We start from the raw sequence: 288,358 nt of genomic DNA, 5'->3' as shown, positions 1-288,358 counted from the left end.
TTCCTTGTATAGCCCTACTCATCCCAATGCAGGGTGTCAGAGCGCTTTACATCAACACGCACATATTACATGTACAATACATTATATAAGTTTGTAAATGAATGTACAGGATGTGTTACTGGGGGATTGCAAAGTGTAGAAGTCACATATCCTCTTCCATAGCTCACTGTGCTATCATCCTCCTAATGCGCTCAAACGTACACACGATAGACCTGCTAAACATATATGTGAGGGCTTTAAATCTGATGTCACTTCTTGTGATGCCACTTCCTGTAAAGTTGTGACTTGTGATGCCACTTTCTATTTTATTTATTTTACTTATTTATTTATTTATTTTTGTGTTTTATAGAGCCCGAACTTGACCAGTGAGGGTATCAGAGCGCTTTACATGGTATACAGTGATGAACAAACAAAAGGTTTAAAGTGCAGAAATATACAAGATCAACATGTACGGTTACAATTATGTCAATTCCTGTGATGCCACGTGTGATGTTGTGCGCCTTGATGTTAATTGCATACTGGCTAACTAGGTGAGTCCCCCCACTTCTTTTTTAGGACATGTGCCCTGACCCCAACCCTCTCCCTTCCCCTGCGCCTGCAAAAAAAGCACAGAATTCACCAAACGTTCACGAATTGCTCCAATCAAGCACGTTCTACAGTACACACATTTTGCCAGATATTACGTGCACTATGTGTGCCTGGTCAGGGACGACTGAAAAACAAAATCGGCACTGGGCGTGGGGCACTGGTGGCCCCCCCCTCACGGGGAGCACCTGCAACAAGCGCTGCACCATTTCAAGGCAGGGTCACTGGCAGGCCTAGTCGGTAAGAGGGGTGCCAGCACATCGTTTTTCCTTTCACATTTTCTCTGCTGTTCGCGTTGGTCTGGGACAAAAAATGCCTTTTTAACAAGTCCTCGTTTATCCAAGAAGTGTTAACGTTGGGGCCATTAGCAAGGACATGCTCCTATTTGCATTTGATATGCTATCTCTGCCCTCTCACTCACTGGGATGTTTAACCCTGGAGGAAAAAGGCAGAAAGAGAGCAATTACACTTTATGTTTTTTACATGTGAGTATCCCGTCAAGGGCACTATAACTGTAGCTGTTAGAATTATGTGGCAGAGGAACACCAAATTATGTGGCCGGGTTGGGAAAACTAAGCGGCAAGCAAAGGCAAATTATGCAGCATTATCCAGCACTTTTTTTTACAGTATTATTTCATTATTATTTTTTTTTTATACATGAGTACTGGCTGGGCAAACACTTCACCTCATTTATACCAGTTTAACAAACAAATGCATAAATAAGCAACTGAAAGATGACCAGTTAAACTTGACGAGGCCTTTCACTGCACGTCATCATGTTTTACTAACTTTTGAACTGTTTGAACAAGTAACAACTTTTTAGTCAAAATCTGCAAATTATGCGCAGCTCATGGATTATGTGGCCAATGGGGCACATTTATAATTAGGCACAAAAACTGCGGCCGCAGATAACATAATTCCAGTGGCCCAGATTATCACCAGGGTGACTGGAATTGTGTGGCAGGGGAGGACCACTTTATCTAACAGGATTGCCTAATTTGTGTTGCAAGAATTGGTAAATATGCAGCATAGTGCAGCACTTTTTGTGATCGTATTGATTCATTATTTTGTGTTTTTTACACATGGCAACACTCTGGGCAAAGATTTTACCTCATCAGTACCAGTTTAACAATCAAATACAGTGACAAATACCTAAAAGATGACCAGTCAACCTCTGTGAAGGGCCTTCCACTGCACGGGAGACACGTGTTGCCATGTGTTCAGTAACATTTAATGGGATTTCATTTGAGCTTCAAACAATATTTTCCTTAAAATCTGCAAATTATTAAGCAGATGAAGAATAAGTGTCAAATGCAACAAATCAAAAATTACGGGGAAAAGCCACACCCCAGAATCGCAGACTTCCAGTGGCCCTGACTATAATACATCAGCTGAATACATTGCTCTTCAGCCAAAAATATTTTGCTTTGTGGGGAATGTATTTTTTCCTTAACCCCTCCTTTTTTGGTTCAAAGCCCCATCATGCAAAAATATGTTGACTAATGGCCAAAAGTGTTATACATGACATGTAGTCAGGTATTAGGTAAGTTTCAAAGTGTTACAAAGTCTTCTTGACCATTTAAAAATCTGTTTGTTCCACCTATACACATATAAAACAAAAAGTAAGCTCTGCTCAGATATTTTTAAGGGTTCACTTTGACATGAATGTCATGTATTAAAATGAGCATTGACATTACAACTTGCTTTGTCGTTTGTAAATTGTAAAGCTTTATACTGGGCAGAGTCACAACACAACAAAGGTACAACATGGACAGTGGTAGCACAGCTTTCACTGACACAGAGAGTAAGAAAATGGCAGGTGGCTGTAGCAGGAAAAACGTCACACAATTCTCTCGCACATACAGGACAGGTACAAAACAGGTAGGTAACACACTAAAGAGGGAAGTAGAGGAGTTAAAGGTCTACTGTGCACTCTGTGAACACACACAAACGTACAAGAAGCACAACACACCTGTAAGAAAGAGTCAGACCTCGAATAGACTTATCATATATTCGAATACTCATATAGGATGATGAAACTCACCCTTCTAGCATGCATGGTTCTTCCGTGAGTTCCACATCTACTACTGTAAACATTCACAAGTACTAGTGTTCACTTGTTGTAGAGTCTCTTAGTTAAATGTTCCCTAGTTTTGGTAAGGCAGTGTGCCTTATGTCAACTTTTATGTTCTCCACCTGTTGATCTCTCAGTCCTATGTAAAATGATGGGTGGGTGAGCTAAGCATGCTTTTCCTGGTGCCCTCTGCCACAAGGTTTTAAACAGGGCAGAGCAACAGACCCTGCTTCTCTTTTGTGTCAATATGTTTTGGTGCTCAAATGTTGCCCCTTTGGGGATAGAAACTTCCTCAGGCGTTCCACAACAAATATTGTGGCAAAAGCCCCTGTTCATGGGACATGTTGTGCAATTGCATTCTGTGTACCCTTTTTAATTCATCAGCAGAGGAACCACCTTCATTCTACAGTGAAAATATCCCTTCTTCATAGAGCAGGTGTATCAAGGACAGAACAAGTACAAGCATCGCTCCATCAGGGGACAAACAGGTGGGGCGGCAGCAGTTCAAACTTTCTCCATCACAGGACACACCTATGAGGCAGCAGCAATGCAAGTTTTGTTTCCCCACCAAATTGGTGCAGGATGGCCGTTGCAAACCAAGCTTCCCGCATTTGCAGAATGTATCATGTGTTGTCTTCCATTGCCAGCAGAACAGACCAAGAAGGGCAGACTAGAGCACGCTTCCATCGGCCAGAGGACATCTTTAGTAAAAGCACGAGGGACTCTGTGATTTCATGCTGTGATCAGACCGGATCTGGAGCAACTAGCAAGCTTAAGATTGGCCTGTGTTTGGCTTTGCATGCTCGAGTTGTGATTGGCCTGTGCATGGCCGTGCATGCTTGAGTTGTGATTGGCCTGTGCGTGGCCGTGCATGCTTGAGTTGTGATTGGCCTGTGCATGGCCGTGCATGCTTGAGTTGTGATTGACCTGTGCGTGGCCGTGCATGCTCGAGTTGTGATTGGCCTGTGCATGGCCGTGCATGCTTGAGTTGTGATTGGCCTGTGCGTGGCCGTGCACACTCGAGTTGTGATTGGCCTGTGCATGGCCGTGCATGCTTGAGTTGTGATTGGCCTGTGCGTGGCCGTGCATGCTCGAGTTGTGATTGGCCTGTGCATGGCCGTGCATGCTTGAGTTGTGATTGGCCTGTGCGTGGCCGTGTGTGTTCAAGTTGTGACTGACTTGTGCATGGCCATGCATGCTCAAGTTGTGATTGGCCTGTGCATGGCTGTGCATGCTTGAGTTGTGATTGGCCTGTGGGTGGCCTTGTGTGTTCAAGTTGTGATTGACTTGTGCATGGCCATGAATGCTCAAGTTGTGATTGGCCTGTGCATGGCTGTGCATGCTCAAGTTGTGATTGGACTGTGCATGTCCGTGCATGCTCAAGTTTTGATTGACTTGTGCATGGCCGTGCATGCTCAAGTTGTGATTGGCCTGTGCATGGCCATGTATGCTCTAGTTGTGATTGGCCTGTGCATGGCCATGTATGCTCAAGTTGTGATTGGCCAGTGCCTGGCAGTGCATGCTCGAGTTGTGATTGGCCTGTGCATGGCCGTGCATGCTCGAGTTGTGATTGACCTGTGCATGGCCGTGCATGCTCGAGTTGTGATTGGCCTGTGCGTGGCAGTGTGTGTTCAAGTTGTGATTGACTTGTGCTTGGCCATGCATGCTCAAGTTGTGATTGGCCTGTGCATGGCCATGCATGCTCAAGTTGTAATTGGCCTGTGCATGGCCGTGCATGCTCGAGTTGTGATTGACCTGTGCATGGCCGTGCATGCTCGAGTTGTGATTGGCCTGTGCGTGGCAGTGTGTGTTCAAGTTGTGATTGGCCTGTGCATGGCTGTGCATGCTCAAGTTGTGATTGGACTGTGCATGTCCGTGCATGCTCAAGTTTTGATTGACTTGTGCATGGCCGTGCATGCTCAAGTTGTGATTGGCCTGTGCATGGCCATGTATGCTCTAGTTGTGATTGGCCTGTGCATGGCCATGTATGCTCAAGTTGTGATTGGCCAGTGCCTGGCAGTGCATGCTCAAGTTGTGATTGGCCTGTGCATGGCCATGTATGCTCTAGTTGTGATTGGCCTGTGCAAGGCCGAGCATGCTTGAGTTGTGATTGGCCTGTGCATGGCTGTGTATGCTCAAGTTGTGATTGGCCTGTGCATGGCCATGCATGCTCAAGTTGTGATTGGCCTGTGCAAGGCCGAGCATGCTCAAGTTGTGATTGGCCTCTGTATGGCCGTGCATGCTCAAGTTTTGATTGGCCTGTGCATGGCCGTGCATGCTCAAGTTGTGATTGGCCTGTGCATGGCCATGTATGCTCTAGTTGGGATTGGCCTGTGCATGGCCATGTATGCTCAAGTTGTGATTGGCCAGTGCATGGCTGTGCATGCTTAAGTTTTGATATATATATATATATATATATATATATATATATATATATATATAAAACTTTATTAATTTATTAATATTAAAAAGTAATTATTATTCCTAATTTCAAAATGTTAAAAACATATTTTAAAATATAATTACACACACACACACACATATATATATATATATATATATATATATATATATATATATATATATATATATATATATATATATATATATATATATGTTACCTACTGGCAGTCGCCAGTAGGTAGTTATAGTTAGGACCTAGTTTCCATAGGAAATCCACAACATTCTATTTGGAATAACTTTGGCGTCGGTGGACGAATCTTCGTGAATTTCTCCAAGAAAATGGCCTGCTCGGTTCCGCTCCTTCCCTGAAAGTTTTGGGGTGATTCGTCAAGTGGGGGCGAGAAAAAAAGGGGGGTCCCAAAACGTGTTTTTCCCCATGCAATTTTCCATAGGGACCTTTAGCCAGGGCTACAGCCCGAACGGAGGACGGATTTACACCAAATATAGCAGAGAGGTAGAGTTCAGTTCGCAGATTGTGCTTTTGGTTAAATGGTGTAAATCCGTTCAGTAGTTCCTTAGAAAATTACAAGTAAAATCATAGCGATATCTAGAGAGGGAGTACAGCACGAGTAAGGAAATCCGTACAATTACGAGCACGAGCTGCATGCTGATTGGCTGTCAACTGTGCGTGAACACTCCAAAACAGAAAGTATTGGCAGCCATCTTGTTCGTCGCTAGAAGTGACTCAGAAGAAAACAGTAAAACAAAGTTGAGAAATAAGGAAAGGGGGCAGGGTAGAAACATCCTGACCCTCTAGGCTTGCTCAGGAGGTCGTACATGGATCTTTAGGGTCAAATATATTTTTTTTTAAATAAAAAATCGGGGGGTACGCGTATGGTAGACGTACGCGGTGGAAAAGGGAAATAAAAAATATTTATTTATTTTATTCATTAGGTCTCGGGGGGCAAATTACGGGGGCAATTTTTAGAGCTATATTTCTATGACAGTATGTAAAACTTTCAGTTTTTTTCCCTGCATCAGTTGTACTCTCTACGCATGCGCAGCCTTGTTTGCAAGTGCACTTTTTTTTCTTTTTCTTCAAGTTCGCCAAGCAAACCTCTCCTGATTTTAGGTATCAAATTTGCCGCTTTCTTTTCCCGGGTCGTGTGTGTCATCTGGTGCTATACTTTTGTAATATATTAATAAACATATTGTATGTATATTTATTTGAAATGTAGTGTCGAGGCGCCAAACGTTGATTACATACTCCGTCCAACCGCCATTTTAGTAGTTTTACCCTGCGCATATTTTCTCTGTGATCGATGAGATTTCCTGCCACAGACACCACAGTGTTTGTCCTCCGATCTTATCAGACTTGGTCACACATATACCTAGAAACTAATTTGAAGGACGTAAGCCACAGCCCTTACAACGCGTGTTCGTCAACAAAAAAAGAGTATTAAGATTATGCGTTTTTCATGCGTGGTAAATGCATACTAGTTGTAAAAGCATGTTTATTAAAGCAATATGCGTGCTAAGGGTTTTGTGGTGACGATCATTCATGCTTATGAACCGGGTCTGGGCGTGGTGGAGTCTAGGGCACCAGGTGGAGGGCCACGCAGCTCCACTCATACAATATAGACGTAATATAGGATTTTTAAAACTTAAACAAAAAATGATTTCATAATTATCCTAGATTAAGTCTTCTGTTAGTATGTTCATTAAATACATGAATATATGCTTTTAAACAATTGAAAACATTCTCGTCTTTTTTGTAAGGGACGCCGTTAATGACATCACGCGGAAGCTTTGATGCGACGCGTAACGTCAAAGCGTATTCGTAGCGTATGCTGAGAATGATTAGCAGTACAAACTATGGTGCGATCACGCTCTCATTGTCAAATCAGAGCACAGGGCGCGCTATGAGAATGGTTAGAAGTGGTCACTCATTGGAGATCCAATTCAGGTGTGTGGCTTATCCACAGTATCATAACGTTATTTTTTAACCTGTTTAAGTTTGAGGTTTGCATGAAATACTATGCTATAGGCAGATATGGATGTTTAGGCAGCGCTTATCTCCATGATGCTTGGTTATTACCATTTACATATAGCTGCCTGAGGGAGGGAAAAGAAGTCTATATGAATGGCGAGGATTGCACAATAGCACCAGATCACTCCTTAATTTGTAGACACATACAATTGCATGGCTCTTGTAAACAAGATGCGCCTAAATTGGACTGAGTTTTGAAAGGTAGTCCGACACGTGCTATCATAACAACGTTCAGTTTACTGGAAACGGGAGTTATTTACTTTCAAATAATGGAGATTGTTGTGCAATGTTAGCAGGCATCGCTTACATGATTACGGTAACTGAGCGTGTGGTTTGATTAAAAAAAAGTTGTGTTAACTCCTCTGCATGGGAAGCTGGATGTTTCCATCTGGTCGTCGATTTCGACCTTGAAAGCAGAGTCAACCAAATGAGTCGTATAAGAGCGCTATTGTCTCAAAAAGAGGTCGCTCTTATATCTGCTACAGAAATAATCGTTCTTCATGTAGCAAAAACACCCGCACAGAAGTGCATGCTTTATTAAATACAGACGTGCTCTTGAATTTTGGGGAGTTAATTTAGAGTATCTTTAATGTGTCCTTGACTACGGGGTTACCTTACTTTTTTAAAGTTAGAAGCAGTGGCCTTGTGACTTTAGTAGAAACTATATTTGGTGTCTTTTCGGAATTTTTTCATTCGATTTTTTCCAGCATCTTTGGTGGATTGCGCTTAATACTCGCATTGGTTGCCGGTGTGCTTTTATTAATTTGTTTACATAAATATGGATGCACATGCTGCAGCAGACGACAATATGTCCCGGCTGTTGATGGTTTGCAACCAAATGCTTTAGTTATTACGGAGCGTTGCTTCTGGCTACATTGAGTGCAGTTATGGATTATCGTTTCGATTTTCCCTTTTCACATGCGTTCAACCTGTGTTCCATTGCCTGAGCTGCGATTTCAAATGGGCCCTGGATTTGTGTCTCCGCAGTACGGTGTCTCCCAACGCCGATTATGACCAGCTGATGAGCCCCTTAATGGTTCATGACGTTGTCTGATCTGGCGGCGGGATTATGGACTTAGCAGCGATACATGAAATAATGGGACGTCGGAATGTTTTTGCAGCGGCGCTTGAGTTCTTGGCACGCAATTACATTGAAGATGACCCGGTTTTCCTACGATGGTGATAGAGGCTCCGGTCGTTGAGGAACATGTATGTTCATTCCCACTATTGAATTGGATGGCTGAAATGTTCTCAGATGAGAACAATGACTTCCTGTTGGAGGCTGTTGCTACATACTGTGCTTACACGCTGTTGGATTAAGACTCTTTGATTTTTCTACGTATTCTTTATTATTTAGCTACTGCTTTCTATGAAAGAGCGAATAACTTTTTTTTGGAAATGTGAACTTGACTATGCTTTTTAGGCTTGGACTCTGCGTTCTTAATTTGCTCACGTTTATATCACGTGCTTCGATCAAGGAAGGGTGCTGTGGGGCTGAGCCTTGCACTCACACCCTGTTAAGTTAGCATGGGTTTATTAGAAGCTTACACGCTATTTTTGCTTTCCTGCTCTGCTTTGCACACGACACGTACTTGTGATATTGTTTAGAGAAGGCTGAGTATTTTGCTTTATATGAGAATAATTTGGTATGCTAGATTTGTAAACTGCATCGCTAGTTTTGTGTGTATAGTGAGAGCATGGAACATCAAGGTTATCTTGAATACTGTGTCTGTTATTCAGCATGATCCTCGCACGTTCGAGCCATAACACATATGCAGCTGTGGCCACTTCTGATACTGGCGCGTTTCATAATGCATTGTGGAGGCAAAGTTACACACAGTTGGAGAACATTCGTATCTTGACAGTTTGTGGAGCACTGAATGTGATCCACTACTGCTGAGTACCAGAGGTATGGGTCTGCCCATGTAATCCTATGAGACTTTGTGTAGTTATAAACTAATCTGCTAGGTAGGGAGGGTGAAATGTAGGTATATTTTAAATGTGTTTACCTTTAGCATTATAGGATGCTTTTTCCATTTGTATTTCATAGAATAGGAACAATGCTGACAACCTTGTTTCTGATAATATGTTTGGTTGTATTACCTAAGGTACTGTGCATGAGATTATGGCGTTAGCAATAATCATTTCAAAGTTGCACGTGTCTTTATTTACATCTTGTTTTGGACTGGTGTAAGACTATAATGAAAGGGTGCTCTTGTTATCCACTTTACTTCATGTAATCTAAGTCGCATGTTCTGGGTTGACTAGTCATTGGTGTTTTTGGTCTAGGGCGAAGAACCAATGAGTCACTGATTGCTAATCTGGTAGGGGGTTTGTGTAGTAAGGTGGGTTTTGGTACACCGTAATTCACTGAGGTCCTAAGTCTTTATGCACAGTTCTGTGTATGAGCAGAATTCCTGGAACAGTAGTTACAACAAAAAGGCTCGATAAAGGGCTTGCACTTTGAATATGAATATAAAATAGAAGAATAGTTGATAATCACAGCTAAGGAATGCAGCAATCAAATGTGTGTACATGTGGATGTTGTGTAGGGTTGAGTGGAAGATGAAAAGAAAGGGTGGAGAGACGCAAACTACCAACTGTATTTTCAGTGAAGTGGATCTTTGGATTTCCAGGTCATTACACAGATAGGGTGTTGGATTCCGCAATGGGAGCAAGAGAAACTAGTACCACATCTAAGGAAGAAAGCTAGTGCATAAAGTTCACACAGTTGGGCATATTTACAAGCTCGTGGCGAAAATGATGCAAATGTGGCGCATTGGGCTTATAAACCTGCCCCAGTGTGTGGTAGAAAAGACGCAAGAAAGGACGGAAGTGTGCAAATTACCCACTGCTATTCACGGGTAGTAGTTACCAAGAAGGCTGAATAAAGGGCCTGCACTTTGAATTTGAATTAAAGAAGAATAATTGATAAGCTCAGCCAAGAATGGTAGCAGGTAGGTGCATGTATTTGTGGTTGTTGTGTTGATTGAGCGGAAGATGAGTAAGGTGAAAAATTAGAGAGGTTGCAGAGATGCAAACTTTTCATTTCTTTGTAAAGGAAGTGGGAGTTTAGTTTTCCAGTGCATATATATATCCACAGAAAAAAACATAGTTTTCAGCTACGTTATAGTTAGGAATTAGCATTTAAAAAACCTTGCAAATTCACTGAAAAAACCATAGGTTTCACACACGTTATAGTTAGGAATTAGCCTTTAAAAAATCTTTGAAATTCACTGAAAAAAACATAGGTTTCACACATGTTATAGTTAAGAATTAGCATTTAAAAAAACTTGCAAATTTACTGAAAAAAACATAAGTTTCACACATGTTATAGTTAGCTGGACATTTCACTCATACAAAACCATTGAAATTCCCCCGTTATAGTTAGTTCAGCTAACTATAACTCGCTTGCCCACAATGCACTGCTGATGACGTCACATATTACATCACTCATGACATGGTCAGTGACATCACTCATGAAATCACTGACATCTCAAATATCACAGATTTTTTTTTAAAATATATTTTTATTGCAGACAATATAAAAGTTACATGTAACCACATTCCATTGTTCCAAACCTAGTGGCTGCTACGTACCAAACTCTCAGAATCCTGTCACACAGCCCGTGTGCCCACATCCTGGAGGCCGGGCGGCGTTAACTATGAGAAATTAAAGAACTTAAAGCAATAGTCAATCGCAGCCATCTAGTAGGAAGACCTCATGTCCGCTTTTCCGTTTGTGAACAACCCCTCTCAAGAATCCCCCCCCAACAACCCCCATCCCGCAATCAACCTTATGAAACGATCATGCGTGACTAGAGGCACCTTAATACAGCCTGCCATGTCACTTCTCCCCCCAATCTTGTGAACACTCCGGCGGGTGATTATACCCGTCACAAACACCCCTACCTCAATGTCAAGTGGAACGTCCTCCGCAATACTCTCCTGGAGTGTCCCTCGCCAACCTTACGATATTGTGTGCTGTATCCTGAGGGTTCCTTCTACAGTGTTCACTAGGGGGTGCCGTTGCACAATCTACAGTTCCTTAGTGCTCCTGACGGGGCCCCCCCACCCTCCCCAATGTCCCACCACTTCCGCGTGTCACCTCAGTCAGTCATCTAGAGCTATGTGCCAGGAGCGTTAAGTGTTTAGGAGTGCGATGTGTCGTGGATGTGTCGGAGGGGTTCCCTTTCACTATCCTGCTCCTCCTCCTCATCATGTGCCTCTAGGTCCCGCAGGGCTTGTACTAACACCTCCCACGCAGTAGCTGCGTCCAATGCTTTGTCGTCCTGACGCCTACGTGCCATCTGATATCTAAGGGAGCTTACGCAGGCAGCCCATTTCAGGAATTTATTCATCCATCGTCTGTACGAAGGACCAGTCCTCGCCTTCCAATGTCTAGTAATTCCGAGCTTGGCTAATATAAGGCCCATGTCAATAAATATTCTGGTATTTTTGTGTTTTTAGGGTATGAGGGAACCAATGTAGGACACTGATAGCCATGTCAAACTGCAACTGTCTTCCCGTCACCTTGTTCAACGTGTCTCCTATCGCCTTCCAGTAGTCTCCCAGCATTGGACAAGTCCTCAGCATGTGGTCCAGTTTGACCCCCTCCCTGGTGCACCTAGGGTACGCTGCCTCAAAATACTTACGAATTTTCCCTGGGGTTAAATACGCTCTGTGTAGTATAAAAAAGTGCACTAGTTGGAAGCGTGCGTTCCTAGTGCTCTTACTGGCTCGTTGCATTATCTGCACCCAAGCCGTCCCTGGGATCTCCTTTCCTATATCTGCTTCCCACTTGTGTTTCAACCCGGTCAAAAGTGGCAAGTTTTCTCTGAGCATTCTAGCATAGAGACATGTGACTGCTTTGTAAGTACCCGCCGCCATCATGGTATATTGGCAGGCCATAGACGTCGTGGGTTCCAGTAACCCCTCCTTCCAGTGCGCCTGCATGGCTCTAGTGATCGCGGCATGCAATTAGAATCCCCCCCTCAGTAGGTCAAACCTTTCCTGGAGTGTTTGGTAAGGCAGCAGCGCCGCGTCCTCGTATAAATCTCCTACAACTTGCAGTCCCGCCTCTTCCCAGACCTGCAGCTGCGACCAGTCCCCACCATGCGGTAAAGCCGTCGCCATTCCGATAGGTATTTCCGGCGTGTACGGGTGACGCACTCCCACCAGGCGTTGGGATCTGTTCCAGCAAAGGCGGAACGTTTGTTCCTCCATGGTAAGGTCCCGCAAGTCTAGCTTCTGTTGTAGTGTTATGTAAGCTAAGACATGGCGCGGTGTACCTCCCTCCCTCTCCTGCTCTGGGCCTCTGAACTCTCTCGCTACTTCCTGTGTAAAGAGCTGCAACTGAGCTGCCAAATAGTAGAGTTCGAAATCAGGGACTGCTAGTCCGCCCTCATCTTTCGTTCGAAGTAGCGTGTTCTGGGCGACCCTGCATCTCCCTGCGCCCCAAAGATTTGAGGATATTTGCGATTTTAACGATTTAAAAAGGGAACAGGTTATCCATACAGGCAGTGTACGAAAATAGTACAGAAGTCGCGGCAATGCTACCATTTTTAAAAGGGAAATTCGGCCCATCAGTGATAGTGGCAGAGTCGCCCAAAAGGCCATACTGCCCTTCAGTGCCCGTATGCAACGCCCCACATTGCCTTCCAACATGTCCGCCGGTGTGTGGTATATATATACCCCGAGATATTTCAAACAGGTGGGTTCCCATTTTATCATCGGGTGCCCATCGGGCCTAACCTCCCCCTGTCGCACAGGGAACATACACGTCTTGGACCAATTAACTTTTAGGCCCAAGAGCTCTCCGAAGCGTTGAAGTAGTCTTTCTGCCCCAGTCAGGGAAGCCTCTGCATTCTCTAGAAATAGTAATAGGTCGTCCGCATATAGGGATATAAGGTGTCGCCCATCTCTACCGTCCAGTCCCCTATAGTGTCTCCCCATCCTGATCTCGCTAGCTAGAGGCTCTATAGCGAGGGCAAACAAGAGGGGGGACATTGAGCATCCTTGTCTCCTCCCGCGTGCCACCGGGTATTGGCGCGATATCAGCCTCCCCACCCGCACCCTCGCCACCGCCGAGGTGTATAAGAATCTCGTCCATCGTATGTACTCTTCTCAAAGCCCGAAGCGCTTCAAAACATAAGTAGTCCCATTTCAAGCTATCAAAAGCTTTCTCTATGTCGACGGACAGTATCAAGGCTCAAGGGCATTTGTGCTTCGAAGTTGTCTTCGCTCATGAGACGTATGAGTCTTCGAATATTCGAAGTGGTATTGCGCGTGGGGATAAAACCCGACTTATTTTTGTGGACCAACGAGGTCATATATGGCAGCAATCGGGCCACCAGTATGCTACTAAGAATTTTGTAATCAGTCGTCAACATGGACAACGGCCTATACGAAGCTGTGTTGCCATCTTCCCTCCCTGGCTTCAACAACGGGATCACCAGCGCTTCTCTCATTGATTGGGGCAAGCGGCCCGCTTCCGTGGCCTCCTTGTATTCCTCCAAGAGCCTCGGTGCCAATAGGTCTATATATTTACCATAAAATTCTATCGGCAGACCATCCAGCCCTGGTGTTTTGTTGCGGGCCATACGCTTTATAGCTCCCTGAATCTCCCCCAGTTCTATATCTTTCCCTAGGTCTTCCGCTTGATCGTGGTCTACTTGTGGCAAATCTAGCTCGTCCAGAAAGGCGTCGAGAGCTGGATCCCTGTTCGCCACCATGCTTTTATAAAATATCTCGTGGTACCGTGTAAAGCCCTGTAGTATTTTGGCCTGAGTATACACCATAGTACCCCGTCTTCCTCCAAAGCCAGGAAGGGGGAGTGTCGCTGTGTGGGGTTGGCCAACCATGCCAGCAGTGTGCTCGCTTTATCTCCTTCTGCATGCACCCACGTCGAGTAGGTCTTGTAGTCAAAGCTACGGAGTCGCTCTACTTCGACAGCCACTGCTTCCCGAGCCGTGCCGACTCTCTCTTGTAATTCAGGGTGTCCAAGCCTCGCTATTTCTGCTTCCCGCAGCTTTTTCTCCGCTTTATCTAAGTCTCCTAGGAAAACCTTCCATTCCCCCGCCTGCTTCCCAATACAGAGCCCTCTAATGACGGCCTTGAAGGCGTCCCACTCAGTTGCCCTGGTCGCGGTAGAGCCAGCATTGTCTGCAAAATATTGCGTAATCCCCTCCTCTAGTGTTGCATGGAAGAGGGTCATCTAAAGTGTCAGGGCGGAGTTTCCAAGTGGGAATACATGGAGTCTCAGACATCCAGTCTAAAGTGACCAATAGGGGGTTGTGATCTGAGATTGCTCTGGTGAGATATTCCGCACGCACCACAGTCGGAATCACCGATGGGGAGCACAGCATTGCATCCAGCCGAACATGCAACTCATGTACACTAGAGAAGTAGGAGTATTCCCGATCAGTCCGGTGCCGTACGCGCCAAGCGTCCACAAAACTCCAGCGTGCCTGCCACTCCAGCCTGCCCTTGGCCAACCGGTGAACCGGGGAGTCTCTACGCGGTGGGAGAGATCTGTCCAGCGAGATGTCCGCCACCGAATTGAAGTCTCCTCTAACAACTACCGGGCCCGTCAGATAGTGTGCTAGTGTCCCCGACAGTTTCCCAAAGAAAACCAGCTGTTCCGTATTGGGTGTATATATGCTGCATAATGTAATATCGCGGCCCCGCAGTTTACCCGCCACCGCCACAAATCAGCCCTAACCCAGATCAGTGTCCTCTAGCAAATGCGGAATGGGTGGTATTAAACACTTGACCTCGCCATCTACGCTGCAGCGCTAGACCCTCAGTTGCTGTCAGGTGCGTTTCTTGAAGAAATGCAATCTGGACCCCTCTGCGAATTAAATAAGAGTGAACCTTGTGTCTTCTTGTCATCGTATGCAGCTCCCTCACATTCCAGGTCATACATCTCAAGGTATCAATATCAGCCATTGTCCCACTCCATCTCACAGCTGGCCAAACCGTCTGTCGACTCTGCTTCAGTGGTGGAACCTGCCCAACATTTCCCCTGCAGCCCCCTCCCTCCCAACCCCCCAACAACAAATGCTAGCAGTCACCTAGGAGGAACATCCCTAACAATTACCCCTCCTCCCCCCCAGAACAGGACCCAACAGCAACCCATCAGACCCCGTCCAAACTACCACCATTCAACTCAAACTCCCACCTATCCTGCAGACGTCACTGCAGGGGCCTTAAGGGCCTCAAGGGGATAGCTCCAGACCGACAGGCAGCCGCCCCAACCCGCAACCCTCACCCCCAGAATCCCCCATAAAGGCCTTGCGGCAGGCCAGTTTGTGTTAGCAAACCCAACTTTTCCACCCCTTTCAAACCCCAACAGTCATTGTAAATACAAAGTTCTGAGGTCTCACGTGTCAGGCATCCAGGATTTCTTCCGCCGAGTTCGACCTCCCTTGGCGCCATGCATCTCCGACAAGTCCGTCTCCGAGCCCGTGTGATTGCCCTCGGATTCTGTGCCGTGTTTCGTTGGAGGCGGACTAGCGCCCGAGAGCGCCACCACTGCTTTCAATGCCGCCTTCCGTTCTTCTACTGTTTGCGACGCCGACGGTGTTCGGGTGCCCCGCCGCTTTCTGCGGAGTCTCTGAGATTTTCGAACCTGCGTTGATCGCTGTATCTCCTCTTCCTGATGTTGCGTGCGGTCGGTTCCCACCTTGTAGGTTTCGACCCATGTCCAGGCCTTCTCTGATGTGTGGAAAAAATGAGCCATGCCATCCACCTCGACTCTCAATTTGGCCGGGAAGAGCATGGAGTACTGTATTCCCTCATCTCTGAGTGCTCGTTTAACAGAGAGGAAGGAGGCTCAGAGCCGTTGCTTTTCGTAGGTGTAGTCAGGAAATAAGGTCACCTTGCTATTGTCCACTTGGTAGGGCCCCGTTTTGCGGGCTTTTTGGAGCAGCAAGTCTCTATCTTTGTAGTGGAGCAGCTTTGCTATAACCGGCATAGGTGGCTGGCCCGGTCTAGGAGGCCTAGCAGGGACCCGGTGTGCCCGTTCGAGTGTGAAAAAGGGCAACAGGCCCTCCGGGGCCACTGTCAATTTAAGCCATGAGTCCAGGTAGCCGATCATGTCCCCCCCTTCAATTTTTTCTGGTAGGCCGACCAAGCGGATGTTGTTGCGCCTGTTCCTGTTTTCGGCGTCCTCAGCCCTCCTCTCCAGTGTTTGTATCCGAGCAAAGGCATTCTTCATCTTCACTTCTAGGGCTGAGTGAGCGGGGACCAGTTCCTGCAGCGTGACCTCGTTCTGCTTGACCCTGTCCGTCAGCTTGGCATGATCCGCGCAGAGTAGCCCCAACCCAGATGCCACTTGTGCAATGTCCTGCTGCAATGCATCTCTTGTTGCCGCAATGGCCTCCAAGTCAAGTCAAGTCATAAAATGTATATAGCGCACTACATACCCAGAGGGTTTCAAGGCGCTTGGGGAGGGGAGGGGGATTATTTGTCAAATATCCACGTTTTAAGTTGTTTTCTGAACTCTAGGTGATTCTGGGTGAGGCGAAGGTAAGCGGGAGTGAGTTCCATGTTTTGGCAGCCAGGTATGAGAAGGATCTGCCTCCCATGGTGGTTTTGTTGATGCGAGGGACAGTGGCGAATGCTTGGCTGGAAGAGCGAAGTTGGCGGGAGGGGGTGTAGAAGGACAGTCGAGAGTTGAGGCAATCTGGTCCGATGTCGTAGAGTGATTTGTGTGCGTGGGTAAGCATTCGGAAAGTAATCCTCTTATTGACGGGTAGCCAGTGGAGGTCTTTAAGGTGGCCAGAGATGTGTTCGTTGCGTGGGATGTCTAATATGAGCCTGGCTGAGGCGTTTTGGATTCGTTGTAGTTTCTTCTGGAGTTTGGCGGTGGTACCTGCGTAGAGGGTGTTTCCGTAGTCCAGTCGGCTCGTGACTAGAGCGTGGGTGACTGTTTTCCTTGTTTCGGAGGGGATCCAGCGAAATGTTTTTCTGAGCATGCGAAGGATGTTGAAGCAGGAAGAGGATACGGCGCTGACTTGTCTGCTCATTGAGAGTGAAGAATCTAGGATGACGCCAAGGTTCCGTGCGTGGTCTGTCGGGATGGGTGCGTTTCCGAGGGCTTCCGGCCACCAGGAGTCGTCCCATGCAGAGGGGGATTTACCTAAGATGAGGACTTCTGTTTTGTCTGAGTTCAGTTTCAGACGGCTTTGTTTCATCCATTCGGCGACTTCTTTCATTCCTTCGTGTAGGTTAGTTTTGGCGGTGCTGGGGTCCTTGGTGAGAGAAAGGATCAGTTGAGTGTCATCCGCGTAAGAGATGATGTTGAGGTTGTGTTGGCGGGCGATGGTCGCGAGGGGGCTCATGTATACTGTTAGACCTGTCTGGCTTTTTGGCGAAGTCCCTCCTAATTTTTATTTATTTTGTCCCCTTTTTGCCCCTCATACCCTTGTTAATTTTTGTGTCTACTGACTTTTTGTAGGTGTTGGTCAGGGGGATAGGTGTTTTCTTCCCCCCTCATAATCTTTTACCTCAGGCCCAGAGGCCTGTTCTGACAGGAAAGTTGGCACCACCTAAAATGGTGGCCACCAACTGCCCCAACTGTCACCAACAGAACCTGGCCATAGCCTAACATAGGGCATTCCAGAACCTTCTGGTCCATTCTGGACCACTGAAGGGCAGCCTATATAAGGCGGAATGCGGGGCAGCCATTTTGTCTGTCAGTGAAGAGCAGCTAGAGTGAAGGTTGAGGTCTAGTAGGGGTAGGATTCTGAAGGGTGGTTCCCTCTACAAGAGTAGCCCCCTGTCAAGACTTTCCCACCTCCTAGTCCTGTTGTCCTAGCCAGGTTAGCCCATCCTGCTGACCCTGGATAGAAAGGTTAAGGGGTTAACTTTAGTAACCTTGGGAGCTGTGAAGTACCCTGCCTTGGGAATTGTCCTAAGAGTTCCCCTGTGTCCTGAATCTGTCCAGTAAGGAGGGTTAGGGGTCTAGTGCTGAGGAAGTGCTCTGTGGACTTGTTCTGAAGGAGCCTCTCCATTTGTAACCCCCCCTCCTCGTCATAGTGAAGAAAAGAGGGTCTTTCATTGGACTAACTCAAGATTTGCGTTTTCCTAAACTGAACCTTTGGTGTGTAGCAAGTCCCCTCACCTGTGGGTCGGCAGAGAGAGCTGAGCAACCTGCATCCTGCGTGCCATCGATAGCGGGACCCCTGGGGCACTTGTCGCGCTATGTGGCAGCGCCCCCGCAGGTTCCACTGAGCCTGGGAAGCCTTGCGAGGCTTCCCTGTGTGGACGGGACCCCAGGGGCGCCTGCCGCGCTGAGTGAGAAGCGGATCGATTCCCTGCGCTGAAAGCGCCGTGTCCTGCCAGCCCTGTTCCGGTGATCAGAGCAGGTTTGCCGGTCGTTTGAGGGCGGGGCTGGAGGAAGCCGAGTGGAGCAGACTCCGGAGTCAGCCACTGCTCACTCGCGCATGCCCGCCCGCGCCACGCCTCTCCAGGAAGACGGAGGCGGGATCAATCTGAGAGGCGCCGGGAGCTGAGGCGCGACCGAGGAGTCAGGCATCGTCTTTCCCTTTCCCCGCTCGAGCGCCTCAGAAATGAGCCGGCGCGAGCGAGAGGGGAGAAGTAGGCAGAGTCCTTCCTCTGCTCGGGCACCGCCAGAGGAGCTGGCCGAGCCCAGAGGGAGAAGCGGAAAGGCCCGTTAGAGGCTTGGGGGCAAGTGAGAATTGGGCAACCCTTCCCCTCGAGTGCCACGCAGAGGAGCTGGCCCGAGGGGGGAGGAAAGAGCAGGGAAGTTAGCCTGTTCGGAGCGTCGTGAGGCGTGAGAGCCTCGCCTGCCTTGGTTCCCCGCCCCCTTTGCCTGCTGTCCCCTACCAAGCCTGGTGCGAGGCGATCCCAGCCATAAACAAACAAGTAAGGAGTGGAAATACAGGGGGAGTGGCGCTAGTGCCTACAAAGCAGTAAAGTAGTTACTGGTCAGTTAATCCCTGCTATCCTCAGGTTGGAGAGTAACATAAGGAAACCAGATCTAGCCATTGTGGTGAATTGATTAACTGAATTGTGTTCCAAGTAAATGAGAGTGAGGCTCTGGCCTAATTTAAGTAAGCTGAGTACAGTCATTACCTAAGCGAACCTTCTCAATTCAACTGTAAGAAACTGCACTGTGATTCTCTTTGAAACTGGTTTAATGACAAAAGAACTGTAATGTTGAACCTGACTGACTGAATTGCTTAACAGTTTAAATGTTATTACTGTAATGATATTTGCTCTTGCTTATAGTGAGGTGTAGTCTTCTCCCAAGATTCTAGCGGAGTATATCTAGCCTAATTAATTCTAAAGTACAGTTATTCTAATGAAAAAGCGTGATCAGAATCCGGAAGTACAGTGACAGCTAGTACTGTAAAAAAGTGATTAACTGCTGGTAATTTAAAACGTGTAATTGCTGACCCTGAAAGTGATCTCAACTGATTTGAACTATTTATATGTGAGTTACTGATACTTGACAACACAGAGCATATTATTTTTATATAAAGCAACACGTATTTTCATATAATTTTGGTGTAGTGTTTTTCTTTTTGAGTGCTATTGCGTGAAGTTACTTTTGGGTGGTCTGCAACCTTTACACTGTGCCTCTAAATGTTAGTCTTGCCCTAGGCCAGGCTACCTAATTCCAACATATTGGTGCCTAGCGGTGGGATTGCGGACTTGGTTGCAGCTACTTACTAGTAATTTGGCGTAATACACCCAACCTACACCAGGAGTTTTCTCCTTGCGGCCCTCCCAATTAGTCTTTTTGTTTTTTCTAAATGTATTCCTGGTGGTGGGTGGAGTTGGTTTTAGGTTACCCTCACCCCTCTGAAATTTCTGGTGTGTATCCAGGTTTGCCAGATTCACCATGGAGTTTGCGGTGGAAAACCTGGAAGTCTATTCTGTGCCCCAATTGAGAATGTTCTGCCAGCAGATGGGGGTCTTTTTCAAACATGGTGCTAGGAAGGGGGAGCTCCAGACTAGCCTTAGGGCCTGGGTGGAAGCACACCAAGAGACAAAGGAGGAGGATGAAGAGGTTGACCAGGGCACAGAAGGGGGGGTGGAGGAGTTATTCCGCCATGAGGGGGAAAGCTTGCTCACCGGACCAGTGTCCTATTCCAGAAAGGGCAGTAGCATTTCTGGGAAAAGCCTAACAGAAGCCGAGCTCACTGATAGGAGGGAGAAGAGACAGCTAAAGTGGGAGTTGGCTAAATTGGAGCAGGAGAAAGAGGAGAGGAGGATGGTCCACGAGTTTAGGCTAAAGGAACTGGAGCTCCAAAGTCTACAACGGGGGTCCTCTCCTGTTAGGAATGGTGGCAGCGAACCGAAAGAGTCAGCCAGGGAGACCAAACCCTATATCCCAAAGGACCTGATAGCGAGCTTCAGTCAGGGGGATGATGTTGCTAAGTGGCTGGCCGCTTATGAGGTTTCTTTGAAGGTTCATGGAGTACAGGAGAAGCACTGGGGGGGTAGTTTGTACAAGTACATGCCTCCTGCTGGTCGGGACACCTTGTTGGCCCTGGAGCCAGAGGAACAGACAAACTACCCCACCATGAAGCTGGCGTTATTGAGGAAGTTCGGGCTCACCCCAGAAAGGTACCGACAGAGGTTTAGGGGGAGCCACAAGATGGGAACTCAGAACTGGGTGGACTTCCTTGATTACGCCAGAAAGGCTTTAGAGGGTTGGGTCAAGGGCAGTGAGGTAAAGGATTATGAGGGGCTGTACGATCTGTTTTTGAGAGAACACCTCCTCGAGAAATGTTTTCCCGAGCTGCGCCAACACCTGGTAGACAGCAAGCTGACCAATCCCCGGAAGCTTGCAGAGGAGGCGGACATCTGGACAAGTACCCGGGTGTCCACCAAGGGGACTGGAGGGGAATCTCAAAAAACCGGACAGGGCGCCCCCCAGAAGAAGGAGGGGGGGGGAGAAAAAGAAAGAGTTCTCTAAAGGTCCCCAAAATAACTTCCAAGGGAAGGGAGCAGGTTTCACCCCTAGGGCAAACCCGCCCCGGAACCCTCATCCTGGCCAGAGCCAGCAGCCCAGGGTTCTCCACTGTTTTGAATGCGGTGGCGTTGGACATTATAAGGGAGATGTCAGATGCCCAAAGAGACCACCCCCTCCCACCGGAGGAAAGTCACCGGGAGTAGCTAGTGTAGCGCTCGGGGAGGAGTTGCCCTTAGATAAGGGGGGTGAGTGGGCGGGTGTCACCTTAGTGTCCCTGGGAGAACGGGAGATGGTGCCAAAGATCCAGGTGCCCCCAAATACTACAAAGTATGGGCAATGGGTTACCATCAATGGCCAGAGAGGGGAGGCTCTGAGGGATACAGGAGCCAGCATGACTATGGTGAGAAGTCAGCTGGTGTCCCCAGAGCAGGTTGTTCCCAATGTACTCCACCCCGCCGCGATGGCTGACGGCAGAATGGGCCACTATCCAGTGGCTGAGGTTCCCTTTGAGTGGGAGGGGGTTGCAGGTTCACTTCGAGTTGCCGTAAGCCCTGCCGTGCCAGTCGATTGTCTGTTGGGGAATGACATGGAACACAATACTTGGAGAGAGGTGGAATACCGGACGCATTCTGCGATGCTGGGTACACCTGACTGGGCCTGTGTCAGCACACGGTCTGCGACTGCCCGGAGAGGGAGTTCGCCTGGGTTGGAGCCTGGAACAATGGCCCAACCCGCTGCTAAGAAGGGACAGACCCGGAGACAGAGAAAGCCTGCTCCGGCTTCCACACCCCATGAGACAGATCGGCCACCTGTGGTGGTGGACCAGGAGTCCGTGGAGGGGGAAGTAGACTCTCTGGAGGATTTGCCCATCCCTGCGGAGTGGCATGTGGAGGGAGGTCCTACCAGAGAGGAATTCTGTAAGGGGCAGAGGGAGTGCCCCACCCTTGAGGGACTGAGGCGACAGGCTGAAGCCCAAGCAGCAGGTGATGTTACGGGACATTACCATATTTACTGGGAGGATGGACTCCTCTACAGTGAACCCAAGGTACCCTCGCCTGGTTCATCGAGGGCCTTGGTAGTCCCGCAACAGTACCGAGCCTTTCTTTTGGAACTGGCTCATGCCATACCCCTGGCAGGACACTTAGGCCAGGACAAGACCTTTGCACGGCTTGTTCTCCACTTTTACTGGCCTCAGATGAAAGCGGCGTCCAACACATACTGTAGGACATGTGTAACCTGCCAGGCCAGTGGGAAAACAGGGGTGAAGCTAAAAGCTCCCCTGGAACCACTTCCAGTCGTTAGCACCCCCTTTGAGAGGGTGGGCATCGACATTGTAGGGCCTTTGGATCCACCAACAGCAGCTGGTCACAGGTTTATCCTGGTACTGGTGGATCATGCCACACGGTACCCAGAGGCAATACCTCTGAGGACAGTCACTGCACCTGTAGTGGCAAGAGCCCTAATGGGAATCTTTACCCGAGTGGGATTTCCCAAGGAAGTTGTGTCCGACAGGGGGACCAACTTCCTGTCAGCTTACATGCGGGCAATGTGGAAGGAGTGTGGAGTGACCTACCGGTTCACCACTCCCTATCACCCCCAGTCAAATGGACTGGTTGAGAGGTTCAATAAGACCTTGAAGGGCATGATCAGAAGTCTGCCAGAGAGCCTGCGGAGGAAATGGGATGTCCTCCTGCCCTGTTTACTCTTTTCCTACAGGGAAGTGCCCCAGAAGGGAGTGGGCTTCAGCCCCTTTGAGCTTCTGTATGGGCACCCTGTACGCGGTCCTCTCAGCCTGGTGAAGGATGGTTGGGAGAAATCTCCCAGGAAACCCCCCCAGGAAGTGGTGAGCTATATGCTGGCCTTCAGGAGCCAAATGGCGAAGTTGTGGAAGCAAGCTTCTGACAACTTGGAGGCCAGCCAGGCAGTCATGAAGGAGTGGTACGACCACAACGCTCACCCGGTGGAACTGGAGCCTGGACAGAAAGTGTGGGTGATGGAGCCTGGAGAGCTTAGCGCCCTCCAGGATCGCTGGACAGGCCCCTTTGAGGTGTTGGAAAAGAAGGGTAAGGCCACATACCTGGTGGACCTTAAGACCCCTCGACAGCCCCTACGGGTGCTACACGCCAACAGACTCAAGCCCCACCATGAGAGGCCCGAAGTCATGCTGATGATGGTGACTGACGGGGGAGAGGAAGCGGAAAGCGAACCTCTCCCAGATCTCTTTTCATCCCAAGAGAAGGATGGGTCAGTGGAGGGAGTGAATCTCTCTCCTACTCTCACTCCTGAGCAACGGGAGGACTGCCGCCAGATACTGGAGCAGTACTCTTCGTTGTTCTCCCTTGTCCCGGGAAGGACCCACCTGTGTACCCATGATGTGGACACAGGAGACAGCCCACCAGTGAAGTCCAAGACCTACCGGCTGTCTGACAAGGTGAAGGCTAGCATACATGGAGAAGTTGCCAAGATGCTAGAGCTGGGAGTAATTGAACCTTCCAACAGCCCTTGGTCCAGTCCGGTGGTGCTCGTGCCAAAAGCCGCACCACCAGGCACCACACCTGAACTGAGGTTCTGTGTGGATTACCGAGGACTGAATTCAGTGACAAGGACTGATGCTCATCCGATCCCTAGGGCGGATGAATTGATTGACCGGCTAGGAGCTGCCCAATATCTGAGTACCTTTGACCTCACTTCAGGGTACTGGCAGATCTCCTTGACAGATGGAGCAAGGGAAAGGTCAGCCTTCTCCACGCCTGAGGGACACTACCAGTTCTGTGTGATGCCCTTTGGGCTCAAGAACGCCCCTGCCACATTTCAGCGGCTGGTGAACCAGGTCCTCTCTGGAATGGAGAGTTTCTCTGCTGCTTACTTGGATGACATCGCTGTCTTCAGTAGCAGTTGGGAGGACCATCTGCAGCATTTGCAGGCCGTTCTCCAGGCCCTGAGACAAGCTGGATTGACCATCAAAGCCAGCAAATGCCAGATTGGGCAGGGGTCGGTTGTGTACCTTGGACACTTGGTGGGTAGGGGGACTGTGCAGCCCCTGCAGGCGAAGATTGAGGCAATCATGGCCTGGGAACCCCCCAAGACACAGACTGAGGTCCGAGCTTTCCTGGGCCTCACAGGATACTACCGTCGCTTTGTGAAGGGGTATGGCACTATTGTAGCGCCCCTCACAGAGCTCACCTCCAAGAAACAACCTCGACGGGTAGTTTGGACAAAGGCTTGTCAGCAAGCCTTTGACAAGTTGAAACAGGCAATGTGTGCGGCACCGGTCCTGAGGGCCCCAGACTTCTCCAAGGAGTTCATTGTCCAAACGGATGCATCAGAACATGGCATTGGGGCAGTGTTATCGCAACTCAATGAAGAGGGCCTGGATCAACCTGTGGTCTTCTTATCCAGGAGACTGCTTCCCCGGGAACAGAAGTGGAGTGCCATTGAGAGGGAAGCTTTTGCGGTGGTGTGGGCTCTGAAGAAGTTGCGGCCATACCTCTTTGGCTCGCACTTCCTGGTTCAGACTGACCACCGACCCCTTCGTTGGCTGATGCAAATGAAGGGGGAAAATCCCAAGCTGTTGAGGTGGTCCATCTCCCTACAGGGAATGGACTTCCGGGTGGAACATCGGCCTGGAGTGGACCACGCCAATGCAGACGGTCTCTCCAGGTATTTCCGCCTTAGTGATGAGGACTCCCAAGGGGTTGGGTAGTTCTCCCCACTTTCAGCTGGGGGGGACGCGTGTTAGACCTGTCTGGCTTTTTGGCGAAGTCCCTCCTAATTTTTATTTATTTTGTCCCCTTTTTGCCCCTCATACCCTTGTTAATTTTTGTGTCTACTGACTTTTTGTAGGTGTTGGTCAGGGGGATAGGTGTTTTCTTCCCCCCTCATAATCTTTTACCTCAGGCCCAGAGGCCTGTTCTGACAGGAAAGTTGGCACCACCTAAAATGGTGGCCACCAACTGCCCCAACTGTCACCAACAGAACCTGGCCATAGCCTAACATAGGGCATTCCAGAACCTTCTGGTCCATTCTGGACCACTGAAGGGCAGCCTATATAAGGCGGAATGCGGGGCAGCCATTTTGTCTGTCAGTGAAGAGCAGCTAGAGTGAAGGTTGAGGTCTAGTAGGGGTAGGATTCTGAAGGGTGGTTCCCTCTACAAGAGTAGCCCCCTGTCAAGACTTTCCCACCTCCTAGTCCTGTTGTCCTAGCCAGGTTAGCCCATCCTGCTGACCCTGGATAGAAAGGTTAAGGGGTTAACTTTAGTAACCTTGGGAGCTGTGAAGTACCCTGCCTTGGGAATTGTCCTAAGAGTTCCCCTGTGTCCTGAATCTGTCCAGTAAGGAGGGTTAGGGGTCTAGTGCTGAGGAAGTGCTCTGTGGACTTGTTCTGAAGGAGCCTCTCCATTTGTAACCCCCCCTCCTCGTCATAGTGAAGAAAAGAGGGTCTTTCATTGGACTAACTCAAGATTTGCGTTTTCCTAAACTGAACCTTTGGTGTGTAGCAAGTCCCCTCACCTGTGGGTCGGCAGAGAGAGCTGAGCAACCTGCATCCTGCGTGCCATCGATAGCGGGACCCCTGGGGCACTTGTCGCGCTATGTGGCAGCGCCCCCGCAGGTTCCACTGAGCCTGGGAAGCCTTGCGAGGCTTCCCTGTGTGGACGGGACCCCAGGGGCGCCTGCCGCGCTGAGCGAGAAGCGGATCGATTCCCTGCGCTGAAAGCGCCGTGTCCTGCCAGCGCTGTTCCGGTGATCAGAGCAGGTTTGCCGGTCGTTTGAGGGCGGGGCTGGAGGAAGCCGAGTGGAGCAGACTCCGGAGTCAGCCACTGCTCACTCGCGCATGCCCGCCCGCGCCACGCCTCTCCAGGAAGACGGAGGCGGGATCAATCTGAGAGGCGCCGGGAGCTGAGGCGCGACCGAGGAGTCAGGCATCGTCTTTCCCTTTCCCCGCTCGAGCGCCTCAGAAAGGAGCCGGCGCGAGCGAGAGGGGAGAAGTAGGCAGAGTCCTTCCTCTGCTCGGGCACCGCCAGAGGAGCTGGCCGAGCCCAGAGGGAGAAGCGGAAAGGCCCGTTAGAGGCTTGGGGGCAAGTGAGAATTGGGCAACCCTTCCCCTCGAGTGCCACGCAGAGGAGCTGGCCCGAGGGGGGAGGAAAGAGCAGGGAAGTTAGCCTGTTCGGAGCGTCGTGAGGCGTGAGAGCCTCGCCTGCCTTGGTTCCCCGCCCCCTTTGCCTGCTGTCCCCTACCAAGCCTGGTGCGAGGCGATCCCAGCCATAAACAAACAAGTAAGGAGTGGAAATACAGGGGGAGTGGCGCTAGTGCCTACAAAGCAGTAAAGTAGTTACTGGTCAGTTAATCCCTGCTATCCTCAGGTTGGAGAGTAACATAAGGAAACCAGATCTAGCCATTGTGGTGAATTGATTAACTGAATTGTGTTCCAAGTAAATGAGAGTGAGGCTCTGGCCTAATTTAAGTAAGCTGAGTACAGTCATTACCTAAGCGAACCTTCTCAATTCAACTGTAAGAAACTGCACTGTGATTCTCTTTGAAACTGGTTTAATGACAAAAGAACTGTAATGTTGAACCTGACTGACTGAATTGCTTAACAGTTTAAATGTTATTACTGTAATGATATTTGCTCTTGCTTATAGTGAGGTGTAGTCTTCTCCCAAGATTCTAGCGGAGTATATCTAGCCTAATTAATTCTAAAGTACAGTTATTCTAATGAAAAAGCGTGATCAGAATCCGGAAGTACAGTGACAGCTAGTACTGTAAAAAAGTGATTAACTGCTGGTAATTTAAAACGTGTAATTGCTGACCCTGAAAGTGATCTCAACTGATTTGAACTATTTATATGTGAGTTACTGATACTTGACAACACAGAGCATATTATTTTTATATAAAGCAACACGTATTTTCATATAATTTTGGTGTAGTGTTTTTCTTTTTGAGTGCTATTGCGTGAAGTTACTTTTGGGTGGTCTGCAACCTTTACACTGTGCCTCTAAATGTTAGTCTTGCCCTAGGCCAGGCTACCTAAAGAGGGTGGGGCTGAGTGATGATCCTTGTGGTACGCCGCAGATGATTTCAGAGGCCTCGGACTTGAATGGTGGGAGGCGGACTCTCTGGGTTCTTCCGGAGAGGAACGAGGTGAACCATTCCAGTGCCTTTCCTTGGATTCCGATGTTTCTGAGGCGCTGTAAAAGGGTGCTGTGGCAGACTGTGTCGAAGGCTGCAGAGAGGTCGAGTAGGATGAGGGCGACTGTGTCTCCATTGTCCAGTAGAGTTCGAATGTCGTCTGTTGCTGCGATGAGGGCGGTCTCAGTGCTGTGTTTTGCTCGGAAGCCAGATTGTGAGGAGTCGAGGGATTTGTTGGCTTCGAGGAAGGCGGCGAGCTGGATGTTGACAGCTTTCTCGATGACTTTGGCCGGGAATGGAAGAAGCGAGATGGGGCGGTAGTTTTTGAGTTCGGTGGGGTCTGCTGTTGGTTTTTTCAGAAGGGCGGTGAGTTCAGCGTGTTTCCAGTCTTCTGGGAAGGTAGCGGAGGTGAAGGAGCAGTTGATGACGTCTCGGAGGTGCGGAGCTATGACGGAGTCTGCTTTGTTGAAGATGTGGTGAGGGCATGGGTCTGTGGGGGATCCAGAGTGGATGGAATTCATCAGGCGGATGGTGTCCTCAGTGGTGATTGGGTTCCAGGCGTTAAGGGTGTTAACGGGGGGAAGATATTCAGCTGATGGTAGGGTGGGTTGGCTTCCGGGTTGGTTGTCAAAGCTGTTGTGGATGTCAGCAATCTTGTTGTGGAAAAAAGAGGCTAGGGAGTCGCAGAGGGTTTGAAAGGGGGTGATGTCGTTGGAGTTGGCCGAGGGGTTGGAAAATTCCTTGACGATGTTGAAAAGTTCCTTGCTGTTGTGGGCGTTGTTGTCGAGTCGATCCTTGAATGCTGTTTTCTTGGCTTTTCGGATCAGTTGGTGGTGAGTGCGGATGGCGTTTTTGAAGGCGTCCTTGTTGCTGGTGGATGGGTCTTTTTTCCAGGCCTTTTCAAGAGAGCGGCATAGTTTCTTGGATTTCTTGAGGTCCTCGTTGAACCATGAGGCCTTCTTGATGCCAAGTTTGTGTTGGCGTTTTTTCAGTGGTGCTAAGGTGTCGGCGGTGTTGGATAACCAAAGGGTGAGGTTGGAGGCGGCTTCGTTGGCGTTAGAAGAGAGGGCTGGGGAGGTTTGAAGGAGCGATGTGGAGATCTGCTCCGTGGTGATTTTGTTCCAGTTTCTTTGTAGAGTTGGTTGGAGGTGGATGATGGGTTTCGGCTTGTTGTAGGTGAAGTGGACGCAGCTGTGGTCAGTCCAGAGGAGCTCCGTAGTGTGGTTGAAAGAGACATGGTTGCTGGAGGTGAAGATGGGGTCGAGTGTGTGACCTGCGATGTGGGTGGGGGAAGTGACCAGTTGTTTAAGTCCTAGGTTGGCGAGGTTGTCCAGGAGGGTGGCGGTGTTGCGGTCGTTGATCTTCTCAAGGTGGAAGTTGAGGTCTCCCAGAAGGATGTAGTCTTTGGAGGGGAGCGCGTGTGGGGTGATGAAGTCCGTGATGTCTTCACTGAATTTTGCGCGGGGTCCTGGTGGTCTGTAGAGGAGGGTGCCTCTGAGTGTGGTCTTGGGGTCGATGTGGATCTGGAAGTGAAGGTGTTCGGAGTTGGCGAGGTTGGCGTCAGAGCTGGTTGAGATGCGGATTGATTTCTTGTGGACGATAGCGATTCCTCCTCCTGTATGGTCGGTGCGGTCTTTGCGTGTAATCTTATAGTCGTCAGGGATAGCGATGGCGATGTCAGGGGCGGAGGAGACCTTCATCCATGTTTCCGTTAGGAAGGCGACGTCTGGAGAGATGGTGTCTAGTAGGTTCCAAAGGTCAATGGCGTGCCTGTGGACCGAGCGGGTGTTGAGAAGGATGCATTCTAGGTGGTTGGGGTTGGGAATATGTGGTGTGGTCGGGGCGGAGACGTTGCCGGTGCCGCAGAATTTGCAGGAGAGGCAGGAGAACGGTCCATGGGTGTGGCCAGGAGCGGCTTGGACGCAGTTGGGGGCGCGACCGGGGTTAAGGGCTAGGAGGGCGGCGGCATCGTAGGTAATGCGGGGGGGCTGGGCAGTGCGAGGGGCAGGGGGTCTGGCGCTGGGCGCGGTCCAGGCGCGGACGGGCGTAGACGGGCTTACCTTTGGCGCACCTTCGGCGCGGGTTGGGCGCGAACGCTGCGCGTGGACGCTGCGCGCGGGAACTCCTGTCATATATGGATAGTGGGGGGGAGGGGCGAGGGCGTCTCAGCTGGGAGGCGGGGCGGGCACACGAGGACGGCGAGCACAACAAATAAACAAAATGGAGGCGGAGGGGGGGAACAGAGCGGAGCACAACGCGCAAACCAAGTAAACAACAGCAGAAATCAATAACACAGCGCCAATGAGTCCTAGAGCAACTGGGCACAAGCAGGCAATATGAAAGTCAACTTTGCAGGCAATAAGCGGAGCGCTGAAGGCTGATGCGCTAAACACGTTCAAATACGTTCAAACACGTTCAAATACAGTGCAGTCAAAAAGGTAAACAGCGACAATGATTTTTAGCGCTAGCTGGGTACAGGCAGGCAGGCGAGCAGCAGCTTGTGAGGTAATGCAGCGAGAGGCAGCTTGTGAGCAAAGCAATAGAGCGCTACGATACCAGGTCTCAGCAGAGGCACTGGGAGCGACCACTCGGCTCGTTAGAGAGGAGCGAGTCACGGTGAGCGAGGGGTGAGGAGCGCTACTTCTGGACAGTGGGAGGGCGTCTCAGCTGGGAGGCGGGGCGGGCACACGAGGACGGCGAGCACAACAAATAAACAAAATGGAGGCGGAGGGGGGGAACAGAGCGGAGCACAACGCGCAAACCAAGTAAACAACAGCAGAAATCAATAACACAGCGCCAATGAGTCCTAGAGCAACTGGGCACAAGCAGGCAATATGAAAGTCAACTTTGCAGGCAATAAGCGGAGCGCTGAAGGCTGATGCGCTAAACACGTTCAAATACGTTCAAACACGTTCAAATACAGTGCAGTCAAAAAGGTAAACAGCGACAATGATTTTTAGCGCTAGCTGGGTACAGGCAGGCAGGCGAGCAGCAGCTTGTGAGGTAATGCAGCGAGAGGCAGCTTGTGAGCAAAGCAATAGAGCGCTACGATACCAGGTCTCAGCAGAGGCACTGGGAGCGACCACTCGGCTCGTTAGAGAGGAGCGAGTCACGGTGAGCGAGGGGTGAGGAGCGCTACTTCTGGACAGTGGGAGGGCGTCTCAGCTGGGAGGCGGGGCGGGCACACGAGGACGGCGAGCACAACAAATAAACAAAATGGAGGCGGAGGGGGGGAACAGAGCGGAGCACAACGCGCAAACCAAGTAAACAACAGCAGAAATCAATAACACAGCGCCAATGAGTCCTAGAGCAACTGGGCACAAGCAGGCAATATGAAAGTCAACTTTGCAGGCAATAAGCGGAGCGCTGAAGGCTGATGCGCTAAACACGTTCAAATACGTTCAAACACGTTCAAATACAGTGCAGTCAAAAAGGTAAACAGCGACAATGATTTTTAGCGCTAGCTGGGTACAGGCAGGCAGGCGAGCAGCAGCTTGTGAGGTAATGCAGCGAGAGGCAGCTTGTGAGCAAAGCAATAGAGCGCTACAATACCAGGTCTCAGCAGAGGCACTGGGAGCGACCACTCGGGGCCCCGATGTGGTAGGCTCCTGTGTCTCCGTAGTTGCAGCGCCATCTGCTTTCCCCTTAATTTTCCCCATGATTCCAGACCCCCCGCAGAGCCAACATACCTCCAATGTCGCCGGGGCAGCTCAAGTCTGGAGGTGTAGGGGGGGACCTTGCGCTGGTCGCACAACTCGTAGGGTACTCTCAAGTTTCGTTCTCCTGCGCAGCTCCAATGGCGGCGACCGCCAGGTACGAGTGCGTCGTTCCCTTCAAGCGCTGGCTCCCGCCAACCTCGTGGCCAAAGTTGCAGCTCCCACTTCGGGATTCCCCCGTATTAGTCTAAGGCCTCCATCCACTCAGTCTTCAGGAGAGGTGCCCCTCAGTAATGGTAAGCCAATCCGGTCATCAACCTGGATGCTCCACAGCGTGCGTCACGGGGCTCACGCCCTGTGCAGGGAGACCGCCAGCGGAGCAAGGGCCTTTTCGGGGTCAGCATGCCGGGGGCCCTCCAGTTCCTCCAAACTTCTTCACTCCTAACCTGTTATCCAGCTCGACCACCAGTCTATCAGGGGGCCACTCTCGAGCGACCACAACACTCCACTGTCGTTGAGGGGCGTCGCAGGAATACACCCGGCTCCCACTGGTAGACTCCCTCGAAGCCTAGTCCCCCGGTCGTGCCCTTTCGGGTATCTTCCTCCCACAAGAGACCGTCAGCGATCTGTGCCCCAGCCCACTAGTCCATTGCTCGCAGTGTGGAAAGATCACGACGGGGCCCAGCTCGTAATTCCTCTTGCCCGTCGCCGTTGGAACATCAATGGCCTCTCGGCGGGCGATCAGCCCCCTCCCAGTGCTAGCGGCCTCCGCTCAGTGCCATCTGCACCCGTACTAGGCAACAATCCCATCGCCGAGCGATTCGCCGTTCCCAGGTCCCAGCTCCCGCTCGGCGGTACTGCTCTGCCTCTCCCGCACACCACAGGGCTCAGTCCCCTGGCTCTCCACAGGTATCCCCGCTCCGCCTACCATCAGCCGCTTCTCCGCTCCTCAAACTCCACCATGTTGGGGGTCACCATGCACCGGGGATCAGCCTCGGGCGGGGCGTGTTTCTCCTCCGCTTCGCAGCACAGCTCTTACTCCTTTCACCATGCGGCGTTCGCCCTCTCCTTTGCCTGGTCTCGTCGGAGCCACCGCTTACCAGCGAGGGTCGCCGTCCCCAGGAGCCCGATCAGCTTATGGGCGCCATTTTGCCTCTCCGCCGGCCTCAGGCTTCGCTGTCCCCGCGCCCTCATTCACAATCTTGCGGAGTACTCTTGCTCGCACCAGGCAGCACCGCTGCAGTCCCGGTCCCTTCTGCCGTATAGCCGGGCACAACCGCATGGTCTGCCGCACTGGAATACAGGATAATACGGGGATCAGACGCGGAGCTCCGAGCTCACACCCCCATTCCCGTCGGCGTTCAAGCCACGCCCTCCAATGATATTGAGGAAATATAGATTTTTGGTCAAGTAATGTTCCCTAACGCGTACCCCACCGTCTCCATGTACTAGCTCGAAGTGCATGTAATTTCCCTCCTGTGCCAGTTATGAAGACGCAAATACATTTGCGTCCATCTTTAACATGTCCCCTTTCAGATCCGCCATGAACGGATTGAATATTCAGTTCCTAAATAAGCTATGCCAACGTCTTTTTGTGGTATACTTTACACGTTTTTCAGCTCTGGCGAAGTAGGCCCTGATTCTGCCATCGAGCCTCTTTTTTCCTGCCCAGGCTGCCTCTGTACCAGTGACCCCTGCCTTACTTCTTGCGCGGCTCACGGCGCTTAGCTCAGCCTACTGACTGCCAAGACTGTATTCAACCTTCGAATTATCTGTTCCACTCCTCGAAAATACATTCCTGTCTCGTCGTTCAAGTAAACATCCTCCCAGCTGCAGGAGCAATGGGCCCGGTTTTTCTGTCTCCGTGCAAGTAATTCATAGACTCCGTTGCCATGGTAGGCCCATGCCCCCTCACCTCTCATGCAGACACGTAGACACGTAGACACAAGACGCTTATACACGCATTCACAACCAGTATAGAATAGCCTCTGTTCGAGAGACCTTTCCCTTCCAGATACTACAGTTCCTTAAACATAAGATATCAGATACAATTTGGGATTAGGTTGGTCTGACATCCCAGACTTATGTCTGCACTTGTAGGTCTAAATGTCAAGTCCCCTTCACCCTCCAGTTACACGTCAGCCACACGTCATACTGCTGCGCGCGCATCTCTGCCATGTAATTCTGCTGACACTGCAGGATTCTCTTATGGATCCACCTACTTGTGACCTCATGGTAAATGACGTTTCTAGTACACGCCTTCATGCACGCCTATTGCAACGCCTTTTTCTGTTACGTATGAGCATTTTATCTCTCTTCTCAGCTGTTACGCCTTCTGCATATGCCTTTACTGTAATGCATTGACTATATATATGAATAACTGTCAATTAAATGTTGTCTGTCAGTCCCTTCCCGAACCTGTGTGGTGACGGAATGGTATGCCACCTTGGCTCGAGCCAAATACCCAATTCCTTTTTAAGGAATAAAACCCTTTTGAGTAAACCTCAATATCACGGATTTTGCCTCTTATTTATCTGAGTTATTCGTATTGACTTTACCGTATAAATTAAGCATGGGTAATTAGATTTTACCACAGAACTGGCGCCCGAACAGGGACCCCTCCCCCATCTCACGCGCCGGCGGTGCGTTGCAGGCCTGGCCCCCTGCCACAGCCGGACGGACAACTACGCGTACCCGCAGGATTTCCTGTATCTCCCTCAGGCCAACGGAGGTGACTGAGGCTGCGATCGACACCCAGACGAGGCGGTGAGGAGTGCGGAGGATCCCGACCAGAGCCTAGCTGAGAGAGCAAGATCCGAGGTATACGGAGGCCCACCAGGTTCCGAAGTTCCGAAGTATCTGCGTCACGATTCGAGTCCGAATCCAGTCTGAGTCCAGTCCAGTCCAGGGTTTCCGAGGCTTTCTGTTTCCGTGCTTCCCGGTGAGTACCGTTGCTAGGGTCGCATCTAGACGCGCGCATTAGTTTGTGCCGGTCGAGACGGGCTTGGGTACACAAGCCTGGTCTGCACTGTTTAGCAGTGTATCTGTACTGTTTAGCAGTATATCTAGTTTGCACTGTTTACGGTGTATCTGTACCGTTTAGCGGTACATCCAGTTTTGCTCAGTGAGTGGGTTTTATTGTAATTATAGTGGTTCGTTTCTAATGTGTTTTAATGTGTCATTCAAATGTCGTGGTATGAGTGAATGTTCGATCTTCTTTATTGTGATTATTGTGTTCATGTTCAGTGTGTTCATATCTGAGTAGGAACCAAGTAGCCAGATTTCAGAATGCCGTTATTCTCCAAATTACGACAAATAAAAACTAGAAAAGGAGTACTAGAAGAAGCCGTCCCCATTCCACCTAGGGACACTCCAGGGTACTTTATGTACCACAAACATGGCCTAGATGCCGTTTTATTTCTCGACTTATGGGTGGATTACACTAAAGACCTATCAGAGAATCAGAGATGGCCCGCTGCTGGGACATGGGATGCAGATTGCATCATGAGAGTAGAAGAAGCATTATGGAAAAAGAAAGCCAGGCAGTCACAGAAAGATGCCATTGAACTATGGCGTAAAGAATCGCATAGGCGCACAGAAAAAGCACACAGACTAGAAGAGAAACATAAGGAGGAGCCTGAAAAGACCCGAGAAAACGCATTAGTTGAGGAAGGTATCCGAGTTAAATTAGAACAAGTAGACAGACAGCGAAACACACTCATGAATGGCATGTATCCCCTCTTGACTGAGGGTTTGCCTAAGGCCACCCCGGAAGTCCCGAAAAACCTACCACCCCCACTGCTCCCGACTAAAAAGCACCAGGAAACAGCAAAGGACGTTTTCCTTTCTTCCTATCTAGACGATGTAGCTCCTGCATATGTTAATACCGTACCGCCACGCACACCTCCGCCTGGCGGCCAAGATGGTCAGCCCCCACCTCCCCGACAAGCTACTCCTCCTCCCGCTGTTCCTCCTGGTCTTCCAATTCTCCTTCCACCTCTTCCTGGACCTGCACCCCTTGATATGGCCCCAACTAACCCTTTCGGAGCCGGCGCCTCAGGTGGCGCGTCCGGAGGAGCAGTAGGTTTCCAGACCCCGCCACCCGCCCATCGGATGACTTTTAGAGAACAAGCACAACAACGTACACCTAGAACAGGCGATATTACCATCTATGGAGATCGTCTTGCAGACTGTAGATATGATCCAGTACCTGGTAAAAAGAATGATGAAAGAATGTTGCTCGCATCAGTACGATTGCGGAGAGTCACGAACTTCTTATTAACACTACCTGGAATGATAGATCATCTAGATCGAATATATCGGTTTGTCCAGACAGGAGTAGGGCCTGAAAGTATTAAGGAGGCCATGGCCTACCAGAAAGTAGATACTCAAGCCAAGATATTACGGTTTCTTATAAACTGTTTCATAAGAGAAGTGGATAGGCCGGGTATGAACCCGGATGACGTAAAAGCACTCCACAGGTGGGGCCAGAATATAGCAGATGGGAATCATGACAAACAGGCCTGTATAGAAAATATGTACCGAAGAATAAGAACTGCAATAAATAAAATGCACGAGAAAAGACAGCCGCTACCGGAAGTAGATTCAGACAAGGTTGAATCCTCTGAGGAGGAGAACGAACAAGAAGAGACACCAGAGCACACACAGTTACCAGCTAGAGAAATGATAGCTTATGTAGGTAAAGGAAGACCATTCAATAACTCAATGCGCCCAGTACGTCCAGAAAGTAAAAGGATTTTTCAGGAAGCCATGTGTAATCCGAGAACCCCCGAACACTTATTCCAGGCCACTGATAAAGTACTTCAAGAACGAATGGGGTACCATTTACTCGATTCTATGGATGAACAAGAATTAGCTAGGTCAGCCGTGCAATGGGCTGACAATTCTGAGAAATATGGTGATGATGCGTTAGCACATACGTTTTTGAACCTGACACCGAGTGAACAGCGTTTAGCTGGTATGTACATGATACAACACCTGCTCTTATTGTATAGAAGCCAACATTCCGATCCAGGCCCTCTTCCTGATATATTAATAGAACTGCTCATGAACAGATGGAGTGGTCTAGGTACGGATCTAATTAAAGTAATTCTAGAACATCGTCACAAGTATAGTACCTTCCTATGTCCACAGATCAACTCAGCACGTGTCATGGAAAGAAAAATGTATTACATGGACAGACAGAATCCGTTGCGAGAAGTGCACCCAGTACAGAACGCAGACAGTACACTTAGGCGTGTGTTTGTGTACACACCCATAACTAAAATGGAATTATTGGAGATGAAGAAATTAGTACCTAGTCATGACAAAGATCCCGCAGGTTTTCACCGTGAAATAAAGGATATGTTATTAATGGGTGATTACACTTTTCCAGACCTTATGAAAATATTGAAAGTATTACTGCCCCCAGTATATACGAGAAACTCAAAGAAAAAGAGTGGGAGGTGGGAGACACAAAGATTGATTGGGCTGCATTAGAAGATGAAGAAAATACTCGAGTTCCAGGCCTAGGGCTTGGAGACAAAGTCAAGGCGTTACCAGGGTTGTTAGTACAAGTATTGCCACGTTTATTGAGTACGAAAAAGGAAGACTGGGGTGCAATCTCAGCCTGCAAACAGAAACCCGATGAAGACACTAGTGATTTCTACACCCGATTTGAGAAATGTTTTTGTATTAATAGCGGTCTGAAAGCAAGTAGCGAGTCATATCCACATCTTTTTGTAACGAAATTAGTCGAGAATTCCCTGCCGCAGGTTAAGAACAGAGTACTGAAAGTAGAAAGCACTTGGCAAGCTAATACTCCTTCACAAATGTTACAAATGTTACAGTACCATCAGAATAGACTTAGAGAAGAACAGGAACACGAACAAAGACGTATGAAAGATACAAAAATGAAAATGTTAGTCGCTCAGTCAGTTCCAGCTGACGGTCACAAAAAGGGTGCGACCCAGCCCAGTAATTCAACGGCTCCTGTTAAAGGGGTATGTAACTATTGTAAACAGCCAGGTCATTATATAAACGATTGTGCAGTTCTGAAACATAATATCGCCACGGGTAAGACCAAGGAGAGGCCGCGTCCACCCAGACAAGATCAGGTTCAACAACAAGTCCCCCAGAATATACAACATATTCCGCCTATGCCAGCTTCATCACAGACCGTAGCGATACCCCAACAACAGCCTATCACAGCAACACAAAACACAACACAGCAGATGTACCAGTATGCACAAAATGATTACCCCGATTATCAACGATACACATGAAACAGCCTGGAGAGGGAGTTCCGCTTGCCTCTTATTGAGGTTCCTGTAGATCAAAGGGGTCCTTATGTACACAGTCAAGTATTAGGAAAGGACAGAAAGTTTCTCATTGATACAGGGGCAAGCAGAACCACTATAAGTCACAATGAAGTACCAGGGGCACCCCTCTCAGGCTCACAGAACGTGTCCCTTGGATTTTCAGGAAAACCAATTATTAATGAAGTATCACAACCTCTTCCTCTTGCAGTTGGTCCTTTGACACGAACTACAGATTTATTGCTTACGAAATCATGCCCAGAAAACCTGTTAGGCATAAAGACATTAAAAGCTCTAGGAGCTATTATATGCTGTTCTCCGGAAGGAGTACGATTGTTTTTGCGAGATTTCAAAGGCCATTATGTATTGAGAGACATGGATCGCAGATTACAGGATGTCCCTGCACACTTGTGGGCGCAAGGCCCCACTGATGTAGGTTGTATGCACATTACACCATATCGAGTCACACTCAAAGCAGGAGTGATATTACCACGTATTCGGCAATATGAGTTACCTCCAGATGCTGTAGTGGCTTTACTGAGAATCATTGACGAGCTCATTGCACAAGGAGTGGTTGTGGAAACTGACTCCAATGTATGCAATTCCCCTATTATTCCAGTTCTTAAACGTACTGACCCAAATACACCACCTGTTTATCGATTAGTTATTGATCTGCGCGAATTGAAAAAATGCATTGTACCACAGTATCCTGTGGTCCCAGATATCTCCTCATTACTGACAGCTATTGATTCAGAAGCGACGTTCTTCACTGTAATTGACCTCAAGAACGCCTTCTTCAGTGTCCCGATCGATCCGGAAAGCCAATACTTGTTCGGATTCAGTTTAAATGGACGATCTTTCAAATTTGCACGCGCACCTCAAGGATTCACAGAAAGCCCCAGCATTTATAGTCAAGCATTGAAAAAGCAACTTGACAGTATCCACATGCCAGTTAACACTGCCCTGCTTCAATATGTCGATGATCTGCTGATCACCGCTCGAAGCAAACCCGAATGTGAACATGCCTCACTGACTGTTTTGAACTTCCTGGCGGACAAGGGGCACAAGGTGTCCCCTTCGAAGCTGCAATTCTGTGTTCAGCAAGTTGTGTACCTAGGTCACTTGCTGTCCAAAGTGGGGAGACAGCTCACTCCTGATCGCATTCAGTTAATTGTAAACATGTCACCACCCAGAACATAAAAGGAGGTGCGGGCTTTCATAGGCCTCACTTCATACTGCAGACAATGGATTCCCCAATATGCATTTCTAGCAAAACCACTCATTCAGTTGACAACACAGGAGGCAGCGACTTCGACTGTCCTCCCTTGGACTCAGGAACATACACAAGCTTTTGAAGACTTGAAGAAAGCCTTATGTCAAGCACCTGTTTTAGCAACACCATGTTACAGTAAACCTTTTACACTTTTTGTCACAGAACGTGAAGGTACTGCCTTGTCAGTCCTCACTCAGGAACAAGCAGGTTCACACAAACCGTGTGCTTACTTTTCTAGCACATTAGATCCAGTAGCCCAGGCCCTCCCGGCGTGTTTGAAATCAGTTGCAGCAACAGCTTTAGCAATCAGACAGAGTGATTCCATCGTGTTAGGACATCCATTGACAGTACAGGTTCCACATTCCGTGGAAGTCCTTTTGAATCGAACACAGACCCAACACCTGACCATAGCAAGACTAACAGGTTATGAATTGACATTGTTTCAACCACACATAGAAATCAGACGCTGCAGCACATTAAATCCTGCCACGTTATTACCACTCAATGGAGTAGATCCATTGGCACATGATTGTATTGAAGTCATTACTATTACAACAAAACCCAGACAAGACTTGACAGATGTTCCATTATCAGATCCAGACCTGACACTTTATGTGGACGGTTCATGTATGAGAACAAGTACAGGAGAGTTAGTGGCAGCCTACGCTGTCACGACAGACACCGAAGTTATTGAAACCAATTGTATCGACACCTTGTCAGCTCAAGCAGCAGAGCTCATCGCTCTGACACAAGCATGTATCCAAGCCAAGAATAAGAAAGTCAATATATACACTGATTCACGTTATGCATTCGGAGTCGTTCACGACTTTGGAGTCCTCTGGCGAGAGAGAGGTTACTTAACTTCTCACGGTGCCAACATCCAACACGGTCCCCTCATTCAAGCTCTGTTAGATGCAATACATCTACCCACTGAAATCTCTATCATGAAATGTAAGGCACATACAAAAGTTACCGATACCATCTCCCAGGGTAACGACCTGGCAGACCGAACAGCAAAGCAAACCGTTCAAAACCGAACTCATGTAACTGACCAGACACAAATAGCAGTACCGACACACTGCATGACAGTCAGGGATCCCGCACATGATGTAATTGACATACAAACACATGCCACGCCAGATGAAATTAAGAAGTGGACTGAACTAGGAGGGATCCAAACAGACCAGGGATGGATGACGAAGGGAAAATCGACATGGTTTCTCCCCGACTCTATGGTTCAGGTTATCATTAACACGATACATAGTCCTGCACACCTAGGAGAGAAAGCAATGCTTGACAGCATTCAACATATATGGTTCAATAATAACTTACGAGCAGCAGCCAAGCAGAAAGTGCGTACTTGCATGATTTGTGGTCAGTTTAATCCAGGTAAAGGCATCCCCGTAGAGAAAGGTGGATTTCAGCCTCCCGAACATCCTTTTGAAGTCCTCCAGATGGATTATATCCAGATGGAACGCTGTCGAGGATTCAAATATGTCCTCGTAGTCGTATGTGCTCTTTCCCGATGGACAGAAGCATACCCAGTCCCAGATTATACTGCTCCGACCACTGCCAAGCAGCTGGTTCGTGAATTCTTCCCACGGTATGGTTTGCCCCGTATCGTGTACTCAGATAACGGTCAGCCATTCTCATCCGAGCTTGTGAAACACATTACACTCCTGTTAGGCTATCAGTGGAAGTTCCACCGCGTCCGGCATCCCGAGGCAGCAGGTCTCGTGGAGCACCATAATCAGACTCTAAAAATCCGACTTTCTAAGATCAGTAGAGAGAAGGGTGTTGACTGGATAGTTGCTTTGCCGGTTGCCCTCTTCTATATGAGGATGGTGGCCCATTCTCGAACTGGGCTATCCCCGTATGAAGTGGTCTTTGGGAGGCCACCGAATATGTGGGGGACGCCTATTCCACGTAAAATTACAGATGTTGACTGTATTATGCTGACAGATTACCTTGCCTCCTTGATGTCTGCACTACAATCTTGTCGTTCACAGGTAGCTGCAGCCTTTCCCGACAACACCGAGGTGAAACCCCACGAGGTGGTCCCGGGGGACTTTGTCTTCGTGCGCAACTTCGATCAGAGAGGTCCGTTGGAGCCCCGCTGGCAAACCCCGAAATTGGTCCTTCTAACAACCAGGACAGCGATAAAAGTAGAGGGCAGGAAAGGGTGGCTGCATTCCAGCCACGTCAAGAAATTTCACGGACTTCCTTCGGACTTGGACTCTAAGCCCTGCCCTCCTACACAAACTGATTCGAAACTCCCTTTGGTTGAAAAAACTGCCTCTGAAGAATATAGACTGAAACTACGATCTAGCAAGTCAGACAGTTTAATTGTTTAAGTCCTCCCCTAGGTGAATCGGTTAAATTAGTTTCTGACATGTATCCCCTAGATCGAGATAGAGAGAGAGATAGACAAAGACAACAAAAGAAGCGTGCATATTGTAAATCACTTCGTAGTCACTGTATAGTGACGCTACTGATTATGTTTTTTATAAGTCTTCTGATTATTGCTGCCAGTATTGTATTGCACATATATTACCCTATATTCAAGCATGCACCATCTGCTTATAACGTCACTGCTGAACATTCCTTTAGTGAATTACCCCCTCACGAATTATCCTACAGACTTGCGCTGCGCAACAACACTTTCATTAGTATGTTACATCACTCCCATCAGACTAATAACGCTACCAATTGTTGGATATGTGGCCGACTCCCTCCCTACCAGAAATACAAGGGAGTTCTGCCCCTCTTTCCGTACCCGTTCACTCACAATGGTTCATGTGGCGCGTGGTTTAAATTGATTAATACCCTAGATCCTGATACTGCTGTATATGAAGGAAGCTGGGTTTGGGGAAACCTGAACTTAGTCTTGCTTAAAGCCTGCTACCCTGACAAGGAGGGACTTCCCGTTGGGACAGGAACTGATTTAGAAAATGAAGTGTATGGGTTAGGTAATTACACCATTAATTTCATGATCCTAACAATTGAATCTGAAACTGCACCAGTCTTACCAGCTATGTCAGTATTACCAGTCACAGGCGAATTATGTGTCCGGAAAAATGGTTCAGTACATTTAGGTCATAGCAAATGCACTACTGTGGTCGAATTCAGTGACCAAGGCAAATCTACATTCAGAGCTTCACGTCATTCCTATTTTGTTTGCGGCCATACCGCATACATACGCTTACCTCTAGATTGGGATGGTACCTGTTACATTGCATTCCTTTTGCCACCTGTTTTCCTAGCCCCACCCGATTATCATAGAAATACCAATCTAGTGAACCATCGACTCCGAAGAGATCTCCCACTTGTCGATTACACTGAAACGGCATGGGAGCAATATACAGATTTCAATAAAGGTTTCTTCCCCTATCTAGGTGCTGTTTTTAATAGTAAACTGATACACAGACTAACCAGAACTCTCGAAGCAGTAGTGAATGAGACTACTTCAGCTCTAGGTAACCTAACGGAGGAACAGTCCGCCATGCGGGTTGTTGTTCTTCAAAATCGTCTTGTTGTTGACGTCATCTTGGCAGATAGGGGTGGAGCTTGTAAGGTCATTGGGTCAAGTTGCTGTGTTTTCATTCCAGAAAACGCGCCAACTGTATATAAAGCTATCACACGTCTTCATAAAATTGCAAGTTTGATACACCAGAATCCAGGCACCTGGACTTGGTCCGGTTGGTTTTGGACAACGTTAACTGCTTGGGGATGGAAGATCCTATCCCTCCTCGGCATTGCCCTTCTCATAGTATTCAGTTGCTGCCTGTGTCTACAATGTGGGCCGGCGATTTGTGGTCTGTGCGCCACATCATGCATTCCGCATTCAAATTCTCATTCAAAACGCGAAAAGAGGAAAGAAGAGCAAATGATGTTACGTGAACAGATTGATCGATTCATGAGGATCGATGTATCATGAAGGGTCCGTAGGGAACAAGGAGGGAATGAGGAAATATAGATTTTTGGTCAAGTAATGTTCCCTAACGCGTACCCCACCGTCTCCATGTACTAGCTCGAAGTGCATGTAATTTCCCTCCTGTGCCAGTTATGAAGACGCAAATACATTTGCGTCCATCTTTAACATGTCCCCTTTCAGATCCGCCATGAACGGATTGAATATTCAGTTCCTAAATAAGCTATGCCAACGTCTTTTTGTGGTATACTTTACACGTTTTTCAGCTCTGGCGAAGTAGGCCCTGATTCTGCCATCGAGCCTCTTTTTTCCTGCCCAGGCTGCCTCTGTACCAGTGACCCCTGCCTTACTTCTTGCGCGGCTCACGGCGCTTAGCTCAGCCTACTGACTGCCAAGACTGTATTCAACCTTCGAATTATCTGTTCCACTCCTCGAAAATACATTCCTGTCTCGTCGTTCAAGTAAACATCCTCCCAGCTGCAGGAGCAATGGGCCCGGTTTTTCTGTCTCCGTGCAAGTAATTCATAGACTCCGTTGCCATGGTAGGCCCATGCCCCCTCACCTCTCATGCAGACACGTAGACACGTAGACACAAGACGCTTATACACGCATTCACAACCAGTATAGAATAGCCTCTGTTCGAGAGACCTTTCCCTTCCAGATACTACAGTTCCTTAAACATAAGATATCAGATACAATTTGGGATTAGGTTGGTCTGACATCCCAGACTTATGTCTGCACTTGTAGGTCTAAATGTCAAGTCCCCTTCACCCTCCAGTTACACGTCAGCCACACGTCATACTGCTGCGCGCGCATCTCTGCCATGTAATTCTGCTGACACTGCAGGATTCTCTTATGGATCCACCTACTTGTGACCTCATGGTAAATGACGTTTCTAGTACACGCCTTCATGCACGCCTATTGCAACGCCTTTTTCTGTTACGTATGAGCATTTTATCTCTCTTCTCAGCTGTTACGCCTTCTGCATATGCCTTTACTGTAATGCATTGACTATATATATGAATAACTGTCAATTAAATGTTGTCTGTCAGTCCCTTCCCGAACCTGTGTGGTGACGGAATGGTATGCCACCTTGGCTCGAGCCAAATACCCAATTCCTTTTTAAGGAATAAAACCCTTTTGAGTAAACCTCAATATCACGGATTTTGCCTCTTATTTATCTGAGTTATTCGTATTGACTTTACCGTATAAATTAAGCATGGGTAATTAGATTTTACCACAATATCACTGATGACATCACTGATGACATCATCCAGTGAATGTGTGTCTTAATGAAAAATAAATATTTTTTATATATGTATATCTAAAGGTTGTTGGAAAAATAAATGGGTACATAAATGTAAATGTAACTTTTAAAGGCTAATTCCTAACTATAACATGTGTGAAACCTATGGTTTTTTTCAGTGAATATATATATATATATATACGCGACAACTAAACAATCGGCTTTCTTAATAACTTCGAGAAGATTGTATATATGGGTTCAATTAGTGGCAAGTATAGGATTTGCATGAACGGTCAACACTGACATGTACAAGTGACATGAAAAAACTTAAACGTGGCACAACGCAGAAACCGTTTACCTGAATATGAATTTTTAAAAAAAAATTCTATTCAGATGTGGAAAAGGTTTTTTAAACAATGTATAGTATGAACTACGTTCTGTTAATGTTATCAGTCCAAGATGGCGTCCACAGTTTCTAACAAATATCACCTCTGTACTATCAGTCTGTTTTCTATGTCAACTACTTTGTTTGGCGCGAATTTCTAAACATTTTGTATATATTGTGTTGCTCCATCTCTGCCATTTGTCAGTGAGCAAGGGCACAGGCGTGCCCGAAACGCGTCTGATGGCAGCTTTTCCACCGCACAATGAAGTAAAATAAAGCATTTGGATACCTGACTTTCGCCTGGGCGTGCTGATTCCTGGTCTGTTTGCCTTTCTGTGCAGCTAAGCACTGGTGTAAACGGGCTGGATACACATATTTCACAGGACGTGGTCGGTTTCCTGTTTCAACACAGACCCCTCCGCTACGAGTTGGCTGACGAATAAAACGGACCATTTGGAAATTTCTGCTCGACGTGGAGCAACTACCGTCAGCCCCCTGGTCAATGACAAATCAAACAAGACTATGGCATAGCTGCGTCTCCGAAGCGGGAGCACCGAAGAATCAGAGGATTTTTTCCGGGAGCAGCCGCTATAACGGTGAGAAGAGCCGACAATCTGTTTTTCCGTATATCTGACCAGGTCGGGGAGGTGCACGAAGGCGAAAGGCAACGTAGGGTTTTTGATCCACTAATTACCCTATAAGTTTCCATTGAATACAAACTTTCATATAACTGTGTGTGGTCGAAATGTCAGACGAAAGAGAGCGAGAGGAAGCTTTTGAGGAGCTTTTCCAAAATTTACCTCCAGTGGGAGTGCAGGCAAAATCACATAATAAAAAGAAAGACACCGAAGATAACACGAACATCAAAGCGCTACTAAAAGCCTTAGAAAAAAACAGCCGTGGGGAGCTAACAAAGTGGTGGGAGATACGATCCCTAGAAAAATATAAGGAGGTGGGGCGAGTACCAAGCGGACTGCGTATCATGTTAGTACCCAGCTTCGAAAACCCCAATCCCCTATTACTCAAAGACTGGGCAGAATCCAACCTTGAAACTTCAATGCGCCTACTATGCCTGTTAGTTAAATATGCTCGAATCAACAGACAAGTAAACCTAGATGAAATATCACGCATCAACGAAGAACTATCCAAAGAGCAATACAACCAAGATAGAAATCTAATTGAAAAAACAGTTGCGGAGATGAAAGAAAGACTGAAAAAACAAGAAAATATAATCAAGACCCGCAAAGCTTACAAGTTTGCTCGGGACCAACAAGACTACCAACAAGGTCGCATTTACACCTTTGCGCGCAAATTTGTCCAAATAAGAAGTCAGCGCAATCCCAACACCGCAAAGACGGTAACAGCAACGCGCAATGTAGAAGTTGGTGTGAGTGAACCGGAAACAACACTCTCGGATGCGAGTCTAGTCCCAAGTGAAGAGGAATCTGATGAAGGCGCCTCTGGTTCAAAGGAAGGGGATATGGGACAAATGACATTGGGAGAAGAAATGGAGTACGTGAGACTTCAAATCAAGGCATCACTCCGTCCTCGCAATCAAAATACCAGTCAAGACAAAGGCGCAATCAACGCAGGAAACAGCGACGGCGATGCGCAGCCGCCAAAAGGAAGAACGCAGAGGAAAAAGAAATTCTGGAGGAACAAAAACAAGCAATAACAGACAAAACAATTATCAACTTAACGGGATATACCTCAACAAAGCGGAACAACAAATCTTAGCTTTGGGGTTATCCTATGCTCCCGAAAGCAACTTCAACTATGTGAATACCCGAATAGATATTTTCAAATTTATTCGAAAAATCAAGTTGAAAAAATATTTCGCTGGAAAAACCAGTTTGGCAACAAAAAAACAAACAGAAACTATACCGACCACAACATCGGGAATACAAACAAGAGACTTGGGGTTATTACGCAATTTGCACAATCTGGAAAGTACTAACACTGAAGATATCAGCACTCAGGAACTGGCACAAGAGGAAGGTTATATTACACACCAATCAATCACGACTCCATTCAGGCCACCTTCCACTTTTAACCCCATTATGCCTCGTGATTCAATCGATGTATTTGCAGACTTAGTGGTTGATGAAGTTAAAAAACTACAAAAAAAGACAATGAAAAGTTTTTCCAAACCGAATCACAAACTGCGAACATATGTCACCCTTATGAAAAAGCTAAAAAATGAACAGACTATCATAATCAATAATTCAGATAAACGGGGCAACTTGGTTTTATGGAACAAAAAAGACTATATTGAAGAGGCAAATAGACAATTGGGGGGCAATGTTTGTTACTCCAAAATTGATTTAGCCACAACCAAGAAAATCAATGAATCTTACCGCCAAAATCTGCACAAATGGAAGAGAGAAGGTCTCTTGAGTAGAGACGAATTCAAGTACCTCTACAAGGAGCACCCTGTCCTACCAAATATGTACTTAATACCTAAAGTACACAAGCAGCAATCACCGGTACCGGGCAGACCGATAGTGTCTGCTATCAACAGTGTTTTTGAGAACACTTCCAAATACATTGACTTTTTTTTACAAGAGTATGTGGTCAACCTTCCTGCTTACATCAAGGACAGCACCGACTTCCTTTTCCAACTGGGACATTGTAAATGGTCTGATGAATTTCTACTCATCACTCTTGACATATCTACCTTATACACCAGCATAGCACATACAGATGGGTTACGTGCTATGAAGTTCTATTTGGACAAACGCCCAGTTGAATTGTTGGAACACAGCTTAATGTTGATTAAAATGACAGAGATATGTTTAAACAATAATACCTTCTTGTTTAACAATGATGTGTTTCGGCAAACTAGAGGTGTCACCATGGGGTCGTGTTGCTCCCCCAGCTACGCGGGGCTCCACGTTGGCTGGTGGGAGGAGCACGTACTCAAGGTGCAACACAAGGAAATGTGGTCCAACAATGTGTATAAGTATTGGAGATATATCGATGATATTTTCATCATTTGGAAAGGGTCTGAGGAAATGGCGAAGCAGTTTGTTGAAAACATCAACGTAAATCAGCTGAATTTACATTTTACATCACACATTAGCCACCATGAAGCTAGTTTTTTAGACGTGAAAATTGAGGCAAAGGGTAATGAGATTGTCACTAGCTTGTTTAGGAAGGAAACTTCCGGCAACTCAATCCTTCACGCGCCAAGCTTTCACCCTAATCACACTATCAGGAGCATCCCCTACGGGGAGTTCCTACGTATCCACAGAGCCTGCAGTTGCCCTTTGATAATAGATAAATGCCAACAGGAAGTTAGGGCACGCCTTATTTGCCGTGGGTACAAGACAACTTTATTGGATTCGGCAACCAAAAAAAAAAATCAACTGACGAGAGTAGATCTTTTACAGCCTGACAGGGAAAATCGAGCCCAGACATCACAGTCAGATGACACCAACACTGCAAGACTAATTACAAGTTATAGTCGCCAATCCAGACAAAATACTAAAATCATCAAGCAACAGTAGCCTATTGTCTTGTCAGACCAAGTACTTAAAGACATCTTGCCATCTACACCAACTGTGACATTTAGGCGAGCGTACACTATGAGAGATGATTTAGCCAGAAACAGCCCTGAGACCATTAAGGCCAGGAAATGGTTGTCCCCACGCAAAGGTTTCTTTTGTTGCAGCTCATGCAGAGCTTGCAAATTTGGGGTCAATACAAGAACATATACCACCCCCTTTGAAATCAACCCCGTCCCCCTACGAGACCATTTTACTTGCCGTACTGAGTTGGCAGTATACATTTTGACCTGCAGCTGCAATTTGCAGTATGTGGGCAGCACCAAACTACCGGTGCATCAACGCATATTGCAGCACCTCCGTGCGATCCTACACGCAGACCAAAGTTATCCGATGGCCCGACATTTTCAGATGGTGCACAATAAAGACCTAGCACATTTGAAATACTATGTCATTGATGCTGTAGTGACCAGTAAGAGGGGTGGCAACTATGAGAAGAAATTGAGGCAGCTTGAGTCCCGTTATATAGTTTTGCTTAACAGCAAAAGCCCAGGGGGCTTAAATATGGGGGAGGATTTACACAATTTCCTGTAGCTCTCCGCATTATTTGTTCTTTTATCTCAAACAGTCATGCAATAGAGATATAGTGACGTTCAAAGAACATATAAGAATGCATGCAGACTTGCATATATAACTCCATGTTATATAGGGAAAGTGTTGGATAGCGGGAAAGTAAAAATTGCTATTCCCACTCCACTTAGTGCAACAGTAAGGAAAGTGTTGGATAGCGGGCGGGTAAAAATTACTATTCCCACTCTAAAGAGTGCAACAGTAGGGAAAGTGTTGGATAGCGGGTGGGTAAAAATTACTATTCCCACTCCAAACAGTGCAAAGGTAGGGAAAGTGTTGGATAGCGGGTGGGTAAAAATTACTATTCCCACTCCAGTGAGTGCAACAGTAGGGAAAGTGTTGGATAGCGGGTGGGTAAAATGACTATTCCCACTCCAGTGAGTGCAACTTTAGGGAAAGTGTTGGATAGCGGGTGGGTAAAAATTACTATTCCCACTCCAAACAGTGCAACAGTAGGCAAAGTGTTGGATCACGGTTGGGTAACAGTGATTGATCATGAATTAACAATAAATAAATTAAAAATACCAAAAAAATTTGAATTAATAATAACTTTAATAAAATTAAATTACTTCCTACCCTATTCCCCCAAAAAAACACAACTCACTCCGCATACAATTTCACATAATTAATAGAATGATCAATTAATATAAATTAATTACCAATTAATAATTAATTAACATTAAGTTAATTATCAATACCAATAACTAATAAATATTACAAATTATTTAGCCATTTGTAATGGATACAATTAATATAGTTATCAAGTAACTATTTAATAAAAAGTAATGACCAATTAATAATTAACAATAAATTAATTATCAATACCAATAAATAAAATGTAAAAATTACTTAATTACAATTAAATTGCTTCCCACCCAATTCCCCTATAGACCCACAACCCTCCCCTAAAAAAAGTACACTTTTAACATATTAACAAACTAATTATTAATATTTAATATCAAATTAATGACTATTTATTATTCATTACACAATAAACATGATTACCAATAAATTATTATCAATCAAATTATAAATATTTATTAATTAATTAATTAACACAATTAACAATGTAAATATTTAGATACAAAATGAATAATTAAATAATGTATGTATTAATTAATTTAATTTAAATTACTTCCCACCCTACTCCCCTATAAACACACAACCCGCTACAGAATAAAATTACATAAAAATTAATTAACATATAATTAATCAATTCAAATAAAATCTTAATTAATATACTATAATTAAATCACTTCCCACCCTATTCCCCTATAAACCCACAACCCGCTACGGAACTAAAATACTCAAAAATAATTTAACATAAAATTCATTACTTATAAAAAATTCCAACATACATTACAAACATAATATATACTTCTAACACAGATACTAACACTTAAAACACTAAAATAAAATCGATATTTTTAACAACTATATTATGACTTTCGATATTACTAACTTCGATATTATTGAAAACGATATTTCTTACCTGCATTTCGATATTCTGCACCACTATATTTTTGTAAGTCGATATTCTGGTAATTCTATATTTAAAATGTGATATTTTGGCAGCTCGATATTTAAAATTCGATATTTAGACTATTCATCCAAGGATGGATCCTTATTGGCTCCCAGTAGTACAGAGATCAATGTATAAAGCATGTTGCATGATCTTTAAGTCCCTGTACATGAGCTGCCCTGCCTTCACGAAGTCTAGAATCATTAAATACTGTCCAATCAGAGTTTTAAGTAACTCGCACCTCTTGACAATTCTGCCTTGGAATAAATAAACAAAGGATCGGCGGGCGTAGGTTTGCTGTCATTGCCCCTCGTATATGGAATAGCCTGCCTTTGGACTTAAGGGCCTCGGTTTACCTTGCCACATTCAGGAAACTCCTGAAAAGACTGCTTCTTAGACAGGCCTACTGCTAAGGAGGGTTGAAGTTGACTGGTTACAGAGTGCCAAGAGACTGTTTGGTGGATGTGCGCTCTATAAATGGACAGTAACATAATATAACAGAGCTGCTTGTAATAAAATGTAGATCCACTGGCTTTGTGGGCCACTCAGACTCTAGTAAGAAATAGGACTCCAGCGCCTGGATACCTCCCGGGATAATACACAGCGCTATCTAAATACTGATTGATTGATTGATGGATTGATTGATTGACTATTCCACAGGGTCCAAACAACCGACTGACCTGGGAAGAAGGAGAAATAATGGCCCTAGGGAGAGAAGCAACTTAACAGGATGGTGAATCTCATCGCCGAGCTCTTGTTAAAGACCGGGAGGCTGTGACTCTCTCCCAGTCATCTATGGTTATTTGAGGCCTCTCTGTGGTAAGTCCACGCCTTTGAACTCCCTCAGAGTTCCCTCTCCTACTCCGCTGCCTTCTCTATATAACCTACTTGAAACTTTGCGCCTCCATCTTAGATGACATCACAGTCTGCAGGTCAAGCATAGTTATCCACTCTTAGCTTGTCATTGCATCTGAACCCTTCTCCGCAGCTCCACTGATGGTCCAGGTCACTGACTCTCACCCCGCTAGTGCACCATCATTCTGACCTGCTGCACCCCTGATGTCCCAGTTCACTGACCCACACCCTCCAGTGCACCATCATTCTGACCTTTAGGACCCCTGCTGTTCCAGTTCACCGACCCACAACCCGCCAGTGCACCATCATTCAGACCTGCAGCACCCCTGATGCTCCAGTTCACTGACCCACACCCTCCAGTGCACCATTGTTCTGACCTGCAGTGCCCCTGATGCTCCAGTTCACTGACCCAAACCCCTCCAGTGCACCATCATTCTGACCTGCAGCCCCCGATGTTTCAATTCACTGACCGCACACCTGACCAGTGCACCATTATTCTGACCTCCAGCACCCCTGATGGTCCAGTTCACTGACCCATGCTCCACCAGTGCACGATCATTCTGACCTGCAGCGCCCCTGATCTCCAGTTCACTGACCGCACACTCCACCAGTGCACCATGGTTCTAACCTTCAGGACCTCTGATGTTCCAGTTCACTGACCCACACCCCACCAGTGCACCATCATTCTAACCTACAGCACCCCTGATGTTCCATTTCACTGACCCACTCCCGCCAGTGCACCATCATTCTAACCTACAGCGCCCCTGATGCTCCAGTTCACTGACCCACACCCCGCCAGTGCACCATCATTCTGACCTGCAGTGCCCCTGATGCTCCAGTTCACTGACCCACACCCCTCCAGTGCACCATCATTCAGACCTGCAGTGCCCCTGATGGTCCAGTTCACTTACCCACACCCCACCAGTGCACCATCATTCAGACCTGCAGTGCCCCTGATGGTCCAGTTCACTGACCCACACCCCTCCAGTGCACCATCATTCAGACTTGAAGCCGCACCCCTGCAGCCCCCTCCCTGCTTTGCTGGTGCCACAGTGACGCCGAGCTCTGTCAGTGCTCCTCAATCCTAGTCCACAGCTGCTCCTATGTTTTCCTTGTACCTGGGACTGCATGGACCCCTTAAGGTCATTAGGCCAGCACAGTCATCTGTATGGTAAACATGGGGATGCGGTTAGCATTTCAGCACATAATTATTTGAATTTGTTTTTATTTATTTATTTTATTTATTTTGACATTTATAGAGCGCAAACAAATGCCCATGGGCGTCTTGGCGCTAGCGATTCAGAACAAGATTCAGGCCGGTTACTGGTCAAACAGCCATGTCTTCAGCAGTTTACGAAACTGCAAAAGAGTTTGGCCTAACCAAATCTGGAGTGGGAGAGCATTCCAGAGTCTGGCTGCTGTGACCACAAATCTTCTGTCTCCCCAGGAAACAGTCTTAGTACGTGGTACCACTAGTTGACAAGCTGCCGCAGATCTAAGTTGTCTTGGGGAAGAAACTGAGGACCCTGTTTATGTAATGCTTTATAGGAAAGGCATAAGGTTTTGAATTTGATGCGATTCTTTATAGTCAACCAGTGATAGTTGCGGATGGTATGCAACATTGGTTTAAGTTTGGGCGTTCTAGAGAGCATTCTTGCAGTGGCATTTTGTACTGACTGCATTTTGTTAATGACCCTGGTTTGTGCGTTTGCAAATAAACCATTGCAATAATCCAATGAGGAGAGTACCAGAGTGCTGACAAGTGTTTTACCGGCTCTTTCAGGTAAGTAAGGGATTATTTTTTTAATCAGTTTTAGCTTATAAAAGGCAGTAGATGCCACCTGGTTGGCATGGGAAACAAAATTTAAATTGTCATCGAAGATGACTCCCAAGTTCCTAACCTTTGGAACCCGGATAGGCAAAGATACCATCGATGATTGCCTCCAGGAGGAAGACCAACCTGGGGAAAGTTTTCCAAAGATGACGACCTCCGTCTTCTTTGAATTTAACTTAAGGCAATTACTAGCCATCCACTCCTTGATGGCTAGCATGCCTTCTTGGAAACGTTCTTTCACCTCTTCCCCATCATTGTTTATGGCCAGCACCAGCTGCGTATCATCAGCGTAAGAGGTAAGGCTCATCCCATAAGATTTTATAACTCTAGCCAGGTCCGACACATAGATGTTAAAGAGTGTCGGACTTAGGGATGAGCCTTGAGGAACCCCACATGGTAGAGACAATTCGGCTGACTGGAAGGGTCCTAAAGTAACTGCCTGTGTTCTTCCAGACAGGAAAGAAGCTAGCAGATGTTTAGCTCTGTCTCGAATACCCATATTTTCGACACGGTCGATCAGTATAGAATGATCGACCGTGTCGAAAGCCGCAGATAGATCCAGCAATACAAGTACCGCTGTCCCACCTTGGTCTCTAATAAGTCTAATATCCTCAGTGGCTTTTATCAGAGCGGTTTCCGTGCCGTGAAGCTTACGGAACCCGAACTGCGTGTCATCCAAAAGGTGGTGTTCTTCAATATATTCAGAGAGCTGAGAATTCATTGCTCTCTCTACTATCTTGGCCATAAAAGGCAAACTAGCTATTGGCCGATAGTTCTTTAATTCATCCTTGTCCAGCTGTGGTTTTTTTAATAATGGTTTGAGAAGGGTGTTCTTTAGCATATTGGGATAAATACCTGATATAAACATGGCGTTACATATTTGTGTGATCACCGGTGTTATTGAGTCGATTACAGGAAATACCACTTTACAAGGACAAGGGCCTAGGGCAGAGCCAGTTTTTATCTGTTTGATGATATCAGTTATATGTGACTCATTGATTTCTTTGAAATGCTTTAGACTGTGGTTAAAAGGTGTATTGCTAACCAACAGAGTGACTGGGTTGTCCTTAGATGAAAAGTCAGAATATATATCATTCACTTTTGCATAAAAATAGTTGGCCAGGGCATCACATAAGGCTTGTGAGGGAGTGGGAGCAATGTCAGGCACTTGCCCCGCTAACTGCTTCACTACTTTGTATAACTGTTTGTTGGAGTTCTTTGCAGTTTCTATTTGATCACTATAGAACTTGCTTTTGGCCTCGACAATAATTTTTTTATATTTGTGCGAGTTCTTCATTGTAACACGTTTATTGTTTGAATAAACAATGTTAAAAAACTCAGAGGCGCGCATCTAGTGTTAGTGTGTTCTTGTTCTTATAATGAAACAACCTGCACTACAAGTACCAATACGAGGGAAAACATGCACTATGTGAGGCTCGCACATGGACCTGGGAAACCTGAGAGTTGTGAATAACCTGTCACCGAAGTGGCCTGTTAGACAACCTTGTTTTTGAAAAGAATGCCCACATTTTCCCCTCCAGTGGTCTTAGTGGGGAGGATCTGAGGGGCACGACGTGTCCATACTCTTTTAGTTTTAGAAAAACAGTTCCCCTACTTTTTCTGAAAAGACAACTGTCCAGAGCCAGTTAATTTCGAAGCTACTGGGTAAGCTGTGAAGTGTGTGCTTTTAAAAGACAGTTATAAATAAAAGCTTCCTGTTAGACTTGGCATCCTTGGTGTGGGTTTTTCCTCTATTTTTGCCTATGCCTCATGTATTTTTACTGTGTGTTGGCCTTCGTTTTTGCTGGTCTAGATGCTTTGGGCACTTTGCCACTTCTGTTCAGTGCCAAAGTGCGAGTGCTCCCACTGTAAATTGTTGTCATGGATTAGTGGTTCCATAATGAGCTTATTTGATTTACTACTAAGTACCTATTACAGTGTGCTGTGTGTGCCCAAGGCCTGCAAATCAAATGCTGCAAGTGAGCCTGCAGCACTGATTGTGGCACCCACACAATCAGCCTTGCAAAGGGTTCTCAGACCTACCATTGCCATGTCTGTGGGCAGTTTAGTAGTGCCATGTCGACCTGGCAAGTGCACACACTTGCCAGGCCCTAACCGTCCACTTTCTTACATGTGAGTCACCCCTAAGGTAGACCCAAGGTACCCCTGTGGGCAGGGTACAGTGTAAGTGAAAGGTAGGACATGTCCTTTTGTGTGTCATGTCCTGATAGCGAAATACTGCAAATTTCATGTTTCACTATTGAAAGGCTTTCCGTCTCATAGGATAGAATGGGGAGTTTACTTATAACATCGTATAAGTTTAACAGCCCATGGGAACAACCTAGGAAAGTGGAGTGTGGTATGCCTGAACTCAGGATATAAAGATGCATATTTTAGTAGGTGGATTTTCATATTCTGGGTTTGAAAATACGACTTTTAGAAAGTGGGTATTTTCTTGCTTAGCCATCCAGTGTGCCTCTGCTAGGTTTCAGTATTGACTGTCTGGATTTGGAGTGAACAGGGCTCGGGATGTGTGGTCCGTTCATACTGCCACTTGGAAGGTATTTCCTGCCAGGGTGAGTCAGGGCTGGCCTGTATATACATGTGCTTCATTTGGAATAGGGGGAGGAGATTTCCTTTACACCTAAATGGGCTTGGTCTGCCTTAGACAATGCTGTCTCCACCTCATGCCGGGAAGCTGGACTAGAGAGGACATAACTAGTTTTTGATGTGACCAGACAGGCTCTGACACCAGAGAACAAAGAGAAATGGGCTATAAATGTTGGAGCCCAGACCCCTGAACTTGAGATCATTTCTGGAACGCAAGAGGAACCCCTGCCAAGGAGAAAAGCCGAAGGAGAAGTACTGCTGTTTTGATGTGTGCTGTTTGGGGTTGGCGTGCAGAGTCTGTTTCTACCAAGGAGAGGATCCCTTTGTGCTGTGTCTCCTCCTTGAGGAAGATCTCCAATGGCTTGAAGGAGAGCTTGCCTGCTGTTTTGAAGCCTCAGGGATACAAAGACTTCACCACCAGCTCCCCCAAACTTTCTTGCTGGGAGTTCTGAGCTGCCATGATGTGTCTGTTGCTGAATTGGGCCTCTGGAGATTGTTCCTGCTGTTGGGAGCTGGAAACTAAACCTAACTACAAGAAGCGTGACACATCCGCACCTGTTTCCGACACATCGCTGAAGAAACTGATGCAGCACCTGCCTGCGGCTGGAGATTTCGCCACATTGAGTACACCAATCTATGAAGTCCGAGATCATTGTACCGATTCCGATGCAGGCCCTGCTGTGACCATGGCTGGAGAGACCAACGTAGCACCGTTGCCACCGCTGTATCAAGAACCAGTGCATCATCGATCCCCATGCATCGCACCAGACGCCAAGTCCACAAGGACACCAGGCAGCAGTAAGAAACCGACGCACTAACCCCCGTAGAGTGAGAAACCAACACATCATCTCCCCTTCATTAAGGAACTGACGCATCACCTCTCCTGCGTGGCAGTAAGAAACTGCCACATCACCTTCCCTGTGTCTGTTTTTGTTTAGGATGTTCATGCATCCAAGATACTTTGGGGGTCATTAGGATGGCGGGCAGACTTAGTCTGCCCGCCATCCTATTGGTGATTGGGACCGCCTGCCATAAGGGCGGGGGTCCCGTGGGGGTTATTAGGATGTGCCCGCCACTGTGGAGGGAGCCTCCTGCATTTTTACCATTGTGGCGGGCGGTGCTCTCAGCACCTCCCGCCACAATGCTAAAAATGCACGCATGCATTTGCATAAACAAAGCGGCAGGCACCGCGCGGTACCAAATGCAGGGGGGACCACAGGTAACCCCCCGTGTGCAACCCCCACCTCTCCTTCACTCTGGGGGCCCACGGGGGGCCCCCAAAGTGAAGACCGCATGCCTTTCCGTTACGGCGTCGCCCCCAAGGAAAGGCATCTCTGCAAGCCCATGCTAATATGGCTGGCGGTGTCTATGGGACATCAACACCATATTATATTGGACCTTTTTTGCCTCGGTCGCCTTGCGACCGGGGTGGAAAACGGCGGACGGTCTTTCCGTCCGTCGCGGTCCCCCCGCCATCCTAATATGGCGGGGGTCATTTAGGTGAGGATGGCGGGCGGTTTGCCCCCGCCAGGTCGACGGTGGCTACCGCCAGCCTGGCGGGGGCAATCTGCCCTCCATCCTAATGGGCCCCTTTGTGTTGAAAGTGTTGCTTCAATAGTTTGCTATGGACAGAACAGTTTTTACCTTCTAAGAAGTACATTATGATTACTGTATTGTGGAGTTTTGTCATTTAGGTCTGGTTTGGTTTAGATAAAGATTAAACATGTTTCTAAAATGTTGTGGTGTCCATTTGTAGTGCTTTCTCTGTATTACTGTATTTGTGCACAAATGCTTTACACACTGCCTCTGAGATACGCCTGTCTGCTCATGCCAAGCAGCAACCAAGAAGTGTATCTACATTACCCTGACTAGGAAGAAGGGTCCCTACTTGGAAAAAGGTGCAAACCGTTGCCAACTAAAGACCCCAAATTCTAACACTCCGATGGCACATATATTCTTTTTGCGAGGTATTGTAAGTTCAGAACTGTGTGCTTTTAAAAGACAGTTATAAAAAAAATGTGCACTACATCCAGTATGGATATTATTAAAATGTATATTTTGGAATCACTTTCTACCCTAAATCTTTTTGCATATTTTGTAGCAGCTTATCTTATATTGCGTGCAATGCACATTTAAAATAATGGCTTGAATAGTCACAGGGCTTTCTGTCACAGACTGGAACCTTGTAGCTCTAAACAGACACAAGTCACTATTCTCGACTGCGCCAACCGTGATTCAATTCTGCGGCTCTCTAGTGCAGTCAGTGGTCGAAGTGGGGGGAAAAAAGTAGGGGAACTATGGGCGGAGTCTCTGAGGGCGGAGCTAACCTAAAGATTTGATCATTAGTGGGCGGAGTCAAAGGTGTGGCCAGAATGTGCCAAACTTCCAAATTGTTAGTATTTGTTTGGTATTTCACCGACCAGTTACAGCTTATTGTGTTATTTAATTCAACCAATGGATTCACTTGATTATTTAAGGTTTGAAAGGAGTTATTGGCATTTAAATGCATTCACAAAGTGGGATATTTTTCCAATCACACAATGTCCCAAATATGCTTAAAAGTAGAATCACAAGCCATTTGCCTCCTAGCCATGCAGTTTCTCTCATTAGCACTTCTCCTCCCTTCTTCCACAAGAGCAGTTCAAACATGAATGGCAAATTATCCTAGTTTACAAATGTTTTCTATATAATTGTGGCTCTGCCATATTTGCCACATAATACATCATCCACTGCATAATCTTACAGTTTTAACTAATCACTTTTGTGGCTCAAACGGATACAGAGTTACTAAAAAACGTAAGTTGCTGCAAAGTGGACGGCCCTTTGCAAAGGTTGACTGATCACCTTTCCTACTGCTGCATTTGTATGTTATATTGATATTATTGAGGCAGAATCTTTGCAGGTACTTAAAATGTGTAAAAATGTCTAAATAATAAAGTATAAGAAAATATATTGCATTACGCTGCAGCCTTTTTTTGTTGCATAATTTAGTCAACACTGCAGCATCATTTTGTCCCCCATTGCTGCGTAATTCCAGTGGCTCCAGAGCAGGTAGCACATGTTAGAAGTGCTTGTGTATGAAGTAGAGAGATTGTGAAGTTTGCTAAATTAGTTTGGTGTGCGTGCAAATCCTCCATTGCCGTTCCTTGGTGAGTTGCAGCTACTAGTGCTGAAACAAGGCCAATGGAGGTACCAATGGGTGAGGTGGACTGGCCTCGATGACAGGGCCGGCTTTAGTGTTGGTGGCGCCCTGTGCAACAATGTTTGCTAGTGCCCCCAATGATCTCCTACGCCTTGGACTCCCTCACTACCACCCTTTTTAACAGCCCCCTCAAGTCTGCCTAACTACACTCTCTCTCAGATGCATTTGATTTGATTTACAGCGCCACTCATACCAGTGTACAGTGTTAGAGCACTTTACATCACACACACTACACAGAGATCACTGTATAGGAAATATTACATAAGACAAAGGAGTATAAGGTGTAGCAGCCACATGACAACCATACTAGCAGGCAGTATAGTTTAATAGCTCACTGTTCTATGTTAGAATTTTAACTGATAAACTGCAAGTAACAAAAGGATCTCTCTGACAAAAGCAGTACACTACTAACCTAGTTAGCATTATGTGCACTTTGTGATCTGCATGGTGCATGTTCTTTGCAGTAGGCACATTAACTCTCTGTGCTACCTTTCCAGGAGTCAACCCTTCCACTAGACAAAACTCTGATCTCTCTCTAGGAAGAACAGTAATCACCGAAGTTATCATGACATTTTTATTATTGCTGAAAATTGCTGGAGGCCAGGAAGAAGGCTGCAAGTTTTTTTTAAAACCATAATATACTTGCAACACTACACACCCATCCATAATAGGTACCCAATGCGGTAGAACGATTGCACAGCCCTAACCTGCTCAAAGTTCCTGTGACCTCAGTGACAGAGTCACAGTGACTGGATCACTGTTGCTCTAGGGTGTGCTGCTTCGTAGGCCTGCCCGCAAGACTGGAGATGAACTTCAGCATGGATTGTGGTGGACAGGCCTTCAAGGTTAACCCACAATTGACACCACTAGGGTACACCTGCTTGTGATAAGACATCAGGCCTTCTAAGGTCCAGCGGGGACTTCTAAAGTCTAGTATGGGAATGTGCTCCCTCAGTAGAGTGGTCTGTGGACTGGTCCTGAAGACGGAACCCGGTTCCCCAGTTTCAAATTCAACAGCTCTCACCATATTGCCACATCCTATCCCCCACTGAAAGCCATACTGCCCGCAGAGAGAAACTCGCACTGCCTTCAGCCACAACTTATTTGTGCCCCGCTATGAGCACTTGGATGTGGCTAAATTCAAATTATGCACTTGATAAGAGTAATATGCTGCCTAAAAAAAAAGTGAAAGCAAACTCTCATACGTAATGCAAGATTAAGTAAAGCATGTGAAATGGAAGCAGAAACAACATGGTTACCTTACGATCTCTCACTCACTATTTTGAAATCAGCGATTGGTTTTACCTGAAAAGTTAAGGAAATGACTTCAGGGCCCTGAAGTGAACCGTTTCAATGTCCATTGCTTATCTCCTTACAAAACGTAAATAGTATGGTTTAAAAAGACCACATCCATAAACACACATCCATGGTACACATTTTGTTTTCCAATCCACCCATCAACCAGGTATTGCAATACATCCAGGAATGGTGCACTTCTCCACCTGGGGACAACAATGCTGTTCAAAGAAAGACGAGAAAACAAAAGTAGCGCTTCACTGCAAAGTCTATAAATGGAGACTGATGCGTTTGGATGTGAATAAAACCAATCTGGCCACTTTGCAACCACTCTGTCTTGCTTTATTTAGGTGGATCACTGACAAAATATCGACCTCCAAAATATCGACCTACAGTAATATCGAGTTTAAAATATCGAGGGAAAGAATATCGACATCCTATCTACAACTTGGTAAGTACAAAAATATCGAAAAAATAATATAGATGTTAAAAATATCGATGTTAAAAATATCGTTTTTTTTTCTTTTAAAATATAAATGTAAAATAAAGTAAATAACACTAATAAATATAATATACATAGTTAAAAGTATCTAATAATGTTTAAAATTAATAAATATTACATATATTATAATAATACATTAATTAAATATATACTGTAAATATATCATATATATGTTCCGAACAATATGTTGTAATAATTATTTTACTAACTTATAAATTATTAAAATATATTCTAATTTACAAATACATTTACAAACATAAAACAATAACATAAATAAAATGTAAAAAACATAAAAAATTAAATATACTTTTAATATTTTTACAATTAATTATATAAAATGTTGGATAGCGTAGGGGTAAAAATTACTATTCCCACTCCAGGGAGTGCAACAGTAGGGAAAGCTATGGATAGCGTAGGGGTAAAAATTACTATTCCCACTCCAGAGAGTATAACAGTAGGGAAAGCGTTGGATAGCGTAGGAGTATAAATTACTATTCCCACTCCACAGAGTGCAACAGTAGGGACAGCGTTGGATAGCGTAGGAGTAAAAATTACTATTCCCACTCCAGAGAGTGCAACAGTAGGGAAAGCGTTGGATAGCGTAGGGGTAAAAATGACTATTCCCGCTCCAGAGAGTGCAACAGTAGGGAAAGCATTGGATAGCGTAGAAGTAAAACTTACTATTCCCACTCCAGAGAGTGCATCAGTAGGTAAAGCGTTGGATAGCGTAGGAGTAAAAATTACTATTCCCACTCCAGAGAGTGCAACAGTAGGGAAAGCGTTGGATAGCGTAGGGGTAACAATTAATATTCCCAGTCCAGCGAGTGCAAAGTAGGCAAAGCATTGGATAGCGCAGGGGTAAAAATTACTATTCCCACTCCAGAGAGTGTAACAGTAGGGAAAGCATTTGATAGCGTAGGAGTATAAATTACTATTCCCACTCCACAGAGTGCAACAGTAGGGAAAGCGTTGGATAGCGTAGGAGTAAAAATTACTATTCCCACTACAGAGAGTGCAACAGAAGGGAAAGCATTGGATAGCGTAGGAGTAAAAATTACTATTCCCACTCCAGAGAGTGCAACAGTAGGGAAAGCGTTGGATAGTGTAGGAGCAAAAATTACTATTCCCACTCCAGAGAGTGCATCAGTAGGGAAAGCGTTGGATAGCGTAGGAGTAAAAATTACTATTCCCACTCCAGAGAGTGCTACTATAGGGAAAGCGTTGGATAGTGTAGGGGTAAAAATTACTATTCCCACTCCAGAGAGTGCAACAGTAGGGAAAGCGTTGGATAGCGTAGGAGTAAAAATTACTATTCCCACTCCAGAGAGTGCATCAGTAGGGAAAGCGTTGGATAGCGTAGGAGTAATAATTACTATTCCCACTCCAGAGAGTGCAACAGTAGGGAAAGCGTTGGATAGCATAGGGGTAAAAATTACTATTCCCACTCCAGAGAATGCAACAGTAGGGAAAGCTTTGGATAGCGCAGCGGTAAAAATGACTATTCCCACTCCAGAGAGTGCAACAGTAGGGAAAGCATTGGATAGCGTAGGAGTATAAATTACTATTCCCACTCCACAGAGTGCAACAGTAGGGAAAGCGTTGGATAACGTAGGAGTAAAAATTACTATTCCCACTCCAGAGAGTGCATCAGTAGGGAAAGCGTTGGATAGCGTAGGAGTAAAAATTACTATTCCCACTCCAGGGAGTGCAACAGTAGGGAAAGCGTTGGATAGCGTAGGGGTAAAAATGACTATTCCCACTCCAGAGAGTGCAACAGTAGGGAAAGCTTTGGATAGCGTAGGGATAAAAATTACTATTCCCACTCCAGAGAGTGCAACAGTAGGGAAAGCGTTGGATAGCGTAGGAGTAAAAATTACTATTCCCACTCCAGAGAGTGCATCAGTATGGAAAGCGCTGGATAGCGTAGGAGTAAAAATTACTATTCCCACTCCAGAGAGTGCATCAGTAGGGAAAGCGTTGGATAGCGTAGGAGTAATAATTACTATTCCCACTCCAGAGAGTGCAACAGTAGGGAAAGCGTTGGATAGCATAGGGGTAAAAATTACTATTCCCACTCCAGAGAATGCAACAGTAGGGAAAGCTTTGGATAGCGCAGCGGTAAAAATGACTATTCCCACTCCAGAGAGTGCAACAGTAGGGAAAGCATTGGATAGCGTAGGAGTATAAATTACTATTCCCACTCCACAGAGTGCAACAGTAGGGAAAGCGTTGGATAACGTAGGAGTAAAAATTACTATTCCCACTCCAGAGAGTGCATCAGTAGGGAAAGCGTTGGATAGCGTAGGAGTAAAAATTACTATTCCCACTCCAGGGAGTGCAACAGTAGGGAAAGCGTTGGATAGCGTAGGGGTAAAAATGACTATTCCCACTCCAGAGAGTGCAACAGTAGGGAAAGCTTTGGATAGCGTAGGGATAAAAATTACTATTCCCACTCCAGAGAGTGCAACAGTAGGGAAAGCGTTGGATAGCGTAGGAGTAAAAATTACTATTCCCACTCCAGAGAGTGCATCAGTATGGAAAGCGCTGGATAGCGTAGGAGTAAAAATTACTATTCCCACTCCAGAGAGTGCAACAGTAGGGAAAGCGTTGGATAGCGTAGGGGTAAAAATGACTATTCCCACTCCAGAGAGTGTAATAGTAGGGAAAGCGTTGGATAGCGTAGAGGTAACAATTACTATTTGCACTCTAGAGAGTGCAACAGTAGGGAAAGTGTTGGATAGCGTAGGGGTAAAAATTACTATTCCCACTCCAGAGAGTACAACAGTAGGGAAAGTGTTGGATAGCGTAGGGGTAACAATTACTATTCCATCTCCAGAGAGTGCAACAGTAGGAAAAATGTTGGATAGCGTAGGGGTTAAAATAACATACTTATAAATAAAAGCTTTTTATTTAATAAATTATATAAGCTATTAAAACCTTATACAATACCTAAACATAATTATAAAAAACATGATTAGCTAAATATATTTAACCAAAAATAAATATTAAAAAATACCATTTTATAATGTTTAATTATTTACAAAACAATCATTTTAAAAACATTATTACTTAATTACATTTAAATTACTTCTCAACATATTCCCCTATAAACCCACTACCCACAACAGAACACTTTTATCTATTTATGAATTCAATAAAAGTATCTACCAATCAATTAAAATTAATTACCAATTAATTAAAATTATTTAACAATTAATTAAAATTAATTTATAATTCCTACTAATGAATAATTAATTATACATAATTAAATAACTTCCCATCCTATTCCCCTATAAACCCACCACCCGCTACAGAACATATATATCAATTAATCAATTAATTTTAATGAAATAACTATTAATTAAATTTATTTACCAATTATTTAAAATTATTTAATAATAACTTCTAATTTTTTTTTAAATTTAACATAATTAAATTATTACCAACCCTTTTCCCCTATAAACCCACAACCCGCTATAGAACATATTTATCAATTAATCAATAATTAAAATGATTTACCAATTAATGAAATTTAATTACCAATTATTTATAAATAATTAATATTAACTACTAATTATTAATTAATTTAACCTATTTATATTACTTCCCACCCTATTTCCCTATAAACCCATAACCTGCTACAGAACATATTTAATAATTAATCAATTAATTAAAATTATTTTCCAATTAATTAAAAATAATTACCAATTAATTACAATTTATTAATAAATCCTACTAATTATTAATCAATTTAACATAATTAAATTACTTCTTACCCTATTACCCTATAAACCCACTACCCGCTCCGGTACTAAAACATATAATTTGCTTATAAATAAATGTATTAATATATAAATGTAATACACATATAATATTAATTATTTTAATTACTTAAGTAAAACATATAACACATACATAATAAAAAACAAAATAAATAATACAAATATCGATATTAGTGTAATCGAAATTAGTAACATCGATATATATGCAATCGATATTACTAACTTCGATATTACTTACATCGATATTAAGTATTTCGATATTACTTACCTTAGGGTCGATATTCTGTCCAACGATATTCTTGTCATCGATATTCTGCACCTTCGAAATTTCTGACACGATATTTTGGTACATCGATATTTCATACTCGATATTTTGACTGTGTACCATTTAGGTATGTATTTATTTTTCATATTTAAAACCTTGTATTTCTCTCCATCCAGAGGCTGCACTTTGGAATAGAAAAATGTCAAAAAAAGGGCGTTTCCCGCAAGAGTGCTTTTCTTTTTTGGATCCATTTCACAGGGAAGCAACTAAATGAAAGAGGGAAAGAGCGGTTGTGAACCGTTTCTTCAAGTCACGGTTTTCAGTAAGTGAGGAGCAAAACAGAAAGAAAGGGAATAATAGGAAGGGGGGGCAGCTGCCAGCACAGAAAAGTAGGGGACATTGTCCGTGTCTTCGCTGGGCAGTAAGGAAGAGACAGAGTCCTTTTCCTTCTCTGCCCATCCCCGAACGCCACAAAAGCAAGCCAAGCCTTATCTGAATGCATTTGCTATTTCTGCAGTTCTAGTACACAGTTTTGAAAAGAAAAAGTAGGGGAACAGAATCCTTTTAATAAAAGAAATAGGGGCTCGGCGTGCCCTTCCAATCCTGCCCACTTCGACCACTGAGTGCAGTGCATAAACTAATAGAGGTTTCGCTATGTCCAATAGTGTATTTCCCACTGTTTAACATAATTAGCATTTAATTTTCATTTAAGTTGTGTGTTATATTATATGTAGTTACCTGAAGCCGAAAGACATAAAATGTTACAGAATAATTTGTTTTTTAGCCACGCCTTTGACTACACCCCCACGCTTACTAACCCGGCCCCACTACACGCAGCATCACAGTTCCCATACTTTTTGTAATTCACTTCAACCATTGCTCCAAAACATCCTACTCGGCCCACTTTCAGCCATCAGGAACATTCCCCAAAACGGGATCTGTGCTCTTTCTCTCTAGAGAAGTCTTCCATCTGGCGGTAGATTCACCTCTTGGGGCTGCGGGAGTCTGTGCTGCAGCGGCCCCCTCCCTGCTGGAAACTCATTCCATTGACAGGCACATTTTGTTCCTCTGCCAAATGTTGGCGTGGACCACTTATACGTAATGACGTTCCCTGCTGAGCCAATTTCACTCAGATAAACATCTCAAACTGGTTGAGCTGCTCCTGTTTACTCAAGACTCAATGCCGGGCTCATTAATTTGTTGGCCCGTCTACAAACCTTTCCATCCTACCAGCATTCGTTTCCACACAAAGCGCCTAGAGGCGAAGGCACTGCATAAAGTATGAACAGGCGGAGGCACTCCATGTACTCTGTTCCGAGAGCCCTACATGCCTTGCTTTTGACACCATTCCTAGAGCAATGCTGGTGAGTAATCCCAGCTCCCCTACTCGGCTAACTGTGCCAGCTTGGGCAAGTTGTGTGGTCATAGGCCAGACAGTTCCTTTTCCCTGCAAGACAATGGTTGCCCAGATGACTTCGTTCGGGACCTTTGGCAGTGTGTAGGCAACACATCAGTATGAAGCTGATGAGAAGCCACCCTCCCTTGGCTTCCCATCGAGGCAAGATCGATCTACAAGATTGCCTGTATCACCCACCCAGCCTTGCACTCCTCCTCTCCTCGCTACCCGGCGAATAAACTGAAACTCTCTGGAGGCTCTAGACCATCACCTAATGCAGAAAATGTATTGCTTGAAACTCCCACTTTCAAAAAGGAAAGATCGATGGCCCAATCCTTTTCAGGCAACGTGGTGAGAATCTGGAACTCACTTCCCCCTCAACTCCGGACCACCACCTCTTCCCGGTCCTTCAGAACTGACCTCAAAGTTCTCCTCCTTCAAAGACACTTCCAAATCTAATTCACGCCCTCTCTATTCCCTGAAAGAAGTTCTTCCACTATAGGAAATTCTGTACTCCATGCCCATAGAAGTGCCTTCCCAGTGTGTTATTGTGTTTTGAGTGTCTGCCATTTATTGCAGTTTTATACCTCTACTTATATTTTGTAGGCTTATGTAAATAGCACACATGTCACTTTTTCCTCGTGTACCGTATCGTTTGCTACCTCTTCTTGTGTTTTGTTTGTTTTTGTTACATGCACAATGGTCACCCTTGCCTCATGTAATGTATCGTTTGCTTTTGTAACATGCCCACTTGTAATTTTCTCCTCATGTAACGCTGCTGTTCCTATTGTGAAGTCTGCGCTATATAAAAATGCATAAAATAAATAAATAAGGTTGAAAGGCTGGTGCTGTAGGTACTCCTATAACTACGCCTGTTTCACCTTTGTCTTCCTGAACTTTCTCCAGTTTGACTTTTCGTCCTGTTGAGCGCCTAAAATGTCAAAAAACTTTTCTTTTGTGAAATCCAACTTGCTTAAACTGAATAATTACTGAGTTTTGGTCGAAAGTACTTTCAAGAGTAATACCGTGCCCCTCTGTGTGAATCTTGTGAGTGCCTCCCTGAATGTTCCCCTTCACTTCCAGCTGTACCCCTGTTGGATTGACATTATCTTGGACTCTGACAGAAAGTGCCTGTCTGAATTTTTTCTGTGATAATAGCAACAACCCAGTACCAGACTTCCACACTGTGGTGGTGGACTGGCCCTGATTCTACGGTCGCGCCACCAGAGCTGCAGCATCACATCTCAGCACATCTGTTTTTGGCCAGAGGAGGGGGGCTTGCCACTTCCTCATTTAGGCCAATTAATTTAGCCTCAAGTGACTTTGTCAGGGTGCCCATTTCCTGGGCAATTAAGCTCTGCACCCTGGCTCTGATACCCCGAAACCAGTCCCAGGATGCTTGTTACTGGTCCAGGGAGGATCTGGCTTGGCAGTTCAGGTCTGGACTGTTCCCATGAGGAGCAGGGTCAAGAATAATTTGCATATGGCTGGGTCCAAATTGAGTGGGCAAAGTGAGCAAAAGAATGATGGATTAAACCCAGCTCTCTCGACTGGAGGTGAGTGGTTTGTAAAGTTTCAGCACTCCTTCCATAATCTTGTTGTGTTTGCTATCTTCACCCTATGTGGCCAAGGGTATGCCCAGATGTGGGTCTCTTGCTCGCTGTTCCACTAGATTCAAGCTAGCCCGGTTGATGAGAAGAGATACCCCAAAACTGGACCCAGGATGCTTGTTTCCAGTACTGGGAGTACCTGACCCTGCGGTTTGGGCTTAGGACTGTTTTGCATATGGCTGGGTCCAAACTGGGATGGCATAGTGAGCAAAAGAACGATGAATTAAACCCAGATCTCTTGACTGGAGGTGAGTGGCTGAAAAGTTTCAGCACTCCGTTCATCATCTTGTTATGTTTGCCTCATTACTTTTGAGCACCGGCCTAATGCAGCTCTATGACTACCCGGCCTCCACATCACATAGTTACTTCCAGTGCATTACATGGGCAGGCACTGTCCGGTACTGAGTACCTGCACTTTTTTAATTTGAAGGGGAGAGAATCTGGATTTCTCAGCACAGCTGCATTACATTACAATGGATGAGTACCAGCACTTCTCAGGAGCAAACATGTACTCTAAAGAGAGTAACTACACTTCTCAACACTGCTTCAGTGCATTGCAATGGATGGATGAGTAATGGCACTTCTCAGGAGCAAACAGGTACTCTAAAGAGGGAGTACCTGCACTTCTCAGCACTGCTGCATACATTACAATGGATGAGTACCGGCACTTCTCAGGAGCAAACAGGTACCCTAAAGAGAGAGTACCCACACTTCTCAGCACTGCTACATACATTACAATGGATGAGTACCGACCCTTGCTCAGGGGTGAACAGGCACTCTAACGAGAGAGTACCCGCATTTCTATATTTCCATTTAAAGCACTGTTCACTACAGACCTGGGACCATTAATATCAGTTCTACATTCCGAGTATTCCTGCTAAATCCCCCTTATTTATCCTTTCACATTCTGCTCGCCTTCAACCCAAGCGATATAGTTGGTGGGCGGAGCTAGCTACGCACGCCTGCTATAGTTTCCTTCCGGGGTCTTTTTACTCTGAATCCTGATGATGACCCTGCATCCTCCAGGGATTAAAACAGCGCCGCCTACTGTCACAGATCTATGCTTTCATCCTATTACTGCATACACATGGTGTGTACCTTAGAATTCATTCTGATTCACTTTTATGTTGTTAAATTCATCTCTGTGTGTCTCATTTCTGAGAACGTTTATTCGCAGTAGCACCTTTAATTTTTTATTTCTGTTGATATTATTTTGCTATGATTTATTATTACATTTCATTTTATTATTTAATTTAATTTGTTTTATCCTCTTTGTGATAGGAACCATTGGTCTTTGGCATATACTGGCTGACAAAGACAACAATAACCTCCTACAGCTGAACCAATCTGGGTTCCGACCTAATTTCAGTACCAAGACAGCTCTTGTAGAGGTCTCCGAATTCATCAAGGGCACTCTAGACAAAGGTAGAAAGGTTTTACTGATTATGTTGGAGTTATCGGCAGTCTTCAATACTGTCCCTCATTCTAGACTCTTAGCTCGACTCCAATCAATTGGTATTGGCAGTACAGCTCTGAAGTGGCTCACTTCTTTTTTGGAGGAAAGCACCCAGGAAGTCTGGATGCCCTCTTTCTCCGCCAAAGTTCAAGACTTGCTGGTTGGCATGACCCAAGGCTCTGCTCTCAGCCCTAGAGTATTCAATATCTATTTTATGCCAATAATCTATGTTCCTGGAAAGAAGTAATTTTAGGTAGCAGTCTGCTGGAGTCGCATTCCAAATTGCTGCAGTTCAGGATATCTCTTGAAAATTAACGTTGATTAATTATTTGATTTTCATTCATTGTAATAGCTTGATAGAAATTGATGGTGTCATGTGACAATTGAGGTAGGAGGACGGCTGGTTTTACTTCCGCTGCAACCCCCTGGATAATCTGGACCACCCAGGCATTTTCTTGTAGTCTAGTTGTGGGTGAGTTCAGCTCAGTAGGGAATTCACGTGGGGTGTTATGCAATGCGGCATTGTCTACAATGTAAGCTCAACACACCTGCCCACCAATCCAGCGACCATCTCCAGCTTGTGTAGATCACCAGGCCCTGTTGTGTCACAAGGTCACCACATTCGGTACATCGTGCCACATCAAAATCATTCTTCGATGGCAATGTTAACCTCATTCTGCTGGAGCAAATTTCTGGTTTATGTACATTAAGGGCCTCATTATGATGTTGGTCGGAATGCATTCCGACCGACTCCTTGTCAGAATTGGTTCTGATTGACTCGGGTTCGGCGAGTCTGACCGACCGATTACGATGTTTCCGAACACTTTTCGGTTGGACTCCCATTGACTTCAATGGGAGCCTGTGTTCCATCCGCCCACACAGTCTCCCATTGATAAAAGGGGTGGTTGAGGAAAACCTTGAACCCTGTCACAGGCACTGTGCATGGTTGTAAAGAGAGGTCCCATGAGTACCCCCATGGGCCCCAACCGGAGGCCATCAGGTGAAGGGTGGCCTGCTACGGGCCCCAAAGTCAGTTTCTGACAGTCGTTCTATGTCAGACTCACCGATTCGGAAAGGCTGTCCGAATCCGATATCGTATTACGTCGGTCAGAAACGTGGTCCGTAGATCTGTACGATTAAGCTCCGATTGACTCAAAGTCTTCAAATGCCGGTCGGAACTGAGTCGGAAAGACCGAACGGTTACCTTCTATTGTAATGGAAGGTCGGAAGTGTTTCAGAGTCGGGCGGAAAAATGGGTTCTGACACGGGTTAGGAAAATCCGAATGCTGTTCAGAGCCTTTCCAACCGACATCGTAATGAGGCCTTAAATTGTTAAGGGGTACATTACATGAATACTGTCTTTTTTCTATAGAGTCTTTTGGGTAAAGTTTTTGTTTCTTTGAGTTGATTCTTTTCTTCTTTCTTTTGGAAACAATGTTTAAGAAAACTTGACTGTAATTTTCTTCCAAGATCAAATCAATATAATTTTGATCCGTTGTCGAGAGGCCCCTAAAAAGAGTGGGGCCCAAATGCCGGTGCCTACTTTGCCTATTTGGGAATCCGGCACTACATTAATGTTCAAAGAAATGGGAGATTAGGTGACGAAAATAAAATCACTCAAGGCAGGGCTATAAACCACCTGTAGACTTTTTATTGCCAAACATTACTGCTTAAATCTATACAGTACTTGGATTGCATTTACAACTTTTGCATAACTTTGGAAACAGGTCCATAGGATTCACAGACATACAATGACAGTGTTTACTACAATAGTCTTTATCACAGATGCACCCGGACGGACAGGACTGAATCCACAAACACAATAGAGCTTGTGTTAAATTGGAAGGACTTAAGAGGTTAATGCTCTCGCTTTCACCTACATTTTGAAACACTGTGCACAGTGACATAACATAAGCCTCCCACAGCCCCCAAGGTGCCGATAGGGGGGCCCAAGCTACACAGGGCCACCTCAGCCAAACTGGCAGGTGATGAGCTAGGGATGGGGGTCTACAGGTACTTTTTAGGGGGGTCCCTCAAGTTTCTTTACGTCACTGACTGTGCACTGTAGGAAGTATAGTGCAGACTGAAGACTGGGAACCTCTGCCCTACAAACCTGAGGCGGGAGTTAGCTACAGCCACAAAAGCCATGGCTCTGAACAGGCGCAACAAGCAAAAAATAACTCCAGTGGTAGAACTGTCTTTACAATGCTAAGGTTTCACAGTCTCACCCCTTCTTCTGCATACCCAATAATACTCCAATGCAAGCGCTATTCATTACGATCAGTCATTGCCACCTAGAGGATGTCATTTTCAAGCCCTGCCATAGAATGTTGTGTTTGGTACATGTATCTCCCATATATCCCCCTTCCTCTAAATCATAATGTATTTTTATTTATGTATTTATATCTGTATCTATATATAAATATATAGATATAGATATAGCTATGGAGAGATATATACATCAATCAAAGTCCCACTGTCCTCCGCTTCTTCTGACAGTGGTCTGTAACGGATTCAGGCGGCTCTCAAAATTTCACCTATAGTTCTTCGGTAAAAACAAAGAACAGTTGGAGACACATATTGAGTATCTGCAAAGGTGTTTTAATGTGAACAGTGGCTCCCACTTGAAGTCTGTCTCACTGGCCTGTGAGAAAGACTTTGTCCGAAACGCGTCGGGCGAGAGCCATTGTTCAGATTAAATCCACTTTTGCAGATCTCACGGTTTGTCTGAGACTTTTCTGAGTAATGAAGGACTATAAGTGTAATATATATACATTCATACATATAAATATATTTCTGTGTATGTGTGTTTATATATATATATATATATATATATATATAGATATATATATATATATATATATATATAAAATATATAGTCTATGTACATGATATATGCATTTGATACAATACATACATTACAGGTTGAAGTAATTCACCAGTGTGAAGTCCTTGGGTTGCAGAAAATGTAACTACTGTTGCCAAGAAGGAGTTTCTTCTTCAGGATCCCCCCTTTCTCTCTGCGTGGTCACTCTGCCAGGATGTTTTTTAAGGTAGAGTTTACATGAGGTCCTTGTTTTCCGTTTCTTGTGCCTTCTTGCAGACTCTTTCATTTAAGAAGAGAGAAACCACAGCTTCCCAGCTCAAAGACTAGCCACCCATTGTGCTGGGTTTAGTTTGCTGTACTTTGTTGAATACAATAATAAGAAGAGTTATAAAAAACAGTAAACACCCATGGCATATTAACAATGCAGCTTTCTGACATACCCCCACAACAACCAAAAATATTTTGCCTTACAATCAACTATGTGCATAAAATATTCCTTTTATCAGTTATTTTCTTTGCAGTTTGTGAGCTCAAATCCTTTGAAAAATGTTATTCTAGAAAAGGCATAGTAAAACATCACCACCATTTAAAGACGAAAACATACTAGCACCCAGACCAATTTATAAAATCTGATTCAATATCTACATCATACAAGTCTTGTGGTACAACCTTCTTGAAGCATCTTTCACTACATTACTTGCAAAGAACAAATATTGAACTTCCTGCATTTCATCAAATGCATTTCACCTTTTAATGGCTTGATGGACTTCACTACATAACTCTTTCTCACTCACATCTCTTGGAGACTGACTTTAAGCAACTGCCTCTCCTTGAATATCAAATCAATATCCAAAGAACCCTTCTTTTGGAGGAAGGTCTTATTGGTGGGACAAAGGGCTCACAATTTTACACATTTCTGAAATTTTAAAATAAATTGGTGGAGCACGCGCCCCATTGGCCACCGAAGTGTCCAAGGCCAGAGCTGACCTTTATACAGAAAGGAATCTGTTCTAGATAATATTCAGAATACTCTCTAGGATCCTCACCAACACTTTCCTTTGACCTTGAAATTTAATTGAAGTATTGTAAAGATTACTTTTTAAACCCCTAAATTTAAGGTTTTGTTTCCCTGAGAAATGCTGGATTTTAATGGAGACATACATCAAATTTAAAGGCAGGTGGTACCATCGGCTCAATTTTCTGCTTTCTTGCAACTTGACCTTAAATTCAGTCCACACTGGAAGAAGATTCCATGTAGTGGGGTGAAGTTCGGATCAACAATTTACAGAGCTTGATATATTTGGTTAATTATATTATTGCAATTAAAGGGGAAAATATTCCTGAGTCTGTTTATTAAATAATAATGAAATCAGCTAAATTGTGCTCAGACAACAGCAGCTTTCTGGTGAATTGTATGTAAGTGTGACTGAGTTACATCTTCATTAATAAAAGAAACATATCTCTGGTTGCCAGAATGTGGTAATAAACATCAAGGCCCGTAGATACTAAAGTTTTGACAGGCGTTCATGCAACGCTACTGAACGTAGTTTACTAACAAAGTTAATAGACACTATGGGGCATATTATCAAGAAAGGCGATAAAATAATCACCGCTTTATCTGCAGTTTAGCGGCAATAGTGGGCTTGATAATATGCTCTATGGAATTCCAATGGAAGCCCATGTTCGATGTGAAGGTCTGTGCATTTTAGATCTCTCTTCAGGATTTCTTGAACATATATATTTTTATGGCAGTGATTGTTTATGTTGTCAAACTGTTTGTACTGTGCTAATTCCTTAAAGAGGAATTCATATTAAAGGGATAATTGCCTGGCATACATACATCACAGAATATTTTCAGAGACCAAGACAGCTGCAAGGAACATATGCCAAACTGTATTACATTCACACTAGCACAAACACCCCTACACACACACACACACACACACACACACACACACACACACACGTAAACACCACAGACAGTTAAAATATATCCCTAAATCAGAGGGCACCAGAAATAAGGCAATAGGCATTGCAAATCTGACTATTGACCAGCAGTGTGCTAAGAGAGTTATATTACAACACTGTTATATTGATGCCAATTTCAATCAGCTCTTTTCATTACATATTCTTCTATAGGCGATGCGACGAAGTAGGGAGTCGTGAATCAATGTCTCACTCTGTCATTGTAATAAAGCAAAGACGTCTGGTTCCATGCACCGTAAGTACTTAAGATCCATAAACACCATTAACATTACATCATAAAAATAAAATGATATATATTTTTGAAAAAATCAAGTTGAGACCTCTATCTTTGCAGCTTCATCTAAGTGGAGTTAGTTGACCAACAATTGTGGCTTTGTTTCTTATCGCCATTTGTATGGAGATTCCAAATCTTTTGCCCTCTGACAATTTACACAAGGGTGAATGTATGACACCTGCAATCGATGATGTCAAATGTAGTTGTTTTGCATTTGCTCCAACAGATAAACCTCCTTTCAAAGGTGCCAACAAGCATTTGCCCGGGAACAAGGCAATCTACACTCTTGGAATGCTGCCCTGCTTCCTTAAAACCCTTCCGAAGCAAAATTTGGTTCCTGAGGTTGTTTCTTCACACTGGTGTTCTTTGTGTCTTCCAGGAAAACATGTCTCTTCTTTAATAGGCCACAGGGGTCAGAGGTATTGGAAATTTGCCATCCCATTCAGAAGCTCTTCTTGACAGATGTATTTGAGATTTGCCCAAATCAGGCAGGAAATCTGTCTCGCCCTCCAGAACATTTTTAAAGTGTTACATTGGTCACTGAGAATTTGTTCTGAAAGACTCTGGAACATGTTGTCATGCTTCTTTTCCACCAGCAGCCATCGTGATAACATTATTGCAACAGAAAAAGTTCCAGCCATTGAAACAAGCCCCTACAGCCTCTTCTTGAAAGTTTGATGAGGTCATGGTGAGTAGTGCCTATTCTCACACCGCTGGAGGACATGGTGGCTCCCCATTTATGGCTGGATCAGCTTTCTTGATGTCTGTCAGCTCCTCACCGGGACCTTTCTCCACAGGTTGTTCAGCTGGGCATCTTTCAAAATCCCGGGAAATTTCTTCAAATGTCCGTCCCTTGGTCTCTTCGACTTTAAAGAATGTGTAGATGAAGAAGATGAGAAGCAAGATAGCGAAGATGATGAAGACATAAGGGCCACAGCCTTCCTGTTTGATATTAAAGAAAAGAAGATGAAACGATGTAAGCATGTTTGCATGGTGAGGGCGGATATGCACATTTTATAATAGTTGGCCACCAAGGGCGCCAAACGCATACTTATCCAATGTTAATAACGAGGATATGGGAAAATTTGTGGTAGTAGGGAAAACATTGGAAGATTCCCCACAAGATAAAATAACATAAATCTAGCTCTCACTAATTTTACCAAACCTTTGGCAATATAATGCTGGCCGGTTGGAGAGGGTTCTGAAGGTCGGACACAGGCGCATCCTCATTTGGCATGCCTTAGTAAATCCAAATTCAGAGACACACTCAACGTATATAAAATGGCATCAAGTTAATCCCAACCCACAACTGATGCTAATGACACAGCACATTCATAGCTGTTCTGGAGAACATTTTGAAGGAAACTCAATTTTTGACCCAAATATGATAGTTATTCATCAAAAAGCTCACACTTCATTCACAAGCAAAAGAAACAATTGATGGGCGGAATGCTGAACAATGCAGACATTCACTCCCAGTCACAAGGATCTGGGCTTAATCCATCATTCTTTGGCTCACTTCGCCACCCCAGTGTGCGCCAAGCCGTATGGAAATCAGTCTTGGCCCTGTTCCTCATGGGAACAGTCCAGCCCGAACTGCTAGACCAGGTCTTCCCTAGTCAGGAAACAAACACTGGGGGGTGAATCCTTGCACTGTTAAGCATTCTGTACATCGTTTGTTCCTTTTGCTTTTGTTGCCCTAAGTGGGAAGGGTATGCCCAGACGTGGGTCCCATGGTCACTGCACCACTGGATTCAAGCTAGCCTGGCTGATGAGGGGTGAAGCCCCGAAACTGGTCCCAGGGTGCTTGTTTCTGGTCCAGGGAGGAGCTGGCTTGGCAGTTCGGTCTGGACTGTTGCCGTGAGACACAGTGTCAAGGCTGATTTACATATGGCTGGGTCCAAACTGGGAGTGGCGTGGTGAGCAAAAGAACGATGGATTAATCCCAGATCCTTGTGACCGGGGGTGAATGTTTGCTTTACTCAGCATTCCGACCATCATTTGTTCCTTTTGGCACATTTCATTCATGGCAGCTTTAAAGACCTTCTGAAGAGACCCACATATAGCAACTTCAAAGTTACCTCATGGCTATTTAATTAATTTCCCAACATGACCCACAAGGCAAGGGCAAACTTGATGCAGTTTTGCAGACCACTTGAAGCGCTTCTTCATTGACACCACAGTTAATTTTCCACAGAACTGCGTGTTCTTTGAACAACTGGGCTCTCCCATTACAGAAAGGCTGTAAACCCACTGACATCCACTATTGCTTCTAGTTCATCTGGTCTCCCGGTACATGGACTCCAAGTACTTACTGGCTGCACTCACACTGGCTGTAAACACGGCTCTCCCTGAACTCATCGGCTGCACTCACACTGATCACAAATTGAGCACAGTCATTATGCATGTGCTCCACCACACTGGATATAGGCTGAGCTATCCTGTTCCTCTTGGGAAATACTAATAGTGACACAAAGCTTAGATGCCCTTAGTTTTACAGGTTTACAATAACAATAAATACACATTCACAGTAAGTGAGAAATCATTCCTGTTTTTGGAGAACACTGGCTTACCGCTGCATATTGGAAAAGCATGGCAACAAGGAAGTTGGCAGTCCAGTTGCAACATCCAGAGACAGCTATGGCGATTGGCCGCGGACCTTGGCTGAAGAGTTCTGCCACAATGAACCAGGGGATCGGGCCAGGTCCAACCTCAAAGAAGGCCACCAAGCCAAATATCGCCACAATGCAAACATAGCTCATCTGAAAGATGGTCTCCTATTGAAAGAATTGAGAACAACAACAGGGCATTTTAATAATTCATCGTGGAGGGAAGCAGGATACAGTTTATGAACAACAGGTGACCACACAGGCACACCTCCTGGTGTATCACATCAATCTCAAGTGAATGATGACGAATCCCCAGGAGACCCCCCTCTAACTACCTTTGTACAGCCATAGCCCTGTATGTTTTTCCTTGAACCCTAAGTGTATCAATACTAACAGCATCTATTTAAGGATCAGGTCTTTATACTCTAATCTCAGAACTGACCATTAATGATTGCATATGATACTGTGCCATTATGTTATCTGCTTCCTCAGGACTATCATGCATATCGCTTTCCCTAGCCTAGCCTTCCACTGTATGTGGGTCAAGCAGGTTGGTGAGGTGGATCAAGGAGGCCTCACCTTGAGTTTGAGTGCAATGGTCATCAGGAGGGCACAGAAGAACATCCCACCAAGTCCCGTCAAGTGAAGGGTACGGCGTCCTGCTCGCTCCATCAGAAACAGCTGAATGTAAATATTTAGGAAAAAGACAAACAGGTGTATAGAGCATGAATAACTTATCTCAACCCAGATAATACCATATCTTGATGCATAGCTGCAAAGTTTCTAATTTGAAAAAAAACAATGTATTGACTCAGTTAAGTAGCTCTGAAAATGGGGAGACAACATTTACTATGCATGAGTTTCACCGCTGTAGGTTTAAAGCGCAGGTTTTACCACGCAAGTCGCTTCAACGACTTGCGCTGGAAGGGGCTGTAAGCTAAGGAATAGTACGATTTACTATCCAACAGCTTCCCTACTGTACATAGACTGGCGTTGGAATAGAAAACACCCTCCAACGCAAGTCGTTGAAATGACTTGCGTTGTAAAACCTACGTTGTAAGATACCTTGATCAACATGACCGCATAGTATCGTCATACATTCCTGAAAATGCATTCTTCCTCTCTTCGACGCTGCAGTCTACTTTATGGATGCCCTTCTTTCAATGCACCATTTTTCATTGAATTCATGGAACTCTTCTTCTGTACGTAGTCCCAACCTTTCCTCATCATTGCCCAATTGAAAAAATACTGAGTGATTTACAAATGGGCCTCACCGAGACAACAGTGAAGAAAACATTGACAGCTCCGACTCCAATGGTTTCGTAAACTGGGTAGAGAATACCGGCTTCTTTGAAGATCTTTGTGGAGAAGTTGAAGACCTTAGAGAAGAGAAAGAAGATATGCTGTTTTTTAAGAAAAACAGAACCAAAATCCACATTTTTCATCAATAGATAGATTTTCTGGCGCTCAAACATGGCCACAATGCAACCACTCCGCTAGTTTGATATCTTAGAAAGTGCACCATCAAATCCTATGCCAATTGTCTACAAATCGTTAAAACTGCTTGAGTTATAGGCATGAACAAACGAGAGCCAGTCTTACATGTACAAGGTTTGCAACTCAGAGATCTTAAAACCATGGATTGGCAAGAAAATTGCATGTTATTTCTTCCGAAAGCTCACCCTGCTTCCTAACATTCTGTCTTTACATTGATATTGCACTAGTCCCAACTGTGCCTTTTTTAGAAAGATGTTACAGTCAGTCGTCCTAAGGAAGCTGCTGTCAGTTAGGGTACTGTTATGGCTGGATTTTCTGAGTAGGTGGGATCAGCCCCCAGGGGCCCCTCCAACCCAGCCAGAACGTACTCACCTTCCCTCCCCAGGACCACCTATATCCAGGCACCTGGTACCTACCTGAGGATGGGGAACTCGCAATATACAAGCTCATATTATTAAAAACACCACTAAATCTATAGGGATACTAAGAATACTCACTGATTACTAGGGATATCCATACCCTACACCACACTTATTCACATCAGTTGGTCTCGCGGCCACCCTGACCCAGACCGTTCTACCCTAGGGCAGATATTGCGCACAATCCGGTGCGACTACACATGGGCCTGCAGAACCCAATGCTCCCTTTTCCAAACTGTTCGCAATCCTGCGAAACTAAGCGCCAGTATCCTCCCTGGCGTTCTCACTTATTCAAGCCACAATCCAGTGGGTATACACGTTGGTCTCCCTCCCAACGCTCTCATTAACGCCGCATATCAACGACGACCACATTCCTATGAACACCAATACATATATATATATATATTGGGAAGTCTCTTCACTAAGAGTCTGCTACTACAATAATATTAATATCTCAGTTGTCTACTCGGGATGAAACTACAATAATGACTTTGAATATAGTTCCAGATTATATAGTGTACTCCCTGCTCTTGGCATCAAAGGTCCACTCACTCCCTATTTATGTGATCACCACTTACCTGATTGGGATTACTCATCCATTCACATACCTAGTACTCACCTAGGAGATACATTTACCTTCAGTGAACAAGAATAGGGGCTACACACCAGTTTGTTATAAACTGGGGGTTGTTTTATTATAACAATATAAACATTTACACATATCAACAAAGGATATAGGTAGAACACACCGCTTGAAAGAGAAGGATTACACATAACAGGAACACTCCGCTGAAAGGGAAAAGATTAGACATAAAGTGTAAGTGTAGCTAATGTGATGAAAACAATATCACCTGATTAGTGTGAAGTCTTGTTCTAGCTGTCATCTGGGTTCCTCTCTCGTCTGTGCCTTGGCTCATCTCAGGCTCTCTCTCTCTCCTGCACTCTTGGGTACACCTCTGCGCTGATCACTCTGTCTCTGGACTCCTCTCCCCCACACGAACTGTCTCTCCACCTTCCGTCTTCAATCCTAATGGTTCCTGCCGCTCTGATCACCGTTCATTCCACTAGCTTATTCACTCTGTCTCTGCGCCAATGTCCAATTAACTCCATCTGCTCCCATAGGTTAATCCACGAGCTCTCCTCTATCTCTTCTAAAAGGCATTACTTCAGACTCCAGCTATTCACACCTCCTCCTGATAAGCAACTGCTTCTGACTGCTTCCTTCAGTTCCAGCTCACTATTCAACTCAGCTCTTCTCCAGATTGAACCCTCTCTCTCTCTCTGCCAACTCCACTCCACTGCTCGCCTCTCTGCTGGACTGACCCTCTGCTTGACTCTCTCCTCGACTCCTTCCTGCTTGACTGACTGACTCCGCCTCTGCACTTCACAAATATAGAATGCTGTTTCCTCATGGAAAGTTCCAGCCATCAGCCCGCCGCCTACCAGGTCTCTGCATCACCTCGCATCAAGGACACACACCCAGCCGGCCGGCCTTTTGTTGTGTCTTCTACACAGAGAATAATACAGCCTACCGATAAGGGCTGGCCCAGACCGGTTCTCTCCAAGTGAAAAACAGCCTTAACTATAAACTTCGCCTTTGCCCTGAAAAGCCTCCCTGCTTCCATCAAGATGGAGTCTCTCTAGCTTTAGGCCTGTAGGCCTGAAAGGGGTGAAATGCTCCTTAGCTCTGTCAGAATACCTACATAAACCATACCAATGTGTCTAATATGTCAAAGCCAATAGGCAATAGACAGGTTAAAGTCAAGAATAAAGGCATATTAAGCAGCTATCCTCTTCTAGATCTGGAAAAAAGGGCTTAAAAGGGCCAACACAGGCTAAGAATACCTATACTAGATGCGAGCAAGACTAATGATCTATATCACTGCTAAATAAAGCCAAAAACTCTGCCATTACAGGTACTCAGTACTGTTGTTCTTTTGAGGCTATAGCACTTATGTTGGCCAACCTTTTAGAGGTAGGAGAATAGTCTTTGTAAATTCTTTGTATGTATTCAAGTTAATCTAAGTGGCTAATCCCAGATAGTGTTCAGCGGATATATAGATGTGTGTTTGGCTTGGTGTGCCTCAATCTAGCAAGAGGAATGTATCTTCAGGACCAGCAATGCGGTGTATATTTTTGGATAGGACTTACAGCATTGATACCACACAGCTGATGAGAAAGCTGCAGCACTATGGCGATAAAGATGGGTTTCCGGTACTTGCTCAGGCGGAAGAGCTGGATTATAGACACTGGCTTCTCCAGTGACATCTTGGCACTCTCCTCCTTCATCTCCTGGATGTCCTTTGATACATCGTCTGTGCCACGAAGCTTTTGCAGTACTGAGGACAAGATGGTAGAATGAAGATAAGTTGATGTGGAGACTCTCATGCAAGGAACATCAACTTCTCCCTTCCTACCAACTCTATCTTGCATGTCTCAGCCAATTTATTAACATACAATGTCATATTATCAGAAGTTCTACCACCCATAATAATATCACCATGATTACCAGAATACCAATCCCCCCTATTTTTTAAACAGCTAACAGAAGCCCCAGCACCATCAATAATCTTCAAGAAGTTTCAGAAGCTTAGTCCTCCTCCACAGTCCTCTAACACATATTTGAAGTCCATCAATCCTCAATAGTCTTGCCCCATTACACTCAATAATGTTACAACATGTGTCAGAACAGAAGCCCACCAGATTTGATTATCTCTGATAAGTCATGGAAACCCCCAGCCCTCAGAACCCACCCTGCAATACTCAGTTATCTGCTGAGAGGCCACAGAAACTCTATCCCGCTCAATAATCTTCCAAACGCTATGGGCTACCTGTCCACACTCAAACTTTGCAAATAGGTATCATAACTACAATCACACTGAGTAATCTCCCATCAAGTTTCAGGCATTCTCACACACTTGAAAGATGTCCAAAAGGTCCCAGAAGTCTGACTCGATTCAATAACCACCAAATGAATGTATGACACACCACCTTCAAAAATTCTCCCATGAAGCACGATCAACTATACCACAGTCAGTAGTCACCCCATAGGTAACAGAAGGCTGGCTGCCTTAAATAGTTAGCCAACAGATTTAGAAGCTTCACCACTCAAAACAATCTCCAAACAATCATCTGAAGCCTACCAACCTCAATAATCTGCCAGTAGATGTCAGATACTCCACCACCCTCCATAATCTCCCAGGTGCAATCAAAAGCACAGCCACACTCTACCAGTGGGTACCAGGAGCCCCAGTACTCTTAATGATTACCAGTAATAGGTCTCTAGAGAGCCCAACACAAGATGGCCACACCGTAGGGTAGCCCTGTGGACCAGGACAATATATATCCATACAATATCCTGCATCTATGCACCAATCTCAGCCATGAAAGCAATGCCCTGTGCTGGTGGTGACTTTCTGTACAGGAGGCCTCAAAATAAACATGCCCTCAAGGCGATGCTGCTCTGATAGACCCGCCTAACCTCCCTGCAGCCTCGACACATGGCGGCGCCGCCGCTCTGAAAGACAAATCATTCTGCTTGGTGACAACAGAGCTAAACCTTGTAATTTGTGCCGCTGCCAATAGACTGCCCCCTGACAGGCCACTTCCCAAATCTGGTAGGTGAGCTGTGGGAGACTACCGAGTAAGACACGGGAAGCACGGGATGGGGGCCTGAAGAGTGAGGCCCAGCTTCCACTGGAGGAGCTGACAGAGCCTGGTGTCCTGCTGTCGGACTGAGTGGAGGAGGTGCTGGCGCAGCGTGCCGCGAAGCCTGGAGCCTTCGGCCCACTGAGTGGAGGAGGTCCAGACACAGCATTTCTTAGACAGCGCCAGTGGGCCACAGGCTGTACGAAGCTGGAACTGCTGTGAAATGTCAGAGCATCCGCATTCTTGCTGCACGATGATTGAGGGGGAGCTGTGCATAGAGCTGCCTGGACAGATTTTGGCAGCCTATCGCTCTGACCAGGAGAGAGACGCAGGGGAGCTGGCTGACTCCCTGTAGTGTGCTGCTGGGGGCACTGAAGAGGATTTGGGCCAAGAGGACATGTGCAATGGTTAGTGCATTTTTGGGGGTTTTAGGACATTTCTGCCTTGGGCGTTGCAGAATGAACTGCTGTGGGCCCTGAGTGATATTGGACGGCCCTGAATGCCAAAGTGCGGCGATATCGCACAATCCTTGGGCACTACATGCATGTGTTGAGTGTCCCTGCTTCCTTATCTGCTGCTTGTGTACACTGTGGCCCTCATGGTGGTGTTGATGGAACAGTACTGAGCTAGTTGGTGGTGGCTGCACTGGGGGGACTGGCTGACTAGGAATATTGAGCCCACTTGCTGCCATACTGCGCTGTCCCACTATATCCTGAGTTGCTGCACTTCCCAGATATCGCCACCCAGTGATTTGCTCTCTCCCCTCTGCCGGGCCCCCCCTCCCACCATGGGAAGACAGATAAGCAGCAATCTCGCCTCAACTTCTGAAAGCTGACCCCGCGGGAGACACTATCGAACTCTGAACAAGAGGGGCCGTCACAGGCAGGCAAAACGTTAAAAATGCTATGCTGTTGGCCATCAAGCAGAGCTTACAATCGATTATTAACAAAATCGACACCTTGACTCTCCGAATGGATCATATGGCAACCAAACTTGACAAACAGGCGGTGTGCATAACTGAGGCTAAGCAGCATATATCCACGACTGATGATTCACTCCAGACCACAAGAGAAACTTGTCTCAGCATGGAGAAGGTGATGGCAGTTATCCAGGCAAAAAATAAAGATCTTGAGGTGTGCACTCGCAAAAACAATATATGTATTATTGGCCTACCAGAAACCACCAACACGGTGAGGATGGAGCTATTTGTTGAACAACTGCTGCGTGATGTCTTTGGTGCTGATCAATTCTCTCATAACCCTATTGTGGTGCATGCCCACATATTCTTGGGAACAAACGAACAGAACAAATGCCAGTACTGAGCTTAACTCGCAAGAATCCTTTTCAAAATGACTTTATGAATGAAACATAACAGTCTGCTTTTTGAATTGCGCCATTCAATGGTTTATTCCACTTTTTTTGCATTTATTAGTTTTGCAAAAAACATTATTTATGTGCATAAAGATTATATGAAAAAACACGAAACAACAATATATACAATTAATACAATACAATCAACCTTTATATACACACACTAACACATCAAACCTCTTCACTACTTTGGTCTAAACAGACAACCCTCATTCATACACCATACCACATCCATCCAAACAAACCCAGTGTGGGTCAGACAATGGTCCTAATGTCAGCACCAAAAGAGAATAAAACTCAAATTTCACAAAACAACAGTTTCCTTAGTTTTGTATGGTTAACCAAATGATCAAAATATCAACCCAATGGCACTACACATCATATTTAGACGTATATTGTATGTGACTTGGGGCCAGGTCGACGCGTTTCGAACCCAATAATTAAGGGGTTCTCCTCAGGACCAAAAAAAGACTCTAAAAGGAAAAAGAACACAAATAATGTTTAGACCTTCCCTATCATGGCGAGTACATCAACAACGCCCTTCAGTACCATCTTCCCTACCTTTAGTCTTCAGGGTACGTGACCCTCTTGCGTATCTTTGGTGTGTCAGTATCTAAAATCACACAAACGACAAAGAGACACAGGACATGCAAATGACAAAAAACTGTTAGCACTGATCACTAATAGTTGTCATAAATCGTCATAATCCATATTGCGGGGTTTTCAACTTTAAGACTTACCCCCAGCTTTTATAATTCCTGTCTGGGCAAGCAGCAGGATGTCCTAAAAATAATAAAATACCTTTCATAAGTCCACGTCCCATAAATGTCAAAGGAGACCATTTTGAAACTAACATTGCTAATGGGGGGGAATGGCAGCTTACCTAAATACATACTGCGGCCTCCAGCGCCTGCAGCCGACACTGCACGTTATCCTATTTAAAGATCTCGTATGCTGTGGGTAGTGAAAAGCAGAGCATCAGGTCACCTCAATATTACCTCCATCGTTTATAAAAGAAATGCTGTTTAGATGGTGGAAAATCGTTCAGGGCTTACCTAATAACGCAAACGTGTCCTCAAAACAAATGCCGGCTTTCTACTTCCACAAACATTTGAGCAAAAATTGCCCCAAGCGTGATTTAACCAATAAACTGACTCCTCAAACATCACGTGGCCGGAACTGCCCGCCGGTGCTTGGGAAATGTAGTTTTCCAAAACACTCCTTTGACTAGAACTGCACTCGTAAGACAGCCTGGCTTGAACCCACAAAATAATGTCCAATATCTGTACCCCTTTAAAAACAAAGTTGATGTTATAGCCAATATTATGGAGCCCTATTTTTGCATATTTCAGTATGGATATACAACATACGCCGTCCTACGGCATTCAGGTTTTGCTAATCTCATGTTAATTACCCGCATTTGGGCAACCAACCGTTCGATATATGCCAGTAATACGGAGCCAACATCCTATGACCGGAAGTGGGTTGATTAAGAATTGTAATTTTTTTAATTGAACTCTGAGTTTGCCAATCATGCCTAGCATGGACCACTGGCAAGGCGTCCAGTGCCTGTGTCACCATTGGTGAAAAAATCCAAAGGGGCGATATTTTTAATATGCCTCACATTTATCAAGTGGAAGTTGTTCCAATCTCGCTGGTGCAGTCTCCTTTGGACCAAGATTGTCCCACCTGGGTATACATGAAATCGTCCAGACGTCCCTAAGTGCACCCGTGTTTGGGATTTGTAGTTTTTTACGGATCTCAACTTTATTGACATAAATTCAACTTAGTCATGACTCATGTTAGCACAGAAATGGTTAGACTCCAATGTAAATATAAATTTACACCAGTCAAACTCCACTGCGAGCCGGCATTCCAGCCTTGCCCAGTGGGACTGCCTTGCTCATAACTCAACTGCCAATGAAAAAAAACATGAGAATCTATTCACATGAATCAAGAGTTCCAACCCAGATGGTCAAAACTGACATTCAATATTAAATCAGGTGGGAAGTCCAGGGCAAACCTGAACGGCTAGTTGGTTCGATCAAGCATTGGCCTTAAATATTTCCGAGACCTTGTTGAGGCCATGAATTGCTGTGTTGAACTTCATAATTAGTAGTGCCTCACATTGGCTTAATTTTGCATCCAGATCTCCTCCGCGTGGGTCTTTCTCAATCTTCGATATCACTGTCCACCTCAAATCAGCTTCTTTATGGTTTTTTGTTGCCCAGTGGTTGACCAAAGGTGCATTGGCCACCGTTCTCCTTAATCTTGATTATGCTGTGTAATTCTTTGTCGTACTTCCTGACTAGTCTTCCCAATGTATAACTTGGGACATGGGCACAGAATGCCATAGACTACGTTCCTCGTTTTACAGTTAGTAAATACTTCATCTTTCCAGTGAGACCCTCCAAAAGAGAAAACTGCTTCTTCTATCGTCTGATCACAACACGTGCAGGTGCCACATTTGTGCTGTCCTAACACTTGTGCTAATCCTAGCATACTCCTCAGCGTAGCTCCTTGTTCACTTTGAAGGGCCGATCGAACAATGTGGTTTGCCACACTCTTTTCTTTTTTTAACGCAAACAGTGGCAGTACAGAGACTTCACTGTGTAAATCTTTAAGCAAATGCCAGTTCTGCGTGATCATTTTTTTTCAATTGATGAGCATTCGGGCAAAAAGTTGTAACGCATACTAACCTCTTAAGGTCAGGTTCGATTTCTTTTCCAATAAATTGTCACGTGGCAATCACAAAGCTCTTTTCATAGAGTGTTTGAGTAATTTCTTTGGGTATCCTCTTTCAACCAGACGTTCCAAAAGTTTATTCGCATGGATAAAATATTCATCCCTAAAAGAACAATTCCTTCGAATTCTAAGGAACTGTCCGAAGGGTAAACTCTGCTTTAGACTTCGGGGATGGTTGCCGGTATAATGGAGCGCTTTATTCCTATTGGATGTTTTGCAGAATAATGTAGTTGCTAAGCCTCCTTCCGAGGCAAACACTTTAACGTCCAAGAACGTGATCATTTTATTTGAAGCAATGTGACTGAACTTAATATCACTGGTTCTAGAGTTTAACCATAGGATGAACTCATTCAACTGTTCCTGTGGCCCTGACCAAATTAGGAAGACATCATCGATGTAGCGCATGTACTTTGTGATGCAATTGATGTAAGGATTGTTATTGTACACAAATTTGTCCTCATATAGACCCATAAATAGAACCACCAGCTCTGGGGCAAAGGGACAGCCCATGGCCACTCCCTTTATCTGATAAAAGAATTCTGAATCAAATGAAAAATAATTCCTTTGCAAAGCAAATTTTGCTAGTTCCATAATAAAACTTGTGGGTACTCTCATTGGTTGTTCCCTTGTTTCCAGGAAAAATGTAAGAGTTTCCAATACCTGTTCTTGGGGGATTTGGGTGTAAAGAGAGACAACGTCCATAGTCACCATTAGCTGTTTAGTCTCATCAAATTGTACAGATGCTATTCGATTCAAAAAAGCTGTGGTGTCCTTCAGATGAGCCGGAATTTCCTGAATCAATGGTTTTCAGAAGAAATCAATATATTTTGCCACTGGTTCACGAAAGATTCGCATCCCAACACTATAGGTCGGCCTGGAGGATTTATTTCGCACTTATGCATCTTCGGCAAGACATAAAAGACCGGTATCCAAGGGTTCTTATTTTGTAAGAAAATGAATTCTTTTGGACCTAGGATCCTTAACTCAAACCCTTTCTGAATGATACTAAAGAGTTCACTTTGTATTACACATAAAGGAAATACCATCTCCTTCTATCCTGACTTCACACCGGCGGTGCAGGCCGCACGGCGAGAGTTTCTCCCTGCAAAGCGTCTGTTGCTACAGGCCCAAATCCCTTACTCGCTTTTATATCCTGCTAAGCTCAAGGTCTCCCATGATGGCACCACACACTTTTTCACTGACGCTAAGCCTGCTCTTAAATTTGCCAAGCATATCTGCGGACCGAAAGCGAAAGCAGCTGGCGTCGGGAAAGACAGAGGCAATGACCACCTGAGTGATAATGACTGAGCTACCAGTCTCGTACTGTCTTCACCATTGAATGTGCCATGGTTGTGGTTCCCATGGACACTGGTTGCTGTCTCAATGCTATTGTTTATGTGCCTCGATGGCCTGTTGCCCATCCTGTTCCTTGGATTATGGGATGTCTGCTTGCCATTTTGTATACACTGTCATGATTCTTAAATGTTAAGATGTGGCCTTGCTGAAGCGTTTACCATATTCTCAGCCACCCTCTGTGAACGGGGTGTATGCATGTGCTTCCTCGCCTCCGAGGGGTGTTTCCCAATGTTCCGTTTTGTCCACTCTCGAAGTGGAATTGGAGGGGATTTGTCACAACCTTATTGGGGGGTTGGAGCAGGTGGGGGGTGGTTAGGGAAGTTTGGGTTGTCTATATTTTACCGGTCTTTAGGTCTTCTGTCTCTTCCAGAGATGCACAGCAGGTTACATGTATTAGGGTGGTGGACACACACACACTTCTTACAGCGCTCCAATAGGGACAAATGCCAATCTGTTTAGAATCCTCACCTGGAACGTGCGGGGACTGAATGATGGACGGAAGGTGCGATTGGTGCATGCGTATTTGGTGAGCGAAAATGTAGACATATGCTTTTTACAAGAAACCCACCTGAATTCCAAACCATCGCCGCGATTGAAACATAGTAGATGGCCAGACATACACTCTGCGATTTATCCCAACTATGCGCGAGGGGTGGCCATACTTATTCGTAGGGGGCTGGACTGGAGGGAATATGGGGTTGATGCAGATCCTGAAGGGCGATACATAATACTCCAAGGCCGCCTGGGTGGAAAACCTGTTGTGTTGGCGGCTGTGTATGGACCGTATGTAGACTCACCAACGTTTTTTAGGGAGGTCTGGGCAAGAATAGCTTCTACTAACTGCACTACGATAATTTGGGGAGGTGACTTCAATGTGGTGCTTAATGACACGCTAGATCGGAGGGAGCACCAAGACCACTACACCCCAATGCGAGCCAGGCCCTTCATGACCTCATTGAGGAAGGAAATGTGCTTGACATCTGGAGACTCAGACACTTGGACTTACAGGAGGGAACATGTATTTCAAGTCACCATGCCGCTTTGTCCAGATTGGACTATTGGCTCGTGTCCTCAGATGTAGCCACCTGGGCGGTTGAGGTGCGCCACCTCGCCCGCTCCCTATCGGACCACGCCCCCTGCTTGCTGACACTGGCCCTCCCTGATCTGCCATCACGGGCCTTTAGCTGGAGACTCCCACAACACGCTTTGCTAAATGATGCATTCAGGGAAGAAATTAGATCTGAAATTGTAGACTACTTTGCCCTCAATGCTGGTTCGGTGTCCAGTGACGCAAGTTTGTGGGATGCCTTCAAGGTGGTAATAAGGGGGAAATGTATAGCGAGACAGGCCGGGGTCCTGAAGGCCATTAGAGGTACCTTAGCGGGAATTGAGGTGCAGATCAGAGAGCTCGAGAGGCGCTTCTGTACAGATACTAGCCCGCAAGTGGCGAAGAAGCTGAAGGGGAAGCTTTTAGATTATGCAGATGAGGCCCAAAGAGAACTTACATTTTTAGGTAAATATGTTGAGGCCCGACGCTATGGCAAGCGGGACAGGCCAGGTCGGACGTTGGCCAACATGATTCGAAAGTCTGCATCCACACCTTACAAACATACGATTCAGACCCCTGCTGGCGACACTGTGGTGAGAAAGGCGTAGGTTCTGAACGAATTCTGTGCCTATTATTCTAATCTATACACCGCTACACAGACAGAATGTTCAGACAGCCTGCAAGAGTTTTTTGACTCAATTGTACTGGTGTGGTTCAACGATACACATCGGAAGAATATATGGACCTCTCTATAACGATAGAAGATATTAAACTGGTGATAAAGAGTCTTCCACTGAACAAAGCCCCAGGACCTGATGGTCTCACAACTGCGATTTATAAGGCTTATGCCAAAGAACTCGCCTGCGGTTACATGCGGTATACGAAGAAGCACTAGAGGCAGAAATCCTTCCAACCTCCATGCGGGAGGCACTCATAATGACATTGCTGAAACCGAACAAGGATGAGGCGAAATTAGATTCTTACCGCCCGCTGTCCCTAATAAATGTGGACCTAAAAATCTATGCAAAACTGCTGGCAAACCGCCTTCAACCTCTCCTCCATATGGTGGCCCTTCCGGACCAGTCAGGGTTTATACCCGGACACTCAACGTCGCACAATCTCAGAACGATTTTCTCAGTCTTGCACTATCTTCCTCCCACTGTCCAGGCTGCCACCATATTTTTGGATGCCACAAAGGCGTTCGATTCACTCAAATGGCCATATCTATTTTGAATCCTGGTACGCATGGGGTTCAGCCCACTATTTATAAGGCAGATCAGGCTGCTTTATACTGAGCCACTAGCCAGAGTGAGAGTTAACGGCTTGATATCGGAATCATTTCCTGTCACCCGGGGCACCAGACAGGGGTGTTTGCTGTCACCTATGTTATTCGCCATCGCCATGGAGCCCCTTGTTGCTCGAATACGCCAACACCACACGGCCAGGGGGATAAGCTTCAGCTCTCAAAATTTGCCGATCTCCCTATATGCAGACAACGTCACCCTGTACATCCTTAATCCTTCTGAGAACCTCGACCCAGTGTTGCGAGAATTTATAAAATTTGGGGGCCTGTCGGGGATATCTATCAACTGGAAGAAATCAGTCATGTTTCCGTTGATGGACGGGACCCCTGAGGTCACGTCTGAATATCCATTGCGATGGGAAGCAGAGGAAGTTAAATATTTGGGTATCTGGCTGTGTTGGAATTTACAAGACATCTGGACCATGAACTTTGGGCGGGCCATTGCATGGCTTGAGAGTAAAGTGGCGATATGGTCCAAACTGCCTCTCTCTATCGCCGGAAAAGTGGCACTATCGAAGATGGTGGTCCTACCAAAATTTTTGTATCTCTTCGCAAACGTGCCGATCCCGCTCACACAGCTATTTTGTAAGTGTCTTCGGTCCCACTTGCTCTCTCTCATATGGGCGGGTGGTCAGGCCAGAGTTTCCTGGGCCCTCCTGACTTTGCCGCTACGGCAGGGTGGCTTGGGCGCCCCAGATATGCAGCTCTATGCACTATGTGTCAAGCCCAGTTCCTTCATTTCTGGATGTACCAGACACCGTACCAGCCACATGTAGCAGTTGAAATAAACGCAGTGGCGCCGACCTCTTTGGCGGTGGCGCTTTATAAAAAATTGGCGCAGATGTGGACACTGCGGACATGTTGAGATGGGCTTGGCGTGCCCTTCAACGGCGCGCTCGCCTCCCACTACTATTTGCTCCAGCAGTCCCCTTCCATAACAACCCATTGTTGGCCTGCTTGGAGGAAAGCGGGGGAGTGGTAGAGCTGGATGGCGCCCAGATGCGTACCTTTGCGGACTTGTACCAGGATGGGACCTTTAGGCCCCCTCCTGCTGGTGTGGATGGCAGAGAGGTGCCCTTTCGGGAGAAATTTGCATACCACAAATTTAAGGCAGCATGGCAAACATTGTGGGAAGGCTTCCCAGAGGCGCCCCATACATTTCATGCTCTGCAAAACATTCTAGCGCGGGCATCGCCGAGTAAGCTGGTGACCAGACTATACACGACTATGCAGGACCAGGCCCCAATTATTCAACCACAGTCCCTGAGGCTCTGGAACGAAGAGTTATACCCCCTCTAGAAGACGAGCAGTGGGACTTTTGCTGTAAGCAGCTGCTTGACCTATCCCCCAATTACAAGCTGCGCCTCATTCATTTTAAGTTTTTGCATAGATACTATAGGACTCCTATTAGCTTGTACCGCATGCGCTTAACAGAGGATGAAAGATGCTGGAGGTGTGGGTTTGAGCCTGCCTCGTTCCTTCATATGGCTTGGGACTGTCCGAAACTGATGGAATTCTGGCGCAACATTTTTGAGGCGGGTAATCAGATAGTGGATAGATCCGACACCCCCACCCCACATTTGGGCCTGTTAGGCCTTGTGAAGGATACTGTGCCCCAGAAACGAAAACTGCATGCCCTCCTGTTCGCTATAAGATGGGGTAGATGAAAGGTACCCACATTTAAGGCATGGTTGGCGATGTAAGTTATGGCCACACACAATTGGGACTATTTTGGGAGCTGATGCCTGTGGCTTCTAGGCCGAGAGACATCTGGGAGCCCTTTCTCCAATGGACCAGAGCCCGGGCGCATTCCCCCACAATAAGAGACTCTGAAGAAGCCCCTTGATTATGTCTGAGATGGTCTACTGGGAGCAAGTGCTGTTGTCCTTCTCTGTTCACAGTTCCGCGGGTATTGGTGGGCTGCCAATGCCATCCTAATGTGTACTGTACGTAAATGCTGTTCCCCTGTTCATAGCTGTTTACCCCAATGACTGTCCCGAGCAGATGTGATGTACTGAACGTGTAACCTTCTTCCACCCAAAGTCTCGTTCCACTCCGAATATGTTGATGTAACCATGTCCTGCAATGTGCGCGGATGGATTCAAAATTGTTATAAGATGCTGGCCTGACCAGTCTCTGTTGTTGGGTTTTGATTTGTTTGTATGCTTTGATTGTATCCCTTGCAAGCCATGGATCCGGATACTCGATTGTGTATGATTTCTTTGTTTTGAAAACTCCAATAAATACCATAAAAAAAAAAAAGAGTTCACTTTGTAGTTCACCAGTAGGATTCTTTCCAATTCGTCTTTAACAGCTTGTGTCTTTCAGCTGGCGTAGCACTTCATTTTTGTAATGGTTGATGTCCCAGATCACCACTGCACCGCCTTTGTCCACTTGCTTGATAACCAATGATTTGTCATTCTTTAGAGACACAAGTGCATCTTTTTCAATTTTAGGAATATTAAAGTTCACATTTTGTCTCTTGTTTTCCATCGCTGACATTCCAGCGAGAATTGTCCGTTCAAAAGTCATCACTTCCTTAGGAATTTTGTACCCTGGGGGACAAAAAACTGATTTTTTCCGGAGACCAGTTACTTCAAAACTACCTATCTCTGGTGTTTCCCTAAAAAAGGTTTTTAACCGAATTTTGCGACAGAATTCCATAGCTTCGAGCTTCATTTTGACAAAATTCGTAGGTCTTGACGGTACAAAAGTGAGTCCTTTTTCCAAAACTGCGACTTCAGCCATTGATAGTACCCTGTCAGATAAACTGAATAGTGGAGACGGTTTTAACTCTTGTAAGATTGGCGGCGAGTGGTCATCTCCCAAGGTTGATGATTGAAACGCGTCCGTCCTCTCCCTCTCTGCTGGCCCCTGCCTAAAAAAGGTTGTTGATTATGTTGCCTGTTGTGGCTGTTGGTTTTGTTGATTTCCTCTACGATTTGAGTTATTCCTGGTTTCACTAGTATCGGTCTCCCCTCCCGAGGAAGATGAGGTATCCAAAAAAGTAAGAAAAGCCCTGTATTGTCCTGAAGGAACCATCTAGAATCAGTCCGTGTATTAAAATCTTTTTGCAGATACGGATAAACCTGAGGAGATCCCCTTAATTATCGGGTTCGAAACGCGTCGACCTGGTCCCAGGTCACATACAATATACATCTGGATATGATGTGTAGTGCCATTGGGTTGATATTTGATCATTTTGTTAACCATACAAAATGTTTGCTCAAATGTTTGCGGAAGTAGAAAGACGGCATTTGTTTTGAGAACACGTTTGCATTATTAGGTAAGCCCTGAACGCTTTTCCACCATCTAAATAGCATTTTTTTATAAACGATGGAGCTAATATTGAGGTGACCTGGCGTTCTGCTTTTCACTACCCACAGCATACGAACGCTTTAAATAGGATAACGTGCAGCATCGGCTGCAGGCACTGGAGGCCGCAGTGTGTTTTTAGGTAAGCTGCCATTGCCCCTCATTAGCAACGTTAGTTTTAAAACGGTCTCTTTTGACATTTATGGGGCATGGACTTATGAAAGGTATTTTATTATTTTTAAGACATGCTGATGCTTGCCCAGACAGGATTTATAAAAGCTGGGGGTAAGTCTTAAAGTTGTAAACTCCGCAATACGGATTATGACGATTTATGGCAACTATAAGTGATCAGTGCTAACAGTTTTTTGTCATTTGCATGTCCTGTGTCTCTTTGTCATTTGTGTGATTTTAGATTCTGACACACCAAAGATACGCTAGAGGGTCACGTACCCTGAAGACTAAAGGTAGGGAAGATGGTACTGAAGGGCATTGTTGATGTACTCGCCATGAAAGAGAAAGTCTAACAATTTTTTCTTTTTCCTTTTTAGAGTCTTTTTTGGTCCTGAGGAGAACCCCTTAATTATCGGGTTCGAAACGCGTCGACCTGGTCCCAGGTCACATACAATATACGTCTAAGTATGATGTGTAGTGCCATTGGGTTGATATTTTGATCATTTTGTTAACCATACAAAACTAGGAAAACTGTTGTTTTGTGAAATTTGAGTTTTATTCTCTTTTGGTGCTGACATTGGGACCATTGTCTGACCCACACTGGTTTTGTTTGGATGGATGTGGTATGGGGTATGAATGAGGATTGTCTGTTTTGGCCAAAGTAGTGAAGAGGTTTGATTTGTTAGTGTGTGAATATATAGGTTGATTGTATTGTATTAATTGTATATATTGTTGTTTTTTCGAGTCTTTTCATATAATCTTGATGCACAAAAAGTGATGTTTTTTGCAAAACTAATAAATGCAATAAAAGTGGAATAAACCATTGAATGGTGCAATTAAAAAAGCAGGCTGTTATGTTTCATTCATAAAGTCGTTTTGAAAAGGATTCTTGTGAGTTAAGCGCAGTACTGTGAGAAAGGACTCAATTCACTTGATGAATGGAACATGTGTACCTGAACCACACCAAGTGATTTTTTTATGTGAATCCATTTAGCCATGTACTCTGTTTAGCCATTTTCCAAGGTGCATTAGCAATTCCAAATAAGCGACAATTGAATGTTGGTTCGAAATATGTTCTTACCAGTGTTTACTTTTGGTTATGCCTAGTATTTACTTTTGGTTGTGCCTCTTGCTTCCAGTAATTTTTCCAGCAAGATGTTAAGTTTCCACCAAAAACGTACTAATGTTCGGATTCGTAATGATAAAAAACCGCCGTACTAACAATGAATTCTTAGGTTGAGAACTCCTATCCTTTCACGCATGGGTTCGTAATGATAAAAAAACCGCCGTACTAATAATGCGACAATTGAATGTTGTTTCGAAATATGTTCTTACCAGTGTTTACATTTGGTTGTGCCTAGTTTTTACTTTTGGTTGTGCCTCTTGCTTCCAGTAAGTTTTCCAGCAAGATGTCAAGTTTCCACCAAAAACGTCCTAATGTTTGGGTTCGTAATGATAAAATACCGCCGTACTAATAATGAATTCTTAGGTTGAGAATTCCTATCCTTTCACGCATGTGCCCAACTACTACACTAACCCGCTGAGCATGCTCCCAATGCCCCGTCCTGACACACTACCGTGTCTGCGCGCGCATTAACTCCCACACGCTAAAATGGAGTCACTGGCGTCCTCTCAGTTGTGAGCAACTGCAAAAGAGGTACTCGGACCCCCTTTTCCTGCCACGCCGAACTGCCACGATTCAGTAAGTGTACCGCCGACCACGGGGCCACGCTTATCGCATTTATTTTAACGAAACCTAGCCTCGCACTGACAAACGTTTTTGTAGTTTCAGGCGGCAATATCTTCATAGTGCCATAGCGACGAATGCGCTCTTGGAACCCCTTCCCACTGTAATTGTGTTTTAACTTGGTAAAACCTTTCTGAGTAAGTAGCCCTCCCCGCTTTATTCTTGATGTGGTTAATGGCAATTTAAAAGGTCCTAATTACCTTTTCTCACTTTACAAGTTCAAATAGGACCCTTGCCTAATTAGAAGTGAGCGCTACTTGAATCTCCCCATTGGAAGACCCTACTCATTAACTACAATGTAAGTTTTATACCTGCAAGGAAATGTGGTTAACTTTTAGCGCGCCCCCCACTTTTTAACTTGCATAGAGTCACCAGACCCTGGTCATAGCTAATTCCTTAGTTTATGATTATAGTTACTAAGCCCATCCTATGTCTAAATATTTTACATTGCCTACAGATTCTCTGGAAAACAGCGCCATCCAATCAGCTGTACTGCACAAATAACCATCCTTGCCCCAATTCATCGGCAAGGTACATTTTAGAATTGTTACAAATTAATTATTTCGCATAATGCATGCGCTTATATGTAACTTTTGTCTAAATAAGCGCCACGCACTAAGGTGAGGTTAAACTACACACCTCCTTTATTAGTTCTTCACCAAATACGCATGTGTAATGATATGAACATGTGCATGCTTTAAAAATTAAAAATTAAAAATTTAATTTGGATTTTAATTTTAACCCTTACCTTCCCGGGAGCACTAAACAATTGCGAGGTAAAGCAAACATGTAGGAATGCCAGTTAAGCATACATGTAGGAAACAAAGTGTAATTGAAATTCTTATAGTTTCAGGAGGCTCATCTGTCCTGATGATGATCTAAAGTTATATAGATCGAAACGCCGTCGACCTACCCAAGGAATTTCACTCGTTCTATTGTACATAATTGTTGTGTGTTTTTATCCTTTTTGTTGTGTGACAGTCCGTTCACTTTGATCACTTATGTCACGTCCTGCACCGTACTATTCACTTGAGCACCTGCAATACAGTATAAATATTTATGTATATCGTTAAGCAAGAAGAGTAAAATAAAAAACTCCTACCTGTACCTACTACCATTGCTCCCTAGCGACTTATTAAACACTCGCTTTTGCTCTCTCCTAAGGACCTCATAAGGCCTACCTCGAACCATTGTTCTTTTAAAGTAGTGTTAAGCGCAGTACTGGCATTTGTTCTGTTCGTTTGTTATATTGACTCAGCCTTACTGAGTTCGAGTCAAGGCCCTTTGCTGTTTTCTTGATTTGAGTGCGGGCACGAGTCTGCGAGGTCTATTGTGGTAGGAGTGTAGGAGTGTAGCCAACACATTAAGGTAGACAGGAGCTGGTCGGTTCTTAATAGAGTGTTTGGTTCTTGGATAGTGTGCATGATTGTTTTAAGTGTTATTTGTGTTAATTTTTGTTCGTGTTATGGCTGACAAAGATACTTTTGCATACAGCAAAGAACATATTCAAAAGATCATCAGCGCGCCACCGGTATTTGCATCTGCTACCCTTAGTCTAAAGACTAAGACACAAAACGAATCAGATAAATTAATTAGGTTACGGAAAAAACAGATAAGGACGGACCTGCATGGTCATTTTCTGTTACAGCACTTGCGTGCAGGAACTATACCAACTGGACTTCAAATACGGAATATACCAGTAGTATTCACGGATGACCCTGAGTAAAAGAAAGGGTATAGTTGTATTGAAACAAAATGCAGTAGAGACCTGATGGTCCTTACGGTGGAGACAGCACATAAGATTTCAGTGACACAACTAGAGGAGATATCAGTCTTGGAAACTGAAATCCAAAATAGTCAATTGATTACAGTCGCTAAAACTTTATTGGAAAAGATTGAAAAGGAAATACTAGAATGTAAGGATTTTACTGTTACTCAGAAAAGTAATAAATTTGACTTGGATAAAAAGAACTTTTCATTGGAAACTGTTTATCCGTATCTGCAAAAAGATTTTTATACACAGACTGATTCTAGACAGTTCCTTCAGGACAATCCATGACGTTCGCGGAACAAGTTTCTTACTTTTTCGGATACTTTTTCGGATACTTTTTCGGATACCTCATCTTCCTCGGGAGGGGAGACGGACACTAGTGAAACCAGGAATAACTCAAATCAAATATCTTCCAGTATAAGAATTGGCTTGGTAGTTTGGTCTGCCCTGTTCCCATGATGCACTGGGCCAGGGACAGACTAATTTGCATGTAGCCAGGTTCTGAGCTGGGAGGGTGCAGTGAGCTAAAAAACGGTGATGGATCAAGCCCTGATCTGTTGACTGGGTACGAGTGTTCTGTTTAATTCAGATACTCTGTCCATCACCACCCCCTTTTCTGAATCAGGGTACTATCAACGGCTGAAGTCGCAGTTTTGGAAAAAGGACTTACTTTTGTACCGTCAAGACCTAGGAATTTTTTCTAAATGAAGCTCGAAGCTATGGAATTCTGTCGCTAAATTCGGCTAAAAACCTTTTTCAGGGAAACACCAGAGAGAGGTACTTTTGAAGTAACCGGTCTCTGGAAAAAAACTGTTTTTTGTCCCCCAGGGTACAAGATTCCTAAGGAAGTGATGACTTTTGAACGGACAATTCTCTCAGGAATATGAGCGATGGAAAACAAGAGACAATATGTGAACTTTAATCTTCCTAAAATTGAAAAAGATGCACTTGTGTCTCTAAAGAATGACACATCATTGGTTATCAAGCAGGCGGACAAAGGCGGTGCAGTGGTGATCTGGGACATCAACCGTTACAAAAATGAAGTGCTACGCCAGCTGAATGACACAAGCTGTTATAGACGGATTGGAAAGAATACTACGAGTGAACTACAAAGTGAACTCTTTAGTATCATTCAGAAAGGGTTTGAGTTAGGGATCCTAGGTCCAAAAGAATAAATTTTCTTACAAAATAAGAACCCTAGGATACCGGTCTTTTATGTCTTGCCGAAGATACATGAGTGCGAAATAAATCCTCCAGGCCAACCTATAGTGTCGGGATGCGAATCTTTGACTGAACCAGTGGCAAAATATATTGATTTCTTCTTAAAACCATTGATTCAGGAAATTCTGGCTCATCTGAAGGACACCACAGCTTTTTTAATCGAATAGCATCTGTACAAGTTGATGAGACTAAACAGCTAATGGTGACTATGGGCGCTGTCTCTGTTTATACTTAAATCCCCCAAGAACAGGCATTGGAAACTCTTACATTTTTCCTGGAAACAAGGGAACAACCAATGAGAGTACCCACAAGTTTTATTATGGAACTAGCAAAATTTGCTTTGCAAAGGAATTATTTTTCATTTGATTCAGAATTCTTTTATCAGATAAAGGGAGTGGCCATGGGCTGTCCCTTTGCCCCAGAGCTGGCGGTTCTATTTATGGGTCTATATGAGGACAAATTTGTGTACAATAACAATCCTTACATCAATTGCATCACAAAGTATATGCTCTACATCGATGATGTCTACCTAATTTGGTCAGGGCCACAGGAACCGTTGAATGAGTTCATCCAATGGTTAAACTCTAGAACGAGTGATATTAAGTTTAGTCCCGCTGCCTCAAATAAAATGATCAAGTTCTTTGACGTTAAAGTGTATGCCTCGGAAGGAGACTTAGCAACTACATTATTCCGCAAATCAACCAATAGGAATAAAGCGCTCCATTATACCAGCAACCACCCCTGAAGTCTAAAGCAGAATTTGCCCTTCAGACAGTTCCTTAGAATTCGTAGGAATTGTTCTTTTAGGATGAATATTTTATCCATGCGAATAAACTTTTGGAACATATGGTTGAAAGAGGGTACCCAAAGAAATTACTCAAACACTCTATGAAAAGAGCTTGGTGGGTGCCACGTGACACTTCATCGGAAAAGAAATCGAAGCCTGACCTTAAGAGATTAGTTTGCGTTACAACTTTTTGCCCGAATGCTCATCAATTGAAAAAAATGATCACGCAGAACTGGCATTTGCTTAAAGATTTACACAGTGAAGTCTCTGTAGCGCCACTGTTTGCGTTAAAAAAAGAAAAGAGTGTGGCAAACCACATTGTTCGAGCGGCCCTTCCTAGTGAACAAGGAGCTACGCTGAGGAGTATGCTAGGATTAGCACCAGTGTTGGGACACCACAAATGTGGCACCTGCACGTGTTGTGATCAGACGATAGAAGAAGCAGTTTTCTCTTTTGGAGGGTCTCACTGGAAAGATGAAGTATTTACTAACTGTAAAACGAGGAACGTAGTCTATGGCATTCTGTGCCCATGTCCCAAGGTATACATTGGGAAGACTAGTCAGGAAGTACGACAAAGAATTACACAGCATAAATCAAGATTAAGGAGAGCGGTGGCCAATGCACCTTTGGTGAACCACTGGGCAACAAAAAATCATAAAGAGGCTGATTTGAGGTGGACAGTGATATCGAAGATTGAGAAAGACCCATGAGGAGGAGATCTGGATGCAAAATTAAGCCAACGTGAGGCACTACTAATTATGAAGTTCAACACAGCAATTGATGGCCTCAACGAGGTCTCAGAAATATTTAAGGCCAATGCTTGATCGAACCACCTAGCCATCCAGGTTTGTCCTGGACTTCCCACCTGATTTATTATTGAATGTAAGTTTTGACCATCTGGGTTGGAACTCTTGATTCATGTGAATAGATTCTCATGTTTTTTTATTGCAGTTGAGTTATGAGCAAAGCAGTCCCATTGGGCAAGGCTGGAATGCCGCCTCACGGTGGAGTTTGACTGGTGCAAATTTATATTTACATTGGAGTCTAACCATTTCTGTGCTAACATGAGTCATGACTAAGTTGTATTTATGTCAATTAAGTTGAGATCCGTAAAAAACTACAAATCCCAAACACGGGTGCACTTAGGTATGTCTGGACGATTTCATATATCCCCAGGTGAGACAATCTTGGTCCAAAGGAGACTGCACCAGCGAGATTGGAACAACTTCCACTTGATAAATGCGAGGCATATTAAAAATATCGCCCCTTTGGATTTTTTCACCAATGGTGACACAGGCACTGGATGCCTTGCCAGTGGACCATGCTAGGCACGATTAGCAAACGCAGAGCTCAATTAAAAAAATTACAATTCTTAATCAACCCACTTCCGGTCATACGATGTGGGCTCCTTATTACTAGCATATATCGAACGGTTGGTTGCCCAAATGCAGGTAATTAGCATGAGATTATCAAAACTTGAATGACGTGGGACGGCGTATGTTGTATATCCATAACTAAATATGTCAAAATAGGGCTCCATAATATTGGCTATAAAATCAACTTTGTTTTTAAAGGGGTACAGATATTGGATATTATTTTGTGGGTTCAAGCCAGGCTGGGCTTACGAGCGCAGTTCTAGTCAAAGGAGTGTTTTGGAAAACTACATTTCCCAAGCACCGGCGGGCAGTTCCGGCAACGTGATGTTTGAGGAGCCAGTTTAATGGTTAAATCACACTTGGGGCAATGTTTGCTCAAATGTTTGCGGAAGTAGAAAGCCGGCATTTGTTTTGAGAACACGTTTGCATTAGTAGGTAAGCCCTGAACGCTTTTCCACCATTTAAATAGCGTTTTTTTAATAAACGATGGAGGTAATATTGAGGTGACCTGACGCTCTGCTTTTCACTTCCCACACCATACGAGCGCTTTAAATAGGATAACGTGCAGCGTCGGCTGCAGGCGCTGGAGGCCGCAGTATGTATTTAGGTAAGCTGCCATTGCCCCCCATTAGCAACGTTAGTTTTAAAACGGTCTCCTTTGAAATTAATTGGACATGGACCCATAAAAGGTAATTTATTATTTTTAGGACATGCTGCTGCTTGCCCAGACAGGATTTATAAAAGCTGGGGGTAAGCCTTAAAGTTGAAAACCCCGCAGTACGGATTATGACGATTTATGACAACTATTAGGGATCAGTGCTAACAGTTTTTTGTCATTTGCATATCCTGCGTCTCTTTGTCGTTTGTGTGATTTTAGATACTGACACACCAAAGATATGCAAGAGGGTCTCGTACCCTGAAGACTAAAGGTAGGGAAGACGGTACAGAAGGGCGTTGTTGATGTACTGGCCATGATAGGGAAAGTCTAAACATTGTTTGTTTTCTTTTTCCTTGTTAGAGTCTTTTTTTTGGTCCTGAGGAGAACCCCTTAATTATCCGGTTCGAAAAGCGTCAACCTAGTCCCAGGTCACATACAATATACATCTAATTATGATGTGTAGTGCCATTGGGTTGATATTTTGATCATTTTGTGAAACTGTTGTTTTGTGAAATTTGAGTTTTATTCTCTTTTGGTGCTGACATTAGGACCATTGTCTGACCTACACTGGGTTTATTTGGATGGATGTGGTATGGTGTATGAATGAGGAATATCTGTTTTGGCCAAAGTAGTGAAGAGGTTTGATGTGTTAGTGTGTGTATATAAGGGTTGATTGTATTGTATTAATTGTATATATTGTTGTTTCGTGTTTTTTCATATAATCTTTATGCACATAAATAATGTTTTTTGCAAAACTAATAAATGCAAAAAAAGTGGAATAAACCATCGAATGGCGCAATTCAAAAAGCAGACTGTTATGTTTCATTCATAAAGTCGTTTTGAAAAGGATTCTTGTGAGTTAAGCTCAGTACCGGCATTTGTTCTGTTCGTTTGTTATATTGACTCAGCCTTACTGAGTTCGAGTCAAGGCCCTTTACTGTTTTCTTCACATATACTTGGGGACACGGCCAGCTTCGGGTGGGCCCCCATTCCATGTCATTGCACGGCTGCTGAATTATCATTATCATGATACAGTGCTCTGCCTTTGCAGGAAAAAAATGATCCAACATCAGGGCAATGAGCTTGCATTTTTCCCCGATTGTACCTCAGCATTCCAGGCTGAAGGACACAAGTTTCTACCTGCTAAGAGTATGCTACAACAGACTGAGTTAGGGTACACTTTGATACACCCAATAAGGCAGAACATGGACATGAAAGATGGGCAGAAGATATTCTCAACTCCACAAGCAGCCTTAGACTTTTGAAAGAAAGCAGGAATTGACTATCCCGCTTCATCATGCAAAACTGCTTGACTGGTAATGGGGTCAATGGAAAGGTTGGAGATGGGATTGGAAGCCATGGGTTTGCCTCTCACTATACATTGTCATGATATATTCAAAGCTTGGGTCACTGTCTTGCACAGTTTCAGATTCTGACTTAAATGATATGGGGTGGGTTGGATTGCTTCTCATCCGGATCTCTATTTGCCCCCCCAGAGGGAACACCTCATATACCTATGGGGGCACGTTGTGCATTTTCTATTTCTTGGGGAAAATGTTGTTGTTTATTGGCAATGGGATATTTGTGTACCTGGGAATGTGCCTTTAGCAAGTTGGGGATGCTGAAGTGGAGGAGGGAGTGAATTTTAGTTTGATTGCAATTGTCCACATAATGTGCTTAAAGGGTGCTCTGTTAAGCCTTGGCTCTCACAATAGTCGCATCTTGGAGTTGACAGACTGGAGACATGAGTAATAACACTGGCCCCGCTGCAGCTCCACTTACCCTTTTGACCTGGAACCTTAGAAGTCTGAACAACCCAAAAAAACAAGACAGGTACTGGCTTATTTAGATCACCAACATGCGCACGTCTCATTTCTTCAAGAAACGCATCTGTTGGACTATGCAGCAGGTGTGGTGGGTGCACGTTGGATGGAATACTGCATGGCCTCCAATTACTCCACGTATGCTCGAGGGGTGATCATCTTAATTAAGCAGGGGTGCCATTCAAACTTGTACATTCAGAGGCTGATGCTCAGGGACTCTATGTAATCTTTCAGGGCTGCCTGTGCAGCATCTTGGTCACCATGGTAAACACCTATGGGCCAAACATGGATGATTCTGAATACTTTGCACTACTCTGGTGACGGGTGCATGCCTTGCCCGCTATGACCTTGCTTGTGGGGGGGATTTCAATGTATGCCTCGATATTAGGCTAGATTGGTCAGCCACGACGGGCGGGCAAGGTAAACGTGCAGCTCAGATTATGAGAGATGGCATGTTGGAGTTTGGGGTTGTGGATGTGTGGTGTGTCTGGCACCCGGAGGTGTGGGAAGGCACATACACCTCTTCAGTTCAAGGCTCCCGGTGCCGCATAGATTATTGGTTAACTACCAGGGAAGTTCAGACCTGCGTGGGGGATGTTCGCCATCTTCCAGAACAATATCCGACCATACGCTGTACTAGACACGGTGGTCCGGGGGGGGGGGGTGGGGGGGGGGGACGTCTGAAAGGCTATAGTGGAATTCTTTCTCCTTAACACGGACTCAGTTGAGAGCACGGGCACACTGCGAGAGGCCTTCAAATCAACCATTGGGGGTATCTTCCTAGGGGCACAGGCAATTATACTGAAGGATCTACAGACTCAATTGTGGAACACTGAGGAAAAGATCTGAGGGCTGGAATGTGACTATGAAAAGCACCCAAAACCTGGCGGCTATTCGAGAATATGTAACTGCATACAATGAAATGGGAGACTAGGAAGTGCACCACTCGTCGCTCAGGCACGTGCATACCGGGAGGGACACGAGCCGCGCTCTGGTACTGAGCTTAAGAACCCCAGAGCACATTCTCATGTTCTGCATACTGCTAGGTCAGATGGTGCACCATGCTTGGACTCCCCGTCCATCCTTTCAGAATTCTCAGATTTTTATCTCTGGAGGGTCAGCGAATGCCAGTAACGTTGCTTCTATCGCCCACTATCTCTCATTAATATTGACACCAAAACATTAGTCAAATTACTAGCAATCAGATTCCAGCCCTTACTTACTAAGATGGGGTTTATACCCACCCGTGAATCTGCTCAAAGTCTTTATAAGCTATTTTGCTGTATTGCATTACCTAGATCCCTCTGTGAGGGCTGTCGCGGTCATGCTGGATGCTGCTAAGACACTTGATTCTATTGCCTTGACTTATCTGTTCACAATATTGCAAAGAATGGAAGTCCCCTGCTTTTATCAGCTGGATACAGCTGTTATATACAGAGCCAGTTGCCAGGGCGCATGTTAACAGTCTCACCTCAGACCCTATCCATATCTACAGGGGAATGGGCCAGGGCTGCCTCTGTCGCTGATCCTCTTTGCCCTCGCTCTGGAACCACTGGCTTGAATACTCAGGCAGTGACACGGAGCGGTGGCCTTGCGCTTTTGACTTTACCCACTGGTGATTCGTTATATGCCAACGATATGGTGCTGTATGTCAGTGACCCAGAGGTTCATTAGACCTAGCTCATACCTGAATATTTGCGAGCAGCACTCTGGGCTGAGCATCAATTAAGGAAAGTCATATGTCTTACCCCTTACTGTCACCACTGTCCAATACCCTATGGAGTTTCCTCTTCAGTGGTGTCTTGGAGTTTGGGTATATAGAGATCCAGACCTTGTTGTGAGGTATAATTACGGCAGGGCGATGTCCAAAATGGAGGATCGAGTACGGAGGTGGTCGAGATTGCCTTTATCCTTAGCAGATCTCGTAGCAGTGTTAAAAATGGTGATATTCCCTCAGCTTCTGTACATGTTTATTAATATACCGATGCCCCTCACTCAGGCCTTCTTCAAAACACTACAATCCACCCTAATATTTCTGGTCTGGGGCACCGCAGGGAATAGCATGGCGTCAACTCACACGTCCTTGTGACCGGGGAGTGTTCAACGCCCGAACCTCCTCCTTTACTATCTGTGCACCCAGTCTCAGCATGCACAGTACTGAGTGCACCCCAATGATATTCTCCACTCTTGGGGATCAAGCATGATGATGCCTATCCTGTGCCGCTCTCATCACTGCTCATGCGAGGGGGGATAGAGTCGCTACCAGGTAGCATTAGTACCATCAACTGTACTCTGGGGGCTTGGCAAGCAGGTGAGCAAGCAAACATCCTCTCCATGCCAGATGCATCACTGGCTTATCACCCTGCTCTGTCCGTTACGCCTCAGCCGAAGGTGTTGTCGCTTTTATCGGTGGTGGGACTCAAAGTGATGGGGGATGTATATCCGGATGATCACTTTGTTAACCTCTCGGATCTGCCGCAGAGGAGTTGCTGCTGGTACTTCTTGCACTTTACTTATATGAGGTTATTTTGGGCTGCCCTGCATTTACATTAGCCATCCTTTCCCCAGATCCCCCAATTTGCAGTTGCTTCAGACTCTGTTGACCAGGTCCACCCTTATCACTTGCCCTCTACGAAGCGGCACAGGCTGAAGAGGTGTAAACCACCAGTGCACAATTAGACAAATGGAATGCTAGATACACCACTCACCGAGTCTGACTGGCCTTTTTGCTGTGCATTGATTGGATGGCTCACTGCCAATGTAAACTTGCGTATTATTTCAAATTTTTGCAGCAGATGTACTATACACCTACACAGCTGGTCAGATTTGGGCTTAGACATTAGGACACATGTGAAAGATGTTCTGACTTCCTACACTTATCCTGGAGTTGCCCCAAAATCTATCAGTCCTAGGAACAAATTACGTAGACACTGATGGCTGTGACGCTGGAACCTGCACCCTACAACCCACGCTCATCTGTTGGTTTATGTTAAGCCTCTGCAGCCCTTCAATCGCAGGGTGATTGCTGTTACTCTTTCGCTAGCTAATAGACAGGTGGAAATTAACTGGGGTGAACAAACATATCCAACACTGGAAAAATGGTTCAGAGATGCCGCCTACTGCAGAAACCAATTGGAGACCTATGTAGAAGAATTGCCAAGGACCTCACATCCAAGGACTTTTGGGCACCCATGCCTGCATAACGTTTGACATTGCCTGAGAAGTCATAGGTGGGGTATGTCCCAAGATATGATGAGAATGTTTCCTAATGTCAACACTGCCTGTGCTGTTTTTCACTTGTTATAACGCGCAACAATGTACGAGTATGTAGCTATGCCATTTACAGGGCTGTTCCACAGTTGGGCGATTGTGTCTTGTTGTTTTCTGTATGTTTTCTAACAAAATATTTAATAAAAAGCTATTTAAACAATGATTACCAACAATTATCAGAAGTCCCAGCATGCTTTTTAACGGATCACTGACATAATATAGAATGCCAAAATATCGAAGTACCAAAATATCGAGGTAAAAATATAGAATGCCAAAATATCGACCTCCTATCTCCAAATAGGCAAGTACAAAAATATTGAATAAAAAATATCGATGTAAAAAATATAGTTAGTCAAAATATCGATTTTTTTTTAAATGCTTTAAATTAATTAAAAATTAATGAAATAATAATTATATTTAACTTAAGCATACTTAAAATACTTAAATAACCTTAAAATTAATAAATAATTATTGTAATAAAAAAACACACAAATTGATTTGTTATATATATATACTAGCAGCCCGTCCCGACCTTGTCCGGGAGCAATCAGGCTTCAGGGCCCCCGCCCGCCCAGTGAGCGCACCCGTGGCTGCTTCACTTACCTCCGCCTGTCCGCCGGTCCTCACCACCTGTACTCCGCTGCTCCTCACCGCTCCTCCCCGCCTGTCCGCCGCTCCTCACCGCCTGTCCGCTGCTCCTCACCGCCTGTCCGCTGCTCCTCACTGCCTGTCCTCCGCTGCTCCTCACCACTCCTGTCCGCCGCTCCTCACCGCCTGTCCGCTGCTCCTCACCACCTGTCCACCGCTCCTCACCGCCTGTCCACCGCTCCTCACCGCCTGTCCGCTGCTCTTCACTGCCTGTCCGCTGCTCTTCACCGCCTATCCGCTGCTCCTCACCGGCTATCCTCCGCTGCTCCTCCCCGCCTGTACGCCGCTCCTCCTGTCGCTCCTCCTCCTGGTTGTCTGCAGAGTGTACCTCTGGTTGTGTGTGCCTGCCTGGTTCTCTGTGCAGTGAGTACCTCTGGCTGTTTGTGCCTGCCTGCCTGCCTGCCTGCCTGGTTGTCTGCAGTGTGTACCTCTGGCTGTGTGTGCCTGCCTGCCTGGTTGTCTGCAGTGTGTACCTCTGGCTGTGTGTGCCTGCCTGTCTAGTTATCTGCAGTGTGTACCTCTGGCTGTGTGTGCCTGCCTGGTTGTCTGCAGTGTGTACCTCTGGCTGTGTGTGCCTGCCTGCCTGGTTGTCTGCAGTGTGTACCTTTGGCTGTGTGTGTCTGCCTGGTTGTCTGCAGTGTGTACCTCTGGCTGTGTTTGCCTGCCTGCCTGTCTGCAGTGTGTACCTCTGGCTGTGTGTGCCTGCCTGGTTCTCTGCAGTGTGTACCTCTGGCTGTGTGTGCCTGCCTGGTTGTCTGCAGTGTGTACCTCTGGCTGTGTGTGCCTGCCTGGTTGTCTGCAGTGTGTACCTCTGGTTGTGTGTGCCTGCCTGGTCGTCTGCAGTGTGTACCTCTGGCTGTGTGTGCCTGCCTGTCTGGTTGTCTGCAGTGTGTACCTCTGGCTGTGTGTGCCTGCCTGGTTCTCTGCAGTGTGTACCTCTGGCTGTGTGTGCCTGCCTGCCTGGTTGTCTGCAGTGTGTACCTCTGGCTGTGTGTGTCTGCCTGGTTGTCTGCAGTGTGTACCTCTGGCTGTGTGTGTCTGCCTGCAGTGTGTACCTCTGGCTGTGTGTGCCTGCCTGCCTGTCTGCAGTGTGTACCTCTGGCTGTGTGTGCCTGCCTGGTGCTCTGCAGTGAGTACCTCTGGCTGTGTGTGCCTGCCTGGTTGTCTGCAGTGTGTACCTCTGGCTGTGTGTGCCTGCCTGCCTGGTTGTCTGCAGTGTGTACCTCTGGCTGTGTGTGCCTGCCTGCCTGGTTGTCTGCAGTGTGTACCTCTGGCTGTGTGTGTCTGCCTGGTTGTCTGCAGTGTTTACCTCTGGCTGTGTGTGCCTGCCTGCCTGTCTGCAGTGTGTACCTCTGGCTGTGTGTGCTTGCCTGCCTGTCTGCAGTGTGTACCTCTGGCTGTGTGTGCCTGCCTGGTTCTCTGCAGTGAGTACCTCTGGCTGTGTGTGCCTGCCTGGTTGTCTGCAGTGTGTACCTCTGGCTGTGTGTGCCTGTCTGGCCTGCATTGGGTACCTCTGGCTGTGTGTACCTGCCTGTCTGGTTGTCTGCAGTGTCTACCTCTGGCTGTGTGTGCCTGCCTGGTTGTCTGCAGTGTGTACCTCTGGTTGTGTGTGCCTGCCTGGTTGCCTGCAGTGTGTACCTCTGGCTGTGTGTGCCTGCCTGCCTGGTTGTCTGCAGTGTGTACCTCTGGCTGTGTGTGCCTGCCTGGTTGTCTGCAGTGTGTACCTCTGGTTGTGTGTGCCTGCCTGGTTGTCTGCAGTGTGTACCTCTGGCTGTGTGTGCCTGCCTGTCTGGTTGTCTGCAGTGTGTACCTCTGGCTGTGTGTGCCTGCCTGGTTCTCTGCAGTGTGTACCTCTGGATGTGTGTCCCTGCCTGGTTGTCTGCAGTGTGTACCTCTGGCTGTGTGTGTCTGCCTGGTTGTCTGCAGTGTGTACCTCTGGCTGTGTGTGCCTGCCTGCCTGTCTGCAGTGTGTACCTCAGGCTGTGTGTGCCTGCCTGCAGTGTGTACCTCTGGCTGTGTGTGCCTGCCTGCCTGTCTGCAGTGTGTACCTCTGGCTGTGTGTGCCTGCCTGGTTCTCTGCAGTGAGTACCTCTGGCTGTGTGTGCCTGCCTGTCTGGTTGTCTGCAGTGTGTACCTCTGGCTGTGTGTGCCTGTCTGGCCTGCAGTGTGTACCTCTGGCTGTGTGTACCTGCCTGTCTGGTTGTCTGCAGTGTGTACCTCTGGCTGTGTGTGCCTGCCTGGTTGTCTGCAGTGTGTACCTCTGGCTGTGTGTGCCTGCTGTCTGGTTGTCTGCAGTGTGTACCTCTGGCTGTGTGTGCCTGCCTGGTTGTCTGCAGTGTGTCCCTCTGGCTGTGTGTGCCTGCCTGGTTGTCTGCAGTGTGTACCTCTGGCTGTGTGTGCCTGCTGTCTGGTTGTCTGCAGTGTGTGCCTCTGGCTGTGTGTGCCTGCCTGTCTGGTTGTCTGCAGTGTGTATCTCTGGCTGTGTGTGCCTGCCTGTCTGGTTGTCTGCAGTGTGTACCTCTGGCTGTGTGTGCCTGCCTGCCTGGTTGTCTGCAGTGTGTACCTCTGCTGTGTGTGTCTGCCTGGTTGTCTGCAGTGTGTACCTCTGGCTGTGTGTGCCTGCCTGCCTGTCTGCAGTGTGTACCTCTGGCTGTGTGTGCCTGCCTGTCTGGTTGTCTGCAGTGTGTACCTCTTCTCTGGCTGTGTGTGTCTGCCTGGCTGGCCTGTAGCATGTACCTCTGGTTGTGTGTACTTTCTTAGGGCCGCCCTGGCACTCGCCCCACGGGGAGCTCTCCGGGTATTGGTCATGAGTTTCCCTCCCTCGGTTGTCACCCGAGCCAGTCTGACTGACTGGGCATTCATCCTGCCAGCAGGCTGTGTATCCGAGCCCCGAACCACCGAGCTCCAGCAGGTGCATGAGAGGAGGGGGTGCCGGGCGCGGGGAGGGAAGGGGGGCCACGGGGGAGCCCCTCGCCTCCATTCATTTATTTACGAGGTGCCCGCCTGATGCCATCCGAGCCACATGCCCCCTGGCCTTGCTACTGGCGAGGGGGGCATGTATCAGGTTTAAATCAGGTACTTTATATGTTTGTTGCAGCTTTACATAGCGCTAACTCCACCCGAAGGGATTGCAGCGCTTTACGTGAGCACCAGTCACATTAGAGAAGGTCACCCCACTTCCTCCACTTCCGTCCTCCTCAGCGAGCCTTCATCTTCAAGGTCATGACCTCGGAGACGGGCCACCCCTCGGCTTCAGGTGGGTGGGCATCTCTTGCACTATGGTTGTGCAATGAAACCCCTTAAGAATGCTGGAACCCCTCGTTAGCGTGGTGCACACACTGGTTCATTTACATGTTCATGTGTGTCCATTAACACATTCATTCACGCAGGCAATTATTTCAATCATTAGCGCACAGATTGATACATGCAGACACTCGCATGTTGCTTCATTCACACATCGAGAGAAATGATAAGTGCAGCTATCGCCCGGCCCGTTCTCCGCCTGCCCCGACCCCCGCCTGCCCTGACCCCTGCCTGCCCCGACCCCTGCCCCCTGCCCCGACCCCTGCCCCCTGCCCCCGACCCCTGCTGCCTTACCTTTGCCTCCGCTCCTCAGTGCAACGCTCCTAGCCGCTCCTCCAGGCTCCCCTGCTCCTGACGTGACCACGCACGTCGTGGTCGGCGCTACTTTGGGGGACTACTTTTTTAAAAAAAATATCTTTTTAAATAACGTTTATTTTGAAAATGTTTATATCCTATAACCATCTACACACCCTGACGTTTTCTACGATGTATCGGGTGTGTAGATTGGCGCAGTGGTTCCTGAGTTTACCCGCCTCAAAGCCTGAAAGTTTCTCCTTTATAATAGTAGTATAGATATAAATATATATATATATATATATATATATATATATATATAAACGTAATATTAATAAAAAAATTACAATATTTTTACCGTAGGATAGCGGAAAGGGTAAAATTTACTATTACCACTCCAGTGAGTGCAACAGTAGGGAAAGCGTTGGATAGAGTAGGGGTAAAAATTACTATTCCAACTCCAGAGAGTGCAACAGTAGGGAAAGCATTGGATAGCTTAGGGGTAAAAATTTTTATTCCAACTCCAGAGAGTGCAACAGTAGGGAAAGCGCTGGATAGCGTAGGGGTACAAATTACTATTCCCACTCCAGAGAGTGCAACAGTAGGGAAAGCGTTGGATAGCGTAGAGGTAAAAATTACTATTCCCATTCTAGAGAGTGCAACAGTAGGGAAAGCATTGGATAGCGTAGGGGTAAACATTACTATTCAAACTCCAGAGCGTGCAACAGTAGGGAAAGCGCTGGATAGCGTAGGGGTAAAAATTACTATTCCCACTCCACAGAGTGCAACAGTAGGGAAAGCGTTGGATAGCGTAGGGGTAAAAATTACTATTCCCACTCCAGAGAGTGAACAGTAGGGAAAGCGTTGGATAGCGTAGGGGTAAAAATTACTATTCCCACTCCAGGGAATGCAACAGTAGGGAAAGCGTTGGATAGCGTAGGGGTAAAAATTACAATTCCCACTCCAGACAGTGCAACAGTAGGGAAAGCGCTGGATAGCGTAGGGGTAAAAATTACTATTCCCACTCCAGAGAGTGCAACAGTAGGGAAAGCGTTGGATAGCGTAGAGGTAAAAATTACTATTCCCACTCAAGAGAGTGCAACAGTAGGGAAAGCATTGGATAGCGTAGGGGTAAAAATTACTATTCCAACTCCAGAGAGTGCAACAGTAGGGAAAGCGCTGGATAGCGTAGGGGTAAAAATTACTATTCCCACTCCACAGAGTGCAACAGTAGGGAAAGCGTTGGATAGCGTAGGGGTAAAAATTACTATTCCCACTCCAGAGAGTGAACAGTAGGGAAAGCATTGGTTAGCGTAGGGGTAAAAATTACTATTCCCACTCCAGAGAGTGCAACAGTAGGGAAAGCTTTAGATAGCGTAGGGGTAAAAATTACTATTCCCACTCCAGTGAGTGCAACAGTAGGGAAAGCATTGGATAGCAGGAGGGTAAAAATTACTATTCCCACTCCAGTGAGTGGAACAGTAGGGAAAGTAAATACTTCATATATAAATAAAAATAAAATACATAATAATACCAATTACAAATTAATTAAAATACTTAACACTTTTATATAATATATTAATTAATCAATTAAAAATGCAAATAAAAATTAATTAATAAAAATAATTACCTACTAATACAAATTATTTACCAATTAACAATAAATTAATTAACAATTAGAAAATAATAAAAAATTTGATAAAATAAAAATAATAATTTAAAAATAGAATTACTTACAATTAAATTACTCCCCACCCTATTCCCCGATAAACCCACAACCAACTACAGAAACTAAATTAATAAAATTAACATAATTATCAATTAATACATGAATTAAAATGAATTACCCATTATATTTTAATTAATTACCAAATAATAATTAATTAACAATTATTTCACAATAAAAACAAATAAATAATTTAACATATTTAATTATTTATAATTAAATAACTTCCCACCCAACCCACAACCCGCTACTGAAAATAAATTACTAAAATTAACATATTTATCAATTAATCTATTAATTTAACTTATTTACCAATTATATTTTAATTCATTACCAATTAATAATTAATTCAAAATAAATACCTATGATTAAATTAACATATTTAATTAATTATAATTAAATTACTTCCCACCCTGTTCCCCTATAAACCCACAACCCGCTACAGAAAATAAATTACTAAAATTAACATAATTATCAATTAATCAATTAATTAAAAATAATTACCAATTATATTTTAATTAATTACCAATTAATATTTAATTAACAATTAATTCAAAATAAATACCAATAAATAAATTAACATATTTATTTAATTATAATTAAATTACTTCCCACCCTATTCTCCTATAAACCCACAACCCGCTACAGAATTATATTACGCAAAAATTAAATACCATAGAAATAATTAATTAATATAAATAATAAAATAAATATACACTTTTCAAACATATACTAACATAAAAAACACTTTAAAAATTGATATTAGAGGCGTGGCCAAGATGGCGACCTGACCAGACGTCCTTTCATCGGCTCCCCAGCCCTGAACCCCATATCACTCTTTTATTAGCAAAATACCCCCTCAGAACTCACGGATTTCACCCTGCTGTGTTTAGTGGTACAGCGAGAAACACTTGCCAAGCTTATGGCGAAGGAGGTGACCGCTGGAACCCCTTTCTGATCTGCTGCGGCGCGCCTGACGAGGGGCGGCTATCATGGCGGCGACGGGCTGAATCGAACCGCCGCGTCGGGATACCATCCTGCACCCGACCGGAGGGCGGTAAGGAGCGACGACGTACCCAGAGGCGGAGAGCGGAGCCCGGCATAGGCGGTCAGTCCTCGGGCGCTGGAGTCCACCGGAAGCTGAGACCTGTGGTGGTATGGCCCCTCGGACGCGCCCAGACCTGGAGGGAGGCCGCTGGCCTCGGGACAGACCCGGCCTTGTGGAGCGCCCTGCTGACCACCGCTCCCGTGGATGGGAGCCCCCTGCAGTGTGCCCGATTTGAGTGGTCGGTCTCCAGTGCGAAGAAGCAACATACCCGGCGGCGACCGGTGTGGAGACGCTGCGCGTCCGGATTAGGTGAGGAACGGGCGGACGCCAAAATTGAGTCCCCGGCTTTGGGCCTTCCCCGGTACTAAACAGAATCACCCTTACGGCGTGGACTCGACACCCGAGCTCCGGAGAGAAGGCGAGAGACTTTCCCAATTTGAGATAGACCCCCCTCTGGTTCGTGGCCCAGAGCAGAGAGGCCTGCACACAGAACACAGGGGGCCTGGAAATGTAATCCCTGCTCTGGGCCTAGCACAATACCCCCGGGGATGAGCCCTCAGCCAACGCGTCCGGACCCTGCTTGCGACACCAAGGCACCCAGCACCTAGAGACCCTGTTGAGATTGAGCCGGATGGCCTTGCCCTTCGCCACCGAAGCACTGGTCTGGCCTTGGAGTGGGGGGCTCAAGCACCGTCAGCATTGAGGGGGGGGCAAGAGACTCTCCATAGCACCAGCACGCAGTGCAGACATCACCGTGGACGGACCCCCGCCATACCTGCTAGTCGCACAGAGAGGCCTGCACACGCAACGCAGGGGGCCTGGAAATTTAATCCCCGGGTCTGGGCCCTCAACCAACACGCCTGGGGACTGGACCCTCCCTGCGGCACCAAGGCACCCACCACTTAAAGACCCTGTTGCGACTGAGCCAGGAGGCCTTGCCCTTTGCCACCGGCGCACTGGCCCGGCCTTGGAGGGGAAGACCCAGGCACCGCCAGCATTGAGGGGGGACCAGAGACTCTCCACAGCACCGACGCACGGTGCAGATATCGCCGCGGACAGACCCCCGCCGTACCTGCTAGCCGAGGGAGACGTCGGCTGGTTCTCTGCAGAGGTCGGCCGCACCTTCCTAAACCGTTCGGGGCGCTGAAAGAGACCGGGCTATGCTGCAGCGGCCCCCTGGATGACATAGAGCCCCGCGGTCCTCGAGATCTCCGAACTTGGCGGCAGCATGGCTAGCGGGGGCGCAAAGGCAACCGCACAAAATCCGACATGCTCACCAAAACCGTCCCTAAAGGGGGGAAGACCCAGGCACCCCCTTCGCCATCAACCGACACTGCTGGGCAACATAGAGACGATGGAGAGGCGCCCATCACAAGGACCTTCCTGGAATCCCTTTTTAATACCCTACGGGAAGATTTCCAGGCCCTGAAGCAGGAACTAGCGGGGGAACAGCGAGAGCTACGCAGGGACATTGATGGGCTGGGCAAGCGAGTGGCTGCAGTGGAAGAAGCTGACCATACCCGCAGTGAGGAGCTAGCTCACCTTCAGCAGGAGGTCCTCCGCCTTCAAGAACAACAGGTGGACCTACAGGCACACGCGGAGGACCCCAAGAACCGTTCCCGGAGGAACAACATTCGGGTCCGGGGGGTACCATCAAAAGCGGAGGGGAATAGCGTCACACGTTACCTGCAGGACCTCTTTAGAGATATACTTGGGGAACCACCTGAATTTGTCATCCGCATTGACCGTGCACACAGGGTGGGCCTGGCAAGGCGTGCACCGGCCCCACCGCCGGACATCCTAGCATTCCTCCCAGACTTCCCCTGAAGGAACGGATTCTACAAGTGGCCCGCCAGAAACAGCCTCTGCATTTCCAGGGAGACTCCATCTCCCTGTTTCAGGACCTATCAACCATCACGCTGCAGAAGAGGCGAACCTTCAAAGTGGTCACGACATTTCTACGTGACAATAAAGTACCATACTCCTGGGGTCATCCATTTCGCCTCATCTTCAAATGGCAGGGTTCTTTGCATCAGCTCCGCTCTCTTAGCGAAACATGCACTCTACTGAAACTCGACCTGCCAGACGACGAGATGTCCGAGGAGGCCTCCCCACGCGGATCGCAGGATAGGCCCACACAACACTCCCGCGAGGGTTGGCTGCGAGTTCGACGCCGACGCCAACCGAAGGCGCACCTCAAGCCCGACCCAGAGACAAAGGCCCTGGAGCAAGCTGCAGCCGTCCAGGAGGTGGTTAAGGACACCACAGCTTCTCCCTGAGAGACCTTGATTCGGGGGGGACACTTCTAAGGCTCTGCTTTGATGGGTGGGAGGGGCCGGGGGGCCAGAGAGGTTGCCACTGCCACGCTTTCCTACATAATGACACTTTACGGACCTGAACTTCGTTCTGACAGGCCCGAGACTTTGGTTTGCATTAGGGTTCTTCAACGATTGTGGGGGAGAGGAGGGTCTGGGAGTTGGGGTCTAAAGGGGGTGGTGGAGGGGGGCCCTCCTTGTCCACGGGTTTTTTAAAATTTATTTTCGTTGGCCACCACATGTCGAATGCAACGCGGAGCCGTCCCGACTAACTACTTATGATGTCACGCCCATTGACTATCCTCTCTCTCAATGTGAGGGGACTTAATAACCCGATCAAACGCCGAGCGATACTTTCCCTCCTGGAACACTCAGCTGCAGATATCTGCCTCCTACAGGAGACACATTTACTGCCCAAAGATCACCACCGACTTAAGTCCCGATCCTTCCCCTTGCAGTTCTTCTCGTCGGTGACCAAGAAGGTAGCGGGGGTGGCAATACTAGTGTCTAGATCCTTTGAGGGGCGGAATGTGCAGAAGGAGGCGGAGATCAGGGGCAGATTACTGATACACCTCTTTCTCATTGCCGGACACACACTCTTAGTGGGCACCATATATGCACCCAATGAGGGACAAGAGAAATTCCTACACACAGCACTAGAATTGGCCACAGCTAACACACAACCGCACCTACTGCTAGGAGGCGATCTCAACCTAGTATTCCATAACACAGCAGATCATTCAGGCCAACGTTTTGGTCAAGTCGGGGCACTCTCCGAGAAGGGAGGCGCTCACCTCTCCGATCTGGGCCTTGCTGACCTATGGAGGCACCTCCACCTACAAACCACAGCATACACTTACTACTCAGCCGCCCACAAGTCTTACGCACAACTTGACTATTTCCTATGCTCCTCGCAGCTGGTGCTCCGCGCAAAGGATGTCAACATCCTCCCGACCTCTCTGTCGGATCACTCTCCGGTGCTGGCCTCCTTTCTCTTCCCAACCACACCGGGCCCGCAACGACATTGGCGCCTGAGAGACGCCCTGCTCCGGAGCCCTGCTATAGTGGAGCAAATTAAAACCACCATCGCCCAGTTTCTTACTCATAATGCCAACGCGTACACTACCAAGGCCACCCAGTGGGCCGCGCTCAAGGCGGTCCTACGCGGAGAATTCATCTCTATAGCCACAGCTAACAATAGAGACAGCGCTCAGAAACGAGCGGAAATCACCCAACGCGTGGCGGAGCTAGAGCAGATGCACCAGCGCACCGGGGCGGCCCGGGCATGGTGCCAGCTGTGTAAGGAGAAAAAGATGTTGGCAGCCCTGGACCAAGATGTGGCGGAATACGCAGCCCTACGCCTACGACACGCATATAATTCTGGGGGAGATCGCTGCGGGAGACTCCTGGCGAGTAAACTGCGAGAGCAACGCCAAAGACAGGGCGTCCGAACCATCTGGTCTAGTCAGGGTAACCTTGTTACTGACGATGCCGCCATCGCCGCGGCCTTTGGGGACTTCTACGGCGACTTATATGCCGCAGACCCGCTTGACATACAGGCGGGCCAGGCCTACCTAGGTGGAGCGCCCCTACCGTCCCTGAACGAAGCACAAGCTGAGTTCCTTGATCGACCTATTGGACTAGAGGAGGTGATCTCGGCGATTTCTCGCCTTAAACTGGGGAAATCGCCGGGCCCAGATGGCTACTCGGTGGCCTCCTATAAAACCCTCTGTCATCAGGTGGCCCCATTATTACGGGACCTCTTCAATACATTCGACCAGCCCGGTGCCATTACCGCGGATCTGTTAGAGGCGGCGATATCGGTTATACCCAAGCCCGGCCGGGACCCCACCCGGTGTAGCTCCTACAGGCTGATCTCCCTGTTAAACATTGACCTACAGCTCTACACGAGCATCCTCGCGAATAGGCTGGCACCATATATGCAGCAGTTAGTGGAACTCGACCAAGCAGGCTTCATCCCCCAAAGACAAACCAGCGATAACACTAAACGAGTCCTCCACCTCATTGAGGCCGGGTCGCGTACGCGGCCTGGCTGCATGTTGCTCACCATTGATGCGGAAAAGGCATTCAATAGAGTGCACTGGCCCTATCTGGAGCTGGTGCTGCAGCGAGTCGGGATAGGAGAGACTCTCCGTAATCGCATACTGAACTGCTACCGCCAGCCTAACGCCACGGTGCGGGTCAATGGGCATACCTCCCCGCGCTTTCCAATTGGCAGGGGCACCAGGCAAGGGTGCCCGCTTTCTCCAATCCTGTTTGCCCTCTATATGGAACCGTTGGCGCAGCGGATCAGGCATCACAACCTCATCAAAGGCATTCCCTTCGGAGGTGACGTGCACAAAATCAGTCTATATGCGGACGACATCTTGCTCTCCCTGACAGACCCGATGCAATCCCTCAGAGTGCTCTTTATTGAGCTCCACACCTTCGCGCTCACCTCGGGTTTTAAAATCAACGTAGAGAAATCGGAAGCCCTGAACATATCCCTGTCACCGGACACGCTCGTAGAAGCCAAAAGTGAGTTTGATCTGCAATGGTCCGACACCACTGTTCCCTACCTGGGAGTTCTGCTGGCCCCCACCCTGCAGGCCACTGCGGAGGCAAATTATGCCAAACTCCGCTCGCGCCTCAGTGAGGAACTCAGGAGGTGGAAGTGAAATTCGCTCTCCTGGCTTGGACGGATAGCTGCCGCAGATCCTCTACATGTTTCAGACATTCCCTTTGCGGCCCCCCATGGGCTGGCTTCAGCGGACACAGTCAGATCTGGCTCGCTTTGTCTGGAACGGTCGCCGCGGGCGCTTTAAGCATGCGATCGTGATACTCCCCCCCCCCGCGCACGGCAGGGTGGGGGTACCTGACCTTACCTTATACTATCAAGCAACGCAACTCCGCACCCTCGTGGAGTGGCACCAGCTGGAGTCAGGCAAGCATTGGCTCTTCCAAGACCAAGCGGTGGCAGGCAGGCCCCTTCAAGGGGTTCCGTTTCTACCGAGAGGTCATAGGCCCTTCAATCTCTATGCATCGCAAATCACGAGCACCGTGATAGAAGTGTGGGACAGAGTAGCGGCCAAACATGATCTCACTTCATTCCCCTCCCCGATGACCCCACTTTTCGATAACCCTGACTTCTCCCCGGGTCTGGACTCCAAGACGTTTGCTGCCTGGAGACGTTCACCCTGTAGAGACCTGGGACACATGTTCGATCTATACGGCATCCTTCCCTTTCAGAAGGTGAAGGAGTACTATGGCATACCGGAGGCGGACCGCTTGCCCTACCTGCGGGTTCGTCACTGGGTCCTACAGCCGACGATCAAACCCGGCCTGCAACGCTTCCTCACCCCGTATGAAAAGTGGCTGTTGACGCGCACCTCAGATAAAAATCTGATTTCTGACCTGTACCAACACCTCCTCCTCACCAACATACACACGTACAACGCAGGGAGCGTCAGGTGGGAGAGGGACTTGGGGAGACAACTCACGCACAAGGAATGGGGAGGCATATACCACAGAGCCAGGCACTCGGCCTACCACACGGGTCTCACAGAAACCCTGACCAAAGTGGCCACCTACTGGTACCACACACCGGACCGCTTACACCGATGGGACCCCCGCATTAGTGACCGCTGTTGGAGGGGATGTGGGGAACTCGGCACACTAGAGCACTTACTGTGGAGCTGTGACCGCTTACAACCCTATTGGAACTCGATCCTAGATGAAATAGACTCCCACTTGGACACCCAACTTCCCAGATTCCTCGCTTACATTCTGCTTGGACTCCCTAATGCATTGATGTACCCCTTCAAGTCCAGGAGAGGGAGACTCATAGCGATTGCACTAGGGGCCGCCGTCCAGAACATTGTAGCGCACTGGAGGACCACTCAACCTCCCCCATACACTGGCTGGCTCCACAGGTTGTGGATGATATTGGGGATGGAGAAGTTAACTCTGGCAAAAGAAGGGAGGGGAGAAGAATTTGCGGCGCTTTGGCGACCATTTTTGACTCTACTCAGGGGGGAATTCAGGGAACTGAGCTGCCCATGCTATTTACACTTACTACGCCTTGCAGACACGCCACTTGAGGAACCTAAAGTTTAGCCGCGCAGGCGTAAGACTAAGGGCTGATGTTTGACCTATGGCCTCCTGTTAGAGATGTGGTAACTTTCTTTTACTCATTCTTTTGCTTTATGGACAAGGAGGGGGGGGTGGGATGGGGTTGCAGACTGAGTTCCCCCGTTGCGAGACCCCTATATTTACGATGTGATCAATATCTTTGTTACCTCACGTCCAGGGGGGTTTCACGCACAAACTAGTACTATTGCATTTGATGGGGAAATGTGGTCTGTTTGTTTTTCTTGTTTTGGAAAACCAATAAAAGATTTACTGGCAGATGCATCAACGTAGCCTTTTGCTATTCCTAAATAGCGATTTTTAAGGAATCGCTAATCAGGAATAGCAAAAGCCTATGCATTTAGGAATCGCTATTAAAATAGCGATTCCTTAACATTCCTTAATTGTTACTCGCAAATTGCTAGCCGCAATTAAGGAATGCTGTCCCATTCATTCCTATGGGCCTACAGGCCCATAGGAATGTATTGGAGATTGCATGAGCAATTAGCGAGTACCAGTAGGAATTCGCAAATTGCTCATGCAATTTCAAGGGTGCAAGGGTGTCAAAATGACACCCTGTTGCACCCCTGAAATTGATCTATGCACATATGTTGCACACACACATGCTATAAGGGCATGTGTGTGCGCAACATGAAACTTTGAAAAATGCACAAAAGTGCTTTTTTCAAAGTTTTAGCAAATTACCATTAAGTCCAACTTCATGGTAATTTGCTCCCCCTATTAGCGAATTCGCTATTTATTTTACTTTCATGCATTGCATTTAAGGAATCTCAATTTGGGATTCCTTAAATGCAATCGCAATTTAAGGAATCTCAATTTAGAGATTCCTTAAATTGCGATTTTTGCATTTGGGATGATGCATCCCAAATGCAAAAATACAGGGAGCAAAGGTGCAGATTCTGAGAATCTGCCCATATGCTCCCGGTATTTACTTTGATGCATCTGCCAGTTAAACCATAACAATTGATATTAACTTACTTACCTCAAATTCGATATTTTTGTAGTTTATATTCTGTCCATTCTATATTTTTGTAGTCTATATTCTATCCATTCGATATTATGTCCATTCTATATATTCTTTAATTCGATATTAATGCTATCCTATTCGATATTTTTGTAGTCTATATTCTGTCCAGTCGATATTGTGTCCATTCTATATTTTTTAATCGATATTAATGCAAATCGATAATAAAAACTCGATATTTTGACTGTATACCCTTTTTAACATACCAAAACGTTGTCAGACCCATACCACCCACTACATTCTGATACATAACAGGTGTCCCACATCCTAAATAATATTCTGACATTGGTGAACCCCTCCATCACATTCAGTAATCTCTTGACAGTGTCAGAATCCCAACCTCCTTCAACAACTTCTGACAGCACCTATACCTCTGCTTCCTTCAATGATATACTGCCAGTAGTGTAGGGGCCCAGCACCTTCAAATACTCTAATTGAAGCGCCACCACTCAGAGTAATCTCTGGACAGAAAAGCCCAATTGCTTTCTAAAGTCTTCTCATACACCTTCGATAATCTGCAGCCGGCGGTCTGGAGCCCTCCACTTTTAGTAAACTGCACAGTGGTCCAGGTGTCTGCAACCTTCAATAATTTCCTGACAGTAAGCCTGCCTTCCTGGATAATCCCCTGACAAGCGTCCAGTGCTCCAACACCCTTAAAAATCTGGCTAGTTCAGAGTCCTTCCACCTTCAATCGACTCTTGACAAGGGTCAGGAAAACCCCCACCTACGATAATCTCCTTATATGGGTATCGATAAGAATTTATCAGCAAACAGCTTAGTTTGTAGGTAGTACCGTTTTGGCGAGCTCTAGAGATCCAATTTAGATTAGGACAAAGTTGCCCCATTTTGATGAGACAGTCCTCTCTCACAGTAGCGGCTGGTGTTGTCGAAGAGTGGTGAGGAGCGAAGGGGAGAAGGGGTCGGGGGACGACAAAATTTTTTTTAAAATTAAAGCCGGCCCCATCGCGCACTTCTGCTCCTCTCACCCGCAGGCACAAGCTCCCAGACTCCACTGCGGCCAATCCTGAAGCTGCTCTCATGCTGCTGGAAGCAACATCAGGATTGGCCTGAGCGCTCTGAATTTGGGCTCCTAGTGAGACTGGGAACCTGTGCCTGTTGTCTCCAACACGGCAACGCAGCTCGGGTTGGAGACAGCTTCAGTGTGCATGATGGTTTGGCTGGCCTGAGACGACCAGCCAAACCATCATGGGCACTGACAACTGTGCCAACCACTCCTCCTGCAGCCAGTCATCGCCCATGGCCCTGACCCAACGACTCGGCAGGAAAGAAAAAATAAAACAATAATAAATCGAGTCTTGAGGCAGTCGGCGGGGGAGGGGGGAGACGCTCTTCTAAAAGCAGTTTGTTCTTATGGCCTTCAGCTGTGGCCCACCTTTCTGCCTGGAGTTTGACAGGGGCACTGCCCATAGAAAGAGACTGAAAACCTCACATACTGGCCTGTGCTCGCTCTTCCTCCTTCTTCATGATGAGCAGGAACCGAGGGCTCTCCGGGCAGAAGGGCAGCAGAGCGATCTGTATGAAGGCCGGAAAGACAGTGAGGGCCACAAGAAGGGGCCAGAGGTGCTCAGAGCCCAGGATCACATCCAGACCAAAGACCTGCGGAGAGAATGGGCAAGAGAGGGAAGGGGAGGATAGGGGGTAGGGGGCAGAGGGGAGGGAGGAGGCAGGGGGAGAGGAGGGGAGGGCAAAGGGGAAGGGGAAGGGAGGGGAAAGAGGAAGGGATGGGACGCGGAGCAGAGTGGATGTAAGGAGGGGAGGAAAAGGTAAGGTGAGGGAAGGGAAGGGAAGGGAAGGGGAGAGGCAAGGGGAGGGAAAGAAAGGAAAGAAAGGAAAGGAAGGGGAAGGGGAAGGGGAAGGGGAAGGGGAAGGGGAAGGGGAAGGGGAAAGGGAAGGGGAAGGCAAGTGCAAGGCAGCATGAGATTAGATAAAGGTCACCAGAAGATGAGGGGAAGGAAGGTGGAAGCAAAAAAGAGGAGAATGTAAGAAAGTGAGGGATGGATAATGGAAGGGATGGGGTATAAGGAGGAAGCTCAGATGAAGAGAGGGTGGGAGAGAGACAATTGGAGGGAAACAATGAAAAAAGGAGGAGGACAAGGGGAGAGTGATGAAGTAAGGTAAATCAATTGGTATTATTGGCATTGTTTGACACTCCAAAGCTCTCATATTTGACAAGAACAGGGCTCCTGCTGCTCACTTTACCAACCATGACAGAATGAAGTACTGGTTCAACAACAGGTGGGACTAGTACCTGTTCCAGGTTTCACACTCATCTCTACACCAGACATACGTATCCACTGTCCTATTCTCCTGGCATTCTCTTGTTTCTCTTGCTCTACCTTATAACTGTCTTTTCCTCAACAAGTCTTCAGAAATATTTTCTAGGTGTAGATTATTGCTTCAAGATTCACAACAACCACTTGATACCCGTCTGCTTCCTCTTCCTATCACAGACCTGAGTGGGAGTAGTTTGTCTAGAGAGAGCAGGAGAAGCATTACATCCATAAATTACATGCAGGCAAAAAAACTTTTTATTTTTCCCATCAGATATCTTTTTGGTGATCTTTGAACTGCATAAATACCATATCACTAACTCAGGGGGCTGATTAACAAAACAATTTAATTTAAAGTCTCTGGCTGCAGAGGAACATATCTACACATGGCTCAAGTCACAAAAAAAGAGAGTACTTCAGGAAGCTACCACTGTCACATGTGTACTAAGATTACTCATGGAATACTTTGATAGAATCCATTTTCACTGGAGCAAATATACATATTAAAGGAGTTGCTCAGTATTTTTTCCCTGAAAAAGATTTCTCCCTTTGAAGAAACTTCTTTCCCTTCACCCCAATCAAATGTGGAAGTGTTCCTTGACCTTTCCCACCCAGGAAAGGGGTTCACTCCTGCCAGAATATTGTTTCTGCTTTTCTAATATGCTGCCCTTTTAATAAACAGGAATAGATCCCTCTCTCAGAACTATCCAGATTAGTTTCTGTAAACTTTCTGAATAACTGTGAATGGCCTGTGCATCGTCAGCCTGCATCTTGTGGTTCAGGGAGGCATGAACAGCACAAACTCAAACGGTTTGGTGCACTCACTCAAGAAATTCACCCTTTCTCCAGCCCATCTTGTGAGCAGATTTGGACTTTTTTTCAAAATAAATTCTGCATCACAGGGTGTGCACTGGACCCCAGAATATCGATGGGACACAACATTGAAAATAAAATATGGACAGATAAGTATTAAAACTTTCTATGCTTAACTCCACATATACGTACCTATGTGGTACATATATAGCTTCAAGGTACGTGAATGTGGAGTTAGGAACATTAAATCTATACTTCTCTATATGCACTGGCCTTTTCGATATTTTGTCCCTCAATATTCTCTGCAATATTTTTCTATCACAATATTCTGGGGGTCAGTGTTCACTAGTACAATCGACTACTATACATTTCAATTCTCCAGCTTGAAACTGCATGTCAGAATATGGCCAAGGACCAGCGAGGCTGTCATCTATGCCATGTACATGACACAACAATAGAACACTTAATTTGTCTGAATCCCGATTTACTTGACCTGTGGAAGAATATTTTCCATCATCGTCTAGAGTATCCGGATTCAGGACAATCAAGAGTATCCGGCATCGGGACAATCAAGAGTATCCGGCATTGGGACAATCAAGAGTATCCGGCATTGGGACAATCAAGAGTATCCGGCATCGGGACAATCAAGAGTATCCGGCATTGGAAAATCAAGAGTATCCGCATCGGGACAATCAAGAGTATCCGGCATCGGGACAATCAAGAGTATCCGGCATCGGGACAATCAAGAGTATCCGGCATCGGGACAATCAAGAGTATCCGGCATCGGGACAATCAAGAGTATCCGGCATCGGGACAATCAAGAGTATCCGGCATCGGGACAATCAAGAGTATCCGGCATCAGGACAATCAAGAGTATCTGGCATCGGGACAAATAAGAGTATCCAGCATCGGGACAATCAAGAGTATCCGGCATCGGAACAATCAAGAGTATCCGGCATCAGGACAATCAAGAGTATCCGGCATCAGAACAATCAAGGAAGTCTGCAATTTTTGAACTGCTTCAAAATTACTTATAGAACTTTTTTTTCAAAACATCTTTGTTGACAAAATGTGATCATGATGCACCAAAGTGTGATGTTATGTTTATTTTTTTAATGAAATCTATCTGAAGGTTTGTAGACCTGTCATCCTTGGCATGGTATCCCCACAGACTTTTTTACCTTCTCTCCTATTTTCTATGCTAAACTCAGCATTAAGGCTCTGGGCACTTTAGCACTGCTAACCAGTGGTAAAGTAGTTATGCTCTCTCTCTATTAAAGGTGGTAAAATTGACCTACAACTGATTAGCACATTTACTTTACTTTCAAATCCCCAGTAAATAATATTGTCTCAGGCTTGCAACTAAAGACTAGAGTGCCGTTCAAAACTGCCATTTCGACCTGGCAGAAAAAACCTTTTGCCAGGTCTAAACCTGCTCCTAAGGAAGAAGGGCAAGGTTCATAGGGTAGAGTGCCTAGTATTTAAAAAGTAGGACATGGGTGCTTATGCTTCATGTATCCTGACAGTGGCCAACTCCTAAAGTCATTTTCGCTGTTGTAAGGTTATCTCTCCCATAGACTAACACTGGGTTACCTTACCGCACTTAATAAGTGATAACTTCAGTTCGGGAACAGATAGAAAAACACGTCTTCCAATCATCTGAAAGGTAATTTAATATCCTCTTAAATTGTAAAGTCAGTCTCTAAGTCTCAATTCTGAAAATGTCACTTTTTGAAAGTTGGTATTTTTCTGATTAAACCAAATGCGGCTTTCTACCAGTATCCTGGGTCACATGAATGTCAATGGCTGCCCTGCTGCGGGTTGCGTATTCCTTACAGACATTGGGACAAAACGTAATTGATTTTATAAATCTGTAGTATAAAATAATATTGTACAATACCATCTGCTGCTAAGTAACAATCCTACATCACTTTTTTGCTAAATCTGTCAAGGACCCTGGCATCACACACCTTACTAGCAATTGCTGTGTTCCATCCCACATTCCATAAAACCCACGTGAAGATGCCATCTTTCAGCTTGCACCACAGGGTAAAACTGTAATTTGCGTGGTCAGCAAAGCAGAAAGGTCCATAAATTCCCAAGTTTGAACAAAACTTATATAAGCTCCTTTTGTAACTGGTTGAAGACACACTCGAAGCTCTGGACCTCTTGAGCTTCATAAAGGAAAACAAGTTTGAAAGAAAAAAGAGTGTGTACTCCAAAAGAAATCAACAAATACTTGTTTGGATTAATATCCGTTCTTTACAATTGTCATACAAGACCAGAGCTACTTTGGATTGCAGTGCAACATCTTTATTGTTTGATGATGGAACATGGACAGCCGACACGTGTTTCGCCCCCCATTGGCGAATTGCGCCGGGGCTTCCTCAAGGCTATTTTCACATATACATCATATATTATTTCTCGCCTGGTTCCAAATTGACAAGTTCCAAAAACCAGAGTTTAAATACTAGGGGAGCAGAGTTCTTTTTTGAGCTAACAGGTGTGGTATACCCCTGCTCGTAGCTCTAGGGCTGAATATGAATCTATGGGTTGAATCCATGTTCCATCATCAAACAATAAAGATGTTACACTGCAATCCAAAGAAGCTCTGGTCTTGTATGACAATTGTAAAGAACGGATATTAATCCAAACAAGTATTTGTTGATTTCTTTTGGAGTACACACTCTTTTTTCTTTAAAACTGTAATTTACCTTTTTTACCAGTCAGTGCCAGTCAGCATCTTTCATTCTGCAGCTGTATGATGTATGGCCTTTTTGTTAAGTTTCCAAGGGCAATCTTAGGCAACATGTTGGATGGTAAGCATTATGTACGCAGGTTGTGTGCATTTGAGTGCTGTGTAAATTAGAGGGAACTTTAGTTTGGGACAAGTGCAGGAAATGCTGCCCGAGGGTTCCAATCAGGCATAATGTCTGAGTATAAAGCTCCACGCTTGAGATCACTCTGTAAAGCAGGTATTTGCGAAAACTGGTTGATGAGATCATCGGAGACCAAGGCAGCTGAAGCAGAGTGGCCAGAGATGGGAGTTTGCCTGTTTGTGATGAGGTAATAGAAATTTTCAGGTAGCTAATGTGTCCCCCACTCTCACCCTATCCATGCACCCATGTTCCTTGTATGTTGTGTAACTTCTGTTCTGTACATGCTAGAAAGACGCAAATACATTTGCGTCCATACTTAACATGTTAGCTATCCAGTCATGCAAAGAAATCCCGTTAATTAGGCTTCTAGGCATATGGTGCCAATGTCTTTACATGGTACACTTTTGAATCTCGCACACGTTTTCTCCATGTTTCCTGGCCCAGTCGATCTAGGCCCTTAAACGAGGCCCGAGCCTCATCTCTCCTGTCTCCGAAAGCCGTATGCATCCCTGACCCCTGCCTTACTTCCTGCCGGCGAAGCGGTGCCCGGCTCGGCCTGGACTGCCTGCCAAAAGCGTATTTTGCCTACAGCTATCTGCTCAGCCTCTTTGAAAACACATTCCAGTCTAGTGAAATAGGTAAACATCTTCCCGGCTGCAGAGCAAAGGGCCCGGCCTTCCTGTCCTCATTGCAAGTGATTTACTGAACCCGTTACCATGGTAGGCCCATGGCTCCGCACGTTGCACCAAGACACGTATGCACGCACTAGCATTCAGTATTGAACGGCCTCTGCCCGAGAGACCTTTTACTTAAGACACTACATCTTCCAAACATGAGATACCAGATATGCTATAGGTACAGGTTGCCCTGACATCCCACACACCAGTCTCCTCCACTAGTGCTAAAGTCAAAGCCCCCAGTTCTCCCCAGTTCCACGTCATGCTTAGTTGCACGCGCATTCAGGTCATAGGTTTCTGCTGATCCTGCAACTTTCTCTATGCATCCACCCACATGTGACGTTTCTTGTGACGTTTCTCTGACATGTCCAGTGCACGCCCATGTGTATGCCTTTTTACACGCCTCCTGTTACGCACATGTGTTCTTATCTCTCTCTTTTCACCTGTTACGCCTACTGTATTGGTTTCAATTGTACCATTTTACTATATATAATGTGAAATGCCAATAAAACGTTGATTGTCCCTTCCTGAACCTTAGAGGTGATGGAACATGATATCCAATCCTCAAGGATTTTCCATTAAAGCCCGTATGACTCAGATTCCACGGACTCTGCCTCTCATTTGAATGAGCTGTCTTGTATTGATAATTATATGGAAACATGATACGGTAAAATTAATTTACCACATAATTTGGCGCCCGAACAGGGAACCCCCTTCCCCACTCGCCGGTGAAGTCACGCAGGCTTTGACCCCTTCTACAGCCGGGACGGAAACCGTGCACGTTTGCGGGTTTTCCTGCTATCTTCCCTCGGGCCCACGGGGGAGACGGAGACTGCGGTCCGACGTCCAGACGAGGCGGTGAGGAATGCGGAGGATCCCGACCAGAGCCCTAGTCGAGAGAGCAAGGTCCGAGGTGTCCAGAGGCCCACCTGTTCCGAAGCGCATGCGTGGTAGCGTGATGCGTAGCAGTCAGATGTCGTAGCAGTCCAGTCCAGTCCAGTCCAGTTTCTGAGGCATTCAGTTTCTTGCTTCCCGGTGAGTACCGTTGTTGGGAACGCATCTAGACGGGTTCATTAATTTGTGCCCGGTCAAGACAGGTTTGGGTACACAGACCTGGTCCTGACGTGTTCACTTAGGTGGATACGGTCCGACGTGTCTCTTTATGGGAGCGGTATTGTCTGTACTGTTTTAGCAGTGCATCTAGTTATTCAGTATTATCTCGAGATTTTCAGAATATGTGTTTTCTGTGTACTAGGTAATTCAGTCTGAAATGTTTTAATGTGTCGTGGGGTGAATGATTGTGTACTGTTTATTACTGTGTTTATTGTGTTCACGTTCGAATCACTCCAATCATGCCACTGTTCTCGAAATTACGTCAGATAGGTACTAGGAAAGGGATACTCGAAGAAGCAGTTCCTGTCCCGCCTAGGGACACTCCAGGATATTTTATGTACCACAAGCATGGATTAGATGCCGTGCTGTATTTAGATTTATGGGTGGACTACACCAAGAATCTGGAAGAGAAGTATAGATGGCCTGTCTCAGGGACATGGGATGCTGAATGCATCATGAGAATAGAAGAAGCATTGTGGAAAAAGAAAGCCAGACAATCCCAGAAAGATGCCATAGAATTGTGGCGTAAAGAATCGCATAGAAGGACAGAGAAAGAGTTCAGAAAAGCAGAGAAAAGTAAAGAAGAATCCGAAAAAGCTAGAGAAAAATAGTTACTAGAAGAAGGAGAACAGGTCAGATTAGAACAATTAGACCGTCAAAGAAATGCACTCATTACAGGCATGTATCCAGTTCTTGCCGAGGGCCTGCCCAAGGCGACCCCGGAAGTACCCCGTAACTTGCCACCACCATTGGTTCCGACTAAACTCCGTCACAAACAGACCGCAGCAGATATTTTCCTTTCTTCTTATTTAGATGGCGTAGCTCCAGCATATACTAATGTACCCGTACCACCCGTTAATAATGTACAGCAGCCTGCTCCGTCTGTTCAAGCCACGACCCCTCCACGTCTCCAAGACTCGCTTCCCGCACCTGTTGTCACTTCCCCTACTGCTGTTGCTACTGCTACTGGCCCCCCTACTACTTTTCCCCCTACTATTGGTCCTCTCAATCCTTTTGCGACAGCTGCAACCCAGAGTCCACCCCCGCTACATATGCCTCTTATACCCGCCATGACCTCAACAGCTACAACCCAGTCAGTTCATGCCCTCGCTTCTGCCTCAGGAGGTGCCGTAGGAGGCCACCTCCGCACCCCGCCACAAGTGAAACGAATGACAATCAGAGAATTAGCATTGCAACGTAAACCGAAAGCGGTTGCATACGAAAACCTTAGACAGTATATTACAGATTGTAGATATGATCCAGTACCTGGCAAAGAGGGAGACATGATGTTAGCCTCGTTACGTCTACGACGTGTTACAGATTATTTGATGTTATTACCAGAAATGACAAATCATCTAGACAATATATATCATTTTATTAGAACGGGGGAGAGACCAGAATGTATTCGTGAGGCCATGGCATATCAAAAGACTGAGACACAAGGTTTTATCTTACGATTCTTGATAAATTGTTTGATAAGGGAACGAGACCGGCCAGGTACTGTCAAAGAAGAGATGGATGCACTGATAAAATGGAGTCAGAATATTGCAGATTGAAAACATGATAAACAGAATTGTATAGATGCCATGTCCAGAAAGATCCGTAAAGAAATAGTAACAATGCATGACAGACAGAAGGCTGAAAAGGAAGCCGAGTCAGACAAGAATGAATCCTCAGAGGAGGAAGAAATAGAGAATCCAGTAGAGAATCAAGGTACAATGGCGTACGTAGGTAGAGTGAAGCTCCCTAAACAGTATTCTTTTGACAGACCCATTCGTCTAGAAAACAAGAAACGTTTCCTTTCCCCCATACCAGAGCAATGTTCTCTTGAACATTTATTTCAAGATACTGATAAAATACTGAAAGAAAGAATAGGTTATCATGAACTTAATACCATGCGTGATCAGGAACTAGCACGGTCAGCAGTCCAATGGGCTGGAAATGACAGTATATATAAAGATGATTCAGTAGCGCAAACATTTTTGAGCCTTACTCCAGAAGAACAGCGATTAGCTGGTATATACATGATCCAACATCTCATTACACTATATGAAAATCAGCAATCTGATCCAGGTCCATTGTATAATATATTGCAAGACTTACTCCTGAGAAGATGGAGAGGCCTAGGTACCGACTTAATTAATACCATTCTAGAACAACGTCACAAGTACAGAACTTTCCTGACTCCACATTTTGTTCCTGTTCCACCCCCAGTAAGACAGCCTTATCACCTAGACCGACAGAACCCCTTACGAGAAGTTTATCCCGTCCAGATTCCAGGGGTATGCTTCAACGCGTATTCGTATACACTCCTTTGACCAAAATGGAATTATTGGAAATGAAGAAAATAGTACCTTGTCACGATAAAGATCCTGCAGGGTTCCACCGTGAATTAAAAGACATGTTACTGATGGGAGATTACACGTATTCTGACATTCTTAAAATGTTAAAAGTATTGTTGCCAGCAGGGATTTACGAAAAACTGAAAGAAAAAGAATGGGAGGTGGGAGATAAAAAGATTATCTGGACTGAATTAGAAGACGAGGAAAAGACACGTACCCCAGGTTTAGGTCTTGGGGACAAAACTAAAGCATTACCAGGATTATTAGTACAGGTTTTGCCTAGATTATTGACAGTTAAAAAGGAAGACTGGGATGCAATCTCAGCCTGCAAACAGAAACAAGACGAAGACACTAGTGATTTTTATTCCAGATTCGAGAAATGTTTCATTATTAATAGTGGCCTGAAAACAAGTACCGAATCATATCCACATCTTTTTGTGACCAAATTAGTCGAGAATTCCTTACCCCAGGTTAAAAACAGAGTATTGAAAGTCGAAAGCACATGGCAAGCAAATACGCCTTCCCAAATGTTACAGATGCTACAGTACCACCAGAACAGAATTAGAGAGGAACACGATCATGAACAGAGACGTATGAAAGACACGAAAATGAAAGTACTAGTTGCCCAGTCCGTTCCAGCAGATGGTCAGAAGAGGGGTAACACGCAGAACACACAGACTAGTCATTCTGCAGCTCCTGTTAAAGGGAATTGCAATTATTGCAAACAGCCAGGTCACTTCATAAATGAATGTGCCGTTCTCAGACACAATATTGCTACAGGCAAAACGAAAGAAAGACCACGTCCGCCTAGACCAGAACACGTTCCACAGAATATTCCACAGAATATTCCACAGAATACGCAACATCCACAGAATGCACAGCAACAGACAGTAGCTGTACCCCAACCCCAACCCATTGCCACAACACAACATGTCACACAGCAAATGTACCAGTATGCACGGTCCGATTACCCCGATTATCAGCAGTACACATGAAACAGCCTAGAGAGGGAGGTTGGCTTGCCCCTTATCGAGGTTCCTGTAGATCAAGAAGGTCCCTATGTACATAGTCAGGTATTAGGGAAAGACAGAAAATTTTTGATTGACACAGGGGCGAGCAGAACTACCATTAGTCATGAGGAGGTTCCAGGGGCACCCCTCTCAGGCTCACAGAATGTTTCCCTTGGATTTTCAGGAAAGCCTATTGTTAACGAAGTATCAAAGCCAGTTCCCCTTGCAGTCGGTCCATTGTCCCGTACTACAGACCTGTTACTTACGAAATCATGTCCCGAAAACTTGCTTGGTATCAAAACGTTGAAAGCTCTAGGAGCTGTTATATGTTGTTCTCCGGAAGGAGTGAGATTATTTTTACGTGACTTCAAGGGTCATTATGTGTTGAGAGATTTTGATGCAAGATTGAAAAATGTTCAACAGCATTTATGGGCGCAAGGTCCAACTGATGTAGGTTGTATGCACATTACTCCCTATCGTGTCACACTCAAGCAAGGTGTTGTACTGCCCCGGATCCGACAATACAAATTGCCCCCCGAGGCTGTAGCAGCCTTACTGAAAATTATTGACGAGCTCATTGCCCAAGGAGTAGTTGTAGAAACTGACTCCAATGTATGTAATTCTCCAATCATTCCGATTCTTAAACGAACTGACCCAAATGCACCTCCAGTCTACCGACTGGTGATCGATCTTCGAGAACTCAATAAATGCATAGTACCACAGTACCCAGTGGTCCCAGATATTTCATCACTATTGACTGCCATTGATTCCGAAGCTGCGTTCTTTACTGTAATCGATCTTAAGAACGCCTTCTTTAGCGTCCCCATTTATCCCGAAAGCCAATACCTTTTCGGGTTCTGTTTAAATGGCCGAAGCTTCAAATTTGCACATGCACCTCAAGGGTTCACGGAAAGTCCTAGTATTTACAGCCAAGCACTGAAACGACAACTAGACAGTATTCACATGCCTACTGACACTGCTCTACTGCAATATGTTGATGATCTATTGATCACAGCACGGACCGAACGTGACTGCGAGCGCGCGTCACTGACAGTCTTGTATTTTCTGGCCGAAAAGGGGCATAATGTGTCCCCTTCAAAGCTCCAATTCTGTGCCCAGCAAGTGGTATACCTTGGACACTTGCTGTCCAAGAGGGGTAGACAGTTGACACCAGATCGTATCCAGTTAATTGCACATCTGCCACAACCCAAGACACAAAAGGAAGTACGGGCCTTTATTGGCCTCACTTCGTACTGCAGACAATGGATTCCCCAGTATGCATTTCTAGCCAAGCCACTCATACAGTTGACAACACAGGAGGCAGCGACTTCGACTGTCCTCCCTTGGACTCAGGAACATACGCAAGCTTTTAATGACTTGAAGAAAGCTTTATGTCAAGCACCAGTTTTAGCGACACCATGTTACAGCAAACCTTTTACACTTTTTGTCACAGAACGCGATGGCACAGCATTATCTGTTCTCACACAAGATCAAGCCGGACACCATAAGCCTTGTGCTTATTTTTCTAGTACATTGGATCCAGTAGCCCAGGCTCTGCCTGCGTGCTTGAAATCAGACGCTGCAACATACTCAACCCTGCCACATTGTTACCCTCGAGTACAATTGATCCAGCACCACATGACTGTGTAGAAGTCATTAATACAGTGACAAAGCCCCGACAAGACTTGACAGACATTGCATTGACCGACCCGGACCTGACACTTTACGTGGATGGTTCATGTATGAGAACAAGCACAGGAGAGTTAGTGGCCGCCTATGCAGTGACCACTGAAACTGAAGTCATAGAAACACACCGTATTGACACACTATCTGCTCAAGCTGCAGAGCTTATTGCTCTGACCCAAGCCTGTATACTAGCCAAGAACAAGAAAGTTAACATATACACAGATTCACAGTATGCATTCGGAGTCGTACACGACTTCGGAGTTCTTTGGGAAGAGAGAGGTTTTTTAACTTCTCACGGTACCAAGATCCAGCATGGTCCCCTCATTCAAGCCCTGTTAGAAGCAATACACTTGCCTACAGCCATAGCCATTATGAAGTGCAAAGCACATACTAAAGTCACCGACAATATTTCCCAGGGTAACGACCTGGCAGATCGAACAGCCAAACTTACAGCTCAGACAGACATACCGACTGACATGACAAAGATTGAAGTACCTACACTGACACATTGCCTGACAGTTAAGGATCCCACTCTAGACGTACTCGACATACAGACACATGCAACTCCAGATGAAATTAAGAAATGGACTGAACAAGGAGGGATCCAAACAGATCAGGGATGGATGACAAAGGGAAGAGCCACATGGTTCCTCCCCGACTCTATGGTTCAAATTATCATTAATACAGCACATAGTCCAGCACACTTAGGAGAGAAAGCCATGTTAGACAGTTTACAGAATCTCTGGTTCAACAAACATTTACGAGCAGCAGCAAAACAGAAAGTGTGTACTTGCATGATCTGTTGTCAGTTCAATCCAGGAAAAGGTGTTCCCGTGGAACAAGGTGGATTTCATCCTCCTGACCATCCTTTTGAAGTCCTCCAGATGGATTATATCCAGATGGACAGATGCCGAGGATTCAAGTATGTCCTCGTAGTCGTATGTGCTCTTTCCCGATGGACAGAAGCATATCCAGTCCCCGATTACACTGCTGCAACCACTGCCAAACAGCTGATATGTGAGTTTTTCCCACGATATGGTTTGCCCCGTGTCGTGTATTCTGATAATGGACAGCCATTCTCGTCCGAGCTTATGAAACAGGTATCACTCCTGTTAGGTTACCAGTGGAAGTTCCACTGCGTCCGACATCCTGAAGCCGCAGGTCTCGTAGAGAGACATAATCAGACCCTGAAAACACGCCTATCAAAAATCTGTGCAGAAAAAGGTGTAGATTGGATAGTTGCCCTGCCAGTTGCACTCTTTTACATGCGAATGGTAGCCCATTCTAGAACAGGATTGTCTCCGTACGAAGTTATTTTTGGTTGTCCCCAGAACATGTGGGGTACGCCTATGCCCAGACGCATAACTGATGTTGATAGTACTATGCTGACAGATTACTTGGCTTCCTTGATGTCTGCACTACAATCTTGTCGTTCACAGGTCGCGGCTGCCTTTCCGGACAGCACCCAAGTAAAACCGCATGAAGTCATCCCTGGCGATTATGTCTTCGTGAGGAACTTTGATAGGTAAAGTCCGCTGGAACCCAGATGGAAGCAGCCAAAATTGGTGTTGATGTCAACGAGAACTGCAGTCAAGCTGGAAGGACGCAAGGGGTGGCTGCACTCAAGCCACGTTAAGAAATCTCACGGACTGTGTCCAGAAATCCCGATTAAGGACTGCCCACTTTCAGAGACTGACTCTAAACTCCCCCTGCTAGAGAAAACTCCCCAAGAGGAGTATCGTTCCAAGTTGAGGTCTAGTAAGTCAGACAGCGTTTAATTGTTTAAGTCCCCCTCGGGTGAAGCGGTTAGACAGGTTTCTGACATGAATAAGATAGACCCAAGTAGTCAGAGAGATAGGCGTAGCGAAAAGAGAAAACAGTACTGTAAAGTTTTGCACAGCAGATGCATTATCGCATTAATTTCTATGTTTCTTCTGAGTCTTACGATTATATGCATAAGTTTATTGTTACATGTTTTCTTTCCTCTTGATTCACATGTACATGCTTCCTCTAATGACACTGTAGAGCATACTTTTAGTGACCTGCCCCCTCATGAATTGTCTTATCGTTTAGCCATGCGCAACAATACATTCATCCGTATGTTACACCATTCTCACCAGACCAGCAATGCCACCAATTGCTGGGTATGTAGCCGACTCCCTCCCTATCAGAGATACAAGGGAGCTCTGCCCCTCTTTCCTTATCCGTTCACACATAATGGTTCGTGTGGTGCATGGTTTACTTTAATGTCCTCCCTAGATAGTAAGTCCAAGGTTTCCCAAGGCAATTGGATATGGGGGAACCTGAATACAGTCATGAATAAAATATGTTTCCCAGACAAAGAAGGTCTTCCCCAAAGGACAGGGACCGATCTAGAAAATGAAGTGTATGGATTAGGTAATTTTACACTTAACCTCATGATCCTGAATGGGCAGTCTGAGACTAATTCGGACTTACCGTTTATTACAGTTTTGCTAGTGAAAGGTGAATAATGCGTCAGAAAGAATGGTTCAGTTCATCTAGGACACAGTGATTGTAATACTGTTGTCGAATTCAGTGATAAAGGAAAGTCTACTTTCAAAGCTTCCCGCCATTCTTATTTTATATGTGGTCAGACAGCCTATGTACGTCTGCCATAGGATTGGGATGGGACGTGTTATATTGCGTTCCTATTGCCACCTGTTTTCCTAGCCCCGCCTGATTATCATAGAAATCCACATCTTGTACATGTAAGACATAGAAGGGAGATCAAGACCCCGATTGTCGACCAGACTGAAACAACATGGGAGCAATATACAGATTTCAATAAAGGATTCTTTTTCTTTGTAGGTCCTGTCCAGAATAGTAAATTGATACGCAAATTAACTAGAACTCTAGAAGCAGTAGTGAACGAGACTACTTCTGCCTTAGGTAACCTGACCGAGGAACAGTCCGCTATGAGACTTGTTGTTCTTCAAAAACGCCTTGTCCTTGACGTCATCCTGGCAGATAGGGGCGGGGCTTGTAGAGTCATCGGATCCAGTTGTTGCGTGTTTATTCCTAATAACGCGCCATCCGTGTATAAGGCCATAACTCGGCTTCATGAAATAGCTCACCTGATACACCAGAACCCAGGCTCCTGGACTTGGTCCGGTTGGCTCTGGAGTGTGATATCCGCCTGGGGATGGAAATTGTTATCATTCCTAGGAATAATATTGGTCATAGTATTCAGTTGTTGTCTCTGTCTGCAATGTGGGCCAGCGATTTGCGGCTTGTGCGCCACAGCTTGTATTCCCCGTCCAAGTACACGTTCCCGTTCCCGAATAAAGAAAGAAGAACAAATGATGCTTTACGAACAGATAGATGGTCTCATGAATATAGATGTATCCTAAAGGGTGTAGTAGGGTCCAAGGAGGGAATGAGGTAATAGAAATTTTCAGGTAGCTAATGTGTCCCCCACTCGCACCCTATCCATGCACCCATATTCCTTGTATGTCGTGTAACTTCTGTTCTGTACATGCTAGAAAGACGCAAATACATTTGCGTCCATCCTTAACATGTTAGCTATCCAGTCATGCAAAGAAATCCCGTTAATTAGGCTTCTAGGCATATGGTGCCAATGTCTTTACATGGTACACTTTTGAATCTCGCACACGTTTTCTCCATGTTTCCTGGCCCAGTCGAGCTAGGCCCTTAAACGAGGCCCCGAGCCTCATCTCTCCTGTCTCCGAAAGCCGTATGCATCCCTGACCCCTGCCTTACTTCCTGCCGGCGAAGCGGTGCCCGGCTCGGCCTGGACTGCCTGCCAAAAGCGTATTTTGCCTACAGCTATCTGCTCAGCCTCCTCGAAAACACATTCCAGTCTAGTGAAATAGGTAAACATCTTCCCGGCTGCAGAGCAAAGGGCCCGGCCTTCCTGTCCTCCTTGCAAGTGATTTACTGAACCTGTTACCATGGTAGGCCCATGGCTCCGCACGTTGCACCAAGACACGTATGCACGCACTAGCATTCAGTATTGAACGGCCTCTGCCCGAGAGACCTTTTACTTCAGACACTACATCTTCCAAACATGAGATACCAGATATGCTATAGGTACAGGTTGCCCTGACATCCCAGACACCAGTCTCCTCCACTAGTGCTAAAGTCAAAGCCCCCAGTTCTCCCCAGTTCCACGTCATGCTTAGTTGCGCGCGCATTCAGGTCATAGGTTTCTGCTGATCCTGCAACTTTCTCTATGCATCCACCCACATGTGACGTTTCTTGTGACGTTTCTCTGACATGTCCAGTGCACGCCCATGTGTACGCCTTTTTACACGCCTCCTGTTACGCACATGTGTTCTTATCTCTCTCTTTTCACCTGTTACGCCTACTGTATTGGTTTCAATTGTACCATTTTACTATATGTAATGTGAAATGCCAATAAAACGTTGAATGTCCCTTCCTGAACCTTAGAGGTGATGGAACATGATATCCAATCCTCGAGGATTTTCCATTAAAGCCCGTATGACTCAGATTCCACGTACTCTGCCTCTCATTTGAATGAGCTGTCTTGTATTGATAATTATATGGAAAAATGATACGGTAAAATTATTTTACCACAGTGAGACAGAGGATTATTATTTGTGGTGGATGGCGGTCCACCACAAGCAATGTCCCTATTCTTGTTAGGTTGGGTAAAGGTTTCCTTAGTTTAAACCTGAGCTCAACCCCTTGTAGCTATGGCACAGAGCAGACAGGCTTAACTTAAGAAAATGTGCAAAGCATGTAGAAGTATCAAAACACTTAAAAAGTCAAAAACACAGTGCAATAAAAATCCCACTATCATTTACAAAAATAGAGAGTAATTGAATGAACAAATTGACACTAAAACTACAAAAATGCAATAAAGGGGAACAGAGCTAAGAATTAAATTTTTTAATTAAAAATAGCACCAAAAAGTGTGAAGCTCCAACCATGGTCATCTGATTTTTCTTGACCAGTACTTAGGCTTGATTTAAGGCAGACCGCAAAGGAGCATGTCAGATAGAGAAACAAGGTTTGAACCAGTCCGAAGCTTTACCTTAGGACTTAGGAGGTCATTACGATGGCGGGCAGACTTGAGTCTGCCCGCCATTGAGGTGGTAATTGGGACCGCCCGCCTGTATGGGGCGGTCCCGCACGTGCAATTACGATGCAAACGCCACCGTGGCTGTCGCATCTTGCATGTTTATTATTGCGGCGGGTGCTGATGGTTGCAGCCCCCTCTGCAATAGCAAAAATGCATATAGTGCCTTTCCTTGTATTACGTGACAGGCACCTTGTGGTGCCTCACACTAAGTGCAGGGAAATGCAGGGGGTACCATGGGTATCCCCGCAGTGCCCCACTGGCCCCCCCAACACAAGGGGGGCCCGGAACAGGCCCCTGAATCCATTTCCGCCTGACATTTTATGGAGGTGACCGCCTCAAAATGACTGGCGGAAAGGGATATCGTAACCCCTACAGCAGTGGCTGCAAGGCACCGCCCCAAGGATTTCCTATGTTTTGGTTCTGCAAGGCGGGCGGAAAAGGACCGCCTTGAGGAACAGTGGCGGGTGGTCTTTGCGACTGCCACGCTGCACTGAGGATTACCCCGCCACCCTAATTTGGTGGGCCGGTAATCCACGTACGATGGTGGAGGGCCCGCCATCACACGGCTGGCGGTGGCGTGCCTTCCACCATCGTAATCACCCAATAGTCTCTGAACTGGAAGTCAACAATCCTCAGCCGGAAAAAACAGGAGGCTGTGGTCGAATAAAGGATGCACGAGGCCGGATTGCAGTTGGATGAAGCCCCGGTGAAGCTTTTGACTTTTGGTGGGAAAGCTCCAATCAGGAATAATTAAAAATACACATCCAAGGAAGGTCCCTTATCAGTCAGATATTTTTGGCTTCATGGCTCAGCCTAGATTTCTGCGTTCGAACATAGTCACTTTTTTGGAGTTTGAATTTTCCAGCACAGCAAGGCTGCCGGAGGTAACCAAACAGGGCTCTACGAGGCCAGATATCTTCTCTGTGATGTCTCGCTGAAATTGATTTGATGCTGCAGAAAAGCTCTGAGTGGGAGCAACCTGAATCTTTGGGCCAGAGGCAACGCACTGTCGAATAGAGTTGGCACATTTGTCGCAGTCCTCCAGATGTCTTAGGAACCAAAAGGTTTCTAAGTCCTGGGCTTTTTAAGATGGTTTAAAAGAGGTGGGTGACCCAATATACCCTTGCGGGCTCGGGCAAATAATGTGAAGTAAAAAAGTACCAGCAAGGGAATTTGTTTCAAACAAATCGATAATTTACAGAAGTCAGACTGTATCATGTACACATAAATTTATCTGACCAAACCACATTGGGATCTGTGCATGATTTGTCTCAAATTAACTTATTTGTGAGAAATGTAATAGACAATCAAATAAAACAATAGTAACACGGGAAATCTTTATAAAAAAAGATTATTTTATACATGTAAATATTTAGAAGTTCAAAGGGTACAAATCATATCACAGATTTAATCAAACATTCCAAATTCCTAAAGGAATAAATTAATTGACCTCTCAAACATTTGAATAAAAGTCCAATCAAGATGAATTAATAACAAATGACTCCTATTGTTCTAATAGTGAATATCAAATGCGTGATTAGTAGCCAACGTAGAGATGAACTTTAGCAGTCGACGTTTCGGTCTTATGTTGTTAAATCGCAAGACCTTCTTCAGGACAACATATATTTGTAACGGTGACCCCTTGCACAGGAAAAATAACTGTTGTAATTGAAATACCACAAGCCTTAGTCAAGAAAAATATGGGACCGTCGGAGTTATATTTTGTACTTTGGTCTCAACTCATCAGATCTAAGGGTTTTACAATGCAGCTTCTATTGATTTCGCAGCATTGGTTGTTCTCAGTGTTTGAATCTCAAAAGAGTGCTCATACATGGACGAGAGTCCAATCACGCCTAACCGATAAACGGTTAGGCATGATTGGACTCTCTGGTCCATCTCTTTTGCTCACTGTGCTGTACAGACATGGATCATTCATATGTGAATCAGTCTTGGAATCCACCCTAAAGCGACAGACCTGCACCCACTGCATGACCATATCCCCCCTGATGGGGACAATTCTAACCCCAGACACATTTCAGATTTCTTGGGCCTTGAGGATAAGGTGCAGCAAGCCTCTTGCAGCTCACTATGGGGAATATGGAGCAGCTTTTAAAATGGCACCTAGATATACTCATTCCACTTGGGACAGGTCAAAGGAGAAAGCAAAAGGGTGTGCTGTGGGTGGGCTCTTGTCCTGGAAAAGGCAGGGAGTCTTCTATTGACCTGTGCATATATGTTACAAATATATGTTGTCCTGAAGAAGGTCCTACGATTTAACAACATAAGACCGAAATGTCCACTGCTAAAGTCCATCTCTACATTGGCTACTAATCACGCATTTGATATTCACTATTAGAACAATAGGAGTCATTTGTTATTAATTCATCTTAATTGGCCTTTTACTCAAATGTTTGAGAGGTCAATTCATTTATTCCTTTAGGCATTTGAAATGTTTGATTAAATCTGTGATATGATTTGTACCCTTTGAACTTCTAAATATTTACATATATAAAAGAATCTTTTTTTTATAAAGATTTCCCGTGTCGCTATTGTTTTATTTGATTGTCTATTACATTTCTCACAAATAAGGTAATTTGAGACAAATCATGCACAGATCCCAATGTGGTTTGGTCAGATACATTTATGTGTACATGATACAGTCTGACTTCTGTAAATTATCTATTTGTTTGAAACAAATTCCCTTTCTGGTACTTTTTCAGGATGGTGGCAAACTCTGACACAGCCAAGGGTCCCAGGACCTCAGGAATATCACTTAGGTGTCAAAGCAGCAGATACCACTAGCAGGGACCAGGGCAGGTCTTGGTAGAACTTGTCAGCTGCCGACCCCAGAGGTGTGGCCAGGGGAATGATCAACCCTGCCACTGTGGTCACTTCAAACCAATTTTGAGGCATCTCCTCCCACTGAGATTGGTGCCTACCTGACTGGGTAGAGAAAGGAGTGCCTTGCCCAGGTGTCAGCGTACATTTGCCTTTTACAAGTAAGGCTTATTTGAAGTTAAAGACATTCCTGAGCACAGCCCAACTGGTCATCCTGCCAGAGGGGCAGAATTACAGAACACCTCCCCATATCCAAAGGCTTTGTCTTAGCTGTGGGAACAAGTTCATACCTCATCAAGAGGGCAATTCAGCTCATGGGTGACCTTTAAAGCTGATGTAAATGGGCTTTCAGGGGCTTTCGGAAAGGGAAAGGTAGCTTTCTAAAAGGGGCTTTTCATATTTGTCTTCCAAATCTGACGTTATCAGTGGATTTGGCTTGTAGTAAAGAATGTAAGCACCCCAATAATTCATTTTATAGCTGCTACCTAGCTGGTGATAACATTATTAAATGCATTCTGATGCTTTACTATGGAACACCCAGCTGTACTAAAAACAGCTTTTTGGCTATTTTCCTTGGAAGAACATGTTTAAAATTGAACTTTTACATGTCCTACTTTTAAATATCATACTCTCTCCCTTACTTCCCATAAGGTCTGAGTAGGGGTGACATATAAATATTTAAAAGGAGGGTTGCAGCATGTCAAAAAGGGGTTATTTTGGAAGTGAGAATTTTCTGGTTTAAAACTGCACAGTCAGGCTACAGTGGCAGACCCTCAGTCTTGTTTGCACTGTCACTGTAACGGGTTGGACAATGGGTGCTGCAGTCCATTTGTGATATTTAACTGACATGCCCTGGGTGCACTTTCCCCCATATACTAGGGATTTATAGGTAAGTTACATTGGCCAATAAGGAGTATAGCCAATTTCAACATATTTAGGGGCAGAGCATATCCACTGGGTCTTGGTTAGCAGAGTCCCATTGTACACAGTAAAAAAGCAGCAGCATCAGTCCGAAAATGGGGGTAATTATGCAAAAAGAGGATTTTCCTACACGTTTGCTCCACTTCAGAGAACACAACAGCATAGATTGTCCCTTAGGAACTTGAAATGTCTGGGTGGTCTGGGTCCCCTTTTCCTGCAACTTAGGCCAAGGACCTTCAAGCACTATCTTTTCCCAAGAGGAATGTCGCCTGATACATAGTTAGATGAATAAAGATAGACTGAAGAAGAACAGCATTCAGGGTGTACCCCAGAATTACCTTTGTTTGCAGCCAATGTGGCGGTGGACAAATGCCCAACTGGACCTGGTTGTATCGATAAATGTGTATGGGGAGGGCATAAAGGAGATACCGACTCTTTCTAGAGTCTGAGTAAGCTCTATTTCAATTAAGGTACCCGGGTCATAGAATTATCAAAGGAATATTGATATGAAGCACTGCCATACTGTAAATATGCGTTGATAACACGTATGTTGAGGGCTTTTTAGGATCCTGCGTCAACTCCAATGAAGGCATGTTGCTCACAGATCCAGATGGGCTTGTGGGAGTCAAAGGTATCACTAATTTTGCCCAAGTCCCGGATGTACTGTCTACTTGCATTCAGTAAACCACTCCAAATACATCACACACTGCCCTACCAACCATTGTCAAAGCATATCCTCCCATCCAGGGCCTCAGTATTCACCTAATTCAAATTCTTAGACTTCCATTTATCTCTCCTGTCTTGCTATAAAAAACCTTCCCTATTTCATAAACACCAAGCCTGCTTTCTCACCTGTGCGATCAGGAAGCCAATCACGATGGCCAGCTGGTGGATAGTCCCAAAGGCACCACGAAGGCTGGTGGGTGAAATCTCCCCAACGTACATGGGTACAAAGCCTGTGCTGAGTCCGCTGTAAACACCAATGATGAAGCGCCCAACGATGAACATTTCATACGTGCGGGCCAGTTTGGAGAAGCCCATCAGTGCCCCGCCAACAATGGGCAAGATGTTGGCCAACAACATCGAGTTCCTTCTGCAAAGGCAAGAGTAAAGAGATGAGTGAACACAGGACAACTATGGGTCCCCCAGGGTGGGATAGAATTTGAAGAATACATACGTCAGCACAACACAGCCATCGGTCACTCACCTGCCAAGGCGGTTGGCAAACAGTCCCACGGAGAGGGCTCCGACCATGCCACCAACAGGAAAGATAGAAACGGAGGCAGACCAGAGAGAGGTCAGGAAGTTGTGGTCTATCCATTTGTGGTACCGGGCCATGTACGTCTCATTGTAAAATTTCTCAATGATCTGAAGAGAATGAAGAATGCACAAGATTTAGGAGCTCCATGTCCCAGAGACATAGGGCATGTGGAGAATTAGACCAGTAGTGTGTTTGGGTCTTACTACTGAAATAACAGGAGAGTCACAACTGTAATGCATGAAGTGGACTGAAAGAGGATTCAAGCACTAGGAAAAGAGAGAGTCATACCGTAGGACAGGGTTAGAGAATATGTGCTTAATTTGTGCCGGTGCTTCCTGGAGCTTGGCACTGGCACTTATCACCAGCCCATTTTTATGACATTCCACCACATGGTGGTGGTGTTTGTGTAATGTCATACAAAGCACACCCGCTGCATGCTTAACAATTCAAAATACATTAAAAATAGTATTACCAGTGCATGCGGCTATTGTTACAGCTTTGGGTGATGTGGAATAGATCAAATTGTTACTTTTGTAGGAATTTGAGGGTTTGCAGGTAGTGTAAGTAGGGGTATTTAGCAGCACTGGCAGGGACAGTGTCCGGTGGAAGCTGTAGTGGGCTTCTTAGAAATATCCTGGGCCCTGCACTGAATAGAGTGCTTAATGTACAGACATGTAAAGATCCTAGTCCTGGATCAGTGGGAGAGGGTGCAGAACAAGAAGAAAGAAAACATGTAGCAAAGCAAAACACCTGGAAAGCACCAGGTTTACTAGGTTTCATCAGGGGGGTGCAATTTAAGACCCTCTGGGTTGGCAAGCATGGGACCCATCCTTTTGGCGATACCAATGTAAGTCCCTAAGAAAAACACAACGTTTTGGTTTGAATTAACCTTAACATTTGCTAATTGCTCTGGGAAGATTCTGGTCCATCTCTTTTGCTCACTGTGCTGTTTCAGACATGGATCATTCATTTACGAATCAGTCTTGGATCATCCACCCTATAGCTACAGTCCAGCACCCACTGCATGGCCATATCCCCCCTGATGGGGACAATTCTAACCCCAGACACATTTCAGCTTTCTTGGGCATTGAGGGTAAGGTGCAGCAAGCCTCTTGCAGCTCACTATGGGGAATATGGAGCAGCTTTTGGAATGAGATATAGATATACTCATTCCAATTGGGATAGGTCAAAGGAGAAAGCAAAACTGCGTGCTGTGTGTGGGCTCTTCCCCTGGAAAAAGCAGGGAGTCTGCTCTTGACCTGTGCAAAAATGCTTAATAAGATGAACAATTCTAAATTATTTGTTTTTTTAGAAGAATTGTCTACTTTGTTACTTACTAGGGTCTCCAACCCCAGCACAATACTGAGACAGACTTACCTGAGGTATCCAACATCTTTAAATGCACCTTGCAAATGTGCTGCCCTTATTGTTCTTGATTTAACCTCATTCTTCTGGACTGTCTCCTGTCCAATTCTCCTCCAGCGTATGGTGGAGCTAGGTATCACAAGGCGGGGCTGGAGTTGGATAAAATCTTTTCTGGGACAAAGAGAGCAAGAGGTATGGCTGCCACCAGACTCTTCACTTAGCCCCACATTGTTTAATATCTATATATCACCTACAGCCAAACGCGTTGAGTCTTACAAGATGATTACTGTCTCCTATGCAGATGATACCCAGTTGCTCTTTACGTTTGATTCCACCATGACAGACATACGCTCCATCTTTCCTTCAATGCATTGAACTGGCTGAAAGAGAGCCATCTACATTGCAATGCAGATAAAAGAGAGATTCTTCTCTTTAGGCCAGCAATTGATCAGTGGGTCAATGCTTGTTGGTTGAAGGATCTTCCACCTTCCCACCACCAGCTCTAGTAGCTAAGAACCTTAGAGTCAGGATTGAAGACAGGCTCTCTTTTTATTCTCAGATACTTTCAGTAACAGGCACCTGGTTTGCGCTGCTGCTTTCCATTAGAAAGTACCTTGATCTTCTCCCTCTGGTAGCACGCAGGACAGTTGTCCATGCATTAGTAGTTGCCTGGTTGGACTATGTAACCATCTTGTACCTGGAAATCCCTGATAAATAGATTAAAAGACTTCAGACAGTGCAAAATGTACCTTATTCTGGGCATTCATAGATGTGAATCTGTCACCAGGCGTCTTCATGAACTGCACTGGCTCCCAATTAGGAAGCGGGTTTAATGGAGAAGTGTGGCTCAATGGTTAGAGCGGCAGACCCTGATGCAGAGGTCTAGCCCGGGACCAGGGATCAATTCCCTGCCTCGGCGGGTCTTGGGCTCAAAATTCCACGGACCTGATAATTCTCACCTTGGTGCCTATTCCAATCATGGAGTCCCACTCTGCAACTCTGGGCAATAGCTTGCTTAATCTCCACAACGGACCCCATAACGCTAAGGATGCCTGGCCTCCACCTTGGGGGTGCCCAGGAGTGGACGCCTCACAGGGAAAGCCAGGATGGGTTCCACAGCGGTATTCGTACAAGCGCCTTGAGACCCTCGCGGGTGAGTAGTGCGCTATACAAGTATCAATTTACATTTTGTGAAGGTGTTGTGCGACCCCAGTGCTTGATAAACAGATCCATCGTTATCATCCCTCCCGCACCCTCAAGTCCTTGTCAGCACTCAGAGTGAGAGTACCACATTTTAGGAAAGCCAGGTGCACATACTGCTCTTGCTCGGTGCTTCCAAGTAAGGAATGGCAGTCGATTCCCCACTGTTTGAAGACCATCTCCCAAAAACTCCTATTCCGAAGGCTTTAAAGACCTATCCACCTGCCTTGTCCTAAGGCGATGTAGTAATGTGACCTTTAGTGCAGGGACACTGTCTCAGTAGCTGAGCGCTTTATCAATCTTTCTTTCATTCATTGCTTCATTCATGTCTGGAGGGTGATGCATTAGACTTGTCTTGTATGGTCAACTTCAGCCGGTCTTGAGATTTTAGTCAACAACTGTTGCAGACTGAGACTTTTCAGCCTTACCTATAATAGCTATTCTGAAACTATGTTGTGGTGTTAAAAGCCAGGCAGCAAAAGAACTGTGGAAGTCTTAGAGGTCCTGGCAGCTATTCATTGGCAGATACATGTGCATCTCAGTTCTACAATAGTAGAGATAATGCAGCTTTGGTTTGAAGTGCATTGGCAGAGCTTTCTGAGGGCCCTAATAATGAACCAACCCAAGAGCGGTATGAGGGTCTTCGTACTGAAATAGAAGGGGAGCTGCAGCTCAGGACTGAGTTTGGTTACTGGAAACGTGTATGATTCTTGGGGGTGGAATAGCAGATGTGCTGCAGATCAGACGCGAGGTGCATTGACAGAGCTATCCGTGGGTCCCAGTACCTAAAGAAGACAGGGCACCTAGGGTTAGGACTGAAGTGCATGGTCAAGTGCTGTGTAAATGTCCCATTAATGGACCATCTGCAGATCAGCGACAAGATAGAGCTGTGAATGAGTTTCTGAGAGGGAATAGCAGAGGTGCTGTTGGTCAAGACTTAGGTGTATTTGGGTCTCATTATTTCTCAGGGAATTGGGAGACCTATGAATGAGCCATTCATAGGGGCCCCGCATTGAGCCAATTCTGTAGGTGATCCCATAATGTTTGGTTAAGCCATTGTAGAGCTTTCTTTGGGTCTCAATATCCAAATAAGAGGGCTCTGAAGACCCAAACTGAGGGGCATTAGTGTAACTGAGGATCAGTGTTAGTGCTGGTATATCAGTGATACTGCAGGAGGGGACTGACCTGCTTTGGCATGGGATGTGTTTGGATCTCAGTGCTGAAGTAACAGGGGTGCTGAAGGTTAGGCCTGAGGTTGAGCTCTGCAGGGAAGGTCAGTCTATGAGATAAAATCCTAAATTTACTACTTTTGGTATTCAAAGAAGGCATTTAGTAGTAGTAAAGTTAGGACTCCTAAATGTACTACTAAATGCCTTTTGTGAAAACTGAAAGTCGTAAAGTTAGGATTTTGTCTCAGTTTAGTAGAAGTAAAGTTAGGAGTCCTAACTTTACTACTACTAAATGCCTTCTGTCAATATCAAAAGTAGTACATTTAGGATTTTATCTCAGATTAGTTCTGTGAATCAGCCACTAAGTTCATCGGGGAAGTACAAATCTAGAGTGTGGTGCACCAACAGAGCTGTAAACAAATGATTTTGGCAATGCTTGTAACATTCAATCCCAGGAATGTACAATGTACCCCATCCCCGATCTCACCGACTGAGGGGCGTTGATCACCCCGGTGTTGTATCCATATTGAAAAGAGCCAATCACAGCAACCGTCACAGAGAAGACCAGTGGGCAGGTGATCTGTTTCTGAGAAAGAGAAAAAAATGTGTTGAGGATTTTTAAAAAAGAAACACCTGGACCTATCTGAAAAATAGAAGAAGGACTACAATTTTACATCAACAGAGGGGCTCAGGAAGGCATCTATGACAGAGAACCACAGAGAATGAGGCATTAGGTAAATATATTACACACAACTATTAAACCAAGAATCAAGTGTGTTAATTAAATTGCTTTCTGATAAGAGCTGCTACCTAGTCCTACCTTGGATCATAAAAGCGTGCATCCCTCATGTTCAGTCCTCTATCTTTGATGACCAGGATACATGCTACATTTGTCAAATCCACCTCAACAGGGTAAGAAACTGGGGGGCATATTATCAAGGCGGGCGATAAGAGATTATCGCAGCTTTAACTGCCTTTTTCGGCACTAAGCAGCGATAATTCTATCGCCCTATTAGCAAACTGTCGCTAACAGCAGTTAGCGACAGCTTGTAGGCGATAGCCAGCGGTTTGGGGCCCGCTTTCCATGTCAGCGATATTTAACGCTAATGACTTGCAAAGTGGGCGTACCCAACCTGTTAGTGACTGAAAGCAGTCGCTAGCACAGCTATCGCCTTTTATCAACGCAGGCGTAGCAATGTAAATATTCGCGCTAAGCGTGAATATCTCCAAAACCTAACGCCGGCTGAGACCAGTTCTTAGTCCTTATATCCAATGGGAGGTGGATATTCTGGCTAAGTCCCCATTGGCGATAATGCGTGAATGTTGCTGGATTACCAGCGATATTCACGCATTTCGCCGCTAACGCCGGAAATGTCATCGCATTTAAGATAAACGTTGCTAATAGCACGTTATCTCTGCAATAAAATCAGGCGATGCTTGGCGATACAACGACTTTCGCTGGAGGGCGGTGGATAGTGGAATAGTTTAATTTTCTATTCCAACTCCAGCCCACGTTGACAGTAGGGAAGGTGTTGGACAGAAAATTAAACTATTCCCTATCCAACAGCGCCCTCCAGCGAAAGTCGTTGTAACGACTTTTGTTGTAATCCCTGTGTTGTAATGGCATTGCGGGGTAATCCCCGCGTTGTCATGGCTGTTCACCCTATTTAGCAATAAATATCGCTAATTGTTGATAATATGCCGCTGGGTTATTGATTTACAGGGATTGGAAGCCCCACTAAGGCAGCACCCACAATCCTTGTCAGGGTAAACAACAAAAGTCACTATATTAACCTATGTTTAACCCTCTGGTAGCTGGCACAAAAGCAGTTAGGCATTACTTAACGGTAATGTGTAAAGTATCTATTCAGCACACAAACAGTAATAAAGAGAACGCACAACACAAGAAAACTTCCAAACCAATTTAGGAAAACACTGTAAAGTTTAATAAATACAATGATACCAAAATTACAAATATCCAATCAGTAGAACTGGAGATATGCAATTTTAAAATTTTAGGTAAGTATAGCGACTAAAAGCACAAAGCGTCAATCTCATTCATTTGTTCATCCTAGACCGGGAGAACGTCACTAGTTCAGGCCAACCGCAATGGAGCGGAGTGGATAAAGGGTCCATGTTTAAGCATGGGCGGAAAATCCGTTCCGCTCGCGGATTTTGCGGATTTTCGGGAAATTCGCAATCCGCGAGATTCGCGAATCTCCCGCAAAATCCGCAAATCCGCGAGCAGCGGATTTTGCTCGCACTGCTCGCACTGTTCGCGTGAGTTCGCGCCCCGCGAATAAGTGCAAAATTGCAGAAATACGCTCTTAGCAAAACTGAAAGTAACTACTTACCAGGTTCAAAAGTTCAGGCTCATCATTAGTAGCCATTTCCTGTAGTGCTTCCTGAGGGGCCCCTCCAGAGTTCAGTTGCCAGTTGAAACTATTATGTGACCCTGCTCTGAACCTCAGAATAGTTACACATATGCCACAAAGGTCCTGAATTACAGCTAAGGGAGACAAGCAGGAGCCAGGCTGGAAGTTAAAATCCATTAATCAGCCCCTAATTCATTATTGTCAGTTGGGGCAGGGCAGGTGTTGTAACTAATTTTGCAACAATGAAAGCACTTAGCAAGTGCAAAAGATCACTAATTAGGGCGCACTAAGGAAGCAGGTGCCAGCTAAAAAAATATTCTGTGACACATTAATCAGCCCCAAATTAATTCAGGTCACTTGAGGCAGGGAAGGTGTGCTTTGCTTTGCCGAAAATAATGTACACTGGACAACCAGAGGGTGTGGTGATGAAACAGAGGGTGGCATGGGTGGGCCAGAGGGTGGCATGAGTAGTCAGAGAGTGGCAGTGGTGACAGAGAGTGGCAGTGATGAAGAAGAGTGTCCCAAACAGGCTGGACACGTAGAAACAACAAGTTCGCAAAACTTGCGACCCGACAGGTAAGTTCGCAAATTGCGAAATTGTAAAAACCCTCGCGAACTGGCAGAAACACGGGCGAACACAAAAAAAAAAAATCCGCAAATTCGCGGGAATTCGCGGATTTTGTGGATTGCGAATCCGCAAATCCGCAAAATTCGCGAACGCGAGATCCGCAAAATTCGCCCATGCTTATCCATGTTAGTACCTCATAAAAAGTTACTATCTCAATCTCCGGAGTGGAGAGTTCAGTTCGCGGTGGAGGAGGCCTTAAGAAGCAGGAAGAGTGTTACAGATGGTCGTCACTATAGTAGAAGAGCAGAATGGCCGGCACGGGTTGTCATGCTGTACTGCAAGGAGATCGTCAGAGGTCGTGGACGGCCATTGTACAAGCTTCACGTTGGTGGTTGCCATGGGCTGTCTTTGCCGTTGTGCGAAGTGCAGATCTCACATTGCCGGTCATGGCTGTAGCGGGAAGAGTCACTCCACCAGGGCTTAGAGTTGGAGGTCATCGCGGGCAGCAGAGCCTTTCACAGTCGCAAAGAGCTCCAAACTTCAGGATTTCTCTTTTTCTTGTGGAAGAATATACCCTGATGCCAGCCAAGGGTTACAGGGCCTGGGGAGGCATCTCCCTCGTGGGTGTCAGGCAATCACTCTAGTTGAGGCCAGCAGGGCTCAGGCAGGTCCAGTTGCAGCAGATCAGCTAGGCAGTTACAGGTAGGCCTCTGGAGCGTGTTGTGTCCCTGAAGCTCGGAACAGGAGATCACTCAACTGACCCTTGGAGTCGCCCAGGTTCTCCTGGGATGAAGAGAGCGGGTTGAGTCTTCCTTCTCAGAGAGCAGTGTAGGCCCCAAACAGCAGGGCAATCCTCTGTGGGAACAAGACAGGCCTTAAGCAGCATGGCAATTCCTTGGTAGCAGCAGGGCAGTCCTCTGGGGGGAATGTCAGGTTTCAAGCCACAGGAGAGGCCTCTGGGGAACAAGGTGGTCCTTCTTCTGTAGTGTCCACATGTCCAAGAATGTACTGAAGAGGTGTTCCTCTGGATCCAATATGTGTATCTGGTTCCAGCCTTTGAAGTGGGAAGATTGCCTATGCTACCTCAAAATTTGGTTCTGGAATGTTCTTCCAATTTCCTGTCAGGGCTCCAAGGAGTCTGAGGGGACAAAAGCCAGAGCAGGTCTACTGTCAGATTCCTTTCTGTGTGCAAGAGGCAGAGCCCTTTGAAATATAATTGGGGCAGGGCACGGCTCTACCCTCAGCCATTCTGGCAAAATGGCCCATCCTGCCCACATCCTGTCCGTTATTGTTCACTCCCAGGGCCTAATGTGCATTCTTAATTAAGCCTGGGCAGTAAACCCCGCTCACAGGTTTGCAGAGTTTTCTGCACTCCGCGTTCTGAGTAGTTTTAAGAGTTTTTTGCTTGCTTGTGCTGGTCAACATCAAGTAAGTGAGCGCGAGCAAGGAAAATACACCTTTCTCAACACAAGCAGTCAGATTTCTCAATGAGAGTGGTTGTGTATGTTCGTGACCGCGCGCGTTGAGAAACCTTCTGTTCACGTTGAGAAAGGTGCCGCTCAGGTAGAAAATATACTCGAGTAGCAGAAAGAAAGCAGCGCCTGCTTGCGCTGCGCATGGTTCCGTTTGCAATGATTTTCCAGCGCAGGACAAACATCTGGCGCTGAAAATCACAGCGAACAGCATGACCCTAACGCACTCTGCCGCTTGTGGAACTTTTCGTAGCACGCCACAGTTTGTTTGCCACTTTGCAGAGTTCTGGGTAGCGGAACTCTGCGAACTCCGCCCAGGCTTATTCTTAATGGGGGAGCATTTACAGGGCCAGGCAGCTGGAAACTCCTAGAAGGCATTAGAAACTTTTAGGAAGGAAAATGCCATCTTTCTAAAAATATCCGAAAGCAAAGCACAGTTCTCGTGCTCATGGCTGTCGCACTGCAAACGTCGGGAACATATCCCACCAAAGTTTCAAATTCATCCCGGTATTCCAAAATCCACCAGTATTCACTTGCTTAAACCAACCATATTTTGACATTTTCGTGGTACTCTTCATCACAACGGAGACAGCGTGAAGTAATCTGCAAACTTTATTGAACTTTTCCAATACCGACTGTATGCCATTCTGGGCTTCGTACAATGATACGCCGAAATTGATCACAGAATAATTTTTGAAAAGGGCACAAAGTTTTTTATATCCAATGCATTTCGAGCACCTAAGACTCTTCGTCAGGGAACTCTAAAACAACAGAAACAAAAGCAAATGACATGAACAGTTTCACTGATTGATCCTAAATAATGCGTGCATATACACTGAATCTAAAACTAGTGTAAACACATAACCCCCCTTCTTGCCCCCTCACATACAAATCATACACCTGACAAAATAACAAACAATCACTGCTCACACCCAAGCCCCAATTACCCAAACCAAACTAACTATGCCTGTTAAATTCATTCTCACCCTTTCAAAATCTTCATACTCCCCGTCCCTCTCACTAACCACCTCCCTCCCTTTCACCGAACCCCCAGTGCTATTCTCTAAAACGAGGCATTGTTTGCTTGACTAAACCCTCATTCTTTTCTCCATGAACCCAGTCCCTCCTTTCATCCTTCTTCTTAACCCCATCTCTGCTCTTCTCCCTTGTGAAAAATGGCATTTTCAAAAATGTAATCTAAATTCCGATTTTACTATTAAAGAGGATTTTAAATTACAATTAATTTAAGTCTAAACGGCATATCTCTACCTGCTTCCAATCCAAATGTAGCCCTTATTAAATGTAATAAGGTAACCTACAGTTAGTCAGTGGGTGAGATAGGTCGTGTAATAGTGAAAAACGACGTTAGCAGTTTTCCTCTGCCAGAACAGGTAAAAGATAAACACACCTTTCCTTTTAAATATAATACACCTCACACTAGGAGCTTTTAGAGCTTACTTCAGTGGTGACTTATAAGTGTTAAAGAGGAAGGGTTTGCCAAGTCCATATTGAAGATTTAAACTGCACTACAGGCTGTATTTGCAGGCCTGAGACATGTTTTAAAAGACTTCTTTAGTGGGTGCTATAATGAGTGCTGCTGCCCACTAGTAGTATTTAATTTACAGAGTAGTACCATATACTAGGGACTTTTTAGTAAATTCAATCAGGTGCAGGCCAATTTCACATTGTTTTAAGGAGAAGGCACAAGTACTTGAGCGCGGGTTAGCAGTGCTAAAGCGCACAGAGTTCTAAAAGCCAACAAAAAAGGATTTAGAAAATATGAGGGGCTAAGGCAAATAGGGGGTGACACTGCAGAGAGGGCCAGACCCAACAGAAGCAAGGTTGTTTTGTCTCCTTTGTGGACATGTCATGTTAAGCTGCCCCCCCCATTCACCCATCAACAGCCATAACAGCTCTCCTTAAGACATACGAAAATGAACGCTAACTATGTGTTGATCCGATGCCCAGACTCAAACCTGGTTCCCAGCTCCGAGTTCGACAGATCTGGCCTCTCCTCACTTTCACGATTAGTAGTTGGTTCTGTTTTAGGAGGCGCTAACAGTAGAAATGGGCTGGTGCAAGCTGGCTCCTGACGAGAGCCTCTGCACTTACGTTTTTTACAAATTAACCATGGGCAGTTTGTCATTCAGAAAAGGGTATAAAGAAGGAGCTGCCTTGCAGGAGGCGGCCATCTTGTCATTGACCTGGGACATTGGATAACGACAAGATGGCCGCCTCTTCAGAGCAGCATTTTTACTAAAGCATCTAATAATGAACGTTATTTTTCCTGGCAAGAAAAGAAAAAAACAGACAACTAACAATACTCAGATATCTACTTTAATGGAATGATCTGGATTTATTTTAGATTGTCCTTTCTTTTCTTCAATTTGCTTTGTGTCTAATCCCCTTGAAGTCACTCCCAGCAGAATAGATGAAGGTACATGTTTCGTGTTTGGCCTCCTCTCTGGGCCCTTCCTGATTCCGGACAGAAGCCGGTAGGTTTTCTTTTCTTTTCTTAAGATGACCAAAGAAACTAACTACATTGTATTGGGCTCATCACTGATGACACCAACACAGACGTATATTAACAGATGGACATATACTTATGGATTACATATATCATCTTATAAAGGTTATATAGTCTACTCGCTGCTCATCATTGGTCTCTGCATCTTAAATACATCTCCATTATGAAAAAGGTGCCAACTGGCTGCTGTCAAACCTCGAAATCTGCTATGATGTGATTGATATGATATGACATGAATCCGCACGATATGAGATATATCATATAATATGAACCCGACATGATACAATATGAGATGTGATATATGATGATATGAAGCCGGGTCTGGTGGCTCGGGGGACTAATGCGTACACTGCAGGGGCCGGTGTTCGGCCTTATGGTCACAGGTTCAATTTCCTGTGGGTCCACTCAGCCTTTCATCCATCTGAGGTCGATAAAATGAGTACCATTGAGTTGGGTACCAACAAACATCTGTTATTCAGCGCCAAGATACCCGTAGTGGTGAACGTGCGCTTTACAAACATACATGATATGATACAGTCAGAAATGTTTAATTGCACCCGAAGGTGGCACCCCAGGAATGTCCAAAATTCCAAGCATGAGAAACTGAGGGCCCTGCTTAGATTTTTATGACCAGCTACCGAATTACATGTGCATTAAACTTTATCGCACTTTTTATATGGCGGACGGGGTATCTGTCACATATTGACAAGTACCCCATCCGCAAAGCTCTAAATTAAGCCCTAAATCAGCACAACAGGGAACAGGGATCATTATGGAAGCGACATAGGTCAGAGGTGAGGGGCAGAGAAAGAGGCAGTAAATTCAAATGGGTGACCCAAAAGACCACCCTCCATCCACTCCTCCGGGGGAGGTAATACAGCCCACCCCGTCTTACGCTACAGACCTTAACAAGCATTTGCAATGCAATAGGTCTCACATATATGGGAGTTTGACCTATTGGCATTGTGAATAACAATGCCTTTCATTTATGTATGTTTTTAAAACAGATAACTAAAAGGCGTTGTCATTTACAATGCAAATAGCTTAAACTCTTGCAAATTAGAGGCCTATTGCATTGCAAATGCTTGCTATAAAAAATGTAATGTTAGGAGAGAGTGAGTGCTGCCTGCAACAGGAGGCAGGACGAAGCTATAGGAGAAAATAGTGCTCGGAGGCTGTAATTAACCCCTTCACTGCGGCGGCTATTCCGCCGCAGTGCTAAGGGGGCGGGGCGAAAGAGCGGCGGGCGCATGCTGGTGACGGAACTGCTCCGTCACCAGCCGCGGTTGCGCTGTGCTCATGACGGAGGGGTTCCGTCACGGCCCCGTCCGCTCAATAGAACGTTCAGCGCAGGCGCGGAATCCACGCCGCGCAGGCGTTCCGAGCGGGCCGTGACAGAACCGCTCCGTCATCAGCACAGCGCGACCGCGGCTGATGACGGCGCGGTTCCGTCATCAGCAGGGGAGGGGTTAATGCCTACTGAGCATCATGGCCATGGGAGGTTACAAAATGAGACAAGGCTGCACTAAGGAGGGACTTCTGAGCTTTTGACCAATGAACAGCCACAAATTACAGTGGACAATGACACAAGCCAATGAAAAATATGGTCGCTGCTTCAACTCCCTACCTCAATACAGCATGCCTCACAGAGCAGCGCATGAGCTGCCTGGGATCGACCTAAAAAGGTGGAAATGCTCTATGTACATTGGAACAGCACTGGAATTAGAAGTACATTGTTAAATCCACAGCCTCTGCTATCAGTCTAGTTTCAAGGTCCCAACAGAATACCACACACAACTGCAACAACCCAGAACAGAAAGTGAAATGCACGCACTCCACTAACGACCCCCCACCCCCACCCCCAGCTTCTGATGGACAGACTGCCCCTCCATAATTGTGGGGTGTCAGTTTCAAATTTCACAACAATCACGGTGGCTTATAATGTAAAAATATATTATACACAAGCAGGGCACATGAGATGGGCTAAAGAGGCAGAGGAAAGGGAGAGAAATGCAGATTGGTAGGAGTTCTAAGTGAGAGACACACAATATTTTGTCAAATAACCAAGATTTTGAGGACTTTCAAAACAGAGAGTAGGGCGTGTGTCTGTGTTTTTGTCTGTGTGCATGCAAAAATCCCAGGGGAAATCCGACAGGCTCTTCACCACACCGACTGAATGCACCAGTACCCAACTATTCATCAAAGAATACATTTATTAGGGGGTGTAACGCCCCCAAACACCCCCTGAAGGTACCCCCCTGTCCACAGCAGTCAGTGTGACACCTTCACCCACTTGCGTTTTGTGACGTAGTAAATATGGGATCCAAAATCCCAGCATGCAACGTGCAGTTGGCTGAAATTCCAGGACTGAAGGCACCCACGGTGGAAAAAAACAACTTGTTTTTAATTAGAACATTAGTGCTAGAAATATAACCACTTAGATTGTTTACACATACACTGTCTCATACATATTCATTAGGCATACTAACGTAAACACCTGACTGGTGGGTTCACATGCTACGCCCATCCCCTGGCAGCCTCTAAAGCAGGGCCATGCCCTACAGAGATACCTTTAACTAACTCAACTTATCAGCTTCCATCTACAGCCTGCTGAGTCAAAGAGAGAGAGGTGTGAGATGAGGAGAGAGGGCCAGGGGCAGGCAGGTGAGGAAGAGGTGTGAGATGAGGAGAGAGGACCAGGGGCAGGCAGACGCGGGAGACGTGTGAGATGAGGAGAGAGGGCCAGGGGCAGGCAGGTGAGGGAGAGGTGTGAGATGAGGAGAGAGGGCCAGGGGCAGGCAGGTGAGGGAGCGGTGTGAGATGAGGAGAGAGGGCCAGGGGCAGGCAGGTGAGGGAGAGGTGTGAGATGAGGAGAGAGGGCCAGGGGCAGGCAGGTGAGGGAGAGGTGTGAGATGAGGAGAGAGGGCCAGGGGCAGGCAGGTGAGGGAGAGGTGTCAGATGAGGAGAGAGGGCCAGGGGCAGGCAGGTGAGTGAGAGGTGTGAGATGAGGAGAGAGGGCCAGGGGCAGGCAGATAAGGGAGAGGTGTGAGATGAGGAGAGAGGGCCAGGGGCAGGCAGGTGAGTGAGAGGTGTGAGATGAGGAGAGAGGGCCATGAGAGGCAGGTGAGTGAGTGGTGTGAGATGAGGGGAGAGGGCCATGAGAGGCAGGTGAGGGAGAGGTGTGAGATGAGGAGAGAGGGCCATGGGAGGCAGACGAGGGAGAGGTGTGAGATGAGGAGAGAGGGCCAGGGGCAGGCAAACGAGGGAGAGGTGTGAGATGAGGAGAGAGGGCCAGGGGCAGGCAGGTGAGGGAGAGGTGTGAGATGAGGAGAGATGGCCAGGGGCAGGCAGGTGAGGGAGAGGTGTGAGATGAGGAGAGAGGGCCATGAGAGGCAGGTGAGTGAGAGGTGTGAGATGAGGAGAGAGGGCCAGGCAGGTGAGGGAGAAGTGTGAGATGAGGAAGGCTGCTGTATGCTGAGGAGAGATGGCCAGGGGCAGGCAGATGAGGGAGAGGTGTGAATGCTGACGACAATTTTGTCAAACACCGGCAAACTGCTGAGTAAGTATGGGCGGAAAATCCATTCCGCTCGCGGATTTTGCGGATTTTCGGTAAATTCGCAATCCGCGAGATTCGCGAATTTCCCGCAAAATCCGCAAATCCGCGAGCAGCGGATTTTATGGCTTGCTCGCACTGTTCGCGTGAGTTCGCGGCTTCCCAGTTCAACTTCGCGCCCCGCGAATAAGCGCTAAATTGCAGAAATACGATCTTAGCAAAACTGAAACTACTTACCAGGTTCAAAAGTTCAAGCTCATCATTAGTAGCCATTTCCTGTAGTGCTTCCTGAGGGGCCCCTCCAGAGTTCAGTTGCCTACTTGCAACTATTATGTGACCCTGCTCTGACCCTCAGAATAGTTACACATATGCCACAAAGGTCCTGAATTACAGCTAAGGGAGACAAGCAGGAGCCAGGCTGGAAGTTCAAATCCAGTGACACATTAATCAGCCCCTAATTCATTATTGTCAGTTGGGGCAGGGCAGGTGTTGTAACTAATTTTGCAACAATGAAAGCACTTAGCAAGTGCAAAAGATCACTAATCAGCAAGCACTAAGGAAGCAGGTGCCAGCTAAAAAAATATTCTGTGACACATTAATCAGCCCCAAATTAATTCAGGTCACTTGAGGCAGGGAAGGTGTGCTTTGCTTTGCCACAATAATGTACACTGGACAACCAGAGGGTGCTGTGATGAAACAGAGGGTGGCATGGGTGAGCCAGAGGGTGGCATGGGTGAACCAGAGAGTGGCAGTGGTGACAGAGGGTGGCAGTGATGAAGAAGAGTGTCCCAAACAGGCTGGACACGTAGAAACAACAAGTTCGCAAAACTTGCGACCTGACAGGTAAGTTCGCGTTTGCGAAATTGTACAAAAGCCCTCGCGACCTGGCAGAAACCCGCGCGAACACAAAAAAAAAAAATCCGCAAATTTGCGAGAATTCACCGATTTTGCGGATTGCGAGTTCGCAAATGCGCAAAATTCGCGAACGCGAGATTCGCAAAATTCGCCCATGCTTACTGCTGAGTAAGAGAGCGTGAGCGTCTGCTATGAGAGAGGAGAGAGCAGGAAGGGGCAGTAACTGCAGAAGAAAGCAACAGAGACAGAAGAGGAGCGCAGGGAGGGGGCAGTAACTGCTGAGGAAAGCAATAGAGGCAGAAGAGGAGAGCAGGGAGGGGGAGTAACTGCTGAGGAAAGCAATAGAGCCAGAAGAGGAGAACAGGAAGGGGGGTAACTGCTGAGGAAAGCAACAGAGGCAGAAGAGAAGAGAAGGGAGGGGGCAGTAACTGCTGAGGAAAGCAACGGAGACAGAAGAGGAGAGCAGGGAGGGGGCAGTAACTGCTGAGGGAGGGGACAGCAACTGCTGGGGAAGGCAACAAAGGCAGAAGGGGCGAGCAGGGAGGGGGCAGTAACTTCTGAGGAAAGCAACAGAGGCAGAAGAGGAGTGCAGGGGGCAGTAACTGCTGAGGAAAGCAACAGATGCAGAAGGGGAGAGCAGGGAGGGGGGAGTAACTGCTGAGGGAGGCAACAGAGGCAGAAGTGGAGAGCAGGGAGGGGGCTGTAACTGCTGAGGGAGGCAACAGAGGCAGAAGTGGAGAGCAGGGAGGGGGCAGTAACTGCTGAGGGAGGCAGCAGAGGCAGAAGTGGAGAGCAGGGAGGGGGCAGTAACTGCTGAGGGAGGCAACAGAGGCAGAAGTGGAGAGAAGGGAGGGGGCAGTAACTGCTGAGGGAAGCATCAGAGGCAGAAGAGGAGAGAAGGGAGGGGGCAGCAACTGCTGAGGGAAGCATCAGAGGCAGAAGAGGAGAGCAAGGAGGGGGCAGTAACTGCTGAGGGAAGCATCAGAGGCAGAAGTGGAGAGCAGGGAGGGGGGAGTAACTGCTGAGGAAAGCAACATATGCAGAAGGGGAGATCAGGGAGGGGGCAGCAACTGCTGAGGAAAGCATCAGAGGCAGAAGATGAGAGCAGGGAGGGGGCAGCAACTGCTGAGGAAAGCAACAGAGGCAGAAGGGGAGAGCAGGGAGGGGGCAGTAACTGCTGAGGGAGGCAACAGAGGCAGAAGGGGAGAGCAGGGAGTGGGCAGTAACTTCTGAGGGAGGCAACAGAAGCAGAAGAGTAGAGCAGGGAGAGGGCAGTAACTGCTGAGGAAAACAACAGAGGCAGAAGAGGAGAGTAGGGAGGGGCAGCAACTGCTGAGGAAAGCAACAGAGACAGAAGAGGAGAGCAGAGAGGGGGCAGTAACTGCTGAGGGGTGCAACACAGGCAGATGAGGAGAGCAGGGAGGGGCAGTTACTGCTGAGGAAAGCAACAGAGGCAGAAGAGGAGATCAGGGAGGGGGCAGTAACTGCTGAGGAAAGCAACAGAGGCAGACGAGGAGAGCAGGGAGGGGGCAGTAACTGCTGAGCAAAGCAACAGAGACAGAAGAGGAGAGCAGGGAGGGGGCAGTAACTGCTGAGGAAAGCAACGGAGGCAGAAGAGGAGAGCAGGGAGGGGGCAGTAACTGCTGAGGAAAGCAACATTGGCAGAAGGGGAGAGCAGGGAGGGGGCAGTAACTGCTGAGGGAGGCAACAGAGGCAGAAGTGGAGAGCAGGGAGGGGGCAGTAACTTCTGAGGGAGGCAACAGAAGCAAAAGAGGAGAGCAGGGAGAGGGCAGTAACTGCTGAGGAAAACAACAGAGGTAGAAGAGAAGAGCAGGGAGGGGGCAGCAACTGCTGAGGGAGGGGACAGAGGCAGAAGTGGAGAGCAGGGAGGGGGCAGTAACTTCTGAGGGAGGCAACAGAAGCAAAAGAGGAGAGCAGGGAGAGGGCAGTAACTGCTGAGGAAAGCAACAGAGGCAGAAGAGGAGAGCAGGGAGGGGGCAGTAATTGCTGAGGAAAGCAACGGAGGCAGAAGAGAAGAGCAGGGAGGGGGCAGCAACTGCTGAGGGAAGCAACAGAGACAGAAGAGGAGAGCAGGGAGGGGGCAGTAGCTGCTGAGGAAAGCAACGGAGGCAGAAGAGGAGAGCAGGGAGGGGGCAGCAACTGCTGAGGAAAGCAACAGAGGCAGATGAGGAGAGCAGGCAGGGGGCAGGAACTGCTGAGGAAAGCAACAGAGGCAGAAGGGGAGAGCAGGGAGGGGGCAGTAACTGCTGAGGGAAGCAACAGAGGCAGAAGGGGAGAGCAGGGAGGGGGCAGTAACTTCTGAGGGAGGCAACAGAAGCAGAAGAGGAGAGCAGGGAGAGGGCAGTAACTGCTGAGGAAAACAACAGAGGCAGAAGAGGAGAGCAGGGAGGGGGCAGTAATTGCTGAGGAAAGAAACGGAGGCAGAAGAGAAGAGCAGGGAGGGGGCAGCAACTGCTGAGGGAAGCAACAGAGACAGAAGAGGAGAGCAGGGAGGGGGCAGTAGCTGCTGAGGAAAGCAACAGAGGTAGATGAGGAGAGCAGGCAGGGGGCAGTAACTGCTGAGGAAAGCAACAGAGGCAGAAGGGGAGAGCAGGGAGGGGGCAGTAACTGCTGAGGGAAGCAACAGAGGCAGAAGGGGAGAGCAGGGAGGGGGCAGTAACTTCTGAGGGAGGCAACATTGGCAGAAGGGGAGAGCAGGGAGGGGGCAGTAACTGCTGAGGGAGGCAACAGAGGCAGAAGTGGAGAGCAGGGAGGGGGCAGTAACTTCTGAGGGAGGCAACAGAAGCAAAAGAGGAGAGCAGGGAGAGGGCAGTAACTGCTGAGGAAAACAACAGAGGTAGAAGAGAAGAGCAGGGAGGGGGCAGCAACTGCTGAGGGAGGGGACAGAGGCAGAAGTGGAGAGCAGGGAGGGGGCAGTAACTTCTGAGGGAGGCAACAGAAGCAAAAGAGGAGAGCAGGGAGAGGGCAGTAACTGCTGAGGAAAGCAACAGAGGCAGAAGAGGAGAGCAGGGAGGGGGCAGTAATTGCTGAGGAAAGCAACGGAGGCAGAAGAGAAGAGCAGGGAGGGGGCAGCAACTGCTGAGGGAAGCAACAGAGACAGAAGAGGAGAGCAGGGAGGGGGCAGTAGCTGCTGAGGAAAGCAACGGAGGCAGAAGAGGAGAGCAGGGAGGGGGCAGCAACTGCTGAGGAAAGCAACAGAGGCAGATGAGGAGAGCAGGCAGGGGGCAGGAACTGCTGAGGAAAGCAACAGAGGCAGAAGGGGAGAGCAGGGAGGGGGCAGTAACTGCTGAGGGAAGCAACAGAGGCAGAAGGGGAGAGCAGGGAGGGGGCAGTAACTTCTGAGGGAGGCAACAGAAGCAGAAGAGGAGAGCAGGGAGAGGGCAGTAACTGCTGAGGAAAACAACAGAGGCAGAAGAGGAGAGCAGGGAGGGGGCAGTAATTGCTGAGGAAAGAAACGGAGGCAGAAGAGAAGAGCAGGGAGGGGGCAGCAACTGCTGAGGGAAGCAACAGAGACAGAAGAGGAGAGCAGGGAGGGGGCAGTAGCTGCTGAGGAAAGCAACAGAGGTAGATGAGGAGAGCAGGCAGGGGGCAGTAACTGCTGAGGAAAGCAACAGAGGCAGAAGGGGAGAGCAGGGAGGGGGCAGTAACTGCTGAGGGAAGCAACAGAGGCAGAAGGGGAGAGCAGGGAGGGGGCAGTAACTTCTGAGGGAGGCAACAGAAGCAGAAGAGGAGAGCAGGGAGAGGGCAGTAACTGCTGAGGAAAACAACAGAGGCAGATGAGGAGAGCAGGCAGGGGGCAGTAACTGCTGAGGAAAGCAACAGAGGCAGAAGGGGAGAGCAGGGAGGGGGCAGTAACTGCTGAGGGAAGCAACAGAGGCAGAAGGGGAGAGCAGGGAGGGGGCAGTAACTGCTGAGGGAGGCAACAGAGGTAGAAGAGGAGAGCAGGGAGGGGGTAGTAACTGCTGAGGGGAGCAACAGAGGCAGATGAGGAGATCAGGGAGAAGGGAAATTAATCATGGGATAGAGGGTCAGACATGGGAAATACAGAGAGAGTGGGAGCTACCTGGTTCAGGAGGGGTGGGGAATCAGGAACAACAGGGGGTCTTATGGGGCAAGAAGCAGAGAATCAGGGAGAAGGGTAAATGCTGAAGGGAGAACAAGAACACTCAGGGAGTGACCACATGACCCATTGCTGGAAGCTGCTACTACCATACCGTCTTGGGCTCCAAGGGGGTCATGGCCTCCTTTTGTCTGCAGGTGATCACACCCGTCTCAGGTTCAGGTTGACTGTGGGGGTCACTGGTGGGTCCTGGAATTCTGAGAATAGATTTGAATCCAATGATTGATGCTTCTAGTTGTTAGTGTTCTTAAGTAATAGTGATTTAGATGGTGCAAAGTGGTCAAAAGCTTCAACACTGCTGTCAATATGTTCTGATGGCAGACCAGTCCTGAAAATTGGGACTCAGTTAGCCTGGATGTTGTCCTTTCTTTATGTTGTCCAAGATTGCTAATGACTTCATTTTAATTGATCCCAGTTCAGTGTTGGCTGGTCCCAGTAATGTCTTGGTTGATACCAAGTGAGTTTTAGGTAGTCCAGGAAAGGATGATGGTTTGCACCGGTTGTGTGCTCATGGATGCCAGTTATGTCTTGGTTGGTCACAGATAAGTGTTGGTTGGAGCCTGTTGAGTGTTGTATGGACTCAGCTGTCTTGGTTGGTCCCAGTTGAGTGTCAGATGGTCACAATGTCCTCAGATCGTTGGTGTTTATGTCTTGGATGGTGCCAGTTTGCTGTTAGTTCTCTGTGCTGTTTTGCCAAGTTCAATCTTGGTTAAACCTAAGTAGTAGTTAGTTAGTTTTTTTTCTATATAGTTTTTTCTAATTTGATTTTAGTTGGCTGTTGCCAGTTGTGTGTTGACTTGTCTTGATTGTGTCTTGGTTGATCCTAGATGAATAGTGTCTTTTGGATAATCCTGGTTCGGCCTTGAGTACGCTCTTGATTGTTCACAATTGAGTGTTGGCAGGACCCTGTTGTGTCTTCAATGTTCCTGGTCCAGGCTTTCTTGGTCTCAGTTGACTGTTGGCAGGACTCGGTGTCTTGGTTGATCTCAGTTGAGGGTTAGAAAGACCTGTTTTGTATTGTTTCTTTCCTGCTTGATGCGTTGTTGATCTCAGTTTAGTATTGCCTGGTCTTGATTGGGTCTTGGTTGATGGAAGCTGAGTCTTGGCAGTTGCTGATGAGTCTTGGCTGTTGCTGATGTCTGTCACTCTCTCTTCTTCTCCTGCCACTCTCGGTTTGTACTGGTCCCTCCTGCTCTCATATGTACCAGCAGGGTATAGGGTGTTGTACAGGGAGGTGTCAGTGACATCAGAGTGCCAAGCACTGAGCACGTCCTCTCCACGAGCTGGTGTTGTGCAGCTGCACGGATGCTGTGAGAAAGTGGTGTGTGCAGGGGTGTAACAAACACACCCGCAGCCCCCGCGGTGCCGGGGGGCCCCTAGCTGCACAGGGCCCCCTCAGCAAAAGTGGTAGGTGATGAGCTGGGCCGTGTGTCTTTAGGCTGGTGCAGCTCCGTGTCCTGCTCTGTCTGTATCCCTTCCCACCTCTCTCCCTACACTCTCCCTTTGTCAATCCTCTCTCCTTTCTGCCTCCCTCTTTGTGTCTCCCTCCAGTGCTTAATTTGTAAAATATGAAGTCCAGGTGCTCAAATTTTTGTCTTGAGGTCACAACTACTTTCCCCCAGCTCCACCCACTTCCTCCATTGGCTCGCACGATTAATCAGACGTATGTAAATCTGCATATAGGAAATGTTACATGAGCCAGGTCAGGGGACTACAAGGTGTTGGAGTGACATGCCATCCATATGGGTAGGCATTATAGTTTAAGACTGCTTGGTCTGGAGAAGCATACCCTCTGAATTGAAAATGGAACACTATAATTGGAGGTTCTCTTTAATAGAGAAAATTGATTTCTACCTAAATTAACCCTTTTTGCAACATTAATCTATGCTCTAACCTATACTTTGCACTGTGCATGGAGTTCTTTGACAACAGTTAATTCACTGTTCTGAATTAGGATGTTTAACATATAAACTGTAACAAAAGGATGTCTCTTGGAAAAGCAGTAACCCACTGACCTATTTACATTATGTGCACTTTTGATCTGCATGGTACACATTCTATACAGCAGGCATATTAACCCTCTGCGCTACCTACTGATGAGTCAAAACCTCTACTAGACACAAGTCCCATTGCTCTCCATGAAGAACATTAATCACAGAGTTATCGTGACATCTTTATTGTTGCTTGAAAATTGCTGGAAGCAAGGAATGCAAACCCTGCGTTCCCTGAAGCCTCCACCCAGTTTGGTGGTACCGGTTGTACTACCCTTGAGCCCGCCATGAAACCAATTAAATACTGGGGACACAGTGTTACTTCACTGTGGCACAGAGAGGGTGCAACTCTGCTGCCAGTACACCCAAATTCACCTCTACAGCAGGCACTGCATGTGTAGATAGTGTTTTGTGAGGACTGCGACGAGGGCAATGGCAGGAATAAAATGAAAACAAGCCCACGGCAGAGGATGGCGCTTCAGCAGCGTTTTGCTGAAATCAGGAGCATTCACAGGGACTCGCTCCAGAGACTGGTATGGCTGTTGGCACAACAGGTGTTTCGACCTGAATCATTCATGAAAAAACTGTGAATAGAGAGAATACTGATTGGGGTGTGTGCCAGTTCGAGCAAACAAATACAGCTAAGGGGTGTGTGTGTTGTGTCGTGCTCTCACTACTGGGGAAGCTGGGATACTCATCTAGATTTGAACTCACTGATCTCTAGAATCCCAGGTCAGGACGACTTAGCCTTTTTCCCTGTCTTAGAGCATAGAGAGAAGATTTCTAATGTCATCAATTTAAACAAGCTTACACTCAAAAATTCAAATTTAACTCAAGGGACCACTGAATACAACTGTAGTTTTAGAGGTTTATTACCAAGCCAAAAACAATTAAACATACAGACATCTCAACGAAAGATTCAGAAAATAGACAGGCACTAATACAAACATAATCCTACGCAGGAGTCTCAGACGACTCAGGATAAAAATCAGAGTCAGTTCAAGAAGCATTAGGCATGCTATGATCGAGAATGCAGGAAGTCTGGACTGCATTTACAGAAAAGGAAAAGAACTTGGATAGACTGTCCCTACACTCACTCTAAGGTGACATCCCTACTTAATATCGCAGCCAGGTAAGAATAAAGGTGTCAGCAGGGAAGACTTCCTAAGAAGTACTTTCACCTTTTCCATAAGTAGCCTCAGCTACAGAGCTCGTTCTAAGGTGCTCCTTCTTACACCTTACTCTGCCTGAAACTCACAACTATCTACATCTTGCCTTCCCCAAAGTCCACTTTCCCTAGTTCTGTCTATTCCCTCCTAACTTCCTGTCTGTCCTCCTCTGACTCTGCCCCAATCTGCTCTCCACTCACGGGGTGCTGTCCCTAATACAAAACCGCAAAAGCAGTAGGCAAGCCCAAAAGCACGTCTCTCTGGCAGGTACGGATCTTTGGATTTTTCTAGTATGGCACGACTACATCAAGCGCCCGTTGGAGTGTCCTTGGATCCCAGGCACCTTCTCCGCTGAATGTTGCACTCCCAAATTCCTTGGCGGCTGCTCTGCACTGGTGCCTACCATCCTAACTCCTAAACAACGGATGTTTCTACCTAACGAGGCCCATGGCCTTGCACCTGCAGGCTGAAATACATGAGAGCCAACCTTGCAAATATTCGTAGTTACAATTCAATATTCGCTGGGGACAGCTTTTTCCCGGAGAGAGAAAATCATCCTTTTCGACTAAGGCTATTTAAAGAAATTACAGTTAGGCCTTTACTGGCTTCAGCATCTCCCAGGCCTTTGCACGTTTAAATGCATTTCTAACATGACATGACATTACATTTTCTCACTTTAAAACATTGAATCTATTTTTAATACAAGCAATGTGCCTTTCATATTAAAAGCCTATGTTAATCCACTCGTTAATAAGCACGTATATACTTCAATGGGACACATCATTGCTAATATGACATTTCACCTATGATTTACATTTCTTCGTTACGCAAAGCATCACACATCTATCAAAAGCCCTACATTATTTTGCAAATTTTCCACATATTACACTGATCCCCGGACTGACATTACATTTCTAAACTAAATTAGTAAAATCCTGTAAATATGTGGGTGCTGACTACTCGGGATTATGGTGCACCCCTACAATTTTTAAAACGTCATGGTGCTCTCTCAGTTCCCCCCTTTGATGACCTGTGTCATCACACATCACACCATCCCTAGGGAAAGAACCGAGTTAAACAGAGCTTGTTGCCACCTTCCCTCTCTTGAGCAACTTCATGTTTTTCAGATTTTGATATTGACTGTCCTGCAGTCTCTCCGTTCGTCTCTCTTGCATTCTCATCAACCCTTCCAGTCTACTTGACTTGTACCACTTGTACGCTCTAATCAATCCCCACAATCCAATCACAAAACACACCACTATGATGATTGGCTTCAAGATGTAACCAAGAATTCCCTTGCCAAGACTAGCAAACCAACTTCCAACCTTACTAAGACCCTTTCCAATCTTTTCCCATACGGTTTCTCCAGTCAAATCTTCAATCTCATAATGAATTGCAGTAATGTTGCTTCTATATTTCTCCAGATCTTTGCTATTGTCTGGTTTATAAGTGCAACATTCTTGGACCTTCAAAGGTTTACAGACTCCTCCCTCTTTTGTTAGAAGACGTCCAAAGCAAGACGGTTTTGTAAAACCATAGTCCTTATTGATAACATCTCACCCTCAACCAACACTAATGACTTAGCTGTATTCATAAATAATTCATCTACAACAGTCGCCAATCTTCTTATTTTCACATCATTCAGAATCAGTCCCAAAGTTGGTATCATTGCGCCAAAAATATCCCCAACTATGGCTCCTGCACTTTCACCTTGCTTCACCCTTACATGTTGTCCTCCTTCTAGAAGTTCAAAGTCCTCTGTATGATATATTTTAGGGAATACGATCGCTAAATAACATGGCGCATACCATTTTTCAGGCAATCTCACGTAAGCATTCGTCCCACAAACAAAACACACAGTCGGAATCACTTGCACCACACTTTGCAAGAAGTCCTTTGCCTAATACTCTAAAGTGAAGGTATGCTCACACATGGTGTGACCTATGTTGACATTCTCATAATATGTCTGTGGTCGGTGAATGCACATCTTTCGTTTCTGCACTTCATCTAGAGCTATTGGACCAAAACCCCCCTTAGATTTGTGCAACTTTTCTTCATCTGTCCAATCCATTTTACCCTGTCCTGAATCTCGCAACTGTTTTTGTTTTCGATATCTATCTTCTACTTGATCTATGAATTTCTTCTCTGTATCCGACTCCTGGGTCGGAATAAAATACGCTCCAAGCCTATCTTCTGATTTGTAGTAATCATGCTTGTTCAAATGTTTATATGCCGGCACTTCAGGAAGCACTGCATCATTATTCGAAAAGAAATACTCAAAATGATGCGTCCATAAAATATGCTAAGCAGCAAGCTACATGAAATTCCATTTGTCAATGAAAGGTGATGGTATCTAATTACCTCATCTACTGAAGCTGGCAATTGCATACACACATAACAGTCTTTCGCATCCATTGCATAAATATACTCATACAACAACTTCGCATACGCATTGAGCTTGAAACTACCTCTAGACAGATCTGCATGTAACCTACGACTCTCCTCTAGCAGCAAAGCTTTCACTTCTCCTATTTTGACCTCTTTCTTGCTAGGAGTAGGAGGTGTAGGTGTAGGTGTTCCCTCAACCTCCACTTCCTGCTCATGTGGTGCCAAATACGAAAGTACAACTACTAGAATAATGAAGAGTATCACTCCTCCTAGAAGTGCGCCTACAATGCACCTAGCTCTACGATTCGGGTTTCCAGCCTCCATGGTCTCAGGACAATTTACAGTTTTCTAGTTCAGCAACAGTTTACACAGTCTCTTCTCCCCAACTTCAGTTGCTTGAACCAACTCAAACCATACTTTAGAAAACTGGAAGTCCCCTTTAGGTTTCAGTTCTTTATTTAAAACCTTCAAAGACAACCTTATCCCTACTCCATCCTCTATGTGAAGTCCCTAAGTTTATTCTTCTTCCACTCGGACCTAGGTAGCCAAACTCAATTTATTTACAGAAAAAGTCTCAATCATCCACAATAAGATTTGCTCCAACCGCTTCTAGCACATATTCCAAAGTTCAAGACGGAAAACAATAGATTCATGAGATGATATTTCAGGACCAAACGTAGGAAATATCAGTCTACTCAAAATCAGATGACGAATTCCACTCAATATTGGGGGATTTGGAACGGTGATGGTCAGTACACCTTCGATGTCAAGTCCTGGCACCAATAACAGCACGTCCAGTTTGATGTTAGGACTGGTACTTATGACTGTCACTGCCCTCACCCTCCACGATCTCAGTACTCCTGGCATCAGTCACAAGATAGGTCCACTCAGGCGTTGCGTACCTCCGGCAAGGCACCCTCGTTCGTCTCGATCTCCTTAGATCTCCACGAGCTTGCCTTTCCTCATCTCCGTCTGATTCAGACCCTCAGACACAGGAGCAAGATCTCTTTCAGAAACCAAGCTCAGGTTCAGTCACCACTTTCTTTCTGGCCACTGCTGTTTTGACCCTCCTCTGTTTGGTTTAGTGAGCAACCAGCTGCATCAGACACCCTCACAGCTTGGCTTGTCCCCTCCTGTGGCCCTGCCACTTCAGCTGGATTTTCATTCGGGAGAGGAGCTGTTTCTTCCATGTGTGCTGGAACTCGACAGGTGTGTGAAGCGGGCACCCAGTTCGGCAGCCCTCCACACTTCACAGCAGTGTTCGTAACAAGGATGACTTGGTATGGTCCTTTCCAATGAACATTCGAACAGCTTTTCCTTACGTGCTTCCGAACCAGTACCCAGGCCCCTGGACTCAGGTCGTGACAGAGATCGCTAGAAGCCGGGACCACAGCAGCCTTCACCTCATGGGACACAATACGGATGACATCAGCGAGTCCCTTGCAATAATCAAGGATCAGATCATCTGTGATTCTCAGCAAGGCTGTTGATGGCACCGACGGTAACCTCATGCCCTCCCCATCAGTACTTCATGAGGTGAAAGACCTGTTCTCCTGTCTGGGGTACTGCGCATACTCATTAACACCAAAGGCAAAGCATCTGGCCACTTCAGAGACGTGGATGAACACACTTTCGCCATTCGAGCTTTCAAAGACCTGTTGATCTGCTTCACTATCCCAGAAACCTCTGGATGGTAACTAAAATGGAGTCTCTGATCAATGTTCAGTGCTGTGCAAAGCATCTTCATGATCTCACTGTAGAAGTGCGTTCCTCTGTCCGATCCAAAGAGGTCGGAATCCTGTATCTAGGCACAAGTTCCCTCAACAATAGCTTAGCTACTGTAAGAGTATTGCACCTGTGTGTCGGCTATGCCTCCACCCACCGTGAGAACACACACACCACCACCAAGATGTACCTCAAGTGGTTGCATCTGGGCATCTCAATAAAATCCAATTGCATCCTTTTGAAAGGTCCCCCAGACCTCCCAATGTGACTCATGGTAACTGCAGTTCTCTTTCCAACATTCATTTATTGACATGTGACACACTTGTGACACACAGTTTCTGCCACAGCACAAAACCGTGGATTGTACCATGTCTGCCTGAACACTCGCTCCATTGCATCCCTTCCCAAGTGTACTGCACCATGAATCTGTTGTGCCATTGGACTCAACAACTCATCCGGCAACACCGCTCTTACATCAGTTGAGACCCAAATGTCCACGTCTCCCTTCACACAACCCAAATTGATCCATAAATTTTTCCCATGGTCTGAAACCTGTTCCTGCATGCACTTGAGTTTGTCCCAAGTATCTGCCATAGCCAGCATCTTGTTTGATTTGGTACTTTCTTGGCACCCCTCTATGACTTATTCGGTAAAGGAATAGCCTTGTTCAACACAGAAACACGCAACCTCATCTGCGTATCTGTTTCCAAGTGACACAAAATCTGTCCCCTTTCCATGAGCCGTGCACTTCACAACAGTGATTTCTTTAGGACATTGCAAAGCTTCCAGAAGCAGTCTCACGAATTCCCCATTTCTAATGGGGGATCCAGATGACGCCATGTAACTTCTCAGAGACCATAACTGTCCGAAGTCATGAACCACACCAAACCAATATTGGCTATCAGTGTAGATGGTAATCCACATCTGATCTGTGGCTAAGCAGGCATGTGTCAAAGCAATGATTACAGCAACCTGAGCGGAGTATACTCCTTCCAGGCACGCAGCTTCGACGACTCCTGTAATGGTACATACAGCAAACGTTGCTCTCACAACTGTCCAACACTGTCTCTTATGCATGAACCATCGACAAAGAAAATTTCATCAGGGTCAGTCAACGGTTCATCAACAATGTCAGTTCTTGGTTTGGTGCAAAGTTCAATCACATCGAGACAATCATGTTCCTCACAATCTTCATCAAGCATGTTTGGCAACGGCATCAAGGTAGCAGGATTCAAAACAGAACACCTGTTAAGGGTCACATTCTCCGCAGCAAGTATTAACCTGCTCATAGCGTGTGAGTCTATTATTCGTCAGGTGCTGTTTCTTGGTCCTGTCCATTAACAGTTCAACAGAATGTGGTAGGTACACAGTTAATTGGTGACCCATAACAATGCTCTCGGACCTTTCAATGCTGACACCCGTTGCAGCAATGGATTTGAGACATCCGGGCAATGCTGAAGCTACTGGATCTAAAATAGCTGAGAAGTAGGCAACTGGTCTACGGACACCTCCATGATCCTGATCTAGGACTGCTAAAGCACAACCTTCTCGTTCACAGAAGAATAGTGAAAAAGGTTTATTGTAGTCAGTCATTTCCAGTGCCGGAGCACGACAAAGGTCCTCTTGCAGCTCGAGGAAAGCCTTCATACAGTCCTGATCTCATGGTACCGGATCACTCACGTCCTTGTGCGTCAGTCTTTGCAAGGGCTTTGCTTTCAACGAGAAATTGACAATCCACTGACGACAGTAGCCAACCATCCTAGGAACATCCTGACCTCTCTCTCTGGGTTGAAGGCACCATCATGTTCATTATTGCCTCAATCCTATCAGGTGACACTTTCCTCTTGCCCTTCTCTATTCTGTGACCCAGATACTGCACCTCGTTCAAGCAGTACTGTAACTTTTTTGGCGACACCTTGTGTCCCTTCTCTACCAAATGATTCAGTAAAGCGATGGTATCAATCCTACATGCATCTTCTGTCTCTGACGCCATAAGGAGGTTGTCTATGTACTGGACGAGAACGGAGTTCTGCGGCAGTACTAGACTCTCAAGATTCTTTTTCAAAATCTGATTAAGGATCGAAGGACTCTCTGTGTACCCCTGAGGGATACGACACCACGTTAAGACACGCTTTTCCAGCTTAAAAGACAACAAAAATTGTCTCTCTTCCTGCAGAGGTATCGAGAAGAAAGCCTGACAAAGATCAATCCCAGTGAACCCTTCAGCTTGACACGGAATCTGAAACAGTATTACAGATGGATTTGGTACCACTGGACAACAGGTAACAACCATGTTGTTCACTCGGCGCAAATCCTGCACAATCCTAAATTTCCAGCTCAATTTCTGCAATCCTATAATTGGCGAGTTACATGGACTGTTCAATATCTCCTTCAGAATCCCCCGTTTAATCATAGACTTAATCACAGGCTTTATCCCTGCAATCGTCTCTGGGGTCAAATTATACTGAGGTGTTCTTGGGAACTCAGCGTTCTGCTTAATCGGAATCTTAACTGGCTCTACTCCTTTAATCAACCCTACGTCTTCTCCTGTAAAGTCCCACACTTCCTGCGAGACTAATCTCTCAAATCAAGTGGAAGTTCCTCCACTGTCAAAACTGGGTACATCTCTATACACACATGCTGATTCACGACCTTAAAGGTAGCGTCATCATCATTGGTCTGCAGTTCCACTCCCTTAGGGGTACAATAAATTGTACAGTTAAGCTTGCACAGAAGGTCCCTCCCTAGCAAACAAACAGGGCTCGAATCGCACACCACAAATTGATGTCTATCCCTGAGCATTCCTATCTTCACAGGAATCGGTTCTGTCAAGGGGTTTGTCATTTTCCTATTTGCAATACCTACAACTTGGATTGTCTGTCCCGAGAGAGGTAGGTTGGGGACTACTGCAGATCTCACAGTAGCACCAGTATCAACCAAAAAGGTGGTAGGGTGACCATCAATGTCAGCTTCTACAAAAGGTCCCCTGTGGTCCACCTCCAAGACTGCCCCAAGAGTGCAGTCTTCCTCCCCCCTCAGGTACCGTCATGCCAACGGGTCCAGGTAACAATCATCACTCTCCTCAAAGAGAGGCATCTGCTGATAAGTCCGAGTCCCTGTGGAGATCTTTGGTGGCTGGGGAACCTGAACTCAAGAACCCGAAGTCGCCCCTTTTATCGACTTAGTCTTTGCTACTGCTGTCGTTGTCACCTGAGCTATCTGTACCTGAACCACTTCGTCCTCCTGCTGTACTTGATTTGAAGGAATAAAGGGACACTCGCATCTCCATTGTCCAATCTGGTGGCACTGGCGGTATTCAGTATTCTTTTTCAAAGTCGCTAAATCTACCTTTGGTTTGGAATCATCTCCGTTTTCCTTCTTCTGACCATTCTGTTTCCTCCCTAGAGTACCTCCCCCTGATTAAACTTGACCTCTCTTGTCGGCAGATTGCATTTGGACTAGCATCAATTTGTCTTTAAGCTTTTTGTGCTTCGAGTCTATTTTGTCACTACAGTATCCAGCATACCTCAAAATCTCGTTCAGCGGTTTGTTCTGCCAACAAATCAAATGTTGTTGGATCATAAGACAAATCTCAGGTCTCAACCCTAGAACAAACTTAGAAATGAACTGTCCCATGTCCTTAGGGTCCATTACGCCTAACCAACTGTACTGTTTAAAGACCTGCAACAGTCGCTCATAATACTAAAGCACTGTCTCTTTAGGTTCTTGAACTGTCCGATCTATCTTCACCCAGTCAATGTCCTGTGGTGGTACCTTCGATTTCAACGATGTAATCACTTGTTCATACTTTTTCATAACTAAAGGTGATGGTCCATTTGTGGCAGCATCTCTATCTGGCTCAGAAACGGGCCATTCAATAGCAACCTTGCATGCTACCCACAGATCTCCCGGAACCACAATGTCAAACAAGGTGTTCAAGTCAATCCACGGCACTTTTGAGATCTTAACAAACGTCTCTACCTGTTTATACCATTCAACTGGGCTCTCTCTCAACTTTGGGAAATCATTCGTAAAAGCAGACAAATCTCCTCGACTCCAGGGCACATGTACATAGCCTCCATTGGCCAGCTGCCGTAAAGGGTATGCTCCAATTCCTCCCATTCCTCCTCCCCGAGGGGGTGTCTCTGTCACACTCCTTCTAACACTCTTTTTCTTTGGCCACCTTTCTTCCCATTTGTCAAGCCTGCTCCAGGGTCGTATCCCTATAATCAGTTCTTGAATGTGAGTCTTTAGTCCGATCACCCTTTTCTCTTCTAGGTCTTGATCAGTATATTACAGTCTGTGTTTACCCTGCAACATGTTTGTCCTAGACAGATCCACATCATATTTATTCGCTAATTCATTCAATCTCTCATGGGTCGACCTAGTTTTTGAGTCACATCCTTCACTACAAACAACAACTCATCTGGTTTGTAAAGTTGGATCCTCTCTAAAGGCAAGTTTCCTTCAAAAATCTCATCCACTTCTGCTTTTAGCCGCATCACAGTTATTCTCTTGGCCTTTATTGCTGCACTCAAAGTACCTCGACTAGATGCACCACTTGCCTCTCTACAAGCGCCATCTTGTTCGCCTCAGATACATCTCTGAAAGCTGTCCTGTTCTCGGCACTCCCATGGTCCCAGTCCTCCCTGGGCCTGTCACTCTGAGCCCCTTCAACTGTCCCCCATGTTATCAAATCTGACCTCAATTCCCCGAAAAAGTTTGGCCTTGGTCCCCTTAGATCCATCGGCCCTCTCGACGAATATGCCGTCGCTGGTAACGAGGTACTCGATTCTACAGGCCTTGGCATATGACTCAATCCATCCACTACACTGTTCCTGTTGTGACTGGTACTTCCTTCCATCCCATCTGTGGTGGACTTCCGCTTCGCGTCTGCTCTGGATTGTATACTGACACTTTGGGACCAATGGTAACCGGTACTGTAAGAGCAGCCGGCAACCTCTGAGAACTGACACTTTCTACATTCTGTCCTTTTCCTGTCAAGAGCTTTCCCACTACTTTACTTCTAGGAGGAACTTGCGGTACCCTAACTTACTCTACTGGGGCTGATCTCTCCTCCCCCGACTCCGGGTTGTATGGAGGTGATCTCTCAGATAACAGACTTTCTATCAAGTCAAGTCAAAAATTTACTTTATTTGGTTTGTCACAACCATAAAGCATACAAGTACAAAAATTTACTTTAAAATAGCAGCAAGTTAAGAATTCATTTAATTAAAATATCTTTTCATTTTCTGTAATTAAAAACTTTATCCCGGGCTTTGACTGTGATCTGTTTCCACTTTTTGAAGTTGAGTCTCTACAAAGTTCAAGAATTTTACCCCTCGGCATATTAGGATGTTTGAACCTGCTCCCATCCAGCTGGTCACAGCTTGCCTGCAGGTGCGGATCTGTAGCGTGTTAAAAATTGATTTCAGTAAATATTTCCTCTTATCTTTAGAGGCCTCGCATGTGCCCAGGAGGTGGCACAGGGTCTCACTGTGGTAATCACATAATCTGCATCTTGGCCCCTGATGTGGGTCCTTCCATGACGGGATCAGATCTTTGGAGAAATGGTTACCCATTCTGAGGGCCATACATTTTGTTTTTAAGGATAGCCGGAAATGCGCCATGAGATAAGGTTGGGGTTTTAATTGTTTGTATGAGTTTATGATGGTCCATGCATGTCGCCGCTTGGCCAAAGTCTTTTTGTCTTCAACTAAAGATGAGGCTTTAGCATTCAGCTTGCAAATCTTTTTGAAGGATAAATCTTCTGGTGGTTTGTTCCAGATCTCCTCTATTTTGAGGGTTTCTAGTGATATTCGCAGATCATTTCCCCACGAGTTGGATTCCTGTTGGTCGTATTGTTTTTTGATTTCTTGCCAACATAAGTTGTTTAAGGATCCAGATTCTGCCGATCTCAGTTTCCAGCACCATTTCACTAGGGCTGCTTTCCTTTGGTATATTTGATTTTGCAAACCAAATTCCAGCCTTATTTGGGCCTGGGCTGATAAGTGGAACACAGATTTATATATTTTTGTTTGGAGGGAGTTTAATATATTGGCTTCTTTCCCATGCCATATTTCCAGTCCATATGAGAGGGATGGTAGGACTTGGGCTGCCATTACTTTTAGCAGGTGGTCGTATGATGGGCATTGCATTTTCTTTTGGAGAACTTTATAAGCAAAGCTCAGTGAATGTGCTTTTGCAGCGATGACTCTTTTTTGGTCTAAAAGGGACATGTTTTTGCTTATTGTGACCCCCAGGTATTTATAAGCAGTTGTTTCCTCGATGTATTTGCCATTTGTGTGCCACTTGAAGGGTCTTCTGCAAGTGCCCGCCAATCTCACCACTTTTGTTTTTTTGATGTTTAATTCCAGGCCTTCTCTCTCGAAATAGTCTGTTAACTCAGATATTGTTCTTTGGAGGCCTATTTCGCCTACAAATAGTTCAAAATGCGGCGGCGAGACTGATTGGCAACATCCCCTTCCGGCACCCGATTTCAGCGTTTCGCAAAGAGCTTCACTGGCTCCCAATAGCCAGTCGTATCAAGTTTAAAATGCTTACTCTTGCTTTCCGGGCTCTGAACGGAACTGGACCGGAATATTTAAGAAAGAGATTAGTACTATCTCACTCAGTCAGATCCTTACGCTCCAATAATCTACGCCTCATGATTGTTCCGCGATTCCGCCGCACTAGAATGGGCGGCAGAGCCTTTGCAGTCCTCGCTGCCAAACATTGGAACAGCTTACCTTTAGACCTCAGATTTGCTCCCTCTGAAGCACTTTTCCGTAGCCGTCTTAAGACGTGGCTATTTTCATCGATATAGGTAGATCTTCCTTTCCTGCTTACAGTTTTAGCGCCGGGACACCCACGTCGGGGGTAGCCGTGCGCTCTACAAGATTCATAAATAATAATAATAATAATATTGGTGTTTGGCTTAAGACAACAATATCATCCGCATATTGAAGGAACTGTATGTTTTCATTGGCCAATTTTTGCGGGTGCCCGTTCACATTCTTGAGTTGGTCTTTCAAATCTGCTAAATATATATTGAACAGGCTTGGGGAGAGCACGCAACCCTGTTTAAGGCCGTTTGTTATTTTTAATTCTGCGGTTATTCTTCTTCCGTCTCCCGGTTTTATTTTTGCCCATGTTCCGCTATATAGTGCCATTATTGTTTCCATTAGAGCCGGCGGAAGATCCCAACGCTCCAGTTTTTTCCATAGGCGTTTTCTGGGCACTCGGTCGAAGGCGGATTTCCAAGTCTATATAGCAGGCTATTAGGCCGGACTTTCTTTTCCCTGCTCCTTCGATTAAGCTATCATCCGTATCATCATCCGTATCACTGTCGTCTTCCTCTGTATTCTTTTTCTGCGCGTTCCCTGTCTTAACCAACAGTGGGTACAACCTGTCCCCCTCAATCGTCTGTATTCTCCATCTCTTTTCCAATTTATTTATTTTTATTTTACAGATTTATAGAGCGCATGGCTGCCCGTGAGCGTCCCAGCGCTAAGACAAGAACCTAGTGAGGGCGAGCCTCATGGGAAAAGCCATGTTTTGAGTGCCCTGCGAAATGAGAGAAGGTTGGGTTGGGCTCTGAGGTTTGTGGGAAGCGAGTTCCATAGTTTGGTCGCGTTGTAGGAAAACAGTCGGCCGCCAGAGCGGGCTTTCCTGATCCTAGGTACAGAGGCTAGATTGCAGTTGGAGGATCGGAGCGTTCTTGAGGTGGTGTGAGGTGAGATAAGGTTTTGGAGTATGGGGGGGGCCTTGCAGTGCAGAATTTTGTAGGTCGTGCAGAGAGCCTTAAATTGTATTCTCTCCTGAATGGGGAGCCAGTGTAGGGCCTTCAAGGAGGGTTTGGCTGAGCAGCGACGATGGGTTCCTGTAAGAATGCGGGCTGCAGCATTTTGAGCTGTTTGGAGTTTTGCCAGAACTTTTTTGGGGGCCCCCAGGTACAGGGCGTTGCCATAATCCAGGCGGGATAATACAAGGCCGTGGATAAGAAGTTTGCGGGACTGTGCCGGAAGCAGGGGTAAGATTTTTCTTGCTGATCTAAGGAGGCCATGACATGTTCCAGACGTTTTCCGCGCCTGGGATGAGAAGTTGAGCTCTTCGTCTAACCAAATGCCAAGGCTCATAATTTCTGGTTTAGGAACAGGGGGAGGACCCATGGCTGAAGGCCATATGGATATGGATTGATATAGAGATTTGTTGCCCAAAATCATTATCTCTGTTTTATCGTTGTTTAGCTTGAGGTGGGAACTGTTCATCCATTTCGTTTTTTCGATGAGACAGGATTGGAGGTTGGGAAGGGGGTGGTCTTGCTGGCTTAAGGAGACCACAAGTTGAGTGTCGTCTGCATAGGTCAGTAGTTTAATTCCGAAGGGGGCGACGACTTTCTCGTGGGGGGACATATAAACATTAAAAAGGGTTGGGCTCAGGGATGAGCCCTGGGGTACCCCGCAGCTGATGGCTGTGGGTCTGGACGTAAAGGTGCCCTCGGCCACCTGGAAGGATCTGTTTTTGAGGAAGGATTCTAACCAAGCCAGAGCCGTTCCTGCAATTCCAAGATGACTGAGTCTTTGGATCAGAATTGAGTGGTTGAGGGTGTCGAAGGCAGCGCTGAGATCCAGGAGGATCACTGCCACTGATCCTCCTGAGTCCATGATTTTCCTTGCTTTTTTGACTACCGCCAATATTGCGGTCTCTGTGCTCTGGCCTGGCCTGAATCCCGTTTGGGAGGGTTCCAGTAGTCTGTTAGATTCGAGGTATTGGGAAAGATTGTGGTTGACATGCTTCTCTGCTATTTTGCTGATGCCTGGGAGTAGGGAGATTGGCCTGTAGTTGCCTAGTTCCAGTGGGTCAAGGTGAGGTTTTTTAAGCAATGCTTTCACCATTGCTCTTTTCCAACTGGGAGGGACAATGCCTAGGGTGAGTGAGTAGTTAGTTAGTTTAGTCAGATAGGGTAAAATAGTAGATCCGACTAGTTTCAGAATGTTAAGTGGAGCAGAGTCAGTGGGCTACCACTTTTGATGGAGTTGAGTATGAGAAGGGTGGTGTCAGTTGTAAGCGGAGTGAAGGCTGACAGCTGAACAGTAGATACTATTGATGACTGATTGGGCTGGTTGATGTCCGGGGGGGTTGTGTGGGCGTCCAAAGGGATAGGGGGAAGTGATTTAATGATGTTGGTAATGATGTTGCATCCCACCTTGCGTCTTGGACTGCCCTAACTGACCTCTTCACTCTTTCCTGTCGCCTGTCCCTCTTTTTTTAATGCGCCGCCCTGATCCATACATTCAATGCCTCAAACTGTGTTGGTCTAGGTAGGGGTCGCAAATAAGTCATAATCGATTTCAACTGATATAACACTTCCAATCTAAAAGTTCCATATCTGGGAAAAGTCAACTCCTCATTTCCATCTCTCATCTTGCACCAGTTCTCGAGCCACAATATAGTGTGCAATATAGTGTGCAACCCAATATCCCAACATTCATAGCCATGTAATGAGCCGGAGTATCCTCGTGCGGGGCCTCTTCTCCCCCCTCCCCCCACCCGGGGTTCTAACCTCTTTTCTTCTCTGAACAAATCTCGCAAAACATTAAAACATTTCATGATGAAAACCAACGTTTATTCTCCCGCAGCGCTCTTTTACTTCCTGATGACAATCCACCAATCCCAGCACGGCTTCACACCAACCGTCCTATCCCAGCGCGGCAACTTCTGACGTCACTCGCCCCCGCTTTGCAGCTGTTCCCCTCCTTTACAGTTCGTCGCTCACTCACACAAGCATACACTGAAATGATCACTGACGACCAAGCAAACACTTCGCTGACTGTACGTCCACAGTCTGACTGTACGTCCATAGTCGCGTAATTGTCACCGAACTGTCAACTGTCTGTCCACGAAACGACCGGACAATCACCTCAACTGATAGGTTACAAACACACAGCAACTCATGACAAGCGTCAGTTACTCATGCATTCACACATTCGTTCCCTCTAGCTCGGTCCAGCGGACGATCGATGGTACCTCACGATCCCCTTACAATGGTCGACAATTACTATGAGTGTTCGATACACCCAAACCACTTAAGCTACTCCTTGAGCCTAAGATTTTCCCGGGCTGCGCACGCTCACAGCCTGATCTCCTTTCCTACAACAGGAATTCCAACTCCGCAAGACATTACAACACAGCACAACATATAAACACCACAATCTAACAACATCCAACCCTATTCATACTCACTCTCCCACGAACTGCTGCTTTTGGCTGCACCGTCACTCTCCGTCAGTTTCCATGAAACACCATCTTCCACAAATAATCCACTGGGCCAACATCACCTAATTTCTCTGGGCCTTTGGAAACTTCTTATCCTAATCTAGATCTTCCCATACTCTAGAGGGGGGCCACCCTACACTGCTACAAACTGGGGAAGCTGGGATTCTCATCTAGATTTTAACTCACTAATCTCTAGAATCCCAGGTCAGGCCGACTGAACCTTTTTCCCTGTCTTAGTGCGTAGAGGGAAGATTTTTAATGTCATCAATTTAAACAAGTTTACACCCAAAAATCCAAATTGAACTCAAGGGACCACTGAATACAACTGTAGTTTTAGAGGTTTATTACCAAGCCAAAAACAATTGAACATACAGACATCTTAACAAAAGTTTCAGAAAATAGACAGGCACTAATACAAACAATCCTACGGAGGAGTCTCAGACGACTCAAGATAAAAATCAGAGTCAGTTCAAGAAGCATTAGGCATGCTATGATCGAGAATGCAGGAAGTCTGGACTGCATTTACAGAAAAGGAAAAGAACTTGGTTAGACTGTCCCTACACTCACTCTAAGGTGACATCCCTACTTAACATAGCAGCCAGGTAAGAATAACGGTGTCAGCAGTGAAGACTTCCTAAGAAGTACTTTCACCTTTCCCATAAGTAGCATCAGCTACCGAGCTCGTTCTAAGGTGCTCCTTCTTTCACCTTACTCTGCCTGAAACTCACAACTATCTACATCTTGCCTTCCCCAACGTCCACTTTCCCTTATTCTGTCTTTTCCCTCCTAACTTCCTGTCTGCTCTCCTCTGACTCCGCCCCAATCTGCTCTCCACCCACGGGGTGCTATCCCTAATACAAAACCCCAAAAGTAGTAGGCACACCCAGAAGCACGCCCCTCTGGCAGGTACAGATTTTCGTTTTTTTCCAGTATGGCACCTCTCCATCAAGCGTCCGTTGGGGTGTCCTTGGATCCCAGGCACCTTCTCCGCTGAATGTTGCACTCCCAAATTCCTTGGCGGCTTCTCTGCACTCGCGCCTACCATCCTAACTCCTAAACAATGGATCTTTCTACCTAACGAGGCCCATGGCCTTGCACCTGCAGGCTGAAATACATGAGAACCAACCTTGCAAATATTCGAAGTTACAATTCAATATTCACTGAGGACAGCTTTTTCCCAGAGAGAGAAAATCATTCCTTTTCGACTAAGGCTAACTAAAGAAATTACAGTTAGGCCTCTACTGGCTTCAGCATTTCCCAGGCCTTTGCACGTTTGAATTCATTTCTAACATGACATGACATTACATTTTCTCACTTCAAAACATTGATTCTATTTTTAATATAAGCAGTGTGCCTTTCATAATAAAAGCCTATGTTAATCTACTCATTAATAAGCACGTATAGATTTCATTAAGACACATCATTGCTAATACGACATTTCACCTATGATTTACATTTCTTCGTTAAGCAAAGCATCACACATCTATCAAAACCCCTACATTAGTTTGCAAACGTTATAATTCTATTTTCTACATATTACACTGATCCCCGGCCTAACAATACATTTCTAAACTACATTTGTAAAATCCTCTAAATATGTGGGTGCTGACTATTCAGGATTATGGTGCACCCCCACAATTTTTAAAACATCATGGCGCTCTCTCACTACAGAAAAGACATTTGCTCACTAGAATGTAAAGCATCACTCTACTACTGGCGGCTGAAAGGTGCACACCGTACCCCACAACAACAACCACACCACTGCACAAACATCCTGAGCCAGGAGCACGACGCTTGATGACGTCAAAAATAAACTTTCAACAGGAGTACTGGGGAGAACAGGGATTATTAATATACTGAAGCAAAAGTATATGCGAAAGAGGTCAAAACAGACGGAAAAACAGCATTTCAGGCAGGACAACTATGTTAACGATCATACAGAAAGGGGTTACGACAAAATGACAAGGACCTGCCCTCCTTACAGCCCCAGAGCATTGCACACGGTGCCGCTGGCATAATTGCTCGGACTCTGTTTACCAAACACTGTGACTGACACCACGCTCAATGAAAAGCAGCATTGGTGTGGGTACTTACTGGTGGCACTGCCTTCATTAGGCCTGCTGCTGCACACACTGGCTGCTTCAGAAACTACAATACATCGTACTGAACTGAACTGGCGGTGACTCGTGCAGTGCGTGGGTGCAGGCTTTGGAATTTCGAAAAAGAGGTTACGCACACGCACGCTGCTGCCGCCGCCCCTCACCCCTCAGAACCAAATCCTGTCCAATGAAAGACTGACCACCGACAACACTGAGCTTAAGTCAACCACGGATATGGATTCAGCATCGGCTCAGCACAGCAGCACTCTTCAGGGACTCAGGAGACTGTGACAGAGTGTGAACTACACTGCAGTGAGTCTATTGTATAATGTGACATATCATGTGCAGTTGAGTCCATCATGTGAGTTGGCAATGGCCCTCATGTGTAGACCCGGCCCTGAAAAATAAGTGCTGGTGCTAAGCACCGGAAAGCACCTGCACAAATTAAGCATGGTCTCGCTCCCTGCTTGGTCCTGTTTGTTTTTCTGTCTCTTCTTTGATTTCGCACACCTCCTTTTTAGGTCTCGCCTACGCAGTGCGTAAGCACTGCTACGAGGGACCTCTTGGAATCGCTCCAGTGCAATCGCTGCAGTGCACCATCATTCTGACATGCAGCGCCCCTGAAGCTCCAGTACACTGACCCACATCCTTCCAGTGCACCATCATTCTGACCTTTACGGCCCCTATTGCTCCATTTCACTGACCCACACCCCGCCAGTGCACCATCATTCTGACCTGCAGCGACCCTGATGTTTCAGTTCACTGACCCACACCCCACCAGTGCACCATCATTCCGGCATGCAGCGCCCCTGATGCTCCAGTTCACTGACCCACGCCCCACCGGTGCACCATCAATCTGATATGCAGCGCCCCTGATGTTTCCATTCACTGACCAAACACCCTACCAGTGCACCATCATTTTGACCTTTAGGACCCCTGCTGTTCCAGTTCACTGACCGCATACCCTGCCAGTGTACCATTATTCAGACCTGCAGCCGCCCCCCTGCGGCCCCCCCCTGCTTTGCTAGTACCACAGTGACGCCGAGCTCTGTCAGTGCTCCTCAATCCTGGTCTGCAGCTGGTCCTATGCTTTCCTTGTACCTGGGACTGCCTGGACCCCTTAAGGCCATTAGGCCAGCACATTCATCTATATGGTAAATGTGGGGATGCAGTTAGCATTTCAGCACATAAATATTTTAAAATTCAATGTTTTAAAAACTCAGAGGCGCACATCTAATGTGTGTTTTCTTTACGTTCTTGTTCTTATACTGAAACAATCTTCACTACAAGTACCAATACGTGGGAAAACCTACACTATGTGAGGCTCGCACAGGGACCTGGGATGCCTGAGAGCTGTGAATAACCTCTCACCAAAGTGGCCTGTTAAACAACCTTGTTTTGGAAATGAATGCCAACATATACCCCTCCAGTGGTCTTAGTGGGGAGGATCTGAGGGGCATGACGTGCCCATACTCTTTTAGTTTTAGAAAAACAGTTCTCCTGAACTTTAGATCATTTCTGGAACTCAAGAGGAACCTCTGCCAAGGAGAAGAGCTGGGAAAGCTAACCGAGAAGTACTGCCCCTTTGCTGAGTGCTGTTTGGTGTTGGCCTTCAGTGGCTGTTTCTACCAAGGAGAGGATAAAGGCTTTGCTGTGTGCTGTGTCTCCTACTTGAAGAAGATGTCCAAGGGCTTGAAGTAGAGCTTGCCTTCCGATTTGAAGCCTCAGGGATACGAAGACTTCATCACCAGCTCCCCTGAACTTCCTTGCTGGGAGTTCTGACCTGCCAGGAGGTGCCTATTGCTGAATTGGGCCTCTGGAGGTTGTGCCTGCTATTGGGAGCTGGAAAAGAGATGCAACTATGAGAAGTGCAACGCATTCACACCTATTTACCATCCATCACTGAAGAAACCGATGCAGCGCCTACCTGCGGCTAGAGAAGTCGCTGCACGCTGCGTCAAGTGCACCGATCTACGAAGTCCAGGATCACTGCACCGATTCAGATGCAGGCCCTGCTGTGCAGCTGCAAGAACCAATGCATCGTGGGACGGCAGCAGGAGAGACCAACACAGCACCGTTGCCACCGCCACATCGAGAGCCAATGCATCCCCGATCCCCATGCATCGCACTGGGGCGACAAGTCCACAAGGACACCGGGGCCGCAGTAAGAAACCAACGCATCACCTCCCCACAAAGTAAGAAACCGACGCATCATCTCCCCTTCAGTAAGGAACCAATGCATCACCTCTCCTGGAGTAAGGAACCAACGCATCACCTTCCCTGGGGCTGTTTTTGTTTATGATTTTGATGCATCCAAGGTACTTTGGTTGAAAGTGTCGCATCTATAGTTTGCTATGGACAGAACTGTTATCACCTTCTAAGAAGTACATTTTGATTACTTTATTCAATTCAAAGTCAAAGTCAAAATATGCTTTATTCGAGAATTCACTCATAAAAGCAATAACAGTTTAAAAATACAATTAGATTATCAATCAATTACAGTAAAAAGATAAAGCATGTTATTTTGATTACTGTATAGTGGAGATTTGTCATTTTGGTCTTGTTTGGTTTAGATAAAGATTACTAATTTTTCTAAACAGGTGTGGTGTCCATTTGTAGTGTTTTCTCTGTATTACTGTATTTGTGCACAAATGCTTTACACACTGCCTCTGAGATAAGCCTATGTGCTTGTGCCAAGCTACCAAGACGGCGAGCAGGGGTTATTTTAGAAGTGTACCCCCCTTACCCTGAGTAGGAAGAAGGGTCCCTACTTGGACAAAGGTGCAAACCGTTGCCAACTAAAGATCCCCATTTCTAACACTTCTGATGACACATTTATTCTTTTTATGAGATATTGTAAGGGAGCCACTGGGTAAGCTATAAAGTGTGTGCTTTTAAAAGACAGTTATAAAAAAATGTGCACTACATCAAGTGTGGATATTATTAAAATCTCTATTTTGGAATCACTGTCTACCTTAAATCTTTTTGCATATTTTGTATCAGCTTATCTTATACTGTGTGCAATGCATGTTTAAAATATTGGCTTAAATATTCACAGTGCTTTCTGTCACAGACTGGGACCTTGTAGCACTAATCATACACAAGACACTGTTCTCGACTGCGTCAACTGTGATTCAATTCTGCGGCTCTCTGTGGAAAAAGGTAGGGCCGATGTTGATCAAGAACCTTTTTCAGCATTGCCCGGCGCTAACCGCCTCTCATACCACTCGAAGCTATCAAACAAAGAGGCAGGCGCTGGAGACTGGAAGGCAGGAAACAGAAGTTTATTCCGACGGAGCAGAACACGTCAATTCAGACAACAGGGTATCTTCTCGAGGTGCTCTAACTGCATCTCTGAGGCCTGGCCTCTTATACACAGGTTTATGGAATTTATTATAGTTTATTACTTGTGGCACATTCCTGCAAATACTTTGAAGTACGGAAAGACATCCTCGGAATCCCCGCTTCAAGCCCGTTCCAACACACATTTACAGTTGAAGTCCCCACCCCGATCACAACAGGTGACGATTGTCGCGCAGCTGGGCATTCCGCCGATTCCCGGAATGCATGTGGTTGATCGGATCTCATGGGGTGGGGGCTTTGATCAGTTGTGGATCCTTTGATGGGGGAAGCTTCCTACTGTATGTGGGCAATAAACAGCATCCGCAGGGCCAGGTGGCGGCCTGGGAACGAGCAGGACAATCGGGCACAGAGGAAAAGGGGGGTTTTATCAAAGGGATACGGGATCATGAAAGGGATAGAGGGAGGTGTTGAGCTGGGAACAGGATGGGGTTCCGAGGCAGGGTTGCGCTGAAGAGGGTTTTATGGTCCAAGCATGTGAGAGCGGGGGCTGTCAGCGCGCGGGGGATGCTTGCGAGGTTAGGAGAGAGAGCGAGAGACGCGCCGGCTATCGGCAGTGGGCAGAGAGGCCATGGCATTCAAAATGGCTGCCGCTTACGCGCACGAATGGGCCTAAAAAGGGACAAGATGGCGCCGATAATGTTGACGCTGCAAACTAGATTTTAACATCTCTGGTGCAGTGCATACACTAATAGAGGTTTCACTATGTACAATAGTTTATTTCTCACTGTTTAACATCCCTTGCATTTAATTTTCATTTAAGCTGTTTGTTATATTATATCATATGTAGTTACCTGAAGGAGAAAGACATAAAAAGTTACAGAATATTTTGTTTTTTTAGCCACGCCTTTGACCACACCCCCATATCCAACAACCCTGCCCCCATTGCAAGTAGCATCACAGTTCCCATACTTTTGTAATGCACTTCGACCATTGTGCTCCACTGTGCCAAAACTTCTTACGCGACCGGCACACAGCCCTCAGAAACATTCCCCAAAACAGGATCTGTGCTCTTTCTCTCTAGAGAAGTCTTCCATCTGGTGGTAGATTCACCTCTTGGGGCTGCGGGAGTCTGTGCTGCAGCGGCCCCCTCCCTGCTGGAAACTCATTCCATTGACAGGCACATTTTGTTCCTCTGCCAAATGTTGACGAGGCCCACTTATATGTAATGACGTTCCCTGCTGAGCCACTTTCTCTCAGATAAGCATCTCAAACTGGTTGCCTCGCTCCTGGTTACGCAAGACTTAATGCTCGGCTCATTAATCTGCTGGCCCATCACAACCCTTTCCAGCCTTCCAGCATTCGTTTCCACACAAAGCGCCTAGAGGCGAACGCGCTGCATAAAGTATGAACAGGCGAAGGCGCTCCGTGTACGCTGTTCCGAGAGCCCTACATGCCTTGCTATGGACACCATTCCCAGAGCAACGCCGGGGAGTAATCCCAGCTCCCCCACTCGGCCAACTGTGCCAGCTGGGGCAAGTTGTGTGGTCATAGGCCAGACAGTTCATTTTATCGGCCAGACGATGGTGGCCCAGATGTCTTCTTTGGGGACCAGCATCCTTTGGCTGTGTGTAGGCATCACATCAGCATGAAGCTGTGAGGTTGAAAGGCTGGTGCTGTAGGAATTTATTTCCCTAAGCCTGTTTTCCCTTTCTCATCCCGAACTTTTTCCAGTTTGACTTTTCACCCTGTTGTTTAGAGCACCAAATGTATCCCCTCGGAATGGGAACATTGTCAAGCTGTGGCTTGTTACTGTCATGTAGGCATGAAATGTCCACTCGAGGGGTGTTCTCCTGCAGCAGCGTTGTTATCCGCTAGAGGGCGTCTGTAAATGTGGCCCCTCAACCATGTACACTTTTTCAGATGTCTGGCTTAAGCATAGAATACACAATCCTTCCCACCAAGCCTTTTCCCTCGGGTTTGCCTTGAAAACTCCCTCCAAAAATTCTCCTTCTTCACAAACTCTGGACTCCTAAAATGTCAACAAATCTTTTCTTTGGTAAAATCCAATCAACTGAATAATTACTAGGTTCTGGTGGAAGTTCTTTCAAGAGTAACACCGTGCCCATCTGTGGGGGACTTGGTGAGGGTCTCCCTGAATGCTCCCCTTCACTTCCAGCTGTACCCCTGTTGGATTGACATTCTTCTGGACTCTGACATGAAGTGCCTGTCTGAATTTTTTCAGTGTTAATAGCAACAACCCAGTACCATCCGCACAGGCCCCGCCCCGTCTCTTGGAATACCACGCCGTGGTGGAGGACTGGCCCTGGTCCTCCCGTCATGCAGACGAGAGCTGCAGCATCACATCTCAGCACAGCTGTTTTTTTGCCAGATGAGGGGGCCTTGCCACTTCCTCATTTATGCCAATTAATTTAGCTTCAAGTGACTTTGCCAGGGTGCCCATTTTCTGGGCAATTATGCTCGGCATCCTGGCTCTGATACCCCGAAACCGGTCCCAGGATGCTTGTTTCTGGTCCGGGGAGGGTCTGGCTTGGCAGTTCAGGTCTGGACTGTTCCCATGAGGAGCAGGGTCAAGAATAGTTTGCATATGGCAGGGTCCAAACTGGGTTGGCAAAGTGAGAAAAAGAACGATGGATTAAACCCAGCTCTCTTGACTGGAGGTGAGTGGTTGAAAAGTTTCAGCGCTCCGTCCATCATCTTGTTGTGTTCGCTATGTTCACCCTACGTGGCCAAGGGTATGCCCGGATGTGGGTCCCTTGCTCGCTGTTCCACTAGATTCAAGCTAGCCTGGCATTCTTTAAGGTAATTATCTGTTTGAATTTTATGGGGCAGTTCGGTGCTGATACTGCTTTTAGGAACATTATTGAACGCGAGATTAATCTGGTGTATTTGTATCTTGGGGCGACTTATTCTTTTCACAGTTAGCTGTTTGTGCATCAATAAGAAAGGGTCAGAATATTCTTGCATCTTTTCGTATACCTTCGAGTGGGCATTTCATATACCTTCGAGTGGGCCTTCCTTCTCAGCTATACAACGTCTGCCCCAGGTAATTATATGACAGTCTGACCATGTGGAAAGCTTTGCTTGAGCACCTACAATAACGTGATTTGACTGAGATACATATATGTATATGTTTTCCTAACATCCATCGTTCTCCAAACGGACAGTTCAAGATGATAATAGCTCTTGCCTGAGCCCGTAGCAATATATCTTTAAATGCGTGACCTTTACATTTGAGGTTCGCAGTAGTATTACATCTTGTTATGCTTCAAAATGGAATCTCGAATGCACCAAGATATGTGGCTTACTTTTCCTTGCATTTTAATTATCCTGTCCTTCCCCCAGATACATCGTATGCTATTTACAGAACTGTGTAAATCAATGTGGACTAGCTAGTTTAAGGGGGGGGGGGGGTTTAAGTGACTCAGGTACGTCAGCAAATAGATAAGGAAAGAGCACTGTTTTCCTTAGAAATCCCTCACCCACCGACCTAGTCGGTGGCATGCTTCATCATCGGGCCCACCACAGTGGCACCGAATGTGCCCCGGGTGTGCTACAACGCCAGGTGACTGCGGAGCTGGTATATTGCTGAGTGTGCAGTGAAGGGGTGTGATAGGTGAAGTTTAAAATGCTATACAGGAGGTCCCAGCACCCGAGGGTTAACAATATTTAATAAACTGGGCCTTTGTTAGCAGGTTAAAAAGGCAAGAGGACGTTAATGGAGTGTTACAATGACCTTTGGCGTCCAGTGTGGTCTACATGTTTCAGCCAGTGCCTTTTATTTCTAAGCTGGCTTTCCTCAGGACCAAAGAGAAATGTGAAAAGGTATAAAATTATAATAAACTTAACTTAAGTGTGTGTTTGATTTTTTACTACTATGTGTTGCGCACGCTAAGGCGCTATAACTGTTAGAGGGGGATTCCCTCAAGCTTTTTCTGTTATTTCTCAGTAAAAAGCCTCATGGGTCGCCTGGCAGAGAAAGAGACCGAGTAGTTCGGTCTGGTTCCTCCTGGGACCTAGTAGTCCATCCGCGGCGCCCGATATGTGAATATATTTACAGAACTGTGCTATTACCTTTGACGACCAGCACATGATTACACCTTAGCAACATCAGACTCGTTTTCACAGGTATTTTGCTTATAATTCACAAAATCGGTGCGTGAATATGAGTCAATTTAACTCGTACCTGCCAACATGATCCCCATATTATTAAACTTCTGTTTTTGTCTGGGACTGCATCTCTTCTACATTGAGAGGCTTATTTCCTCTGAACTGCCTTTATACCTAGCATAGTCCTTCATCTTTTTGTGCATTCATGTGACATCGTGTGTTCATTGGACTCTATGAAAATCTCTGGTTCACGATTAGAAAGATTTACTACGACATTTTTGTCTCTATTGCCCAGGAACATCTATTGCCTGTTGAGGTAGTGTGGCTCACTGGTTAGAGGCGGCAGACCCAAGAGCAGAGGACGGCCCGGGACCAGGGTTCGATTCCCGGCGCGGCAGGTTTCTGGACCAGGGTCAGCGGACTCGATAATTCTCTCGCCTCGGTGCCCACTCTGATCAGCGATCACACTCGGCAACTCTGGGCATTAGCTTGCCTCATCTTCTGATCAGCGATCACACTCGGCAACTCTGGGCATTAGCTTGCCTCATCTTCACTAACGGCCCCACCAGACCGCTGGGGATGCCTGGTCTCACCCTGGAGATACCCATTAAGGGACCATCTCTCAGGGAAGCCAGGAAGGGTTTCGCAGCGGTCGAAGCGCCTTGGGACCCTCCGGGTAAGTAGTGCGCTATATAAATGCCTATACATACATACATTTGTTTTGTTTTTTATCTTGAATGAAGACATCATCTGTTAGTCATCAGTATCCAAATGTAAGTCATTACCAATACATGTATTTATTCTGGAGCACTCATTGTATGATGGTAACGACAATCTTTATGTTATCAGTGCAATTTTCACTCACTTGCTATATATTGTTCTGCACATTAGAATTTCTTGATAGTTGAGTACGACACAATCCAATGAAAAGACATGTCCATCTTGTGACATGTAGGAAACAAATTAGTAAGTCTGAACCGAATAGCGTAAAGGATATTCTTGTTAGAGATGTATAATGTTATGCTCTGGTGATCGATGTTTTAGTAGAGAATGGATTTTGACTTGTTTGTTTACAATACTTAAGAATTGTACCTTATATACGCTTTTTATATGTACTTCCAGATAACCAACTGTGACTCCTGAGGAAGGCGATTTCCGCCAAAACGCGCGTCGAGTTCTTATTCGCCATTGTACTCTAGGCACCACCTATGATTTAGGGTGTCTTTTTATTAAATTGTTTAAAAAAAAAATGTATGTATTAATTGTATATGTTGTGATTATTGTATGATTTCCCGTCGGTCAACCCTTGATATAGTAACATCAGCGATGTAACTCCCCGATGTAGCAAAAGACGATCTGGATGTGAACGCCAAACGAGCTGTCCGAGGGTTGACCAACGGGCTACCCTCTGGAATAAATCACCTTCTGACCGATCCCTTTGTAAGTAACCTTGAGCGATTCTCGTCATTTTTGACGTATTGTATTAGCACCTCTCTGATACCTATTCCTTTCCTTCCAGCCCCCCTCCTGTCTTGATAAAGACCCGCCGCGACCACCAACTGGGGCGCAACCAGGGTCGAAACGTCGACGCTCTTACATTTGGCCAAGCTGTATGTATGTATTGGCATTTATATAGCGCACTACTTACCCGTAGGGTCCCAAGGCGCTTCGACCGCTGCGAAACCCTTCCTGGCTTCCCTGAGAGATGGTCCCTTAATGGGTATCTCCAGGGTGAGACCAGGCATCCCCGGCGGTCTGGTGGGGCCGTTAGTGAAGATGAGGCAAGCTAATGCCCAGAGTTGCCGAGTGTGATCGCTGATCAGAGTGGGCGCCGAGGCGAGAGAATTATCGAGTCCGCTGACCCTGGTCCAGAAACCTGCCGCGCCGGGAATCGAACCCTGGTCCCGGGCCGTCCTCTGCTCTCGGGTCTGCCGCCTCTAACCAGTGAGCCACACTACCTCAACAGGCAAGCTAACTCCAGGAATATGGACACTAACCACTTGTCTTCCTTGAAACATTTACTCGTATAAAACTGGCCATAAAACGATAGAAATCACATCGTTCTAACTTCCCCCGGTCCGTTTTTCTGTGATTTTATTGTAAATAAATGTTTTTGTAAATAAGTGTCACTATATACATTGCACTTGTCACTTGAATCACCACAGTCACTACTCACGTATTTGATAAGTAATCGTCAGTAATGTAGTGGAATGAAGTAATTCCAATATATTGTTTATTTTTTCCTGTTTTTAATATAAAAACTTTGACTATCAGAGAGGTTTGCTTATTTGTGTGTTTTGGAGCTGTCCTCAGCCCACCCGAAAGAGATTGTCTATACCCAACAGAACCACTTTTTTGTGAATCATATTGTATGATTTCAGCATGTAGTCTGATAATTGTTCAGGTCTCTATATGATTTTTACTATGTCAATTAAAAGTATGCTTGTTTTATAAATTTATTTCTTGAATGTTCCTTTTGCTATTGGGTCAGACTAATTGTTTGCCTACTGGTTAGACTGCCTAGGAATTTTTTCACAAACTTTATTTATCCTGCCCTAGGAGTCTGCTTACATTACTACCCAGGGGGTCCTTGTTTTTCTCATTCCGGGATGAAAAATAGAAACACATGAGAAGTAGAGAGAAAAAAAGGTGCAGATGAGGTAGAGAGATGAGGCTAATACAGAGGATGGGCGAGGGAGAAGTAGAGAATGGTGAAATAGGGAGAGAGCGAGAGAGAGACAGAGGTAAGACAGATGTATTAAACGAGAGAGACATTGGAAGCAGAGAGAGTGAACGGAAACAGTGAAGGAGATAGAAAGAGAGATTAAATCAAAGGGAGTGATAGATGGAGTGGAAGAGGTAGAGAGAGCATTTTAGAGAGAAAGAAATCAAATAATGGGAAAGTTGAGGGAAAGAGGACATCAATAAAAAGAGAGACGTAGAAAGCCAATAGGTGAGGTAAATTGAGAGGATAGACAGTGTATGAGAGGTGGTGGAGAGAGAGATGAGGCAGTGAGTTGTGAGGCAGAGAGAGAAATGAAGATAATAAGTGTTCAAAATAGTTGCTTTTGTCTCAAAGAGTGTCACACTTATCAAACTAAAAACAGGACAATACGATTTTGATACAAATCTTATCGTATAAACTTGACAAATATAGTGTGATATAGTTTGCTCCATTCACTTGTTGTGGTGTCAAAATATTGATTTGAAGATAATGCAGTTTGCTACATTCCTTGTTATGCATGCCACAAAAAGAAACAAAACACATTTGTGTATTGTGTTTAATGATGCAATGAGTTTAGCAACACTTACTTGAGGAATACTTGCAGTTTACATTATGCATATTTTATTGTTTCTCAATGTATTCACAATTGTAGGCACAACGGGATGCCGTGATCTGCCTACTGTCTCATAAGGTTTTCCAGTTGCCGAAGTTGGGATTAGAACTCCGGTCTGGAGATCCCAACGGACACTATTTTGAAGGGTTGGGCGTTTGTATCTCGTAATGTTACAGTTGAGGAAGTATGCCATGCTATAGACATCCTTGTCAGGTTATTGGCAGATACGTTTAGATATTGAGGCTTCTTTAAAAGAAAGTCTCTGGGGTGTGGAGGGCATCCATTTCATAGGATTGGCATGTGCCTTGGGATTCAAATCCCTCCCCCCTGGGAAGCGGCAGAGTCTCAATGCAGCTGGACGCCAAGTCATTAGCATTGAAATGCATGTTAATGAGAACAAGGTGTGAAAAGATATTTTCTTGCATATACATGAGCTAATTGCATTACCATTTAACTAGCTTAGTATCTCTCCAGTATCTGATTGCATGTCAATAAGGGGAGGAGAAACAAACACACGACAGGAGTTATGTCCAAAAAAAAACGGGAGGGGTGTTGTACAGTCATTAGACACAAGTCCACCATTTCCTTTTGTCTTGAGTTGTTCCCTCCTCGCGCGACGACGGGGTGAGGACATTTAGGGGCATATTATCAAGAAACGGAGTTAAAATTACCCCCGTTTTAGCGGCAGAAAACTGCTGCTAAAGCAACGATAATGGGCTTGATAATACTCCCTTGAGAATTCCAATAGAAGCCCAGGTTCTGGTGTCAACATGGGCTTCTATTGGAATTCTCTACGCCATATTATGAAGCCCATTATCGCCGATTTACCGGCAGTTTTCTGCCGCTAAAATGGCGATAATTTTAACGCCATGCTTGATAATATGCCCCTTAGTTTCCATGGCCATTGCCCTATTTCTTGCAGCATGTCAATACGATGCGTTTGAAAAGCCATGCCATATTTACCCAGCAAGTGTTTCAGGCAATGCAGTACACTCCACTGCAAGAACTTTAATGATGCAGCGAAGAAAACACCGCAAAACAATACAGCGCCCTTTTATCTCCGCACCGGCTGCTTTGTAAACATTTGAATTGAATGACAATTAAAGGCTGGTGCTGCTTACAAAAGTTCACCGTTTCGGAAACCTCATTAAATGCATTGCAAGGCGATGTTCTTTTACTCTGAGAGTTCAGTTAAGCTGCCCACCCATTTATTCTAGCGCACAGAAATGTATCCCGCCATAATTTAGCGCTTTACTCAATATTTAAATAAGCAATGTGATTGGTGACTGGTACAGCTGCTTCCCACCTTTGCTCTATTCCTTTAATAGTCTTCAACTTATTACGAAAAATGGTAGAGGCATATCAGCAAGAACCTCGTTAAAATTATCGCCGTTATAGCGGCAGGAAAATGCTGCTAAATCGGCGATAATGGGCTTGCTAATATGCGTTATAGAATTCCAATAGAAGCCCAGGTTCGATGTCCTGCACATCTAACCTGGGCTTCTATTGGAATTCTATAACGCATATTAGCAAGCCCATTATCGCCGTTTTAGCCGCAGTTTCCTACAACAGCGATAATTTTAGTGATGTTCTTGCTAATATGCCCCGTAGTATGCAAACACTACTTCTTGGCCTTACGCTGGATAAAATGGAGGACAGTCACAGTATCAGAAGCACAGACATTCAATGAGTGATGTTGGCGCTAAATCCATTGTCCTAACTGGTGTCTGCAGCAATCGCGCCACACTATTATCAGCACGCGTGTAGGGCTTCCAAAGTCATACTGGGGAACATGCTAAACAGAGGAGGTAGTGGTGTTTGCCTCGCTGCTTCAAATGAATCCTAAAACAGATATTATTATGAATTTTCCAAATCAAGCAAAGATATGTCCATGTCAGAGGGGCAGAAACTATGCTGTCCAGAAGCTTGCTTCGAAACATATTAATGGGCAATGCTGCTCAGGGTAAGCAGCCTTTGTTAACCGCTGATGTGATTCTACCAAAGCCAACTCAGCCTTTCATCTTTCTGGTACTTATATGCTATCTTTAGACTGGACAACTTGAGCACCGGCAATTTGTGGCTATTTTCATAACGAGGAAGTTATGTTGTGAACTTCTGTGCAAAAATGTAACTTATTTTCATTTGTTTATTTCCTCTGTATGTTGTCCAGTTGAAGCGACCATGACTATAGCTACCAGAATGCCGAGCTTTCTTAAAGAACAGGGTTAGAAACTTATTTTCCTAGTGAAAAACAACAACATATGATAATCTTAAGCAAAGGGCTTTGGATTAAAGATGCACTTAACTGCATAAAAATGCGAAAATAGGGAGGCATTATTCACTTTTAATTTGTTTTCCTTAAAAATGTAACATTTTCAAATGGCCTAAAATAATCATCTCTGTATTTCAAAGTGTTATGTTATTTTATTTCGTTTATAAAGCGCTTGAATGCCGTGTGGTGCCTTGGCGATGCCTTGAGAGAAGGGGTAAAATGGAAAAAACATGAAAGAGAGTATGAAAGTTTAGTTTTTCTGGTTAAAGAGCCATGTATAGAGTGACTGCAAGGGTCGCTCATCAATGAAATTCAGGTTTAAACATTGTTTGCAATATATTGAGTTGCATCGCGGTTTCCGCTTTAAAGAGTCATAGATCAATTAAAGGGAAGGCCATTTCGCTTTTTATTTTTTTTTAGATATTATTCTTCCAAACATATTAGATCAAATATATAAACCTTTTGGAATGTTAGCGTACTCTAAACAGAGGTGGGGTACAATTACACTGTGTATATTCAAGGATATTCGATGTTTTAAAATCCAGAGCAGGTAAGTCTGTGCCAGTGATTAGGCTTGTCTGAAGCATTAGAAGATCCGTTGTATTACAAATAAATGGCCGGCTCCTGGCTTTTTGTACCGCTCAGCCGCGCAATAAAGGAGGGGTGTGTGTGGGGTGGTTGTGTTCTGTTTCTGCCTGTGATGTCAGAATTTGAAAGAGCTATAAGGCTAAGCGGTGGGTAGTTGTCCTGACGGAAGTTGCAGGTTTGTATAGATTTGCTGTCACTCTCTGGGCCTTTCGCACATGACAGAGGTTGTCTAAAGCCCAGCAGGACGAGGCCGCTTGCAAGGGTTAAGTGTTATTTGCCTCCTTGCTGGGTACATAGGCTTCTCTGTAGCCATACAGAGTTGCGGTGTGGGGTGCACACGTCACCGGGACTGATGGCAAGATGGATGGCCCATGTCATTGTCAGTGCAGTCAGATGGGCTCAGCTGCTGATAAGGCGGGGTGGCTGCTTTCTCACACTGAGCGATATTATTTCTCTCAGCAGTTGGAAACGGGCCCTCTCGCTTACAAGTACACACTGATTACGAATTTCTGAAAACGATAGGTGATTTTACACAGCCCCTGAAGGGCAACAAAGTGTCAGAATTGCCTCCAGTGTGACGGAATTAAACACAAAGATACTGTGCACGTCAATAATGCTTCAACTTACTCCTTGCATAAAACTAGAACAAGCATTGGCAGTGCTGCAGTAAAAGTAACGCTGCACGGCCGTTAAAGCGAAAGTCATTGCGATCACTCTGAAAGCGAAAGTGATTGCGACCGCGATGACGCGCTAAAGCACGCTAGGGATGCGCGCGCAGCAGCGCACGCTTGTGCGCGTGAAATTAAGCTGGTGGCCGCATTGGTAGCACTTTTAAAAGCAGCTACTAAATGTCTCTGCCAGAACAGCGCATGCGCTGGGTCAGGGGAGACCTAAAAAGAGGTGGTTGTGGAAAACCTTGAACCCTGTTGCAGGCACTGTGCATGGCTGTAAAGAGAGGTCCCATGAGTACCCCCACGGGCCCGAACCGGAGGCAATCAGGTGAAGGGGGGCCTGCTACGGCCCCCAAAGTCAGTTTCCGACAGTCGTTCTATGTCAGACTGACCGATTAGGAAAGGCTGTCCAAATCCGATATCTTAATACGTCGGTCAGAAACCTGGTCCGTAGAGCTGTACGATTCAACTTCAACCGACTCAGAGTCTCCAAATGCCGATTGGAACTGAGTTGGAAAGACTGAATGGTTACCTTCTTTTGTAATCGGAGGGTCAGAAATGTTTCAGAGTCGGTTGGAAAAATGGGTTCTGACATGGGTTAGGAAAATCCGAATGCTGTTCAGAGCCTTTCCAACTGACATCGTAATGAGGCCTTAAATTGTTAAGGGGTACATTACATTAATACTGTATTTTTTCTTTAGAGTCTTTTGGGTAAAGTTTTTGTTTCTTTGAGTTGATTCTTTTTTTCTATCTTTTGAAAAAAACTATATTTAAGAAAACTTAATTGTAATTTTCTTCCAAGATCAAATCAATATAATTTGTATCCGTTGTCGAGGGACCCCTAAAAAGAGTGGGGCCCAAATGCTGGTGCCTACTTTGCCTATTTGGGAATCCGGCACTACATTAATGTTCAAAGAAATGGGAGATTAGGTGACAAAAATGAAATCACTCAAGGCATGGCTATAAACCACCTGTAGATTTTTTATTGCCAAACATTAATGCTTAAATCTATAGAGTACTTGGATTGCATTTAAAACTTTTGCATAACTTTGCAAACCGGTCCATAGGATTTACCGACATACAATGACAATGTTTACTACAATAGTCCTTATCACAGATGCACCCGGACAGACAGGACTGAATCCACAAACACAATAGAGCTTGTGTTAAGTTGGAAGGACTTAAGAGGTTAATGCTCTTGCTTTCACCTACATTTTGAAACACTGTGCACAGTGACGTAACATAAGCCCCCCACAGCCCCCAAGGTGCCGATGGGGGGGTGCCCAAGCTACACAGGGCACCCTTATCAAAAGTGGTAGGTGATGAGCTGGGGAGGGAGGCCTACAGTTACTTTGCAGGGGGTCCCTCAAGTTTCCTTACGTCAAAGACTCTGCACTGTGGGAAGTATAGTGCAGACTGAAAATGGGGAACCTCTGCCCTACAAACCTGAGGCGGGGAGTTAGCTGCAGCCATAAAAGACATGGCTCTGAACAGCAGCAACACGCAAAAAATAACTCCAGTGGTAGAACTGTCTTTACAATGCTAAGGTTTCACAGTCTCATCCCTTCTTCTGCATACCCAATAATACTCCCATGCAAGCGCTAGTCATTATGATCCGTCATTGCCACCAAGAGGATGTCATTTCAAGCCCCGCCATAGAATGTTGTGTTGGGTACATGTATCTCCCATATATCCCCCTTCCTCTAAATCATAATGTATTTTTATTTATATATTTATATCTATATCTATATATGAACATATAGATATAGATATAGATATAGCTATATAGAGATGTATACACCAAGCAAAGTCCCAATGTCCTCCGCCTCTTCTGACAGCGGTCTGTAATGGATTCAGACGGCTCTCAAAATTTCACCTATAGTTCTTCGGTAAAAACAAAGGGCCCGATTCACAGAACTAACTTAAGACAAAATCCTAAACTTACTACCATTTTGGTATTCACAGAAGGCACTAACTCATTTCGGTATTCACAGAAGTTAGGAGTCCTAGCTTAATGCCTTCTGTGAATACGGAAAGTCTTAAAGTTAGAATTTTTCTCAGTTTAAGAGTCGTAAAGTTAGGACTCCTAACTTTAGGACTGCTAAATGCCTTGTGTGGATACTGAAAGTCTTAAAGTTAGAATTTTTCTCATTTTAGGAGTCGTAAAGTTAGGACTCCTAACTTCTGTGAATAATGAAATGAGTAAGTGCCTTCTGTGAATACAAAAATGAGTAAGTGCCTTCTGTGAATACCAAACTGGTAGTAAGTTTAGGATTTTGTCTTAAGTTAGTTCTGTGAATCGAACCCAAAGAACAGTTGCAGACACATATTGAGAACTGCAAAGGTGTATTTATTGTGAACTGTGGCTCCCAATTGAAGTCTGTCTCACTGGCCTGTGAGAAAGACTTTGGCCGAAACGCATCGGGCGAGAGCCATCGTTCAGATTAAATCCACTTTTGCATATCTCACAGTTTGTCTGAGACTTTTCTGAGTAATGAAGGACTATAAGTGTAATATATATACATTCATACATATGTATATATTTGTGTGTATGTGTGTGTATATATATATATATATATATATATATATATATATATATATATATATATATATATATATAATGTGTAGTCTATGTACATGCTACATTTATTTGATATAATACAGACATTACAGGTTGAAGTAATTCACCAGGATGAAGTCCTTGGGTTGCAGAAAATGTAACAACTGTTGCCAAGAAGCAGTTTTGTCTTGAGTTTCCCCCTTTTTCCTCTGCATGGTCACTCTGCATGGATCTTTTTAGGTCTCGGACTATGCAGTGCATGCGCTGCTCGTCAGAGAGATGCTGTATACAGTATAGTGGGAAAAGCTCCACCCACTTTCTGTCTATCTTAGCCGAATTCCTAAATGCTGTAATCTGATTGGTTTTCCTCAGCTTAATCCCGCCTCCTGACGTCCATGTCGTCATAGTTCTCCTTCCATAGCTATGAGCCCCATTACTTTTAAAACTGCTTTGTTACCCTGCCTCCCCCTTCCCTCACTTCTCTGCCCACCACAACCCCTCCACCCACTCCAGTTCCTGCATTCTTGGAGACCATAGTTTTATTAACAATGCAATAGGACTCGAGTAAATAAGAGTCCTATTGGATTTGTAAATGCTTTTTCCCCTCTGATTGGCTGGCTTTATGCGCACTCTATTTTGCCTGACTTGTCCCTTTCGCATGCGTGCAATGCTATACATCGTACGCATGCGCGCCAAAAGTCTGCTTCAACCTCTTGTTACTTTCAGTTTCCCAAGTGTTACTGAAATTCGAAGTGGAAGTGCCATGGCCAGGGGTGCGAACGTGCACCTTGTGTTATGGCTCGGGCCGTCGCCCTTAGGGCGCCGTCGGGGGATTTTGGGCCTGGGTGTTTTGAGGGTCGTGGTATGCCTCTACCGTATTTTATATTCCTTTGTTAGCATTCACAGTCCTTCTCGTCTGCCCTTAGCATTGTGTGCTGGATGGAACGATGTATCGTGCCTTTCCCCAGTCTGCGGCCTGTAATGTAAACAAAATGAGGACCACACGAAGTCTCGGTGCCCTGTTCATTTGAATTTTGCTGTGCGTTGAGTGTCGCAGTTTAAAGCGCTCTCTTACCCCCAGATGCATTAAGCATCCATTTTGCGATTCCTTATTTGCGAAAAATAACAATTCCCTAATAAGGAATAGCAAAATGCTATGCAAGAAGAACTCGCTTAAAAAATAGCGATTTCTTAAAATTCCTTAATTGCGACACGCAAATTGCGACTGGCAATTGAGGACTACTTCCCCATTCATTCCTATGGGCCTAGAGGCCCATTGGAATGAATGGGAAGAGAATCTCAATTTTCGTTTCTCAATTAGAGAATCGCAAATTGAGATTGCAATTGCAAGGGTGCCAGGGTGTCAAAAGGACACCCTGTTGCACCCCTGAAATCTGCATATGGGTACATCTTGCACACACACACATGCCCTAAGGGCATGTTTTTTTGTAAAATGGAACTTTGAAAAATGCCCTTTAGGGCATTTTTCAAAGTTTTTGCAGATTACCATGAAGTTCAACTTCATGGTAATTTGCGCCCCCTATCAGCGAAATCGCTAATTTTTTAACTTTGATGCATTGCATTTAAGGAATCTCAATTTGAGATTCCTTAAATGCAAGAGCAATTTAAGTAATCGCAATTTTGCGATTTCTTAAATTGCGATTTTTGCATTTGGGATGATGCATCCCAAATGCAAAAATACAGGTTGCAAAGGGTCAGATTCTGAGAATCTGCCCCTTTGCGAGCGGATTTAAGCTTGATGCATCTGGGCCTTAGTTGTTTATAGATAGTGCTCGAAAATTTGTGATGTTCCGCGTTATTAAAAGCCTAAGGATGGTTAGGTATTGGCAATATGTCGTTAGCAAAATGCTGTTGTCTGCGTCCAATGCCAAAGTTAGATGTTGTTCGCAGCTCCTACCCTGTTTTGATTTGAAGACCCACCCATATGCTCTTTGAGAAGGACGCTTCACTTTCATAACCATTCTATTCTATGGTGGGTGTTTGTGCATATTCTACTTAAAGTGAATACTTGTTTTGGAAGTTCTTTTAGACAACAGACTGTTTATAGTACATTTTTTTTACAATGCTGAGTAAGTTGATTGTAAAACTTTTGCGTTTTTTTACTGCAATTTGTTTTCTTGTGTTACGCTTTCGGGACAGTTTAGATTTCATCGCATGCACCTCGAATTAACATTACTTATCAGATTAAACACCGTTGGAACGTACAGCTGTGGTTAGCAGCAAATTACCCTGGCATCAAACGTCTTTATAATAACTAAGTTAGTCATATTTATTCTAACATCACGCGCACAACCAGAACGTTCTACTTCTTATTAAAAAAACAATATTGTATCCGCCCCTCTCTGAGGCAACGTGTAGACCATTTGCACAAGTCAGAGAAGCCCCACTATGGGAATAGTTTAAAAAAAAAGGGGGGAAATGTATATATATATATATATATATATTCCCAAGAAAGTCTGCCACAAAAGAAGAAGACTTGAGGCGGCACTCGAGGTTCGTGGTGACTTCAATTCTTTATTATTTAACCATGGGCATTGACGCGTTTCGGGGGTTTGCTTTCCTTTCTCGAAATGCCCCCCTGGTTAGTATTTCGCCACTGTTGCTTGCAGTCCCGTTTTTAAAAGAATATGTCCTTCCCACCGCCTGAAGTAGTGTGGGCTGCCTCAAAAATACGGCCTGGAATTGCCTCTGTTTCCACAGGTGAACAACATTTCCCAGCATGCAGCGTCCATCTCAAGCTGGCGGCGAACCCATTCATCGGTGCATCTTGTCAGGTAAGTGACCGATAGGCTGTGTAGTCAGGCAGGGATTGCGGCAATTGTTCTGGGCATTTCCTAAAGTCATTCACGGTCCTCTCCCCCTGCCTTGCACTTCCATCCGTCGCGGGGCAGAGAACACCATTGAAGTAAGGGTGTGGTCCCATTCAGGTATGGACTGCGCATCCGCAGCTACACCCGGTCCAGATTTCTTGCAGGGCAGTCAGAGGGTCTTCCAAATGCGACCCCCTTAACACTTGCGGGGGGTGCCATCCCTGCGCGCAGCCACGCTGGAGGTCGCGTAACTAAGCACGCTATGTGTTCCCAAGAAAGTCTGCCACAAAATATATATATATATTTAAGTCTGGGCTATTTGTATCTGCTTGCTTTCATTATTAGCTCCTCTATACCCAAGGGACCATCCTCCAGATGGACAATTTGACCCAGCTCCATAATACGCGTCTCCTTTCATTGGGAGCGCGTGCAACGCTAGACATATTGGAGGGTTATTGGACCTTATCAGTGATGCAAATTGTGATCCTCTTTGGAGGGCTAGTAGCCCAGGATTTAGGCGGGGGAGAGGGGGGGGTAGGTCCTGCCCTAGACAAATTTGCAAGTAGTTGGCACATATTTCTAAAGAAGCAGATGAGCTGACAAAGAGTTGCCATTTAACGCCTGTGATTACCAGTGGCTCACGTTTGCTTTTGGTATGTGCCTGTCTGCGGGCAGTACCCGTTTGGTGGGAGATTGAGTTGCGCATAACAGCAATAATATTACTCTTGGGGTTGGTGAGAGGGGCAAGGAAGTGATTGAAACTCGGACATATGCCCTGATTACTTACAAGTAATCTTCATTATCCTTAACGCTTCTGTTGCAGTAATTACATGTGAGGTGGATTCCAGTACATGTCAGAACAAAAAACAATTAGAAGTGCAAATACCGTCGACATGTCCATCTAAGGGGTGGTGTAGGCATATGCTAGCCTTCGGCCCTCCTGAACTTACCAAGTGACAATTAAGCCTGGAATTCTATGGAGGTAGGGTGGGCTGTAAGGACTGGACGTTGGGCACTATGATAATGCAGATTGCTGGTTAGTAACCAGGGTGTTATCCCCACATCTTTGTCATTATATGTGAATAGGCTGAAAGATATTACACATACCAGAGTTGTCTGTATTTGGGATACACCAACCCTTTCATAGTGAAAACAAGTATTACAAGCATGAAACCAAGTCTTCGGTGATGGCTTCACTGCTTCCAAAACCTTGTGACCAAAACCTTAATTTGAAATTTCGTATCCTGATTCCTGTAATGTTTCAAAAAGTGTGAGGTAAATTACGTGTACACGATGAGGTAAAGAAGAAACCTTAAGAAGAGGCTCTGGGCTAGTGCTCAACAAAATGCCATCTTGTATTACTCTCAGCCCAGTGGGCTTGTATAATAGGGCATACAGTTCTATAACTATTCTAGCCAAAGTTATTACTACTACAAAAAAAAACTTTGAATGTTAGTCATTCCGAATTGGCTAAGGTAATCATTTTAGGTGAAAATCGGGTAAAGGGTTAAGAACCAAAAGTAACTCACAGGGTGAGAAGAAATGCAGAATGACAGGTCTGGAAAAAAAAAAGCTTTTAGGAATCCCAAATCTTAAGCTTTCATTCTTAGCAAAAGCTCCCCCAAGTTGCCCGTTGCACTCTATTTGCGTGGCAACTGGCAACCCTTCTTGACACTACCAAGCATCAATGGAAGGATTGGTTTAATTTCACAATTTAGCAAAGAACTTTTTCGCAGAGCACCATTCTTGTTGAAGATTTTCCAATGCCTCGTTTAAATAGCAATTGTCAGTCTGTTGGCGTTGCAGCACTTATGTGGTGGTCACTGCACGGCCCGGCTGAGCAGGCAGCCTCGAGCCCAGCTGCGTGCCCAGGCAGCAGAGCCCAGAGTGGCAGCAGAGCCCAGAGTGGCAGCAGAGCCCAGAGTGGCAGCAGAGCCCAGAGTGGCAGCAGAGCCCAGGCAGCAGAGCCCAGAGTGGCAGCAGAGCCCAGAGTGGCAGCAGGGCCCAGAGTGGCAGCAGAGCCCAGAGTGGCAGCAGAGCCCAGAGTGGCAGCAGAGCCCAGAGTGGCAGCAGAGCCCAGGCAGCAGAGCCCAGAGTGGCAGCAGAGCCCAGAGTGGCAACAGAGCCCAGAGTGGCAGCAGAGCCCAGGCAGCAGAGCCCAGAGTGGCAGCAGAGCCCAGAGTGGCAGCAGAGCCCAGAGTGGCAGCAGGGCCCAGAGTGGCAGCAGAGCCCAGAGTGGCAGCAGAGCCCAGAGTGGCAGCAGAGCCCGGAGTGGCAGCAGAGCCCAGGCAGCAGAGCCCAGAGTGGCAGCAGAGCCCAGAGTGGCAGCAGAGCCCAGAGTGGCAGCAGAGCCCAGAGTGGCAGCAGAGCCCAGGCAGCAGAGCCCAGAGTGGCAGCAGAGCCCAGGCAGCAGAGCCCAGAGTGGCAGCAGAGCCCAGAGTGGCAGCAGAGCCCAGAGTGGCAGAAGGGCCCAGAGTGGCAGCAGAGCCCAGAGTGGCAGCAGAGCCCAGGCAGCAGAGCCCAGAGTGGCAGCAGAGCCCAGGCAGCAGAGCCCAGAGTGGCAGCAGGGCTCAGAGTGGCAGCAGAGCCCAGAGTGGCAGCAGAGCCCAGAGTGGCAGCAGAGCCCAGAGTGGCAGCAGGGCCCAGAGTGGCAGCAGAGCAAAGAGTGGCAGCAGCCCAGAGTGGCAGCAGAGCCCAGAGTGGCAGCAGAGCAAAGAGTGGCAGCAGAGCCCTGAGTGGCGGCAGAGCCCAGAGTGGCAGCAGAGTCCAGAGTGGCAGCAGAGCCCAGAGTGGCAGCAGAGCAAAGAGTGGCAGCAGAGCCCAGAGTGGCGGCAGAGCCCAGAGTGGCAGCAGAGCCCAGAGTGGCAACAGAGCCCAGAGTGGCAGCAGCCCAGAGTGGCAGCAGAGCCCAGAGTGGCAGCAGAGTCCAGAGTGGCAGCAGAGCCCAGAGTGGAAGCAGAGCCCAGAGTGGCAGCAGAGCAAAGAGTGGCAGCAGAGCCCAGAGTGGCAGCAGAGTCCAGAGTGGCAGCAGAGCCCAGAGTGGCAGCAGAGCCCAGAGTGGCAGCAGAGCCCAGAGTGGCAGCAGGGCCCAGAGTGGCAGCAGAGCCCAGAGTGGCAGCAGAGCCCAGAGTGGCAGCAGAGCCCAGAGTGGCAGCAGAGCAAAGAGTGGCAGCAGAGCCCAGAGTGGCAACAGAGCCCAGAGTGGCAGCAGAGCCCAGAGTGGCAGCAGAGCCCAGAGTGGCAGCAGAGTCCAGAGTGGCAGCAGAGCCCAGAGTGGCAGCAGAGCCCAGAGTGGCAGCAGAGCAAAGAGTGGCAGCAGAGCCCTGAGTGGCGGCAGAGCCCAGAGTGGCAGCAGAGTCCAGAGTGGCAGCAGAGCCCAGAGTGGCAGCAGAGCCCAGAGTGGCAGCAGAGCAAAGAGTGGCAGCAGAGCCCAGAGTGGCGGCAGAGCCCAGAGTGGCGGCAGAGCCCAGAGTGGCGGCAGAGCCCAGAGTGGCAGCAGGGGCTTCCTGTTCCAGAGGAGCTCAAGGGCTTAGAGTCCAAGGCACAGGAAGATTCACAGTTCTGCTTCTCGGGTAAAAAAACAAAACACCTGTGCCATTCAGTATCATGTAATGATGTCATAGAGGATGGCACGTTCTCATTAAATAAGAGGTGTGATAACAGCTCCTCTAATGATGCCAGAGCGCTCATTAATTCAGGGTTTGGATTCTGGCGAGGCTCTGATTATGACACCTTTCTGATTGTCCTCGACTCGAAGCATGCCAGGGCTCTGCATGGGTCAGATCTGTGCCCTGCCCCAAACTGCAGCCCTGTTTATGAATGAGGCCTGTTGTAATGCAGCTTTCAGGTCACCCGAAGGCGTCACATGTGCCTGCTAAGCATTGTGCCACAATTCTCTTTAGGTCAGAGGTCAGGATATAGGCTCTTCTTTATATACATTTATATAATTTATGTTTATATGTTTTCTAATTTTACCATTGCTCCTTGTGATGTTATTCTCTGAGGAACTCTCTTGTGAATTACTTTAACACATTTTCTTGCAAGCCTTCATTTTATTTCACAAACTATTCCTAAAATTCCCCTATTATTCTATTTGCTTTTCAGTCCCTCGATTTCCCAGCAAGGATCCATAAGAAACCTTACAGTCTCACCGGCTCAGCTGGACCACATTGTATATATTTGGGCAAATCCCTTCATCTCAATGTGCCTCAGCCCCTGTGGGGGCCGCATGAGTGAGCACAGCCTTGGCGCTATATCCGTGGCCTGACATTTGCATTTTACAGGTGGGTGGGCTCTGTAAGATTGGGGTCAGAATGTCAGGGTCTCCATTCTCTGGATATTCAGGCCTGTAAGTTTGTCGCGCGCATAAAGGCGTTGGTTTGTATTCATTGAAGAATGTACAAAGCACTTGTGTGAGTAAATCTACTCGGGGGGACTGGGAGCAGACGAGACGTGGTATCTGTGGGAATAGAATGCTCTGGAATGTTTGTGCACACTCACAAACTTACAGGTACTCACCAACCGCCTCTCTGACATGGGCAGGAGTAAACCTTTATCCAGGGTGTGAAAGAGCCACACCCCCTCCTAAAGAAGGTGGGGTGCAGCAAAAGGGTTATCTGATGGATGGAATTATGTTCATCCTGGAGAAAAAAATTGAAGCAAATTTGCACTTACTGTGCAGATTTTCACACTGGCAGATCTGCGTTTGCACAGTTGCACATGCGTATATGGAAGTCACAAATGTTTGCTTGGAGTACACCTGGAAACCTGAAACTTGGTGAAATTAAATATTTGATTAGGATCACACAGTTCGGTCAGGCGGGGAGATGGAATTGTTCTCATGTTTTCTGGTTCCACATTGTGCAATTCAGCCAGGGGCGGATTGGTGCCCTACCACTTAAAAAACCCACCAGCCGCCACTAGCGGTGATCATCACAAACACAGCTGTAAAGTGGGGAGAGCGGCCTTCCTGGATCCATGCACCACATTCAAAAGACGAGAGCCTCATTAAGGGGGGGACGCACCAAGGGTGCAGTCCTTGTCGCTGTTGCAATACCACAAAGAAACAATAATGCTGCTGCATCCCCTTCTACCCATGGCCAGAAGTTGCAGTCACAATAGCAGGCAGCCGGCAAGGTTGAAAAGGTCCAAGTATTCTAAGGCTTGCACAACGCTTTAATAAGAAGCTTTTTATAAGGGATTGGAGACACACTCGAAGCTCTGGACCTCTTGGGCTTCATGTAGGAATACAAGTTTTAGAAGTGGTGAGTGTGTACTCCATAGCAGATCACAAAGATTCTTATCAGGAAAAATATCCGTTCTTTCAAGTCTGTATATAGAGGACAGGACTATTTCATGTTTCAGAATAGCATCTTTATTATTTAATGTGGAACATGGACAGCCGACACGTGTTTCGCCCCCTCTTGGCGAATTGCGCCGGGGCTTTCTCAAGGCTAACTTGACGAGTGTAGGGTATATAGTTTTGATTCCCAAATATTGCAAAATCCAAAATTCAAGGAGTACAATACCCCTGGAGCAGAGGTTCTTCTTTAGGTTATATACGGCTATATTCCGCGTTCAGTCCCTGCTCCCAAACCTCGGTCTACGGATTAGTTTATGGGTTAAGTCCCAGGCTAAAACAATAGCAGGCAGCGTCTGCCCGGCTTCATCCCTTCCTGGGTCTGGTCAGCTTATGAGAGGTTCCTTTGTCTTTTTTTCATCACCTGACAGTTCTCAAGGGAGGGCAGGTGGAGGGGAAGAAGGGTGCAATCAGATGGTACTCACCATGTCTCAAAGAGACAGGCAATTAGTGTGCCAAAGACCTCTTCCCTTCCAGGTCTTGATCAGTACAAAATAGACCTAAATCTATGACGTGCTGGCTCTACTCTCCCGAACCTGCAGACTCAAAAGTGGTAGATGCACCCACAATTCCAATCGTGTTTGGATGGCACCCTGAACTGATCCTCGCCTGCACTGCCATTTGGCCCATGTCATCTTGGATGACCTGATATTGTAAGCTCCTGGTCATGACATGCCCCCCATCCCATCTATCTAGTTGCTGCTGCCAGATGACTTTTTTGCAAAGAAAGAAATGGCAATACCTATATTTGCAATAGTGACTGTACTAGAAGTGTAAGTCGACCCAAGGACTCAGTCTCCTTTCCTATCTTTTTCCAAGTGAACTTTAGAAACACCATCTACCCTTCAGGCATCTAGTCTCCTTGGGGCTCACAAACTTCTTCTCAACCATTTCCCTATACCATCCATTTCCCTATACCATCCTGGACAACTTAGCACAGGAGCATTCTTCTCGTACGCGAGTTTGAGCTATTGACATTGTAAATAACAATGCCTTTTATTTTAGTTTTGGATTTTAAAGCATAAATAAAAGGCATTGCCAATAGCTTTTTAAGGTAGAGTTGACATTAGGTCTTTGTTTTCCGTTTCTTGTGCCTTCTTGCAGACTTTCATTTAGGAAGAGAGAAACCACAGCTTAGCAGCTCAAAGTTTAGCCTCTCATTGTTTTCTTTTTGTACACAAACAGGTTAGGTAAGAGTTTTGAAGTTATTTACTGATTCCCTCTAGCTGTCATGCTGGGTTTAGTTTGCTGTACTTTGTTGAATACAATAATACTAGGAGTTATAAAAAAACATGGAGTTAGTTCAACAGGGCCCCATGGCATATTAACAATGCAGCTTTGTGACATATCCCCAATACGACCCCAAAAAATATTTTGCCTCAAAATCAACAAAGTGCATAAAATATATCCCTTTATCAGTTGTTTTCTTTGCAGTTTTGGAGCTCAAATCATTTGAAAGATGTTTTTTCTAGAAATATTTCTTTACCTCACCTCGCTGAACATGCACCAGCTCTTTGTTTATAAATTAAAAACAGAAAAATCATAGTTGTTACGTACACATTTTTGTTGTTTTCATTTCTTAAATCATATCGATAAATGTATGTCAAATTGGAGATCTTGTTACCAATTACACATCTAAAAAGTCATAGTGCCCAATTGTAGTAACATGTAGAAGAACTAGTTGCATAACATTGGATTGTGCACATTAGTACTACTAAATTTTAAGGCAGAACAGATACAGTGAAAAGGCATAGTAAAACATCACCACCATTTAAAGATGAAAACATACTAGCACCCAGACCAATTTATAGCATCCGGTTCAATATCTACATCCTACAGTCTGGTGGTACAACCTTCTAGAAGCATCTTGAACTACATTAATTGCAAAGAACAAATATGGAACTTCCTGCATTTCATCAAATGTATTTCACCTTTTACTGGCTTGGCGGACTTCCCTACATAACTCTTTCTCACTCACATCTCTTGGAGACTGACTTTAAGCAACTGCCTCTCCTTGAATATCAAATAAATATCCAAAGAACCCTTCTCTTGGAGGAAGGTCTTATTAGGGGACAAAGGGCTCACAATTTGACACATTTGTGAAATTTTAAAATAAATTGGTGGAACGTGCTTCCCATTGGCCACCGAAGCGTCCAAGGTCAGGGCTGACCGTTATACAGAAAGGAATCTGTTCTAAATAATTTTCAGAAATACTATCTAGGATCCTCACCAACGCTTTCTTCTGACCTTGAAATTTATTTGAAGTATTGTAAAGATGACTTTTTAAAACCCTAAATGTAAGGTTTCGTTTCCCTGAGAAATGCTGGATTTCAATGGCTGACATAAACCAAATTTAAAGGCAGGTGGTAACATCTGCTCAGTTTTCTGCTTCCTTGCAACTTGACCTTAAATTTCAATTTTACAGAGCTTGAAGATTCCCTGCCACTTGATATATTTGGTTTATTAGATTATTGCAATTATTATTATTATTTTTTTTAATTGAAATTAATGTCAGCAGACAGACACATAGCAAATCATCCAGCGAAAAATACAAAAGAAACCAGAAGAAAACATCAGTGTACCTTATCTTCAGAACATTATGCAAGTTACATACATCCATCGCCTAAACACTGTAAAATAACATTGTGAGCGTATCATTAGATGAGAAGAAGAAAGATTCGTTGGATCATATCCATAAATTGCTTCATTTTAAAAACCTATCCACTTAGCGATAGGATGCCACAATTTACTCCCCTGAATTTTCCTTCTGATACCCTTAGGTCTATGTAACGCCATCTCAAGATGATAAATAGACAGCAGTCTGGTTTGCCAGTTAATAAAGGTTGGTGGTTCACTGTTGTGAGAAGTTGGCCTGATATGTAGTGTTTCCAATTCGGGAACCACTTGGTATCAGTCCAAACAAACCCCAAAGATGTCAGGTTGTAAGTCAACCTTGTTAGACAAGCTATCCTAATGGTAGCATGGACTAAGCAGCCTTAAAGGCTTAACTTAAGAGGTCGTGTTAAGCGAGCTGTTTTACCACATACAATCCTGTAATCAAATGAAAGGACACCACACAAGTATATATTATAAAAATATATGTATTTATTTCTAAATTACTCCCCAGTACTCTTTATGAGGAAAGGGGCACAAGCGTTAAATCAAAAGCACAGTATAACATACAAAGTTGCACAATTTTGGATGAGGGCCGGTGGCCACTTAAACCATATACTAAAAAAGTGGTATAAGAGATACCAATCGAACAGTGGTTAGGCCTAGGGCCTAGAGATTCGCTGGGAGCAGTCAGGACTAGCAATGCTGAAGTCGGGAGTAGCCCACAGGATGCGGGTGCAGCACGGAAAGTGCGGCTTGCACCAATGCAATGTCAATGGTGCGTAAAAGTTACACAAAGTGAATTAAAAGAGGCTTCCGCTGAACCTAGAGGAACAAAACTTTAGACACAGACCCTAGAGGTGTGTACCAGTGTAGGAACACCGGCGTTGCAATGTTACCTCACCCACAGGCCGTGGGTGCACAGGGTCGGAGTGGCGTCGGGTTTTGACACGCAGGCTCTTGGTGCTTGAAGCTGTTGCAGCTGCAGGCGATGTGAAGCAGAAGTGTCCGGTGCGATCCAAAGGTGGATCGAAGTAGAAAAGTACCTGAAAGCAGAGGGGACAGAGTCTGGGTCACTCAGCAGTGACCAGGGTGGAACCAGGACGGAACCAGGCAATGTCGGGCGCAATCAGGTGGTTGTCGATAGGCTTCTCTCCGCTGTCACGTGGGCTCTGGGGCATCTGCGACGTCCAGGAGCGGGTCACGATCTGTCCCACAAAGGCTCTCGCCGTCAGCACCGTCGGCTTCAAGATTTCAGCAAACAGCACTTGGCAAAAGCAATCCACGCGAAACCGGGAGATTGCTTATCACTCGAACCAGGAGGGTCAGAGTGGGGGCTCCTTTTCACAGGAGCTGGTGCAGATCTGGAGCAACCAGAAAAGCAAGTCGTATTCAAGTTTTCGTTGGCACAGGGGCCACAAGCCAGCTGGCAAGTGACCGGGCCAACGCGTCGAGCCAACACAAGCAGAAGGGCCCCACGCAGCACTCGTCGAGTGTGGAGGGGGTAGCTTTGGTGCAAGTGGAGCTCGGTGTTGGGGCTTCTCAAACCCCGGTGTACAGCTGCGAGGGTCACTCGTGGGCTGCGCGGTCAGCGTCTCGTGGCCTTTTCAAGATGGCGTGCCCCGCGCTTCCGGTCGCCTCCACTGGTCTCAGCTCTGCATGGACTGTGGATCGATTTAGAAAAGGGGGTGGTGATGAACAGAGTGTCTGAATTGAGCAGACCACTCTTACCCAGTCCAAAGATCAGGGCTTGATCCATCACCGTTATTTATCTCACTGCCCCACCCCGGCTCAGAACCTGGCTATATGCAAATCAGTCTGTCACTGGCCCAGTGCATCATGGGAACAGGGCAGACTAAACTACCAAGCCAATTCTTCACCAGAAAGGAGACAAGCTACCGGGGACCGGTTTCTGGCATTTCAGCCGTCTTCGGCCCGGCTTGCTTGAATCCTGATGGAGCAGTGAGAAAGGGACTCATGTCTGAGTATACCCTGCCACACCTATAGTGGCCAAAAACGATTTAGAAAAGGGGGTGGTGATGAACAGAGTGTCTGAATTGAGCAGACCACTCTTACCCAGTCCAAAGATCAGGGCTTGATCCATCACCTCTGTCCCTCACCACCCCTTGTTGTAAATATTTTTGTCCACCCTAAGCGTGGAAGGGTATTCTCAGATGTGAGACCCTTGCTCATTGCACCATCAGGATTCAAGCAAACCGGGCCGAAGACGGCTGTAATGCCAGAAACCGGTCCCCGGGAGGTTGTTTCCTTCCCAGTGTAAGAATTGGCTTTTGTAGTTTGGTTTGCCCTGTTCCCATCATGCACTGGGACAGGAACAGACTAATTTGCATACAGCCAGGTTCTGAAACTGGGATGGTGCAGTGAGCTAAAAAACGGTGTTGGATCTAGCCCTGATCTCTTGACTGGGTGAGAGCTTTCTGCTTAATTCAGAGACTCTGTCCCTCACCACCCCTTGTTGTAAATATTTTTGTCCACCCTAAGCGTGGAAGGGTATTCTCAGATGTGAGACCCTTGCTCATTGCACCATCAGGATTCAAGCAAACCGGGCCGAAGACGGCTGTAATGCCAGAAACCGGTCCCCGGGAGGTTGTTTCCTTCCCAGTGTAAGAATTGGCTTTTGTAGTTTGGTTTGCCCTGTTCCCATCATGCACTGGGACAGGAACAGACTAATTTGCATACAGCCAGGTTCTGAAACTGGGATGGTGCAGTGAGCTAAAAAACGGTGTTGGATCTAGCCCTGATCTCTTGACTGGGTGAGAGCTTTCTGCTTAATTCAGAGACTCTGTCCCTCACCACCCCTTGTTGTAAATATTTTTGTCCACCCTAAGCGTGGAAGGGTATTCTCAGATGTGAGACCCTTGCTCATTGCACCATCAGGATTCAAGCAAACCGGGCCGAAGACGGCTGTAATGCCAGAAACCGGTCCCCGGGAGCTTGTTTCCTTCCCAGTGTAAGAATTGGCTTTTGTAGTTTGGTTTGCCCTGTTCCCATCATGCACTGGGACAGGAACAGACTAATTTGCATACAGCCAGGTTCTGAAACTGGGATGGTGCAGTGAGCTAAAAAACGGTGTTGGATCTAGCCCTGATCTCTTGACTGGGTGAGAGCTTTCTGCTTAATTCAGAGACTCTGTCCCTCACCACCCCTTGTTGTAAATATTTTTGGCCACCCTAAGCGTGGAAGGGTATTCTCAGATGTGAGACCCTTGCTCATTGCACCATCAGGATTCAAGCAAACCGGGCCGAAGACGGCTGTAATGCCAGAAACCGGTCCCCGGGAGCTTGTTTCCTTCCCAGTGTAAGAATTGGCTTTTGTAGTTTGGTTTGCCCTGTTCCCATCATGCACTGGGACAGGAACAGACTAATTTGCATACAGCCAGGTTCTGAAACTGGGATGGTGCAGTGAGCTAAAAAACGGTGTTGGATCTAGCCCTGATCTCTTGACTGGGTGAGAGCTTTCTGCTTAATTCAGAGACTCTGTCCCTCACCACCCCTTGTTGTAAATATGGGACTGTGGATCGGGCAGGGAGAAGGCAGGCAAGCTTGATCTCGTCGATCTCTGTCGATCGAGTTCCGGCGGGAACTGCAACAAAGCAAGGGTCGAGGGCTGGATGTTGCCTGTTTGCACAGGGTGGTCACTCCTTGACCACAAGGGAGATTCTTCAGTCTTCTATGTCGAGTAGAAAGTCGAAGGGTCCAGAATTCGTTTCTTATGTTTCTTCAGGATGATCTGAGTTGCATTGGCACTGCTCCCACTCTTATTTGAATCTGGTGGGCTGGACATCCTGCTAGGTCCCCTCCTATGGGTGGGACCCAGGAAGGGGGTGGGTACACCCCTTTCCTTTGATCCAGGCCGCGCTGGGACTGGGGCTGGAAGGCCCCAGAACCGTTTTGGCCGGATTATGCAAGGGGCAGCCTTGTGCTCCCCAGGCAGTGTCTGGTTTCTTTGAAACCTCCCTACTACAATCCACTATCTCCTGTCTGGGGTGGTTTAACACCGCCCTGCGACAGGAAACCCTTTGTCCAGGCCACCATATGCTGAGTTTCGGCCAGCAGCAGGAGGCCAGACCCGTGTCTGTGGCAGGGGCATCCATTTTGTGGATCTGAGGCTCATTTTAAATCAACCGCGTTTCAGTAAAGTAACATGTCTTATCCCTCTAGAAGGGTGGAATACTACCCCCGTCGCCAGAACTGGCGAGGGGGTAGTATTCCAATTCGTATGACACCTTACACGACATGTTTTGATAAAGCCAAACCAAAGTTGCTACATAACCGCGAGGATTATAAGGCGCTTAAGAGTATATGGTATGGCATTATCCCGGATCAGCTTAGGGAGTTGTTCCCGACAGCTGCAGACAGGCTCAGCTCATGCCAGAGCTCCATCTCACATAAAACCACGCACTCTGCCTCCAGGATTGATGAGGCCTTCCATAGGAGTGGCTTACAGGCTATATATGTGTCCAGATATAGGTTTAGATATAGGCATACTATATCTAAGCAAGGGGTGGTTACACCCACTTGCCCCAGCTGAGTGATCAGCCAGTTGTGTCAATTTAAGAACCAGCCAGGGGTGGCAAAAGCTATGCTTCAGCCCCTGGTAGGCCTTGGTGGCACCTATGCCCTGAGCACCTATAGTGCATGGTACAGGGGCTGACAAGGAGTCCATTTCCAATTGTGGTATGTACCTATAGCACATGTATTATAAATTTAGAGAGAGAACAGCAGGCTGGGGGTCTGATTAGCAGGCCCACAGCCTCAGTAAGTTTAAAACCAGTGAAGCAAAAAGAAAAAATTTGGGTGACCATAGGATAGCAGACCCTACTCTCCTACATAACCCCCCCCCCCCCCCCCCCAAACGCAGGGACATTAAACTTAACCTTGACCAGATAAGTCTTCATGTTCTAAGTGGAAGTACCTTGAGAGACCATCTGCATTACCATGGTCAGTCCCTGGGCGGTGCTCCACTGTAAAGTCCATCCCCTGTAGGGAAATGGACCACCTGAGCAGTTTGGGATTTTCACCCTTCATCTGATTTAGCCACAAGAGGGGCTTATGGTCTGCCTGAATTAGGAAGTGAGTACCAAACAAGTATGGCCTCAACTTCTTCAGGGCCCAAACCACAGCAAAGGCCTCCCTCTCAATAGCTGACCAACGTTTCTCCCTGGGGGTCAGCCTTCTGCTAATAAAAGCAATGGGCTGGTCTTGACCATCTTGATTAAGTTGTGAAAGCACAGCTCCCACCCCCAACTCAGAAGCATCTGTCTGTACAATGAACTGTTTGGAGTAGTCAGGACTCTTCAGGATAGGTGCAGAGCACATGGCCTTCTTCAGGTCATCAAATGCCTTTTGACAGCTAACTGTCCACTGAACCTTTTTGGGCATCTTCTTCATTTCATTTCATTTCATAGAGCTTTATTCGGAGCATAAAAACATGTCCATAAAAGCACAACAGTTACATTACAAACATTTCATTATTAAAAGATACAAAACATGAAAAGAATACACATATTACAATAATTATCCAATGTGAGATGGAATAAATAGTTAAAACCAAACTTAAAAATACATACTTTTCCTAGCACCAATAGCCTTGAGTAGGAAAGTAGCTGTAAAAAAGCAAATGTCTGGATGGTGCATATTAAAAAGCAATTTCATGGATTCAGTGATTGTTCTTACTCCAAATCTTTTCAAAATAGGTTTTAAATAATTTTTCCGTAATTCACTGTACAAGGGACAAGAAAAAAGAAAGTGCGTAGTACTCTGTTCGATCTTACAATCACATGGACATGGTCCCACCGGGCGTGTTTTTACATCAGGGCACGCGACCAGATGATGAGCTGTTCCCATCCTTAATCTAGTGAGAACAAACTGATGTGAGACTCTAGACACCTGAGTCAGATAAGGGTGAAGTCCACTATACTCATTCAGGCCATTGTACAATTTACAAGAAGAGAGTTTTAAATCTTCTAGGGCACGCCTCTCTTTACAGTAATTCAAAAACATGATTTTCATATTTGATTTGGAGTTATCAGATACACAACACCGATCAATGATCACATTATATCCAAAAACATTTTGAAAATTTTCGATATTATATTTAAGCCAGGGGATCCTTAAGTGCTGGTCCAAGGTGAGGCAATCCTCAATAATAGCTCTATTTAATGAGGTGCCTTCATTTAACCAAACAGATCGCCACAACAATAAGGGTCTTAGCATGATTAAATCGTTCAGGAAGTGCATCCCCGTTTCCTTGTGGACCAGGGTATTAGATGTAGATTTGGGTAGACAAAGGAGCCTTTTCAAGAAGTTGTTCTCCTCTATCTGAAGGCTCCCAGCATGTGTCACACCCCAGACTCCTGCCCCGTAAAGGGCCGCAGATAGGCATTTCGATTGATATATTTTTAGCATATCTGCTATACGTCTATTTCCCAATTTCTTTGCGAAAACGAAAACCCCATTGGCACTTCTGATCATCTTAGTTTTAACCGCTCTGTGTTCAATGTCCCAGCTACCATTTTTTGAGAAATTGATCCCCAGATAGCAAAAATTGTCTACTTTTAAGACCTGTTCTCCTTCTATAAAATAACGGGAGTTAACTTTCGTTTTAGTCGTGGCTCGTCCTGAACATTCCATCACATAGGTCTTAGACCTATAGATCACAAGTTTCCTGTCTTTGATGAACAGGACAAACCTGTCCATCAACCGTTGAAGGCCCAGGGGGGTCCTAGACAACAACACTGCGTCGTCCGCATAGAGCAACACAGGGATGTCAAGACCTTTGACTCTTGGGGCGTCGGCCGATACTGTTTGTAAGACAGCATCCACCTCATTAATGAAGAGGGTGAACAGTAGGGGTGCTAAAACACACCCCTGCCTGATTCCTCTCCCTATCCCTATCCCTATCCTAAACTTATTAGTGCATTCCCCATTAGGCCCATATCGTACACTGGAACTAAGTTTTTCATACAGGCGAGCTAGAAAATACACTATGCTGTCTGGAGCTCCCATATCAAGCAGTTTAGCCCAGAGTAGGGCGTGGTCAACCATATCAAAGGCACTGCTTAAGTCGGCGAAGCATAAATACAGGGACCCTTTTTTTGCCTGGGTATAATTTTTTGCTTTGTCCCGCTCTCCTTTCTTGTATATAGGGATTATAATGGATTCTGCCCAAGTAGATGGTATTTTGGAGCATACTGCTGCATTAAAAATTTTAGCTAATAGGGGGCCCCAAATCTCCGGGGCGGTCCTATAGACATCTATAGGAACCCCATCGGGTCCTTGGGCCTTCGCTCCCTTACTAGTTCTTATGCTAACCATAACTTCCTCTACTGTTATATCTAGAGCAACTATGGGCCAACTTTTTCCTACAATGGCGTTACTATTGCCAGAATCAAATATGATCGAGAAATGTTGGATCCATGAGTCTATGCTCACATTAGATGTTAGCACTGGGGCCTCCTCATCTTTGAGGAAGGGGCTGTTTACAGTGGTCCAAAATAAGTTGCAGTTCCTTTGTTCTGCTGCTTGGCTTAGGTTGTCCCAAGCTACCTGCTGCAACTCAGACTTTCGCAGTTTGAGGACCAATTTAAAGTCCTGCCTTAGTTGGATCACTAAACACTTATCTCGTGGTTTGGCAGATAAAGCTTTTTTAAGATCTCTCCGGGCATTTGAACATGCATGGTCAAACCAACCCCTATTTTGTCTATTTATGTGTCCCTCCTCTTTAGTGAACTTTTTCCTGATATTATAATTAATTCTGTCAAAGTGGTCGATACTGGCAATATCTGGTTTCTCCTGTTCAAGAATTGCCGAGATTTCCGTTATACAACTAATAATAATGGAGTCAGATGTTTCATCTGCATTGTCTCCCTTCCACCTCAGCCTAACTCCATTAATTCTATGTGGTTCAATATTAACAATTGTACCCGTGTTGGGGGAGGTGGTAGTATACCAGAGCTTAACTTCGATGGTTAAGCAATTATGATCACTCAGCATTACGTCAACCACCTTGACATCAGAACACATTTGGGTTAGGTTGGTAGACATGCATATAACATCGATAACCGTATTGGCCCCCCTCCCTGTGAATGTTGGGACACTTTCTCCCAAATCATTTTTTGTATTTTCCAAGATTTCCATGTTATAATCTAACAAAAAGTTATTCAGGGTCTCACCATATTGATGGTGAGGAAAATGAGCTTCAGCTTCCCCTGAATGATTATATACACCACATAGATTCTGGGATGATAAGGGGCAAATGGAAACGTTAAAATCCCCCACAAAAATAAATTCGGAAACACCATTAAAATTCTCTACAAGGTTACACACTACTTTATGTAAGTCATTTATCACTGTGTGCCTAGTGCCGTCAAATATATTATTGTAGAAATTAATCAGCAAAACATTTCTACATTCACCTTGCGCAAGCCAGAGGATTTGAGAATGAACCCCCACTTTTACATACTTTTTAACTAATACAGGCAACTTCACTGAAATCATAACTAGCAGACCTCCTTTAGGTCTCCCATGTGGTGAGGCCAATGCGGGCAACTCATAGGAAACAAAACCATCGCTCCCCTTATATTCTTTACACCATGTTTCCTGTAAACAAATAATATCAAATAAACCAGTGAAATCTTTCCAGCCCAGCATAACTTCTTTGGCCATCAAACCAGCAATGTTCCAGCTAGCAATATGACATGTTGTCTTGACCATTGCTGGGGTGACATTTGGCATCTCATCAATAGATACGGACACGATATTATTTACATTAAAATGCTCTATATTAAACTCTGAGTGCTCCTCAACGCCCCCAGTTATCATACAATCAATGTTCACAGTATTAATCTCTTCAGTTAAGGACTTTTGTAACTCTCCCGCATTTTCCATCACCCGGGCTAAGTTACTCTTATGTCAATCATTTTGGTCCAGGAAACTCAATGACTGGAACCTATTCTGAATTGGGACTTGATAAAACATCCCATTAACGGGTGACATTAAACTATCACTTGCTGATGGGAAATTAGATGCATGTGCTAAAAATCTATTCCCGCCATGGGGCAAATTCATCGTATGCATTGGCGAAACAAAAGAACCATCCTGATGGGAGAAACAGAGGGTTTGTGGTCCTGGTCTGTTTACATTAGTATGGTAATTATTATTGTTAGAAAGACCTTCCCGACTATTGACTGAGTGTAACCTGTTTAAATGGTTGTAGAAATATCCCAATGGCCTTGCAACAACATCTGTCTCAGACTGCGTGATTGAGGCCGCTCTAAGGAGGACCGTCGCAACATGTTGCGGATGTTTAAAATTTATAATCACGCAGTCACCCCCACATGTTTTACTGGTATTACCTATCCAGTTGACTCTTCTGACAGAAATAATCTGATCAGAGTAGCCAACTGGATAACCACAGTGTCGACTAAGCCAAAATATAGCTTTGTTTTTAAGTGAATCTGCCGACTCTTCGGAATTAAGGGCCTGTGTAGTAGGTGGGACATTCGTTAAAACTACAACAAATGGTACACATTCGGGTGGGAGGTCTACAGGGCGCTTACTTGCTCTAACTGCACCCTTACTAGTTCCCCCTGTAGCGGCTGCTGTCGCTGTAATTGTTAACGCGGCTGGTTTATTGCCAGACTGTTCCCCATTTGACATAGGTAGTACTCTAACATCCTGAATTGGGGTAACCTGTCCTGGGCTTGATTGACTTGAAGACCCAGCTCTCTGCTGCTGAGACGGTCTGCCCTTATCCTGCACAGCAGAGGTAGTCAAAGCAGGTCGTTCTTTGCGTGATTGTATCCCAATATTAACTACAGCAGGGGGGCTATTTATATTTCCTGGTGGGGCCCTTTCCTGAGTTGAGACCACAATTGGTGCAGTTGGCACAGTTATGTCTTTGGACCTTAATACAGTTTTATCCAAAGTAGCAGTTTGTTGGTCAACTGCGTCCCTTAATCTTAAAACTTCCCCACACAGGCCCTCAATTTTGACAAGCAGTGGATCGATAATCATTTTAAGTTTCTTATCAATAGAACCCATCAGCAAGTCTAATTGGTCAGGATCGATAGAGACACAGCTATCTTTAATTAATGTCCCTATATCTTCTGGTATATCCTTATGGGTTAAATCCTTTTTGTGTTTTCTACCTGAATGATAGTTTCCCCTTTTAGGTACTGTTTTCCTACAAGCTCTCATTAATCTTGTGCCCCTCAGTGACTGTTGGGGAGTGCCTACACAAGTATCGCTCAGATCGTTGTCCGCTATGGTCCCATTACTGATAACCTCATTGGTTACTACGGGTGAACTGTTCGTGTCCACAGTTGATGTATCAATTACAGTAAGCGAATTGGTATCCATAATATTAATGACTTGTGGCTCGATTAGAGGGGAGACTTCCATATTACTATTACTTTTCCCAAGAGATTTCCTCCTGTCCGAATTTATTCTGTTGACTACCTTCAGCAGATAGTTATCAGGTAGGGTTGATTGTATGGACATGATGGCGGTAGATCAGGAGACAGTCAACAGAGAATGTTTAAAATAAGAGTCAGTAAAAAGTGTCACTATATACCGCTTAGATGTACTCACAAGTGGAAAATTAGGGGGGTGGCCCGACCCGTCCCTCGTCGTCCCTAGACGGCCACAGCTTCTTAGATGTCAAGTCATTCAATGGTGTCACAATGGATCCATAGTTCTTTACAAATTTTCTGTAATACCCAGTCAGGCCCAAGAAGGCTCTGACTTGTGTCTGGGTAGTTGGAGGAGCCCAGTCCTGTATGGTCTGGATCTTGCTCTCCAGTGGTTGAACTTAACCGCCACCTACTAGGTGGCCCAAGTACACAACCTTGCTCTGCCCTATCTGGCACTTAGTAGCCTTGATAGTCAGGCCTGCCTTTTGCAGGGCCTCCAGAACCTTCTTCAGGTGGATCAGGTGATCCTCCCAGGTGGAGCTAAAGACAGCAATATCATCTAGATATGCTGCACAAAAGTCATCCAACCCAGCAAGGACTTGATTCACCAACCTTTGGAAGGTGGCAGGTGCATTCTTCAAACCAAAGGGCATTACCACAAATTGATAATGTCCACTAGGGGTAGAGAATGCTGTTTTGGCTTTTGACTCTTCAGCTAGTCTGATTTGCCAGTAGCCAGCTGTCAAATCAAATGTGCTCAGAAACTTGGCAGAAGCCAATTTATCAATGAGCTCATCTGCTCTTGGAATGGGATGTGCATCTGTCCTAGTGACAGCATTGAGACCTCTGTAGTCCACACAAAACCTCATTTCCCTCTTCCCATCTTTGGTATGAGGTTTTGGCACAAGGACCACTGGGCTAGCCCATGGGCTCTCTGATGGCTCAATCACTCCAAGCTCCAACATCTTTTGCACCTCAGCCTTTATACAATCCCTGACATGGTCAGGTTGCCTGTAGATCTTATTCTTGACAGGCAGACTGTCACCAGTGTCCACCTCATGGGTGCACCAATTAGTCTGGCTGGGTGTGAGTGAAAACATATGTCTGTGGGCCTGCAACACCTGTCTGCAGTCCACCTGTTTCTGCTCAGTGAGGCTGCCTGCCAAGGCTACTCCATCAACTGAACCATCATCAGGGTTCTGGGAAAGCAGGTCTGGGAGAGGGTCACTCTCTTCCTCCTGTTCTCCATCTGTGGCCATGAGGAGACTCATGTCCTCCCTGTCAACAAATGCTTTCAAACGGTTTACATGGAGCACCCTGTGGGGGCTCCTAGGGGTACCAAAGTCAACCACATAGGTGACTTCTCCCTTTTTCTCAATGATAGGGTAGGGTCCAGTCCATTTGTCCTGGAGAGCTGCTGGCCCCACTGGGTCCAACACCCACACCTTCTGCCCTGGCTGGAACTCAACCAGAACAGCCTTTTGGTCATGCCAAGCTTTCTGTAATTCTTGACTGGCCTCAAGGTTTTTGGATGCTCTCTCCATGTATTCAGCCATCCTGGAGCGGATACCAAGTATATAGTCCACAATGTCTAGTTTAGGCTTTTTGAGAGGTAACTCCCATCCTTCCTTCACCAAACTCAATGGACCTCTCACAGGGTGGCCAAACAAAAGTTCAAAGGGGCTGTAGCCAACCCCCTTCTGTGGGACCTCTCTGTAAGCAAAGAGCAAGCAGGGTAAAAGGATGTCCCATTTCCGCCTAAGCTTCTCTGGTAAACCTTTTATCATTCCCTTTAGGGTCTTGTTGAACCTTTCAACAAGCCCATTGCACTGTGGATGGTAGGGTGTGGTAAACTTATAGTTTACTCCACACTCTTTCCACATTGCTTTTAAGTATCCAGACATAAAGTTAGTACCTCTGTCTGAAAGAACCTCCTTTGGAAAGCCCACTCTTGAGAAAACTGCAATGAGGGCTTTTGCCACCACAGGTGCTGTGGTGGTCCTCAGGGGAATTGCCTCTGGGTACCTGGTGGCATGATCCACTACCACCAGTATAAATCTGTGCCCAGATGCTGTTTGAGGATCCATGGGACCCACAATGTCTATTCCAACTCTTTCAAAGGGTACCCCCACCACAGGTAGTGGTATCAGGGGGGCCTTTGTTGTGCCACCTGACTTACCACTGGCTTGGCAAGTGACACAGGAGCGACAAAACTCCTTGACATTTTCTGACATGTGAGGCCAGTGAAAGTGTGGAACAAGCCTGTCCCAAGTCTTATTCTGACCTAAGTGTCCTGCAAGGGGAATATCATGGGCCAAGGTAAGAAGGAAACCCCTAAACTTCAAAGGTATAACCAACCTCCTGGTGGCACCAGGCTTGGGGTCTCTAGCCTCTGAGTAAAGGAGTCCTTCATCCCAATAGACTCTATGGGTACCTTGAGCATTCACTGCAGCCTCAGCAGCAGCTTGCTGTCTGAGGGGTTCAAGTGAAGGGCAATCTAATTGGGCCTGCCCCAGGTCTGCCCTTGAGGGTCCCCCTGTCCCCAGAAACTCAACCTGTTCAGGTTCAAGCTCATCTGAGACAGTCTCCCCTTGGACTGCAGAATCAGTTTCCTGTGAAACTTGATCCTCAACCTGGGACAAGTGGGAAGGCACAGCCTTAACCCTCTTGCTCCTTCTCTTGGGTTGTGGTTGGTCTATTGTTTCAAGATCCACCACTGGTTCAGGAAGGCACTTCTTAGCCTGAGACCTTGTCACTGCAAGGACATGAGCTGAAATCCCTAGCATTTCTGCATGAGTCCTGTACTCCACTTCTGACCAAACTGAGCTTTCAAGATCATTGCCTAACAGACAGTCTACTGGGAGGTCTGCACTCACAACAACTTTCTTTAGGCCATCTACCCCTCCCCAGGATAAGTTCACAACAGCCACACTATGTGAAGTAGTGGAGTTGCTTGCATTGGTCACTAGGTAACTTTCACCTAGTACAATCTGACCAGGGTCCACAAAGTCAGGTGTCACCATAGTGACACTGGCACAAGTGTCCCTGTAGGCCTGAGCCAGTTTGTGTGTAAAATGGAACTTTGAAAAATGCCCTTTAGGGCATTTTTCAAAGTTTTTGCAAATTACCATGAAGTTCAACTTCATGGTAATTTGCGCCCCCTATCAGCGAAATCGCTAATTTTTTTAACTTTGATGCATTGCATTTAAGGAATCTCAATTTGAGATTCCTTAAATGCAAGAGCAATTTAAGTAATCGCAATTTTGCGATTTCTTAAATTGCGATTTTTGCATTTGGGATGATGCATCCCAAATGCAAAAATACAGGTTGCAAAGGGGCAGATTCTGAGAATCTGCCCCTTTTCGAGCGGATTTAAGCTTGATGCATCTGGGCCTTAGTTGTTTATAGATAGTGCTCGAAAATTTGTGATGTTCTGCGTTATTAAAAGCCTAAACCTGGTTAGTTGGTTCTACTTCTTATTTAAAAAAAAAAAATGTTTCCAACCCTCTATGAGGCAACGTGTAGACCATTTGCACAAGTCAGAGAAGCCCCACCATGGGAATAGTTTTTTTAAAAAAAGGGTGAAAATGTTTTTTTTTTATATATATATATATATATATATATATATATATATATATATATATATATATATATATATATATATATATATATATATATATATATATATATATATATATATATATATATCTCTCTCAGTCTGGGCTATTTGTATCTGCTTGCTTTCATTTTTAGCTCCTCTATACCGAAGGGACCATCCTCCAGATGGACAATTTGACCCGGCTCCATAATACGCGTCTCCTTTTATTGCGAGCGCGTGCAACGCTAGATATATTGGAGGGTTATTGGACCTTATCAGTGATGCAAATTGTGAGGGCTAGTAGCCCAGGATTCAGGCGGGGGAGAGGGGGGTAGGTCCTTGCCTAGACACATTTGCAAGTAGTTGGTACATATTTCCAAAGAAGCAGATGAGCTGAAAAAGAGTTGCCATTTAACGCCTGTGATTACCAGTGGCTCACGTTTGCTGTTGGTATGTGCCTGTCTGCGGGCAGTGCCCGTTTGGTGGGAGATTGAGTTGCGCATAACAACAATAATATTACTCTTGGGGTTGGTGAGAGGGGCAAGGAAGTGATTGAAACTCGGACATATGCCCTGATTACTTAAAAGTGATCTTCATTATCCTTAACGCCTCTGTTGCAGTAATTACATGTGAGGTGGATTACTGGTTAGTAACCAGGGTGTTAGCCCCACATCTTTGTCATTACATGTGAATAGGCTGAAAGATATTAAACATACCAGAGTTGTCTGTATTTGGGATACACCAACCCTTTAATAGTGAAAATAGGTATTACAAGCATGAAACCAAGTCTTCGGTTACGGCATTACTGCTTCCGAAACCTTGTGACCAAAACCTTAATTTGAAATTTCGTATCCTGATTCCTGTAATGTTTCAAAAAGTGTGAGGTAAATTGCGTGTACACTATGAGGCAAAGAAGAAACCTTAAGAAGAGGCTCTGGGTTAGTGCTCAACAAAATGCCATCTTGTATCACTCTCAGCCCAGTGGGCTTGTATAATAGGGCATACAGGTCTATAACTATTCTAGCCAAAGTTATTACTACTACAAAAAAAACTTTGAATGTTAGTCATTCCGAATTGGCTAAGGTAATCATTTTAGGTGAAAATCGGGTAAAGGGTTAGGACCCAAAAGTAACTCACAGGGTGAGAAGAAATGCAGAATGACAGGTCTGGAAAAAGAAAAGCGTTTAAGAATCCCAAATCTTAAGCTTTCATTCTTAGCAAAACCTCCCCCAAGTGGCCCGTTGCACTCTATTTGCGTGGCAACTGACAACCCTTCTTGACACTACCAAGCATCGATTGAAGGATTGGTTTAATTTCACAATTTAGCAAAGAACTTTTTCGCAGAGCACCATTCTTGTTGAAGATGTTCCAATGCCTCGTTTAAATAGCAATTGTCAGTCTGTTGGCGTTGCAGCACTTATGTGGTGGTCACTGCACGGCCCGGCTGAGCAGGCAGCCTCGTGCCCAGCTGCGTGCCCGGGCAGCAGAGCCCAGAGTGGCAGCAGAGCCCAGAGTGGCAGCAGAGCCCAGAGTGGCAGCAGAGCCCAGAGTGGCAGCAGAGCCCAGAGCGGCAGCAGAGCCCAGAGTGGCAGCAGAGCCCAGGCAGCAGAGCCCAGAGTGGCAGCAGAGCCCAGAGCGGCAGCAGAGCCCAGAGCGGCAGCAGAGCCCAGAGTGGCAGCAGAGCCCAGGCAGCAGAGCCCAGAGTGGCAGCAGAGCCCAGAGTGGCAGCAGAGCCCAGAGTGGCAGCAGGGCCTAGGCAGCAGAGCCCAGAGTGGCAGCAGAGCCCAGAGTGGCAGCGGAGCCCAGGCAGCAGAGCCCAGAGTGGCAGCAGAGCCCAGAGTGGCAGCAGAGCCCAGAGTGGCAGCAGAGCCCAGAGTGGCGGCAGAGCCCAGAGTGGCAGCAGAGCCCAGAGTGGCAGCAGAGCCCAGCCAGCAGAGCCCAGAGTGGCAGCAGAGCCCAGAGTGGCAGCAGAGCCCAGGCAGCAGAGCCCAGAGTGGCAGCAGAGCCCAGAGTGGCAGCAGAGCCCAGAGTGGCAGCAGAGCCCAGAGTGGCAGCAGAGCCCAGAGTGGCAGCAGCCCAGAGTGGCAGCAGAGCCCAGCTGCGTGCCCAGGCAGCAGAGCCCAGAGTGGCAGCAGAGCCCAGAGTGGCAGCAGAGCCCAGAGTGGCAGCAGAGCCCAGCTGCGTGCCCAGGCAGCAGAGCCCAGAGTGGCAGCAGAGCCCAGAGTGGCAGCAGAGCCCAGAGTGGCAGCAGAGCCCAGAGTGGCAGCAGCCCAGAGTGGCAGCAGGGCCCAGGCAGCAGAGCCCAGAGTGGCAGCAGAGCCCAACTGCGTGCCCAGGCAGCAGAGCCCAGAGTGGCAGCAGAGCCCAGAGTGGCGGCAGAGCCCAGAGTGGCGGCAGAGCCCAGAGTGGCAGCAGGGCCCAGAGTGGCAGCAGAGCCCAGAGTGGCGGCAGAGCCCAGAGTGGCAGCAGAGCCCAGAGTGGCGGCAGAGCCCAGAGTGGCAGCGGAGCCCAGAGTGGCAGCAGAGCCCAGAGTGGCGGCAGAGCCCAGAGTGGCGGCAGAGCCCAGAGTGGCAGCGGAGCCCAGAGTGGCAGCAGAGCCCAGAGTGGCAGCAGAGCCCAGGCAGCAGAGCCCAGAGTGGCAGCAGAGCCCAGAGTGGCAGCAGAGCCCAGCTGTGTGCCCAGGCAGCAGAGCCCAGAGTGGCAGCAGAGCCCAGAGTGGCAGCAGAGCCCAGAGTGGCAGCAGAGCCCAGCCAGCAGAGCCCAGAGTGGCAGCAGAGCCCAGAGTGGCAGCAGAGCCCAGAGTGGCAGCAGAGCCCAGAGTGGCAGCAGAGCCCAGCTGCGTGCCCAGGCAGCAGAGCCCAGAGTGGCAGCAGAGCCCAGAGCGGCAGCAGAGCCCAGAGTGGCAGCAGAGCCCAGAGTGGCAGCAGCCCAGAGTGGCAGCAGAGCCCAGCTGCGTGCCCAGGCAGCAGAGCCCAGAGTGGCAGCAGAGCCCAGAGTGGCAGCAGAGCCCAGAGTGGCAGCAGAGCCCAGCTGCGTGCCCAGGCAGCAGAGCCCAGAGTGGCAGCAGAGCCCAGAGTGGCAGCAGAGCCCAGAGTGGCAGCAGAGCCCAGAGTGGCAGCAGCCCAGAGTGGCAGCAGGGCCCAGGCAGCAGAGCCCAGAGTGGCAGCAGAGCCCAGCTGCGTGCCCAGGCAGCAGAGCCCAGAGTGGCAGCAGAGCCCAGGCAGCAGAGCCCAGAGTGGCGGCAGAGCCCAGAGTGGCGGCAGAGCCCAGAGTGGCAGCAGGGCCCAGAGTGGCAGCAGAGCCCAGAGTGGCGGCAGAGCCCAGAGTGGCAGCAGAGCCCAGAGTGGCGGCAGAGCCCAGAGTGGCAGCGGAGCCCAGAGTGGCAGCAGAGCCCAGAGTGGTGGCAGAGCCCAGAGTGGCAGCAGAGCCCAAAGTGGCAGCGGAGCCCAGAGTGGCAGCAGAGCCCAGAGTGGCAGCAGAGCCCAGAGTGGCAGCAGAGCCCAGAGTGGCAGCAGAGCCCAGAGTGGCAGCAGAGCCCAGGCAGCAGAGCCCAGGCAGCAGAGCCCAGAGTGGCAGCAGAGCCCAGAGTGGCAGCAGAGCCCAGCTGTGTGCCCAGGCAGCAGAGCCCAGAGTGGCAACAGAGCCCAGAGTGGCAGCAGAGCCCAGAGTGGCAGCAGAGCCCAGAGTGGCAGCAGAGCCCAGAGTGGCAGCAGCCCAGAGTGGCAGCAGAGCCCAGAGTGGCAGCAGGGGCCAGAGTGGCAGCAGAGCCCAGAGTGGCAGCAGGGGCCAGAGTGGCAGCAGAGCCCAGAGTGGCAGCAGAGCCCAGAGTGGCAGCAGAGCCCAGAGTGGCAGCAGGGCCCAGAGTGGCAGCAGAGCCCAGAGTGGCAGCAGAGCCCAGAGTGGCAGCAGAGCCCAGCAGAGTGGCAGCAGAGCCCAGAGTGGCAGCAGAGCCCAGAGTGGCAGCAGAGCCCAGAGTGGCAGCAGAGCCCAGAGTGGCAGCAGAGCCCAGAGTGGCAGCAGAGCCCAGAGTGGCAGCAGAGCCCAGAGTGGCAGCAGGGCCCAGAGTGGCAGCAGAGCCCAGAGTGGCAGCAGAGCCCAGAGTGGCAGCAGAGCCCAGAGTGGCAGCAGAGCCCAGAGTGGCGGCAGAGCCCAGAGTGGCAGCAGAGCCCAGAGTGGCGGCAGAGCCCAGAGTGGCAGCAGAGCCCAGAGTGGCAGCAGAGCCCAGAGTGGCAGCAGAGCCCAGAGTGGCAGCAGAGTCCAGAGTGGCAGCAGAGCCCAGAGTGGCAGCAGAGCCCAGAGTGGCAGCAGAGCCCAGAGTGGCAGCAGAGCCCAGAGTGGTGGCAGAGCCCAGAGTGGCGGCAGAGCCCAGAGTGGCGGCAGAGCCCAGAGTGGCGGCAGAGCCCAGAGTGGCAGCAGAGCCCAGGGTGGCAGCAGAGCCCAGAGTGGCAGCAGAGCCCAGAGTGGCAGCAGAGCCCAGAGTGGCAGCAGAGCCCAGAGTGGCAGCAGAGCCCAGAGTGGCAGCAGAGCCCAGAGTGGCGGCAGAGCCCAGAGTGGCGGCAGAGCCCAGAGTGGCAGCAGAGCCCAGAGTGGCAGCAGAGCCCAGAGTGGCAGCAGAGCCCAGGCAGCAGAGCCCAGAGTGGCAGCAGAGCCCAGAGTGGCAGCAGAGCCCAGAGTGGCAGCAGGGCCCAGAGTGGCAGCAGAGCCCAGAGTGGCAGCAGAGCCCAGAGTGGCAGCAGAGCCCGGAGTGGCAGCAGAGCCCAGGCAGCAGAGCCCAGAGTGGCAGCAGAGCCCAGAGTGGCAGCAGAGCCCAGGCAGCAGAGCCCAGAGTGGCAGCAGAGCCCAGGCAGCAGAGCCCAGAGTGGCAGCAGAGCCCAGAGTGGCAGCAGAGCCCAGAGTGGCAGAAGGGCCCAGAGTGGCAGCAGAGCCCAGAGTGGCAGCAGAGCCCAGAGTGGCAGCAGAGCCCAGAGTGGCAGCAGAGCCCAGGCAGCAGAGCCCAGAGTGGCAGCAGAGCCCAGAGTGGCAGCAGAGCCCAGAGTGGCAGCAGAGCCCAGAGTGGCAGCAGGGCCCAGAGTGGCAGCAGGGCCCAGAGTGGCAGCAGAGCCCAGAGCGGCAGCAGAGACCAGAGTGGCAGCAGAGCCCAGAGTGGCAGCAGAGCCCAGAGTGGCAGCAGAGCCCAGAGTGGTAACAGAGCCCAGAGTGGCAGCAGAGCCCAGAGTGGCAGCAGAGCCCAGAGTGGCAGCAGAGCCCAGAGTGGCAGCAGGGGCTTCCTGTTCCAGAGGAGCTCAAGGGCTTAGAGTCCAAGGCACAGGAAGATTCACAGTTCTGCTTCTCGGGTAAAAAAACAAAACACCTGTGCCATTAAGTATCATGTAATGATGTCATAGAGGATGGCACGTTCTCATTAAATAAGAGGTGTAAATGTAAATGTAAATGTAGGTATACTTATATAGCGCAACCTGTCACCACAAGGGTATCCTGGCGCTTGCCTAGGGAACCCGTCCTGATATTCCCCTGTGAGAAGCCCCGACAGGGTGTCCACAGGGTGAAAGTCAGGCATCCCGCCGCGAGGGGCCGTTGTGGAGATTAAGCAAGCTATTGCCCAGAGTCGCAGAGTGTGAACCCGAGAGTTGAGGAGGCACCGGGACGAGAATTATCGAGTCCGTGGAATTTTTTTTTAGCCCAAGACCCGCCGGGGCGGGGAATTGAACCCTGGTCCAGGACCGATCTCAGATTCCGGGTCTGCCGCCTCTAACCCCTGAGCCACACTTCTCCACAGGTGTGATAACAGCTCCTCTAATGATGCCAGAGCGCTCATTAATTCAGAGTTTGGATTCTGGCGAGGCTCTGATTATGACACCTTTCTGATTGTCCTCGACTCGAAGCATGCCAGGGCTCTGCGTGTGTCAGATCTGTGCCCTGCCCCCAAACTGCAGCCCTGTTTATGAATGAGGCCTGTTGTAATGCAGCTTTCAGGTCACCCGAAGGCGTCACATTGTGCCACAATTCTCTTTAGGTCAGAGGTCATGATATATGCTCTTCTTTATATACATTTATATAATTTATGTTTATATATTTTCTAATTTTACCATTGGTCCTTCTGATGTTATTCTCTGAGGAACTCTCTTGTGAATTACTTTAACACATTTTCTTGCAAGCCTTCATTTTATTTCACAAACTATTCCTAAAAATCCCCTATTATTCTATTTGCCTTTCAGTCCCTCGATTTCCCAGCAAGGATCCATAAGAAACCTTACAGTCTCAGCTGGACCACATTGTATATATTTGGGCAAATCCCTTCATCTCAATGTGCCTCAGCCCCTGTGGGGGCCGCATGAGTGAGCACAGCCTTGGCGCTATATCCGTGGCCTGACATTTGCATTTTACAGGTGGGTGGGCTCTGTAAGGTTGGGGTCAGTTCAGTTCAGTTCTTTATTTATTTCGATGGTTAAAAACCATCATAAAAATGCATATTATTACATAACCACATAAAAACATACTGAACATCAGAATTAAAAACGAGTTTAAAAACAATTTTGTTGTTAATATATACAGACTTTAGGCATGAAAGGGAGCAGCAAATTTCATTTCATCTCATTTCATCCACCATCAACCCCTTGTATTTCTTAATTTGATCACAATTTTTAGAAAACTCATAATAGCACACAAGGTACGCATCTCAGTTGCTCTCTGCAAAAATTGTAAAGCGGGTTTGGCATGGATCATTTTTGATTCCTTTAAAATGTCCACCAGAAATCTCCGACGCAGGATTTTATAAAAAGAACAAAATAATACAAAATGAAGGGTGTCCTGCGGAGACCTATTGTCGCAGCCGCAGGCACCCTTCTGCTCAATTGTTAGCGTAAAACCAGACGGGTAAGCTAAAATATTCTGCAACAAATTGAGCCTAAAACGAGTCATTGAAAATCTCTCATGTTGACTGTACATTAAAAAGAGATACGGTTCCATGCCCATTTCATTACATACAAGCGAGTGGGCTGCTACCGAGGATTTAGTAGAGTCAAGTTCCATCCTCCTGCAATCATATTTTTCCATTAATTGCTTTTGTACATAATGTCTGCAGGAGGTATCCACAATTGAGGGGTCAGAGAATAACATTTCCTGGTTAATGGACCCTAGTGTTTCTTTGATGTATTTCAACCAGGGGATTTGGAGCCATCTATCTCTCCGTAAACAATCCTTGATGATCTGTCTGGTTAGTTTAGCGTTAGGGTTTATCCAGATTTTAAACCAGGTCAAAATTGGTCTCATTCTGATCAGGTCAGATATATATGGGGTACCAAGCTCTTTGTGTGTAATTGCTGCTGAGATGCTCTGGGGAAACTTTAACAGTTTTTTTAAAAGGTTGGGGTCAGAATGTCAGGGTCCTGATTCTCTGGATATTCAGGCCTGTAAGTTTGGCGCGCGCATAAAGGCGTTGGTTTTGCACTCATTGAAGAATGTACAAAGCGCTTGTGTGAGTAAATCTACTTGGGGGGGCTGGGAGCAGACGAGACGTGGTATCTGTGGGAATGGAATGCTCTGGAATGTTTGTGCACACTCAAAAACTTACAGGTACTCACCAACCTTCTATCTGACATGGGCAGGAGTAAACCTTTATCCAGGGTGTGAAAGAACCACACCCCCTCCTAAAAACGTGGGGTGCAGCAAAAGGGGTATCTGATGGAGGGAATTATGTTCCTCCTGGAGAAAAAAATTGAAGCAAATTTGCACTTACTGTGCAGATTTTCACACTGGCAGATCTGCGTTTGCACAGTTGCACATGCGTATATGGAAGTCACACATGTTTGCTTGGAGAATACCTGCAAACCTGAAACTTGGTGAAATTAAATATTTGACTAGGATCGCACAGTTCAGTCAGGCGGGGAGATGGAATTGTTCTCATGTTTTCTGGTTCCACATTGTGCAATTCAGCCAGGGGCGGATTGGTGCCCTACCACTTAAAAAACCCACCAGCCGCCACTAGTGGTGATCATCACAAACATAGCTGTAAAGTGGGGGAAGCGGCCTTCCTGGATCCATGCACCACATTCAAAAGACGAGAGCCTCAATTGGGGGGGGGCGCACCAAGGCTGCAGTTCTTGTCGCTGTTGCAATATCACAAAGAAACAATAATGCTGCTGCATCCCCTTCTACCCTGGGCCAGAAGCTGCAGTCACAATAGCAGGCGGCGTCTGCCCGGCTTCATCCCTTCCTGGGTCTGGTCAGCTTATGAGAGGTTCCTTTGTCTTTTTTTCATCACCTGACAGTTCTCAAGAGAGGGCAGGTGGAGGGGAAGAAGGGTGCACTCAGATGGTACTCACCATGTCTCACAGAGACAGGCAATTAGTGTGCCAAAGACCTCTTCCCTTCCAGTTCTTGATCAGTACAAAATAGACCTAAATCTATGACTTGCTGGCTCTACTCTCCCGAACCTGCAGACTCAAAAGTGGTAGATGCACCCACAATTTCACTCGTGTTTGGATGGCACCCTGAACTGATCTGCGGCTGCCATTTGGCCCATGTCATCTTGGATGACCTGATATTGTAAGCTCCTGGTCATGACATGCACCCCATGCCATCTATCGAGTTGCTTCTGCCAGATGACTTTTTTGCAAAGAAAGAAATGGCAATACCTATATTTGCAATAGTGACTGTACTAGAAGTGTAAGTCGACCCAAGGACTCAGTCACCTTTCCTATCCTTTTCCAAGTGAACTTTAGAGACACCATCTACCCCTCAGGCATCTAGTCTCCTTGGGGCTCACAAACTTCTTCTCATCCATTTCCCTATACCATCCTGGATAACTTAGCACAGGAACATTCTTCTCATATGCGAGTTTGAGCTATTGACATTGTAAGTAACAATGCCTTTTATTTTAGTTTTGGATTTTAAAACATAAATAAAAGCATTGCCATTTGCATTGCCAATATAGCTTTTTAAGGTAGAGTTGACATGAGGTCATTGTTTTCCGTTTCTTGTGCCTTCTTGCAGACTTTCATTTAGGAAGAGAGAAACCACAGCTTGCCAGCCCAAAGACTAGCCTCCCATTGTTTTCCTTTTGTACACAAACAGGTTAGGTAAGAATTTTGAAGTTCTATAATGATTCCCTCTAGCTGGCATGCTGGATTTAGTTTGCTGTACTTTGTTGAATACAATAATAATAGGAATTATAAAAAAAAAAACCATGGAGTTAGTTCAACAAGGCCCCATGGCATATTAACAATGCAGCTTTGTGACATATCCCCAATACGACCCCAAAAAATATTTTGCCTCAAAATCAACAAAGTGCATAAAATATATCCCTTTATCAGTTGTTTTCTTTGCAGTTTTGGAGCTCAAATCATTTGAAAGATGTTTTTTCTAGAAATATTTCTTTACCTCACCTCGCTGAACATGCACCAGCTCTTTTTTTATAAATTAAAAACAGAAAAATCATAGTTGTTACGTACACATTTTTGTTGTTTTCATTTCTTAAATCATATCGATAAATGTATGTCACATTGGAGATCGTGTTACCAATTACACATCTAAAAAGTCATAGTGCCCAATTGTAGTAACATGAAGAAGAACTATTTGCATAACATTGGATTGTGCACATTAGTACCAGTAAATTTTAAGGCAGAACAGATACAGTGAAAAGGCATAGTAAAACACCACCATCATTTAAAGATGAAAACATACTAGCACCCAGACCAATTTATAAAATCTGGTTCAATATCTGCATCCTACAGTCTTGTGGTACAACCTTCTTGAAGCATCTTTAACTACAATACTTGCAAAGAACAAATATTGAACTTCCTGCATTTCATCAAATGTATTTCACCTTTTAATGGCTTGGTGGACTTCACTACATAACTCTTTCTCACTCACATCTCTTGGAGACTCACTTTAAGCAACTGCCTCTCCTTGAATATCAAATAAACATCCAAAGAACCCTTCTTTTGGAGGAAGGTCTTATGAGGGGACAAAGGACTCACAATTTGACACATTTGTGAAATTTTAAAATAAATTGGTGGAACGTGCTTCCCATTGGCCACCGAAGCGTCCAAGGTCAGGGCTGACCGTTATACTGAAAGGAATCTGTTCTAGATAATTTTCAGAAATACTATCTCGGATCCTCACCAACGCTTTCTTCTGACCTTGAAATTTAATTGAAGTATTGTAAAGATGACTTTTTAAAACCCTAAATGTAAGGTTTCGTTTCCCTGAGAAATGCTGGATTTCAATGGCTGACATAAACCAAATTTAAAGGCAGGTGGTAACATCTGCTCAGTTTTCTGCTTCCTTGCAACTTGACCTTAAATTTCAATTTTACAGAGCTTGAAGATTCCCTGCCACTTGATATATTTGGTTTATTAGATTATTGCAATTATTTATTTATTTCTTTTTTTAATTGAAATTAATGTCAGCAGACAGACACATAGCAAATCATCCAGCGAAAAATACAAAAGAAACCAGAAGAAAACATCAGTGTACCTTATCTTCAGAACATTATGCAAGTTACATACATCCATCACCTAAACACTGTAAAATAACATTGTGAGCGTATGATTACATGAGAAGAAGAAAGATATGTTGAATTGCTTCATCTTAAAAACCTATCCACTTAGCGATAGGATGCCACAATTTACTCCACTGAATTTTCCTTCCGATACCCTTAGTTCTATATAACGCCATCTCAAGATGATAAATAGACAGCAGTCTGGTTTGCCAGTTAATAAACGTTGGTGGTTCACTGTCCAGCCATTGGGATGTAATGTATAAACGGAACATAGAACAGATAAAAACAAATCCCTCCTCAGCGGCCGACCAGCCGAATGCTGTATTTTCATGACACCCAAAAATCACAAGCGTGGCCGATAATTGCATTCGTATACCCAAACTAACCGTGATGAAGAGTTCAACATCCTTTACAAATTTAGAAAGCTTAGGACAAGCAAAAAACATATGAGGGGCATCGGCAGCATGCTGACCACAGCGACTACATCCAGTCCCCCGCTCAGAGTTCCATTTAGCCAATTTCCCAGGCGTATAATATAGCCCGAAAATTGACTTACAATGCTGACTCTTTAAAGGACAGTTAAATAAAACATTTGTTGCAAGTTCTATACTTCTTGCAAGACTGACACACTCATCCTCCAATTTTTCCATAAATAGGTGATAAAGGGGCCCATTTTAAACCTTAATCTCAGTGCTTCCATAATCTCAATTTTTTTAATATAATCAAGTTCTTATTAAGTTTCTGCTCACAAAAACTACGCAACTGTAGATATTTAAAGAAGTCCGTACGGGCTAAATTATAGTTCTTCTGTAAAAATTCAAAAGATACAAAATGAGTCCCCTGAAATAAATCCCAAAGCTTACAGTTTCCCAGAGTATGCCATTTTAGCATAACTTGATCACAAAAAATCTCAGGTAATAAAGGACAGTTTTGAAAGGGGGTATATAAACTCAAATTTGTTTGCCTAATTTCTTTTTTGTTTTCCTCCATATTACATATGCAGAAATGACAGCCTTAAATTTTGTTTTCTTATAAAAACTTGGTTCAATTATACGATTTAGACATTGTTTTTCTTCTGAGCCCAGAAGCATCTCATAGATTGAAGGGGCAGCAAAATCTAATGTTAGCTCTTCCGGCAAAATTAGCACCCCCATATATTGCAGTATGGCTATCCAATAATATATTGAAAATCAGAAACACCCCAGCCTCCTCTCTCTCTGGGTAAAACACACCTTTTCAAGGCTCACCTGGCACGACGATAACCCCTTAGAACACATTCTCTTGATTCGGGAAAAAAATACGGCAGGTATTAAAAAAGGAATAGCACGAAATATATAAAGAAATTTAGGAAAAATAAGCATTTTTAAAACGTTACTGTGACCAAAAAGTGATAGGTGTAAGTTGTTGATCCTTTCTAATGTTTTATTAGAAGAGGCAATAATAGGATCAAGATTTATAGGAATAATATCCTCAACTTTAGGTGTAATCTTAATACCGAGATAAGTTGCCTCAGTCTCGAAATTAATGTTTTCTGGGCGACCAGCCTGTGAATGAATCAATTGCGTCTTGGCGATGTTTAATTTATTCCCAGAAAACCTCCCAAAGACTCCAGCATCCTCAATAATCCGGGGTAGTGCTTCAACGATATCCGACGTAACCACAGCGATATCATCTGCATATGCAAATACTTTATATAGCCCGCTACTATCTGGACGGGTTTTATTACACTATCTTTCTCCAATGTAACTATAAAGGGATCGATATATAAAGCAAACAGCCAGGGGGAACAGGGACAACCTTGTCTCGTCCCCCTTGCTATCGCAACCTCCCCAGAGACCTCTCAGCCTACCCGAATTACCGCCGCTGGATGGGAATACAGAGTTTGTACAGCTGTGATAAATTCCACCAGAAATCGCTTCCATGCCAAGACTGCCCACAGAAACCTCCACAAGACCCTGTCGAATGCTTTTTCAGCATCCAACAGGGCCACGCCGATGGGGGATTTAGTACACTGTGCCCAATCCAGCATGGAGACAATCCTTTTGATATGATCTGTGGTGTCTATACGTTGAATAAACCCATGTTGCCTTAATGAGACTAACCCTGGGATCAGATCATTCATCCTATTGGCCATGATTTTAGAGTATATCTTACTGTCTGTGTTCAATAATGAAATTGGTCTATAAGATCCCATGTCCGTTTCTTTTTTCCCTTTCTTTTTAAAAACCACAATCGTTGCTTTGGACCATGAATCCAGTGCCTTCCCAAAAAAGCCTGTTGACACACTTCCACCAGTTCATACTTTAGTACGTTCCTAAACATCTGGTAGAATTCTAAAGGGATGCTATCCGGGCCCATTGCCTTACCCTGTGCCAGGCCTAAAAGTGCCAATTCCACCTCGGTCCAATCCAGAGGGACAGATAATGTTATTTTATGATGCTCCGGCAATAACTCGGAGGTTAACTCACGTAAATACTCCCACTCGTCCCCTCCAGCCGTCTCACACCCCGGGTTGCTATATAGTGCTTGATAAAATCCTTGAAACGCTTTAAGGACGCCCTCTTTAGTTTCTTGCAAAATTCCTTGTAAATCAATAATTTTAGGGATATCATTATAAACTAACTTCTCCCTTAGCCTTTTTGCCAACAATCTGCCTGTATTCTCACTAAATTCATACGCCTCTCCATTATGTTGTGTGTATTTTCCCGCAATCTGTTCGGAGATATTGGCGTATGCGGACGCTCTACTAATAGTAAGATCCTGTTGAACCTTTTTGAACTAAGGCCGGCTCCTTGCCTAAGCGAATCATTTCAGCTAACTTCCGTTCAGCGATAGTCACCCGCTCGAAATCTTGTTGGTGCTTAATCCAGACCTTCCTTTGTTTAAATATGGAGAAGCTGAGGGTTTCTCCTCTAACAACTGATTTAAACGTGTCCCAGACTATCTCCTGTGAAGCCGTGCCCTTATTAACATAAAAAAAATCCTGAATAATTTTAACCATGAATTGGCAGTACTCCTCATCTAATAATAATTTCCTGTCAAAGGACCAAGGTTGAGTACGTACTTGAACTCCAGGATCCAAAGCCAACTCTAAAACCACCAGATTATGATCAGAGACCAGTTTAGGCTGAATAGAGATGTTAGCTTTAGCTAGCAAAACTGAAACAATGAAAAAATAATCTAATCGAACGAATTTGGTATGAGGAGCGGAAAAAAACCCTAAAACCAGGGTTATCGGGGTACAATGCATTCCAGACATTATGAAGATGTTCTAGTATTAGGCCGCGTAGTGCGGTGTACATTAGCCTCTTTCTTCCTGTATACACGTGGCTTGATCTAACATTAACTTCAGCTGCAATATTTATGTCAAAATCGCCACACATTACCACGGGTTGCGGCCATTGGGCTATTTCAACATTCACGAAATTCAATAGTTGGGCATTGTCCAAATTAGAACCATTGATGTTACATAGTGTAAATGTAAAATGCCCAACCTTAAACTCTCCAATAGCCCAGTGGCCCCAGCTATCTGCCGCAGACTTAGTACACACGCCCACTCCTCGTTTAATAAGAATTGCAACCCCTCTTTTCACCCAGGTTTGTTTAGAGCAGACTACCAAGTCCATACCAAAATTTTTCAAAAGTAAAGTTACATTTAAGTGTCAGAGAGCGGGGAAAGAAAACCATGTAGATGCAGACAACACAAATGTAACCAATTTTCTCCCCTTTTGCTCTACTTTAACACATCCAAGTATTCTTTAGCCTTGATTTCTGACAAAAAAAAAATTGTTTGCCCCTTAAACATAACTTTAAGTTTTGCCGGGTTCTGCAAGTATACTACTGCTCCTTTTTGTTGAAATTCAGGTATATTTGGTGTAAATGCCATTGTTTGGACACAGTAGCCTGACAGAAATCTCGTCTAACGAAAAAACTACAGCCCTTGGCAAGTGCTTTCTTATGAGGTCGATTCAGAAAAGGGGGTGGTGATGGAAAGAGTATCTGAATTTAGCAGAACACACATACCCAGTCAACAGATCAGGGCTTGATCCATCACCATTTTTTAGCTCACTGCACCATCCCAGCTCAGAACCTGGCTACATGCAAATTAGTCTGTCCCTGGCCCAGTGCATCATGGGAACAGGGCAGACCAAACTACCAAGCCAATTCTTTTACTGGAAAGGAAACAAGCTTCCGGGGACTGGTTTCTGGCATTACAGCCGTCTTTGGCCCGGCATGCTTGAATCCTGATGGTGCAATGAGCAAGGGACTCACATCTGAGTATACCCTTCCACGCTTATGGTGGGCAAAACGATTCAGAAAAGGGGGTGGTGATGGACAGAGTATCTGAATTAAGCAGAACACCCGTACCCAGTCAACAGATTAGGGCTTGATCCATCACCGTTTTTTAGCTCACTGCACCATCCCAGCTTAGAACCTGGCTACATGCAAATTAGTCTGTCCCTGGCCCAGTGCATCATGGGAACAGGGCAGACCAAACTACCAAGCCAATTCTTTTACTGGAAAGGAAACAAGCTTCCGGGGACCGGTTTCTGGCATTACAGCCGTCTTCGGCCCGGCTTGCTTGAATCCTGATGGTGCAGTGAGCAAGGGACTCACATCTGAGTATACCCTTCCACGCTTATGGTGGACAAAACGATTCAGAAAAGGGGGTGGTGATGGACAGAGTATCTGAATTAAGCAGAACACTTGTACCCAGTCAACAGATCAGGGCTTGATCCATCCCCGTTTTTTAGCTCACTGCACCATCCCAGCTCAGAACCTGGCTACATGCAAATTAGTCTGTCCATGGCCCAGTGCATCATGGGAACAGGGCAGACCAAATAACCAAGCCAAGTCTTTTACTGGAAAGGAAACAAGCTTCCGGGGACCGGTTTCTGGCATTACAGCCGTCTTCGGCCCGGCTTGCTTGAATCCTGATGGTGCAGTGAGCAAGGGACTCACATCTGAGTATACCCTTCCACGCTTATGGTGGACAAAACGATTCAGAAAAGGGGGTGGTGATGGACAGAGTATCTTATCAGGTCGTGCTCGCACAAAGATATCCTCCCGAGCTAGAAAATTGTTAAATCACACTAGAATTGCTCTAGGAAGTTCCTCTTCTCCTTGACATGGCTATTTCACTGTGAGGGGGAACCGATGTGCCCTTTGGATCTCCCTTGACCAGTCCCATGTCAATTCAGGGAAGGCTTCATTCAGTTGTTCAGCCACAAATTCCGCATATCTGAGCCCTCCTTCTTCTCTGGCACACCCAAAATAGGCAAATTGTTCCTACGGGTATGATTTTCTAACTCCGTCAATTTATAACTAAGGTCATCCCAATGGGCTTTAACAGATTCCAACTCTGATTTTTGAGCGACAGCCTCATCTTCGAGCACTGAAATTCTGGCCTCCGCTTCGGTGACTCTGTCAGCTGTTTCAGCACACATTTTTATCTCCCGCCGAACAGCATTCTTTACTTTACAGCATGTAACCTGCATTCGTAGATTCTCTGCTTTGCTCTCGGCTCTATGACCTATCATTGTATTGTAGATTATGACCAAGGAAATCTCCTGTGGAGCATTTGTTTCCTTACCTTCGGGAGCAGCTACTTCTGCTCCTACCGCTCCCTACACAATCTCCACAGCCTAAGATACCTGACCCTCCATTCGAAACTTAATACACTGTGACGCTCTCTTCTTCCGTCTCTTAACAGTGGCAACACTGAGATCTGGTGAAGTTTCGCTTAGCCTTGGGTCCTCCACAGAGGTACTACCTCACCAGAGTCCACCCAATCTCTACTCAGATTTGTAGACTCGTCAGAAGATGGATCCGACATAGAATAACATTTTTCACCAATTTTATGTACCCCCCCTGGTTTCTTGAGCTCCCTCAGTTAGAGCAAGCAAGTCAATCTCTGTTGCGAGATTATCCATACTGCCAGTCAGGATCTCTTTTACGGCACTACCGGTGCTTACATGGACTCCATCTCCCACAATGCAGTTTGCTTCCTCCCTCGGGCTTGCGCTATGCTGTTTGTCAATTAGATTTGCAGGCGGAGCATTATCTTTATTATTGCAGACGGTCTGAGCTTTCATGATGATTGTAGGATTGGCTATAGGATTGGGGGGCAAATGACCGTTGGGTACACACGCCAAGGCAGCATTATCAGATCAGATGCTATTTCTGCCAGAACCGGCTGAGCTCCTGAATTTCTGGACTTCTGTCTCTCAAGCATAGCTAAGAGAGTTTGGCTTCCTTGTTGAGTAGAACGTGGAGCAGCGCCAAACTTTCCTGAGGTAACACCCCCTTTTCTTACATCAGCAGAGGGATTACTTGGGGTATTCTCACCTCTTTCAGCAGTCCCGCTATCAGCATTCTCGCCGGTATTCTCCCCCGTCTCCTCCACTGCGAGCTGATCCTTACTTTTGCCGCTTCGGGTAGAAACCTTTGTCGTTGTTTTAGGTGGCATCTTCTTGCGCACCTTAGTTCCTCCTCAGCCGCGAACAACACGGCGCTGAAATCCCAGGAGCAGAGCAGGGAACCGCCAAAGAGGGGCACGACTCCGAGAGACAAATAAAGTGCCCAACAGCAGTCCGCTTCAATACACATTAACTCCGTACACTTCTCTTTGCTTTAACGCCGCTAGCTGCTTTTGCTTCCCACTGCCGCCTGCAGCTACCTTAGCTGAAAGCCTGCCCAGGTGTTTCTAACTAGCGATACACTTGCACACACGCTCAGCATCACCAGCTCGCTCCAGCTTGTACACCGTTTCGCAGCGTTTTTAGCCGAGTGAATGCGGCCAAGGATCCGTTCATCACACCAATCCTTCCACTTTTCAGAAAATGTTTACGGGGAAATCCATTCTCACGAGGTAAGTCCAAAGAAACGATGTCTCTAAGTTAAGAACTGGGAGAGAGGGTTCAGAGTTGCCTACACAGCCCACGCCACGGCCGCCATCTTGCCCCAGATTATTGCAATTAAAAGGGAAAATATTCCTGAGTCTGTTTATTCAATAATAATTAATTCAGCTAAATCGTGCTCAGACAACATCAACTTTCTAGTGAATTGTATGTATGTGCCTGAGTTACCTCTTCATTAATAAAAGAAACATGTCTCTAGTTGCCAGATTTGGTATTAGACATCAAGGTCCATAGCTACTAAAGTTTGGACAGGCGTTGATGCAACGCTACTGAACGTAGTTTACTAACACAGTTAATAGACACTTTATTTTGCGTCAAGTTGTGTCCTGCAAGTGGTTAGGCAGGTATTGAGCCTGAGTGGACTCACATTCATATCTCTCTTAAAGTACTGCTTAGCTGCTTAAAACATTAACAAGTAACATGTTTACATTTTCTGCCTTTCCACTGAAATCGAGGATACATAGAAGAAATATTGAAAGATAATTCCAATGGAATTTTATTTCCCGAGGCACAAAGTGCAGCATTTTTTCTATTATGGCAGTGTAAGGCATAGTATTGGAGCAGTTGTTCTAAGAGGTGAACTGCACACTGGTAATTCACAGAAATATTGATACAGTTTCACACATGTACACAGATACATTACAGACACACATGTAACTATCTTAAAACACTACACATAAACCTCTCATTGGATACTCCATAAAATGTCAGATTCTGCAGAGATTTATGTGCTAGTCATTATCCCCATATACTGGTGGTTCCTGAAGATGGAAGGGAGGGGAAAATTTAGTAGGTGGCTTTTATTTTCTTTGTCTCTGTCTTTGACACACAGTAATGTCATTAATACATGGCTAACTGTACAGGATGCTCTGTTTGACCCAGACCCCAGACCTTCATCCTTTAGGATAAAGGTTTCAGCTATTATTTAAACTAGAACTTAAATAAATACAATTACAATCCACAATGCTTGTTTCTAGCGAGGGCCTTCCTTCCCTATAAACGAAGGTGGTGGTGTAAATAGCAAAAACAGTTAAGATGCCTCACAATATCTCAGGACCGCTCAAGGCAGTCGAGCAACACAAGCTGGAATGTTGCAACAGCTAAGCACAAAAAAATGGCAGAACCTTTCTCAAAAATTTAATTTCCAGCTTTCCTTCCTTTTTTTACCGCTACCAAATGTCAGATGTTGCAGCAGAAAATACTGGCAACATTGATGCAAGAGTTTCACCACACAAGGCTTCCAATTCAACACAAGCCAGAAGGCATTACCAACACAAAATGCAAATCAACAGAACAGTGTTTTTTGTGTTCAATGATCATTGAACACAATACGTGTGGGTTATGTGCAGTAGATGAATAAACAAAGTTGAACTATTCTTCTGGGTCTGTGCGTTTTAGATCTCTCTGCAGAATTTCTAGAATATATTTCTTTATATGGCAGTAATTGTTTATGTTGTCAAACTGTTTGTATACATATCTGTGCTAAGTTCTTTAAAGAGGAAGTAATATTATATGGATAATTGCCTGACATACACACGTCACAGAGTATTTCCAGAGACCAGGACAACTGCAAGGAACATATGCAAAACTGTACTACATACACACTAGTACAAACACCCCCTACACACACACACACAAAACCGTGAACCCCACACAGTTACAACATATCCCTAAATTGATAATCAGAGGGCACCAGAAATAAGGCAATAGGCATGGCAAACCTGACTATTGACCAGAAGTGTGCTAAGAGAGGTATATTACTACACTGTTAAATTGATGCCATTTTCAATTAGCTCTTTTCGTTACATCTACTCGTATAAGCGAGGTGACGTAGGGAGTTGCGAATCAATGCCTCACTCTGTCATTGTGATAAAGCAAAGACTTCTGGTTCCATGCTCCATAAGTACTTAAGATTCATAAACACATTACCATTACATCATAAAAATAAAATGATATATATTTTTTTAAATCAAGTTGAGATCTCTTTATTTGCAGCTCCATGAAAGAGGAGTTAGTTGACCAACATTTGTGGCTTTGTTTTTTATCACCATTTGTATGGAGATTCCAAATCTCTTGCCCTCTGACAATTTACACAAGTGTGAATGGATGACACCTGCAATCGACGATGTCAAATGTAGTTGGTTTGCATTTGCTCCAACAGATAGACCTCATTTCAAATGTGCCAACAGGAATTTGCCCGGGAACAGGGCAATCTACACTCTTGGAATGCTGCCCTGCTTCCTTAAAACCCTTCCGAACCAAAATTTAGTTCCTGAGATTGTTTCTTCTCACTGGTGTTCTTAGTGTGTCTTCCAGGAAACATTTATCTTCCTAGAACAGCAGCAGGGATCAGAGATTGGAAATTTGCCATCCCATTCAAAAGCTCTTCTTGATGGATGTATTTGAGATTTGCCCAAATCAGGGAGGAAATCTGTCCCACCCTCCAGAACAAAAACCTTTTTAAAGTGTTACATTGGTCACTGAGAATTTGTTCTGAAAGACTCTGGAACATGTTGTCATGCATCTTTTCCACCAGCAGCCATCGTGATAACATTATTGCAACAGAACAAGTTCCAGCCATTGAAACAAGTCTCTACAGCTTTTTCTTGAGAGTTTGATGAGGTCATGGTGAGTAGCGCCTATTCTCACACCGGTGGAGGACATTGTGGCTCCCCATTTATGGCTGGATCAGCTTTCTTGATGTCTGTCAGCTCCTCACCGGGGCCTTTCTCCACAGGTTGTTCAGCTGGGCATCTTTCAAAGTCCCGGGAAATTTCTTCAAATGTCCGTCCCTTAGTCTCTGGGACTTTGAAGAATGTGTAGATGAAGAAAATGAGAATCAGGATAGCGAAGATGATGTAGACATAAGGGCCACAGCCGTCCTGTTTGATATTAAAGAAAAGAAGATGAAACGATGTAAGCATGTTTGCATGGTGAGTGCGGATATGCACATTTTATAATAGTTGTCCACCAAGGGTGTCGAAAGCATACTTATCCAATGTTAATAACGAGCATCGGGGAAATTTGTGGTAGTAGGGAAAACATTGGAAGAGTCCCCACAAGATACAACAACATAAATCTAGCTCCCACTATTTTCACCAAACCTTGGGCAATATAATGCCCAAGGTTTGGAGAGGGTTCTGAAGGTCAGACACAGGCGCATCTTCATTTGGCATGCATTAGTAAATCAAAATTCAGAGACACACACAAAGTGTATACAATGGTATCAAGCTAATCTCAACCCAAAACTGATGCTAATCACACAGCACATTCATAGCTGTTCTGGAGAACATTTTGAAGGAAACTCAGTTTTTGACCCAAAAATGATAGTTATTCATCAAAAGGCTCACACTTCATTCACAAGCAAAAGAAACAATTGATGAGCTGAATGCTGAACAATGAAGATATTCACCCCAGTCACAAGGATCTGGGCTTAATCCATCATTCCCTTGCTCACCACGCCACCCCAGTTTGGACCTAGCCATATATAAATCAGTCTTGGCCCTGTTCCTCATGGGAGCAGTCCAGCCCGAACTGCTAGGCCAGGTCCTCCCTGGACCAGAAACAAACACTGGGGATAAATGCTTGCATTGTAAGGCATTCCGTCCATCATTTGTTCCTTTGCTTTTGTCGCCCGAAGTGGGAAGGGTATGTCCAGACGTGGATCCCATGCTCACTGCACCACTGGATTAAAGCTAGCCTGGCTGACGAGGGGTGAAGCCCGAAACTGGTCCCAGGATGCTTGTGTCCGCTCCAGGGAGGAGCTGGCTTGGCAGTTCGGGCTGGACTGTTCCCATGAGACACAGTGTCAAGACTGATTTACATATGGCCGGGTCCAAAGTGGGGGTGACGTGGTGAGCAAAAGAACGATGGATTAAACCAGGGGGTACTCAGCATTCCATCCATCATTTGTTCCTTTTGCCACCCTTCATTCATGGCAGCTTTGAAGATCTTCTGAAGAGACTCACACATAGCAACTTCAAAGTTACCTCATGGCTATTTAATTAATTTCCCATGACCCACAAGGTAAGGGCAAACGATGCAGTTTTGCAGACCACTTGAGGCGCTTCTTCATTGACACCACAGTTAAGTTTCCACAGAACTGCATGTTCTTTGAACAACTGGGCTCTCCCTTTACAGAAAGGCTGTAAACCCACTGACATCCACTATTGCTTCTAGTTCATCTGGTCTCCAGGTACAGGAACTCCAAGTACTTACAGGCTGCACTCACACTGGCTGTAAGCAGGGCTCTCCCTGAACTGATTGGCTGCACTCACACTGATCACAAATTGAGCACAGTCATTATGCATGTGCTCCACCACACTGGATATAGGCTGAGCTATCCTATTCCTCTTGGGAAATACTAATAGTGACACAAAGCTTAGATGCCCTTCGTTTTACAGGTTTAAGATACAGATGAATACACATTCACAATAAGTGAGAACTCATTCCAGTTTTTGGAGAACACTGGCTTACCACTGCATATTGGAAAAGCATGGACACAAGGAAGTTGGCTGTCCAGTTGCAACATCCAGAGATAGCCATGGCGATTGGCCGTGGACCTTGGCTGAAGAGTTCTGCCACAATGAACCAGGGGATCGCGCCAGGTCCAACCTCAAAGAAGGCCACAAAGCCAAATATCGCCACAATGCAGACATAACTCATCTGGAAGATGGTCTCCTATTGAGATAAAGTAAAGCAATGATAGGGCACTGGAAGGGTTCAATATGGAGGAAGCAAAACACAGATTCAAAACAATAGGTGACCACATGTGTGTGCGCACGCACACCCACACACACACACACACACACACACACACACACACACACACACACCCACACACACACACACACACACACACACAGACACACATATAAACATATATATATCAAAATATATTTATATACATACATATATATACCCACACACACAGACACATATGAAATATTCCCTCCTGTTGACCAATAAAAAAACAAACTTCAATCCCAAATGCATGAGGACTAGTCCCAAGATGAACCACCAATAACTACTGGTTTACAATCATAAAAACAACATGTTTCCCATGGAACCCTCTATGTATCATTTCTAACTACCCCAATGCAATGATAGGGCACTGGAAGGGTTCAATATGGAGGAAGCAAAACACAGATTCAAAACAATAGGTGACCACATGTGTGTGTGCATGCCACTCACACACACACACACACATATAAACATATATATAACAACTGGTTTACTATCATACCAACAACATGTTTCCCATGGAACCCTCTATGTATCATCTCTAACTACCACGTCATCGACTCTAAGGTGAGGCCTTAATGCACTGGCACCAGATATGGCAATTAATGTTTGTGGGACATTGTTTTGGTCACGTAACCATCTTTCTCAAGTCTGTCATTCATACCACCTTCCCTAGCCTTGCCCTTCTCTGTATCTGGGTCAAGCAGGTTGGTGAGGTGGATTAAGGAGGCCTCACCTTGAGTTTGAGTGCAATGGTCATCAGAATGGCACAGAAGAACATCCCACCAAGTCCTGTCAAGTGAAGGGTACGGCGTCCTGCTCGCTCCATCAGAAACAGCTGTAATGTAAATATTTAGGAAAAAGATAAACAGGTGTATACAGCATGAATAACTTATATCAACACAGACAATACCATATCTTGATACATAGCTGCCAAGTTTCCAATTTGTAAAAAACAATGTATTGACTCAGTTAAGTGGCTCTGAAAATGCATTCTTCCTCGCTTCGCCGCTGCAGTCTTTCTGATTACTTTATGGATGCCCTTCTTTCAATGCACCACTTTTCATTGAACTCATGGAGCTCTTCTTCTGTAAGCAGTCCCAACCTTTCCCCATCATTGCCCAATGGAAAAGATACTGAGTGATTTACAAATGGGCCTCACCGAAACAACAGTGAAAAAAACATTGACAACTCCGACTCCAATGGTTGCGTAAACTGGGTAGAGAATACCGGCTTCTTTGAAGATCTTTGTGGAGTAGTTGAAGACCTTAGAAAAGAGAAAGAAGAAATGCTGGTTTTTAAGAAAAACAGAACCTAAATCCACATTTTTCATCAAAAGATAGATTTTCTGACACTGAAACACGGCCATAATGCAACCACTCCACTAGTTTGATGGCAAGGAAGAAATGTCATATCTCAGGAAGTGCACCATCAAATCCTATCGCCAATTGTCCACAAATCATTCAGACTGCTTGAGTTATAGGCATGAACAAACGAGAGCCAGTCTTACATGTACAAGGTTTACAACTTAGAGATCTTAAGACCATGGATTGGAAAGAAAACAGCATGTTATTTCTTCCGAAAGCTCACCCTGCTTCCTAACATTCTGTCTTTACATTGATATTGCACTAGTCCCAACTGTGCCTTTTTTTAGAAAGATGTTACAGTCAGTCATCCTAAGGAAGCTGCTGTCAGGTAGGGTCCTCAGTACTGTTGTTCTTTTGAGGCTATAGCACTTATGTTGGCCAACCTTTTAGAGGTAGGGGAATAGTCTTTGTAAATTCTGTGTATGTATTCAAGTTAAACTAAGTGGCTGATCCCAGATAGTGTTCAGCGGATATATAGATGTGTGTTTGGCTTGGTGTGCCTCAATCTAGCAAGAGGAATGTATCTGCAGGACCAGCAATGCAGTGTATATTTTTGGATAGGACTTACAGCATTGATGCCACACAGCTCATGGGAAAGCTGCAGCACCATGGCGATAAAGATGGGTTTGTGGTACTTGCTCAGGCGGAAGAGCTGGATTATAGACACTGGCTTCTCCAGCAACATCTTGGCACTCTCCTCCTTCATCTCCTGGATGTCCTTTGATACATCGTCTGTGCCACGAAGCTTTTGCAGTACTGAGGACAAGATGGTAGAATGAAGATGAATTGATGTGGAGGCTCTCATGCAAGGAACAACAACTTCTCCCTTCCTATTAACTCAATGTTGCATGTCTCAGCCAATTTTTTCACATGCAATGTCATATTATCAGAAGTTCTACCACCCATAATAATATCACCATGATTACCAGAATACCAAATCCCCCCAATTTTGTAAATAACTAACAGGAGCCCCAGCACCATCAATAATCTCCTAGAAGTTTCAGAAGCTTAGTCCTCCTCCACAGCCCTCCAACACAAATTTGAAGTCCAACAATCCTCAATAGTCTTGTAATTAGTGTAAGAAACAAACCCAATTAACCTCCCAACATGCCTCGAAACCCCATTACACTCAATAATGTTACAACATGTGACAGAACAGAAGGCCCCCAGATTTGATTATCTCTGATAAGTCATGGGAACCCCCAACACACTCAATCTCAGGACCACCCTCAGAACCCACCCTGCCATACTAAGTTATCTGCTGAGAGGCCACAGAAACTCTATCCCTCTCAATAATCTTCCAAACTTTATGGGCTACCTCACCACACTCAAACTTTGCAAAACTGGTATCATAACTACAATCACACTGAGTAATCTCCCATCAAGTTTCAGGCATTCTCACACACTCGAAAGATGTCCAGAGGGTCCCAGAAGTCTGACTCGATTCAATAACCACCAAATGAATGTATGACACACCACCACCTTCAAAAATTCTCCCATGAAGCACCATCAACTCTATCACACTCAGCAGTCACCCCAGAGGTAACAGAAGGCTGGCTGCCTTAAATAGTTTGCCAACAGATTTAAAAGCTTCACCACTCAAAACAATCTCCAAACAGTCATCTGAAGCCTACCAACCTCAATAATCTGCCAGTAGATGTCAGATACTCCACCACCCTCCATACTCTCCCAGGTGCAATCACAAGCACAGCCACCCTCTTCCAGTGGCTACCAGGAGCCCCAGTACTCTTAATGATTACCACTAATAGGTCTCTAGAGAGCCCAACGCAAGATGGCCACACCGTAGTGTAGTCCTGTGGACCAGGACAATAAATATCCATACAATATCCTGCATCTATGCACCAATCTCAGCAGTGAAAGCGATGCCCTGTGCTGGTGGTGACTTGCTGTACGGGAGGCAACAAAATAAACATGCCCTCAAGGCAATGCAGCTCTGATAGACCTGCCTAGCCTCCCTGCAGACTCGCCACATGGCAGCGGCGCCATGCTGAAAGACGTATCATTCTACTTGGTGACGACAGAGCTAAACCTTCTAAGTTGTGCCGCTGCCGATAGACTGCCCCCTGACTGACCACTTACCGACCTGACAGGTGAGCTGTGGGAGACTACCATGTGAGACACGGGAAGCTCAGGATGGGGCTGCGAAGAGTGAGGCCCGGCTTCCACTGGAGGAGCTGACAGAGCCTGGTGTCCTGTTGTCGGACTGAGTGGAGGAGGTGCTGGCGCAGTGTACCGCGTATCCTGGGGCCTATAGTCGGGGTCCAGACACTGCACCTCTTAGACACTGCCTGTGGGCTGCAGGCTGCACAAAGCTGAAACTGCTGAGAAACGTCAGAGGATCTGCATTCTTGCTGCACGAAGATTGAGGGGAAGCTGTGCGTAGAGCTGCCTGGTCAGATTTTGTCAGCCTATCGCTCTGACCAGGAGAGAGATGGAAGGGAGCTGGCTCCCGCCCTGTAGTGTGCTGCTGGGGGCCCCAACAGGAGCCCACTGCATCCGAGGTCAGCACTGAAGAGGATTTGGGAAAAGAGGACATGTGCAATGGTTAGTGCATTTTTTGGGGGGGTTTGAGGACATTGCTGCCTTGGGTATTGCAGTATGAACTGCTGTGGGCCCTGAGTGATATTGGACGGCCCTGACTGCCAAAGTGCGGCGGTATAGCGCAATCCTTGGGCACCACATGCACGTGTTGAGTGTCCCCGCCTCCTTATCTGCTGCATGTGTACTCGGCGGCCCTCATGATGGTGTTGTTGGAACAGTACTGTGTGAGTTGGTGGTGCCTGCACTGGGGGGACTGGTTGACTAGGAACATTGGGCCCACCTGCTGTCATACTGCGCTGTCCTACTATATCCTGAGTTGCTGCACTTCCCAGATATCGCCACCCAGTGATTTGTTCTCTCCCCTCTGCAGAGCCTCCCCTCCCGCAATTGGAAGACAGATAAGCAGCAATCTCGCCTCACCTTGTGCAAGCTGACCCTGCGGGAGACACTATCGAACTCTGAACAAGAGGGGCCGTCACAGGCAGTCAAACTGTTGAAGGCTATGCTGTTGGCCATGCAGCAGAGCTTACAATCGATTAATAACAAAATCGATACCATGACTGTCAGAATGGATCATATGGCAACGAAACTTGACAAAAAGGCGGTCTGCATAACTTAGGCTAAGCAGCATATATCCACGACTGATGATACACTCCAGACCACGAGAGAAACTTGTCTCAGCATGGAGAAGGTGATGGCAGTTATCCAGGCTAAAAACAAAGATCTTGAGGTGTGCTCTCGCAAAAACATTATACGTAATATCGGCCTACCAGAAACCACCAACACAGTGAGGATGGAGATATTTGTTGAACAACTGCTGTGTGATGTCTTTGGTGCTGATCAATTCTCTCATATGCTTATTGTGGAGCATGCCCACATATTCTTGAGGACATGGCCAGTTTCGAGGGGGCCACCATGCCTGTCATTGCGCAGATGCTGAATTATCATGATCATGATACAGTGCTCTGCCTTTGCAGGGAAAAAAAGTTATCCAACATCAGGGCAATGAGCTTGCATTTTTTCCCAATTGTACCTCTGCAGTCCAGGCTGCAGGGCACAAGTTTCTACCTGTGAAGAGTAAGCTACAACAGACTGGTGTAGGGTAAGCATGGGCGAATTTTGCGGATCTCGCGTTCGCGAATTTTGCTGATTTGCGAACTCGCAATCCGCAAAATCCGCGAATTCCCGCGAATTTGCGGATTTTTTTTTTTTTGTGTTCGCCCGTGTTTCTGCCAGTTCGCGAGGGTTTTTACAATTTCGCAATTTGCGAACTTACCTGTCGGGTCGCAAGTTTTGCGAACTTGTTGTTTCTACGTGTCCAGCCTGTTTGGGACACTCTTCTTCATCACTGCCACTCTCTGTCACCACTGCCACTCTCTGACTACTCATGCCACCCTCTGGCCCACCCATGCCACCCTCTGTTTCATCACCACACCCTCTGGTTGTCCAGTGTACATTATTTTCGGCAAAGCAAAGCACACCTTCCCTGCCTCAAGTGACCTGAATTAATTTGGGGCTGATTAATGTGTCACAGAATATTTTTTTAGCTGGCACCTGCTTCCTTAGTGCACCCTGATTAGTGATCTTTTGCACTTGCTAAGTGCTTTCATTGTTGCAAAATTAGTTACAACACCTGCCCTGCCCCAACTGACAATAATGAATTAGGGGCTAATTAATGGATTTTAACTTCCAGCCTGGCTCCTGCTTGTCTCCCTTAGCTGTAATTCAGGACCTTTGTGGCATATGTGTAACTATTCTGAGGTTCAGAGCAGGGTCACATAATAGTTGCAACTGGCAACTGAACTCTGGAGGGGCCCCTCAGGAAGCACTACAGGAAATGGCTACTAATGATGAGCCTGAACTTTTGAACCTGGCAAGTAGTTTCAGTTTTGCTAAGATCGTATTTCTGCAATTTAGCACTTATTCGCGGGGCGCGAAGTTGTACTGGGAAGCCGCGAACTCACGCGAACAGTGCGAGCAGTGCGAGCAAAATCCGCTGCTCGCGGATTTGCGGATTTTGCGGGAGATTCGCGAATCTCGCGGATTGCGGATTTCCCGAAAATCCGCAAAATCCGCGAGCGGAACGGATTTTCCGCCCATACCTAGTGTAGGGTACGCTGTGATACACCCAACAAGGTAGAACATGGACATGAAAGACGGGCAGAAGATATTCTCAAATCTACAAGCAGCCTTAGACTTTTTAAAGCAAGCAGGAATGGACTATCCCGCTTCATCATGCAAAACAGCTTGACTGGCAATGGGGTCTAATGGAAAGGTGGGAGATGGGGTTGGCTTTGCCTCTCACTGTATATTGTCGTGACATATTCAACGCTTGGGTCACTGTCTTGCACAGTTTCAGATTCTGACTTAAATGATATGGGGTGGGTTGGATTCCTTCTCATCCCCATCCACCTGGAAGCTTTCTAGATCTCTATTTGCCTCCCAGAGGGAACACCTCATATACCTATGGGGGAACTTTGTGCATTTTCTGTTTCTTGGGGAAAATGTTTTTGTTTATTGGCAATGGGACATTTGTGTACCTGAGGATGTGACTTTAGCAAGTTAGGGATGCTGAAGTGGAGGAGGGAGGGAATTTTAGTTTGATTGCAATTGTCCACATAATGTGCTTAAAGGGTGCTCTGTTAAGCCTTGGCTCTCACAATAGTCGCATCTTAGAGTTGACAGACTGGAGACATGAGTAATAACACTGGCCCCGCTGCAGCTCCACTTACCTTTTTGACCTGGAACTTTAGAAGTCTGGACACCCCAAACAAAACAAGACAGGTACTGGCTTAATTAGATCACCAACATGCGCACTTCTCATTTCGTCAAGAAACGCATCTGTTGGACTATGCAGCAGGTGTGGTGGGTGCACGTTGGGTGGAATACTGCATGGCCTCCAATTACTCCATGTATGCTCGAGGGGTGATCATCTTAATTAAGCAGGTGTGCCATTCGAACTGGAAGCAACGTCAGGATTGGCTTGAGAGCTCTGAATTTGGGCTCCCAGTGGGACTGGGAGTCTATTTCTGTTGTCTCCAAACGGGCAACGCAGCTCGGGTTGGAGACAGCTTCAGTGTGCATGATGGTTTGGCCCGCCTGAGACGACCAGCCAAACCATCATGAGCACTGACAACTGTGCCCACCACTCCACCTGCAGGCTGTCATCTCCCATGGCCCTGACCCAAGGACTCAGCAGGAAAGGAGAAATAAAACAATAATAAAACGAGCCTTGAGGCAGTCGGTGGGGGAGGGGGGAGACGCTCTTCTAAAAGCAGTTTGTTCTTATGGTCTTCAGCTGTGGCCCACCTTTCTGCCTGCCTGGAGTTTGACAAGGTCACTGCCCATAGAAAGAGACTGAAAATCTCACGTACTGGCCTGTGCTCGCTCTTCGTCCTTCTTCATGATGAGCAGGAACCGAGGGCTCTCCGGGCAGAAGGGCAGCAGAGCGATCTGTATGAAGGCCGGGAAGACATTGAGGGCCACAAGAAGGGGCCAGAGGCGCTCAGAGCCCATGATGACATCCAGACCGAAGACCTGCGGAGAGGACGGGCAAGAGAGGGAAGGGGAGGATAGGGGGTAGGGGGCAGAGGGGAGGGAGGAGGCAGGGGGAGAGGAGGGGAGGGCAAAGGGGAAGGGGAAGGGAGGGGAAAGAGGAAGGGGAGTGGAGCAGAGGGGATGTAAGGAGGGGAGGAAAGGGTACGATGAGGGAAGGGAAGGGAAGGGAAGGAAAGGGAAGGGAAGGGAAGGGGAGAGGCAAGGGGAGGGAAGGAAAGGAAAGGGAAGGGAAAAGGGAAGGGGAAGAGGAAGGGAAGGGGAGGAGAGGCGAGGCAAGGGGAGGGGAAGGGGAAAGGGAAGGGGAAGGGAAGGGAAGGGAAGGGAAGGGAAGGGAAGGGAAGGGAAGGGAAGGGGAAGGGGAGAGGCAAGGGGGGGGAAGGAAAGGAAAGGGAAGGGAAAAGGGAAGGGGAAGGGAAGGGGAGGAGAGGCGAGGGGGAGGGGAAGGGGAAGGGGAAGGGGAAGGGAAGTGCAAGGCAGCATGAGATTAGATAAAGATCACCAGAAGATGAGGGGAAGGGAAGGTGGAAGCAAAAAAGGAGGAGAATGGAAGAAAGTGAGGAATGGGTAATTAAAGGGATGGAGTATAAGGAGGAAGCTCAGATGAAGAGAGGGTGGGAGAGAGACAATTGGAGGGAAACAATGAAAAAAGGAGGAGGACAAGGGGAGAGTGATGAAGTAAGGTAAATCAATTGGTATTATTGGCATTGTTTGACACTCCAAAGCTCTCATATTTGACAAGAACAGGGCTCCTGCTGCTCACTTTACCGACCTTGACAGAATGAAGTACTGGTTCAACAACAGGGGGGACTAGTACCTGTTCCAGGTTTCACACTCATCTCTACACCAGGTATACATATCCACTGTCCTATTCTCCTGGCATTCTCTTGTTTCTCTTGCTCTACCTTATAACTGTCTTTTCCTTATCAAGTCTTCAGAAATATTTTCCATGTGTAGATTATTGCTTCAAGATTCACAACAACCCCTTGATGCCCGTCTGCTTCCTCTTCCTATCACAGAGCTGGGTGGGAGTATTATATCTAGAGAGAACAGGAGAAGCATTACATCCCTAAATTATATGCAAGCAAAACAACTTTTTATTTTTCACCTCTGATATCGTTTTGGTGATCTTTGAACTCCATAAATACCATATCACTAACTCAGGGGGGCTGATTAACAAAATAATTTAATTTAAAGTCTCTGGATGCAGAGGAACATATCTACACATGGCTCAAGTCACAAAAAGAGAGTACTTCAGGAAGCTGCCACTGTCACATTTGTACTAAGATTACTCATGGAATACTTTGATAGAATCCATTTTCACTTGAGCAAATTTACATATTAAAGGAGTTGCTCAGTATTATTTTCCCTGAAAAAGATTTCTCCCTTTGAAGAAACTTCTTTCCCTCCACCCCAATCAAATGTGGAAGTGTTCTTTGACCTTTCCCACCCAGGAAAGGGGTTCACTCCTGCCAGAATATTGTTTCTGCTTTTCTGGTGTGCTGCCCTTTCAATAAACAGGAATAGATCCCTCTCTCAGAACTATCCAGATTAGTTTCTCTAAACATTCAGAATAACTGTGGACGGCCTGTGCATCTTCAGCCTGCATTTTCTGGTTCAGGGAGGCATGAACAGTACAAACTCAAACGGTTTGGTGCACTCACTCAAGAAATTCACCCTTTCTCCAGCCCATCTTGTGAGCAGATTTGGACTTGTTTTCAAAATACATTCTGCATCACAGGGTGTGCACTCTGAATATGGACCCCAGAATATTGATGGGACACAATATTGAGGACACAACATTGAAAATAAAATATGGACAGATAAGTATTCAAATTTTCTATGCTTAACTCCACATATACGTACCTACGTGGTACATATATATCTTCAAGGTATGTGAATATGGAGTTAGGAATATTAAATCTATACTTCTCTAAATGCACTTAACTTTTCGATATTTTGGCCCTCAATATTCTCTCCGGTATTCTTGTATCACAATATTCTGGGGGTCAATGTTCACTATACAATCGACTACTATACATTTCAATTCTCCAGCTTGAAACTGCATGGCAGAATATGGCCAAGGACCAGAGAGGCTGTCATCTATGCCATATACATGACACAACAATAGAACACTTAATTTGTCTGAATCCCCATTTACTTGACCTGTGGAAGAATATTTTCCATCATCGTCAAGAGTATCCAGCATCAGGACAATCAAGAGTATCCGGCATCAGGATAATCAAGAGTATCCAGAATCAGGACAATCAATAGTATCCGGCATCAGGACAATCAAGAGTATCCAGAATCGGAGGAGGAGCCTAGCCTGCATCCATGATGGCCGCTTGATCCCTCGGCTCCGCCGATCCTTCCGTCTTCCTCCCGGCCCGCAACTCCTCCTGTTACCGATCCTGTTTCTGAATTGAACCCTCGGGACCGGGAGGCGATTCTGACTCCAGCGGTGTGTTTCTTTGCGCGCCCCCTGCGGTAGAAGTGCCGGGGCGCCCTCACCCCCTTTCCGGAGCTGGCTGGAGCTGATCGGGTCTTTGTCTTGAGATGGCTGGCCATGTTTGCACTCTCATCGGACACTGAAGCGGGGCAGAGGCGACCAGCGGGAACAGCTGCTATGCTGTGTTTACCGCTGCGGGGATTTGCTTAGCTTTGCTCATCTTCGCGCTTGGGGAATATCGTGTTTAAAGTGCAACATTGTGTCTACGCTCCGATCCGCAGAAGGCAGTGATTGATCGCTTATCCCCTCCAGCGTAGCGGTGGATGCCATATTGACGGCTGTGTCCCCGGCTTCTGTGCTTACTCCGGGCTGCTGCCGGTGAGATGCCCGTTTGCCCACATTGCTCTGGCGCCGTGCATGGTGTCGGCATGGTTTGTGCTGCCCCTGTGCCCCCAGCCAGGTCATGTTATGCAGGACCCGGACTGGGCCACCAGCTACGTGGCAGTGATGGTGGAGACCAGCCTCGGGGACTACAACACCTCCACGAGCCCCGCGTGCAGGGACCTGCTGCCCCTCTTCCTTCTACGGCACCACTGCAGATTGGAGACATCCTGTGCGCCTTGGGTATTTTGAGATCTGCTCTACAGGATACTGCCCGGGACTTAGGGGACCGGCTGGACGCTATTTCCCCCTATATGCCCCCGGTGGGAAGAGTTGGCTCTCGATTGCAGGACACTGTGCCACATCCTGTCCCCGATTGCTGTGGAGTGCCTACCCGGGTGTGCTCAGGGGCATTGAGGGTGCGTGAGCCTGACGACACTTCAGTGTTGATTGAAAAGGTGGTGAAGTGGTCTGAGGACGGTGGGTTTGTGCAGTGGCCGGAGAGTCGTCCATGGACGCCATGTTTGGCTATTCCTTTGTGTTCTACTGGCGACACTTACAACTTTCTCCTGAAGCGGATGCTACTGCTTTGGCCGGCTGATTTTGGTGGACTGTCACAGTGCGTTGTCCCCCTTTCTATCATTGTCGCACGCATGGCTTTGGAATGGACAGACTTTGTTGGACAGCGTCCTACTCTGTTGGGGTCACTCCGTTTGCTTATCCCATTCAAGATGGCTACCGTGCAGCTGGACCCCGTAGATGTCCCCAATCGCAGGGGCCAGGGATGAGGACGTTCCCCCTATCATTGACTGCGGTAGCGTATACTGCTGGGGCTGCAGGGGATAGACGGTGGAGTTGAATACTGTTTCCTTTGGTTCGGGGATCCGGGGATGGGCGGCCGAGGATTTACATGCTGATTGTTTTGAGTTTATGATTATGGCCCTCCTCCGATCTTATGTGATACCTTTTTTCTTCCCCTTTTTCTTTATCTGTATTTCGGGTACTCTTTTTGGGGCGACAGACACACTGCTAGGGGGGGGTAGGCCGTAGCCTCTGCATGCGTGTAGGGTGGGGGTAGGGGGGTGGGGTTTTTATTTTGTCCGTTTCAGTTTCTATGGGCCTTCTTTTTCTCTTACTTTTGGTTTTCTTTTCCTTTTCTGTTTCTTTCTTGGGTCAGTAGGGTGGCTCGGTGCGAGGGGGGCGGTGACTGGCATGCAACATATTTTGTTCTTACTATCCTGTCGTATTATTCTCATGCCGCTAGTCTGATTATGTTTTCTGTTGCTCGGATTTCTTCTGGTTGACGTTGCCCTCTTATGTCATTGGTGGATTGTTGGAACTCTGATCCTTCCTATTGTTTATATTTTGGAATATACTAAAACTTTAAAAATTAACCTTCACTTCTCCTGTCTCTCGGTAGTGCGAAGATACCCAGTGTAACCCAGGCTGATTGCTATTTTATGCTCAGATACTATCGAGTTGTCGCTTTGCTTGCTAACTTGCTTCAACATGTGTCGTGGCCGGCCGGATGGCTGTAGGCCTGTATTTGTTTTGTTGCTAATGTGCAATAAAGGTTTCAAAAATTTAAAAAAAAAGAAAAAGAGTATCCAGAATCAGGACAATCAAGAGTATCCGGCATCAGGACAATCAAGGAAGTCTGCATTTTTTGTTTTAAAGGTTCCTCACACAAATCAATATGGACTGTTATGAAATATTTTGAACTGCTTCAAAATTACTTATAGAACTTTTTTTTAAAAACATCTTTGTTGACAAAATGTGATCATGATGCGCCAAATTGTGATGTTATGTTCATTTTTTTAATGAAATCTATCTGAAGGTTTGTATCCTCACAGACTTTTTTACCTTCACTCCTATTTTCTATGCTAAACTCAGCATTAAGGCTCTGGGCACTTTACCGGTAGTCGTGCTCTCTCTCTATTAAAGGTGGTAAAATTGACCTACAACTGATTGGTACATTTACTTTACTTGCAAATCCCCAGTAAATAATACTGTCTCGGGCTTGCCACTAGAGTGCAGTTTAAAACTGCCATTTCGACCTGGCAGAAAACACCTTTTGCCAGGCCTAAACCTGCTCCTAAGGAAGGAGGTCAAGGTGCATAGGGTAGAGTGCATAGTTTTTAAAAAGTAGGACATGGGTGCTTAAGCTTCATGTATCCTGACAGTGGCAAACTCCTAAAGTCATTTTCACTGTTGTAAGGTTATCTCTCCCATCGACTAAAACTGGGTTATCTTACTGCACTTAATAAGTGACAACTTCAGTTTGGGAACAGATAGAAAAACACTTATTCCAATCATCTGAAAGGTAATTTAATATCCTCCTAAATTGTAAAGTCAGTCTCTAAGTCTCAATTCTGAAAATGTCACTTTTTGAAAGTTGGTATTTTTCTGATTAAACCAAATGTGGCTTTCTACCAGTGTCCTGGGTCACATCAATGTAAATGGCTGCTCTGCTGTGGGTTGTGTATTCCTTCCAGACATGGGGATAACACGTAATTGATTTTATAAATCGGTAGTATAAAGTAATGTCGTACAATACCATCTGCTGCTAAATAACAATCCTCCATCACTTTTTTGCTAAATCTGTCAAGGACCCTGGCATCACACACTTTACTTGCAAATCCTGTGCTCCATCCCACATTCCATAAAACCCATGTGAAGATGCCATCTTTCAGTCTGCACCACAAGGCAACATTGTCATTTGCCTTTTGTTACCAGCCTGTGCCAGCCAGCATCTCTCATTCTGCAGCTGTATGATGTATGGCCTTCTCGTTAAGTTTCCAAGTGCAATCTTCAGCGACATGTTGGATGGTAAGCATTATGTACGCAGATTGTGTGCATTTGAGTGCTGTCTAAATTAGAGGGAACTTTAGTTTGGGACATGTGCAGGAAATGCTGCCTGAGGGTTCCAATCAGGCATAATGTCTGAGTAGAAAGCTCAACGCTTGAGATCGCTCAGTGAAGCAGGGTCGTTGCAAAAACTGGTTGATAAGATCATCGGTGACCGAGGCAGCTGAAGCAGAGTGGCCAGAGATGGGAATTTGCCTGTTTGTGAGACAGAGGATTATTATTTGTGGTGGATGGCAGTACACCACAAGCAATAATGTCCCTATTCTTGTTAGGTTGGGTAAAGGTTTCCTTAGTTTAAACCTGAGCTCAACCCCTTGTAGCTATGGCACAGAGGAGACAGGCTTAACTTAAGAAAATGTGCAAAGCATGTAGAAGTATCAGAACACTTTAAAAGTCAAAAACACAATGGAATAAAAATCCCACTATTATTTACAAAAATAGAGAGTATTTAATGAACAAATTGACACCAAAACTACAAAAACCTAATAAAGGGGAACGGAGATAAGAATGAAATATTTAAATTAAAAATAGCACCAAAAAGTGTGAAGTGCCAACCATGGTCATCTGGTTTTTCTTGACCAGTACCTAGGCTTGATTTAAGGCAGACTGCAAAGGAGCATGTCAGATAGAGAAACAAGGTGTGACCCGGTCAGAAGTTTTATCGTAGGACTTAGTCTCTGAAATGGAAGTCAACAATCCTCAGCGGGAAAAAGCAGCAGGCTGTGGTCGAATAAAGGATCCAAAAGGCCAGATAGCTGTTGGATGAAACCCCGGTGAAGCCTTTGACTTTAGGTGGGAAAGCTTCAAGCAGGAAAAATTCAAAATACGCATCCATGGAAGGTCCCTCATCAGTCAGATACGTTTGGCTTCATCGCCCAGTGAAGATTTCTACGTTTGAACATAGTCCCTTTTTGGAGTTTTGGGTTTTTCCAGCAGCGTAAGGCTGCTGGAGATATCCAAACATGGCTCTACGAGACCAGATATCTTCTCTGCGATGTCTCGCTGACATGGATTTGCTGCTGAAGAAAACCTCTGAGTGGGAGCAACCTGAATCTTTGGACCAGTGGCAACGCACCTGTAGCATCGTGCTACAAAGAAATACAGACTCTGCTTACTGTTTCAATGGAGCTTTATTGTGTGCTTCTATTACCTTCCCTGTCCCTACTCTAACTGTCCTCTTCCTGTGTCCACTCCTCCTCTTCCTCTAGCCCCCTAGCTCCGCCCACACCCAGCTACTAGACTGCACTCCAACATTACATCTCCCCCCTTGTTAACGAAATTAACTTAGCGTCTAACATATTTAAAGTTCCTGGGTCAGCCATACAAGTCCGTGGGCTGTTCGCTTGAGATATATGGACGTATCTCAGTTTGCGTTGTGTGGCCTTCTGCCTCCTAGACGAGAGCATTTTTTATTACGAGAGTACATGTTTGCACTTGCGCAACTTCTCATGTGACGTGCATATGTTCAGATTCATGATGTTTGTTTCTCAACTTCTGAGTGATCCACTCACCTTCAGTGTCTGAGGTGCCTATGGAGAGCTCAGTTTGATATCGGCAGTCTGTCCTCCTTTGTGACTCTTGCTCACGTGACTCTCGGCCTCTTTTCCGAGGGGATGTTGTTCTGGTTCCCTTCCGAGTGTCTGCATGTATTTTTACTTCCTTTTGCCTTGTCAGGTCAAGAACAACACTGTCTTCCTGTTTCGAGTCTGGGATGCCAGCCGGTGGGGTATGAACTGTGGAGATCATCTTGGTATGGCTTGGAGATTGATTTGCTGTCTCGGGTTGTCTCTCCCACTCCTGTTCGCGCCTAGAACACGTAAACCCTGGAACCGGCTGGGCATTTGTGTGCTTCGTTCTCATCCGATGATGACTTGTCTCTCCTGACATGTCCGGCTTCCTTTGCAGATCGACTGCTTGGTCCGTTTTTATTTGGGTGCTAATGGCCACGATGTCTGTTTTCCTTTTATAGGACCAGGACCTTTGAGTCAACCTCGCTGCCCCTATCCGGGGTGACGGTGTAGTATTTGTGTTGCGATGCACCTGTGATTGATATGACGGGTTGTCTGGTGGAGTGATCGAGTGTGCATTGACGTTAGTGTGAGACGTGTCGCTCTTGACGGGAAGAGTGTCCCTTGGTTCTCTGATGTGTTCGGGTGCTTGGCGCCATGGCCGTTGTCGGGACCACGACTCCGTTGACTCAAAGGATCGGACCGACATGCTATCTGAATCAGAGGGGTTCTCTGTCACTTCCCTCTGAGAATGTTCCTTTGAGAATGTTGCGAGTGGCCGTTGTCGGGACCACGACTCTGCCGACTCAAAGGATCGGACCGACGTGCTTTCTGAATCAGAGGGGTTCTTCGTCAGTTCCCTCTGTGAGTGTTCCTTTGAGAATGTCTTAACAGGTGGTCTTCAGAACCGGGTAGTCCGTGACAAGCTGCTTTTCACCTCGGAATTGTCTTTGAAGTGCTTCTCCGTGTGTCTTTGTTGGAACATCTTCAATGTTGTCTCATTTGGGAGGTTGTTTGATGATTCCGTGCTTGTTCCTTGTGCTTGATCCCAAGCTTTTGCCTCTTCGTCCTTCTCGCCTGAGGTTAACCATCTCCGCTCTGTTTCTTCGTTGTCGCGGGGCCCATGGATGCATGGATCTTTTCTTGCTTGTTGTTGTTGTGGAGGACCAGTCCGTCTTGTGCGATCTGGTTCTCCTTCCTGATTGTTTGGTGCTCTAATATCTCTGATCTGGGGGTGGTGTGTTCTCCTACCAGATGTTTCCTCTGACTCGTCTTCACTCCTTGGCGACTGATGTTCCGGCGTCGATTTCCGGTGTTGACCGTTGCGACCCCTTCTTCTATGGTTTGTCTTTCTCCCCCACTTGTTGTGCAGAATGCCATCTTGTCCAGGAGTGCAATCTGTCCCACTGGACGCTCCCTCCTCGTCAGAGTAGTGTGTGTCATACTTTGAATGACTCCTTGAGGGACTCCTGGGGGATGAATAACTCCTGGGAGTTGTTTTTTGGATGGTTGACTCTGAGGGATCTTTGGTTGATTCTGAGTAGTCTGACTCTGAGTACTCCTTGTCACTTTCCTTGTCACTGTGTTTCTCCCGTTGTCTTTTCGCTGGTCTGCCTTCTCTCTCTCTCCTTTTGTGTTTGTTTGATTTCTGAGTTCTCTCTTCCCAGGTATCTCGAAGTTTTGCACTCAGGTGCACATCCATCAATTTGTCTCTTGCTTGGACTTGCATTCCAATTTCGGCTTTCTTGATAATTTCCTTTAACGACCAATGCCCTCTCAGTATTTTGTGCTTTGTTTCGGGGTTTTTACAGCCTTCAATTATTCGGAGCCGAACAGCATCCTCATTTGTAAACGTGTTGAAATGGCAGCCTTGTACCAGACTTTGCACCCGAGTGATGAAATGTGGCAATGGTTCGCCTGGTTCCTGCCGTGCTGTGTTGAAAACCATGCGATTATGATCCACATCTGCCTGTGCATTGAGATGGGCACAGAGCTCCTCTTGGAGTCTATCATAGATGTCCGCTTCTTCTTTGGAAAATGTTCTAATTGGGCATCGGCCCCCAGGACCCACCAGATGGAGGAGTAGCACCAGACATTTTCTTTCTCTTTGCTCACCATTGGCTTTCAAGAAATCGTCCAATGTTACCAGCCACCAGTGCCGTTTGAGGCCCTTGATCCAATCGTCAATCTGCACCGCTGGGGGCGATACTTCAATGTGTGGAGTGAACCATTGAGCTACGTCTCCTCCCGCCATGAGAGAGGGAGATTCTGATCTGTCGTAGACGCGGGACATTGTGCTGTTCACTTTTCTTCGGGTTTTCCTTTCGACTGTTGCAAATCCTCCAGTCACATTATCGACGAGAAAGCCTAGTGTTTGTTGTGCTCGTTTCGGGTTTCAGTTACTTCTGCTTGTTCCACTATGTGGTTGTCTCTGCTTCTGTTTTAGCTTGAGCTTGATTATCAGTTCTTCCTTCAGTTCACTCGTGTTTGGTCAACATTGCGCCCTTCAATTTATCCATGGTTAGTGATAATGTTGGGTTTCACTTGCTTGTTGTGTGTGTTTATTGGTTACTTCACACTTGCTTTGGCTCATGCTCGTTGCTGATTCCGTTGTAATTATTTGTGCGTTGTCTTTATCATTGTCAATGCTTGTTGGTCTGATACTTGTTTTGCCTTGGCCACTGTTTGTTTACTATCTTTGTCAGTTCTTGTTTGCTGGATTTTCCAATGCTTGTTGATCTGCATGTATCAATGCTTGTGTCTCTTTGCATGTATCAATGCTTGTTTCTGTGCATGTACCAATGCTTGTATGCTCTTTGCCAATGCTTGTTTATTTGATTTTGTCAGCGCTTGTTTGAATCGTCTTGCCAATGCTTGTTTATTTGTTCTTATCAATGTTTGTTCTGTAGTTGCTCTTACTTCTCTCTCGCATTCGCCTGTGCTCATTTCCTCATCACGCCGCTTGCGTTTGCTTGGGCTTGTTCTCTTATTATGCTACTTGCATTTGCTCGTGCTTATTGGTCTCCACGTGTTGCTTCCATCTGTCTCTTGCATGCGTCTATGCTTGCTTCTTACCTTTGCCAGTGTTTGTTTACCCTTTGGGGCAGTCTGGCTTGGCTTCCTTGTGTTCGTGTGCTCAATCAGGCACTTTCCATTTGCCGCTGCTTGTTATTTAGATCTCTTCTCGTTTTCTTTGCACTTGCCAGTGCTTGTTGATCTCTTCGGGGGCTGTCTGCCACTTATATTCCCTGACTTGACTTGTGCTACTGATCACCCTCGCATTATCCATTGGAGCCACATGATGCCTGATTTAAACATGGCCGCTCCTTCACTTCACAGGGGATGTCTCCTTGAGTTGCCTGACTCTGAAATGGCCGCCCGCATCCCACGAGGTCTGACTGTCCCGGGCCCTTCTCCCCCTTCAGGGCTCCATTAAGGACTCACCCGCGGTCAGCTGCAGCAGCGTCGATGTTGTGTTTCAGGCACCCCACCGTCAGGTAGGCTCGGGATCCGCTCCCGACTCGTTTTTCTCCTCGCCCTGGCTATTCCTCACGCATCGGGCGGGAATTTGCTGCTCGACGAGCCAGTCTTCCTCTTACCAGCATCCGCGCAATCTCGGCTCTGCCTCCCGCTTCACTCTGGCACTCACGCCGCACCGCTGACTCGGAATCGAGCTCCCGATCACTCTGTCGCTCTATCGTAGCCCCGGGACCACTTGAGGCGCACCTTCCGATTTTGGCGCGAACCGCGCTCCGTTTCAAATCTGCTTCTTCCCGCGCTCGACCAGGCTGCGGGGCTCCACGTGAACCACGTATCGCGGAGCACTCACCACTACCGCTGGTCGCTTTCCTGCGACGGCGATGTATTTCCTTTGGGGCTGTGGCCACAATCAGGCAAGGTTGGGGTGGGCTCCCACCTTGCTCTCAGCTTCCCGCTCTGCTCCGCCGATCGCGGGCTAAAGACCACGCATCGGGCGTGAGGTTTCCAAACCTCCGACAGCCCACAGGCTCCGATTCTGGCGCGTTCAGTCGCACTTGGCCGCTGGCTCTCGGGGGCAGCGTCCTTCCTCCCAGGGCACCTCTCCTTCACTTTGGGGCATTGGACAGGGTCGGAGTGGGCTCCCGACTCCTGTTTCTTCTAGGATGCTGGGCACCACGCATCCGGCGGGACTCGCGCTTTCGGCGCAAAGCACTTTCTTTCACCGAGCGTTTCAGCGCTCGCTGTCGTGACTCTCTCGGGGCTCCCCAGCGTCTCTGGGGTCGGGGTCACTCACTGCTGACTTCCTCCTCTCAGCACCAACTTCACTCGGCAGCGGAGCTCGTCTCTCGACGCTGTGGGGGACAGGGTGTCTTCATACGGTCCTGTGGGTTGCATTAATGCCTATCCCACCCTCGTCGCCAGTTGTAGCATCGTGCTACAAAGAAATACAGACTCTGCTTACTGTTTCAATGGAGCTTTATTGTGTGCTTCTATTACCTTCCCTGTCCCTACTCTAACTGTCCTCTTCCTGTGTCCACTCCTCCTCTTCCTCTAGCCCCCTAGCTCCGCCCACACTGGAGTTGGCAGGTTTGTCCCAGTCCTCCAAAGGTAGGTAAGGTACGGGCTGGAGGGAGCTCCTTTGGCTTCTTTGCGGCAAAGGCCAAGAATGACCTACCTGTTGACCTTAGGACATGCCCGTCAGAGATTTTGTTCCGGAAAAAACTAAAAACTTGGCTCTTCCAGCACCCTTCAGGGGGCCGAAAGTAGGCCTTTTTACTTGTTCTTCTGGTGCCTTAGGATGGAGGGAGAGAGGTTTCAAGCCAGCTGCCGAGGTGTTGTTGGTGTTCTAGCGCGGGGACACTCTGTTGTAGTAAAGAGCCGCTCTATAAGCTGAATAATAATAAAAAAGGTCTTTGGAACCAAAAGGTTTCTAAGTCCTAGGCTTTTCAGGTGGTGGCATACTCTGACACAACTGAGGGTCCCAGGACCTCAGGAACAGCACTTGGGTGTCAAAGCAGCAGAAACCACTAGCAGGGCCCAGGGCAGGTCCATTTAGAACTTGTCAGCTGCCGACCCCAGGGGTGTGGCCAGGGAAATGATCAACCCTTCGCTGTGGTCACTTCAAACCAGTTCTGGGGCATCTCCTTCCACTGAGATTGGCACCTACCTGACTGGGTAGAAAAAGGAGTGCCTTGCCAGGGTGTCAGCTAACATTTGCCTATGACAAGTAAGGCTTATTTGAAGTTAATGAAGTTTCTGAGTACAGCCCAACTGGTCATCCTGCAAGAGGAACAGAAATACAGAACACCTCCCCAAAGGGCTTTGTCTTAGCTCTGGGAACACGTTCATACCTCATCAAGAGGGCCATTCAGCTCCTGGGTGACCTTTGAAGCTCATGTAAATGAGCTTCTAGAGGCTTTTGGGAAGGGGAAAGGTAGCTTTCTAAAAGTGACTTTTCATATATATTTTACAAATCTGACTTTATCAGTGGATTTGGCTTGTCAAAAAGAGTTTAAGCACCCCAAGAATTCATTTTATAGCTGTTACCTAGCTGGTGATAACATTATTAAAAGTAATACTGTATTCTGATGCTTTCCTATGGAACACCCAGCTATAGTGAAAACAGTGTTTTGGCTTTTTTCCTTGGAAGGACATGTTTGAAATTAAACTTTTACATGTTCTACTTTTAAATAGCATACTCTCTACCTTAATTCCCGTGAGGTGTGCATAGGGGTTACATGTTAATATTTAAAAGGAGGGTTGAGGCCTGTCAAAAAGGTTTTTTTTTGGAAGTGAGAATTTTCATTTTTAAAACTGCACAGTCAGGCTACAGTGGCAGGCCCTCAGTCATGTTTACACTGTCACTGTAACGGGTTGGACAATGGGTGCTGCAGTCCGTTTGTGATATTTAATTGACATGTCTTGGGTGCACTTTGCACCATATAACAGGGATTTATAGTTAAATTACATTGGTCAATAAGAGGTATTGACAATTTCAACAAGTTTAGGGTTCGAGCATATCCACTGGGCCTTGGTTAGCAAAGTCCCATTGCACACAGTAAAAAAACAGCAGCATCAGTCCAAATATGGGGGTAATCATGCAAAAAGAGGATTTTCCTACACTTTTGCTCCACATCAGAGAACACAACAGCATATAATGTCCCTTAGGAACTTGAAATGTCTGGGTTGTCTGGGTCCCCTTTTCCTGCAACTTAGGCCAAGGACCTTCAAGCACTAACTTTACCCAAGAGGAATGGTGCCTGATACATAGTTAGATGAATAAAGATAGACTAAAGAAGAACAGCATCTGGGGTGTACCCCAGAATTAATTTTGTTTGCAGCCAATGTGGCAGTGGACAAATGCCCAACTGGACTTGGTTGTATCGATAAATTCTGGAGGGCATAAAAGAGATACCGACTCTTTCTAGAGTCTGAGTAAACTCCATTTCAATTAAGGTATCAGGGTCATAGAATTATCAAGGGAATATTGATATGAAGCGCTTCGGACTGTAAATATGCGTTGAAAACGTGTATGTTGAGGGCTTTTTAGGATCCTGCGGCAGCTCCAATGAAGGCATGTGGCTCACAGATCCAGATGGGCTTGTGGGAGTCAAAGGTATCACTAATTTTGCTCCTCATTTCCCATCCTACCAAGTCCCGCAGGTACTGTCTCCTTGCATTCAGTAAACCACTCCAAATACATCACACACTGCCCTACCAACCATTGTCAAAGCATATCCTCCCATCCAGGGCCTCAGTATTCGACCTAATTCAAATTCTCAGACTTCCATTTATTTCTCCTGTCTTGCTATAAAAAACCTTCCCTTTTTCAAAAACACCAAGCCTGCTTTCTCACCTGTGCGATCAGGAAGCCAATCACAATGGCCAGCTGGTGGAGAGTTGCAAAGGCACCTCGAAGGCTGGTGGGTGCAATCTCCCCAACGTACATGGGTACAAAGCCTGTGCTGAGTCCGCTGTAAACACCCATGATGAAGCGCCCAACGATAAGCATTTCATACGTGCGGGCCAGTTTGGAGAAGCCCATCAGTGCCCCACTAATGATGGGCAAGATGTTGGCCAACAACATTGAGTTCCTTCTGCAAAGGCAAGAGTAAAGAAATGGGTGAACACAGGACAACTATGGGTCCCCCAGGGTGGGATAGAGTTTGAAGAATACATACGTCAGCACAACACATCCATCAGTCACTCACCTTCCAAGGCGGTCGACAAACAGTCCCACGGAGAGGGCTCCGACCATGCCACCAACAGGAAAGATAGAAACGGAGGCAGACCAGAGAGAGGTCAGGAAGTTGTGGTCTATCCATTTGTGGTACCGGGCCATGTACGTCTCATTGTAAAATTTCTCAGTGATCTGAAGAGAATGAAGAATGCACAAGATTTAGGAGCTCCATGTCCCAGAGACAAGGGGCATGTGGAGAATTAGACCAGGAGCGTTTTAGGGTCTCAGTACTGAAATAGCAGGAGAGTCACAACTGTGGTGCATGAAGTGGACTGAAAGAGGATTCAAGCACTAGGACAAGAGAGAGTCTGAATAGAGTGCTTAATGTACAGACATGTAAAAAATCCAGTCTTGGATCAGTGGGAGAGGAAGCAAGCAGAACAAGAAGGAGGAACACATGTAGCAAAGCAAAACACTTTTTTTTTTTTTGTTTTTTTGGACCCCGACTCAGGACTGATCCTCTGATTAAACCTTTTAAAATTTCGGATCTGGAATTGAAATTTGCCTAAATAAATAAGGACAAGACTGAGATCATGGAATGGAACCAAGGCACCGAAACACAGGGGATTAAGTCCCGAATGAGGTATTTTAGGATCCAATTAGCACAGAAAATAGATGATATACCCAGGATTACCTGGAGCAGTGTTTTTAAGGATGCCTGTAGCTTGTTACTGCGGTGGTCAAGCCTCCCTTTAAACATATTTGGGAGGGTAAATCTTATAAAAATGATCATCCTGCCAAAGATAACCTTTTTATTCAACTCAATCCCATTATCCTTTAATGCTTTAGACATTGCAAAACTTCAGGGGAAAATCGGCTCCTTAATTTGGAATACTAAGTCCCCTTGAATTGCTTGGAAAAGCTTAGGAAAAACTTAAATATGGGTGGTCTAGTTCTACCGGACCTACTTAACTACTGCCATGCGTTCCATTTGAAAAACTTCAGAATCCTGGCCAATAAGCTTGTTCCGTCCTCATTGGGTCTACTTTTTCAGGCACTATTACATGATATCCCCCAGGAGCAGGAGTTTTTTCTTTTTAAATTCGGGGACCCCAAGTTTTATAAAAAAAAGTCAGGCTTAAGGTCCTGGGGGCTTCATTAAAAAACTGGATTTACATTAGGAAGAACCTTAAAATCCCTAATTACACATGCCAGGCTCCAATCTGGGACTCCCCGAACACCCCGGCTTGTCTTAGAGATCAACATCAAGTCTTGGGGTGATCTCCAGAAGGACTAACAGCTGATGAGCTGGGAGTCTATCTCTGGTATAACGGGTGGTACGCTCACGAGATTTAAGTACTATCAATTGTCGGGGTGGTGGGCAATGCAGTCCTGGGAACACGAAGAAGCGAGCCCAAGATTTAACTCGGTTTCCAGAAGGGGAGGCTGGAAACAGGAGTTCTCGTTTTGGTATTGGGCCCTGCTGGAAGATGGAGAAGTAGCTGAATCGGAACTTCAAAAACTTTGGGGCAATGTTCTTGGCACCAATATCCATAATTTGGGGGACATCTGGGGCAACACTTTCACTATGCTACAGGCAGTAGTTAAACCAGCTGCTCTCAAGAGAAACCACCTCTATACGGCTTACAGGGTATACTGGACCCCAGAGAAATTAGCTAAGGTGACGGGGTCTGAATATCACTGCCCCAGGTGTAAGCACCCCGCTGCTGACGATCTTCACATGTTTATAGACTGCCCGAAGATTATCTGTTATTGGGCGGAGGTACAAAAATTTCTGGAAGACGTGCTCCATCAACAAGTAAAGGTCAACCCTAGGACAATTCTTCTTGGCCTGACGACAAACTATCGCTTGAAAGATCCATCGTCTAAATGTATCTTTTATGTTTCAATTTTGGCGAGGAGAGTGATATGCAGGGCTTGGAAATCTGTAAACCCCCCAACATTTGCGGAATGTTTGAAACATACTATTTTTACAAGTGAATCAGATATGACCTGTGACAGTACGAGCCCAGACAAGATTTGGGCGGCCCTAGTGGCCTGGCGAAATCGGTAAAGGAGGTCCTATGATTTTGGCTGGGTTCTGTTGGTCCTTATCTCCCAAGTAACATATGGTTTCGTAGATGGTGTAAAGAGGAGTGGATCAAAGAAACAGTACTGGCTTAGGGATCCCCATATCTTTATCATTGTAGGCCTAATACCAGGGTCGGAACAGGTTGGCCAGATGAGAAGAGCTGTAGGAATCCCATCAAGATTGCCCAACATGGTGTATGAGTGTTTTGGGGTCTCAATACTGAAATAGCAGGAGAGTGCTGCAGGTCACAACTGTGGTGTTTGAAGTAGACTGAAAGATGATTCAATCACTAGGACAAGAGAGAGTCATACCATTGGACAGGGTTAGAGAATATATGCTTAATTTGTGCCGGTGCTTCCTGGAGCTTGGCACTGGCACTTATCACCAGCACATTTTTATGACATTCCACCACATGGTGGTGGTGTTTGTGTAATTTCATACAAAGCACATCCTCTGCATGCTTAACAATTCAATATACATTAAAAATAGTATTACCAGTGCATGCGGCTATTGTTACAGCTTTGGGTGATGTGGTATAGATCAAATTGTTACTTTTGTAGGAATTTGAGGGTTTGCAGGTAGTGTAAGTAGGGGCATTTAGCAGCACTGGCAGGGACAGTGTCCGGTGCAACCTGTAGTGTGCTTCTGAGAAACATCCTGGGCCCTGCTCTGAATAGAGTGCTTAATGTACAGACATGTAAAGATCCTAGTCTTGGATCAGTGGGAGAGGGTGCAGAACAAGAAGGAGGAACACATCTAGCAAAGAAAGACACCTGGAAAAGCACAGGGTTTACTAGGTTTCATCAGGGAGGTGCACTTTAGGTCCCTCTGAGTTGGCCAGCATGGAACCCACTTTCTGGCCATATCAGTGTAAATCACTAAAAAAATCACAAAATGTTGGTTTGAATTACCCTTAACATTTACTAATTGCTCTGGGGAGATTCTGGTCCATCTCTTTTGCTCACTGTGCTGTTACAGACATGGATCATTCATATGCAAATCAGTCTTGGATCCACCCTATAGCTACAATCCTGCACCCACTGCATGTCCAAATCCCCCCTGATGGGAACAATTCTAACCCCAGACACATTTCAGCTTTCTTGGGCCTTGAGGGTAAGGTGCAGCAAGCCTCTTGAAGCTCACTATGGGGAATATGGAGCAGCTTTTGGAATGAGATCTATATAAACTCATTCCAATTGGGATAGGTCAAAGGAGAAAGCAAAACCGCGTGCTGTGTGTGGGCTCTTGTCCTGGAAAAAACAGGGAGTCTGCTCTTGACCTGTGCAAAAATGCTTAAAAAGCTGGACAATTCTCAATTATTTTTTTTTTTAGAAGAATTGTCTACTTTATTACTCAATAGGGTCTCCAACCCCAGCACAACACCAAGACAGCCTTACCTGAGGTATCCAACATCTTTAATTCCCCCTTGCAAATGTGCTGCCCTTATTGTTCTTGATTTAACCTCATCCTTCTGGACTGTCTCTGGTCCAATTCTCCTCCAGCGTATGGTGGAGCTAGGTATCACAGGGCGAGCCTAGAGTTGGATAAAATATTTTCTGGGACAAAGGGAGCAGGATGTCTGGCTGGCACCAGACTCTTCACTTAGCCCCACATTGTTTAATATCTATATATCACCTACAGCCAAACACGTTGAGTCTTACGGGATGATTGCTGTCTCTTATGCAGATGATACCCAGTTGCTCTAAACGCTTGATTCGACCATGACAGACATACGCTCCATCTTTCCTTCAATGCATTGAACTGGCAAAAGAGAGCCATCTACATTGCAATGCAGATAAAAGAGAGATTCTTCTCTTTGGGCCAGCAATTGATCAGTGGGTCAATGCTTGTTGGTCGAAGGATCTTCTGCCTTCCCACCACCAGCTCTAGCAGCTAAGAACCTTACAGTCAGGATTGACGACAGGCTCTCTTTTCACTCTCAGATCCTTTCAGTAACAGGCACCTGGTTTGCGCTGCTGCTTTCCATTATAAAGTACCTTGATCTTCTCCCTCTGGGAGCCCGCAGGGCGGTTGTCCATGCATTAGTAGCTGCCAGGTTGGACTATGTAAACATCTTGTACCTGGACATCCGTGATAAATAGATTAAAAGACTGCAGACAGTGCAAAATGTACCTTATTCTGGGCATACATAGATGTGAATCTGTCACTAGGTGTCTTCATGAACTGCACTGGCTCCCTATTAAGAAGCGGGTTCTTTTGAAGGCGTTGTGTGACCCCAGTGCTTGATAAACAGATCCATCATTATCATCCATCCCGCACCCTCATGTCCTTGTCAGCACTCAGAGATACTGTACCACATTTTAGGAAAGTTAGGTGCACATACTACTCTTGTTCGGTGCTGCCAAGTAAGGAATGGAAGTCGAGTCCCCACTGTTTGAAGACCATCTCCCAAAACTCCCATTCCGAAGGCTTTAAAGACCAGTCTCCCCGCTTTGGCCTCAGGCGATGTAGTAATGTGACCTTTGGTTGTCTTTAGAGCAGGGACACTGTCTGAGTAGCTGAGCACTTCACAAATCTTTCTTTTATTCATTAATCATTCATTCATTCATTCATTCAGGTCTGGAGAGTGATGCATTAGACTTGTCTTGTATGGACAACTTCAGCCGGTCTTGAGATTTTAGTCAACAACTGTTGCAGACTGAGACTTTTCAGCCTCACCTATAACTGGAATTCTGAAACTATGTTGTGGTGTTAAAAGCCAGGCAGCAAAAGAACTGTGGAAGTCCTAGAGGTCCTGGCAGCAATGCATTGGCAGAGACGTGTGCATCTCAGTTCTACATTAGTAGCAATAATGCAGCTCGGGTTTGAAGTGCATTAGCAGAGATTTCTGAGGGCCCTAATAATAAACTTGCAGGAGGGCTGCAAGTGCACTGAGAAGAGGGGTGTGCGGGTCTTTGTACTGAAATAGAAGGGGAGCTGCAGCTCAGGATTGAGGTTGGTTAGTGGAAACGTGTATGATTCTTCGTGGTGGAATAGCAGATGTGCTGCAGATCAGACGCGAGGTGCAATGACAGAGCTATCCGTGGGTCCCAGTACCTAAAGAAGACAGGGCACCTATGGTTAGGACTGAAGTGCATGGTCAAGTGCTGTGTAAATGTCCCATTAATGGAACATTTGCAAATCAGCGACAAGATAGAGCTGCGAATGAGTTTCTGAGAGGGAATAGCAGAGGTGCTGTTGGTCAAGACTTAGGTGTGTTTGGGTCTCATTATTTCTCAGGGACTTGGGAGACCTATGAATGAGATTCAGTGAGGGAATATAGGAGGGTGCTGTTGGTCAAGACTGAGGGGCTTTGACAGAGCTGTGTTTGGGTCTCAGTATTCGTCCGGGGCCTTGCCAGACATGCAAATGAGTTTCAGTGAGGGAATAGTAGAGGGTGCTGTAGGTCACTACAGAGGTGCTTTGTTGGGGCTGCAGGGGTGTAACAGAGGCCCCCAGGGTTTCATGTTTTGAAGAGGGCCACTTCACCATCTGAGCCATGGCACGGCATGCCTTGCATAATGCGTGCAATGGCATGAATAAGAAATAGGTAAATACTCAGGAAAGCCACTCTACTTTACCGAGCAGGCCCCTGCAGCGTAGGGGGCAATCATTCAGGGGACCCCATTGAGCAAATTCTGTAGGAAAGTTAGGAGTCCTAACTTTACTACTACTAAATGCCTTCTGTGAATATCAAAAGTAGTAAATTTGGGGGAGGAGCCAAGATGGCTACCGCGACGGCTGCTTAGACGCCCGGCTCCGGGGACTTCCTCGCCCTGCTCCCGAATCCTGATGCCCATCCTGAGCTAGGGCCGTATTTTTATCGCCGCGACGCTCTCTGGTCGCTGGCGGTGGTGTCCGGGACTTCCCACGTGCCCGAAGACCGAAGAACTCTCCTCCCGCAACACATGGCCTTATAAGTGCCAAGGCAGGGGCGTTGCGTGCGGAGCGCAGCCGGACAACATGGTGTCCATATCGGCTGCTGGAGTCGGACATTGACGGCCTGCTGGACAGTGCATGGCGATCGATCAGCGCATGACTCCGCCCGGCCAGATTTACCTCCGGTGTGCTCCGGGATTGAATTGAGCGCCGCAAGCCTGTCTGTTGTTCTTTGGCGTGTGGTTTGGCCAGGCTACTGCCCCATTGTCATCGTGAGGAGCCGCTCCCCTAGGACTTCAATGGACCTTGTCGCCATTTTGGGAGACCTCGGACAGTGGTGTTTTTGCACGTCGCACTGACCCAAGACGAGTACCCGGGGGTTTGGCGCTTCCCCGTGTGAGGTGTTGCAATACGGGACTCGGAAACTGACCCTGGTACACACTATGGAACCCACGATCCGAGATCTCCTTGCTGCTCTCGGCTCTCTACATGCCGCCATAAGGGGTGGAGTTAGGGACCCCGAACCAAAGCGGGATGCCATACCTATCCCATCAGTTATTGGGAACCCCGATGGCCATCAGACGAAGGATGCCATGTACTACCCTATTCCAGCAGCAAGGGTCGTTGCTGCACACCTACAACTGGCTACGCGGGGGGCCCCAGAGAGTATGAGCAACGGGCTCCACTTTGCCGACCATACGATTACTGTGTGGGGGCTTGGAACTACGTTACAGGCTGACCATTTCCAAGGGACAGTGCCTATGTTCAACCGCTTTGCACCGCCTCTGTGTTCAGTAGCTGTGGCTCCTTATCCTTTACGGCCCTGTTTGTGTCAATACTTGCTTGGAACTTTGCCACCACACCTGGCCATTCCCGAACTGTGTTCTGTGGACTCCTTATGGCTGGAGCTTTTTGGAGTATTGGATCTGCTTTGTTCGTCTGTTGCTTCGGGTCACATGGGTTTGTACCGTTTGGCGACTGATCAATTGACACACACCACTGGACGGGTTAGAGCGGGACAGGGGTGAATTTCCCCCGGCTATTACGGGACGGATACCTAGCCAGTGACTAAGAGGGGTTTTGCTTTGTTGTTCTTTTTATTCATGCTGCTATAATTGATTGACCTTCCCCGGGTTTACTTATGATCGGTCCTGGGTTACTCAGCGTGAGCGGGGCGGGGATTGACCGGGGTCCAGTTTTGATGGCTCCTCCTCGTTTTTTCCCTTTCTTGGGGTTTTCCTTTTGGGTGGGACGATGGGCACGCTGGCAGGGGGGTAGGCCGTAGCCTCTTCAGATGTGCAGGGTGGGGGGCTGGGATAGGGGGGTCTTTAGTTTTGTGTACTCTTTATTTCTATGGCCGTCCTTTTGTTGTGTTCTCTCTTTGTCCTTGCCCTTTGTGGGTTATCCCTTTCTTTAATTCACTAGTTCTCTTCTATATTTCAGGTACTCGTTTTATGGGCGACAGGCACGCTGCTAGGGGGGGTAGGCCGTGGCCTCTGCAGAGGTGCAGGGTGGGGGTTGGGAGAAGGGTTTTCTGTTTTGTCCTCTTTAGTTACCATGGGCCTTTTTTCTTTCCGTCTCTTTCTTTCTTATTTCCCTTTTCTTCTCTTTTTCTTCTGGGTCAGTATGGTGGGTCAGTGTGGTGCCCCCCTGCGGTATTAGCTTACAATTGTGTTGTAGGTGATACTTGTGTTCCTCTGCGTGCCTGTAGTGGGCGATTACCGGTGCGATATGTGCATATGTATTCCATTATCCTGACAAATTTCTTTCGGCACCGGTATTTTCCGGATATTTCGTGCTATCCTGATGTGATTTGCCCACTCGGTTTCCTTGTTTGATTGACATGCAGCTGATCCTTCATACCTTTAATTTTAAAAATGAACCTTCTTTACTCCTGCGTCTCAGTGGTCACGCCCACCTTATGTGCTGTAAGAAATGATTGCTATCTCTGTATTGGTGGACTGCTGAGCGGTAGTGTACTTTGCGTAAGTGCCGCAAATTGATGTCGAGGCCGGCCGATACGGTTGTAGGCCCGTAACTGTACGATAACATTGCACAATAAAGGTTTTCAAAAAATTTAAAAAAAAAAAAAAGTAGTACATTTAGGATTTTATCTCAGATTAGTTCTGTGAATCGGCCCCTGAGTTCATAGGGGAAGTACAAATCTAGAGTGAGGTGCACCAACAGAGCTGTAAACAAATGATTTTGGCAATCCTTGTAACATTCAATCCCAGGAATGTCCCCCATCCCCGCTCTTACCGACTGAGGGGCGTTGATCACCCCAGTGCTGTATCCATATTGAAAAGAGCCAATCACAGCAACCGTCACAGAAAAGACCAGTGGGCAGGTGATCTGTTTCTGAGAATGAGGAAATAATTAGTTGAGGATTTTTAAAAAACAAACACCGGGACCTATCTGAAACATAGAAGAAGGACTGCAATTTTACATCAACAGAGGGGCTCAGAAAGGCGTCTATGACCACAGAGAATGAGGCATTAAGTAAATAAATCACACACAACTATTAAACCAAGAATCATGCCAGTTAATTAAATTGCTTTCAGATAAGAGCTGCTATCTAGTCCTACCTTGGATCATAAAAACGTGCATCCCTCATGTTCAGTCCTCTATGTCTGAAGAACAGGATACATGCTACATTTGTCAAATCTACCTCAACGGGGTAAGAAATTGGGGTATTGATTAACGTGGATTGGAAGTCCCACTTGGGCAGCCACCACAATCCTTGTCAGGGTAAACCACAAAAGTAACTAAATTAACCTATGCTTAACCCTCTGGTAGCTGGCACAAAAGCAGTTAGCCATTACTTAGCTGTAATGTGTAAAGTGTCTATTCAGCACACCAACAGTAATAAAGAGAACACACAACACAAGAAAACATCCAAACAAATTTAGGAAAACACTGTAAAGTTTAATAAATACAATGATACCAAAATGACAAATATCCAATCAGTAGAACTGGAGATACGCAATTTCTAAATTTTAGGAAAGTATAGCGACTGAAAGCACAAAGCGTCAATCACATTCATTTGTTCATCCTAGACCGGGGGAACTTCACAAGTTCAGGCCGAACGCAATGGAGTGTGGAGTGGATAAAGGAACCATGTTAGTACCTCATAAAAAGTTACTATCTAAATCTCCGGAGTGTTCAGTTAAGAAGCAGGAAGAGTGTCACAGATGGTCGTCACTATAGTATAAGAGCAGAATGGCCTGCCCGGGTTGTCATGCTGTACTGCAAGGAGATAGTCAGATGTCATGGACGGCCATTGTACAAGCTTCACGTTGATGGTTGCCATGGTCTATCTTTGCCGTTGTGCGAAGTGCAGATCTCACATTGCCGGTCATCACTGTAGCGGGAAAAGGCGCTCCACCAGGGCTTAGAGTTGGAGGTCATCCCGGGCAGCAGAGCCTTTCACAATCGCAAAGAACTCCAAACTTCAGGATTTCTATTTTTCTTGTGGAAGCATGCACCCTGAAGCCAGCCAAGGGTTACAGGGCCTGGGGGGTTGGGTGTCAGGGAATCACTCTAGTTGAGGCCAGCAGGGCTCAGGCAGGCCCAGTTGCAGCAGATTAGCTAGGCAGATACAGGTAGGCCTCTGGAGCGTGTTGTGTCCCTGAAGCTTAGAACAGGAGGTCAGTCAACTGACCCATGAAGTCGCCTAGATTCTCCTGGGATGAAGAGAGCAGGTTGAGTCTTCCTTCTCAGAGAGCAGTGTAGGCCCCAAACAGCAGGGCAGTCCTCTGTGGGAACAGGACAGGCCTCAAGCAGCATGGCAATTCCTTGGTAGCAGCAGGGCAGTCCTCTGGGGGAAAAGTCAGGTTTCAAGCCACAGGAGAGGCCTCTGGGGAACAAGGTGGTCCTTCTTCTGTAGTGTCCACATGTCCAAGAATGTACTGAAGAGGTGTTCCTCTGGATCCAATATGTGTATCTGATTCAAGCCTTTGAAGTGCGAAGATTGCCTATGCTACCTCAAAATTTGGTTCTGGAATGTTCTTCCAATTTCCTGTCAGGGCTCCAAGGAGTCTGAGGGGACAAAAGCCAGAGCAGGGCTGCTGTCAGATTCCTTTATGTGTGCAAAAGACAGAGCCCTTTGAAATGTAATTGGGGCAGGGCACGGCTCTGCCCCCAGCGATTCTGGCAAAATGGCCCATCCTGCCACATCCTGTCCGTTATTGTTCACTCCCAGGGCCTAATATGCATTCTTAATTAAGTCTGGGCATTAAACCCCGCTCACAGGTTTGCAGAGTTTTCTGCACTCCACGTTCCGAGTAGTTTGAAGAGTTTTTTCCTCGCTCGTGCTCGTCGACGTCAAGTAGGTGAGGGGGAGCAAGGAAAATAACCTCCCGGCGAGATTTCTCAACGCAGGCAGCCAGATTTCTCAATGAGAGTGGTTGCGTATGATCGCAACCGCTCGCGTTGAGAAACCTTCTGTTCCATGTTGAGAAAGGTGCCGCTCGGGTAGAAAATCTACTCGAGTAGCAGAAAGAAAGCAGCGCCTTCTTGCACTGCGCATGGTGCTGTTAGCAATGAGTTTCTAGTGCAGGACAAATGCCTGGCGCTGAAAATTACAGCCAACTGCATGACCCTAACGCACTCTGCTGCTTGTGGAACTTTGCGTATCACGCTAGAGATTTTTTTGTCACTTTGCGGAGTTCCGCATAGCGGAACTCTGCGAACTCCGCCCAGGCTTATTCTTAATGGGGGAGCCATTTACAGGGCCAGGCAGCTGGAAACTCCTAGAAGGCCTTAGAAACTTTTAGGAAGGAAAATGCCGTCTTTCTAAAAATATCCGAAAGCAAAGCCCGGTTCTCGTGCTCATGGCAGTCGCACTGGAACATATCCCACCTAAGTTTCCAATTCATCCCGGTATTCCAAAATCCACCAGTATTCACTTGCTTACACCAACCATATTTTGACATTTTCTTGGTACTCTTCATCACAACTGAGACAGCGTGAATCAATCTGCAAACATTATTGAACTTTTCCAATACCGACTGTATGCCAATCTGGGCTTGGTACAATGATATGCTGAAATTGATCACAGAATAATTTTTGAAAAGGGCACGTTTTTTATATCCAATAAAAAGCATACCCTATGCACACACTTAGAATGTAAAAATTGGAAACAATGTCCATACGCAGTAATACAATATGATACAGAGAAACAACAATAAATTGCAAATTGTGAGAATGAATAAGTATTTGTCAATAAAGAAATCTTGGTCTCCTTGTTTTATTCAAACACAGCATGTGGACAACCAGCCACGTTTTTTATATCCAATGCATTTCGAGCACCTGAGACTCTTCGTCAGGGAATTCTAAAACAACAGAAACAAAAGCAAATGACATGAACAGTTTCACTGATTGTTCCTAAATAATGCGTGCATATACACTGAATCTAAAACTAGTGTAAACGCATAACCCCCTTCTTGCCCCCTCACATACAAATCATACACCTGACAAAATAAAGAACAAACAATCACTGCTCACACCCAAGCCACAATTACCCAAACCAAACTAACTATGCCTGGTAAATTCATTCTCACCCTTTCAAAATCTTCATACTCCCCGTCCCTCTCACTAACCATCTCCCACCCTTTCACCGAACCCCCAGTGCTATTCTCTAAATCGAGGCATCATGTGCTTGACTAAACCCTCATCCTTTTCTCCATGAACCCAGTCCCTTCTGTCATCCTTCTTCTTAACCCCATCTCTGCTCTTCTCCATTGCAAAAAAATGTATTTTTAAAAATGTAATCTAAATACCGATTTCACTATTAAAGAGGATTTTAAATTACAATTCTTTTAAGTCTAACCGGCATATCTCTACCTGCTCCCAATCCAAATGTAGCCCTTATTAAATGTAATAAGGTAACCCAGAGTTAGTCAGTGAGTGAGATAGGTCTTGTAATAGTGAAAACGAAAAAAGATAAACACATGGGGACCGATTCACAGAACTATCTTAAGACAAAATCCTAAACTTACTACTTTTGGTATTCACAGAAGTTAGGATTTTGTCTTAAGTTTGTATTAAGACAAACTTAAGACAGACTTAAGACAAACTTAAGACAAAATCCCAATTTAAGTCTGTCTTAAGTTTGTCTTAAGACAAATGTAAGACAAAATCCTAACTTCTGTGAATACCAAAAGTAGTAAGTTTAGGATTTTGTCTTAAGTTAGTTCTGTGAATCAGGCCCATGAGGCCCAATTCACAGAACTAACTTAAGACAAAATCCTAAACTTACTACTTTTGGTGTTCACAGAAGTTAGGATTTTGTCTTAAGTTTGTCTTAAGACAGACTTAAGACAGACTTAAGACAAAATCCTAACTTAAGTCTGTCTTAAGTCCATCTTAAGCCAAACTTAAGACAGAATCCTAACTTCCGTGAATACCATAAGTAGTAAGTTTAGGATTTTGTCTTAAGTTAGTTCTGTGAATCGGGCCCACCTTTCCTTTTAAATATAATAAACCTCACACTAGGGGCTTTTAGAGCTTACTTTAGTGGTGACTTATAAGTATTAAAAAGGAAGGGACCGATTCACAGAACTAACTTAAGACAAATTCCTAAACTTACTACTTTTGGTATTCACAGAAGTTAGGATTTTGTCTTAAGTTTGACTTAAGACAGACTTAAGACAAAATCCTAACTTAAGTCTGTCTTAAGTCTGTCTTAAGACAAACTTAAGACAAAATCCTAACTTCTGTGAATACCATAAGTAGTAAGTTTAGGATTTTGTCTTAAATTAGTTCTGTGAATCGGGCCCGTAGGTTTTGCTAAGTCAAAATTGAAGATTTAAACTGCACTACAGGCTGTATTTGCAGGCCTGAGACATGTTTTAAAAGACTTCTTTAGTGGGTGGCATAATGAGTGCTGCTGCCTACTAGTAGTATTTAATTTACAGAGTAGTACCATATACTATGGACTTTTTAGTAAACTCAATCAGGTGCAGGCCAATTTCACATTGTTTTAGGGAGAAGGCACAAGAACTGAGCGCGGGCTAGCAGTGCTAAAGCGCACGGAGTTCTAAAAGCCAACAAAAAAGAATTTAGAACATATGAGGGGCTAAGGCAAATAGTTAGCGGATGACACCACAGAGAGGGCCAGGCCCAACAGAAGCAAGGTTGTTTTCTCTCCCTTGTGGACTTGTTATGTTAAGCTGCCCCCCCCCATTCACCCATCAACCGCCATAACAGCTCTCCTTAAGACATACGAAAATGAACGCTGACTATGTCCCATGGCAGGGGGAAACTAAGGGATTTACCCTGAATCACAGGATGTTGATCCGATGCCCAGACTCAAACCTGGTTTCCCAGCTCCCAAGTCGACAGATCTGGCCTCTCCTCACTTTCACAGTAAGTAGTTGGTTCTATTTTAGGAGGCGCTAACAGGAGAAATGGGCTGGTGCAAGCTGGCTCCTGACGAGAGCCTCTGCACTTACGTTTTTTACAAATTAACCATGGGCAGTTTGTCATTCAGAAAAGGGTATAAAGAAGGAGCTGCCTTGCAGGAGGCGGCCATCTTGTCATTGACATGGGACATTGGACAACGACAAGATGGCCGCCTCTTCAGAGGAGCATTTTTACTGATTTGCTTTGTGTGTAATCCCCTTGAAGTCACTCCCAGCAGAATAGATGAAGGTACATGTTTCGTGTTTTGCCTCCTCTCAGGGCCCTTCCTGATTCCGGACAGAAGCCGATAGGTTGTCTTTTCTTTTCTTAAGATGACCAAAGAAACTAACTACATTGTATTGGGCTCAGCACTGATGACACCAACACAGATGTATATTTACAGATGTACATATACTTATGGATTACATATATCATCTTATAAAGGTTATATAGTCTACTCGCTGCTCATTCATTGGTCTCTGCATCCTAAAGACATCTCCATTATGAAAAAGGTGCCAACTGGCTGCTGTCAAACCTCGAAATCTGCTATGATGTGATTGATATGATATGATATGATATGATATGATATGATATGACATGAATCAGCACGATATGAGATATATGATATAATATGATTGATATGATATGATGTATGATTGACATGATATATGATATGATATGACATAGAACCTGACATGATAAGATATCAGATGTGATATATGATGATATGATACACTCAGAAATGTTTAATTGCACAAGAAGGTGGCACCGCAGGAATGTCCGAAAATCCAAGCATGAGAAACTGAGGGCCCTGCTTAGATTTTTAGGACCAGCTACCGAATTACATGTGCATTAAACATATTGCACTTTTTATTTGGCGGACGGGGTATCTGTCACGTAATGACAAGTACCCTATCCGCAAAGCTCTAAATTAAGCCCTACGTCAGCACAGCAGGGAACAGGGATCTTTATGGAAGCGACATAGGTCAGAGATGAGCGGCAGAGAAAGAGGCAGTAAATTCAAAAGGGGGACCCAGAACACCACCCTCCATCCACTCCTCCGGGGGAAGGTAATACAACCCACCCCGTCTTACGCTCCAGACCTTAACAAGCATTTGCAATGAAATAGGTCTCGCATATATGAGAGTTTGAGCTATTGGCATTGTGAATAACAATGCCTTTCTTTTATGTATGTTTTTAAAACAGATAACTAAAAGGCATTGTCATTTACAATGCCAATAGCTTAAACTCTTGCAAATGCGAGGCCTATTGCATTGGAAATGCTTGCTATAAAAAAATGTTAAACGTTAGGAGAGAGTGTGTTCTGCCTGCAACAGCAGGCAGGACGAAGCTATAAGAGAAAATAGTTCTCAGAGGCTGTAATTAATGCCTACCGAGCATCATAACGGGGTGTCGCCATGGGAGGTTACAAGATGAGACAAGGCTGCACTAAGGTGGGACTTCTGAGCTTTTGACCAATGAACAGCCACAAATTACAGTGGACAGTGACACACAGCAATGAAAAATGTGGTCGGAGCTTCAACTCCCTACTGAGCAACTCGCAATTATTTTCCCTTTACCATGCGCATAATCAATATTTATAATTAGCATGATGTATCTAAATGTCACTTTATATGTACGCAAACCCTAGCATAAAACCATCTGCCATATTTTAGAAACTTCAGACTGCACTACTCCCCGCATTTTACATTTTCTTAGCCTGACCCGGGCCATTTTGTGGCCTTGCTGGAAGCCTTACACTAACAGACTGCACTCATCCCTTTTCTCTATTTCAGCGTTTTCCTGAGAAATAACCCAACTGTTGCAGAACCGCTGTTTCAGCTCGTTAGGCCTGTCAAGGTTGTAGGTAGCCGAGGAAGGTCCGATAAGCACATTCCAGAAGTGAGCGGGCATGCTGTGCCGGAGCCGGCAGAAGGGAGTCGCCCATTCGACCTTGCTAAACTGAGATGAGCTAAACCATGAGTTCTTTGTGTGCCTTATATGGTCTTTTCCTTTCTGCACCAACCTGTACCAGCTTGTATTTTTCCATGTTGTGCCATGGTTTCGCCAATGCAACTGTATATATGTGATGTCCTGACAATGTGCCAGCAGTCTTCTTGGCGGACCTCGTGGGGTTAGGTCGCAAGGAGCTCCTCTGGCAGAGTTTTGTTTGTTCTAATAAATGCTTGGACCTTCTACACTGCCAACTGACTGATTATTGGTAATGGGAATGGGATTGCTTATGGTAATGACTATAATGAGGGGTTTGTAAATAATTCTCGGTACTTCACTACCTCAATACAGCATGCCTCACAGAGCAGCGCATGCGCTGCCCGGGCTCGACCTAAAAAAGGTGGATTGCTCTATGTACATTGGAACAGCACTGGAATTAGAAGTACATTGTAAAATCCACAGCCTCAGCTATCAGTCTAGTTTCAAGGTACCAACAGAATACCACACACAACTGCAACAACCCAGACAGAAGGTGAAATGTATGCACTCCCCTAACGCCTCCCCCCCCCCCCAGCTTCTGATGGACAGACTGCCCCTCCATAATTGTGGGGGTTAGTTTAAGATTTCACAACAATCACTGAGGCATATAATGTAAAAATATATTATACACAAGCAGGGCACATGAGATGGGCTTAAGAGGCAGAGGAAAGGGAGAGAAATGCAGATTGGTCGGAGGACTAAGTGAGAGATACACAATCTTTTGTCAAATAACCAAGATTTTGAGGACTTTCAAAACAGAGAGTAGGGCGTGTGTCTGTGTTTTTGTCTGTGTGCATGCAAAAATCCCAGGGGAAATCCAACAGGCTCTTCACCATACCGACTGAAAGCACCTGTACCCAACTATTCATCAAAGAATACATTTATATGGGGGTGTAACGCCCCCAAACACCCCCTGAATCTACCCCCCTGTCCACAGCAGTCATTGTGACACCTTCACCCACTTCTAGTTCATTAGCCAACAGGACATCTCGTTATGAGCATTATGGGACATTCCTGTCGTTGCGTTTTGTGACGTAGTAAATATGGGATCCAAAATCCCAGCATGCAACGTGCAGTTGGCTGAAAATCCAGGACTGGCTGAAGTTGCCAGGGGAAGCGGATACCTCAGCTTCCTGTATCCCTCTCCTAGCGCCGTCCATAACTCGAAGCGCTGCAGGACAGACTCCTCAAAAATTGTGCATGCGCTTTATTTAGTGCTAATAACTCAGATTCAGATTATCATTGAACTGGTGACAGATACTCTATGTTTAAAGTTGCTGTACTGATAATACAAGGGCTAAATATATAATTTTATAACGTGCTCAAAAATTCAAAAATACTAATTCAAAAGGGCAAAATTAGACGCCCGGCAGCTGTCTCTCATAGCGCAGGGGTGACACAAAGACACCCACCGTGGGAAAAAACAACTTGTTTTTAATTAGAACACTAGTGCTGGAATTATAACCACTTAGATTGTTTACACATACACTGTCTCATACATATTCATTAGGCATACTAACGTAAACACCTGACTGGTGGGTTCACATTCTACGCCCATCCCCTGGCAGCCTCTAAAGCAGGGCCATGCCCTACAGAGATACCTTTAACTAACTCAACTTATCAGCTTCCATCTACAGCCTGGTGAGCCAAAGAGGGAGAGAGAGGTGTGAGATGAGGAGAGAGGGCCAGGGGCAGGCAGATGAGTGAGAGGTGTGAGATGAGGAGAGAGGGCCAGGGGCAGGCAGGTGAGGGAGAGGTGTGAGATGAGGAGAGAGGGCCAGGGGCAGGGAGGTGAGGGAGAGGTGTGAGATGAGGAGAGAGGGCCAGGGGCAGGCAGATGAGGGAGAGGTGTGAGATGAGGAGAGAGGGCCAGGGGCAGGCAGGTGAGGGAGAGGTGTGAGATGAGGAGAGAGGGCCAGGGGCAGGCAGGTGAGGGAGAGGTATGAGATGAGGAGAGAGGGCCAGGGGCAGGGAGGTGAGGGAGAGGTGTGAGATGAGGAGAGAGGGCCAGGGGCAGGGAGGTGAGGGAGAGGTGTGAGATGAGGAGAGAGGGCCAGGGGCAGGCAGGTGAGGGAGAGGTGTGAGATGAGGAGGGCCAGGGGCAGGGAGGTGAGGGAGAGGTGTGAGATGAGGAGAGAGGGCCAGGGGCAGGCAGTGAGGGAGAGGTGTGAGATGAGGAGAGAGGGCCAGGGGCAGGGAGGTGAGGGAGAGGTGTGAGATGAGGAGAGAGGGCCAGGGGCAGGCAGGTGAGGGAGAGGTGTGAGATGAGGGGAGAGGGCCAGGGGCAGGCAGGTGAGGGAGAGGTGTGAGATGAGGAGAGAGGGCCAGGGGCAGGCAGGTGAGGGAGAGGTGTGAGATGAGGAGAGAGGGCCAGGGGCAGGGAGGTGAGGGAGAGGTGTGAGATGAGGAGAGAGGCCCAGGGGCAGGCAGGTGAGGGAGAGGTGTGAGATGAGGAGAGAGGGCCAGGGGCAGGGAGGTGAGGGAGAGGTGTGAGATGAGGAGAGAGGCCCAGGGGCAGGCAGGTGAGGGAGAGGTGTGAGATGAGGAGAGAGGGCCAGGGGCAGGCAGGTGAGGGAGAGGTGTGAGATGAGGAGAGAGGGCCATGGGAGGCAGACGAGGGAGAGGTGTGAGATGAGGAGAGAGGGCCAGGGGCATGCAGACGAGGGAGAGGTGTGAGCTGAGGAGAGAGGGCCAGGGGCAGGCAGGTGAGTGAGAGGTGTGAGATGAGGAGAGAGGGCCAGGGGCAGGCAGATGAGGGAGAGGTGTGAGATGAGGAGAGGGCCAGGGGAGGCAGATGAGGGAGAGGTGTGAGATGAGGAGAGAGGGCCAGGGGCAGGCAGGTGAGTGAGAGGTGTGAGATGAGGAGAGGGGGCCAGGGGCAGGCAGGCGAGGGAGAGGTGTGAGATGAGGAGAGAGGGCCAGGGGCAGGCAGGTGAGTGAGAGGTGTGAGATGAGGAGAGAGGGCCATGAGAGGCAGGTGAGTGAGAGGTGTGAGATGAGGAAGGGTGCTGTATGCTGAGGAGAGAATGCCAGGGGAAGGCAGACGAGGGAGAGGTGTGAGATGAGGGGAGAGGGCCAGGGGCAGGCAGATGAGAGAGAGGATGCAATGCCGACGGCAATTTTGTCAAACACAGGCAAACTGCTGAGTGAGAGAGCGTGAGCGTCTGCTATGAGAGAGGGGAGAGCAGGAAGGGGCAGTAACTGCTGAGGAAAGCAATACAGGCAGACAAGGAGAGCAGGGAGGGGGCTGTAACTGCTGAGGAAAGCAACAGAGACAGAAGAGGAGAGCAGGGAGACGAGAAACTAATCACGGTATAGAGGGTCAGACATGGGAAATGCAGAGAGTGGGAGCTGCCTGGTTCAGGAGGGGTGGGGGACCAGGCACAACAGGGGGTCTTATGGGGCAAGGAGCAGAGAATCAGGGAGAAGCGAATATGCTGAAGGGAGAGCGAGAACTAGCAGAGAGAGACCACAGGACCCACTGCTGGAAGCTGCTACTACCATACCTTCTGGGGCTCCAAGGGGGTCATGGCCTCCTTTTGTCTGCAGGTGATCACACCAGTCTCAGGTTCAGGTTGACTGTGGGGGTCACCGGTGGGTCCTGGAATTCTGAGAGGAGATTTTAATCCAATGATTGATGCTTCTAGTTGTTTGTGTTCTTAAGTAATAGTGATTTAGATGATGCTAAGTGGCCAAAAGCTTCAATGCTGCTGTTAATATGTTCTGATTGCCGACCAGTCCCGAAATTTAGTATTTGGTTAGCCCGAATGTTGTCCTTTCTTCGAATTGTCCAATATTGGTAATTACTTTGTTTTGATTCATCTCAGTTCAGTGTTGGCTGGTCCCAGTTATGCCTTGGTTGATCCCAAGTGAGTTTTAGGTAGTCCAGGAATGTATGATGGTTTGCACCGGTTGTGTGCTCATGGATGCCAGTTACGTCTTGGTTGGCCACAGATAAGTGTTGGTTGAAGCCTGTTGAGTGTTGTATGGACTCAGCTGTCTTGGTTAGTCCCAGTTGAGTGTCAGATGGCCACAATCTCCTCAGATCGTTGGTGTTTATGTCTTGGATGGTGCCAGTTTGGTGTTAGTTGTTCTGTGTGCTGTTTTGCCAGGTTCAATCTTGGTTAAACCTAATTGGTAGTTAGTTTTTTTTTTCTACATAGTTTTTTGTAATTGGATTTTAGTTGGCTGTTGCCAGTTGTGTGTTGACTTGTCTTGATTGTGTCTTGGTTGATCCTAGATGAATAGTGTCTATTGGATTTTCCTGTTTCTGCCTTGAGTAAGCTCTTGATTGTTCACAGTTGAGTGTTGGCAGGACCCTGTGGTGTCTTTAATGTTCCTGGTCCAGGCTTTCTTGGTCTCAGTTGACTGTTGGCAGGACTCGGTGTCTTGGTTGATCTCAGTTGAGGGTTAGACAGACCTGTTTTGTATTGTTTTTTTCCTGCTTGATGCGTTGTTGATCTCAGTTTAGTATTGCCTGGTCTTGATTGGGTCTTGGTCGATGGCAGCTGAGTCTTGGCAGTTGCTGCTGAGTCTTGGCTGTTTCTTATATCTGTCACTCCCTCGTCTTCTCCTGCCACTCTTGGTTCGTCCTGGTCCCTCCTGCTCTCCTATGTACCAGCAGGGTATAGGGTGTTGTACTGGGAGGGGTCAGTGACATCAGAGTCCCAAGCGCTGAGCACGTCCTCTCCACGAGCTGGTGTTGTGCAGCTGCACGGATGCTGTGAGAAAGTGGTGTGTGCAGGGGCGTAACAAACGCACCCGCAGCCCCCGCGGTGCCGGGGGGGGCCCTAGCTGCACAGGGCCCCCTCAGCAAAAGTGGTAGGTGATGAGCTGGGCCGTGTGTCTTTAGGCTGGTGCAGCTCCGTGTCCTGCTCTGTCTGTATCCCTTCCCACCTCTCTCCCTACACTCTCCCTTTGTCAATCCTCTCTCCTTTCTGCCTCCCTCTTTGTGTCTCTCTCCAGTGCTTAATTTGTAAAATATGAAGTCCAGGTGCTCACATTTTTGTCTTGAGGTCGCAAATACTTTCTCCCAACTCCACCCACTTCCTGCACTGGCTCCCACGATTAATCATACGTATGTGAATCTGCATATAGGAAATGTTACATGAGCCAGGTCAGGGGACTACAAGGTGTTGGAGTGACATGTCATCCATATGGGTTGTCAGTATAGTTTAAGACTCCTTGGTCTGGAAAAGCATAACCTCTGAATAGAAAATGGAACACTATAATTTGAGGTTCTCTTTAATAATGAAAATTGATTTCTACCAAAATTAACCCTTTTTGCAACATTAATCT

At 46.1% G+C, this 288,358-nt stretch overlaps 2 protein-coding genes across 2 annotated transcripts; both read right to left on the bottom strand.

The window, feature by feature from the left end:
* Window positions 1-73,236: 73,236 nt before the first annotated feature.
* On the bottom strand, window positions 73,237-220,170 carry LOC147706470 (solute carrier family 2, facilitated glucose transporter member 3-like). The gene is made up of 11 exons (XM_086929614.1): window positions 219,024-220,170; window positions 153,388-153,545; window positions 147,331-147,486; window positions 143,056-143,216; window positions 142,701-142,941; window positions 121,647-121,809; window positions 80,227-80,414; window positions 77,434-77,538; window positions 76,739-76,840; window positions 76,124-76,327; window positions 73,237-74,492 (listed from the first exon to the last, which is right to left on the bottom strand). Exons 1-11 carry the CDS (start codon window positions 220,168-220,170, stop codon window positions 74,256-74,258), a joined length of 2,862 nt encoding a protein of 953 aa, XP_086785740.1. The 3' UTR covers window positions 73,237-74,255.
* A 22,918-nt stretch (window positions 220,171-243,088) lies between these two features.
* On the bottom strand, window positions 243,089-286,667 carry LOC147706469 (solute carrier family 2, facilitated glucose transporter member 1-like). The gene is made up of 10 exons (XM_086929085.1): window positions 286,567-286,667; window positions 275,924-276,022; window positions 267,725-267,885; window positions 267,370-267,610; window positions 253,148-253,310; window positions 247,780-247,967; window positions 247,007-247,111; window positions 246,581-246,682; window positions 245,578-245,781; window positions 243,089-243,983 (listed from the first exon to the last, which is right to left on the bottom strand). Exons 1-10 carry the CDS (start codon window positions 286,588-286,590, stop codon window positions 243,747-243,749), a joined length of 1,524 nt encoding a protein of 507 aa, XP_086785211.1. The 5' UTR covers window positions 286,591-286,667; the 3' UTR covers window positions 243,089-243,746.
* Window positions 286,668-288,358: the final 1,691 nt, after the last annotated feature.

Source organism: Lissotriton vulgaris, chromosome 7 (assembly GCF_964263255.1).
Source record: "Lissotriton vulgaris chromosome 7, aLisVul1.2, whole genome shotgun sequence".
NCBI classification, from domain to species: Eukaryota; Metazoa; Chordata; class Amphibia; order Caudata; family Salamandridae; genus Lissotriton; species Lissotriton vulgaris.
This window is presented reverse-complemented; position numbering and strand designations above follow the sequence as displayed.

Coding starts and splice junctions, on each gene's coding strand:
- LOC147706470 (XM_086929614.1), bottom strand. CDS start 220,170: ATGTCCATACAATCAACCCTACCTGATAACTATCTGCTGAAGGTAGTC. Junction 147,487..153,387: donor TGAATGACAAACTGCCCATG/GTTAATTTGTAA, acceptor TCTATTTTTCAG/ATAGGTCCAGGTGTTTCTTT. Junction 143,217..147,330: donor TGATCAACGCCCCTCAGTCG/GTGAGATCGGGG, acceptor CATTCTCTTCAG/ATCATTGAGAAATTTTACAA.
- LOC147706469 (XM_086929085.1), bottom strand. CDS start 286,590: ATGACCCCCTTGGAGCCCCAGAAG. Junction 253,311..267,369: donor TTGGCTTCCTGATCGCACAG/GTGAGAAAGCAG, acceptor TCCTCTCCGCAG/GTCTTCGGTCTGGATGTCAT. Junction 247,968..253,147: donor CGAAGAGCGAGCACAGGCCA/GTACGTGAGATT, acceptor TCTTGTCCTCAG/TACTGCAAAAGCTTCGTGGC.